Source organism: Anabrus simplex, chromosome 1, assembly GCF_040414725.1.
Source record: "Anabrus simplex isolate iqAnaSimp1 chromosome 1, ASM4041472v1, whole genome shotgun sequence".
NCBI lineage: Eukaryota > Metazoa > Arthropoda > Insecta > Orthoptera > Tettigoniidae > Anabrus > Anabrus simplex.
Genome location: NC_090265.1, coordinates 713,662,298 through 713,950,655, shown reverse-complemented (window position 1 = coordinate 713,950,655; position 288,358 = coordinate 713,662,298). Strand labels below are relative to the sequence as shown.

The window sequence follows — 288,358 nt, the reverse complement described above, 5'->3', positions numbered from 1 at the left end:
TTCTGGAGGTCAAATGGACTGTATCGCGATTGACCTGTCTAAAGCATTTGATAGGGTGGATCATGGAAGACTACTGGCAAAAATGAGTGCAATTGGACTAGACAAGAGTGACTGAATGGGTTGCTATATTTCTAGAAAATAGATCTCAGAGAATTAGAGTAGGTGAAGCTTTATCTGACCCTGTAATAATTAAGAGGGGAATTCCTCAAGGCAGTATTTTCGGACCTTTATGTTTTCTTATATATAAATGATATGAGTAAAGGAGTGGAATCTGAGGTAAGGCTTTTTGTGGATGATGTTATTCTCTATAGAGTGATAAATAAGTTACAAGATTGTGAGCAATTGCAACGTGACCTCGAAAATGTTGTGAGATGGACAGCAGGCAATGGTATGTTGATAAACGGGGTTAAAAGTCAGGTTGTGAGTTTCACAAATAGGAAAAGTCCTCTCAGTTTTAATTACTGCGTTGATGGGGTGAAAGTTCCTTTTGAGGATCATTGTAAGTACCTAGTTGTTAATATATGAAAAGACCTTCATTGGGGTAATCACATAAATATGATTGTTAATAAAAGGTACAGATCTCTGCACATGGTTATGAGGGTCTTTAGGGGTTGTAGTAAGAATGTAAAGGAGAGTGCATATAAGTCTCTGGTAAGACCCCAACTAGAGTATGGTTCCAGTGTATGGGACCCTCACCAGGATTACCTGATTCAAGAACTGGAAAAAAATCCAAAGAAAAGCAGCTCGATTTGTTCTGGGTGATTTCTGACAAAAGAGTAGCGTTACAAAAATGTTGCAATGTTTGGGTTGGGAAGAACTGAGAGAAAGAAGAAGAGCTGCTCGACTAAGTGGTATGTTCCGAGCTGTCAGCGGAGAGATGGCGTGGAATGACATTAGTAGACGAATAAGTTTGAATGGCGTTTATAAAAGTAGGAAAGATCACAATACGAAGATAAAGTTGGAATTCAAGAGGACAAACTGGGGCAAATATTCATTTATAGGAAGGGGAGTTAGGGATTGGAATAACTTACCAAGGGAGATGTTCAATAAATTTCCAATTTCTTTGAAATCATTTAGGAAAAGGCTAGGAAAGCAACAGATAGAGAATCTGCCACCTGGGCGACTGCCCTAAATGCAGATCAGTATTGATTGATTGATTGATTGATTGATTGATTGATTGATTGATTGATTGATTGATTGATTGATTGATTGATTGATTGATTGATTGATTGATTGATTGATTGATTGATTGATTGATTGATTGATTGATTGATTGATTGATTGATTGATTGATTGATTGATTGATTGATTGATTGATTGATTGATTGATTGATTGATTGATTGATTGATTGATTGATTGATTGATTGATTGATTGATTGATTGATTGATTGATTGATTGATTGATTGATTGATTGATTGATTGATTGATTGATTGATTGATTGATTGATTGATTGATTGATTGATTGATTGATTGATTGTAATGCTAATGTGTCTTTGCGTCAAACTTCTGTTGCAACCCAACCTGTTTCTCATTCGATAATGCAAAAATAGCCCCATGTCCAAGTGTCACTTGTATCAAATGCTTCGGTGGTTTCTCAAATGTCGAAAATGTTTCGCAGATGCGAATATCTGCACCTGTTTCATTGCAATCTAACGGCAGTCCTAACCTCATTTTCAGTGCTACATCCTTTTCCCAAGGGCGTTTGAACCAAGATTACTATACAACTGTGATTCCTTCCCAGAACCAATCTAGTCCTTCTCAGGTACTTCCTACACCTGCTGTCTCACAGATTTTTCCAATTTTCCTCACCCATTAACTGCTGCATTTAAGGGTGTATCAAAGTTCACCGCTAATTCGATTGATGAGATCATTTCCTTTCTACAATTTTTGGTTGAATTTAGTGATCAGGCTATTGTATATTCTTTAAGTAGTGACAATTCTTCCAAGTCTTATACCCACATGTATCTGGAGCTCTATCTGAGCACATCATTAGAGCCATTTCTGAAAGATGGACAGTGTATCAGTTTCATGCACATTTACTTGAGTTCTTTATTCCTTCTCGTGCATTGTCTTCTTTGGTGCAAAAGGATTATTTCAGAGTGCAACATTTGAATGAAACGTTGTCTGAATATATTCAGGACATTAAGTTCAATGCCAGGGTTTTTATGCTCAACTATTCTGCGTCTCAAATGGTTGCCAGCATTGTTGAGGGTCTTGCACCTAATTGTCGGTCGTATCTTGCTCTTTCACCGCGACCAGCTACTTTCGCTCAATTGGAAGCCATCACTGTTTCTACCGAAGGCATTAGGTATGCCCACTAGCTACGCTTTGCGTTAGCTTCTCCTCCTATGAGCATGTCTTCTCTGGTCACTAGTACCGCTTCTCCTCTTTCGTCCAAGCCAAGGGATTCCCATGCATGTTATAGTTGTGGCCCCACTGATCATATCCAGCGGAATTGTCGTAAGATTGGGCCCTTAGGCAATTCAAAACCTGCCATGGGTGGTCAACCTGAAAAGTTTCAGAGAAGTTGTCCTAAGATTGAGCCCTTAGGTAATTCAAACCCTGGTGTGGGTAGGGTTTCTTCCACCAATAATACTTGTCGATACTGTGGGTCGAATAGACATTTTTATACACAGTGTCCTCGAAATTCTTACGGGTCTGGGCGTTCTGGTAATGGTAATTCTAGACGACTAACCGCCAATTCTTGTGCCAAACCTCAAAGTGTAGCTTCACGTTTCGTTTATTATCGCTGAAGGTTAGATGACGATTTACACAATTCTGTGGTTGATGATAGATCTCAAACTGAACCTACTTCAATTTTCTGCAATCTTGTGGTATTTCTGCTATCCATCCTTGTAAGCTACCTCACATATGCTTAGAAGTGAACAATGAACCTGTCTATGCTTTGGTAGATTCTGGAAGTAGCATCACCTTGATGAGTGAGAATTGGTATAACTCCATGAAATCTGTTTGCAAGTTCCCTTCTTTAAAACCTGTATCTTTAACCTGTCATACGGCTAACTCTAATTCCTTGAATGTGATTGGACGTCTGGATGTCAAAACAAGAATCCGTAATTTCGCATGGAAAATGCCCGTGCTAGTGGCGAAAGATTTATCTTATCCTTTCATTTTGGGTGCAAATTTTATTTCCAAAACTGGTATGACTTTGGACCTACAGTACAATGAATTCCAGTTTAAATTTTCCGTTAGGATCTTTACATTGTGTAATCGTTCCCCTATTCTTCTTTGTCATGTCAATGCTGTTTCTGAGGACACGGGTGAACCCCCAAAGCTTTTAACGTTGATCATTTGCCTGACGAACAAGCAAACCAACTTAGGAATCTTTGTGATAAATTTCCTGATGCATTCTCAGATAAGTTACGTGTAACCAATGTCTTGGAATACAAAATTGAAGTCACTGACAACGTACCCGTTCGTTTTCCTCCGTATCGGTTGTCGCCTTCTAAGATGAAAGCCATTAAGGCTATTATCGGTCAAATGCTCGCTGATGGTGTAATACGTCCCTCTAAATCTGCTTATTCTTCTCCCATATTCCTTGTTCCTAAACCTCAGGTTAGTTTCAGGCCTGTAATTGTTTATCGGATGCTCAATAAGAGAATTCTACTTCAATCTGTTCCACTTCCTGACTTACACTCTTGTTTCTCTTTGTTTGCTAGTGCCAACATTATTACCACTTTTGATTTGAATCAAGCATATTATCAGATACCTTTGCTTGGAACCTCTATGAATTTGAACGCGGTCCATTTGTCCTGTCTACGGCCGCTGCTGTCCTTACTCGGCTGCTAGATAATGTTTTGTTAAGCATTAATTTAAAATTTGTATATAATTATATGGACGATTTAGTTCATTTCAGCGAAACATTTGAAAAGCACCTTGTTCATCTCAATGAAGTCCTTGAAAGACTCCGTAAAGCAAGGCTAACCCTTAAGACTAGCAATGTTACCTTCGCACAGCCCCAGATGTCCTTCTTAGGGCATATTCTGTCTGAGAAAAGTGTCTCTATTGATCAATCTCGTACTGCAGCTATTCTAAATTTTCCTACCCCTAAAAATATCAAGGCTGTAGCTAGGTTCGTTGGCATGGTCAATTTCTAAGGTAAATACATCCCCAATTTTTCCGAAAGAGTAGCCCCATTAAACGCCTTCTGAAGAAAAGATGCTAAATTTGTGTGGGGTGATGCCCAACTTTAAGATTTTTATGACCTGAAATCTGCCTTGTGTAACGCCCCTGCGCTGGCTATGCCAAATTTTTCTAAACGTTTCATTCTTCAAACCGATGCCTCATCTACAGGTATATCTGGTGTTCTCCTTCCGGAAATTGAAGAAGGACGTCGTCCAATTTCTTATGCTTGCCGTCTCAATCTTGCTGAACGCTACTGTTCGATCTATGAATTAGAAATCTTAGCCGTTGTCTTCTCTTTGGAAAATTTTAGAATGTACCTTTGATACCACCCTTTTAAACTTGAAATAGATAATCAGGCATTGAGTTGGGTACTGGCCAAACCAAGAAGAACTCGCCGTCTTGCGCGTAGGACATTACGCATCTCAGCTTTTCAATTTGAAGCTCGTCACATTCGTGGCACTGAAAATGTTGTTGCTGACAGTCTCAGTAGGATCTTCTATCCTGGCAGTTCTGATCTTCAATCAGAGCCTGCAGATCCCTCTCCTGAACAAGTTTCGGCCTTTCTTAATGCAATTCTGACTATTCCCTTTACTTTTCAAAGATACTGCTAAACATCAGGAAGACGATCCCGAATCGAAGGCTATTATTGACAGGATTAAGTCTGGTGAACATGTCAATGACCTTAAGAACGGTGTTCTGTGTTGTCCCGCTCGTGATCGTAGAGACCCCAAAATTGTTGTTCCAGCTAATTTGGTTCCTGCTCTTTTTAAATATTTCCACGAATCCCCTGTCGGCATACATCTCGATGTGTACAAAACTAGGGAGAAAATCCGTAAACATTTCATTTGGAAATCCACAGATGGTGAGATCCGTACCTTGGTGAAATACCTCAAAACTTGTAATATTAGTAAATCTGTTCCTAATACTCGCTTAGGTCATCTGAGCAAGTTTCTTACCCTCTGGAGAGATTGTTTATTGACTACTTCGGTCCTTTCCCACGATCATGGACTGGCCATCGTTTCATACTTGTGTGTGTGTTGATGCGTTCTCGCGTTTTATGTGGCCGTTCTCAACTCGTATGGCTAATGATAACACTACCATCTCTTGCTTGAAACAGATCATTGCTTCATTTGGACCCTGTCACTTTTTGCTGAGTGACAACCCCAGAACTTTTACCTCTGTGCAATTCCGCAATTTCTGTTTTGATTGGTCAATTTCTCATGTAACTGCTACGCATTATTATTCAAAACCTAATTATTCTCAAAGAGTCAATCGAAATATTAGATCTGCTCTTATTGCCTACCATTCTGCTGATCACTCTAAGTTTCGTCACTTAATTGGTTATCATTTGCTTTCAACACCACCGTTCATGTAAGTCATAAGCAAACTACTGCTTCATTGATGCTAGCGTTCACCCCCAATTCTCCACTCTCTAATCTGTGGTCCATTAACGATCTTCTACCTAATGTCGCAAATCCAGAAACGATCCGTGCTGCTTGGCACCGTGCGTGTAAAAATTTGAAAGTTTATTACGCCGAAGTTGAACATAACTACAATCATGGGCGAAGATCGCACAATCTATCTGTGGGTGACCAGGTTTATGTAAAGACTCATACTACCAGCAGCGCTGCGGACCATGTCATTAGTAAATTGGCCCCCAGATTTCGACGTCACTGCACAATTTTGAAATTTCTAACCCCTGTGTCATTTTTAGTCCTGAGAAGAAGATGATCAGTCGGGTTCATTTGTCTCAAGTTAAGATCGCCTAGTTATGAGATGATACTTTATAAACCATTTAGGTACTTTAAGGAATCTTAGTTATATGCAAAGTTTGGGGATAAAAAGCCGGCAGGATACATTGGCAATTTTATAGGTTAATTAGGAATGGTTTTAGTTGTAATAAGGATGGTCGTTTGAGACCATGCTAGGTATAATTTAGTGTAATGTCCTTTAGGTAAGGTTAAGATCTTCATTCATTTTCATAACTAGGGATCCCTTGTAAACTTTCCTCGCATAAGGGTAAACTCCGGTAGATTTTCTTTTAATCTTTCTCTATTGTCCTTTTCAAATTATTAATAGTGCTTGCTCTAGGGGAGCTGGGGTAGTCACAATTCTGTGGGAGGGGATCTCCTGATGGAGGTCGTTGAGACACCAGTTGGGTGGCTGGTAGATTTTGTCCACCGAGGTGACTTTGTCTTTTGAATTCCCTGTCTGCTGCGTATGGATTTATATTGCAGTGGCTGGAGGGGGCTGCAATCTCTGTTACAACCTGTCGTGCCTAGTGGAGAGGCACGTTGAATGTCTTGGGCTCTACCGTCCAACACCGTAACCCATTGGCCAGATGTTTAGTTGGCGACAACTTTATTCCTACCTGATAACCTGACGTGCCTAGTTGAGGGGCACTTTGTACGTCTTGGCGACTATCGTCTAACACCAGTAGTCAGATGTCCAGATGAAGACAGTCGCATGTCTACCTGACAATAACCTGACATGCCTATTTGAGGGGCACATGTATGTCTTGGGTACTATCGTCCAACACCGCAACCCGGTGGCCAGATATCCAAATGGTGTCAGTCCTGGTAGACTGCGTCCAATTTCCCTGCCTGACACACGTTGGCTCAAAGTATTGATGGGCCACGCTAAAACTTGTCTGTGCACAGTGTTGGGACTGATATTATATGAAGGCTGGAGGCAACGTCCGTGTCGGCCGCCACATATTCAGCAATAACCAGTGGTCCAGTGCAGCATAGTCAATCCTATAACTAGAGTAAAAAAGAGTGCAAGATCTACTAATTTCAGACCTTGACTGGAAGAAGTTAGTGGATATCTGCTTACAGAAAGTGAATACGACCTGCGTTAACAATTGACTATACCTTTGCAGCGCACATAATAATTGAACATTAAATATTTTCATAAGGTTGAATTTTGCTATGTTGTATTTACATGTAATGTTAGGAATACCGCAACTTAATGAAAAACACTTGAGATAGTGACATTTTTGATTCAACGCAGAAAAAACCAATAAGAGTAATAAACTTTGTCTCGAGCTATGCTTTTGGGAGGGGAGTATGTCATGGTGTAAGAAAATTTATCGAACTTTGGAAACAATGGGCTGTGTGAAAAGAAAGAAGTACTGTCTGTTGTTTTTCTGTGTTCATATGGTTATTTATTGTAATTCAAAGTGTAATATTTTTAAAATAGGTTCTTTTTCATGTGTGTTTAAATGAAAATCTTGTTTGGGCATGCATGCATTAAAGAAAAAATTAATTATTTTGTTTTCGGCGATTTTATGTATAAATCATGTTTTCCGTAAGATAGGGTTTTAATAACTTTTTTAGACATGGTGTACTTGCACGTGTAAGGTCTGTAGGATGCTTCAAGGAATTTTCAGTCGCATCAGAATGGAAATTTCTCGAAACTACGCGCAGTATTTTGTCAGCAGTTTTTCTGGGCCTTCATTGGCCATAAAGAAACGATTTGCTATTGGCGAATGCTAGAAGTGCGGGTGCGCTCATTGGTTGTTTCGCGATTTCACCACTTCCGGCTCGGGCCACTTGGCCAGAGCCAAACTCGTTCCCTCGGTCTTGTAGTTCTGACCGGCCTGATGGGGCCCCGGCCTTCCAAGGTAAGCACTATCTTCTTCTTGTTTCAGATTTTCAAGTTTCAACTGTGGCCTTAATTTAATTTCCCTTACCTCCGGAGTTTGCCCGAAATTTCTCCCGTTCGCCAAATTTAATTTCGCATGACGCAGCCCGCGTGGTTATTCATATTCATTTTTTGTTAGAGACACGTCCCTTTTCTTTTGGTTTCGTAAATTGCTTTAAATTTAAAATTTCATTTCCCTTTTCTTTGGTTGTAATTATATAAATGTGTGAATTTTAATTTCCCCAGGGTGTGCCTCTCGTAATTCTGTTTCCTCTTAATATATTCAGTTCGGCACGAGCTCCTTGTCCTGAAGTGTTTTAGGAAAGGCTGCTTCCTGAAAGGGCTCTGTGTTGAGATGTTTATTATTTTTATTTTTCCCTTCTTTCGTCATGTTTTACTTTTCCATTATTATCATGTCTTAAAATGTAGGCATAATTTGTGAACATGTGGTGCTTTTATTATTATTATTATTATTATTATTATTATTATTATTATTATTATTATTATTATTATTATTATTATTATTATTATTATTGTTGTTGTTGTACCGGGCGGTACACCTCTACGCGACGCAAGTTCAAATCTTGCGCCAGTTGAAACTCCTCTACAGGAGAAGCTCGGAACTTTAAAAACTGAACTAACTCTACTGTTTATCAGAAGATGTCACTGTGTGTTTCTTGATTGGCTTTTGTTTTTTTATTAATCAAGAAGTGTGGACAGACTCTAACAGAGGTCTCTACCAAAAACTATGGTAATACACTCTGGTGCAATGGAATGAACTCTCTTGAAGAAATTTTGTATTCATAAGTTTTGTCTTTACTAAATTTTGTTCCGTGGGTTGTGGATTGGCAATATTAACCCTTCCTTTCCGCCTGTTTTGAATTTAACCAATAAGTAATTTCTGTAATTAATTTTCCTCCAATCATAGCTTTCTTCTTCAAATTTCCATGTGTAATTCATAGTCCACCAATAAAAATTGAGGGGGTGTGTCTATTCATTTTTGAAAGGTCTCGAATTTTCCACGAGGGTATAAAAACCGCTGATTTTCTTGTCTCCGAGCCACTTCAGTAACATCTAGCTTAGTGTGTGGATATGTAGCAGGGGGCGGGAAGCGCCTCTTTCTTCGGGCAACAGATCTCCAACAAGGTAATGGCCTTTTAACATCTTTATTTCGTGCTAGCTCAGCAGTTTAACTCTCGGGGAGGGTTCGAAACTTTTCATATGTAAACTATTCAACATGTAAACCCCTTTTCCTGGTAAACTTCAGTTTTCTTGAATTTTAATTCGGGGATAGAGAGTGCTTTATCCTCTCGAGCTCCCCTTCATTTGAAATTGAGGTGACTACGTTTTCATAACCGTTTCTTCTCTTCCTTAATGTATTAAAGTTTTCTCATACGAGGCACCTCCCTAGCTTGGGATTAGCCCCTGTGTATAGGCCTAGCGCCACTTAGGTTTTAAAATGTAGATTTAGGAGTGCAAATTCACGCCTCCATCCTTTTTGTTTTGGGCCATTTAAATTAACCTCGTTTTGCACACTAAGGCCCAGTAGATTGGGTGCGAGATACCCCTGTTTCTTTATTATGCCTTGATGGCAGTTTGTGTAAAAGTTTGTTATTGTCTTTATAGGCTTGAAAGATCAAGAGCGGGTCAGCTCTTTATGGAGTTGTGGTAAAAGTGCCTTAGAGAGGCATGAAATGTAAGGTTGGGAGCTAATGCTCCATGTAATTAAGGGTTTTCTGCCCTTTGGTGTTTTGTGATTGTGAGCTGAGAGCTCAAGGATTGATGAATTTGGGCCCGTAGCCCAGAACTTGTAAAGACCACTTAACTGGTGCTTTCTTGTAAAGCGGCATTGTACCTGATTTTCTTTGTTATTTTCCCCTAGTGGAAACTGTTTATATTTTTCTCTTGGTTGTGTACCTGATTTAACTTGTTGTTATTTGTTGTACGCTCAAAGTTCTATGTCACCATTGTTAAGTTTTGAAAATATAACCTTGCTGAAATTTTAATTCATCTTTCGAACTTGTAGTTAGACCCATTCCAGCCCGCACCTTCTTTCACCTCTGACTTCCACGGATAACTCCGTAACAATTATTATTATTATTATTATTATTATTATTATTATTATTATTATTATTATTATTATTATTATTATTATTATTATTATTATTGTCTTAACATGTAGGCGTCATTTGTGAACATGTGACACTTTTCTTAATTGTTTAAACAATTCCTACCTTTGGTATGCTTTCAAACTCACCGCCGAGAAGCTTGTATACGTATCTGTAAATTGGTTGTATTGTAGCCTACTTGCGTCATTGATGGTTCCGAATGTAATGTTATTTTTTATAATCCTTATTATTTCAGTAAAATGTAATGCGAATATCAAATCACCGCTAATTTCGTTTCACCAGTTTCACGCCCTGAGTACGGTCCCACCGCTTCCCACCTCCGTTCCTTTAGTTGTCATGTTGCCTAAACTAGTAATTCCATTCTGCTGCTTTCTGCATGAATCGTGCGTATGTGTTCAGTCTCGTTCACTCCTTCGAGGAGTGCGGTTGGTGTGCGAGGTGTAATGTACTCGTGTTGGTTCTTGAACTTACTACTTTGTTCCAGATTCCTCTGCGTGTACTAAGTGTGTGACATTATGACCACTGACAGTGGTGCGGAAGAGGAGACCGATCCGGCCCTAATAGCAATGTGGGTCCGAAAGAAACCGTGAAAATTGATTTAAGTGCGACTAATAGCCTCACTAATAAGTCTTCTACCGGGCGAGTTGGCCGTGCGTGTAGAGGCGCGCGGCTGTGAGCTTGCATCCGGGAGATAGTAGGTTCGAATCCCACTATCGGCAGCCCTGAAAATGGTTTTCCGTGGTTTCCCATTTTCACACCAGGCAAATGCTGGGGCTGTACCTTAATTAAGGCCACGGCCGCTTCCTTCCAACTCCTAGGCCTTTCCTATCCCATCGTCGCCATAAGACCTATCTGTGTCGGTGCGACGTAAAGCCCCTAGCAAAAAAAGAGTCTTCTCTGAAAAATACACCCCATGTGATTCTAATTCTGCATTTCCTACTAACAATACAATTAAAGTTGATTGCTATACATATCACCCAGAACCCTATATTGTTTTTGTTTCCTCCCAAGGTACTAACAACATCGGTAATTTACATCTAATGGCCCTTGGTCTACTCCTTTATGAAATGACATTTTCCGTCAAATCTATCAAGCCAAGGAGACGGAACAGGATTCAGGTTACTTTTCACTCTTCCTCTCATGCTAATGCCTTTTTTCAAAGCTCATTTCTTGCCTCTAACAAGCTGCAAACATTTTTACCACACTCGAACATATTTCGCATCGGTATCATAAGACGTGTCCATAAGGAGCTAACAGAAGCTGATATACTCACACTCCTCAAAAGTGACATCAAATTGCAATCCGTTCATAGATTAAGTAGAAAGACCATACAAGATGGCCAAATAGTCTACTTGCCTACTGGAACAGTTAAGCTTGTCTTCTGTTCTAAAATCCTCCCAAAATATGTCTCCATATACCAGGTTTTATTAGAAGTCACACCGTTTATTTCCTACCCTATCATTTGCTCAAAATGTCAACGATATGGACACACACTCCGTAATTGCCAATTTCTACATTTAGATGTCGTAACTGTGCACTTAATCATGCCACAAATGACTGTCTTTCCAACGTCACACAATGTTTACATTGCAAGCAGGAACACATAACAGGTTCTGCATATTGTGTTGTCCATAAGTGACAAGTCGAAATAAAGAAATGAATATGCATTGAAAATGTATCGTTTTCCGAAGCCGTTTCCCGAATATATCCATCAAATTTTTCTCAACACGACAACCTACAGCATTTTCCCCCCCTTCTCTCTCATTCATCTCCCCCTACTGTTGAGACTCCACGTAAACGCGAATTTACACAGGTCATTATCAAAGATTTACCTCCAAGACCACCACAAGGCTATGAGAGAACCGGATATTTGCAGATTGCACAGCCTTCTTATTTACCCCCTATAATGTCGGCTTAGACTTCACAACATCAGATTCCTTCTTCTCAACCACTACCTTGTACGACCCACAATACATATCTCTGCAACCCACACAACACCGCATCCAATCAAATGCCTTCGTTAAATCCAAAAATATAGAACTAGTCCTTCGTCTGTTATGGGACTTGTTGTCCCGGACAGGTATCCCGACGTCGTTTATTATTCTCCTTTGCAATCTCCTTAGCTATCGCACTCTTGTTAATAAACCCCCATTCCGTACACAAGCTACACGTCAATCTACGGTTGGCCTTCCACAGGGTGATATAATTAGTTGTATACTGTTCGCTTTACATCTATCAGAACTAGAACAATTAGTCATCCAATCTGCGATAATCATAATTTAACGCAGAAGACATGGTCACCTACTCATCCAATAACGATATTGATATCACTCGTAACTCATCACTCAAACTATGATTAAAGTGCAGCACTGGCTCGATACCCATGGCTTATCAATATCTCCCTACAAATGCTCTGTACTAATATTTACTAACAAACGCGTATTCAATTCCGAACCTGTAACAATCTCCTCGTATGAAATCCATATTCGATCAAATCATAAATATCTTGATAACAAATTAAATTATTCCCTCCATGTGAACCGCCTACGACATACTACTGCAAAGTACACCAAACTATTAAAAGATATCACACGCCGTTCGTGGGAAGTAGACCCTACTACAACAAATTTCATTCATCGCGCTACAGTACGCGCTCGTTTAGATTATTGTGTCCACATCATTGATATTGCTACTACCCTCTCTGAACTTAACTCCCTAAATGCAATCCAACATCAAGCACTCCGTATTTATTTTCGCGCCTTGCCAACTACCCCGACAATGCTCTACAAGTTGAAACGGAAGACCTCCCCTGCAGATACGCAGACAATATTTTACTTCGAAGTACCTTCTCAAACGACTTCTAACAGTATCTCCCCAAACTGCAGCACCTAACTGCCCGGTTCCACTCCACTTCCATGCAAAATAAGAGAACCCCAGCCTTAATTTGGGCATATGAGCACGTCTCCCCATTTAAATCTAATATCATAAGGAGCCAAGTCCTACCACATTATTCTGTCACGTATGACGTCATAAAATATTCTCCCCTACTATCATATCTAAATATTCTTATTTTGACATGCTCCCTTATCGAGTTACCAATTTTCCTTCATATTCTAAAAATGTCGCATCTTATACTCCAATGCTCGTCATAATTTTTATACGGACAGTTCTAAGAATGCTTGTGGTGTTCGTGCTGCCTTCTATTATGAACAAACACAGCACATTGAATTATATCATCTAGCTTCACACTTTTCCATCTTCTCCGCCGAATTGCGTGCAATCCGACAAAAACTACTGTTAATTAAAAATTGATCTCTACCTTCTGCCAATATCTTTACAGATTCATTATCCGTCCTACAATGCTTAAAATCCCAAAACATTACTCTAAATTGGTACGTTTATAATGTTAAACACCTCTTGTATGACTTAAATCAATCAGGTGTGTATATAACGCTAATATGGATCCCACTCCACAAAAACATTCCTGAAAATGAGAAAGCAGATAGATTATCAAAAGAGGCTTCCCTCACCTCTACCCCACCCTTAACTTTCGCGACCCCAGCATCTGACATTTTTCCTGAGTTAAAAAGATAACAAACAAACTCGTGGCAACAATTCTGGACTGAATCTGCCCACCTGAAAGGGAATTTCTACCATAGAATTCAGCCTGTATTACCTACTACACATTGGTATGCTAAAACATCATACACCCGTCGACATATCATTAATATAATACCACTACGATTCAATCATGCCCTCACACCTCTCTATAAATTTCGATTTATGTTCATCGACCATCCCCTCTGCGAATGTGGTTCCACTGATGCTGACACTAATCATCTCATTTTCCAATGTCCTCTGTACAACTCCTCCCGACGCCGCTTCTAGTCAAGTTTACTTATTTTCAAACTCCCTCTTCCAACATGTGTTGCGTGTATTGTTTATAACTCCTCTCCAGAGTTACTCAACATATTAAACCGGTTTCTCGATGACGCTAATATAAATCTATAAGCTCTTTTTCGATACAATTCTCACATAATATCATTGTCTTCTAACATTCTCGACTACACAGTAGGTATACCTCATGTTTCACGCATTGTTTCTGACTTGTTTTTCTTAACTACTGATTCAGCTTCCCCTTTTTGCATTGCTACTGTCTTTTGTCATTTTATCCCATAAAGTTTCGGTACGTATTTCTACTGTTTTACATTCCATTCATTACAGTGTTTATGGGTTAAGTTTTCGTCCACACGCTCTTACCAAACTAATTACTGTACCTACGGCTATTACCTCAGTTCGACTTTCCTATTTTTCCATAACTATATTATTCTCCCATCCCTTAATGTATTCCTCGCACGTCGTTATATGTCAGTTAATGTTCTACACCTCAAATGTTGATCCGGTAATGCTCGTCTGGTAATAACACGCAGTGGTGGATCACACAGGCGTGAACATTAGTACTTTATGTACCTGTGCGTTTTTCATTTGTATTCAGAACATGTAATAATTTGTTGTTATCAATTACAGTTTTGGATGATACAGGCTACAAAGTAAACTCCTCCCGTATGTTCCACGTCAACAGTATAATGGTTGATAACTAAACTCTATACATCCATCTTTAGACAATTGTGGACATTAAGGATATATTCAACTACAATTTCTCTCCACAGTTGTGTATTTGATATACATAAGTGTTACAATGTCATTTATTACAAGTTTTGGAACTGGGTGTTATAACAAGCCCATTCACATTTCAAGAAGAAGTGTGTATGTGTTCGAGGTTATTTAATCTGGTTTAGAATTATTATTATTCTCCATCCTCCATTATGCCCTGAATTATTATTATTGTTTTAATTTGTATGTTGTGTAAGTTAATACCAAAAGTGTTACAGGATGATGGTACTTTATTACAGAACTCATTTCTTTTAATATGAAAATACATATTTGTAATGAACACTTGCACGTGTTCATCGAAGCTATACCGCTACTGCTTACAGACACTCTTGATGTGTGTCTAGTGCAGACACTACAGAGGAACTGTGAAACAATATCCGAATGTAGAAAACTAGATTACCAACGGGAGGGCCTGTGAAATAGAACTATAAAAATAATCGTATGGCCTCAGCTACCATATGCAAGCATTTTAAATTGATGTCATTTAGGCTGCCACTGTATCAATTTTGACATTGTGTTGCTTTGTATTAATGTAACTTAAAACATTTTTGATTTGATAAACACTTATTATAAAACCTATAACAAAATAATATACCCGCAAAAAAATAAAAACCACACTATTCAGCAAGGAACTGGATCCCATCACAGATTCTATACGGAAGAAGAGGATCACTATCTTCGATCACGTTATCAGGGCACCAAAAACCAGAATACCAAGAAAAAATATAGAGAAACTCTGGAATCTGAAACAATAAGTAGGAAAGGATTACGGGGATTAGTGAGGATATGGAAGAACTAGAAATAATTCTGGATGACTTACAAAACAAAACAGAATATAAAAAATTGCAAACATAAAATACACACATACATACATCATCATTATAGACCATTATACCTTTCAGCATTCCGTGTGCAAGCCTCTGTGAATTTACTAAATGTCGCCACAATCCTCTATATCTTACTAGTGCTGTGGCCGCATTTACTTCTGTATCACTTGAATCGTTAGAAATGAGTAACCATCGTCGTCTTGGTCTCCCTCTACTTCTCTTACCCAACATAAAACAGTCCATTATCCTCTTGGGTAACCTATCCTCCTCCATTCGCATCACATGACCCCACCAATCAAGCCAGTTTGTGCGCAGCTTCACACATCGAGTTCATTCCTAACCTAGCCTTATGTCCTCATTCCGAGTACCCTCCTACCATTGTTCCCACCTGCTTGTACCAGCAATCATTCTCGCTACTTTCATGTCTGTTACTTCTAACTTATCAATAAGATATCCTGAGACTACCCAGATGTCGCTCCCGTAAAGCAAAGTTGGTCTGAACACAGACCAACATGAGGATACAGTAGTTTCGTCCGGGAGCTGACATCCTTCTTACAGAATAATGTTGATCGCAAATGCGAGCTCACTCCATAACTGCATCTTGATTCAATCTCACTTACTATATTACCACCCTGACGGAACACACATCCTAAATACTTGAAATTATCTTCCAGCTTTGTATCAACAATCTGACAGTTCTCTTGGATTTCTTACCTACTGACATCAATATAGTCTTCGAAAGGCTAATTTTCATACCATACTCATTGTACCTATTTTCAAGTTCCAAGATATTAAACTGCAGGTGTTCAGCACAATCTGCCATGAAGACCAAGTCGTCAGCATAGGCCATATTGCTTACTACATTTCCACCTGCTTGAATCACTCTCTGCCACTTTATACCTTTCATCAGATGACCCATATAAACTACGAACAACAAGGGTGAGAGGTTACAGCCTTGCCTAACCCCTGTAAGTACCCTGAACCAAGAACTCATTATACCATCAATTCTCGCTGCAGCCCGATTGTCAACATAAATGCCTTTCATTGATTTTAATAATCTACACTTAATTCCATAGTCCCCCAGTACGGTGAACATCTTTTCCCTCGGTACCCTGTCATATGATTTCTCTAGATCTACAAAACGTAAACACAACTGTCTATTCCTCTCGTAGCATTTTTCAATTACCTGGCGCATACTAAAAGTCTGATCCTGTCATCCCCTCTGTGGTCTGAAACCACACTGGTTTTCATCCAACTGCCTCTCGACCACAGACCGCACCCTCCTTTCCAATATGCCAGTGAACACTTTGCCTGGTATACTAATCAATGAGATACCTCGATAGTTGTTGCGATCTTTCCTGTTCCCTTGCTTATACTGCAGATAGGTGCAATTACTGCTTTTGTCCAATCTGAAGGTACCTTACCAACACCCCATGCTAATCTTATTACTCTATGAAGCCATTTCATCCCAGCCTTCCCACTTACTACACCATTTCATGTCTAATTTCATCTATTCCTTCTGCTTTATGACAATGGTATTTATTTACCACCTTTTCCATTTCCTCAAGCGTAATTTCATCAACATCAGTTTCCTCCTCTCCATGAGCTCGGTTGTTCGCGACATACTGTACCGTACCAAGGGGTAAGAACCCTCTAGGACGATGCCTCCATTTCCTGATTAAACATCCGACTAACTCAGGTTGGGCAGAGAGTGGGTAAGTTGTCGAGGGTAAGTCTAAAAGTCGAAGTTTATAACTTATCTCTAAGTATTACGACATGGACAATGGATGTTTATCTCGAATGAGAAACAATAATATGGGGTAAGATGAGTTTATTACATAAAATAACCCCGAATCATACTACCACACATATAAATCCAAATAATGAAACGTCAACGAAGTTTGCATTGAAATGAAATTTAAAACCAAAGTTTACTGTCACCTAAAACGTGGACTCTCTTCCATGTAGTGCTCTTTGCTATCTCTCAGGCTCACATAATCTTCCAATAGACGTTCATTGTCTTTGCGGATGTTGTAGTACACGTCCAATAGTGCTTGAAATCGTCGCTGTGTGCTACCACACTCTTCACAGTTATCTTCACCGGAATTAGCTGCCCTCTTCTTTTCTACGTAATTAACATCCTCAGTGTATTCATCGTGGTCCTCAATTTCCACCATCACAGGACATTCATTGGAGTCTTCCTCTTCTTGTCCTTCCTCTTCACTTTCTTCCTATGCTCTCTCTCCTGTTTCGTCTTCCGGAATGTCATCAATCCCGATCTTCTTCTGTATTCATTGGGCTTTGCTTCTGTCTGTCCCTCTGCCCTCATAATAGAGTGCATTGGGATTACTCCATTCTCTTGTTGCCTTAGGCGGTACAACACTTTCCGCTCCGTGGCAATCGTCAGGTTATTGGCCTGTATAGCGCCTTTCCACCGGTCTTCCTCCTGTCTTTTGCCCGTCAATTCTTCTATGTACCTTCTCGACTCTTCATTCCTTTGGTCGTAATTCGTATGGTAGTTTCCTCTTCCAGCTCTCGGCCTCTGTTCCTTTTCATCCCATCTATAATATGGCCGTCTGGGTCCACTGTAATTCCTGTACTTATACCGGTGAGTCCTCCCATTATGACCATTCGGATAACTGTATCCTCGTTGATTTGCCATATTCTCCTGGTAGTTTGGTCTCTTATAACTGTCTCCTCGGTTTTCCGTTGCCAATTGCCATCAAGTTGTGTGGTATCTCCGGTTCGTTGCTCTCGAGACATCGTCTGGGTCCCTGAAATCTGCTGGTTACCATGCCTTCTCACCTTTGGCGGAGTACTACCACAGTCTAATATACACAGTCGCGAAGCTCGGCACATTTTTTCATCCATGCGACTGCAGCGCTCCACGCGGCCAGCAAGCCACCGGTCTTCTGGGATGTGTAAGTTGTATACGTTTTGTGAAGTAAGCGTGAGGTAATTACATTATAGATGATCGGTTTTCTATTAAATTGACATGCTATTTACGAAAAGATGTGTGTGTGGCGCAATAAATTGCTCAATTACAAGAAGACACCAGAGCTTTAGGTTTTCTAAAGATCCTCTACAGTAAAGCCTGAATTACTGTTTACATTTTCGGATAATAGAACAATATTGTGAAGATTCATAAATTTAATTTCAGATAAAAGGGCATTTCGTTCATCAGTGATTCAGGAATGTAACTCATAGTGAAATCCATCCAATTATAAATATATGAACTTAAATAACGTTTTAACGCAACCGTAACCTCTAACACGTAGCGGTGTTGTAATTTTCAATGTGTATAAAATTGCTTTTCGCCTCTGTGTAGTGGTAGTGTGATTAGCTGCCACCCCCGGAGGCCCGGGTTTGATTCCCAGCTCTACCACGAAATTTGAAAAAAGTGGTACGAGGGCTGGAACCGGCTCCACTCAGCCTCGGGAGGTTAACTGAGTAGAAGGGAGTTCGATTCCCACCTCAGTCGTCTTCAAAGTCGTTTTCCGTGGTTTCCCACTTCTCCAGGCAAATGCCGGGATGGTACCTAACTTAAAGCCACCGTCGCTTCCTTCCCTCTCCCTTGTCTATCCCTTCCGATCTTTCCATTCCCCACAAGCCCCCTCTTCAACATAGCAGGTCAGGCCGCCTGGGCGAGCTATTGGCCCTCCTCCCCAGTTGTATCCCCAACCCAAAGTCTCACGCCCCGGGACACTGCCGATGAGGCGGTAGAGGTGGGACCCCTCACTCATTCCGAAGGAAAAACCAACCCTGGAGGGTAAACGGATTAAGAAAGGCAAGAAAATTGCTTGTAAATAGTTGGAGGGCTGATTTATTGGAGAAACATGTGAACTATTTGTACAATAACATAACGTTATGTTCGAATCATTTTGGAGGCAGCCAGTTCATGTCAGCAGAGAAGAAGAAATTGTATGGAATCTCCGCAGATTTCTTCGAACCGAAATTTATTGATAAGAGATGATTAGCTCGTCTCAAAGGACCACACCACACAGTCATACGTTTCACTGACATAGATAGGTCTTTTGGCAACGGGGGGATAGGAAAGGGCCTGAAGCGAGAAGGAAGCGACCATGGCCTTAATTATGGTACAGGATGTTTTGATAATGGGAAACCACGAAAAACCATCTTCAGGCCTGGCGACAGTGGAGTTCGAACCCACTATCTCTGAAACGTAAGCTGATAGCTACGCGACCTAAACCGCGCGGCCACTTGCTCGGAGGAGCCGAGAAAACATGGGCTGTTTTCAGGAATTTCCTGTATGCTCACTAACTTGGATGTGCTATACTATTAATTCCCTAATATAAATGCCTGATTTTCCACATTAATGCTCTGAAGGTACTAAGTCATTAGTGTGGAAATTATTTGCGAAACTAAGATTAGATTACATTGTGACATTTTGCAATGAAAGTTTTCAGTGTCATAAAAGAAAAAAGCTCAAAATTCAGCCATTTAAGTTCATGAGATCTTTGAATATTATTTGAATTGTTTTGTAGTTCATTTCTATTTTTATGATTTATGTGAAAGTATCAAATTCAGTTCTTTCGCTGGTGGGATTCCTAATGCGCTTCCTTAGTCCGTCGAAGAAAAGCTGCCTAAAAAGCATACAGAAAATATGGCACGTACGATCACTATATTCAGTATAAAAATAGTTGCTTCTATACAGTATATATTTAATGAAAAAGACGAACAGCGTGGAAGGTTTTTGTCACATCTCTCAATAGACAAACTCCTATCAAAGAGATATGGGCGGCCATCAAACATCTAAGTAATGCTCATACAAAACTTGTCTCTCAATCGGACCCTATCGGAATTGTCGAATTTTATCACCAAATGACACAGGATTACGTGGATTCTTCCTACGAATATAATTTCATACATTCCTTTATGAAATTCTCTAGTCCACTACAGAATGTCTCCCTAAATGAACTCGATATGGCACTCGATAATCGAAAAGATTCTATCCCGGGCAGAGATTCTATAACTTATAAAATGTTGAAGTATCTACCGTACCACGCTAAGCAAACGCTAGTAAATAAATGTAACGACATACTCGATAGCCATACAATTCCTGTTGATCGGAATGAATTTTAAATCATACGAATATTATAAACGGTAAACATCCTCAAGACGCACACAGGTATATAGGGATCGCGTTGGAATCCTGCCTACGAAAAACTTTCCAATGAATTCTCTTGCACCGTATTCTATGGTGCTTAGAATAATATAATATACTTCCACTCTATCAGTTTGGTTTATTGAAAGACAGAAGTACGACAGATGCCCTTAACATATTCTTTACTGACTTATTACACGCTCGAAGTTGAGGTGACGTTTTGAGAACTCTGTTTCTCGATATAGGAGCATATGATAATGTGGACATCGGAATACTTCTCGCCAAATTACATAAGTGGCAATTTCCTATCCCATTTATTACGAGGACCGTTTGAAAAGTTCTCGGAAACACCGCTAGATGTCAGTGCTAGAGCAACGAGGTTCTCACGCAATAATCACACATCCTTTGTGAGTGAACACGTGGCGCGTCAGTGCTCTAGCTGCAGGAGTGTGGTAGTGACGACTCTTTGTGGTTGTTCCCGCGTAGTGATTTGTGACAACGGAAAAAACTGAGATTCGAGCAGTGATTAAATACTTTGTATAGAAAGGCATGAAAGCAAGGGAAATTCATGCCGACTTTCAGAACACACTGGGGGAATCTGCTCCTTCATTTTCAACTGTTGCCAAGTGGACCAGCGAGTTTAAATTTGGTCGGGAGAGCTTGGATGATGATCCGCGTAGTGGACGGCCAGAAAGTGTTACGACCGCAATATTCGCAATCCGCCAGGTTTTATTGTATATAAAATATTCCGGAACATTAAAAGCTCTAATCTGTACTGATTCACTAAGCACCTTGCTGGTATAGACAATCCCGAACATACAAATAATTGGTATATTCAGAATTTCCGCAAATTAAGTTATGACTTGTTACTCCGTAATGTTAAAGTAGTCTTCGTGTGGATTCAGGGACATTCTGGAATCCAGGGCAACATCAAAGTAGATACACTAGCAAACGAGGTAGCGCTGCGTACCGGATTAGATTACTACATAGCAGTTCCACACACAGACTTATGGGAAAACTGTCGTCGCTTCATCAAAGACCAGTGGAATGCAGAATGGCGCCGGACATCACAGACGAAAGGTGACCACCTATTCACACTTATGCCTGACATTCCTAATAAACCGTGGTTGGCTTTTGGAAAATACACCCCCCGTCATATTACTACAATCATACGGACCCGTTTAAATCATGTATGTACGCCTGATCTATCGACTCAATATTATTGACAGTAATATATGACCACTTGGAAGTATAAACCACATATTCCTCCAATGTCAGACATATGAACATCAAAGACGCAAGTTCCTATCTAACCTTATTAGAGCGGGCTACGAACTGCCATTAAATGTTTCGTGTTTGGTGTACCATCCGACAGTTCGCATGACAGAATTAATCACCAATTTTTAATTGCATGTAATATTTACTTGTAACCCTCTCTTGTCCATTCAGGTATGTACATTAACATCCCAAAACTTATTTGTGGTCCGGTTAGTTAGTTTGTAGTAAGCCGTCGTGACGGATCACACCGACGTGAAGATTTAGAACCCTGTGTCCCAGTGTTTTTGTGTTCTGTCCTGATAAGATACCCTAAATATGTTTGTACTTTCCTAAGTTTTGTCATAACCCGCTGTGAATTAGCTCCATTAATCAGCCACCCTTTCCCTTCTGTAGTGCAACTATTTTTTAAGTTCGCACCTCTCCTAGACAATACTTAACCCGCAAACCAGTGACAGAACGTAGCGTTTTATTACGAAGTTCAACAACTAACCACGAAGAAGAAGAAGAAGAAGAAGAAATGTCCAAGTGAGGTTCCCCATCTAACAGATTAGGGACCAGAGTGGATTGTATAATCCTACCCGCTTGAGCACAATGAGTGCCATGACTCAGAATATGTCCAAGATGCCCACTTTCATTTCGTAGCAACTGGTATCCGGACGATCAGGACCACTTACTAGGCCACTCAGCCGTTGCCCATGGTTTATGAACTAGGACGTGGCTACAGTAACCCACACCATGAACGACAAAAATATAAAGATAAGATTTAAACCAAAAATAGACAAATGATATACAATGAAAAGGGTTATTAGGGATGATGGATGACAGAGAAGATCAGAACGAATGAAAAGCTACTGGGCAATTCAGAATGAAAACTTATTGAAGAAGATGACCAGAAAAGATTGACTAAAATGGTTTAATGAGGCCATAAAAGCCGAAGAAGAATAAAAAACATAGAAAGATAGTGTTGGAATGTTGTGATTTTCACATAAAAATAAAATGTCATGTATTATATCTTGTATTAGTTATAAGAAAACAACATTAAGATTATGTGTTAGTAACTGAGGTAAATTGAGTCGAGTGGTTTATCTTGCTTTGCTTTGCTCTTTGAACTGCTTGGTGTGTGTGATAGTGAGTTGTGGTGAACAGCTCGTAATAAAAAGAGGTATGTGTTGAAGCTGGTGTTTGTATGGTATAATTTGCTTACCTAAACCGGTGTAATGAGTAGAAATGAAGATATATCAACAGGTTATGGATCCAGAGCGCTAGAGATTCAGAGTGCCGCAGTACATTCCGGACACTATAAGTTGAAATGGAGTAACGAGAATTGATGGACGAACCAAGTTGTGACATTATTGACGGGAAAAAATGGCGCCCTCGTGGACCGGTAAAGAAACACTGAATAGGAATGTGGCTAAGCTTGCAGTGGAGAATTATTTTTCGTGGGCATTGAAGGTGAAACAAGAGCTATTGTTGAAAAATGTGTGGGAATCAGTAATAGGGTATGAGGATATGCCATGTTGTTAATTGCCTCAGGCAGAAACGAGACGACGAGCGCGAAACTATGTGATCGCTTTAGCGGTTAATTTCAAATGTGTCGGAGAAAATTTGGAAGTGACATGGCAAATATTGAATCAGCGAAAAAGGCATGGGAGAAACTGGATGAGCTGTTCAATGAAGGAGGGCTGGTGAATGGTACTATGACCTTGAAACAGTTAACTCATGTTGTGGAGCTCAAGGACATGAGTATACAAGAATACTTCGCAAAAATAAATTTACTGTGAAGGAGAACGAGTAAAGCCCGATACGATTTCATAGATCAACAATTTGCAGGAATGATAATCGGAAATCTTACAGAGGAATATGCAGGTATTACCTTCCTTGGAAGCTGATTTGGCGAAACTAATAATCTCGAAGGTGAAGGTGAGGTTACTCACTGAGGAAAGCAGAAGGAAACTTCAGCAAAATGGAGGAAAGGCTTACGACACTGGAAAACGTGAAGAGGATGAAGCTCAAGCCATGGTTGTTCAACGGAAACGATATATCAAGAAACAAGATGTGAGACGAGGAAAACAGTATAGTTGCTACAATTGAGGTAAACAGGGACAAGTACCTAAATATTGTCGCCGTACCCAAAAGTGCTTCAATTGTGGTAAGTCAGGACATTATTCTAAAGTATGTACAACCATGAAGAGTGACGAATCATCACAGGAGCGTAAATCAGTGAATGCGAGTGCAAAAGTGGTAAGCTCAGAAATTATGCATGTAGTAAATAAAGCAGTGAGCATGGTAATTTCTGTAGGAACTGAGAAAATTAGAGATTGGATGTTCGATTCATGTGCATCCCATCATTTGTGTCCAACAGAGGAGATGTGTATAGACATGTCAACAAATGTAACTGGAAATGTAGAATTAGGAGAAAACAGTAAGCTGGATATTAGAGGTGTAGTTAAGGTGAAAGTAAAAATGTCAACAGGATGGACAATCACATTTACAGATAGTGTGTATGTACCAAACTTAGGTGCGAATTTAATATCAGTTGGTAACTTAACCAGCAAAGGTTTCAAAGTAGGATTTGCAGGAGAGAAATTAGTGGTTGTAGACAAGAATGAGATGAAACATTGTTTGTAGCAAACAGGAGGAATGATTTATATGTGGTACAGATAGATGGAAGAAATGGTACTGTATCTGTGCGTGATTGTGACCAAATAATAGATCAAGAATGTTATAACAATGCAAGCATATAAATGTGTTGGGCAAGTTAGGTGTGGCATGAGAGATATGGACATGTACACTCTGAAGCTTTGTTTAAATTGCCTATGTTAGAATTGAAAATAAGTAATGATATTAATACTGGTTCTGTATACACTCAGGGGAAACTAAGTAACAAGGGTGTACCTAAGTCTTGTGAGCGTAAGGGAGAAAAACCACTTGATGTTGTGCACACTGATGTAATTGGAAAAAATAGTCCACCATCACTTGGGAAAGCTCAATATGTTGTAACTATGAGTGCTGAATACTCCAGATATAATGTGGCTGTATGTGTGAAAAATAAGGATGAAGTGTTGGAGGTGTTTAATAAGTATCAGGTAAAGGCAGAAAAGTTGCGTGGTGTATGAATTACGGTAGTGCAATCTGACAATGGTATAGAGTATACATATAGTGTGTTTCAAGTACAATGGCAAAAATGTGGTATTACCCATAGGAGGTGTGTACCGTACACTCCACAACAAATTGGATTAGCAGAGAGGCAGAATAGAACGATGTTTGATACTTTTAGATATCTATTGATCCAGTTAGGGTTACCAAAAGAATTTTGGGGAGAAGCGGTAATGCCTGCAGTGTAGGTTAAGAAATAGGTGCCCATCATCAGCAATAAATTTTCAGATACCGTATGAACTGTGGTTCAGTAGAAAGTTGGATGAGGAATAAATAGGTAGATTTAAAGTATTTGGATGTCAGGCATGGGAAGGAAGTTAGATCCCAGAGCAGAGTCATGCGTTATGATGGGGTACGAGGCAGATACTAAGGATGGATATAGATTATGGAGTCGTGAAAGAAAAAAGTAATAGTGAGGAGTAATGGTATTTGAAGAGCAGATGTTTCCCTTTAAGGTGGAAAGTCCTGGAATCGATATCATAGAAAATATAAATGTAGCAAATGCAGAGGGTAGTGAAGCATAGTTTGACATATTGTGCATTGAAGATCCAGAGATAAAATTAGGGACTGAATTAGACACAGGAGAGGGCAGAGAGGAAACATTGGCTGTTGAGTCGACGACCGGGGAGCAACAACTAGAGATTGAGTCTATAGCAACACAAAAGCCAGGGAATAATCTGAGAAAGTCAATAACTCAGAGGAAAGGAAAGACTTGTAAGGAGTGTAAGGCAGTGATGGAAGCTAGACATAGGAGTGTAGTGGAACCTAGAACAGTTGAGGAGGCTATGTCAAGCGAAGAGTCTGATAACTGGATGGAAGCCATGAAAGTAGAGATCAATGAGATGAGAAAGAAGGGTGTTTGGGAAATTGTAAAAATACCAGAAAATATCAAGATAATTAGATCTAAGTGGATGTTTTCATTGAAATATGACAGTGAGGTTAACATTCAGAAATAAAAGGCCAGGTTGGTTGCCCAAGGTTTTAAGAGACAGATGAACATTAAGTTATGATGAAACATTTAGTCCTGTTATAAAGAGGAAAACAATGAGACCGTTAATAGGTATTGCAGTACGTAAAGGTTCGTCTGTAGAACATCTAGATGTAACTAGTACTTACTTAAATAGTGAAATCAGTTGTAGTGTATACATGGAATAACCAGAATTGTTCGTAGAAAAAGATGTCCAAAATATGTAAATTGAAGAGAAGCATCTATTGCGCCATATTTAGGGAATATTTTTCTTGCGCCACGCTCCAATGCCTACGTCACTTTTTGGTCTAACTTGACATTCAAGAAAATCCATAGTTAAACGAATAATATCCCAGGGAGTAAGTTATATCAGCATTCTTAACGTGAATCTGAATGAGATTACCTTTCCTACCTTTTCATTATACGCGAACATCGAAGGCTTAGTTTTAAACTCAATTAATTACCATCATTAGGTAAGATATTACCTTAAGTTAATCTTATAATCTATAAATAACATAAAATCGCTTAAATTCTTAATTTTTAATATTTATTCAAATTTATCCCTTATTTTCAGATGAGCTAAATGTTTTCCAAAAATATTTTTTATGTACATTGGTATTTCATCCAAACAAAAAAATGTCTTGAAGTCGTGCGTTTATCGTAACCTTCGATCTATGATCATCAATCAACAAATAACTCATTATTGCCTAAGGTCTCATCTTATCAAATGATTCTTCTCCTAAAATTCTTCCTGGATTAAAATTATTCGATGTTTTCATCCTGACCTATTATGAATTACAATCTATCTTTTCATCCACTTATAAAAAATTCTTCAGATTGACATTAAGCAATTAATTAAATTAATGAATTATCTTGAAATTATGTAAATGACATAACAAAAGTAAAATAAAAATGAAAATCGTTAATGGATAAAATCAAATTCTCATGAATTATTAGATTCTAAGTAATTGTCACGTTTCAGGGGAATGTCAAGTTCAGACATGAATTCCAGTTTTGGTTGTTTTTCTAGTATTAATATATTACAAAGTTTCAAACTTAAGAATCCGAGAATATATTTTTGTGGTAAGTAATCATCTGTCTAGGCTTTCTTCAACTAATTTTATCATCTAAAAAAACTCACGCAGAATAAGAAATGTTTCATGTCTGTAGCTCTTAATAGCTACCTTAATATTAAAAAATCATCATTTATCATGACTAGATATAATCAAAATATTCCTATAAAATCTGTAAAATCTCCTAGATAGACTCAACAACTTTGCATTCAGGTTATAATACGTCGCACCGCTTAATAAATTCAATTATATGTTTGCAATAAGTCAAGGAATACCTTAGATGACAGTTCCTAATCCATTAATAGTGATTAGCTAACATTACGATGACACTAATATCATACCTGCAAACAACAATCTAGTGTTTCAGCTTAAATTAACTGAAACTAAATAGCATGGGAAATTTTCTTCGAGGATGCCATAGTGGTCTGAGTAATAGGTTAATTGAGATTATTTTCGATGACCATACTCCATTAACATCCTGTAAATCCATTTTCAAATTGCCATTACCTCACATTATAGGTTATTCGAGATTACGTCGCTATAGGCGTCAAATAAAACCATAATCCTATACTGCGTTACACACAATTACATTAATTAATTATACGCGAAATTCTTTCCTCATACGTCCTCACATTTATTATAATTCCTCAAATAATATTCAAGGATATCTATTATTTATCATTCGCACTCCCTATCTCATATTTTCATCACATCCTTACATTGCCGCATATATAAACTTCATTTGGTCTACTCAATGTAACGCTCGACTTGTATAATTCCACATCCCAATAAAATTATAATGTTATAGATCAATAACTACTATCTCTGACAATATGCACTTCATTTGTCAAAATATACACATACATAACCTATGTTTACTCACGTTTGGCAAAAAGTTGATGTTAATTATGATCTTGGTAACCTACAATTCGATACGCACCAATTATGCACTCCAAGTGCATTAGAACAGATTGTTTATGGCATAACTTCCTTAAGATCATCTGACGAGATATTAGTATAATGCTTCATTGACTTCTTCTTCTTCTTCTTCTTCTTCTTCGAATGCTACATTTCCTACATATGGAAGTTCTTGTATGCTTTGGAGGACTACCTAAAAACATTTGAACAGCACTATAAATACATTCGCGGTGAAACTATCTTTATAAGTCATCTCTCGAAGATATATCGAGCTATTCCTTATATCAACACAACCAAGAAATTACTACATGATACTACACTACTGTCTAATTTTGAAATAAAGCTTTTAAACTTATCTTATTCTGCCTGTGTTTTTGGGCTGGGGCTGCTTTAGTTTCGTTCTTTATGTGACGATCATCTCTGGTTTATGTCCGTGGCATCTCCGAGTCATGGTCGCGGGACTTCTGTTATCGGGCAAAGCCGGTTCGGTTCCCGTCTGTCGCCAATCCCATCTCCGGTCTAGTAGGCCATTACAGCGTTTTCACGTACATACATGAGAAACATAGACAAATACACCATTAATTCCTTGATCTCCTTAGTTATAAAGCCTCTTCCTAAATTATCTCTACGTTCTTATGGGTAGAATATGATGAGTAAATTCAACTATTGCAGTTTTAATAATATGAGTGGTGGCTTATATACTGTCAGGCTTATATTAAAATTGCTTCAAGATATCGTTTTTGGAAGTCTTCTTCAATAAACTTTCATCGATCTTTAACTCAACCCTGCTTTCCGTTCAGTCATCTTCTTCATTTCATGCAGAGTATTTTGCCTATGATCTTATACATTTACGAGAAATATAGCGTTTGGACTTCGAATTTTAGTTCAATTCTTCGATAATTTAGCATCTTCTCTCTAAAATCTGCTATTTCCTTGTATTATTAACTTCTTGTAACTTTCCGAGTATTTGCCTTATTTTGCGATCTTCGAATGTTCCTACTGTTGGTCTGTAGTGAATTTTTCTTATGTCACGGCCACTTGGATTCCATTTGTCTGTATCTTTTACCTTATATTAACGGCCACATGGATTCCATTAGTCTGCATTTCCTTACTTCGAATTTTCCGCCGCATGGTTTACGAAACTTTACAGTTATTCTCGGCAAATGACGATTTCAACTCTCCGTTTTTTTAATTAGGGCAATGAAATGGTACACTATGGACTACCTAATTCGAGTAAAGACTGGAATGCTTGTGTTGATGCTGTAATTAGAAGATTAAATTTTACGAGATGTGTCAAAGAACCATGTGAGTATGTAAAGGAGTGTTGTATAGGAGTGTTGTATAATCGGCTTGTATGTTGACGACATAACTATAATAGGTGACAAAGAGGTTGTTAATTTGGTTATAATAAGTTTGGCTGATGACTTACTGTCAATAAAAACAGAACAAACAAAAGAAGGTGTTATGTTGAGTCAAAGTTTGTATATTGACAAATTATATGCTGATTTTTCCATGAGTGACTGTAAACCGAGTAAGACTATTTTACCAAACGGTTATTCAGCAGCTGAAAATGGTGAGCAGGAATTTCATTGTACCATCTATCGCAGTGCAGTAGGAAGTTTGCTATATTTGTCAAATAATACTAGACCTGACATTGCATTTGCGATAAGTAAAGTTAGTCAAAATTATCAAAAACCTAAGATTAAAGACTGGAAAGAGGTGAAGCATATAATGAGATATCTAAGTTGTGTTTAAAAAATTGTGAGGATTCAGTACAAGTGTTCTGTGATGCAGATTGGGGAGGAGATACTGAGTGATCAGTGAGGGGGTATGTAATCACAGTGGCAGGGGGAGCGGTACTTTGGTATAGTAAGAAACAAAGTTGCATTGCTAGATCTACCATGGATGCTGAATAGATGGCACTGGCAGAGGTATCTCGAGAAGTAACTTGGATGAAAGAGCTAGGGCTGGAAAGGTTTATAGATATGCCTTGTAAAGTGTTTGCTGACAATGCAGCAGCTATTAAATTGAGTAAAAACGATAATGCGAGTGAAAGGTCAAAAAATATTGACATCATGTACGGTACCATGTATGTAGAGAACTAGTAGAAAAGGGGTTCATTGAGTTTGTATTGTAGCATCAGAGAGAAATTCTGCAGACTTGTTCACAAAGAATTTATCAAGCAACAAACTTGAGAGTTTCTGTAGGCTTATAGGATTGCAATGAGAGGTGAATTGATTGAGGTGTAGTTTTTTATTTTTGAGAAAACGGAGGAGTGTTGGAATGTTGTGATTTTCTCATAAAAATAAAATATCATGTATTGTATCTTGTATTAGTTATAAGAAAACAACATTGAGGTTATGTGTTGGCAACTAAGTTAAATTGAGTCGAGTGGTTTATCGTGGTTTGCTTTGTTCTTTGAACTGCTTGGTGTATGTGATCTTAGCCTACAAGGAATACAAAGCCTGCCCAATAGCTACTCATAGCTGTCCGCCCTGTGGATGATCTATTTGCCGCTAGAGGCGCTGCAATTCAACCTCACATGAACACGTCAGTTGGCGGTATTTCTACACACTGTATGCTTATTGGTGACGAAAGTTGAATGTTAATACCGATAGAAATAATGAAACTCAATAATGATTTTGTTTTGTCCGAACCCTTGGCTGAATGGTCAGCGTTGAGGGCTTCGGTTCTGAAGGTCCCAGATTCGATTGCCGGCCGGATGGGTGATTATAATCACGTCTAATTAATTCTTCTGGCTCTTGGACTGGTGTTTGTGTTTGTTCATATAGTGATTACTAGACAGTAGTATAATTGGACAGTTCGGCGGCCACCACCACCACCGGGCTCCCAGAGGCCTCCTCCACCACCACCACAGCCAGAGGCCTCCCAGATGCCTCCTCCACCACCACCAGAGCCAGAGGCCTCCCAGAGGTCTCCTCCACCACCCGCGGGAAATTTGAATTTGTAAACAAAGCCACGTGCTTTTTGACAGCGGTCATCGACAACAACGCATCGCTAACCTCAGTACTGCCATCTTGACGGGCCTAAACCTCAGTAGTACCAACTTAACCTAACTAGCGCGAGGTAAACAAAGTCACGTGTTTTTAACAGCCACGTGCTTTTTGACAGACAACAACGCATCGCTAAGCTCAGTACTGCCATCTTGACGGGGCTAAACCTCAGTAGTACCAACTTAACCTAACTAGCGCGTGGTAAACAAAGCCACGTGCTTTTTTGACAGCTGTCATCCGCCATCTTTAAACCACAGAGCACTGTGCTGCCCTCTTTATCGCAGTAGATGTAAATTCGTCACCTGTCATCCGCAGTGCTGCCATCTTGGCGGGCCTAAACCTTAGTGCTACCAACTTAACCTCACTAGCGCGAGATAAACAAATCCACGTGCTTTTTTGACAGCTGTCATCCGCCATCTTTAATCTATAGAGCACAGTGCTGCCCTCTTTAGCTACTTACCTTTGAAATGTGGTGGCGGATAATTTGAAAAAACTTTTTGACAGCAGCCATCTTCGAGCACCGTGCTGCCCTCTTTAGCTAGATACCTTTGAAATGTGGTGGCAGGCAATTCCACATGACAGCAGCCATCTTTAATCAAGAGAGCACCATGCTGCCCTCTATGTGGTGGCGGCAATTTGAAAAATTCTACATGCCCTTGTTTGGAAACAAACTCACGCGCTTTTTTGACAGCCGTCATCCGCCATCTTTAATCAACAGAGCACAGTGCTGCCCTCTTTAGTTTGAAATGTGGTGGCAGCAAATTCCACGTGCTCTTGTTTGGAAACAAAGCCATGTGCTTTTTGACAGCTGTCATACGCCATCTTTAATCAACAGAGCACCGTGCTGCTATCATGCGGGCAATTTCGTCAGCTGTCATCCGCCATCTTTAATCCACAGAACACCGCGCTGCCCTCTTTATGGCTTCTACCTTAAGCACGTAGTAGCGGGCAATTTGAAAAGTTCTGTTAGCTATCATCCGTCATCTTTAATCAAGAGAGCACCGTGCTGCCATCTTTAGCTAGATACCTTTGAAATGTGGTGGCGGCAAATTGAAAAATTCCGCGTGCTCTTGTTTGGAAACAAACTCACGTGCTTTTTTGACAGCTACCATCCGCCATCTTTAATCAACAGAGAATAGTGCTGCCCTCTTTAGTTTGAAATGTGGTGGCGGCAAATTCCACGTGCTCTTCTTTGGAAACAAAGCCATGTGCTTTTTTTGATAGGTGTCATCTGCCATCTTTAATCAACAGAGCACCGTGCTGCTATCATGCGGGTAATTTCGTCAGCTGTCATACGCCATCTTTAATCTACAGAGCACCGTGCTGCACTCTATGTGGTGGCGGCAAATTCCACGTACTCTTGTTTGGAAACAAATTCTATGTGCTCTTCAGCTGTCATCAACCATCTTTAATCAAGAGAGCACCGTGCTGCCCTCTTTGTGGTGGCGGATAATTTGAAAAATTCTTTTTTGACAAGCAGCCATCTTTAATCCAGAGAGAACAGTGCTGCCCTCTTTAGCTACTTACCTTTGAGGCGGTTAATTTGAAAAATTATTTTCGACAAGCAGCCATCTTTAATCCAGAGAGAACAGTGCTGCCTCTTTAGCTACTTACCTTTGAGGCGGTTAATTTGAAAACATTCTGTTTAACAAGCTGCCATCTTTAATGAAAAGAGCATCGTGGTGCTATCTTGCGGGTAAATTTTACGTCACAGCTGTCATCCACCATCTTGCATTGCTAACCTTAGTGCTGCCCTCTTTAGCTACTTACCTTTGAAAAAAAATCTATTTGACAAGCTGTCACCAGCCATCTGGCATCGCAAACCTCAGTGCTGCACTCTATGTAGTGGCGGATAATTTGAAAATATCTTTATGACAAGCAGCCATCTTTAATCAACAGAGCACCGTGCTGCCATCTTTAGCTACCGCCATCTTACATCGCTTACCTCGCTGCTGCACTCTTTAGTTGAAATGTGGTGGCAGTAAATTCGAACAAGTTTAATCACGCATCGGGAAAGCTAGAGTAAGGACGTGCTGCATTGACGACGTCATCATGCATGTTTAGACTTGTCCGTTTTCTTAAGAGTAAGTCGGTATGAAGGAATACAATAAGTATGCATCATAAAAACAAGAGTTTGCATGTGCTGCAGTGATGAAGTTATTGTGCATGTTTAAACCCGTTCGTTGACTAAAAGCTTTAGTCTTCGAGAAACAGTGATAGAGAGTGGAGTGCAAACATGACGAAAACATTAATAGTTGATGTGCAAGGCTTTAAAGTAAACGGAAACAAATTTGTGTTTAAAGAGGTGGCTGTGTTAGATTGCAGTGTGTTGTGGGCACCAAAACTTGTTAGTTTAGTATTTAGTCCACCGTTCCCTTACTGCTTGCAAACAGATGAAGATAAAAAGCAGACTCAGTGGATTGAAAACAATTTAGGTTTGAAGTGGGAAGAAAGAGGAATACCTTATCGTTTTCTACCTTTAATGATGAATGCACATTTGTCAAGAGCAGATCTTGTTCTTTTAAAGGGTTGTGAAAAGAAAGAATGGTTGCGTGATTTTCTACCATCATCGCGTGAAGTTATCGACATGCATGAATTGGGGTGCCCATCATTTAAAACTCTTCCGAAAGAGCATAGTAGAGAAACAAGTAAACAGTCTTTACAACATGTATGCATGCTCTTTGATTGGTTATGTTGCAGTGCATGCCGGGAAGTGAACAACATATGTAAACTGCAATGTCGAAATAACCTTAGTGTAAAAGAAACATTTGTAGAGTAAAGACATCATGTCATTTCTAACAGATACTAAGCGTAACGCAGTTGAAAAGGTGATGCATGCAAAAAGAAACTAAACACTTTTACTGAAGAAGAGTTAAATGCATTACCAAAGGCATTTTTGGTTAATGTAGCTGCGAATGCTGTGAAGAAGATTTGGGATAAGGTGCCTCGTGAGTGGACTCAAGATCCTGTTTTGTCAGAGCTTCAAACGTGTAGTTTACATCATGAACATGTGAGTTTAGGTAGAAGACCTTCTGTGAGACAGTGCCGTACATGTCAACTAATTAAACTGTATCACGGACCTAAAACTAACGAGTTGTCTTCGCTTATAAACACTTATCATGGCTGTGGAGAGAGTAAACAAGGAAAAGGTGAAGAAACGTGCTGGGAGAAAGATGAGGAAGCATGTTGGGCGTGGACTCATCAATAGAGTGATTGATCTTCTTTTCTTCGTGCTTTATCTCCCCTGCGGCCCTAGAACACGTTCGCCTGACATGTAGTTACATGCTGCCTGCATAGAGTATGTCGTGTAGCTGTTAAAATCTGCTTCGTAAATTTATGCTGTGTGTGTGTGTGTGTTATTACCTAGTGCTTTAGCTGCTCAGAAGAATATAGCAGCACTTGTCGTTGTTGGTGCAATAAAACGAAAACTGAGTGACAAAGACCGTAAAATAAACAAAGGATAAAAATGTATATATATATATCATAAAATAAATATGAATTGTCAAAACATATTACAGGCGTTGTTTAATCCTACAGCATGTCCTAGTGACTTAGAAGAAAGGAAACGTAGAGGATTAAAAGAAAACACACATAAGATTTAAAATACATCCTCTTTATTAATCCATGAATTAAAGCTGTTATTAAAACCAAGCCATTTAACATACAGTTTATTGCCACGACGTCGAATAACACGTTCAACTAAATAGTGATCAGGATATTTTGTTTTTTTGCAGTTCTTCGATGTAGAATCCTCCTTCAATAGGCTGTCCTCTGAGATCGCGAAGTAAATACGTAACTGGATTAGTAAGCTTAACACTTCTGATTTGAAAAATTTCAGTGCTCCAGTTAGGTGTGTATCCTTTTGCAAAGATTTGTGTTTGCTGATGCGAACAAAATCACCTTCTTTAAAGCGATGGCGACGTGGATCAGCTGTTTTAATTACAAGATGAATAGCATTTATACGAGGTGTATTCTTTGTAACAAGACGTGGCTTCGTTCCGATAGTGCGATGAGGTGTACCGTTGTAGGTAGATAAAAGTCCAGGTAGCAGATCAATCCAACGATATGAACCTTGCGCTGTAAATTCTCGCCACATCATTGTTTTGAGTGTACGATTAAAGCGTTCTACAACACTTGCCTTCAGATTGCTGAACGTAGAGTAGTGTTGAATGCCAAGTAACTTGAGGTAAGAAGAAAAATCCTTGTTGTAGAACTCTTTACCTTGATCAGTTTGAAGAAGCCTTGGGCAGCGTTTCGATTCTTCAACAATATGTTTAAATGCTTCTTTAACTTGAGCTGCTGTTTTAGAACGCACGGGTTGTGCAAAAGCAAACTTCGAGTACACATCGATAACAGTAAGTAGATACTTATACCCCTTATTACTAGAGGCATATGGAATCATTTCTACTAAGTCTGCTTGCCAGAGATCATCTTTTCCTCGTGTAATAACGCGTCTGCGACAGTAGGTGCGACGTGCTGGTTTATGTAACTCATGTGCGATGTTTACCTTTACAGGTGAGATCTTCTCTTGACGAGCCATTACAAAATAATACCGGCATAACGTAGTTCTCTTTCTATTTCTAGAATTTCTGATCCGTGACCAGTGTGACCAGCCTCTTGCGATGCTCTTAAAAGTTGTAATCGTTCAACGAGTAAGTTTGGGTCATTCCAGTATCTTACATCCACATACGGCAACAAAGGCTTGTAGATAACATCAAGACTACGTGCAGTCGGAAACAGCTTAGAAATAAACTCACGATACTTGTAACTCTTATTCGCATTTACAGCTTCTGTTCTCTTGTAATTACGTCGTGTTGCATCAGTAGCAAAAAGTATTGCTTTATATTTTTTAAGATCATCTTGTAAAATTATATCCTTGTCAGGTATTCGTGAGAAAAGAAGTTCTAAGAGTCCTTTCGTAGGTTTATAGGTAACACCTTTTACAATGAGTTTGTTGTTATTAATCTTAACATTTGAATTTTCTATCCGGAAACAGTCATCTTCGTAGCGAATACCGTAGGTAGTGTCAGTTTGTCCTGTAAAAAGTTTTTCTATATAAGGTGCAAAGAGAGATCCATAGGTATCTTGAATAAAAGTTCTAAACTGATTGCGATACTCTGGTGTAATCATAACCTCAGACAAAGATGGTAGGTTTTGCGTCGATATAGTAGGTGTTTCAGCAATAACATCTGTAGTTAAAAACTCAACATGCTTAGATGGTGATGTATCATTAAGTTCTTCTTCTTCTACTTCCTTATCTTCCTCTTCTTGATCTACATCCTGCTTCTTCTCTTCCTTATCTTGTTCATGCTCTTCTTCTTCATGCTTCTCTTTATGATATGATGTTTGCATAGAAGCAAAACTTGAAGTAGACTGCGGTAATGAAGTAGAATTAAAAATTTCTTTGAGTGATGTGCTTAGTTGTGTTTTTAAAAATAAATCCGTGTCTGCTTGAATACGTTTAAGCTCCTTAAATTTCCGTCGAATATTGTTTCGAGCTTGGATGATATGTTTTGCGATCTCCTTGCTAGATGTTAACATGATGATGGTTTTTAATCAAGTAGTTACTGTAATTTTGTGTTAATGCATATAAAATGATCGAAACCCATGCGATGTCGTCCATGCTGTACATCACTTTCTTTATCAATAACTAAAAAGCTGCAACGGTGTTATGACCAACATTTAGCACACATACGTTTAAAGTCATCGAATGTCATATCATTGTTAACATGATCGTTATACACATGTCGCATGTTGCGCTCATCTTGCCGAAAAAGCACAATAACATTTGCGTTGTCGCGTATCAACTGCTTAGGCACACGAGAATAGGTTTGGCACAAATAGATGCAATCAACATATTTATGCCGACCCATACAAAAGAATGCACGAATAACGTTTTGCTGTTCTGTTGCGACATCATCAAAGATCATAAGAGAATTAGGAAGCACATCGTCTGGTGATGGTACTTGCTCATGCGAATTAAATTTAAAATATCTTATTCCATCTTTAACTAGATCGTGCATTACAGTTTGTAGAATAGTATATAGCGGCTGATAGAGTGACTTTGCGAAAACGTAAATATTCTCGAAGCGTACACAATTTACAGAAGTAATAAGTGTGAGTAAAAGATTTGTTTTCCCGCATCCCGACGGGCCTGATATAATACATCGAACAGTAAAAGGAAACAACGTTCCATGACGTTTTCCTGTAGTTGTACTAGAACTAGGTAAGAGATGTGGTACAATGTCGGTAACAGGTAGCGTGTCTTGCTGCTTTATAATCTTCATGATAACTGAATCATAAAGTATGTAATAGTAATATATATATTAAACGAAACAAGAGGTAACGGTTAGTTTATGATTTGCTCTTGACTAGTAAAGTCGTGTCCAGCATGGTAAAACAACGATATCCAAACGACATGAAGAAGAAGAAGAAAGTAAAAACTGTTGGATGGAAAGATGTTATAAAGGCTGTGCAAAAAGCTATTCGAGGGGAATACAATCCTCGTGTAGCTATTACTAAAGCGTTACGCGCAGCAAGAGCGAGAATTTCTCCTAAGTGCAGAGCAATATTTAGTAAACGTGCACGAATTATTCCTGTACCAAAACGAGGAGGATTTCTTCCTGCGCTGTTTGCTGGCTTAGCAGCTTTAGGGCCATTGCTAGGTGGTGCTAGTGCTGTAGCGAGAACTGTCAAAGCTGTAGAAGAAGCGAAACAACAGTTGAAAGAGAGTGAACGTCATAACAAGACGATGGAGGCAATTGCGTTACGAGGCAAAGGTGTGAACATCAAGCTAGCGCCATACAAGAAAGGACTTGGTATCTACATTTCTCCAAAAATCGTCTACTGAATGCACTGCCACATCGAGCTCTAACGCATGATGAAGATTTTACGTTTGCTAAACAACAAGGAATTCATTATTTTCGAGGAGTGTATATCCGCGATCAACTACCAGCACGCCCACGTGAACGTGAAAGTGCCGTAATTAACTTGGACGACAGTCGTGGACCTGGAACTCATTACGTTGCTTATGTAAAACGTAAATCTAAAGTATGGTATTTTGATAGCTATGGAGACTTACCTCCTCCTTTTGAGCTCATACGTTATTTCGGAAGCAGTGCGGACATTGTTTACAATAAAAACCGTGTGCAAAACTTAGTACACGCATGTGTGGACGATTATGTCTTATGTTCTTATATCAAACCCAGACAGTAGAGAAAGTGCATTAGTGTCTACATGATTACGAACAGTGAAAGAACGTTTGCTGTACGTGGAGAAGGACCTGAAACAACCGTCTATTTTAATCCACCAATCGAACTTAGCTATCAGCCGCATAGTCTTGGACTAGTATCGTTTGAAAGCTACAATAAAATCTATAACGTGCGTGATGGTGTAAACAAGTTCTATTACGATGAGTATGTGCTAACACTACCCTCAGGTAGTTATACAGTAGACGATATTCACGACTATATTGAAAGTACGTTAATTGATCAGTTTGGGGAAGATAGTTTTAGTAATCATAATTACAAGTTCTCAATCACTATAAGCAACATTACACATAAATGTGTTATTGAATCATCATTTAAGATTGACTTCAAATCACAACCTGATTCGATTGGACCACTGCTTGGATTTTCATCGAGGGAGCTCCTACCGAACGTACGTTACGAGTATGATCAACCTATAAAACTCTTCGATGATTATAATGTGAACATTACTTGTAATATTATTACAGACTTGAATAGTAATCTACAACCTTCGCACGTCCTGCACGACTTTATTGTTACAGAGGAACGTGGATATACTATTTGTGAGAAACCAGCAGTAGTTCTTTATCATCCTGTGTCTGTAAAACACATTAGCAACATTACTCTTAGACTTGTAAATAAACATAATCAGCTTATTCATTTACATCAACACGCGTACGTAGCTTACAAACTACAAACCAGTATGAAAACCATCTATAAAACACGGTGTACATTCCGAAGAGATACTACATGTGTGCAGAGACTCATCGAGTTAACAGATACCCATAAGCAGATACTCCAAGATTTAGGATATACACTACTACAACAGAATGGAAGAAATGGTAGACATTACGAATACAGTAGAAAGTCGTGAAGGTGTAGTACGAAGTGAGCTTCATTCCTATCAACCTTTTACGTTTGGATTAAATAACAATGATGAAATTCATTTTATTATTAATCAACAAGATGTTTACACCTTACCACACGAAAGCTATCTCTATATTGAAGGACGACTAGAAAAGTCTGATGGAAGTGGACCAAGCACTTCACAACTAAACAATCACGCTCTAGCTTTTCTCTTTTCTGAAGCGCGATATGAAGTAAATAATGTTGAAATAGATCGAACGAAGAATGTTGGTATTACAAGTGCAATGAAACTCTACCCTTCTTTCTGTGATGAAGAAAGTAACCTTTTGCGGATGGCTGGATGGTGTCCAAAAGCTACTAACAACTGGATGATTAATGAGGATGGAACTTTTACGGGTATGTTATCACTGAAACATATTTTTGGATTCGCAGAAGACTTTACACGTATTATAATCAACGCAAAACAAGAGCTTATTCTAATCCGTGATCGAAGTGATTACAATTCTCTTAAAGCAGTAGAAACACCAGTAGAATCGAAAATAACACTGCATCGTATACTGTGGCGGATTCCACATGTAACCTTACCTGATCGTGAAAAACTTCGATTGCTCAAGATTGTAGAAAATGATACACCATTACCTATACGTTTTAGAAGTTGGGAGCTGCATGAATATCCTGTATTACGACCTACAAACAAGCATAGCTCGGCTGTTAAAACATCACGTTTTACTGAGAAGCCCTTGTACATTATTTTTGGATTTCAAACTAATCGTAAATTCAATCACGAAAAGATAGCTCACTGTTTGATCACTGTAAATTAAGACACGTTAGACTATATCTCAACGGAATTACGTATCCCTACGAACACATAGACATTAACTTTGAGAAAAATAAGTTTGGGATGCTCTATGACATGTTTTGTAAATTTCAATCATCGTATTATCAGAAAGAAGATCGTCCGCTATTTACACCTCAAGAATTTAAAAATAAAGCACCGATTGTAGTTATAGACTGCTCTTATCATGAAGAATCTATAAAAGAATCTCCAGTTGATATTCGTTTAGAATTTGAAACATTTGAAAATATTCATGCTAACACAGCAGCCTATTGTCTTATTATTCATATGAGTGATGTTACTTACCATCCGCTAACGAATATTGTTACGAAACTATAAATAAGAATAGATCTTTATCATTTTCATTAGTGTGTGCTTCGACATCGTACGCTATGGAACAAAACTGTAAATGTGCATGCTGTTTGCATGCTCATACGCAACATCTTATTTATCTTTCACGAGTGAGCGAGGCTATTAAGATGTTCTATAAACATAGATCGTCGATGCCGAAACATCTTATTCAATACTTACCACCAGGACTTTTATATACGTACGCTGCCTCTTACGTACATAATTTTTGGGACATCCTTCCTCTACACAGTAAGATGTCGATCGAAGTAGCATTATGCAGAACTTGTGAACGACAGTACAAGCATCGAGGAGAAAATGGTGATGATGATTGGGATGGACCAAATCCGAGGATTGAACACTGTACACAGTGTATGAATGAACTTTCTCTAGTACCTCATGATGATGATGATGATTCCGAAAAGGAATAACAGCAAGGTAAGAAGTATATGATCTTCTCTGTAAAGCATAACATACTTAGTATAATATATTTCTAAATGTTTTTGTTTAATTTGAATGTTGCAGGAGGCATTTCAGAAGCATACGTTGTTAAGAAGCACACCAACCTTGTCAGCAGCAAAAACGAACACTGTTGTAGTACATTTGTAAATAAATATCTGATCGCATTCAAAAAATGTTGTACTTATTGCATTGCTTTACACCGACTTACACTTAAGAAAAACGATCAGGTCTAAACATGCACAATGACGTCATCACAACAGCACGTGCTTACTCTAGCTTTCCCGATGTATGTTTAAACTTGTTCGAATTTACCGCTACCACATTCCGTTACACCGACTTACTCTTAAGAAAACGGACAAGTCTAAACACGCATGATGACGTCGTCAATGCAGCACGTCCTTACTCTAGCTTTCCCGATGCGTGATTAAACTTGTTCGAATTTACCGCCACCACATTTCAACTAAAGAGTGCAGCAGCGAGGTAAGCGATGTAAGATGGCGGTAGCTAAAGATGGCAGCACGGTGCTCTGTTGATTAAAGATGGCTGCTTGTCATAAAGATTTTTTTCAAATTATCCGCCACTACATAGCGTGCAGCACTGAGGTTTGCGATGCAAGATGGCTGGTGACAGCTTGTCAAATAGATTTTTTCAACGGTAAGTAGCTAAAGAGGGCAGCACTAAGGTTAGCAATGCAAGATGGTGGATGACAGCTGTGACGTAAAATTTACCCGCAAGATAGCACCACGATGCTCTTTTCATTAAAGATGGCAGCTTGTTAAATAGAATTTTTTCAAATTAACCGCCTCAAAGGTAAGTAGCTAAAGAGGGCAGCACTGTTCTCTCTGGATTAAAGATGGCTGCTTGTCGAAAAGAATTTTTCAAATTAACCGCCTCAAAGGTATGTAGCTAAAGAGGGCAGCACTGTTCTCTCTGGATTAAAGATGGCTGCTTGTCAAAAAAGAATTTTTCAAATTATCCGCCACCACAAAGAGGACAGCACGGTGCTCTCTCGATTAAATATGGTGGATGACAGCTGAAGAGCACATAGAATTTGTTTCCAAACAAGAGTACGTGGAATTTGCCGCCACCACATAGAATGCAGCACGGTGCTCTGTAGATTAAAGATGGCGTATGACAGCTGACGAAATTACCCGCATGATAGCAGCACGGTGCTCTGTTGATTAAAGATGGCAGATGACACCTATCAAAAAAAGCACATGGCTTTGTTTCCAAAGAAGAGCACGTGGAATTTGCCGCCACCACATTTCAAACTAAAGAGGGCAGCACTATTCTCTGTTGATTAAAGATGGCGGATGGTAGCTGTCAAAAAAGCACGTGAGTTTGTTTCCAAACAAGAGCACGCGGAATTTTTCAATTTGCCGCCACCACATTTCAAAGGTATCTAGCTAAAGATGGCAGCACGGTGCTCTCTTGATTAAAGATGACGGATGATAGCTAACAGAACTTTTCAAATTGCCCGCTACTACGTGCTTAAGGTAGAAGCCATAAAGAGGGCAGCGCGGTGTTCTGTGGATTAAAGATGGCGGATGACAGCTGACGAAATTGCCCGCATGATAGCAGCACGGTGCTCTGTTGATTAAAGATGGCGTATGACAGCTGTCAAAAAGCACATGGCTTTGTTTCCAAACAAGAGCACGTGGAATTTGCTGCCACCACATTTCAAACTAAAGAGGGCAGCACTGTGCTCTGTTGATTAAAGATGGCGGATGACGGCTGTCAAAAAAGCGCGTGAGTTTGTTTCCAAACAAGAGCATGTAGAATTTTTCAAATTGCCGCCACCACATAGAGGGCAGCATGGTGCTCTCTTGATTAAAGATGGCTGCTGCCATGTGGAATTGCCTGCCACCACATTTCAAAGGTATCTAGCTAAAGAGGGCAGTACGGTGCTCAAAGATGGCTGCTGTCAAAAAGCATTTTTCAAATTATCCGCCACCACATTTCAAAGGTAAGTAGCTAAAGAGGGCAGCAGTGTGCTCTATAGATTAAAGATGGCGGATGACAGCTGTCAAAAAAAGCACGTGGATTTGTTTATCTCGCGCTAGTGAGGTTAAGTTGGTAGCACTAAGGTTTAGGCCCGCCAAGATGGCAGCACTGCGGATGACAGGTGACGAATTTACATCTACTGCGATAAAGAGGGCAGCACAGTGCTCTGTGATTTAAAGATGGCGGATGACAGCTGTCAAAAAAGCACGTGGCTTTGTTTACCACGCGCTAGTTAGGTTAAGTTGGTACTACTGAGGTTTAGTCCCGTCAAGATGGCAGTACTGAGGTTAGCGATGCGTTGTTGTCTGTCAAAAAGCACGTGGCTGTCAAAAAACACGTGGCTTTGTTTACCTCGCGCTAGTTAGGTTAAGTTGGTACTACTGAGTTTTAGGCCCGTCAAGATGGCAGTACCGAGGTTAGCGATGCGTTGTTGTCGATGACAGCTGTCAAAAAACACGTGGCTTTGTTTACAAATTCAAATTTCCCGCGGGTGGTGGAGGAGACCTCTGGGAGGCCTCTGGCTGTGGTGGTGGTGGAGGAGGCCTCTGGGAGCCCGGTGGTGGTGGCCGCCGAACTGTCCAATTATACTACTCTAGACCTCGGATTTTAGGTCTAAAATGTCATTTTAATTGCCTAAAACAGACTCTCAAATAGGCTCTACAGTATTTTAGGCAGCTGCAGTTTTACGTATCTTAATATGCATTATTTAAAACACCGTGTTGATTTTGTTAAAGTGATAATAATTCGTTATGGGGAAATATAAAACAAGTTTCAATCACCTCTTGCTGCAAACGTCGCAGAATATAATTTTACCATCCGATGTGAAACGGGTAAACTCTTGTAAATTGAGGATGAATTTGAACCTGACACCTTCTGCTTAATTCAAACACTGGCCAATGGGAAAAAGATATGGTTAAAATACGTCAATCATATTACGCTGGTGTACTGCTGCGTTCCGTTTTGTAAACAAGACTCTAGAAATAAAGTTCCTGGAACTAGTTTCCATGAATTCCCTTGCTAAGAGCCAACTAGGGAATTATGGATTAAAGCAATAAACAGGCCAGGTATGGTACAGTAAATACGCAGACCATGAGACGGCAAAAATTAGTTTACTTATTATTATTATTGCTCCTATTCTGATGATAATAATTTCCTTCTTCTGTTGTGTTAGTGGTACCAAGAATAAGTTATGGAACCTTATTGACCGCTCCGTCGAGTGCTGCAATGGCATATATTGGAGGGTATTTGGTAAGAGTTGTCGAAGACCACATGCCATGTCAAGAGTGTGTTGATAAAATTAGTAGTATCCAGAGTCCATCTCCACTAACTTCATTAATGAAAATCAAAGACAGAGGTGGTCTCAGGTATCCAAAGCCAAGTTTTGTTTCACTGCTGATGAAACTGGGGCAGGTAAGGGACGAAATGTTATCGGTAACGCTGGGCAGTCCAAAAACAGCACAAACATTAACCGAAATACTGTTGCCACGTGTTGCTAAAAATCCTATTCTACAGTGTGGGAAAAGTGATCATCCTGAAGAACAAAGCAGAATAATACTGCATAAGTTTCTGCACCTCTCTGTCACTAACTACGCTAATGGCATGACAGATGAGTATCGCTGAGATTACTTTTCGATAAGAAAAACAATTTATGAGAAGAAAATATGAAGGAAAATAGTTAAAGTCGTTCCTTTTCACTGAAAATCTATGGTGCGGTAGTAAAAATAGCTAGTGCAGACCGTATATCCTTTTAAATGCCAGACATAAATTTCGACAGTTATATGTGTTATCTGAAATGAAAATCCACAGCTGAATTGAACTCCTATGGGAAAAAGGTGAACATTAATTATTTTCTACTTCATTCTGCTCAGTAACGTATATACTATACAGGAAGTATAGTGTAGAGGTAAATTTGTGCTGGTTTTTACTCCCGTTACCAATGCTACTGAGTGTTGATGTGAGGTGGTATACTAGCGCTGCAGCGGTCAAGACACGTACTGCCAGGCGGGTACTTTCTGAAGAGAACACTGCGAGTGAGCAGGCTTTGTATTCCTTGTAGGCTAAGGTGTGATACTCAATTGTGGTCAACAGCTCGTAATACAAAGGTGTGTGTGACGAAGCTGGTGTTTCTATGGTATAATTTGCTTACCTAACCGGTGTAATGAGTAGAAATGAAGATATATCAACAGATAGGCCTATGTTTCATTGTTGAAAGGACATCAACAGATTCTTTCAAATGACACCTTTTTCTTTAATTGATAAAAATTGTTTAGAATTGTAGAAATATTTGTTTAATTCCTGTTTATATGCTTTGTTTATTACACGATAGAGTTGAAGAAGCCGTAAATGAACTTTGCCACAAGCAAGGATATCAAATAATGTTATGCGATTACACATCCTACTAACTACTTCTACGGGTTTTTGAGGCGCCCAGGTGCTGAAATTTGGTCCCACGAGATTTTTTACATGCAGGTAAATCTACTGACTCAGGGATGAAGTTTTGAGCCCCTTTGAATATTTCACTAGACTGAGCCAGCATCAAATTTGCCAACTTGGGCTCAGAAAGCCAGCACCTTCCACTCAGCCCAGCTCAAAGATATCGACAGCACTGAAGCTGACCTTAATCAAACCAGCGGTTAATAATTTAATAATTCTATTGCATAATAGAGAACAAACAGCTTGACGACCGGTCCCGGAGATTCTCGTAGTACTGCAGCCAGCGGTTGTTGACGGGCCCAAGAAATCTCCGTTCATACGCACGAGCATAGTTTGTAGCTTGTTGTGCAATCTGTTGGTTATAATTTCAATTACTTTCAATCATGTCATGGAGTAGAGGGATCGTACATTTTAGTGTCGATGTAATTTTTTTAAATTTTACAGTCATTGTAGCCATGGAAACTTCGTACATTCACAGGTTTTCTAACGCGCCGAGAATCATTGTACAAGATGGCGCGCCCATGGCAACGTACCCTATGTGTCGACAAAGTATTTCAACATTTATATAGTAATTCATTGAGTGATGTGCCTCATCACTGAGGATTTTCGTAGTTTCTTTGCTGGTGATAGGTGACATCCGACAGTAGGTGCCGGGCTATGAGAAATCTCACTTTTAAGCGCCTTGTAGTTCCTTGATTATTGATGAAATTGTGGGCGAGATTAGGACTTCCAAACGGTGTAGTCATGGTTTATAAATTATAGCTGCATCTTTCTTTAAACCTTCATGTATTTAACAAAATAATGTCGGATATGTACAGCTATTTTCTGGAGCTCTGGTGCTGCGTATTCAGTTGCTGACGGCTACCGATAATTGTGATTAAATATGTACAGGCCAGTTATATAGGTACTGAGTGACAGTGAATTAGATGTTTCTAATGATTAATGGCTAACATTAAACGGAGAGTAACTGTAAAGGGAAATGCTTGTATACCTAAAGGCAGTAAGTTCACGAAAGGCACAATCAAGGCATTCATACCACACAACGCTTAGAATGACTATTAAATGGAGCCACAAATTGTATTGATTTGAAAGATATCAAACCATACAGACTACTAAGCAGCGTAGTGAATACATGCTCCATGTTTGAGGTCAATATCTTGAATAATTTTCGAGTTACAGTACTTTGAGTGCAGCGGTGTAATTTCTTTCTTGGAGGCTTGAACTGTCCGGTCTGCATGGGGCCCGTTGTCAATGTGTTAAGTGACTTGTTAAGTTTAGAGATTTTTTATGAGGTAGCAGAGTAAAAGGAATCTCCTTTAGGCGACATATGACACACATTTTAATTAATTTTTCGGGAAAGTACCAAATGTGTAACCTAAAAATATTTACATGCTGATGTTGTACAATGTGGAGTCTCGAATGGATTTCTTCCTGTCCTTTAGAAACAAACTACGAATGCAGGTTTTGAACCCACAATCTTGGGATCCGAAGACTAGTGTCCTACCACTGAGGGAGCTACTCTAAAATAATAGCACCAGGCAGTCCACCTACAGTTATCACTCGCTGAGGGATCTGTTACATATTACATGAGATTTTGAACATGTCGTAAATGAACTTTGCAGAAGAGATGAACGTCAACTGTTGGGCTCCAAGACACCAAACATAATACCATCAGAGTTGGAAAACAACAACGGAGGTCTGGTAGGAAAATGAGGAGCTTGGAACAAGTAGGTGGAAAAAATACCACGGGCTCCGATCTCGCCAATCAGTGCTGCTCCCAAGTTGAGAACATCTTGGGGTTAGAAGTAGAGATAATTAAAAGAAAACATTTTCAAGTTCTTAAGCCCATTGCGCTTAATCATGTATTTTTCTGAAAATATGCTCAAATTTGACGCTTATGAAGTCAGATCAGTAAACGCGACAGTAGATTACAACACCTGTGGATCAAGTGTGTATATAGTTGTATGAACCATATTATATTTCACGACCTACATGAAAGTAGAGGCAGATAAAAAGAAATATGCTCAATTTCCTGTTAAATTTAAAGATGGGGGTACAGCTATATTTGAAGAACTAAGAAATCATCATATAGCCATCGATGGTATAAAGTTCATTAAACCCTTTCTTTCAAGTAGGTATACTTCGACTACCAATGCACCTGCGACTGTCGGGCAGAGCAATAGGCAGCCAATTTCCTCACCTGGCAAACTAAGGGAGAACCAACGGCTATGAGCAGAGGACTTCAATGTCAGGGGTTTGTTGAAGCCTTTATGTAGGAAATGACACATAAATTCAACAGGAATCTAACGGCCAAGGAAGATAAACATGACAGAAAATCTTATCTAACATTAGGCCTAGCAAGTCAGTTGGTGAGTAACTGCAATTGCTTTCAAAATTTATACGAGCCTCGAATGAAAACAGAGAATTCAGGGAGGACAACAGCACCCGCACACCCATGGCGAACAGCCTAACAGTAGGCCAGGTCTTGCAAATGTGTAACATCCTACGAGAAGACAACACACTCAAATATGGACAATCGTTGTTCTGAGTTTGACTGGGAAATGTGAAGAGTTAGTGGACATCATGGAGAGGAGGAAAATCAGTCCTAGGACTAAGTGAAACTAAGTGGATGAAAGACTTACGGAAGAACTATATCCTGTACTGGAATGGTAACAACAGAGAAATGAGAAACGATTGGGCAAAATATTTAATGGTATTGCAGTGATCAAGAACAGCAGTGAGAGGATAATAAAGTTGAATTCGCATAGGGAGACGCTGATACAAGTGCAGGTGTATACACCCCAGACGGCTTGCAGTAAAGACAAAAGAAGATATTTCTGGAAGTCGTGGAAGAGATCATCAGAGAAGAGAGAGCAATCAAAACTGATCTCAGTGCACAGCTCGGGACAAAGAGGAGGTGATGTGACCACACGGTAATGGGAAGAGGAATTGAGAATGGGAACATCTCCTAGACTTCTGCGTAAGAAGCTGTTTGATACAAAATAAAATTTTAAAAACTGTTGTTTCAAAAAGAAGGTCATTCACAAGATTATCCGATACAGTTAGGCTGGACAAAGCTGCCGAAGCCTGTCGCACTCCTCTGGGGCAATGATTAATGAATGACAGACGGAATGAAATGATACTGGAGAAGTTTGCTGGAGTGAAATAACTAGGTCGATCAAATATAAACGGGATTTTTGTTCATGAATATCAACTGTTGGTAGGACTGGCCCCGCGCTTCTGCTATGCTTAGGTGGGACTGTTAGATATTTCTCGCCGTTCCATCAGTAACGCTCACGATTCCAGAGCAACAGGTGCACCCCTCCACTGCGCAACGCATAATTTAAAAAATTCTTGCTCGTGAAGGAGTTACAGTGACAGAAATTTTCCAGAGATTGACTGCACAGTTTGTAGATCAAGCATTGTCAAGGACGCGTGTGTTTGCCTGGCATAAAATGTTCAGGAAAGGAGGAGATCGTGTGAAAATCAGCAACACAATCGTCGTACTCGGATCAGCATTACAGTCAAAACATTAGTGCGATTAAAGACATTATTGACGACAATCGACGGGCGACAGTATCAGAAATTGCAGAAGAAGTCGGAACCAGTTATGGGAGCTGTCAAGCAATAATCACAAACGACCTACAGTTCCGTAAAGTGTGTTCCAGATGGGTCCCTCACTTTTGACTGAAAATCTGAAGTTGAGGCGTTTGGAGGTCTATCAGAGGCTTACAGCAAGATTTGCGGAAGGAGGTGATACAATTTTGAGTCGGATCGTCACATGCGACGAAGCATGGGCCCACCACTACACTCCTGAATCCAAACATCCCAATAAGGAGTGGCAAAGGTAAGGGGAGGCAGCACCAGTGAAAGCCAAGTCTCGATTGTCAGCTGGCAAGATTCTTACAACCGTTTTTTCCGATCAGCGAGGCATTTTACTGATTGATTTTAGCAAGAAAGGTACACAATCAATGCTGCTTACTGCTGTGAGCTCTTGAACAAGGCAAGGGTTGCATATTGCCGCAAAAGATCACTGGACTACACTTGATCATCCTCCTTTCAGCCTGGACTTATCGTCCTGCGATTTCCATTTGTTTGGACCGCTTGAAGAAGCTCTAGGAGGGCAACGATTTGAAGATTACGAGAGTGTGGAAGACTTCGTGTAAGACTGGCTGGTGACACAACCTTGTTCTTTTTAAGATGAAGGCATGAATAACCTGCCCATACGCTGGGAAAAATGCATTTCTAAAGCAGGAAACTATGTGGAAAAATAAATTGTAATGGCCTTGTGTTTTCAATAAATGAATTAAAATAAAAAATAAAATCCCGTTTACATTTGATCCCCCCTTGTATGACAGGGTAAACCAAAGTGCCCGAAGAAAAATCTGTCCTGCCTCAGCTTTGTCCAACACAAATCTCAGATGGTGTGACCGGGATTTGAACCATGGGACCCAGCGGTGAGAGGCCTGTGCGCTACCGCCTGAGCCACGGAGGCTCTATTTAAAGCACTTTGATAAAGGGAGCAATTAAGCTTTGCGGGAAGATAATTGTGAGAGTAAGGGAAAACGAGACACCCTGGTGGAATGAAAGAGTAAGACCCTCAATAAGGAAAAGGAACATAGCACAAAAAGTATGAGATAGAGAGAAATCAAAGCCAGCATAGATAAGGAATGAGGGAAAGATCAGATACCTCAAGCAAATTTACCGGGACAAGAAAGCAGGAGTTAAAAGTGTAGCAGAAAAGAATAATATACAGAAAAGTGCAGGTAAAACTTTACAAAAAAAATGGAGGAAGAGAGCAGAGTGTAGCGGTATAATTTTTTTTAAATCACCGCTACGCCGGAATAATGTAATATTACTGTGGGCAATTGCTTCGCCACTGGACTTTCATTGAACGTTATTGTCTATGAGCTCGTTAGTTGGTAGCTCTGCTGCTTGATTGTCAACTGTTCTGCACGGCACCCTCTAGCGGCCGTTATTCCAAACGAGCTGTTCTGCTACAGCGCTAGGCTTGTGCGGACGTCATGTCGCTTGGCTTGCTGGTATTCGCTATGGCGGGCAAAAACGACTGAAAACCACCATAGTATGATTGCGAAAGGAAGGCTTAGGCCTGTGTATATTCTTTTACGTTTGGTTCAGTTTTTTTGGTGGTGCAATTTAAACTTGTTAGTTAATGTGGAACGTAACCTCTGTGCATGTTTCCGAGTGCCTGCAGCTGACTATTATATCATCCTTGGGAATATTTTTAAAGAAATAAGTGAGTACCTCAGGATTATCATCAACAGTCTGGTAAGTGATCGTCTGGTTTAATATTAACTACGAAGGACCTTCCATGTGTACTACTGGGGATTGTCCTGCAGTAAGAAAGACGACAACATGGCTCCCTTGTTCCATGTTTTGAATTAATATTATTTCTGGGGAGACGTCTTGTGATCCACAACTTCAACATACTACTTGCCGGAAAGCAACGTTTATGTGCCAAATTTTGTCCTGAAAGGATTTCCGTGTGTATCCCTTCGCAAAACTAGTATTTTGAAATACGTTAATAATGATAATAATAAAAACCTTTCTGTCAAGAACTCATAAAATTTAGTTGAGAATATTGTACTGGTTCGGTAAATATTCTTATGGGTTTCTACTTCCAAAACTGCTACGGTTAATATTTATATCGTGCTACATCATGGTGATGTGATAAAGATGGGTTTCAAGGCATTAATCAAATATAATATGTTTGAAGATACTTCATGAATATAATAGCTGTTGGACACTCCTATATTTATATTTGTTAAGGTGATATTGTAGGTAGATTCATTATATTTTCTTTCTTCTGAAGTATACGGAAGTTGCTAATGTTCTAACTATTATTGGTCTGGTATACATTGTTATATTAATCTTGTGAACGTTAGGTTGTATTAATCTTGATCTTATCTGTGTTCTTGGTCGCATCTTCCATTATTGAATTCCGCCAATCTAAATATGGCCTACCAATTATGTTATACTTAACTCTTTCGCTCTGGAGGTCGACTTTTGTCGACTTACTTCCCTATAGCATTCGCTGCGGTAATCGACTTTTGTCGACTTGGTACGTTCCTGCTATAGTTTCCGCGCGCTTCTTTAATAAAGGCGTATTTAATAATACAGACATCTATAATAATTTATTGACTATGTACTAAGCATTGTTTGAAAATATTGCCGCCAATACTGGCCCTATGTTTATTTGTTATCTTTCACCCGCCCGCCCGCCCGCAAATATTCATGTCAGCTGTCTCGTCGATAGCAGGCTTCACTCAGCAGCTATGAGCGCGCGGAACAACATTAGTAATGACAGTGAAGACATCTTCAAACTTTTTGTGGCCTATTCTGATTCAGACTGTTCAGTAAATTTGGACAATGAAACAAGCGATGTGTGCATAGTGATTGTTCGGTAGAAAGTACCAACGAGGAAGATCTTCATTTTGTATCGGACTAGCGGGATATTGGTGATGACATTCAAACTGCACTAATGAATGGAAGAATATTGTACAATAAGCTTCAAAAAGGGGCCATTAGTGCTCTTAACTTCATAAATTCTGTCATAAAGGGGTTTCTACGAGAGTATTAGCGCAGTCCGCCGGCGAAACGAGGAAGATATTCTGATTACATACCTCAAGCGCGCCTGGCGGAGAGGCACTTTCTTGGGGAGCAGCAGGACAAGAGTCACAAACGTAATTGTGTTATTTGTTCCATATTACCAGAAAAATGTTCAAAGACAGGAAAGAGATTGTACAAGAGAAAACAGACAGTACTTTTTTTTGTAAGAATTGCCCGGGATAGCCTGCAATGTGTCCAGTTCCATGTTCGGACATGTATCACGGTAATGTGTGTTTCAAGGTCAAATGTCACTGCTAGTTTATCAAAGTTGAGTTAAAAATGGTGCAATGGTGTTGAATGTCACTAACCTTTAAAAAATAAAGTTTTATTTCATTTGGAAAATACGAAAAAAATTACATTTTTCAGTAAGTGTTCTGTTGAACAATAGCGCAGCGAAAGAGTTAAACAACTGAATTATTGTCTATTGATGCACATACTTATGCGTCACGGGAACAGTTTGGTTTAAAATGATCTGCTCTTTTAACTGGAGCTGTGACAGGTGAAGGCGTGTGTAGTATATTGTGTCTTCAGCCTCGTGGAGGCGACTAAAATTGTAAAATTATTTTAAAACCTAGTGAATACTGAAGCGTGTTTCGGATCGAACTGTATCTAATTCCATTTTCTGGTTTAAATTTATTTTTCTTCCATTATTATTATTATTATTATTATTATTATTATTATTATTATTATTATTATTATTATTATTATTATTATTATTATATTAACATTTTCTTGCTTAAGATTTGATTCTATGTTTCGGTTTGAACCTTCGCTCCATTTCTATTCCATTGTCACGGTATGTTCCGTCTTTTGTTTTCTGATAACGGCGTGCTTCAGTTGCATTGTCGCGAAGTGAGTCTGTCAACAATACTCGTGGTGTGCAGACGTTCGTTGTTGCATGGCGTGCCTATGTTGTTAATGTGATGGGCTGGGTCACAAGATGAGTGTTTATTGTTTCTGCATTATTGTGCTACATTATTATTATTATTATTAATCTCCTTCTATCATTTTCTTTTTTTTTTCTTTTGAAGTGGGTTCTTTTTTTTACCTTAATGTTCCTTGAGGACATTGCCCGTCCATTGGATGTTGTAATTCGAAACGCTTTTGGTGTTCACTGGGAAATATCAAACCTTTTTTTAACTTTGGGTAAATTGTTAGGTCGCGCGCGACGTTTTCAGGTGCACCTAAAATATGAATAGCTGAAAATAATTATTTATGGTTTTCCTTAAAGAAAAATGGTTTCGAGCTGGAAAAGACAAAATGTAATAAACAGTAAACTGTAATGAATTTTCAAAAAATCTACTGAAGTTAATGGTGTTTGGGAAATTACCGTATGTGGAATTTCTTCTAAAAGAAAAAATTAATTGTAACTATTGGTTATGGTGACTGCGATTGGTGATTTTGGTATAAATGAGCCTTGTTATCAGTTTTCCCTTTTCTTAAAATATGTTTTGTTTTTCATTTTCATTTTTTTTAATTGCACCACCCATCTTTATTATTCTTTTGGGTATATTATATTTTGGTCTTTTTTAAGTGTTACGGAGTGAGTCATTATTGTGAATTGCTCTACCCAATTCTCCTTCCACCCTCTGTTCTGGTTGTTAACCTATTGGCCTCGCCCAGATTTCCATCGCTTCCCATTCCCTGTGTTTGTGTTCTATTGAGGCCCTTCTCTACGTAGCTGGCGTGATAGCGCTGGGAAGAGCCTCTTATCTCTTTGGTGGTTGCGCTACCAATCGCGGACTTGGGCTGCGGTGTTGCGCCGCCTGTTGATTTGTTGCCCTTGTCTGCGATTGATGGTGTGCCACAAGAGGCAGTATGAAACTACTGTTCAGAGTGATCAAAAACAAAAGGAATGCATTCTTTAACCATCAAGGCAATTGAGGATCCCAGTGGAAACCTGGCTATGAAAAAAGAGGAACTTATACAGAGGAACCTCCCATTACATGCAAAGAAACAGAAGCATGGACAGAAAGAGAAGCAGCACTTAAGAAGATGCCGCAAAGGAAATGCTCAGGAAAAGACAAAGTCAATACAGACATGATTAAAGGAGCAAGAGTCCAGGGTTTACAGTAGCTACATAGAGTGTTCAATGCAGAGTGGAAGGATGACAAGATACCTGCTGACTGGAGTAGAAAATCGCCAAAAATGCTCCAACTAATGGGCAATAATGAACCTTTCCATAGGCGTCGGTGCGACTTAAAGAAAAATAGCAATAGATTAATCTACTGTCGCACATAAAGCGGATGACTCGCTAATATGCGTTTGAGTGATTTCCGCAGGCCGAGGTTCCGTCTTAGGCCAGAGAGATCGGCACACTATGTGAGGATCCGAGCCATGGTGAAGTCGGCACCGCAAGAACACACTGGGAGGGGTCTTCCATCTTTAGGAGATAAGAGTGCGTAGATCGTCCATGACCTATCCTCAGCCTTCACAATGCTAGAGCCTCTCTCCGTAAAGGGCGGAAAGAGGACCGCCACATGGTAGTTGTCTTCTTAATTGCTCTCAGCTTGTTGGGAGTCCGGGTAGCTAGCCACTCTAATTCTCAGGACACCAAGATGATTTGACGTAGCTGAGAACATCTTCAGAAGATATGAGTACATTAATAGGCCTTGGAGGTAAAAGTACCGCTTCCTTTGCAGCTTCATCCACAATTTCATTTCCCACAATCCCAATGTGGCTTGGAAGCCACGTGAAAGTGATCCTGGTGCCAGCATCACTTAACCTATCTAGGAGGTCATGAATCCGCTGCAACAGTGGGTGTTGCGAGAAAAAGGTGTCAATAGATTGCATGGAACTTAATGAGTCGGTACACATAAAAAAGGGGTTCTATCATCACCCAGTGCAAACTAGATCTTCTAATATGGTGTAAAGCTGTGCAATATACACGCTGCATACACTAGGAAGTGAGATCTTCATGCTTACATTATCGGTGACAAAAGATAACCGAAATTTTCTATTATCTTAGAACCATCCGTAAAGACATTTTTCGTGACCGGATGTTGGTGAATGAAGCCTGGAAATACCTTCAATGAATAAAGGCATCCGTTTTCACCTTAGGTCCACAGAGTAGATTTAGCCAAATTTATCTGGTCGTGGAACTAAATACGGAGGCACCTCGCAAGAAGTCTGTTCAAGACAAACACTGGTTGCCACATCTAACTCATAACACAAGCTATCAATTCGAATTCCAACCGGCCGTGTAGCATTCGGCCAGTCTTTGTACCTCTAGTGGTATTGGGTACTAAAGATGCATTGATAGCTTGAATATAGCGGCTTCTTACGAATTTTGGCAGCATATGTGAGGAGTAACTGCTACCTTCGTATTCGTAAAGATGGAATTCCCGCTTCAGCGAGTCTGCTAGGAATGGGACTAGTACGGAAAGCTCTTGTTGCCAACCTAACTCTACAACGGTGAACACTGTCTAAAAGGTTCAGCATAGATCTTGATGCTGAACCATAAGCCGCACTACCATAATCCATTCGGGAGAGGAATGTTGCCGTGTAAAAATGTAGCAGCACCGCAAGGTCATCCCCCACAGAGTGCCGCTGAGAAACTTAAGCGTGTTAAGTTTCTTCATGCAGGCAACCTTGAGCTGACGGATGAGGGGCTGCTGTAGCTGTCTCTCGGCAAACGCCACCCTTCCGGAGCTGTAATGTAAGCTAAATCGTTCATATACAGCGATGGAACGGCTGCGGGCTGAGCAGTGGCAACGATGTCGTTGATGGCGATTGCGAACAGTGTGACACTCAGTACAGAATCCCGTGGTACTCCATTATTTTAAACATAATATTATTGAGAGAAAGCATTTCCTACTCGGACTCGAAAGAGCCGAAGGGACATGAAGTTCTCAAAAAACATTGACAAATTTCCCTTAAATCCCCACTGGTGTAGTGTAGAGAGAATCCCATATCACCCGGTTGTATCGTAAGTTTTCGCCAGGTCAAAAAATTCGGCGACTAGGTGTTCCTGTCGGAGAAAGGCCTCCTGAACAGATGATCTGTGGCAGACCGATGAGACCGAAAACAACACTGGTAGTTAGACAAGAGACCTTCCTTCTCCATGCCCGCACAAGGCGCCAGTTAACCATCATTTCAAATAGCTTACAAAGGCCATTTGTAAAGTATATTGGCCTATAACTGTCCAGAAGTTTTGGATCTTTACCTGGCTTGGGAACTGGTATCACAATGCCCTCACGCCATTGAGTTGCAAAGCGATTGGGTGAGGGACATACATCCTGGTTCCAGACCAAAAGTGGAGTCCAGCAAGGCAGTGCACTATCCCCATTACTGTTTATCGCCATCATGGATGATGTAATGAAGAACATCAAAAAACCTCTGGTGAACTAAATGCAATGGCATTTGCTGATGACATTATGATCTGGGGAGAAACTGAGGAACAAGTACAGTTGACACTCAATGAATTCAGTCTCCAGATAAGTGAAGCCAAAACAGTAGCAATGGCAGTAAACAGACAGGGATAACCAGTGAACATCATGCTTGGGAAACATCCACTTGAAAGTGTCGAAAACTTTACGTACCTTGGTAGTGTAATTTCTCGATACACGCTAGCCACAACCATTCTATATATATATATATATATCACTAATCAGAAATAAAAAATGGAAGGGGTCTGACACTTCGAAAACTGAAGGTATCTACCAAAGTAAGACGGGCCATGAAGGGCATGAAGATGTAAGACTCCCTAGTCCTCAGAACCTAATAGCATTGAGGTTGGAAAAGAACAAGTGTTGATCAAGGGAGGTCGGAGATGATAAATGAAAGTGAGGAACTTGACACAAGTGAGTGGAAGCAATGCCGGAACGCAGGGTCCCATAGTCGCCAACCCATGCTACCAAGTTGAGAGCTCCTGGAACACTTTTTAGTCGCCTATTATGACAGGCAGGCAATATTTGGGTGTTATTCTACTGACCCCACCCACTGGGGGTATAGAGCGCAGAAGAACTGTCACTTTTACTAGCAAGTAAGAACACTCCTCTAGGACCCCAAAGTGCCAAAAAGAAAAGCTGTTATGTTGTCAGTACTTCGTACCGATCTTGGTCTATGGTATTGAAATATTCACACCCCCTAATGTGGCTACACACGTAATGATTTATCTCCACCAACTGAACTGTGGAGATTTATCTCACGAGTAGAGAATAAACTGTTGCAGATTTTTTGGCTTGCACATTTTATCGGATCAAATTAGTTTTCCTAATCGATAAATCGTTGTTGATTGCATTTACACTGTTTTATCGTATCGTACGGACTGCAGTGGCATCTAATTGTTCATCTCAAGTGAGTTACTAGTTGGGAATAATAGTACGTGTTGCTAATTCTAGCAATATGCTCCTCGAAGACCAAAGTGGATACTGTGACCATTCGGTAGCGTTTATTCAAACTATAAAATAAACCTTGTGTATAGGAGATGAAATTGAAATATTATCACGATCGCAACAAGGCACTGCTTACGATAAGTTGATTGAGAAATATAAAGCCATTGACCCCAAATCCAACAGAGAAGTAGTTGTCAAAATGATTAATAATCTTAGAAATATTTGCTAATAACGTTTAAAATTTAGCAATCTCAGAAACTGAGGGCAGGGACAAACGCGATAAACTTTTATGTCTTCGTATTAATATCCATTTATGTTCAAGCTTTTCATATAATTTTTCTTTCTTTACAATTAATTCGTATCTGTTTTAACAAAAAAATAAATAAAATTATAATTTCAGAATGAACCAAGAAATTATTTTTATGTGTTTGGTACACGGTATCAGAGATTTCATGAATTATTTAACCGAAAGCCTGTAGCGATATTATTATAGAATATTTCACATTTTTGTAGGACCAATCTGTACCAAAAATCTTAATATAGCAGAAATCTCTCACGAGGAGGTGTGGTTTGTCTCATTACAGTATCCCTTTTATTTATAAATGGAGTAATCAATGATAGATGGTTTAGATAAGTCTCTTCATCCATTCTTAAATAATACAACAACAATTAGCTTTATGTCACAGTGACAAAGATAGGTCTTATGGCAACGATGGGATTAGGAAGGAAGAGGCCGTGGCCATCCGGGAGATAGTAGGTTCGAATCCCACAATCGGCAGCCCTGAAGATGGTTTTCCGTGGTTTCCCATTTTCACACCAGGCAAATGCTGGGGCTGTACCTTAATTAAGGCCACGGCCGCTTCCTTCCAACTCCTAGGCCTTTCCTATCCCATCGTCGCCATAAGAACTATCTGTGTCGGTGCGACGTAAAGCCACTAGCAAAAAAAATCTTCGTTAGCTCAACTGAGGTGGCATCAGGAAGAGCATCCACCCATAAAAACATGCCATATAAATTCATGTCGTCTCATCCAAAACACTGTATCAAGACACATGTGAAAGGTGTAGATATACATAATGCTTACTCTCTAGAAGCCAAACTTTGCACCACACACATTGTGCCTTGTATTGCTGCTTTGTGTTTTTTGTACACATAATTAGACCCAACAAGTCTAGACTTCTTCAGAGCTTCCTGCTCAAACGCTCTGTTCAATGACTTTTTGGATGGACCAAACTCAAAAAAGCACTCAACCTCACGGAACAAGTGAGTCTAGTACCATTTATTACGATTTATGAACTTCATCGGTACAATTTTTGAACTTCTTCGTATAGATCCGTATTGATACAGTTAAAACTAAGACACAATGTTAGGTTTTGTTCCATCCAATCAATACACGTCACTTTACAAGTGAACTATTTAATTAAAAACATATTAAAAACATTTAGGGATATGTTTCGTCTCTATTTGAGATCTATATCAGCCATAAAATCACGTGGTAGATTACAAAACTCAAATCAGAAACTGAAAATAACGTAAACATGGAAGAACTCAATGTCTTTAAAGACTATTTGAGAAATGCAAAAAATATAAATGTATATACTGTGCCCTAAAATTATGTGGGAATATGGGTGAGCATGAAATCTAGGGTCGATACGGGTTAAAGCAGGATAACGAGTGCATAGGATAGCTAGATACACAACGAGAGGCTCATAGTTTAAATTAGAAAGAAATGGAAATATTTAAATGAAACACTTGTTAAATCCTTCAACCGTGCCTCGCTTTTTATGCTCTGTTATCCATGAAATCCAGGAGAGTGTTGGGACCACAACTTTTATCCACCTTCTACGAAATACTTGGAGGTGCTGTGCGTGAGTTGCACTGTGTGCCTACATCATTCCCACTAAAACACAAGTGAATTCGAAACTCGTTGCTTCAATCCCAAATGCTGCTTGCACCGACTTATGTAGTTTCTCACACTCATTTTTCACAATGTAAATTCATGAATTTCCTGATTAGAGGACGTACAGTATGCATATTTGAGCATTTCATTCGTTTACTCGCTCTTTCAAACCGGGATACATCACATTCTCTATTCGGTTTCTTCTTATAGCTCTCATGAAACACAGATGGTATATGATGGATGATTTTCAATATTACTTGGCTTTCCTCCAAAAAAGGATCACTGCAAATGACGGAGCATTTGGTGGGTTCCCATGGAGTTCCATCTGCACTGAAATGCAGGAAAAATTTATTATTATTATTATTATTATTATTATTATTATTATTATTATTATTATTATTATTATTATTATTATTATTATTATTATTATTATTATTATTTTAAATATTCGGCGTAGTGTAGACACGTGCACATGGAAGGACATGAATGTAAACATACGAACCTGCTGCAATGCATACTTGAAATGAAATGTACTATTTCAAAGTGTACTTAAATGAACGTGTTCTTGATTTGACATACCTGATATGTTTGAATTGGGTGATATAAAATGTGTGATTTACGTCACAAATGAAATAAGGTACTGTACTTACTTTATTATTCCCACAGCCAAAATTCACTTCCTGCGTCTATCCGATTCCCATGGACGACCAGGAAATGTGTAAAATATAATTCCTTGTCTATTCGTGTTTCCTTGTGTGTTGCGGCAGTTCACTGCACAACACTTTCTATTTGATTTAGGCATTTTGATACACTACTAATACCACCACAATTTCACACCCACAGTTACACAGCCTGGACTGACCGCTCAAGACAAGATTACCAAAACGTTACCGATTTCTTACGCTAGAGGCGCTAAGAGCGGCCGTTCACGCTCCCTGTATATCTTATTAACAAAACGTCTGAATATTTGCACTAATTATTACGTACTTCTCTGCATTTGGCAGTCCATTCAGCCAAGTGCCCAATTCGATGCGATAAACACCGCTATCTCGAAAAAAATGGAACTCGTGAATACATGTTTAAATTTATTCCACTCCTTTATGACGACCTTCGAGGTTTCGAACATCTAACATCGAATAGACACTTCATGCTGTAAAGACGCGATTACATAACGTAACCTTCTCGAAACTTCGAATGATTAACAATTCACAAATACTTCGCCGTACAAACTCTTCGTGTTGTAATAACGATATTCCACACAAAAGAAAAAAAAGGAAGTTCTTTCTTACGTTCTGACAACGTACAAACTCTACTTGTTGTAAAGACGATGTTTCAAGCAATGAAGGGAACCAAGTTCTTCTTGATGGCCGTATTTATTCCCTCCATATTGATCAAAGATGTTGGGCGGAAAAACGTACTACTTCCGAATACCACTGTGTGGTCCAAAGAACGTACAGCGAAAATAGCATGCATGAGCTTTGGAAAGATATGGATGGACTCGTGTATGTGTTCATTCCGGGTACAATATATTATTTACACAAATTGATCTCACTTCTTGCAAAAAATGTGTCTTCAATGTTAGAAATGAAACTAATTTGAAATTGACAAGCCTGCCATAACGTCTCGTTCGGAATCAATGTCCATTGTTGCTCGGAGGTTCCATTTTTAAACTATTGAGAAAACATAGGAAACAAATTACGTGTATTAAAGAGGTAGCTTAAAACTTCTTGCAAACATCTTTCAGCCAAGTTAAATCTGAACGATCTTACTTGAAAAACGATGCAAGCATTGTTAAAATCTGGTAGTTTCAGTGTGTTGACTGGGGAGATCGAAATTCTGGCCTAGGAAATGTATTGGTGCTAAATCCATGTCAGAACAATTAAAAGCATAGACTTGTAGAAAATTCTTCCAAAATTTAGCTGATTTGGTAGAAGAAATCTGAAACCTTATGAGACCGCCTGTCGTATACCAAAGACCAGTGCTCGTGGCTTAAATTCTATGAATGATCCTTTTAGAAAAAGACAATGTCTGGAAAGAAAGAGATATAAAGTTAATGAGTTTAAAACCCTTAGATAACTAATAAAAAAGATTCCATCACGATTGTATGACGTAAAAGCTTACCGAAAATGGCATTCCCTATAGCTGGTTTAGAATGAGCCTCGCTCTGGCTTGCTTCTCCCCACGCTACTTCGTGTGTTGTAGTTGTGTTTTCTTTCGCCTGGCGGAACAAGGCTAGTGGCGGAATGGCGGAACAGTGCTATCAGTGGGGGAAGGGGAAATAGCTCGGCCTGTAGTAGGAGCGGGAGGGCGGGAAGTTGGAATTAAAGGTGACTTCCAAATATTAATTCTTCGTGAGGATACAAGCGATGGTATTTGTTCATATAACGGATTTTTGTTCTCTTGTACGTCATTTAAATTTGTATTTGAGTTAATAGTCTGGTCCAAACTTATATAAATATTTTCGCAATTGCTCATCAGATTCCCTTTGCTTAGTGTCCTTAAAATGGTCAAGACTTTACTTATGTTAGTATATTGGTGACCAGTATCCCCCATATGGACACTTATGGCAGAATACGTCCTGTGTCTGTTAGGCAGGCCGCACACCGGACGCGTCAAGTCACATCAGCGACACAGAGACATGACGCATCAGAAAGGAGCACAGTGATAAGCAATGGAAAAACAAAAATCGCCGCACACCGGTCTGCTTCTTGATGATATCATCAGCATCGTGCTCCAGACACGGGCGATAAGACACTGCATGTTCCATTTCTATGCGTCATGTCTTAAGCAAACACTTTCTCGTATAGTTCTGTTCCTGCTTTTTCTGAGCAGTGCCAGTGAACACAAGTGCCAGCTTGAATGAAGAACAAATCAAATAAGTGCCAGCATGAATGAAGAATAAATCAACATTAAATTAGTGCAATCCGTGGAGAAATATCGAATAATATATGATTTTTCGCTACCAGGACATTCGAATAAGAACGAGGTGGATAAAGCGTGGCATGCAGTGTCCAAAGAATTAAATTTAAATGGTAAGTAACTTACATTCAGTAACATATTTATTAATTAGGTCTATGTACAGTAATGACATGTTTAATTATGTAAGAATAAACATTTCTTGCGCAACCAGAATTACTGATAATGTATAGTGCAGCTATATTTATATTTATTCTATAGCGTACTTATTCTGCCAAGAAAGGGCTACGTTATATTTCATAAAGTAAGAACACAAGTGATTTCTTCATTCAACAGCCTCGCCTGTTGCTCTTCTGTTGCAGGGTTGCAATCCCTGCAAGACACGCATTGTATTGTCAGTATTTTCATCGTTATCTGTTACACTCGGTTCACTAAAAACGCCGTCTTTTAGTCTAATGAAGTTATGCAGGACACAAATTGCTCGTATTATGGTGTCTATTTTATCAGGTTTGCAGGCTATAGCTGTACCGAGAACTCTAAATTTAAAAGCAAGCATTCCAAAACCACATTCTACACTCTTTCTAGCCCTGCTAAGCCTATAGTTATCCGCCTTTCATTTGTAAGTTTTCTTCGAGAATAGGGTCTCATGATATTCTTTTGTAATGGGAAAGCTTCATCACCAACGAAAAAATAAGGAAATGGTGAACATTGATCATCATCTTTCGGTAGCCTCTTGGAATCAGGTATATTCAGTGTGCCCTGCAGAAGGTTTCTTCCTAAAGCTGAGTTTCGCAACACGCCACCATCACTAATTCTGCCATAGTCCCCAGCTTCTGTAACAATGAAAAGCCCATCTGCATCAACCAAGGCTAATATAACAATAGAAAAATAGTTCTCGGACACTGGATACGAACATGTTTCCCGTCTATGGCACCAATGCAGTTAGGCATACTTCAGAGTTCCAAATATCTTTCGGAAATATTCTCCCATAACTTCTTTGAGGATGCAGGTATAAACTCAGGTTGAAGTGTTGTCCATACTGCCGAACACACTTCATCCACAATTTTGCCGATTGTTGTTTCTCCTCTTTTAAACTGAAAGCTCAAGCATCTGAAGCTGTTGCCTGTAGCTAAGTACCTGGAAATAAAGGACCATGAATACTATTACTGCTAAATTAAATTTTTAAAAGCTTGGTAAAATTATTTTAGCCAAATTAAACTATTGACAATTGCACTCATACACATGCATTCTATACATTTAATATATTGCACTATTTTTGTTATAAAATGTTTGTTGTGAATTTATTTTTTATGTTTTAATAAACATTCCTTGGTGTAGGTATTGTATGTATAGTCCTACTACAGTGTTCTGCCCTCAAGGACATCCTTTATGTGAAATAAAATAAATAAATGAAAATTAATAATAATAATAATAATAATAATAATAATAAGTGTATTTTCTCATTGCATTGGCCATCTGTAAAGACAAATGGAGAAACTTTAGGAACTGTTGCTCCAGATATTTAAGGCAAGCTCCTACCAGTGGTTCAGTAGCAGTAACGAAAAAGCCCTACTATCTTGCAGACTACTTGGCGTTTTTGACACCATGTACAAAATCAAGAAGACAAGTGGGAAACGTAGAAAATCCGTATGAAGAGGAGCAATCTGCTAGAGGGGAACAACCATCATCAGTGGCCATGACAGAAGAAAGCGATGAGGAAAATAGTGCTCAAGAAATCATGCAGCCGCTACCTCGAACACGTAGAAGAGATACAAAAAGAAGTGCCACGAAAATGGATATTGACGAAGTTTTCTCTTCATATATTCAGATGCTAGCTACTTGCTTTACGTCGCACCGACACAGATATGTATTATGGCGACGATGGGATAGGAAAGGCCTAGGAATTGGAAGGAAGCGGCCGTGGCCTTAATTAAGATACAGCCCCGGCATTTGCTTGGTGTGAAAATAGAAAACCACGGAAAACCATCATCATGGCTGCCGACAGTGTGGCTCAAACCCACTATCTCCCAATTACTGGATACTGGCCGCACTTAAGTGACTCCAGCTATCGAGCTTGGTATATATTCAGATGAAAGCAAAACGTACGACTGAAGCAGAGTGTAATAACCCAGATGAGTTGTTTTTCAAAAGCCTGCTACCAGATGTGGCTAAATTATCACCTGCAGCTAGAAGCTCATTTAAGTTGTTTGTGCAGCAAAAATTAAATGACATGCTCTACGGATCAGCCAGTAATGTTCAGTGTAGTGATACTCATTCCCATCCTTCAACTTCCGTATTGCAATACGGTGGTGGACAGACGGGCTTCTCATATACTATCTCACCATTATCGTATGCAGTGAATTTACCAGAAGAAAACGAGGAAGAACGTGGTCACTCATACTGATAAGGCGTAGTTACGAAGACAGCACTGTGTGATACAGAGTTATAAGTGAAAAAACCAAAACATTGCACACATATTATTTATACACTTCGTCTATATGAACAGTTTCACAGCTGTGTTCATTATCTAATAAATAATTTAATTTTTAATAACAAATTATTATTCTAAGCTTTTAACTTACCTTAGTGTTATACTGTAAGTAGCTTTCCATCAGGACTTATAGCCTGCCTGTAGTTTGTGTCTTGTTTCCTTAATAATGGAGAAATTTTCTAAAGAAGTTCTGTATAGCTTTCGGGCTACATTCGGTAGTATGACTGAAATTTTACCGGATGTTTTAGGAAGTCATGCGCTAAGGTATAAGCACCATGCTGAGCACATGACATATTAAAATCATGAATCCATTTTCTTTTCCTCTTGTTACGCAATTTCAACCACATGTACAGCAAAATATCATCTTCAATCGAGGAGGCGACGTTAACAGCTGTTAATGCGTAGCGTATTGATGCAGACACATGCTTCTCCGGTGTGCGGGTGCAAGTCTGCATCACGAGTGCGACAAACAAGCGAGTCATTTTTCATGTTGCGTTGCAGATATTGACGCGTCCGGTGTGCGGCCTCGCTTAGCATTGACGTATTCGAGATATCTGGTTTGAAAACTCCTACCTGTTTTCCCCACGTACGTGACGAAGCATTGATCGCACTTAAGTTTATAGATTCCTGAATCTAATAAATCCTCTTTATTGTGATTAACACTATTATGGTTATAAAATACTATATGACAATTATTGTTTTAGCCGAAAATGAGACTTGACAGTCGTGTTTCTTAAATAATTGTATGATTTGAAAAATCACTGTTTTAGTAAAGGTGAAATTCGCGTAATTTGAACTCTTGGGATTCTCTGGTGTTAATCTAATGTTGTTCTTCCTTTTTACTTTACTTATAATTTTATTGATGGTATTCACACTGAACCGATACATACTAGCTATCCTCTGTATGTATCGTAATTCTTTTTCTCTTTCTGTATGAGGTAATGGTAAATTGAAGGCTCGATAAACCATACTGAAACAGGCAGCCCTCTTATGACTCTCAGGATGTAAAAAAATCATTTTAATGGTCACTTTATAAGAGAACTTTCCAGGCTCGCTCTTAACGGTTACATCTGAGAAAGTGAAAGCATTGCCCTTCTCGTCTTCAAGTGTGAATTTTGTTCTTTCATCTAATTGATTTAAAAACTCTACAATATTGTTACTATTGTTGTAACGCTCATCTATTATTACAAAGGTATCGTCCACGAATCGTGTCCAAAAATCTAAACCAGGAATATGTCCTATTATTTTTCGGTACTCTAGATGGTCTAAATAATATTAGCAAATATACCCGAGGCATGAGCTCCCATTGGTAAACCCTCTTGACTATAAATAGTGTTGTTGAACGTAAAATAGTTATTTTTTGTGATGAACATTAGAATTTTCATGAGTTGATCAATCTCTAATTTCCCCAGACGATCTTGACTGGTTAAATTCGTTCTAATAATACCTGTTGTTTTGTTTACCGGGATATTTGCATACATATTAGTTATGTCAAACAAACATAAGTAATGTTATGCCTCAAGCTTAAAACTTTCTAAACTTGTGCAAAAATCTATCGAATTTCTCATCTTATTGAGGAACTTATAGTTGTTACAAATAAACCTGTGTATAACGCTCATCTATTATTACAAAGGTATCGTCCACGAATCGTGTCCAAAAATCTAAACCAGGAATATGTCCTATTATTTTTCGGTGCTCTAGGTGGTCTAAATAATATTGGCAAATATACCCGAGGCAGGAGCTCCCATTGGTAAACCCTCTTGACTATAAATAGTGTTGTTGAACGTAAAATAGTTATTTTTTGTGATGAACATTAGAATTTTCATGAGTTGATTTTATATGTTGGGCTGTTCCTGCAGTTAATTATAGGTCTAAAAGATATTTCCGATTTATGGATTTTAGGCAACGCTCTTGCCTTAGGTAATCTGGGGCTCATATTTATCATCTTCCGAATTTCTGTCTTAATTGAGAATGAACGTGGAAATATTTTAAACTTTTTGTATCCTAGCTGTGGGGTCTTTATTGACTCTGGCAAACGACTCATCAGAGAAAAACTTTCCTGTTTGTCAATATAATCTTTTCTATCCAATATGACCGCCTAGTCACAAGGAGCAAAAATGAGTCTGGACATATTGTGCAACTCTGAAGTCCAAGTGACTCACTCATTGGTACACTGTTGTCATGTGCATTGGTCTTCCGAACACCTTTCTAGTACAGCCACTGCATATAACACTTGTAACGGACACACATGAAGCAGAAACATTGCAACAACTTAGTTTCATCACGCACTGAAGAAATTTCCAAGCATGATCAAATTTCGAGTTTTGGTTGACTTGTGCACCTCACTGTTCAAATAGCACCTATTTCATGAAACATTTTGGGGTCTCTATGCTTTATCCACGTTTACAGCTTTTGAACTAGGTGTTACAAGGAACAATTTTATGATCAGAGCAAACTTCTACAAGCCACATTTCCTTTTTGTTCTGGAGATTCATTTACATTCCACTTTTATCATTGTCGTATCTCTAATGGAGTCTCCTTTTATACATTGTATCATGTGTCTCGAATCTTCCCACATTCTTGCGAATTTATCATATGCTAAACTGGTTGGGACGTATGATTTTAGTGCTATCATTGACTTGATGTCTCCCTAGACAATAACAATCCATATTCTCCTATCCGATTTACCATTTCTAACATTATATGATCTGACACACACAATGACAAAGTACATTTCATAGCCCTGTGAAAGCACAGGAAAGTAGGAAATAACTCACCTCAATAAGGGCTGCCTTGTCCAAAAGTCATCTTCTCTATCATTTCACTCACATACATTTCACTAACGGTCTTGGTGAATGTCAAAAAAAACTTACAGAATGCTCCGTAATTCTTCTCGAAGGAAGATTATTCAGCCTAAAATATTGAAAGTTTGGTTGGTTCTTTTTTATGTTTTTATTTTTTTATTTCTCTAATGTATATTTATGACCAATATAGCATAGAAGCGCCACAAAATGCACTGTACCTATCAACTTATACAAATATATAACATAGAAGTGCCACATGGGGCACTGTAGCTATCAGCATATAAAATAACGAAGATGGGAATGTTTGACTGATGTCTGGAGTTCAGGGTTACTTATTTTCTTTTATGGGGACTGCCGCTACCTCTGCTTCCCCTTCCTCCTCCTCATCCTCCTCCTCCTCCTCCTCTTCTTCTTTCTCTCCCACTTCCGGTACTGCTACAAACTTCGGTTCTCGAGCTGCCGGTTCTTCCTCAGCTTCCTCACGCTCGGCTGCTTCCTGCGTAAGCACACAGATATGTTAACCCTACCTATTGCTTTAGCGCATCCTCAAACACACTGGGATAAGATAGATAAATAATGCCTTTATTGGTGGCGAAGTTAGGGTTCAAGGCCCTCTCTTACACTTAACCACTAGATGAGTATACATTTACATAACTTATAATTTCGAATACAAATAAAACAAATAATATTAATAGCAATAATAATAATAATAATAATAATAATAATAATAATAATAATAATGAAAGAATCCTCAATATTAAAATACACAAAATAACGTACACTTAAATGATGTAACTGCATTAATCCATTCATTCATCTCATTCCATTCATTCATCTCATTCATTCCTTCATTCACTCAACAATTATCCAGAAAGTCAGCGGGATCAACCCAGCAAATGCTCGTGGCAATCCACTTTAAACTTGCGATGAGAAGGATTGTTTCTAATGTTCGCAGGTAGCGAATTTCATGACCTAGACACAGAGATTATGAAGGAGCGGTTGTACGCAGGAGTGCGGTTTACAGGTATGGCAAGAGAGGAGCCAGATCTTGTATTGTGTTCACAATAGGACGAGAGGTGAGAAAAAGATGAAGACAGATAGTCGGGAGTATTAGTGGAAAGTACTTTGTGCAGAAGTGATAGCATGTGAAGTTAACAGCGCTGGTGCACTCGAAGCCACGACAGCTCCTTATAAGGTGATATATGAGCAGCATATCGCATATTAAAGATATATCTTATGCAACTGTTCAGGCTCCGGGGCAGTTTCTTGTTACTGTCACAGGTTATTTCAGTCAACACAGTGTCATAGTAGTCAAATATAGGTAGTATAAGATAGCGAATTATTTGTACTTTGAGTCGAACAGAGAATACATTAGGGAACCGTTTCAGAGGATATAAGCAGTATTGATGTGAACGGATGGTTGCAGGAAATAGACACAAGATGGTGGTGTTAGTGGTTGGGATAAGTATATATTTCTTTCATTTGGAAGACAATTTCAGCACTAATGGTCCATAAATAATTCAATTATCTTACTTTCATATTTTGCTAGAAATATGCACACCTTATAACTAGAGATTTCTACCTAAATATTCCAAATTTCTACTGCAAGAAATTTAAAAATTATCTGTTAAGAAATTTGAGGGTTTCGTATGGAAAGGAATGGATGGGTAATTGGGATGTTCGTAGTAAAGAGGAGCGAAGTACGTGCATCTGGCCATAAGCCTGATATAACGCAGGGTATCTGCCGGTTTTGGGGGGGGGGCGTTGGTGATAGTATTCATAAAGAAGTTGTAGTTTGGGTATAATAATGGAACTCGATCGAGTAAGGTGTTTCAAGATATATTTTTGCACGCATTATCGTCTAATGAAGAGAGGGCATTCACTTGTTTCAACCAGAAATGCTTTTGTGGGGATAGTTTTAAGAGCACCAATACAAAGTCTTAATGCTTTGTGTTGGATTATCTTGAGTTGTGATAAAGTAGTTTCGGACGCTGTATCTATTATGTGAGGACTATAATCCATATATGAGCGTATAGTAGCCCGATAGAACATTAATGCGGTCGAGAGTTCTGCTCCCAATTACGCCTGATAACTGTTTTTAGAATGTTGAGGTAACCCTAGACTTTTCTGCGTAAGATCTGAATATGAAATTTCTAAGTGAGATTACGGTCGAGTCGTATACCTAAATATGTATGTTGGTTATTAAAGGGAATGCTAAATCCGTAAAAGCAAATGGGGCTATTATCAAATGCACGTTTATGGGTGAATATCATTGCTGCACACTTTGAAATAGAAAGTTGTAGGCCGTGATTATTGAACCAATGTAATTCTTTGCTCATAACAGTGGAAATCGTTTGTCGGCAGGCTTCAATGTTTGTGTGTGTGACATAAATCACAAAATCGTCTGCGAAGGCTAACACTCTAGCAAATGGCGTTATTATTTTTTCTAAATCACTCATGTATAAGGCGAATAATATGCCACTTAATATTGCTCCCTGAGGCAAGCCATGAGCAGTCTGTCGACTCGGAATGTGGTAGTAGGCAGATTTAATTGTTAATTTGCGATTAGAGAATAATTGATATAGAATGGAAATAAATTTAAAAGGAAAACCTTTCATGGATAATTTTTCCCATAACATGTGTAACAATACGGAATCACAGGCACCTTTTGTGTCTAAAAATATGGTTTGGTACTCTGTTTTCTCCACCGGGCTAACAGAATATCAAGAATTAGTGTATTAATTGGATCTTGGGTATTACGTCCTTTTATAAAGGCGAATTGGTACTTGGGAAACAGGTTATAGTAATCTAACACCCAAATTAATCGCCGAAGTAAAATTTTACAGAAAGTTTGCATATCTACGAGCTCAATACTATTACGTGAAAATGGTCTGGAATATCGAGAGGTTTATGCGGTTTTTATATAGGTTTTAAATACAAATCATTCCAATGAGTAGGGGTATGCACTGTGTTTAAGTGACTGACAGAGTCCATTACAATGGCAAAGAACTAACAAGGGTTAGTCACTTCAAATATCTGGGAGTCATATTCCAAACCAGAGGTGATGTTTTCACAAAACACATATAGGATAGGACAATCTTGGCATTTAAAGCAGTGAACGAAATCAAAGATTTACGTAAGATGTCAGTTAAAGCAGCGGTACAGCTCTTCAATATTAAAGTTGTGCTTATAATCACCTATGGTCTACAAATCGTCTGGGAATACCTAAATATCAATAGTCTACAACGGATAGAGAAAGTCAAAGCCGCATACTTAAAGAGAGCTCTGGGGCTTTCGAAGTACACGCTATCTCGACTTGTGTATGTTCTGACGAGGGAATCTTTCCTGATCGAAGAGCTACGCTTCAACATGTCACTACCATCCACGACAAATTACGATCGACTACTTATGGAACTGAAGCAGAAAAGAGAAGACATTTGGCTATATTTCTATGCAACAGATGCTATGACGACGCGGGGATGGATGGAAGCGTACTACGAATTTAGACATATTGAAATTAGATTGGCTGTTCATGGCTTTCACTTTAAGCTTTGCAAAACCAAAACATTTCATGAACCTGATTTCGGATGCATGTGTAAATTGTGCGATCGTGAATGTGATAGATACCACGTCTTAACATGTCCTAATAGAGGAAAATCGCTGATTAAATTCTGTTCAGTAGAATGAGACCCATGTGGCTTGGAAATGTTAAAATTAATGTACTTAATTACATGGCCTTTTGGCTGCAATAAAACTATTAAAAATAATTGAGGAGAATAAGTTGTGTCTGAGAAGGGAGTAATTTGAGTCCGGACCCGGGGATGAGTTATTTGTAGTTGATATAACAGCTTATAGTTCATTTAATTTTATTGATTGTGTTAAGGTGGAGAAATAAGAAGGAGTTGTATTTACTGGTGAAATAAATGAAAGTATCGTATAATCAGGGGTGAGCGAATTAAGAAAGGAATAGAGCACGTCTCGTGGAAAGGGACACCGTGATTGGTGTTGAAAGGTTCTTGTGATCGTTCGTATGGGGTTCCATAAATGGGTTACAGGGATATGAGAATTTAATCATGATATAAATGTTTTCCAGGCATTTTGCTTTTAAGTATTGCTTTAGTTATAAATAATTGGCTTGAGTCATTGATTGACGATAAGTTTGATACACAATCATGCGGCGGTGAATGAGTTCGTGGCATTCCTTATCCCACCATTAAATTGTTTGAGATGGTAGGGGTGAAGTTGAGATTATTGGTTTGAATGGGTGATACGTATTTAAATATTGATTCAGAATTGTTAAGAAGAGTTGAAAATGTAATATTACAACCGTGTACACGTGTTAGTGCATGGCTGAGGTATTCACTATATGTATTATTATTAAAATTTATGAAGGAGCGTATATTGCTAACTTGATCTGTTGTTTGATTCGTTGTTTGGGGTTTACTAAGACCATAAGTAATAATTATTGGAAAATGGTCGCTCGTATGAGTATCAGCTAACCTGTGTCACGTAGTATATGGAACCATAGCTGTACGACATAACGTTAAGTCCACGGCACTAGGTGGTGAGCCAGGAGGGGAGAGACGTGTGGGAGAACCGTCATTAATTATCGTAAAGTTATGTTGGTAAGATGTACAAAGAAAATTTGAACCCTTTGGAGTGTGAGATAAACTTTCCCATTGTGTGGGGTGGCAATTGAAGTCGCCGAATACAAAAACATTTGGAAAGGGATCAAATTGCGAAAAAATTGGACCATTGATGTTTTGTGATATAAACATGTGGATGACAGTATAGATTAACAAAATTAATACTGTTATAAATTAAACCTACAGCATAAATTTAAGGAATCTGATTATGAATTGGTAAAGGCATATAGGCAAAAGAATTGTGGATACATATAGCTACTCCTGCGAAACCGTGACCATCTTGTCTTAGAATATTATACCCCGCTACAGTGAAATGGGAGTTAGGTGTAAACCAAGTTTCTTGAATCATAATAATATGGGCCTGGGATACTTGAATAAGCAATTGTAATTCATGTTTTTTTGAAATTGCACTCCTAACATTCCATTGAAGGATGTTGATCATACACGTTAAAAATGTTAGCTATATGATCACGTAATTTGTAAATTACGTAAGTTGGGGCTCATTTCCCAAAGTCTATATTAACAATAGAATTATCCGTTGGATTTCTTTTTGAAGATGGCTCTTCATACTGTGGAGCAGTGGGACCTGTGAGGCCGACATATCTCTGTTAGCCCGATTTTGTAAGTTGGATGTGGAAGGTTGCATTGTCAATTTTGCTGAAGAAGTAGTAGGTTGAGATGGAAGTCGTTCTATAGGAGTATTTTCGTTACGAAGTATTTTTATTCCGTGTAATATACAGGGAGTGAAACTTTGGCTTTCCCTTCTGCAAATGAAATATGATCTGTACTCATGATGGTTTTCAATTGAACTTGATTTTTTTTCGGACACTCTGAGGATCCTGTCAAATGTTCCCTTTGACAATACACACGCTTGGTGAACTGTTCTGTACATTGATTGGTGGCATGCTGTTGGGAGCATTTACCACATCTATGAGTTTGTGCCTTACATTGTTTTTCCGTCTTTGGCATTTCCGACGTCTGATAGGTGTAAAAATAAAGGGCTCCACGTCTAAATACATTTTGTATAACGCTACTTGTTGTGGTAAGGTTTGTGCACGAAATATGACTTTGATTGATCCTGTAGGTAAATACTCGGTTGTGTCGTTTTGTACGACTTTTCGGCTAAGTCGTTGTATTGCTTTAATGGGCACCGGTGATTCAAGTTGTTGGAGGATTTCATCATTTGAGAGGTTTTTATCAACACCGCGTATGAGTCCTACACGGAGGACATTAGAAGAGGGGATGTATGCTTTGACTTTTAGCGTCTCGAGCATAGGGTTACGTAAAAAGCCATTAGCCTGGGCTGCTGTGTGAAATATTACTTGAATACGATTTCTGCCTTTACATTGGAGTGATTTTACATTTAAATCCTGTTCATAGAACCTTCATCCTAGAAACATAGGGTGTAATTGGCCTATATTTTTATCGGCGGTTGATTCCACGAATACTGTGTAAGGACCATAATGAAACATTATAATACTCAGGTATAGTAGTAGCAGGAGCTACAGCCTGCGTTGAGTATTCTGTTGATCAGAAGAACGTTCCTGGTTCGATGGGGGTTGCCCTTGTTGATTACTTGTTGATGATTTGGTTTGCTTTGCAGTAGAAGATTCTGAAGAATCATTATCCATGGATTCATCATCCATAGGCACTTCGATTTCTTTATCCACAATTAACTGATCGCCTGTGAGGGACATAGGCCCCCCACTGGAGGCAGCCATGGTTCACTGTACTCTCACTATATACACAAATGAACACCAGCAACCAACACGCCGCACACGATATCACTACTACACAACCGTCGTACCGTACGGCGAGCAGGCGATTCCCTGGGATATAACCTAATTAGACACAATTCACCGAAGACGTAGTCAAAATCAAATATACCCAGACTCTAATTATCCAAAATCATGCAAATATTCAAAATACTATAATACCTAACTGTCATTTGCACCAGTAATCTCCTACGACCATGGCGTGACTTTACTCTCGAGGAAATACATCCATTATGCACTATAATTCAATCTCTCTCTCGAAGACACAAAATTACCACGTTCATAATCGTGAAATCTACTGTAATGACCCATATCACGTACCGATACATTTGTGATCCGCCCCGGGATGTCACAAATTCATCACACAACAAGTCCTACGCGTATACAATTATATTTGAATTCTCGAAGATCGAATCCATCTACCGGTTCTCGTGTCTCGATTTAATTATCTCTACTCTGCATTCACGTTAACGGGTTCTGATTCAAAGTGATGGAATCATTTTCAAGTCTTAAGTTTAAAGATCACACACAATTATATTCCAACAGATACCATTTGAGATTAAAATCCGATTCAGTGCGACGACTGCACATGCGAGAAAATTAATTTATGTAGTCGAAGATCCTGACAATTCTCCACCAGTTATGCCTATATTGAATTTATAAAGTGGAATCATGAGAATTATTACCAATTGATTCGCCGAACATAATTAAAAAGTCACATATACCATCCAATATATCAAGCCTATCTAACGGAAACAAAGTATGTGATGAGCATCTACTGATACTACTATATGGCAACGTGCTATAACTACACAACTATGCTAAAATGCAAGACCATTGACCAAGTTTAACTACTTAACTATCCCACTGCATAACAGATATTTATTATACTATTGCGTCGACTTAGCTTTACGATGTCTTCATGATGCTGGATGGCTGGTCGTCCTCAATAGTACAATTATATGTGATTTCCTCTCAACCCATCGCTATCAGCTACGGTCTCAGGGTTCAAGCCTCCATATCAGCACTAGCACACTCAGTGTTAGGTAACATCACCATGTCGAATTTTTAGCTGTCTTCTTCTTAGATTTCAAGCTGAAACTTGCACAATAAGAATTAATAAATTTGTCACACCACCAATTCCTGGAAATATGGTCCAAAGAACACGTACTGACGGAAACTCGACTTAACTTGATGTCTTATTTTATGCACGTTGTCAACCAGAATAGCCCAAGTGATAGGTTTGCGGGGCACATACTTACTTGAAATCAAAGTTCTACTTCTACAGATTCCGCAGAAAGAATGACTGTCTGCTAGCGAACGAAGTCCTTCGCCTGAACGACGTGTAGAGAAAGACTGACGTCTGGCGAATCATTGACCCAGTAACTTACTTCCAACAACAGCTGGCGAGCGAGAATCCTTGAAGCATTGCGCACGCGCTTGCTCGGGTCGGATGCCTCATCAAATTCACAACTATGTTAATAATATCCAATATTCGTTTTACTTGCAAGATAATAATAAAGAATGTTATTATTATTATTATTATTATTATTATTATTATTATTATTATTATTATTATTATTATTATTATTATTATTATTGGAATACACATTGCCTTTACAGCACGCTATTTAATAATATCACTAGTCGTTTGCTAAGTTGGACACAGCCGGTGACAGTCTTCAGGTTTATCGTACATTCGCGAGGCACGTTTCTTTTCTTTCTTTCTCAAACAGGTTTATTCCTAAACCGCCGACACCAGTATGAAGTCTTATGGCTTAAATTATGACCAAACAAATAATTAGAAGAGTACTAAGTCCGCATGTGAAATCCATATGAATGCAAAGAGCACTAACTCCAAGATATACCACTCGGTCTCTTATATTCGTGCCATCAGGCCTATCGAAACTGTCACAATATGGACTAGCTGGATGGGGAGGTGGGAAAGGCCGAGGATGGCTACGAGGTGTGGTGGGACGAGGCGAAGTAAGGGGAGGTGGGTTCGATCCGATGGTGGCCGCCATTGAGGTGTGTCCCGGTGGCGATGAGTCTTGCAGCGTCGTCAGAATTTGGAAGAAGAAGTCTGACTAAATATGTTGGACCGTCGGCGTCGTAAATGCAGAAAGCTCTTCGCACGGGTAGTCCTGCCTGGCGGAGTTCCTGGACGATGACTGCAGATTGTATGCTAGGCTCCACACCTCAAACCACGCAGCTATAGGTGTTAGTATGGGCAGAAGCGGCGGTGCCGTTGGGGGACGTACCATGTTTCCAGGAGCATCTGTAGTAGAATTTACCTTGGCAGGTGGCTGAAGAGATGCGCTCTGAGGATGTCTTAGATCAGGTTGGGATGGAAGGGAAGAGTAGACGTCATAAGAGGGAAGGAATGTGACATGACGGTAGTAGTAATAGGCGGGTGGGCTGAGGTGGTAGTGGTGGTGATAGTAGTGATGGTAGTGACAGGGGTGGTGTAAAGGGAAAACGAAGGTTGTGGTGATGAGGCGAAGGAAGATGGCGTAGTTGCGGCGATCAGAACGGCTGTTGCAGGCTGAGAGATTTCGTCGTCCTGGAGCTGGAGCTGGACTTGAATATCCTGTGTAGTAGTTTCCGCTGGATAGAGGTGACCACGAATACGTGCTCCAGTCTTGTAGATGGTGGAGAGGTCTGCTGGAGATTGAAAATACACAAGTATATCTGGTGATGGTTGAGTCCCTTCGTAGAGCCTGGGGGCAGAATAGGCGCCGGTTGGATGAAGTTCAGTAATGAGGTCATCTTCAGAGAGTACAAGGGGACCGTCGCAAAGAATACAGGTGAACAGCATGGTGGGAAGGACGACCTCCAACTTGGTGCCAGCCTATTTGCTTAATTATCTCGGCGGGGTGCTAAATTAAGTTGAGCAGTCACCCGGCCGAAAGAAAGATACGTTGCTTAGGGGCAGTGAAGTGTCGACTGCAGGGAGAGAGATTCTATTTACCAAACTTCCAGAAACTACAGTATCTTTATCTATAGCGATGACACTCTTCAAAATCAAAGTAGCACCAGTGGTGCCTATGCAATTCAATTAATATGGGATCCCGTAGAGAAATGGGACAAGGGTTGGATAAACAATCTCACACTCACAAACCTTAGGAAAGTAGAAAACATTAAAGCCAGGTACCGCAAATGTGCACTCAGCCATTGAATTATACAGAAAACAGCATTGTGTATACCAGGTGTATGCATAAGTCTTTCCCGGTTTCACTAAGAGATGGCGCCAGCGAACAGTACCAGCTAATGAATTTGACATATATGTCAGTTTCTCCGTCTGATATTAACATACAATAGAGGGGAGAAAGAAGGGAAAGTAGAGATTAGACTTGCAGACCAGCCCCTGGAAGTAGTGGAAACGTTCAAATACCTGGGGAGTGACTTATTGGAGAATGCGCGACTGGATGCTGAGGTTAGTAAGAGGATTCAAGCGGAAGTTGTTTCTATCATAGTGTAAGAAACATGTTATGGGACAAAGATGTGTCAATTGAAGCAAAGGAAACTATGTACAAGATGTATTACGTACCCATAACAACTTACGGAGCAGAAACTTGGACAATGACAAAGAAGGATGAGAGTCGAATACAGGCAGCCGAAATGACGTTCTTGAGGAGTAGAGTAGAAGAGACAAAAGAGAAGAGTAGAAGAGACAAAATAAGAAATGAGAAAATCCGGGAAGAAATTGGAGTGGAAAAAATGAATGATACAATAGAGAAGCAAACCTGGACCGGGACACAGTGTTGGAGGAGGAGTGGTGGAAAGACCGAAGAAAGTGGAGAGGAACCATATTTGCCCCTACACGGCTACATCTGGATAAAAGGAAATGATGATGATGAGTATTTAAATATTTTATTATTATGGTCCACCTTTCCAATACAAACTGTAAAACGTTTCACATTACATTTACGTTCAGGGACTGGTTTCGACCCCGCTATCTCCGCATGCATGCTGGTAGCTACGTGACCCAAACCGCGCAGTGGAAGCGACCGTGGTCTCAAGTAAGGTACAGCCCCAGCATTTGCCTGGTGTAAAATGAGAAACTACAGAGACCAATCTTCAGGGCTGCCGACAGTGGGGTTCGACCCCGCTACCTCCGAATGCATTCTGATAGCTACGTGACCCAAACCGCGCAGTGGAAGCGACCGTGGTCTTAATTAATGTACAGCCCCAGCATGTGCCTGCTAAAACTGTAGGTTATCACCAACCTCAAAGTAAATCACATAAATATGCCAAAGAGAATAAACAATGTATAGACACAAAGATGTCAAAAAACTGTATGCACAACACATTGAATTGAAGTTAAGACTGGTTACATAAAATAATTCTGTTGATAGTTCAAGCAATTTAAGTCACAAAAAATTATATGTACATACCGTGTATGAGTTAAGATGAGCTGCACTACGTTAAAAGGATGCTATTTGACAGATTCATAACATTAAATGACATGTGTTGTGTGGGAATCACCTCGTGCTGCAACATGTTGAGCGAAGCAGGATGTGAAGCATGACTGAGGAGTGGAGTGGATGAGCTTTTACCGAAGCCTTGAGGAGGAGGTGGGGGGAGGAAGAGAGGAAAGAAGGGGATCAAGGCGGGGCTGAGGGATACGGAAATACAGACAATTGCCTAAGTAAACTACTTTGAATAGAACCAAAAAAATCGGATCTTGACTATTTCATTTTGTGTTTCTGAAAATATGAATGAGCAGGTCGTATAAAATATTCGGTTTTTCAGAAATGTCATTCAGATTGTAATTTGGATTAAAATATTGGTCCAAATGTATAAAGCATTTTCTGCTATGTTAAGGAGGGGTCCTTTATTCATAACTTTATGGATTTCCATATCCTGCTTAATGTCAGTAAACTTGTGATTGTAATCGTACATATGTTGTCCTACTGCTGAAAATTTATTATATTTTAGGGCAATGACATGTTCTAAGTATCTAATGTTAAAGCTCTTTCCAGTCTGTCCAACATAAGAAAAATTGCAGCTGTTTCATTTTATCCTATGTACTCCTGATTTTGAAAACTATTATTCCTATTAATAGAAGTAGAGTTATATAAGATTGTTGCGTTATTATTGATAGTTTTAAAGGCCAATTTTACATTCTATTTTAAAAAAATATAGTGACTTTATTGGACGTGAAGGTAGAAAATAAGGTTACATTGGGTTCTTTAATCCAAATTACAATCTGAATGACATTTCTGAAAAACCGAATATTTTATATGACCTGCTCATTCATATTTTCAGTAACCCAAAGTCAAATAGTTAAGGTCCGATTTTTTGTTTTCACAGTACTTTACTTAGGCAATCGTCTGTATTCCCGCATCCCTCAGCCCCGCCTTGATCCCCTTCCTTTCCGCTTCCCTTCCTCACTCCTCTCTTCCGCCCCGCACCTCTTCCTCAAGGCTTCGGTAAAATCTCATCCACTCCGCTCCTCAGTCACGCTTCATATCCAGCTTCGCTGAACATGTTGCAGCACGAGGTGATTCCCATACAACATACGGCATTTAATTATATTCTTTCAAGAATCTTGAAACAAGAGCCTTTCTAACATCATGCATCGCATTCATGTATACTGAATGTGTGAATATCTTAATAAGACACCTTAACTTCCGCTCAGTTGAACTTTGAATAGAAAGCAGCATATTTAAGGAGCCAGCTTTAATTGAACTTCTGTGCATCATCCTTAACCAGCATTTTAAGAATCTCTGTCAAAAGCAACTTTTTAATGTAGGCCTAGTGCAGCGCACCAGCATTTTATGAATCTCTGTCAAATAACATCTTTTTAACATAATACAGCTCATCTCTTGAAGCTTACCTTATATACCACTTCATTGCCCTGATTACTTAAAACGGAATATTAAAGTCGTCATTTGCCGTGAAAAACGCTAAAGTTTTGGTGAACGGCAGAAAATGCTGTTAAATGATACGAGCAAGAGGAATCAAAGTGGCCGTGACCGAGATAAATGTACTAATTTCAAATAGTTAAAGCCAACAGGGAGAACAATCGAACACTGAATTGAAATAAGCCACGGTGAAGTTCGCGAGACGAATTTCGTGAAGAAGTTAACGTATTTTAAAGGAAAAATACCAAATGTATCGATAAGACTAAACATATTACGTAATCCTATCGCTTTGCCTCTCAAATATACGAGATTTAAAGCGAAATATATAGAAGGAGATAAAAATACAATTGAATGTATACTGGGATTGCACTGAAGAATAACGAAAGTTTCTTTAGGAAACACTTTAAGAAAACGCTAATATTCAAAGTGAATTAACAATAAATTAGACGATCCTACACTACCATTAACATAATAGGAACTTCTGTAGCAGATCATTTGAAGTCATATTTTGCCTTACAAAACATAGTAATAGTACAAGAAGGCTTTACAACTAAGAATAAGATGATATTAACATTGTCGTTGGATATGTTTTTCATGCATGTGCACGAGAACGTCATGATGGCTTGCTAAATCAAAGATGGGATTGACATCTGATGGAATCCAGCCGACTCTACCCATGAATACGAGTTCAAATGACGAGACTCGTAGATGACTGAACCGAGGTCCAGAGAGGAACGTTCCCGAGGAAGAATGTGACAACTATCCCGGCCCACAAGCACACGCAAAAGAAGATAATTTTCACGAATTATTTTTAAAATTAATTATGTTTTTCTGTCTTGTAGTGAGTTGTTGATTGTGATGTTTATAAGGAATAGGTCGTTATATCTTCGTGAAGTGTTTTAAATATGTAGTTTCAACGCGAGTGAATTAATAGTGTTGTTTTAGGGAAGGTTATAGGTAGTCTTCCGTAATATTTAAACACATCGAAGTGTAGGAAGAGATGCGTATGTCAACGAAGTGTTATGCTAACAATATTTCAGTTTTTCTGAAGAAGCAATACCAAAGAAAGTGATTTTTGATGAATATGAAGTACGATATAGGTTTATATCAAGTCATAGTTTACCGAGGTCATAAATATCGCCAACGTATTGCCAAATGTAAGTCAATATAGGTTAAATATGGTAATGTTTTGATAAGTGAAGTGCATATTGCTAGGAATATGTTAGTTGTTGATCCATGAAATATTAATTTTACTGAATTGAGAATTTAATTGAGTTTGCGTTACATTGAATTGATTAAATAATATTTGCATATGCGGCGATATAAAAATATGTTGAAAATATGAAGTAAGGAATATGAGATTAAGGAATAATATTATCTTGGATAAAGTAATTGAGGAATTATGATAAATATGACGACGTTTGGGGAGAGATTTTATGTAAGGTTAATATTAATGAAAGATTAAGTAACGCGAATATGGATCAAGGTTATAATAGATGCTAGTGATGATGTCAAATATGGAATAACCTATAATATGGGTATATGGCAATTTGATAATGGACTTTCGAGACAATAATCGATTTTGGTCATCAAAAATAATTTCAAGTAACCTGTAATTAAGAATCTGATGGCAACTTCAAAGAGAATTTCATATTGTATTTAAGGTTAGCTGATTTAAACTGAAGTAGCAGATCATTAATAGCAGATACGATCTTAGTGTCTTCATTCTGTTAGCCTATCACTATTAAAGAATTAGGAAGTTCATCCCTGTATTCCTTGTTGACTTGCAATCATATGAATGGATATTATTAAGTGATATGACTTAAATACAATCTGTCAACAAACTTGTTGAAAATATTTAGGAAAATTTTACCTATTTCCCAGGAAAGTATTTCGAATATAACTATACATGATTAATAATATTTTTTAAATATTAAGATAGGTAGCCGTTCAAAGCTACAAAGGTGAAACTAATCTTATTCTGCGTATGTTTAATCTAATAATTAATCGCGTACATCGAAGATGAATGAAATAATCTGCCTTAATCATTCTTAGTTGACCCGAAGAATTTTATTCTTATTGTGTAATTTCAATATTCCCAAACATGATAATCGACTTTTTTCTCAACATAAAGAATTCTTGATTATTATTCTTCAATAAGAGATATAAGAGAAGAGTACAGTAATTTATATGAGGTCAAGATGATTTACATTTAAGTAATTTCATTCCGAGCAAACTTCAAGGAGAGGAATTATATTTGTTTATGAAGTCAAGACCTCAGAAGAGCTGAGAGTATATTATATAGCATATATAGCATAGTATATTATATTATATTGTATTATATTATAGTACATTATATATGTAGTCTATTATAGTAAATTATAATGAGTGCAATATGACTAGACAAAAGACAAAAGACCTCGATAATGTTGTGAGATGGACAGCAGGCAATGGTATGTTGATAAATTGGGTTAAAAGTCAGGTTGTGAGTTTCACAAATAGTGAAAGTTCTCTGAGTTTTAATTACTGCGTTGTTGGGGTGAAAGTTCCTTTTGGGAATCATTGTAAGTATCTTGGTGTTAATATAAGGAAAGATCTGCATTGGAGTAATCACATAAATGGGATAGTAAATAAAGGATACAGATCTCTGCACATGGTTATGAGGGTGTTTAGGGGTTGTAGTAAGGATGTAAAGGAGAGGTCTTGTAAGTTTCTGGTAAGATCCCAACTAGAGTATGGTTCCAGTGTATGGGACCCTCGCCAGAATTACTTGATTCAAGAACTGGAAAAATCCAAAGAAAATCTGCTAGATTTGTCCTGGGTGATTTCCGACAAAAGAGTAGCGTTACAAAAATTTTGCAAGGTTTGGGCTGGGAAGAACTGGGAGAAAGAAGACGAGTTGCTCGACTGAGTAGTATATTCCGAGCTGTCAGCGGAGAAATGGCGTGGAATGACATTAGTAGACGAATAAGTGTGAGTGGCGTCTTTCAAAGTAGGAAAGATCACAATATGAAGATAAAGTTGGAAAACAAGAGGACAAATTGGGGCAAATATTCATTTATAGGAAGGGGAGTTAGGGATTGGAATAACTTACAAAGGGAGATGTTCAATAAATTCCCAATGTAATTGAAATCATTTAAGAAAAGACTAGGAAAACAACAGATAGGGAATCTGCCACCTGGGCGACTGCCCTAAATGCAGATCAGTATTGATTGATTGATTGATTGATTGATTGATTGATTGATTGATTGATTGAATGATTGATTGATTGATTGATTGATTGATTGATTGATTGATTGATTGATTGATTGATTGATTGATTGATTGATTGATTGATTGATTGATTGATTGATTGATTGATTGATTGATTGATTGATTGATTGATTACGGACTAGAATGTCAAGATCAAGAGAATGAATACAAAACAATACTTTCAGAGAAATATTAGTGTAAATAGTATAAAATATTGGAATAAAAGATTTAACGAATCCAAAGTATACTACATTATTTTGAATAAATAATAGTTATTAAGAATTTAATCCATTATTACTATTATTTATAGATTATAATATTAATATAAGTTAATCTTATAGTTGTTAATAAGTTGTAGAATCTGCAGTTGAATTTTTAAGGCACAAAGGTCCGTAAAATTTAAATATCGCAAATGAAGTAGAAGTCACGTAAATTTTTTATGTTTAACATAATCCCTGACATGTTCTCCGACTTTACTTGAGCGCCAACGTGGGCTAAATGGAAGAAAGAGAGGATACCCAATAACCACGCACGGGGCACATAACTCATACATGGTATGTACATATCATTTTTATGTCATCGACACTGCACAGTGTCTTAAATTGCTTGAACTTTAAACAGAATTTAAATTTATGTAACCAGTCTTGACTTCAATTCTGTGAGTTGCGTATACACTTTTTTAAGACCTTTGTGTCTATATATTTTTATTTTCTTCGATATATTTGTGTGATTTGCTTTAAGGCTGATGATGACTTACAGTTAGGTCAAAACTAGTCCCTGAACGTAAAAGTAATGTGAAACATTGTACAGTTTGTGTTGAAAATGTGGACCTTAATAATAAAATATTTAAATACTATTGTAATTACAGTTCAAAACGGATCAATCATAATGAAATTTATATATTTTAATGACATTACCCTACCAATAAACACAAGTTGAGTCCGCCAAAACACTAGCGTCTGTGTTGTATTGTTCAATGAACATGTCGATGTTTGTGCCTGAAAAAGAACATTTGCATTGCTTTTCTTATTTAATCAAAATAAAAAGGCTGTGGAAAGTCATCGTTTGCTAGTAGAAACATGCGTGAACACGCTCTATCGATTAGAACATATGAGACATGGTTTCGACAATTTAAACATGGTGATTTCAATGTGAAATACAGTGTGCGCTCTGGTAAAACACAAAGTGCAAAGACGAGCAATTGGAAGCGTTACTGGATGATAACCCAACTAAAACTCAAAATCAATTGGCACATGCATTAAATGTGTCACAAGAAACAATCGGCAGACTTTTACGAGCAATGGGGATGATCAGTTAACTCGGTAAATTGGCCCCACACAATTTCAATGAAGGGCAAGTGGAAAATAGTGAAGCCACTTGTGAAATGCTGCTTCAACCCCACAAAAGACAATCATTTCTGTGCCGAATTGTGACGGGTGACGAAAAAAGATTTATTTTGAAAACGTGAAGTGGAGAAAATCGTGGCTGTCATCTGGCGAAGCCGGTTCTTCGACACAAAGACCAAATCGCTTTGGCAGGAAGACCATGCTTTGTGTCTGGTGGGACTAGAGCGGAATTGTGTATTATGAACTCTTGAAGCCTGGAAAAACCGTTAATACACAATGCTGTTGCCAATAAATGATTAATTTAAATTACGCATTGATCGAAAGACGACCGGAATGGGCCTGAAGGCATGGCAAAGTGATTTTGTTACACGACAATGCGCCGTCTCGCACAGCAAAACTAGTGAAAGACACCTCAAAATCGCTTGGATGGGACACTCTTCCGCATCCGCCATACTGCCCCAACCTGGCACCATCTATCACCTCTTTGCATCAATGGGGGCATGTGCTCTCGGACCAGCACTCCAGCAATTTCGAGGAAGTTGGAAAATGGCTCAACGAATGGTTTGCCGCAAAAGACAAACAGTTTTTCTGGCATGGTATTCATAACTTTCCTAAAAGTGGGCAAAGTGTATAGAAGCTGATGGCCAATATTTGAATAAACAAAAAGTGATTTTACCTTGAAAATTACGTGTTTTCATTACCACAAGACTGGCAAAACTTATGCATACACCTGGTATTATAGCCAGAGAAACCTTCTTCATAGATGAAATCAAAGCTGTATTTGGACTACAGGACATGCCAGCAACCAGAATCCTACTGGAAGAAAGTAAACGGGAAACAACATAAGTCAATCCAGAAATATATGACACTGACACAATGAAGACTGAGGAATGGAAAGTACTCAATTAACTGTTCATTTGTGTATTGCTATTTGAAGGTTGTAACCCTGATGTATTTTAATATTGTCAAATTGGACTGTTTTCCCATACAATAACAAAGAGGCCTGTACATGTTGCCAAATGTGTAGTGAGTTGTGCACTCAGTACCATTCGAAAGACTGCTTAAGGAGAACTTACCTTCTCAAGGACTATGCCAAAGACTGAACTGAAAACTGACCAAAGTTATAATGACTCGTATATATTTATTCATGTAGTTGCACATTGTGCTTCATTTTGTTCTCTTCTTCTTCCATTCCCTTTTACAGATCCTCTCTGTGTAGGGTAGTCTACCATAGCCCTCCAACTTGTTCGATCTTTCCACCACTCCTCTTCTAACACTATATTGCTATTGATTCCTCTAGTTTCAGTACATCCATTGCACAGCTCCTCTATCTCATTCGAGGCGGTTCCCGAGGCCTCTTCGCAGTCACTGTATCTATGACTGTTTTCTTTAGAATTTTCTTCCCTGGCATTCTCATCATACGTCCAAACCATTTCAGCTTTGCTATTTCAGCCTATTCTTGAAATTTACATACTCGCACCCTTTCCCTTCATCATCATTATCATCATAGATTTTCCGCTCCAGCAAGCCAGGAGCGGGTGTTTACGAGCTTCTTCCAGTTCATCCTGTCTATCCTCAGCTGATGTTCTACCTTTTTCAGCCAATTTACACCACATTTGGCAAGGTCACTGAAAATTTTTTCCCAACTATCACGAGGCCATCCTTCTCATATGTCCATACCATCATGATCTGCTTAATTCTTTTCCAACAGGCTCCTGCCCAATCCAAGTTCTTGCCGAATACTTTCATTCCTTATTTTGTCTCTCCTTGCCCTTTGGAGACATGACCGAAGGAACTTCATTTCAGTGGCCTGTAGGCGACTTTGTGCAGATCTAGTCAATGTTACTGCTTCTAGTCCATATGTTAGAACTGGTACAAGATACGTTTTATTTGCTCATTTTGTGTTCCCCTGTATGCTCCTCAAGAAACTCATATCGGTTGCTTGGATCGTTCTTTGGTTCCGCTTATTTAGGGTCATGCTGTTGAAGCGTATAGACCTAAAATAGGAAGTGTATAAAACCTTCTTGCACCTTATTGGCTCATCCTTGTTCCATACAATGTGTCTCATACACTTAATAGAAATGTACAGGATGCTGTGTTCTGAAATGAATCTCTCCAAACAAATTTCCATCCTGTGATGACATGCTATTACAAGAGGTTCATTTCCTATTCTTAACACTCCCCTGGCTGTAAAGTTACCTCTCGTCATGATCAGCACTAATCTTAATTCTAAAATTTCTTATCTGCTCATTCCACACATCAACTTATGTCTGTACTTCGTCTTCATTATCTCCCCAAATTAAAACGTCAGCAAAGAGCATAGAATTTACTTGCTCTACTATCATCTCTGTCCATGATGATAATGAAGATTAAGGGGGCAATCCACTTCCAATTCTTCAGCCTGTCTCAACTCTGAACCATTCAGTTTGACCTACTTTGGTTCTGACACAGCTTTCAAAGTTCTAATATAGTGCTATTAGTATTTGCATTTTTTCATTCTCAGTCTGTGCCTCAGTCAATGTTTGCCATACCAAATGCTTTGGGACACTGCCTTATGCCTTTTCTATACAGAAAAGTCATTAATATGTTCTTTTCATATTCACAATACTTTTCCATCATTTGATGTATAGAGGGTGGTTGCCTGGTTGTACTTCTTAAAACAATAATCATTACCACCACCCCCACCACCCGTTGTATGTAATGTAAATATTGGGTCAAATGTGGGCCTACCTCTTCTGAATCCATAGTGATGTCTTGCGAATTTCGCGAGTTTTCCGTCGATCTCATATTCGTTTATCCCGCTCGTAACTGTATGAGGGATCAGTATCACTCGTCTGTATTTTTTACTCCGTGTCTTATCTCCTTTCTTAAAGGTTGGTATATTGACTCCTTTGGAACAGAATTTTCTATCCATATCAGTCTGAAGAGTTTGTGCAACTATTGAACTACTGTAGACCAATTTCTACAGTGACCTCATTAATTCCACCTTCTTTATTGGGTCTCGTCCTTTTGGTGGTTTACTTGATCTCTGCCATGGACAACTCATTTCCTTTAACTTCCGTCTGGAAGGAACTGGGACTTCAGCCTCTAGTACAAGGGCAATTCGTAAGTTATAAAGCTGCTCATCTCTCCAACGTTGTTGTAACCTATGGCTTTATTGAGAAGTAACTCCAATGTATACTGTTGCAGTGCCATCACTTCCACCTGTTCATTTTTAATAAAGTTCGCACATTCACCTGGATTTTTCTTGTTTTTTACCCACCGGAATGAGATGTTTTTGCTTCCTATTACATCTTCTTGCAGAGAGTCAGTGAAATTTTGCCAGCATTTCTTTTCCTCTTCTTGAACCACTTTGGAGTATTCAATCTTGCAGTTCGTATATTCTGTCTTGCATTCTGTCATTCTGCTTCTCAGACATTTTTTCCATGCTTGTTTCTTTCGTTGGCCTATATCTTTTACCTGAAGTTCCATCAGGTTATTTCCTTGACCTTTCTTCCTTCCTCATATTCTTCCATAGGTCTTCTCTGTTGATTGTTTTGAAGTATGCCCATTCTTCTTCCATCCTTCCGATATCTATCTTTCTTTTCCTGTAATTTTCATACCCTTAGGCATCTCTGTCTTATCTCACTCATCTTTAAATTTGCTACCACAACTCTGTGATATCCTTCAAAAGATTAACTTGTGGGGTTTGTTACATGTACCAAATTTTTTCTGTTCCTTTTATTGACCAAAATTTATTATATCATGGTTTTGATTTTGTTATCCCAGTTATATCTTGTTTTATTCTGACTGTTTATCTTTTGAAATCATGTGTTACCAGTAACAAACTCATTGTCCACTCCTTGGAACAGTCTTTTCTCTCCAAATCAGTCTGAAGAGTCTGTTCAACTACTGTAGGCCATCTTTCCAATATATACTGCTGCTGTGTCATCACTTCGTCCTGTTCATTTTTAATAAAGTTGGCACTTTCACCTGGATTTTCCTTGTTTTTTACCCACTGGAATAAGATGTAAATACTTGATATTTAAGTCCATCTCATGTTCTTTACTGCAATTATCCTGTCATAATGCCATTTCTCAAAATGAGAGTCTGGCTTGGGTCATTCTAAATTTATGTTAATTCTTCGCCAGAACCTTCAGTCCCTGCAGGTTACAGCAATGACTGAGAAGTGCTGGAGGCGCATGGTTATTTCGGACCAAGGATATTCAGAACTAGTCCACTTTGTTTCACAGGTGTACTACCTGTTGTACCACATATTATGTATTCTGACACTGGTACTTTATAATCGCCCATTTGTTGATAACCATTTTTATTTTGTAGGCATATGATACCTACCTGTCACCCATTACAAGAGCTCTACTGCTTTTTAATGCTCATTCATGGTGCAGAATATCACAGTATGTTACCTTTAACTCACAGTTAGATAATGGACTTAAAATGACAATCAGGTCAATAAATATCAAAACTAAAATTAGTGATAACAGTTTATAGTTGCCATTGCAATCATTTTTGTTCCCTTTTATAGCCCATTTACCTAATACACAGTAAATTTAGACTAGTATAAACAGTGTTGATAAACTTAGCCATGATAGGTTAATGTGGTTATTTGATATGTATTGACTAGCCTGAATCTATCACAGAACTATTTTAAAATTGTTTTACAGACATTTCTAGTGACATGGAATTAATACATTCGGACAAAAAGGGAAAATTAATGACTGTTTTGGGAAGTTTAGAAATTTATCTTGCACAAAAAATAATTTTGAATCAAGTTTAAATGAGAGAAGTGCAGAAGATAACCCACTGTGTAGACTAGCATATGATCATTTAAAGAACAAAAAGAAGAATAAAAGAAGAAAACTTGAAGATCTTAAATTTATATACGTTTTCTCATTCATTTCAATATCATTTTATGTATTGATCATTTTCATAATATTTCATAAGATTTCTTTATTCAATGATATGGTGAATTAGGGCACAATACTTCTTTGAATTGTAAAAACAAAAGATGGTGTTATATGGTTTTATTCTTTGAACTGGCCACTGATGAACGGAATGGATGACTTCCCGAAACATGTATGGTTAAATAAATAGTTTTCTTTCATTATAAGGTGTATTGACAAGGTAGATTCAAGTAAAACTATTTTAAATAGTTCTGTAATAGATTTAGTATAAATAGTTCAATAAGTATTGAAATTAAAAATGGAATGCATCAACAAAAGTAAAGCACAATAAAATATACACGACCTGGTGGCAACGTGAATAGTGTGGTTCATCTGAGAGACAATGTTGTAGCATCCTGTCACTATGGTTACTCCCCGAGGAAGGAATAACAATATACAGCTTTTAAACTCCAAGTCATAAAACCAGATAGCATTGTTTCAAGGCCCAGAATGAGGAACCATGAAAATAGTTATAGTATTAGGTAAATGATATTGAAAACTTTCGCGCGTTTTGGAGTCAAAGAATGCTGCCCCTACGCCATATTTACGTCGTGTGGATTCGGTGATACTTTAAGTTTCTTTACTGTTGACAGGATTACTTCTGTACTCTATGAAGAGTGGGATGATAGAGAAGAAGAGTGAATAATAATCTGAGGTTTGAAATTAAGGGTTTCATAGGAGAATGAGTGCATAACTAAATGAGGTGTTCTGAGGACTGAGTCTTGAATATGCTTCAATTCAGAGTACGCCATATACAGTATATCGCTGAATATCTACCATTTTTGGGGGGACGTTGTTGATAAGATTCGTACAAAAGTTGCATTTTGGATATAATAAGTGAATCCGTTCGGGAAAATGTTTCATAATATTTTTTGGCTAACATTAAACGACGAATATTGAGAGGAGACTCACTTGTCTCAATTAAAAGCGCACTGGTAGGAGTGGTTTTAAGGGCACCAATACTAGATCTCAATGCAGTATGTTGTATTATATCCAATTTTGATAGAGTATTTTTTGGTGCTAGATCAATTATATACGCACTATAATCAAAATAAGCATGAATGGTAGCTCGATATAGTAATAATGCAGAGGATGGGTCAGCTCCCAAGTTTCGCCTAGTGACGGTGTGAAGAATTTTAAGATAAACCTCCGCTTTTCGGTGTAAAGCCTGGATATGATAATACCAATTAAGACTGCAATCAAGACAGATACCTAAATAGGTATGCTGATTAGTAAATGGAATGCTATATCGGTCAAAACTTATTGGACTTTTATCAAAAACACGTTTAGAAGTAAAAATCATAGCTGCACACTTTGGAATCGAAAATGGTAAACCGTGAGTAGTTAACCACTGAAAAGCTTTGCTCATAACCTGTGAAATCGTTTTCCGGCATTCATCTATGTTTGTATGAGAAAAATAAATCACAAAATCATCTGCAAAGGCCAAAACTCGCGCTAAAGGAGTTATTATGGATTCCAATTCTCGCATATATAATACAAATAATACTCCACTAAATATTGAACTCTTGGGTAATCCATGAGACGTCTGGTAACTAGGAAATTGATGCTGTGCAGATTTTAGGGTGATTGTACGATTAGTAAATAATTTATGCAAAATGGAGACGAAGTTAAAGGGAAAGCCGGTCATAGATAATTTTTCCCATAATATTGTAGTAAAACAGAGTCATAAGCACCTTTTATATCTAGGAATATAGCTATGGTAGATTGCTTTCTCCACCGGGCTAATAATATATCAAGGATGAATATGATAATTGGATCATGCGTACTACGCCGCTTTAGAAAGGCAAATTGGTACTTAGAGAAAAGATTATAATCATCTAATACCCATATTAATCGTCTATTTATAATTTTACAAAATGTTTTACGAATACACGAACTTAAAACAATACCACGGAAATGTTCTGGAACATCAGGTTTTTTTTGAGGTTTTCATTTGGTTTTACGAAAAAGTTGTTCCATTGCACGGGGATGTGTACTGAATATAGAATATCATTAAAATACCGGAGGAGGAGAAGATGAGCCTGTGAAGGAAGTAGTCTGATCATATTATATGTTATAGCATCCGGTCCAGGCGAGGAACTATTCGTCGTTGATATCACCGTTTGAAGTTCGTGGAAGGTTATAAGTTGCATTAATATGGAGAAATGACGATGTGCTGGTGCTACCGGTGAAATAAAAGGAGGTAGCGTATAATCAGGGGTGATTGATTGAAGAACATCTAGGACGGTTCGGGAAAACGAATACTGAATGCTGAAGAGTTCGTGTTATCATACGTACTGAATTCCATAATTGAGAGGGAGGGACATGTGACGTTAATGAAGATAGAAACGTTCTCCAAGCATTGCGCTTTTCAGTGTTAAACATGAGTTTGGTTTTGGCAGTGTGTTTTTTTAATTGTAAATAATTATCTTGAGTCATAGATTGACGATAATGTTGGAATAATATGTTACGCCGATAAATTAGTTCATGACATTCCTTATCCCACCATTTTATTGATTGAGATGGTAGAGGATTAGTTGTCTTGATCGGTTTACATGGGTGATAAGTATTTAGGTGTTGAGTCAAAAAGGTGAGGAGGGTAGGAAATGTTATCGTATTACCGCGTTCACGCTGTAATATAAGTGTGACGTATTCGCGATATGTATGAGTATTAAAATTTTTGTAGGAACGTATATTACTAACATGATACTTTTTGGGCGTTGAGTTAACAGATTTACTAAGACCATAAGTGATAAGAATAGGAAAATGACCACTAGTATGGATATCAGCTAAGGTATGCCATGTGGTGGATGGAACCATGTGTGTACGACAAAGCGTTAAATCAACTGCGCTGGGAGGGGAACCTGGGGGAGAGAGACGAGTGTGAGACCCGTCATTAATAATTGTAAAATTATGTTGATTGGACATTAATAGCAAGTTAGATCCTTCTGACGTATCCGCTGAGCCTCCCCAGTCAGTATGGTGACAATTGAAGTCGCCAAAAACGAAAACATATTGGACTTGGTCAAACTGCGAGAAAAAATGCGACCATTGACCTTTCGTGATATATATGTGTGGGGGACAATATGAATTGATAAAATAAAGATAATTATAAATGAGTCCTATAACATAAGTTTAAGGTATTAGATTATTAATTGCTAGAGGAGTATAACTTAGTGAATTCTGAATACATATAGCTACGCCATCGTAACCATCACCATCATGTCTTAGTATTTGATAACCCGGTATCTGAAAACGAGAATGCGAAGTAAACCAGGTTTCTTGTAACATTATGAAATTAGCCTGGGCTTCTTTTATTAGCAATTGTAATTGGTGCCGTTTAGGAATTGCACTTCTAACATTCCATTGAAGCATGTTGATCATAAACAGTTAAAATATCAGCTATATGATCCCGCAATTTATAAATAACAGGACTGAGTTGAGGCTCATTCCCCAAGATTTGAATTAACATTAAGATGATGTGCTGAATTTCTTTTTGAAGATGTTCCTTCGTTTGGGCGAATAATGGGGCCTGTGGGACCGACATATCTCTCTGAACTCGATGTTGGGAGGAGGAGGAGGTATTAGGTTGCACTGTCCCATTTGCTGCTGACGTACTTGGAGTAGAAGAAATCCTTTCTGAAGGGATGTGCTCATTACGAATGATAGATAGACAACCTTTTCTATCATATCCTGGATCAGGTGTAGGAGGCTGAGACTGCATTACTACCTGTGTGAACTTCCGTTTACGCGGATTTTCTGAAGGAGGCGACCTATTTTCCTGTGATAATGGAGGAAACTGTGTAGGGTATTGATCTGGATAATAAACGGGAAGAGCTACTTTACCTTTTGCCTCAGTAAAGGAGATGTGTTCAGTACTCATTATTTTTTCAGTTTAACTTGGTATCGTTGTTCCGGACATTCATCAGATCCTGTTAAATGATCCCGTTTACAATAAGCACACTGGGCAAATTGTTCCGTACACTGGTTGGTGGCATGCAATTGAGAGCATTTTTCGCCTGACATTGTTTCTCTGTGTGCCCATATCTCTGACATTTTCTACATCAAATAGGGGAAAAGATAAATGGTTCGACATCCAAAAACACTTTATATAACGCCACTTGGCGTGGGAGAGATTGTGCACGAAAAATGATCTTTATAGATCCTGTGGGTAGAAACTCTGTTTGGTCATTCTGTACAACCTTTCGATTAAGACGTTGGACTGCCTTAATAGGTAATGGAGTTTCCAAATTGTGGAGAATGTCATCATTTGAAAGGTTCTTATCTACACCTCGTATTATACCTACACAGAGAACGTTTGACGAAGGGTTGTATGCCTTGATTTTTAACGATTCCAATATTGGATTGCGTAAGAACGCATTAGCTTGAGTACCTGAATGGAAAGTAACTTGACTCCTATTTCTGCCTTTTCTTTGAATCGATTTAACATTTAAATCTTGCTCATAAAACCGTCGCCCAAGCGCCATAGGATGTAACTGACCTATGTTCTTGTCCGCAGTCGATTCTACGAATACTATAAAAGGGCCATAATGATTTGTTATAATACTCAGGTATAACATTCGATGGTTGTGTCTCGTTTCGTTGCTCCTGCTGTTGTCCAGATGAACGATTCTTGTTTAAAGGAGTTTGTCCTTGTTGATCACTTATAGTTGAGTTGGGTTGTGGTAACTGCACTGAATTGGAAGATTCACTATTTATGGATTCCTCATCCATTGGTACCTCAACTTCTTTCTCCACGATTAATTGATCGGCTGTAAGTGGCATATGACCCCCACTGGAGGCCGCCATGGCGTACTATCTCCTCACTACACACACTCGAGAACACTAATAACCAAACGCCGCACACGAGTAATTCCCAAAAATGAACTGTACTGCCGCAGGGCGATCATACAACTGTGATAAAAATACCTATTACAGATTATTTTCCAATTATCAAACATGATTCTCGGCAATCTTGGCAGAATTTATGGCAACATACTGCAAGTACCAAAGGGAAATTCTATTATCAGTTGCAACCCTACATTCCAACGAAACCGTGGTATCTAAACGGCTCCTATAACCGACGACACATCATTAACATTATACGATTGCGTTTTAACCACGCATTAACGCCTGCATACAAATACCGATTTAACATTTCTAACCTCCCATACTGTATTTGTGGACATCCAAACGGCGATAGTAATCACCTGCTCTTTCAATGCCCTCAATATTCATCTTCTCAACGTATTTTATTTAAGCAATTAATAAAATACCTTTACCAACAAGTGTTCATTGTTTATTATTTGAACCATCGCCCAATATAATCTCACTCTTAAACAAGTTTCTTGATCATACTAAATTAACGTTGTAAACAACTGACTTTCTTTTTTGTTTAGTATCTATCACAGGTCTTACACTCCTACATTCTTTGAACCCCTATCCTGTACCACTGTGCCTCGACTTTGAATATACCTCTAGATAATGATTTGTTACTGACATTAACATTACACGTACACAAGTGAATAAAATTCTATAATAAGTGATACGTGTGGACTATCTGTATTTATCAACAAAAACGGGACGATAATCCCTAAATATGGTAACTGGGTAATGGTCCAAAAAACCAAACCCCACAACAGCAAGAAGATGAATAAGGTTATATTCCGAATTCTCCGTAGGCCTAGTTTGTAACTTTAATATTTGCGTTGATTCACAGTGGTTCTAGAACAGTCTTCGAGACCTTTTCCGAATTAGAGATTTTTCCCGAATGTTCGAGGTCTTTCATCCGGGTCATCTACCTGAACATTAGAGACCTTGAGATACATTTAACAATGCTAGGAATAATCGAAAGTATTCGGACGTTATGATCATGCCAAATGTGTAAATATTGTAATGTATTCTGTAGACCATACGGTAACGTAGTATTATAATCGTGGTTACGGTAGTTTGAGTTCATCTTGTATTTTATTGTCTCAGATGTTATGTTACCATGTGGGCAGTGTTACTTTCTTTTATATTTGCATCCAAGAATTACGATGTGACGTTTCTGGAGTTATATTTTGAGTTAGGCAGACCATTTGAAATGATTAAAATGATATTTCCAGACTTTAATTTATTTGTTTAATTTCGCTAATCCAGTAAGGAACCGGTAACTGAACTGATAATTATTTCGTTGTGCCGCTTAAGTTAAGGGGAAACTATTGCATCAAATTATGTAACAATAAATTTCAACTTTTGGTAGGTTTAAATAATTGAGAAGTTGATATAATTATCGTACCGAATTTAATTTTTTCTTTAATATTTCACATTGGATCATCAGAACCCAAATCTTTCAGTTAGTTAAATGAAAACTGTTTACCGCACATTATTAAAATTATGGAAATCAATCTGTGACTTTGATTTGTTAGGGAAAGATAGGGCGAAGATTCATGTACCTACCACCCCATTTGACTTATTTTGTTTCTTCGTCAAGAGCAGCATTTTAATTTTTATTTGCGGTCATTTCCACAATCATAGTTATTAAAAGATAACAATCTGAGCAATCATAGTTATTAAAGGATAACAATCTGAGACCTTTTATATTCATAAACCATGCCATATATGAATTTTACTCTGTATTTTCTTTATTACATGCCACAATATCAACTATTTTCCTATGCATGCCACATCCTTGGTTATGTTACTTAGGCGTCCTATTTGCGAACTGAGCACCCCTGAGGTGCCTCAGTGTTCTCCGGCTGTTGACTAGATTAACGGGTACAATATCTTCGCTCTTATCCACCCCCACATCCACCCGGTTATTTTTCACCACCACCACCTTCCTTTGACATCCTTCAACTTCTCCTCACTTCTCTTGTCAATTTCTCCTCCTATCACAGCTTTGCACTTCTATCCCACCTTGTCTAAACCTTCGCTTCATAGCATCGCTCTCATATCCATTCCATCCATTCTCATATCAAACCTCAATTAAGCACAGTGTAATTACCCCCACTTAGCCAACAGCCCCGTTCTTCTACACCTCCACTCCTTAATTACATCACCTATTACCCATCTCCTTCTTCTAATACCTCTCTCCGACCCCGTCAACTCTCCTGGCCAGAAAGAGGGCGACACCCTTTAAGTGGCCCGCCCCACCCCTTCAGGGTGGGTAATGAAAACTTAAATAGATAGAAGTTTGGTATGTCAAATAGGTATTGCTTTAAAAGTACCGTAGGTGTTGTTCTCTTTTGTATGTGAAGTGAAAAGGGAGAGCCACAGTTGTCTGCAATGTAATACCTAAAAGTAGTGTCAGTGGTCAGTTCCCACAAGTTAACTGATCTAGTCTTGATATTCTCCCTCCTCCTCTAAATGTCATGGCTTTTGTTTTAGTCTTGTTAATTACCATACCATTGTCATCTGCACATGCTTTGACGTTGTTGAATGTTAGCTGTAAATCAGTTGGATTTCTTGATAGCAAAACCATATCATCCTCACACACACACACACACACACACACACATATATATAAACTTTTTAGTCAAAATAGGACTACTTTAGTCAGGTTTATGGAGGTTTTTCATCTTTTTGTCAGCCCAATACTATCTGCTTCTGGAATCACTCTTCCTATTCTCAGCTTGTTGATTTTCGTGTGTAGTCTAGTATGTTTCTTTCAAAATCTTGAGTGTATTTATTTTGTATTTTAAATCTTCTATTGTAATATGTAATTCTCCCATGTCTTCTTTAAGTTCAGTGATCCATCTAATATTATTACTACTCTTACTCTTCCATAATTTTTCTACTGATTCTATTATCTGGTGACTGTATTAGATCGATCGATCAATCAATCAATCAATCAATACTGATCTGCCTTTAGGGCAGTTGCCCAGGTGGCAGACTCCCTACCTTGTTTTCCTAGCCTTTTCTTAAATGATTTCAAAGAAATTGGAAATGTATTGAACATTTACCTTGGTAAGTTATTCCAATCCCTAACTCCCCTTCCTATAAATGAATATTTGTGCCAGTTTGTCCTCTTGAATTCCAACTTTATCTTCATATTGTGATCTTTCCTACTATTAAAGACGCCACTCAAACTTATTCTACTAATGTAATTAGACGCCATCTCACCGCTCACTAAGAATGATACTCATTTCTTTTTCATTGTACTAGTCACAGGTTCTATTCCTTTATAAACTGTTTCATTGGAAGTCAGTCTCCAGACTCCATTTACTGTACTTGATAATGTTTATTTGAACAGGTTCTCACTACAGAATTCTCATTTCTAACTTGAGTACTCTATCTATTGCAACTGTGTTTGTTGTTTTGAACAATGTCCCACATGCATATGGGATTTGTGGCTGGATGACTGCTCTGTAGTGTTTCAATTTGGTTGTTAATGACAAATACAGTAGAGATAATACGCGACACTGAACGAGATATCGAGGGACAGCTACTGGAGCTCACTCTAGTGGATAGACCTGAACAGTACTGATTCTCTCATAAGAGCACGTGTATTTTTGTGTGAAGTTTTTGGTGTTATTTATGCGTTTTCAGTTATTTGACATAAATAAATAGTAGTGTGTGTCATTCTTTGATATCTCCTCTCAACATGAGGGGAAAGGTATGTGCTGTGTTTGGCTGCAGTAATTACGAAGTAGAGAAAAATGCGCGGTCGTTCTTCAGGTTCCCTCGTGACAAGAACATGTAAGTAATATTGTGTTTGCATATATATTCTTCGAGTTACAGAGATTTTTATAGTGCTTCATAATCTTCTGACCTGCTGGACCCACATTTTAACTGGCATAAAATGTAATACGCATATTTTATTCTATAGTGTAGCAGTTAACCTTCAATACCGATGTGTTGTAGGTGTGATCTGTGGGTTTTGAAATGTCACAGAAGCGATTTGGATAAGGTGTACAAGAAAGAAGGGGCGTTACGCTTATATAATAATTATAAGATCTGTTCAGATCATTTCCAGGCCAGCAACTTTAGAAATCCTCGACAATACAGCCAAGGGTATGTTAAATTTTTGCTCTAATTGTGCGTAAATATTCCTTAAAGCATCACTATCGACAACATTTTCATACTTTTCTTTCTTTATCCCTCTTCTCAGATTAAAGCCGGGATTTTATAGATTATCTTTCTGTTAGTAGGCTCCATGTTAGGAGGAAAATTGTCCAGCTATTAAATGTTAATTTGGCGGGCTGAGTGGCTCAGACGGTTAAGGCGCTGGCCTTCTGACCCCAACTTGGCAGGTTCGATCCTGGCTCAGTCCGGTGGTATTTGAAGGTGCTCAAATACGTCAGCCTCGTGTCGGTAGATTTATTGGCACGTAAAGGAACTCCTGCGAGACTAAATTCCGGCACCTCGGCGTCTCCGAAAACCTTAAAAGAGTAGTTAGTGGGACGTAAAACAAAAAATATTATTATTAAATTTTAATTCATTGCATCATATGTGTAAGGAATATCTTTCTGTTAGTAGGCTTCATATTAAGAGGAAAATTGTCCAGCTATTAAATGATAATTCATTGCATCGTATGTCTAAGGAATGTGCCGATATTTTTATTGACAAGTGTCTTAATGTGATGATACAATGTTTTTAAATGACAAAAAAAGACAAATCCAACCGTAAGAGTTCAGGCAGGTATGCTAAAGCTAAAAAAGTAATGCATAAATGAAAGATCAACCCATTTCTCTTCTTGTTTATATGTCTAATTTCAGTCTTTGAATAATAACCTTTTAAATAATTCATGCATTTATCCAGAATTGCTTTAGCAACTTCGAAGTTAATATCTCAATAACACTTTCTTTCTAGACGTAATTTATTTATCCATTTCCGTATATACATTTCCATTGATATTTGAATTTAGCGCGATTTGTTCAGGTCAAGTCACTAGGAGCGCCACCGTCGAATTGTCTCCCATTTTAGCAAGGCGAAATCCGTAAGTGTCGCGTATTATCTCTACTGTATTTGTTAATGTGAGACAATTTTTATTATATGTATTCTTGGTAACATGCTGTGCTATAACCAGTTTATCTATTCTATTTTACCATGCTGGTTTCTTGTTCACGTTATATGTGATTATTTCACCTAAATATTTAAATTTTTCTACAATTTTTATTTCTTGGTCTCCCAGCTTAATTTTGTTTGCAAGTAGGAGTTGAGTTAGCATAATTTCTGTTATTTCAAATGAAATCTTCAAACCAATATTTTGAGCTATTTCCTGTAAAGATTTTATTTATTGTTTTGTTTCCGGAATATCATTGGCCAGAAGAGCTAGATCAGCAAAATCCTAGACAGTTCCGATGTATGTTATCCTTCTGCATTCCAATTTTTATGTATTTTTTTAGTTGTTCTTGTTAGTGGCGAATCTATTAGTTAATTAATGGGTAGGCAGGAAATATTACCTTTGTTTTTTGTAGAAAAGTTCCAAACGTCGAGTTTTCTTGGTTGCAAAATGGTCAATCACACGGTCCTTCAGTACTTGATCACTTATCAATTCCTTCACAAGCATTTTCTCGATAGAAATGGTACTAAGACTGCTGAGTCTTCCATTGTTCATTGAATTGCGCAAGTATGTTTTTATCCTCTTCAGAGTACTCATACTCCTTTCAGAAGAAACCGTGGTCACAGGAAATGTTAATATTAAACTAATCAATTTTGACACTTCTACATACACTTGTCCGAGGTCATTGAGGACAATGTACCGTAAAATGGGCGGAATAGAAACAATGGGGTGAATAGAAACAAAAACCAGGAAAGTTTAGCAATTTACTGTAAATAATACTGTAACTGTTGCATTTTAAAATTTGTTGGATATATTTGTGAAATAACATATCCTGAAGAGAAATTCATGTTTCAAACGTGTGTCCACAATGTTTTATGGAACCCATTGTCAGGTAAAGTGGAGCCAAATCACCACGAGAAAATTGGCACGGGAAAACTTCATTCAGACAGCAGGTAAAATGTTGGCCTAGGCTAATCTTATTTTATGAAATACTTAGTCTGATGTTTAATAAATGATATCATAAATATGGCATTATTATATTTTTACATGCGTTTGTATGTCTAACCTCAATTTATTTTTGACCACAAATTGTCGATTTGCGGTGTGAATAGAAACAAAGAGTTTCATCATGCCTCGAACTTATAAACACGATCCTAGGAGCAAGTGCTATCACAAACACAGCCAAAGAAGCAATCCAGGCAGCAGTGGATGTATCACCAACAATGGCCTCAGCTATAGGGACGCAAGCAAGAAACATAAAATAAACTATTCTCTATTGTACCATCATTTGACTCGAAAGGGTGCCATAAAGAAACAAGGTGGACAGACAGTATTAACTGCAGAAGAAGAAGAAGAATTACTTGAAGATAGATTAAGTGTATGTGCTGAGTGGGCTTACCCAATGGACCCATATGATGCGAGGATTATTGTAAAACAATATCTTAATTCTCGTGGGAAGATCGTAAAGAAGTTCAGAGACGACATGCCTGGCCGGGACTTCATTTGTTTTCAAATTGTGCATTTTATACAGTACAGGCATATATGTTTTAGTAGGCATTTTGTACACAGAAATACCATTCGACATTGCAAATGTGTAAATTTTATAAATATGTCAGAATGTTGTAAACTTTTATTCAATTTAACCTACTCATTTTGTACTGAATTTATTGAAGATGGACATAAAAATGTTGAGAAAGGATGTTTACGTTATTATTCTACCCCACTTACAGCATTAATGTTATATATAGACCGTTTCCAATCCCCCAAATGAAGGTACAATAGCAACATTATGGTAATATGTATGCCTGTTGCCATTCACCCCACTGGCAGGTAAACAGAAACAGACATGTTTTATAAAAATATTTTGTGAATATTGCCAAGACCATGATAATTTGACCAGTTAATAATTTGACCTACACCCATACAATGCCACAAAAATAATTCATGTATCTTTTGTAAAGCGTTGTCCAGACAATTTCAAAAATTAAATTTGTTTCTATTCACCCCATTTTACGTTAATGTAAAAGGTTTTTAGGGGACAAATGTTTTTCTATATCGGAATAAATGTTAATCAATTCCTTTTCCAATCTTTCTCTATTAAAAAAGGGGTAAATGTTCATAAGACTGTTCAGTTTAGTAGCAAGGAAGCTGTATTTGTAAACTATGAACTGAGTTGGATCCAACAATTCAACAAACTGGATGCTTTCAAAATCGCCAAACCGTATTTCCATTTGCATAATTAACGTGTCAAGAACTTTCTATGTTAATATTTTGAGCGTTTGGAATGTCCTGTCATCTACATTTATCTCGTTATTTATTTTGCGACATTTTACAAAGCAAGAGGATACTGTATTTTCTGATCGCATGTCCTTGAGGATATCAGTGGTTTTTCTAATTTCAGTATTGCACAGAATTACATCAGAAGTGCTTTTATACCATATTGCAGTAGAGCAAAGAGATGGTCTGTATAAATAAAAATGTCTCTATAGAGACAGAGCAAATAAATGAATTGAGCCTTCTTGAGTATGGCAAGCAACCCAACAGCTGAATTGTACAACTCACTGTCCCAATCCTCATCATTCTCTGCAATGTCTTCAAAAACCTGTCTTAGATCATTACTGTACGAAAATATTGTGTGGACTGCTCTCGAATGAAAACTCGAACGGGTAGCGCATGCTTGCGGAAGTCTGAATCCTTTGGATTCCAGAAGATGAGCTCTTTTTGAGGATCTACTAAAAAATGAATGAAACGCTGTCAGATTATGAATGAACAGCCTGACTGATTTTATTGTTTTGGAGCAATGGAGAAAAACGAGGTTTAACTTGTGGGCATAACAGTGTAGAAATATTGCCCTTGGGCAAACTTTCTTAACGTAATGCTGAATACCGCCATGCCTTCCTGCCATTGTGGAGCACCCATCATATGTTTGAAATACGACTTTATCAATCACTCCCCACTTTCGCAGAATATCGACAATTAATTCTGATAAGCCTGATGCAGTCTTATCAATCGAAACATCGTAAAAGCCTATGAATCTTTCTGTAGGACCCTGTTTTGAGCAGAACCGGAATATTACACTAACTTGAGATCTGTTTACATCTAAGGTCTCATCTGCCTGAATACCTATGAAATCACAAGAATCTAACTCCGCTTTGATCGTCTCCTGAATTATGGCAGTTACAGGCTCAATTCATTCTGTATTTCGCTTGATGTGCCTTTAAAGCCCACTGTGGACTGGAGATTATCTCGAATGTACTGTTCCTGTTTTGAAAGAAGATCTACAACTCTAGGTAATTGGCCCTGTTGGTTGAGTCTTCCCCTTCAAAATGACCTCAAAATCCAAGCTCCTGTTTCCCAAGAAAACACACAATGTCAACAAGTCTCTCAACAACAAGCCTATTTTGTTTAACGGCTTGAAATCTTGCATCTTCAGATAAAGAATATTCTATCCTCCCACGCCCCAGTAAACGGAATCTGTCTTCATTCTGAATATGTTTATTTGAATTTTGATGCTTCTCTGCTTTTCTAAGAAAGTTTTTTGTAACAATTACCCCATTTAAAGTCCATTCCTTTTCACCACCAAACAAAACACGCGTATAACAAAAAAACTTCTTGCTTTCGGAACAGGCTGTTAACCACGAATATTGAGTATACCAAGAAAATTGAAATTTTCTCGCTACTTTACCGTCAGAATACTTAATATCCAAATTAGGCATACATCTTTTGTTTTTGGCTTCACACTTCTCTTCGTAAGTCCAAGATGAGAACGGCTTACGTTTTAAAGAGTTCAAAAGACTCGTTAAGTTCCCGAAGGGGCCTACTTCACACATTATTTTGATGCGATTTTCAACCGGATGATGGACACAACTAACAGTCCAGGTCTGAATTGTCACAAATAAAGCCAATAATGCATTGTTTGCCTACTAATTCAAAATAAAAACACACACTTAACAATAGGGTACCGGTACTTCATTGTCACCTTAGCGCTGGGAATTACTACGCTCTCAAATAACACAGGAGGCTTGCCTCTCTGGGGTCTAGACTTTGCGAAGCGAGGAGTGCAGGCGGTAAACCTATCTTTCCTCCACCACCCCGCGCCAGTGACAGAGCTGACTGAAGGGAAAGAAAACAAAAAGTCCTGCGTGAGACAAGTTAAAGGCTGCCTCCCTGTAAGAACAAGTAGTCTGCTGTCGCCATCTAGCGGGGCGATCAGCGAAGCACATCATCTGTTGACATCATATAGCACATATCAAAAGAGATTATTGTTGATTTAACACAATAACAACAGCAGATAAATTTGTTACAATATTTATGTTTAATCGTATTTCTTAGGATAGGCATTGCCTCAAATGACTCCAAGTAGTTTCGCCACTGGTTCTTGTACCATTCCCTCATAACGTACTCTAGTGCATAGTTAAAAAGAAGAGGTGACAATCCATCATCCTGTCTTAAACCAGTTGTTACCAAGAATGGTTCAGAGAATTCTCCTCTGAACATAATTTTAGAAATTGTATTATTATTTTTAACTTCATTGGCCACATTGGACCACTTGAGTCTTCCATGTACACTTTTTCTTTGAAGGTTGTACTATTTGATTCATCTTATCTGCCCAGTAATTCTTCATTCGTTCTGATCATCAGTTGAAAATTTGTGTTTCTTAAGAAGGATGGTAATTTTATTCTTGTTCTCTGCATTTATAATTTCAAGTCCAACTGTTTTGAGATCCCTTGAATTTCTTTGATCCAATGCCCTTCTGTCTTCTTTCCCAGATTTCTCATCACTAGTTGCCGTCAAGCATTTTTTGTTCGTTCGTTCTGATCATAGTGTTCTTAATTTGTCTGAGATCTCTACAGGCCTTCTATACATCATTTCAGTTGAAAATTTGTGTTTCTTAAGAAGGGTGGTAATTTTATTCTTGTTCTCTGCATCTATAATTTCAAGTCCAACTGTTTTGTGATCCCTTGAATTTCTTTGATCCAATGCCCTTCTGTCCTTTCCCAGATTTCTTTTTCATTATGTTGATTCTTTTTATCCATGTTGCTTTCTCGCTTAAGTTGGCATAGTGATTCCTCTAAGGTATTTATTTTAATAAATTGTAGGATTATATGAATTTTTTGATCATTTATGATGACTTCATTTATGTCAAGGGTTTTCATTAGCATGATCTGTTTTCTCAAAGAATATTTGTAATCCTATTTTAAATGCAATTTTCTGGAGACTGGTGATCTGAGCACAGACTTTTTCCATGTCAAGGGCTAAAAGAGCTAAATTATCTGTAAACCCTAGACAGTATGTCCTTATTGAGGGTTTTGCTCCAATTTTGATTTTAGGTGGGTTGTCTTTTTGCCAAATTTCCATGATGTAAAATAGAGCCATACTGAAGAGCAATGGGGATAATCCGTCATCTTGTCTGAGGCGTGTTTTTATTGTAAAAGCATTTGACATTTTTCCCCTGAACTTTACCTTTGAAATTGTGTTGGTTAAAGTTAGTTCAATAATTTTTGTTAATCTAGGATTTTTAAGAGTGGGTCTGTGTATACTATCATAAGCCTTTTTGAAATCTATGAATGAAATAAACAGCCCCAAGTTGTGGTTCCAAAATGCTTTTTATCCTGTTGTAAATTAGAAAATAAAATAAAAACCCATGGTACAACAGCCCCGAAGGGCCATGGCCTACCAAGCGACCGCTGCTCAGCCTGAAGGCCTGCAGATTATGAGGTGTCATGTGGTCATCACGACAAATCCCCTGGCCGTTATTCTTGGCTTTCAAACCGGGGCCGCCATCTCACCATCAGATAGCTCCTCAATTGTAATCACGTAGGCTGAGTGGACCTCGAACCAGCCCTCAGATCCAGGTAAAAATCCCTGACCTGGCTGGGAATCGAACCTGGGGCCTCTGGGTAAGAGGCAGGCATGCTAACCCTACACTGCGGGGGCTGGCATTGTAAATTATTCGGAGAAAATAGTGTAAATGCAGTCCAAAAGGGTTATTCGTCTGTAATTATCTGAATTAGTTTTGTTTCCTTTTTTTTAATAGTGGATGGATTACGCCTGAGGTACAGTGTTCTGGGATTTTCTCTGTGATCCACATTTTGTCTAGATGATTTATGAATTTATGATTGCTGGTTTCCCTGCATTTTTCCAGATTTCTGCAAAGACTAGGTCTTCACCACATGCCTTATAATTTTCAGTTCTTTAATTGCGAATTCTACCTCATTGATAGCTGGAGGATCTATTAGATCTGAGGTGGTTAAAACAGGTGTGTCAGTATTTATTTCCAATGTTTCCAGTAGGTCATCGCAATTTAAAAGTTTGTTGAATGTCTCTGAGAGGATCTCTGCATTTTCTTGATTACTTATGGGCTAACCTTCCTGATATATCTCTCAACATTAATATTGGGGGCTCATATTTTTTAAGGTATTTGCCAAAGGTTTTATAATACTGTAATCTCATGTTTGCTTTTTGTTAAAGATCTATCCTTTGTAAGGTATTTTTAAGAAGTTTGGTTTGTCTGATGATTTTATGAATTGACTTTCTTTGTTTTATTAGTTCTAAATTTGATTTCTCTGATTTTTGGGTTTGATGATTTATCCAAGCTTGGTGTCTTCTCTCAATTGACTGGTCACATTCTTCATCCCACCATTCATGTTTTTTCCTAGGATTTGTTGGAGCTAACTCTTCTGCTATCAATTTTAGTTTGGTGGTCAGTTCTTCTAATATACTGTATTAGTGTTGATAGATCCTTCTCCTGTTTTCCTGTAGTACTCCCTATTATTTATTAAGCCGGCAGGGTAAATTTTTTTGTATTTTTATTTGGAGGTCTTTTCTTAAGCCTTGGAGTTAATTTTATTTTGATCTTAACAACATAGCGATCTGACCCTGAGTCTTCCCCTCTTAGGACTTTGACATTGTAGATTTCACAATGGTGAAATTTATCTATGCAAACATGGTCCAGTTGCCATTCACCTTTTTGGAAATCAGGATGTTTCCAAGTTTTTAATTTGTGAGGTTTCCTTTTAAAGTACCGGTATGTTGATTTTGAGATAAGATTGTGGTTTCTGCATAGTTCAACCAATCTCTGACCATTTTTATTCATCCTCTTATGTGCTAGCTATTTTCCAATGATATCTCGGTACCTTCTTTCTTGTCCCAGTTATGCATTGAAATCGCCAAGGAGAATTTTAGCGTGTAATGCAGGTATGTTGATTAAAGTCTGATCCAGGAGACCCCAGAACTTTTGTGCTTCTTCTTTATCCTTTCATTCCGTCAAGTCATGAAGGCCCTTGGAGGGGTGGTAGGTAAAGGCTTCCACTGTCCGTAACCTCGGCACTTGATGGGGTAGAGTGGTTAGCTCTACGCCTTGCCGCCTTTGCCCCCAGGAATTAACCTGGTACTCTTCTTTATCCTTTAGAGTGTTATTATTCTGATTAGTGGGAGCATGTACATTGATAATTGTGTAGATTTTATTTGCAAATTTCAGAGTTAGTGTTGCAAGTCTGGGGGTCTGAGATTCAAATTCCATGACTGAATCTATGATTTTGAGATTTATTAGAAATCCTTTACCAAAGTGATGATGATGATGCTTGTTGTTTAAAGGGGCCTAACATCGAAGGTAATCGGCCCCCATTACTAAAGTGTTGACAGTTTTTCATCATAATACCAATATAAATGGTCCGTTATTGGACATTATAAATTTTCCAGCTAACTCATTCTTGGTTGCCAGCGTTTCGCCCTCGTGTGCTAGGGTGGGCTCATCGGTTGGTACCTAGCAGACCTACCAATACGCTGGCCAGTGCATACCGTGGAAGCCACTGCGTAGGCTAACTGGAGCCACCGGCAGTGCCAATGCACTAAGAGACTTTGACTCATCACTAAAAATTGATGCCTGCTTGGCCATCAGATGATATAGATGTTGATTCCCATAGGGAATCTGAAACATTTGTCCTGAATGAGTAAATTTATAATACCAATATAAATGGTCCGTTATTGGACATTATAAATTTTCCAGCTAACTCATTCTTGGTTGCCAGCGTTTCGCCCTCGTGTGCTAGGGTGGCACTGCCGGTGGCTCTAGTTAGCCTACGCAGTGGCTTCCACGGTATGCACTGGCCAGCGTATTGGTAGGTGTGCTAGGTACCAACTGATGAGCCCACCCTAGCACACGAGGGCGAAACGCTGGCAACCAAGAATGAGTTAGCTGGAAAATTTATAATGTCCAATAACGGACCATTTATATTGGTATTATAAATTTACTCATTCAGGACAAATGTTTCAGATTCCCTATGGGAATCAACATCTATATCATCTGATGGCTAAGCAGGCATCAATTTTTAGTGATGAGTCAAAGTCTCTTAGTGCATTGGCACTGCCGGTGGCTCCAGTTAGCCTACGCAGTGGCTTCCACGGTATGCACTGGCCAGCGTATTGGTAGGTGTGCTAGGTACCAACTGATGAGCCCACCCTAGCACACGAGGGCGAAACGCTGGCAACCAAAAATGAGTTAGCTGGAAAATTTATAATGTCCAATAACGGACCATTTATATTGGTATTATAAATTTACTCATTCAGGACAAATGTTTCAGATTCCCTATGGGAATCAACATCTATAGTTTTTCATCACTCGTTTTCTAGGAATTCCTTTATACAGTTGGTACCCTTGTGATTCCATTGGGTCTTGATCATTATTCCTTATTTCTTAAAGGGCCATGATTAGAATTTTATGTTTGTCCATGATGTCAATGACAACTTTTAATTTTCCAATTTGGCACAAAGAGTTAACATTAAGTGTCGAGAGGAATGATTTGTTTAGGTTTAATTCTTTGAAGTTTTTGTGTAGATGATGGCTGTTGAGTTTTCATATGCTCCGATCCATCATAATCTTCCGAATGACAGCCCACCACATCTGAATGCTGTCTTTTCTGCAATATATGATTGCATTCAGTGGAATTCTTCTTCAAAAGAAAGACTTTTCATGGCTGATTGTCTAAGGTGTCACCTTGAGACGAGGATAAATCCTCGAGTTACAATTCTAAATGTTATTTAGAAAGGTGAAAATGAGAGATGAAGGATGAAATTGTGAAGAACACTTTCTGCCTTATTTCATCCTAGTTGTTCAGGACTGGTAGTAGGCATTTCCTCCATACACCGCACACATTATGGTTTTCCCGCCAATACTAGGGTAGCTGATTCAGTGGTTTCCCACTGGGTGATAGGGCAGCCACATCCCTGAGCCAAGAAATTGTATTAGAGTAAGTTCAATCAATTTAATTAGCTTTGTGTAAAGTCTGAAATGTCTTTAAATATTTAATGATGTTCTTTGGATGGAGTCATAAGCTTTCTTGAAATCTATAAACGTTGTTGAGAGGGGCTAGTTTTGTTTTCTGTAATATGCCATGACTAGCTTCAAAGTTATTTGTTCAGAGCAGCTTCTCCAAGGTCTGAAGTCTTCCCGGTATTCACGTAACTCTTGATCAAGTTGTTCTTTAATCCGATTATATAGTATCTTAGAGAAAATCTTATACGTGCTGTTCACCCACCTACACATGACATGCAATACTCACCACAGAGGATCTTCTGCTACCAAGTATATATCAACCATCCACATATCGATACTCACCTCGTGGACTGGTCGGAACAGACTAAAACAGTCTGGAGCTTTACTCATACCTAGGCAAATAATGACAGGAAGCAGGGAAAACGTAAAACCCGTACCCCTCCCCAAAAGAAAGAATGGGTACAAAACATGAGGGATTTATTAACACACACAAACAAAAAAAAAATTAGATGAATAAACTGATTAACAAAAAATGGTATAAAGTATGGGATAATTACTTACATATAAAGAGGTATAGAGTAAGTTACACATAGACAGGTGTTCAGCAACACCAACAGGCTCAATAAGTATCGACAAGAGTAGCGACAATCATGCCTTCCAAAATAATAACCACACTTCAGAACATTAATTTGTCTCGAAAATACTTAATTTTGTATCGTGAAATACTTCAAACACAGAATTGAGAAGCTGGACAGGTGTGGGAGAAAATCAAAATAAAATGTACAGGGATTCGCATATCCCGATCGAAAACATATCACCCGAACTCCAAGCGAGCATCACCCGAGACACGAACACACAACAATCACAATCTCTACCAAAAACGGCATCTCAAGGAACAAAAGAAAACGTTAGATAAAGGAATAGTTGCCATAGTTACGAGATGGGTAAACAATATCAACAATCAAACAGATAAAACTAAAGGAAAATCACAAAATTATTAGTCAGGCCCAAAAATAGCTGAAAGCAAAAATAAAAGAGAAATGAAAGTTAAATGAAAATAACACCCGTGAGCTGCAGAGAATACCATAAATCACACAAGCAGAGAGCACAGACACACATAGAATAGAGACCCAAAATGATAACGACGCATGATAGGTCAGTGTGTCAAGGCACATTATGGAAACAATCCGCACAGCATGACATGTAATTTCATGGACTCACAAGCTTCATTCAGACACCACAGATCATAATACTGGGTCGCCGCAAAGAGAGACAAGGCTCACCCAAACTACAATTGTATCAGTCACCATATGCACGCTGCGTGATATATTCATATCTTCTTGCATGGACGAACATGAATATCAAATCATAGCATAATCTAATAGCATATTCCGAAAAGCTCAGCCATGAATGGAGACGACGAACAACAATGGTAGGTCTCAATGTGAAGTCACCAGCAAGCACATCAATTAAACAAACGGATAGATACTATCCTCCATTCTCACGCGTATGTAAAGTACAAAGAAAAACAAAACACATAAAGCAAAAGACATAGATCTGCAGTAAACAAAAGTAAAACGTCTGCAGAGCAAAAAACTCATAATGTAGCATCCGCACAACTATGGCAAACAGAACGAATAAATACCTGCATAATGCAGAGGTAGAACACGGAGGCTCTACATAACCGGGAACATCGACTCTAGAATGAGAGTCGGGTACAGGAGAGGAAAAATCCAATTTAAGGACCACTTATAATTCAATACACTCATTTCAAATCTCTTTTTGTCCATCTTTCCGAGGCCGTCCACTATTGGCCTCCCTATCAGACAGGCTCCTCCCAAGGAAGAGACTTAGAGACACTGAACACAAAAACAGATAGCCAAGAGCACCAACTGCTAAGGAGAAGTATGTTACATGTCACATTCGGGCATATACCAACAATGACGTCAATGGCATAGCCACAGAGATATGATGTTTATGAATGATGCAGCACCAAGGCCAGCTTGGTGTGGCACACATTCCCTATACTCCCCGGAAAATTAGTCCTTTCTTGGTGATCAATCAAGAAGGGTTCATTTTACCTAAGGGTGAAACTTAATTCTATGTGCATGCACAACTACAGCTAAACATGACAAATAAAAATAATCTAAACATAAGAATCCAAAAAAACACAAGATGACATAATATATACATACAATTATCTTGAGGATAACGAAGGTATGAGTGTCTTTCCACAAACCAACATAAGCTCATAAAGAAAACTGACATAGCTGGGTAAACACATGCGGTCAGCAATTGATAATTCAATGCAAATTGAACAAGTCCAAACTGGTGCACTCTACTACATTTCAGTTTTCCCTCTGCTTCCATCTGCAGGCATGTGAAGGTGTTCAGGGTTTTTTTTTCCCCTTTTCTTTCCCTCCCAACCCCATTGTTTCTCAGAAAAGTGTGTCAGCACCTGCAACAGAGAATGTCTAAAATATGTTCTTTACAATAAGCTTATTCTACTTCAGCTTAAACAAATCAAAATAGCGTAATCTATCTATATATATAAAATTGGATGTTGGTATATTTGACGTTAATAGACTCAAAAACTACTGGATCGATTTCGCTGAAATTTTCACAATTTGTTCTTATTACATCTGAAAGGGATTATGAAGTGGTTTGAACAAAATCGGTAAGGCAGTTTTATTATTATGAGTAATTTTATGTAATTTTATTAAATTGCAAAGCCGCACGAAGATTGGATCGACTTGATGGTCAGATTGTCGCTAGGAGACAGCAGCTTACGTTATATCATGATAGTCCAGTAAATGAAATGGCATATGGCTTTTAGTGCCGGGAGTGCCCGAGGACATGTTCGGCTCGCCAGGTGCAGGTCTTTTGATTTGACTCCCGTAGGCGACCTGTGTGTCGTGATGATTATAATACTGTATTTGCTGTAAATAGGAGGATGAAAATGCCGCAATGATTTACAAAGTACCTTTCTTGATAGGAGGTGCATTCTCATGCCTATTATTTTGAAGTAGCAATCCAACATTCCGTGATCGAGATGTACTTTCATGTCATAGTACCAATATTGATACGTCTGCCCATTTTGAAGAATGTAGCTGTGTATTAGACGTGTAAAATATTTAAGAAACTGTTAAAAGTATAGAATATCAACAATGAAATGACAAGAGGGATCCCCCTCCTAATGAAAAGCAACTGGGGGTTTCCAACGAGGTTGGGGCGGGAGTGAGGGGGGAGTGAGATATAAAAATAATCGGTAATAGTACCAAAACCACAATTTTCGGGGTCGCTGAAATGTATAGTGACTTTCCAAAAATTTTAAAGTCCATCACCCTTTTGGGTGGTAGACAAGGAGAGAGTGAGATATAAAAATAATCGGAAATAGTATCGAATCCATAGTTTTCAGGGTTGCTGAGATGAATAGTGACACTCCAGAAATTTTTAAAGTCCAAGTTCATCACCCTTTGGGGTGAGGGACGAGGGGAGAGTGAGATATAAAAATAATCAGACGTAGTATTGAATCCATAGTTTTCAGGGTCGCTGAGATGTATAGTGACACTGCGGATTTTTTAAAGTTCATATTCAGCACCCTTAGGTGGGAGTGAGATATAATCATTATAATAGAAAATATAAGTCGAATCCATAGTTTTTGGAGTCGCTGAGATGAATAGTGGCACTCCGGAATTTTTTAAATTCAAAGTTCATCACTCTTTGGGGTGGGGGGCGAGGAGGAATGAGATATAAAATTTTAATCAGAAATAGTGACAAATCTATAGTTTTCGGGGTTGCTGAGATGTATAGTGACACTCCGGATTTTTTAAAAGTCCATGTTCAGCATTAAAAGATAAGAATTTCATAGTGTTCCCTACTGAAGTGAGTTCAGCACCCTTTGCGGGGGGGGGGGAGTGAGACATAGTGTCGAATCCATACTTTTCGTGATCGCTGAAATGAATAGTGACACTCCGGATGTCGTTTAAGTCCAAGTTGAGCCCCAATCAGCAGGGTTGTGAGAAGGGGTGAAGAAAAGAAAATGTGCAAATGACCAAGATTTTGGGTATGTTCCAACATAGGTGTCAACTAAACTTGGTACAAGTATTATCTACTATCTGCAAAAAATACTGCGGGGAAAAGACACCCCTAGAAGCCTTAGGGAAAGGGGCAAAATTTAATTATAACTAAAAACGACCAATATTAGTGTTGAATCCATACTTTTCCGGACTACAGGAGAGATTTCAGCCAAACTTGGTACACTTATGACTTACTATCGTAAGACAAACTGGGAGGAGGTATGGTAGACCTAGCACGCCTAGAGGTGGGGTGGGAAGGGGTGAGATGTAAAAATCCTTGAAAATAGTGTGGAATAGTGAGACGAATATTGATACTCCGGATGTCGTTGTGTGTGTGTTTCTTCCAACATAGTCCTCATACAAAATTTGGTACACATATGACTTACTATCTGAATGGGTAAAACACCAGTAGCACTCCTCATGGAGGTGGTGAAATATAAAAATAAACGAAAATTACTGATATTAATGTTTACGAGTTCGCTGAGTTGAACTGTGACACTCTGGATGGATAAGTCATACTTCACCGCAATTGGTATGGAGGTTCAGAAGGGGTGAAAATGAATGTAAAAATAACCGTGATATAAGGGTGTATGTGGGTATATTCCAAAATAGTTCTCAACAAAACTTGGTACATATATGACTTACCATCTGGAAAAAAAAAAAAGAACTATGGAGATGAAACACCAATCCCTGCTGGGGGGGTGAGGAATGGGAGGGCATGACATTTTTCATTATTGAAAAATAATAGAAAATATCTGATATTAATGTCGAATTCATTGTAGTGACCCTTTGAATATCGTTTAAGTCGACGTTCAGCCTCTATTGGGACGGGACACTGAAAGGGTTTTGTAGTAAATAGTCTAAAATGACCAAGATTAATGCTGAATCCATTGCGTTTGGGGTCTCAAGGACGATTAGTGAGAGTCTCAATGACAGTTGAAATCGTGTAGATCATATCTATACCGTGACGGATAAATACATGAAGTTATCACTTATTATCTTTTTGAAAGGATCAAATACTTCCCAATCAATTTGAGCTTCCACAAGGACAAACTTTTACTCGAAAATGAAATCATTTAAAACTTGAAATCAAACACATATAAAACTATATAATAGATGGTAAAAGTCCATATCCCAGAAAGTGAATTCTATAAAAATTCACTTTAACATAACTAACTGGTGATACTAATCTTAAAAGTAAACATCCTAAACCAACCAGGCTATGCCGGGTAGTACAGCTAGTGTCATTAATAAAATGGATTAACGAAAGGTTACGAGTTCCTGGAGTGGTACTTCTTTAGCATGGAGATCTGCGCCTTGGATAGCCCACAAGTGGAGAGATCCTCTATAGGTAATCTGACAGTGACAGGTCCTAGAAATTCCATGATCCCTTTGAGTTCGGACCATTTCCGACACAGTTTTCTGCTCATGTGATCCATGGTAGAACTGACGGGAAATCTTTTGACCAGGACCAAATCTCCAACTTGGAAAGGCACAGGTTTCCTTCCCTTATTATATCTATGTGCCACTCTGTCCCTGGCTTTGGTCAGGTGCTCGGAGGCCATCTTCCATTTATCCAAGACATCCAAATGACGGGAAAGTCCAGAAAGATACTCTATATTCCACCTCAAGCAGAGTGGATCGTTGAGGACTCTACCCAAGAATAGTTCAGCAAGTGTGAACCAGCTGGACTCGTGAACTGTGGAGTTGAATCCCAGGCTGAAAAAAGAGAGATAGCAATCCCAGCAGGATTGATTATTGTGGTGAAAGGCAGATAAACACGTTTTTCGATTGCGATGAAATCTTTCAACTAGTTTAGGCTGAGGGTGATGAGAGCTGAGACAGGTGTGTTTGATTCCCCAGGAGAAACACATGTTTTGAAAATTGGCAGAAGTAAAAACAGAAGAGTTGTCAGATATTAACATCTTAGGTGGGCCAAAGTTACCGGAAACATGTTTAGATAACAAATTAACGGAAACATTAGAGTTAATCTTGCAAACAGGGAACAGCCAAATGAACTTGGAGAACCCATCAATGACAGATGATGATGATGATGCTTGTTGTTTAAAGGGGCCTAACATCCAGGTCATAAGCCCCTAATGGTACAAAATAAGACAAAATGGAATGACAAATTAAAAGTCCAAAATCCTCCACTGACCAGAATTCAAAACGTGAGGACGAAGAATGATTGGATGGATATGAATTTAAAACAATCAGTGGATCCGACCCACAATGTCGTGCATTCACAGAAACTGACATGAAACAATAGTATTACTGACCAAGGGACTGCGTCTGTAGCAGAATACTAAATCGATGATGCTTTTAGTCTAAAGGGGTCCAAAATCCATGTCTTCGGCCCCTCATAATGGTAGGAAAGTAGAACCATGGTATTTGTCATGTTGCGGTACTAATCAAGAGTGGTATAAACACGCGGCATTCCACATAGTATGGTATTACTCACAGGTAATGAAATTCGTACATGGAATACAGACCTGTGGTGTTTTGCACATTGCGGCACCATTTGCAGGCAACGCAAACCTATGGTGTTCATCACATATGTGTACTAACCACAGAGACCCGCACTATCCCATGGTGTTCCTAATATAGCGGGTACTAATCATAGGTAAGCCAGAACCATGGTGTCGCTCGTAAAGTGGTACTAATCACAGGTACTGTAGAAGCTGGCAATGCACTCTGCTGCTACTAATCACAAACCTATTTGATACCTAACATAGTGGTATTATGCGCAAGTAAAAACGACCCATGGTGTTCCCCACGTGGTGGTACTATTCACAAGTTGTTTCATGGTTCTTGTACAATCATCCCTTGGTTGCACTTTTTAGTCACCGCTTACAACAGGCAGGGGATACCGTGGGTGTATTCTTCGTCTGCGTCCCCCACTCACAGGGGGTTGTGTGTTTGGTCCACAAGAGGTATTTTATTTCCCTCAAGTCTGCCAGCAAGCCGGTTAGGACCCCCCTATTTGCCACCTGAGATGCGCCACGTGGGAGTATCACCTCTCCCCCTGCTTTGCCAGCTTAGTGGGTTTGTGGCATCAGTGACAAGACAATATATGTATGTTGCCATTTTGAGATTTATTAGGGGTCCAAAGAAATCGATGAATAACTATTCTCCAGGAGAATTAGCAACATCAGCGGGTTGAAAGCCGACCTGACTATTTTGGGCGAGCTTGCATGTTTGATAGACGTCACAATTTGACGTGTTTGAAGACTTCTTTCTTTAAATTTTGCCAAGCGATTTTGAGGAGGGTTTTTAATTGTCCAAGGTGAGCACCCAAATGAGAGTCATGAAAATAATTTAGAATCATAGGCCTTAGGTTCTGAGGAATGAAAATTTTAGAAGTATGGTTGTGAAGATCTTTACGACACAGGAGACCATTTTTTATTTCAAAGGATTCCCAACCGTGTTCCTTCCTAGAGAGTTTGTCAACCAAACAGATACATTCATCATCTTTTTTCTGGAATTCAGACAGATCAGTGAAGCTGAGAGTGTAATTTTGAAAAACGCAAACAGGAAGGTGATTATCAGGACTACATCCAATATTGCAATCAGCTGTTTCAACACTTTCAAACATGCGCGACAAACAATTGGCAACAATGTTGTCTTTTCCCCTTACGTGCACAACAGTACAATTGTATGAAGATAATTTCAGGATACAACGAGCCGTCCTCCCTAAACTTTTGACTTTCGCGCTCATCCAGGACAATGCTTGATTATCGGTGTGGGCCCAAAAGTGTTGATGTTCAAGGTAGGAATGAAATTTTTCAATGCCAAGGACAACAGCTAAACATTCCTTTTCATTTGTGGAATACCTAGTTGCAGAGTCGAGCAATCTCTTACTAAAATAAGCAATAGGGGCCAGACTATCATCTTCAAGTTACTGATTTAATACAGCAGAGACAGTAATATCACTGGCGTCGCACTGAAGGACAAATTCACCGTTGAAGTCAGCACTGAGCAACATAGCAGCTTGGCGGAGGGCATCTTTGAGCTGATGAAAAGCTCATTCTTAAGTGTCACTCCAGAAGAAACAAATGTTTTTCTTTTTCAAAAGGTTCAAAGGTCCAAGATTTCGGAAATGTTAGGGATGAACCTACTGTAGAATCCTACCATGCCAAGAAATATGCGTACACCTCAGATTTTTTTAGACCTGGGAAATTCACAGATGCATTTAACCCTCTCAGGATTAACAGAGATGCCGGAGCTGGAAACAATATGCCCCAAAATTTAATTCGCCTAGAGCATAAAGATACCTTCTCAGGATTTATGGTAAAACCATGCCTCTTCAACCTAGTGAAAAACTCACAAAGATGAGCGAGATGTACCTCGAATGTGTTGGAAAAAATTACTACATCATCCAAATATGCGTATAGGTGGGAGAATTTTAAGTCGCCGAAAACAGTCGAGAATGCGGCTCAGCACTTGACCACCTACTGAAATGCCCATTGTTACCTTATTAAATCGGTATTAGCTGAAAGAAGTGGCAAAAGCGGTAAATTTGTGGCAACTAGGGTTGAGGGGAATCTGGAAATATGCAGAGTTGAAATTGAAAATGGAGTAAAACTAGGCTTTTCCAAAAGACTGTAGAGACAATTTGATGGTGTGAAAGGGTAAACTGTCAAATACAATGTGACGGTTGAAAGACTGGTAATCGATCACAAGACGAGGTTGGCCATCCTTTTTGGGGATCAGAAAAGCGGGACTACTAAAGGAAGACTTTGATGGGCTAATGACACCTTTTTCTAATAGTTCGTTAATACACTTCCTCATAGCAGTGAACTTGGGGGGAGAACAACTAAAAGGAGTGTGTCTAACAGGAGTACGGTCTTTTAATTCAATGCAATCAAATTTTTTTTTGCTAGTTGTTTTACATCGCACCGACACAGATAGGTCTTACGGCGACGATGGGACAGGAAAGGGCTAGGAGTGGGAAGGAAGCGGCCGTGGCCTTAATTAAGGTACAGCCCCAGCATTTGCCTCGTGTGAAAATGGGAAACCACGGAAAACCATTTTCAGGGCTGCCGACAGTGGGGTTCAAACCTACTATCTCCTGAATACTGGATACTGGCCGCACTTAAGCGACTGCAGCTATCAAGCTCGGTCAATGCAATAAGAGAACTCTTTTGCACACCCTAGTTTGGCAGTAAGTACCTCAGGAAAATCTTTAAGAAGATTGTTGAGCATAGAGGCTTGATTGTTATATAGATCAGATAGATCAAAAAGAGGGCTGTAGTTTGATACCAGACATATCAATTTGTTATTAGAAGGGTTTTTGAAAGGAAAACTTTCATTTGATCTAAAACGAAAGGCAAATGAACGGCTGATGAAATCAATAAATAAGGCGCTGGCTAACATAAAATTGGAACCAAGGATGAGAGGCACAGTTAGCTCGGGAACAACGTTAAAATTCCAATCCCGAGAGAAATTATGAATGATGAAGTGAATTCTGACACTTTTTATAGGGCACATGCGATGACCATCAGCTGACATGTTGGTTGTGAAGCATTCGCAATCCCGAAGATACTTCAAATTCATCCCCTCTACTAAGGACTGATTTATGAAGGAGCCGGAGTATCCAGTGTCAAGTAGGGCACATGCTGAACGTGAACCAGAAAGAATTTTGGCCCAGGGCGACGTAGAAGGGAGTCCACAAATTTTGCGATTAGAAGAATTTCTGGGCTCCAGCGGCGGGCCATTACGTTGGTGTGGAGTCTGTTTCCCCGGTTCCCATAACATCGCAGACAGATATTTCGAAACACGCCAGCTAGGCCACACTGACAGCATTTTACGGAGGGTTTCGAGTTACAATATTTGAAGATGTGTCCTTCCTTCCCACAGTTCCAACACTTGATTGAATTCACCATCTTGCGAAGGGACATGTTTTGATTTTGAAGAGCACCAGCTACGTGATCAGAGGAGCGAGGAGGCTCGAAATGGTCAACAGAGCGATCGGTGTATGACGTGCGGGTGGGTGGCTTGGCAAAAGAGACCAATTTTGATACAGAGCGACAAGCGGTATCAGGGAAAGAGCAATCAGCGGGCGGAGGGGGAGGTTGATATAGATGGTTTAGTTTCAGCGTAGATTCAAATTCACGGCCTAAATTGACTATATCGTCAACGCAATTCACCTCAGACCTATTTATGAAGAGTTTATACTTTGAAGCCAGGTTGCAATAAAAGGTATCAAAATTCTCAGCTTCGTGGACACTGACATCTAGGCGATTGAATAACGTAAGTGTACCAGTGACATACTCATCAATAGGTTCCTCAGGACCCTGTGTTCTTCGAAGAATCTCCTGCTTGAGGATAATATTCATATCTGATAGACTAAACCTAGTTTTGAGCTTTTTCATGAAGTCGGACCAGCATAGAATTTTATATTTGATTAATCAAAACCATTTGTTCGCACATCCCTCTAACATACCAGGAATGAAGGGTCATAGAGGAACATGCTGCGACATCTTCGACCCTTTCCAAGAATTCAATAACCAAGAGCCTTTTTTCTTCTCCTGAAAATCGCAAATTTAATACGAATAACATCTAAAGCAGGGTTAAATAGAGGTGGCCCACTCGTCATAGGATAGGAAGTCTGATTAACAATATCCATATTTGTATGAGAGATAAGCTCATTGGGGTGATTGTTTTCTACAACATTAGCATTGTTGTGATCACTACTAGAATGAATGGAAATACTTTCATTAGGCACGTTCGAATTATTTTGCATTTCAACACAGGGAGGATTTTCACAAACATTGTCGCATACATTCTCCACTATTTACAGATAAAATGAATGGTTAATATAAAGGGTATCGTTCAACAACAGTAAAATCAAAACAAAGACTATGCACAAGATGCAACGGAATGCCTGCTGCAAAGTAGAGTTAATTAATATATATTTGTTATGGCACTATACAAATACCAAGCAAGGGGGCTGGTTTATAAACAAATCCAGCTCTGCTTCACCAAAAATCAGTCTCTTGATGAAACACTCCGACCATGAACCACTCTCTGCTTACCACTTCACCTACCCACACACGACACGCAATACTCACCACAGGGGATCTCCTGCTACCAAGTATATATCAACATCCACATGTCGATACTCACCTCGTGGACTGGTCGGAACAGACTAAAACAGTCTGGAGCTGGACTCGTACGTAGGCAAATAATGACAGGAAGCAGGGAAAACGTAAAACCTGTACCCCTCCCCAAATGAAAGAATGAGTACAAAACATGAGGGATTTATTAACACATACGAAAATTAGATGAATAAACTATTGAGCAAAAAATGGTAAAGCATGGGATAGTAACTTACATTTATAAAGATATATAGAGTATGTTACACGTAGACAGGTGTTCAGCAACATCATGAGGCTCAATAAGTATCGACGAGAGTAGCCACAATCTTCTCTTCCAAAATAATAACCACACCTCAGAATATCAACTCATCTCAAAAATACTTAATTTCGTAATGTGAAATACTTCAAACACAGAACTGAGAAGCTGGACAGGTGTGGGAGAAAATCAAAATAAAATGTACAGGGATTCGCATATCCCAATCGAAAACATATCACACGAGCTCCAAGCGAGCATCACCTGAGACGCGAACACACAACAATTACCATCTCTACCAAAAACAGCATCTCAAGGAAAAAAAGAAAATGTTACATAAAGGAATAGTTGCCATAGTTACAAGTTGGGTAAACAATATCAACAATCAAACAGATAAAACTAAAGGAAAATCACAAAATTATTAGTCAGGCCCAAAAATAGCTGAAAGCAAAAATAAAAGAGAAATGAAAGTTAAATGAAAATAACACCCATGAGCTGTGGAGAATACCATAAATCACACAAGCAGAGAGAGCACACACACACACACACACACACACACACACACACACACACACACACACACACACACACACACACACACACACACACACACACACACACACACACACACACACACACACACACACACACACACACACACACACACACACACACACACACACACACACACACACACACACACACACACACACACACACACACACACACACACACACACACACACACACACACACACACACACACACACACACACACACACACACACACACACACACACACACACACACACACACACACACACACACACACACACACACACACACACACACACACACACACACACACACACACACACACACACACACACACACACACACACACACACACACACACACACACACACACACACACACACACACACACACACACACACACACACACACACACACACACACACACACACACACACAGAATAGAGATCCAAAGCGATAAGGACCCACGATTGGTCAGTGCATCAAGGCATATTAGGGAAACAATCTGCATAGCACGACATGTAATTTCATGGACTCACAAGCTTCATTTAGACACCACAGATCGTAATACTGGATCGCTGCAAAGAGAGACAAGGCTCACCCAAACTACAATCGTAACAGTCACCATATGCACGCTGCGTGATATATTCGTATTTCCTTGCATGGACAAACATGAATATCAAATTGTAGCATGATCTAATAGCATATTCCAAAAAGCTCAGCCATGAACGGAGACCGACGAACAACAACAATGGTAGGTCTCAATGTAAAGTCACAAGCAAGCACATCAACTAAACAAACGGATAGATACTATCCTCCGTTCTCACGCGTATGTAAAGTACAAAGAAAAACAAAACATACAAAGCAAAAGAGATCTGCAGTAAACAAAAGTAAAACGTCTTCAGAACAAAAAACTCATAATGTAGCATCCGCACAACTACTGCAAACAGAACGAATAAATACCTGCATAATGCAGAGGTAGAACTCAGAGGCTCTACATAACCGGGAACATCGACTCTAGAATGAGAATCAGGTACAGGAGAGGATAAATCTAAGTTAAGGACCATTTATAATTCAATACACTCATTTCAAATCCCTTTTTGTCCATCTTTCCGAGGCCGTCCATTATTGGCCTCCCTATCAGACAGGCTCCTCCCAAGGAGGAGACCTAGAGACAAAGAATCTCAAAAACAGACAGCCAAGAGCACCATCTGCCAAGGAGAAGTTTGTTACACGTCACATTTAGGAGCATACCAACAATGACGTCAATGGCATAACCACAGAGATATGATGTTTATGAATGGTGCAGCACCAAAGCAAGCTTGGTGTGGCACACAGTCAAAGATGGAAATACCTCTATAGCTGTCTGGAATACTTCTTTCACCTTTCTTATGAATTGGATTATTTATAGCTGTTGTTTGGGAATTTTTCTGATATCCAAATCTTTTGTAATATCATATGGAGAGATGTCATCCACATTTATGTATAACTAGCTGATGTACCCGTGCTTCGCTACGGGATTCTCAGAAAGACTGACTTTGTGGTTTTCTTAACCTGAAATCAACATAGGTCATTACAAAAACGTAAGTATGAATGTAGCGATTAAAAGCAATGCTATCATATAAAATACTCTATCAAATGGAAAGCCGCACGTTTTATCACTTTTAACGAACAGTGCTACGGTTAGATTGCGGTGCCAATCTAATAGTCCAAAGTTCCAGAGCTGGGATGACCAGGCCGCAGATTGCCATGAACACTCATCTGCCATTATTCCACTCAATATGCACACTGTTCATTCCAGTCAGTGACTCAGAGTAGGGATTGAATAGCCCGAATGCTATGATGATCCAGTGTGTTACGTACCAGTAGTATCAGAAAATTTATAAACCAGGGGAATGGCATGCTAAAGAAGAAAGTTATCTAACTCCCCCAGCTACTTCCCATCAATATTCAGGCAGGCTGTTACACTCTGTACGACTGTGGGAGTTGACCGTGTGGTTAGCGGTGCGCAGCTGTGAGCTTGCATCCGAGAGATAGTGGATTCGAACCCCATTGTCGGCAGTGCTGATGATGGTATTCCGTGGTTTCCCACTTTCACACCAATCAAATGCTGGGCCTGCCTTAATTAAGGCCTAAGGCACTCCTAGCCCTTTCCTATCCCATCGTCGCCATAAAACCTATCTATGTCAGTGCAACGTAAATCAAATAAAAAATACTCTGTACGCAGCAGTAATCCTATCTACCGGAGATGAAGGGCAACATATGACACAAAGCACATCACGACAAACAATGGTCAATGTAATGTTATTGTTGATCAATGTTATGAGCTTTCTATATTGTAGGCCTTCACATTTAGTTTTCTTTCGTCTCTGTGATTTGTAAAATATTTTATACCATAAACTGTAGTTTCTTATTCTCCGACTTTACATACCGATTTTCATTAAATACTGTTTGCCCATTTCTGGTTACTCGGCGCAGTAACAAAAATCCAAAATCATGAATATCTTTGTGATCATAGCCAGTACGGTAACAATGTATAAGACATGAATAATAGGAAATTTAATACTATATAACCCTAGTTATGTAGCATTTATCAATTACACCTCTAATAAGAAATATTTGAGAATTACATTTTAGGCCTTCCCCTAAACTACCATTTCACTCAGCGTGAATAAAATAATTTACAGCCTAGACTATAGCGACTTATTTTCTGACTTTGTATACCGATTTTCATCAAGATAGGACTACTAATAATAACAATATTTGAGAATTATATTTTAGGCCTTCCCCTAAACTACCATTTTTCTCGGCGTGAATACAATTATTGATAGCCTAGATTGTAGCAACTTACTCCCCAACTTTGCATAACCATTTTCTTTAAAATACGACCACTAATAACATAAATAGTTGAGAATTCAATTTTAGGCCTTCCCCTAAACTACCATTTCACTCAGCGTGAGTAAAATGATTTATAGCCTAGATTGTAGAGGCTCATCCCCTGACTTCACATACCGATTTTCATTAAATTCTCTTCAACAGTTTTCTCGTGATGCGTGTACATACATACATACAGACAGACAGAAATTACGGAAAAGTAAAAAGTGCATTTTCTTGTTACTATGGACATGACCGATACAGAAATACCATTATTTTCAAATTCTGAGCAATGTACAGACAAAACTCTTATTTTATATATATAGATTTTTTTTTGCTTTTGGCGGTAATTGCACAAATGTCAGTCATTAGATTGAACAGAAATGGGCTCCTGGGGTTTCCTTGTAACCAGTAAAATCACGTGCTTCAAGTCTTTGGGTGTCCACACAGAGCAGAGAGTAGATTAAAATAACTATGTAAGTTCCCCCTCAGTCAGTTAATACATAAATGGCAGCCCACGTAGTCTATATTTTGTCAATAATAATCTATATATATAAAATAAGAGTTTTGTCTGTACATTGCACAGAATTTGAAAAGAATGGTATTTCTGTATTGGTCATGTCCATAGTAATAAGGAAATGCACTTTTTACTTTTCCATAATTTCTGTCTGTCTGTCTGTCTGTCTGTCTGTCTGTATGTACACGCATCACGAGAAAATGGCTGAAGAGAATTTAATGAAAATCGGTATGTGAAGACGGGGGGTGAGCCACTACAATCTAGGCTATAAATCATTTTACTCACGCTGAGTAAAATGGTAGTTTAGGGGAAGGCCTAAAATTTAATTCTCAAATATTTATATTATTAGTGGTCCTATCGATAAATACTACATAACTAAAGTCAGTCCGATCATTAATGTCATACATTGTTACCGTACAGGCTTTGATAGCACAGATATTCATGAATTTGTATTTTTGTTGCCAGTCCATTTCAACGCCAAGCCATGAGAAAATGGGTTAACAGAATTTAATGAAAGTCAGTATATAGAGTTGGGGAATAAGAAACTACAGACTAAGTTATAAACAATTTTTTCGCCCTATATGAAATTGTAGTTGAGGGGAAGGCACCTAAAATTTAATTTTTAAACAGCCTACCTATGTTACTGGTCCTATCGAAAAGTACTGCATAACAAAAGTTATAGAGAACACAATTTCCGACCATTTATGTTTTATTCAATTTCACTGTACCGACTATGAAAAGAGTGGTATTTTAGAGTCGGAAGAAAACTAAATGTGAAGGCCTACAATATTGAAAGCGCATAACATTGATCAACAATAACATTACATTGACCATTGTTTGTGGTGATGTTCTTTTTCTCTTATGATGCCGCACAACTCGGATAGATGGGATTACTGCTGCGTACCGAGCAGTGTGTTTAAAAGCCACAATCTAACTTTAGGGACTAAAATCAAACTTCTGCACTGTTATGTATTTTCTGGTGTAGAGACATGGACCTTAAATAAAAATATAGAGAAGAAGCTGGAGGCCTTTGAAACACGGCTTTATAGGCAGATCCTGAGAATATCTTGGACCTAGAGAATGACAAATGTGGAAGTAATGAGTAGGATGAACACAACACCTCAGTTGATCAAGATGGTGAAATGCCGAAAGCTGCAGTATCTGGGACATATAATGCGCAACACAGATAGATACAACCTACTCCAAAAAATACTCCAGGGGAAAATCAACAGCAAAAGAGGTCCTGGCTTGACAATCTTAGAGGGTGGTGCAATATGTCATCAGTTGAACTGTTCCGCACTGCCACAAACAAGACGAAAATAGCCATCATGATCGCCAACATCCAAAACAGACAGACACCGAGAGAAGAAGAAGAAGACCGAGTATAACAGCCTGACGGAATATTGGCGGAAAATGGCTGGGGAGTTAGAGAACTTTCTTCTTTAGCATGTCATTCCTCTGGTTCATACATTTTCTGATACCATTCTGCTGGAACGTAACTCACTGGTTCATCATAGTATTCCAGCTATTCGATCCCTACTCTGACGTGCTGGTTTGAATGAACAGTGTGCACTGTTAAGGCAAAGGTTCACTTAGTAGTAGTAGTAGTAGTAGTAGTAGTAGTATGACCTGGTCTAGAATTACAATTTAGACATATTCCAAATTATAGGACCACAATTCACTAAGTAAATCAAAATTCAACCCTGAAAAGAGCCGTTTCTTAAAAAGAGCTTCTTCCTCTTCACTTTTATTAAATTCTACGTTCATTTTATTCAAAATTAGCAGTGAAGAGGGGGTTTCTCCTCTGGCTTGGAGAAAAAATTTGCCTCCAAGTCAGATAGATTTTTCCGCTGCCAGTGTAGTGAATTGAGATTTTCCGACTGATCGGGTACTCCTAGGAAACAGATTAGTAAAAGGGCATAGTTTTTTCCCTGGGAATCTTCACTATTCCCCCCCCCAAAAAAAAAAAAGACAGAGTGTTCACGTATCACGGCTGTCTGCGGCCTGGTCATTCCAGCTCTGGAACTTTGGACTGTTAGATCGGCAGCGTAGTATTGTTCGTTAAAAGTGAGAAAATGAGTGTCTGCCATTATAATGAAAACTCCGCAACCTGATTGTTAATGATGGTAGGCAAGCAGGCCTATTATTACAATGAAAATTCCCTAAAGCAGTCTTCATATGAGAAAAGATGTTTGGTGATTTATCCATCGCGTTTCTAGGGTAACAGTAAGAGCTATGCAATTTAATACAGTCTTGCTCACAACGTGTACTATACCTAACCTACAATTCTGTGTACAATGTAGCATTCCGTAGCGAAGCACGGGTACATCAGCTAGTACAGAATAGACCGACATGAATCCAAATATGAAATTAACACCCAAAATATAAAAATAACTTGCATACAAGGGTGAAGCGTCAGGAGAGACAGGGTAGACAGCGTGTACCCTTAACATTTTGTGAACAAAATATTGTCTAGTCAATTCAGTTACTTTTTAGAACATTAATTATTTCCACATACATGACATTAATGTATTCCCCGCTTTACTTATTTTCGACTCACTTCGGCAATACTAGGGCTCGCGTTAGTTACACGAAGCACGTAGGCAAAAGTAGACGCTGTCCATCCTGTGTATGTTCCCTTTGATTTTCAAAGCTTTCAGATAGAGCAACACTAACGCTATTTGTAGGTGCTGATTGTGAAACTATGACTTTCCTATAGCAAGATTTCTCCGCCCAGTAGACAGATTTACCAGCGTCCCTTCTTACTCTCATTGGCTAGTATTTAGATCTCAGTTATAAAAGTGTTCTTATTGGCTACGATCTCAGGCTTGCTTTAAATGTAATTAATTTGGATTTACTTTATTATAAGACACATCTGAAAATAAAATAATATTCAAATACGATGTATAGCAAACTTACACCTAATATATGAATGATAGCATCAAAACCCTTCAAGTACATACATTTCCTTGCCCGCCAAAATTAATTACGGTATTATAACCCCAACAAATATTGGCTTACATTCTTAACCCTCCAAGTGGCAAGCGCCTGATACCAGGCGTTTTATGCGTTTGCCCAGTGGCATGCTCTTTATTTTATTTCGATAATATTATTATTCATCGAAATGTGCTAATTATGAATCAATTGAAGGAGAAATGTTCGGCCATAATCATGAAATAGTTTGTATAATAACATCTTACACTAATCTAGTGTAAATCGTTGCCAAAGTAGCGTCATAATTCCGCTGTCTTGTGCTAGCTGCTACATACTCAGCGGCCGGCCATACAAATGTCTCAGCTGAGCCAGCTATATTTAGTCACCAGTTTTCCTTCTGATATCAATCTGAAGTGTTGATATGCACTCATCTCAGCAATACTGAATCATTTCCTCACAGGAACAGTGAATAAATCTTCAAAGGGACTGTCTCAGATTGTTTTAGGTACATAACTTGAACCTGGGCAAATCGTTTACTTTATGCAAGGTGACGTTCTACTTGTTGCTTATAAAGAGACGAAAACAAGGAAACCAGTTTATTGTCTCACAACGGGATGTTACACTGAGGGAAATGAGGGGTTGAAATCACTACTGATTCATAAGTACAATAACTTCATGGGAGGTGTAGATAATAAAGGTAAGTGCATTTTCCATTCCACCTGTTCCAGACCCACTAGAAGGTACTGGAAGCAGTTTTTTTCAAATCTTCTAGATATGACATTATTTGACACATACGTCCTGTACATAAAGTAGATAATAAAGGTAAGTGCATTTTCCATTCCACTTGTTCCAGACCCACTAGAAGGTACTGGAAGCAGTTTTTTTCAAATCTTCTAGATATGACATTATTTGACACATACGTACTGTACATAAAGAACACTGATAAGCCTTTAGCAAGATGAGACTTCATGATCACTATAGTTAGGGGATTGCTAAATGAACAGTTCCCAATTCCAGTTGTGAGGCCAACAGGTCATGCAGGAGGCCCCTCTCATGCTCTCGAAATATTGCCACAGAATAACAATCGCCTATGTGTTGTGTGCTTGAAAGTAAAGAAGAAGAAGAAGTCTACATTCTGGTGTCGAGGATGTAATGGTGGTATCCACCAGGGGTGTTATAAACTAGTGCACTTCTGGAGGCCTCACAATCATGGAGTAAAAAGAAATACCCACCCAAGTGACTCTGAGTGAAATGTAGAAGTGGTAGCATACAATTGTTGTATAATTTTTTCAGCTAAGAACAGTATTATAAACTACACACTGGTACGCACCTATTTACTATGAACTGGTGCTTCTTTTGTATATGTCATTTTTTTAAATTTACCTAAATATAAACATTTTATATATAGCAAAACTTTTGCAAAAATAAATAATATAAACAAATTCAACATACGGTATTTTTGGTCTTACACTTTGTGGATGATAAATAACAGCTTTAGTATCATCATCATCTTATTCCTTGTACTTTTGAGGATAAAAGGGTGTGCTGTTTATGTATGTATAACAAGTCATCGATTTTTAACACAATTTATACTAAGAGTCTGCAACACCGGTAAAATATCGCTGCCATTACAGGATAAATGACCGCCACTTCGAGGGTTAATAATGAACTCCAGAGTGTGTATATGGAAACAACAAAATTGCTTAACTTGATGCTGTCCATTCCATTAACATCACTTGCTAGTGAGCGTGCTATGCGTGCCTTGAAATGAATTAAAACCTCTTTAAGGAATTCAATGACCAACCAATGACTGTCTAACTTGGGAACTCTAGCTAGAGAGAAGGAACTGCTGTGGCATGTTAGCAAGATGCCTGACTTCAAGACGAGAGTAATAGATATATTTGCTGAAATGAAGGACAGGCAATTTGAACTCATTTACAAGAATATTGTTTAAGGTGACTATTTATTTCTCTTATTAAATCTACATAACAGTGAATTATATTGCTATTTTTATTCTAAAAGTATGCTGTTCTTTGACAACTCCCCATTGCCTGTTTAGTCCATATTAGAAAATAAAACGAGTGCACGTAGGGTTATGGGTTGTTACAGGGTTTGTCTTAGTTTCAGAATCATTATTTATTTATTTATCTATTTATTTTTTTACACTGTTTATGCCAACATTGGAGCACCAAAATCAAACCTTATACAACAATGTCTTCAAAGAATAAGTTCAGCTTTTAACACTTGACAACTTTTTTTCTTTCCCAAAACTTCTTCATTCTGGATGATCTTGCAGCCCGTTCTTCTGCAGATATAACATACTGCTTACACTGCAATATTTTTAATGATATTCTTGTGTACTTTTTATTTAGAATCCATTTCTCTTCTCTATTTTAAATTTGATCTTTAGTAATTTTCTATTCATCTAAATCCATTAGAGTTTCTTTAAACCATGTGTTTATTGTTTTACAATTCCAAAAGAAATCAAAAAGTCATTTCAGGAGTCTAGTATTGGGTAAGCGGTATATGTGTCCAAAGAATGCAATCCTCTGTTTTTGCATTGTGTCAATGAATGATTCACTTTCCTTGTAAAGTACTGAATTTGGCAAAAGTCTCCACTGGCCATCAATCTGGTGTTTTTTTATTAATCATTGTCCGAAGAATTCTTCTATCAACTTTCTGCAGTTTGTCTATTGTTGATTGGGTATTTAGTTTAAATAATGTTTCACTTGCATATGTTGCTTCTGGCTTAACGACGGAGTAATAATGTCGAAATTTAGCATTAATCAGAAGAGACTGTTTCTTGTAACTCGGCCAGGTAATTTGTTGTGCTCGTTCTCAATTTTTGAGTTTTACTATCTATGAGCCAATGGCTGTAGCCATGTTGAAACACCGGATCCCGTGAGATCTCCGAAGTTAAGCAACATTGGGCGTGGTCAAGATTTGGATGGGTTGCCACGCACTGTTGGTGGGGGGGTAAGGGAATGGAGGAGCGGAAAGGAACTGGCCACCCTACCGTACGTAAACTCCGGCTCAGGCACACCTCTGTGGGAGGTTTGGACCTATCTTCAGGCAGAATACACCCTTACCTTACTATCTATGGATGCTTTTTCATTAGCATTCCAAGTTATAATCGTAATAATAATGAACAACGAAACAACGAAATTGCTTAACTTGATGCTGTCTATTCCGTTAACATCACTTGCTAGTGAGCGTGCTATGAGTGCCTTGAAATAAATTAAAACCTATTTAAGGAATTCAATGACCAACAATCCTTATTTTCTGAGTATTATTTAACATAATATTTGAAGTGTCAACTTGAAAAGATGGCATAATTACTGTTTTCTCAAAAGAAATTTTCAGCTCAACCTTCGCTGCTCATCATCATCATCATCATCATCATCATCTGGGTATCCTTCCAGCAGGCCGGGTAGGACTTTTGTGGACAATATGCCTCCATCGGTCCCTGTCATTATAGAGTTCCTCTCCTTTCACATTCTGCAGTGTTGTTCTTTTCTCGATAAGGTCTGCATTTATTTGGTCCAGCCACCTTCTTCTGGGACGTCCAACAGGTCTCCTTCCAAATACCGCCATTTCCAAGTATTGTCTGCGGGTTCTAGTCTCTTCCATCCTTTGCACCTTTGCTGCTAATCATTCCAATTCCTCTACTTGAAATTTAGCTTCTTCAATACTATTTGCTAATAATGCTAAATCATCAGCAAATGTGAGACAATTTAGTCAAATATTTCTTCCAACCTTAACAGTCGGTGGACATATCTTATTCCACTCATGCGTAATTTTTTTCCGGCACACAATTAAACAACAACGGGGATAATCCATTTTCCTGTCGAAGACCAGTATGAATTTCAAATGGTTCAGAGATTTCATTTCTGAAACTAACTTTAGATTTTGTATTTCTAAGAGCGACCGCAATAAGGTTAACAAGTTTCCGATGTAAACCAAATTCAGTAAGGATATGCAATAATGATTCATGATGGATAATATCAAAGACTTTTGAAAATCAAAAGTGATCACTAAATTTTTGCTCCTAATCCTTTGATGTTTTATAATCCATTTGAGACTGATAATTTGATCTGGACTGCTTCGTCCTGGACAAAAACCACCCTGATATTCACCAAATTCACTGTCAAGTTGTTCATGAATTCTGGAATAAGTGTTATATATCCAACAAAGAAATTCCTCGATAATTACTACGAACTGATCTATCGCCTTTTTTGTGTAGTGGGTGTATAATTGCAACATTCCATTCTTCTGGCAATTTTTCGATACTCCATATCTCAATGAGATGTTTATGTAAATTCCGAATAGTGTGTACAAAGTTCCGCTACTAGGTGATTCTCTCCTGCCACTTTAAAATTTTTAAGTGAATCAAAAGCTGCACACACTTAATCGTAAACCAGTTGTATGATCTTTTCCAAAGGTGTATTATTTCTGGGATACAGATCAAATTCAAAATAATCTTCAGGTTCAACACTAAGTAGTGTTTTGAAGTATTCAGCCAAAATGATTGCATTGTCATAATCATTATGGGCCACCTTTCCATTCGTATCCTTCATCAGAAGAGTAGGGGGAGTATAATTTGTTTGGTATTGTTTAAATATCCTATATTAGTCTCTTGTTTTATAGCGACTGAAAGCCTCATCAATAGATTTTGTTTCCTTCTGATGGTTCCCTTTAACCCTCCTGATTTCTTTGTTAATCATCTAGCACTGATTAATTCTTCCCTACAACTTTCAGTTTTTTGTTGCTGGTCATTCAACCAAGCTTTATGCTAGCATAGTATTGCTATATCACACTCTTCATTCCACCATGCATGCTTTTTCGTTTTTTAATGGGAGCAACTTCTGCTAAGGCTTTTAATTTGATAACAGTGGTCCCCAAGTTGTCACTTAAAAGCATTATGGATTTCAGAGTCATTAATATAATATTGCATCCGAGAGATAATGGGTTCAAATCCCACTGTCGGCAGCCCTGAAAATAGTTTTCCAGGTTTCCCATTTTCACACCAGGCAAATGCTGGGGCTGTACCTTAATTAAGCCCACGGCAGCTTGCTCCCAACTCCTAGGCCTTTCCTATCCCACTGTTGCCATAAGACCTATCTGTGTCAGTGCAATGTAAAGCCACTAGCAAAAAAAAAAATATATATATATTATTGAATACAGATCTGTATGCATTGAAAACAAAATTCCATGTATAATATGATTGAAATAGTTTAAATTTTTAAAAAATCTCTGTCTACCCCCTTACTTAGTGCACGCTTCGCCACTGCTTACATACCCGTAATATTGCTGTGAAAGGAATATATACTCCCACTCTACAGAAGAGTTGCCAACATACTTGTAAGAATTTTAATTAGGCCTAATTAACATTTTCAACTACACAAGCTCAAAGTACATGCAGTTGGCTAAACGCCTCTTTGGTTCATTAAGCAATTATTAGGCTATGTGTGCATGTGACTGGCAAGAACACCGCCATGCAGTTGATCAATTAACCACGACAGATTAAGCAATACATGCTGCCATCTTTGGGATTTGAGAAGAACTTCAGCATAAGACATTGGAAGCAGACCAGCAGACCGTGATCACACAGGAATTGTATTCATAATCATTATACCCACCATTATACCCACATTATACCCATTATACCCACAGCATTGCCTCTTCAAGCTCTAGTTATGCAATAAACCCAACTTTGGTAGTTCAAAATGGGCTTGTGATTAGCTGGCGTGATGCATGATTCAAATGGAAACGGAAAGTTAATTCGCACTTACAACTTAATAAATATGTTCTCAACGTACAAAAATCTTGTTGTTATAATACAATATTGTGTAAATTGCAATTGTTTGGGATTACCAGAGTGTTCACATACTTGTGTGATCTTTAACATGAGATGAACCTGCTTGTAACATTCCCCTTATCTGTATTATGGGAGTGGTTACTGATAGGTTATCCTTAATTTTTATGTACTTCACATTCAAAATCAATTTTATAATTTTTTTTTTAATTTGCTTTATGTCAGACCGACACAGATAGGTCTTATGGCGATGATGTGATAGGAAAGGCCTTGGAGTGGGAAGTGGCCATAGCCTAAATTAAGGTACAGCCCCAGCATTTTCCTAGTGTGAAAATGGGAAACCATGGAAAACCATCTTCAGGGCTGCTGACAGTGGGATTCGAACCCACTATCTCCCGGATGCAATATTATATTAATGACTCTGAAATCCATAACGCTTTTAAGTGACAACTTGGGGACCACTGTTATCAAATTAAAAGCCTTAGCAGAAGTTGCTCCCATTAAAAAACAAAAAAAGCATGCATGGTGGAATGAAGAGTGTGATATAGCAATACTATGCCAGCATAAAGCTTGGTTGAATGACCAGCAACAAAAAACAGCTGCGCGACCCTAACCGCATGGCCATCTCACCCAGTTTATAATTTCCAGAACATGACTAGTTTCCCCTAAAACTTTCAGTTTTTTTAATCAACTTCTTTCAGTCAACTTTGTCAAGTGCTTTGAAGTAGTCAATGAATAATGCAGACAGTGGAGTAGATGGTTGAGCTAGGGCATTGCTGATTTCCTGCACTTGTTCAGAGACAGAATGAATTGTAGACTTCCCTGGTGGTTGGTTGGTATAGCATCTCTTATTTGTGCTTCGGTTCATTTCATTATGAGCTTAGAGATTATCTTGAAGATTGCCTATTGTTGCAGTACATCTGTAAACATCAGGGTTGTGGTTCTTACCCTTACCCTTATATACTACAGTAGCTACTGAGTGGTCTCTTTTGTTCTGGAATTGTCTTTCTTGAAAAGCATTCATTATATAATATTCTATAATATCCTGTTTTATTTTGTTTGGTAAATACGCCATATTGTCCCGCTGCTTTTCTATTCTGGGAACCCAACGGGAGATTATCTACTTAATTAATAGTGAATGGATGAATACCATTTGTGTCTAGATCCCTTGTTGTAAACTCATTTGAAGTAGCAGTTTTATTTTGCATAACACCAGAGGTTTTCTTTTTCTTCTTTACGATGGCTCGATATTCTCTTCTTTTCTCTGCATACCTCAGAAGTAAATTAGGGTCATTCCTATTCCTTCATGTAGCACTGTAGTGTTTCTGTTTTGGTTGTATAGGAGTATTCATCTAACTAACGTTTTGCTGTTCTTAAATGAGTTGATGATAGTGTGGTTGAAGACAGGAGTTAAAATTCTGTATGCTGATTAAAAGACCATGTATAGGCCTCTGTCTGAGTAATGACATGAGGGGACAGTACAATTCTTGACCACATATCAAATCAACAGGATGACAACCTTAAAAAATCAATAGACTAAAGGACAGTTAATGGTAAAAGACCATAAGAAAGAGAGTGCAGTAGATGGACTGACCAAACAAAGGAACTCCTTTAATACCCTGTTAGAAAGATCTTATGAGAGACAGAGGATGGAACGGACTGAAATCAGCAGACCATATCCACCAGAAGCAACATCTGTGGAGCCACAATCTTGTGTCAAGAGTGCCACAGTTAGAGAAAGAAAGAGATAATGGCTTGAGTCAACATCAAAAGAATAATTAAAACTGACAAGCCCACTGGCACATGCTGGTAATTTCACAACTGAAAATGTCTAAAAAGCTTGAATGTTTTTCACATTTGCAATCGCTGATGAACTTTGCACCAGGAATTAACCTACTACTGAGTGTAAGCATTTCTCAAAAATAAAAATTCAGTTTCTAAACTTCTCATCTTTCTAATTTTTTAAAAGTAATATAATATTCTACTTTATATTTTGATGTTAGCATAAATTATATTAAAATCTAATGTACGGCAATGTGATGTGCTGTTCACTGATCAAAGACATGTTTCTACCACTGAGGAAATCCTTAATGAGGGAAAATCATGTATGATATTACAGCAAATTCATTCGAAAAGCATTGAATGTCTGATTAAATTTAATTCCTTTGAAACTGAAAATGCTATTTCTGGTTTCAGTTTATTGATGTGTAAAACGAAGCTGTAGCCCATTTTGAGCTTGCTGCTGAACCTGCTGTATTATTTGGCCTTCATGACCAGGTTTGCTGACTCAGTTGCTATGAATCACATTCCAGCAGGTGGGCATACAACCTCTATACCACAGGACTCGCTTAGTTGATGTCTAAATGATCTGTAACTTGTGAGATTAAGGACCCTCATAAAGTCCATAGTGAACATCACTGCTTCCACTTGTAACATTGTTTCAGTTACCTTGGCTACAGTGCTGAAGAATTCCCTCTCGGCTTTCAAAATGAGGTTGGCTTGCCCAATTAGAAAAGGTTGTGATGTCTTGCTCTCTCGGCTGATGTCCTTGTCCCCTTTTGTTCTGAGTTTGAGTCGTATCTCCCTCATTCTTGCCTCCAAGATCTTCTCACGACGACTCTCGCGTTCCAGCATCTGTAGAAACAAATCAAGGGAATCATGAAAACCAAACCAAAAACAACTCTCAATGCCTAATGAACTTCGCACGAGGAATTAACCTACTACCGAGTGTATGTGTTCCTCACATTTCTACACCTCTCATATTTCTAACTGGGCTGAACCCATATCCTCCTGACTGAACCAAGTATACCTATGAAACTTCAAGTAAGTAACCTACACTAGAAATTTCAATGTCATGGAGTATATGAGATGGGAATTGTAGCTGTTTCCATTTTACTTACTCTCAAACACTGTCCACCTCTTGGGACCTACAGATATTCAAAGCTTCAATTTACAGCTGCCTCAGAGTATTTTAAAATACAGACAGTTTATTGTTAATCAGTGTTCCTGTCCAACCTAGCTTTTGTATCTGTTTGTTCCATTTCCATTATAATTAAATTTTCCAAAGTGAAGTTAGCAGCTGTCCAGATTTAGACCTCCTCTCTCAGCAATATCTCTAGCCTCCTAAAGTAAGTTCTGTTCTGCTACAATGCCTTATTTTTTAACCTTTTTACATAGAATCTATCCTGAATTTTTAAAAAGTCATACAAACTAGACAGGTTTATCTGAGTTCATACTTTCCCACCACACATTTTTAATTCATTGAGATAACGTGCTACCTTTTGCTTAATTTTTGTCAGTTGTTATGACGTGACTCATATTAAATATTGGTTATATACATTTATTGAGAAACACAACTATGTTCTAGGCTGCCATATCTCAATTAGATCCTTTTCTTCCTCTTCCTGCCTTTTTCCCAGTTTCCTATTCATGGATCTTTTATTTAAAGATATAATACACCGACAGGCAAAAAATAAAATAAAGAATAAAATAAATGAAAAATGGAATGCAATGTATTTCAAACAAAATGTAATGATAGTCCATATGAAACATTGTACAATTGTTTGATTACAACAATATGGCTGTGTATCTTAAATTAATTAGCGCATTTTAAATTGAGAAGCATTATTGATCATGACAATCACAACTGTGCACCAACTTAAATCTGGAAATGTTAAAATGTAGATCTTTGCCCTGTTGTATGGTACTCTATATATCTGCAACATATTTTACCACCTCTAGTCGCAGTTATAGCTGTGACCTGATCAGGCATACTCAGGATGCAATCTGGAATGTTCTCTGCCATTCTGCCTGGAGTGCAGCCTGAAGTTGAGTCAGTGTGTCATGGTAACGACTCCTAGCACGCCTCCCCAGCATATCCCAGACGTGCTCAGTCAGGTTTAGATCGGGGCTACAAGCAGGCCACACCATGCGCTCAATCCCGACTTCATTCAGGTACTCATGTGCACAGACAGCAACGTGTGAGAGAGCGTTGCCAGGCATCAGGATATAAACATTTTACTGATGACACGTGCAAAAGGCACCACATGATCCAATAAAATCTCCTCGATGTATCGGTGGGCTGTCAGACTCCCATTCTCAACAAACAGAAGCTCTGTGCGTGCATCAATGGTAATCCCAACCCAGATCATGACAGAGCTTCCACTGAACAGTGTCCTTGCAGAGAAAGAGCAGGGTGAATAATGTTCCCTGAGCCTTCTCCAAACTTTCTCCCTTCTCTCTGCTGCCTTCAAACAGAATCTGGATTCATCCGTAAATAGCACTGAGCTCCACTGGTCCACAGTCCAGTTTTGATGGAATTTCGTTCGAGAGGCATGGTGCTCACATGGTGGCACTCTTGGACTGAGAATCCACTTCATACAACCTCCTTCTTACTGTACTTTTGCATGTTCATGCCCCACACTTGCTGCAAAGGTTTACGGTCTCCACAGCTGTTGCGTGTCAAGCATAAAGAACTTGCGGTATGACAAAGTGGTCATTGCGCTCAACAGTCCTTCTCCTTTGACCAGAACTGGGCCTCCTGGAATATTGTCTCTGTACACATTAGAACAAGACATGCCTTTCACATCTGTCACATGTTCACTAATTCCATGTCCCTTGCTGCATTTTCAGGAGAAAGAGCCATTATGACCTGATTTAGAAATGAGACTAACTGTTGTAGATAAGTTGTAATGTCCACAAAAATACACAGCACGAGAATTCACAGGAATAAACCTTCAGACAGCTGTTTGTGCTTATTTTTGTCCAAAGGTGGCAAACAGCAGTATTGATGTTGTGTTTGTCATGATCCATAATATACATTAATTATTGCACTGAAAATTGTCAAACAGGCTAATTAACTCACAATACATTACCCTATTATTGTAATATGATTTGATTTGGTTTTATAATCATTATAAAATATCAAAGCCATTTCTTATTAACAGTGCTGATGTAGTTATTTTATTATTATTATTAATTATATACAGTTGTATCAGCTCACACTTCAGTAAAACATAACCGGTTTTCAGACACTAAGGTCCATCATCAGTGTTAAAATTTAAATTTAATTTCACATAAGAGTGTCGTGAAAATTGGTTAAAATGAGTTTAAAATGTAGCCCTGTTGACATCAACTGTAAAAATAAGAAAGAAAAAACAAGTGTAAAAGTATGAAAATAATACATAGGCCTATAAACTTACAATGTTGTTGTAAAAGGTACATACCATAGGAAGGGCTGGCTTTTCCTCGTGCTCAGGCTGTTGGTCGAGTACTGACAAGCTTTAAGTACGGAACCGCGCTGCAAGCACATGATGTTACGTCACCTCAAGGTTTCGTTGGAAGCACCTGATGTTACGTCAACTCAAGATTGTAAACAAAATATTGCTTGCGATTGTTTCATTTAAAATTTTATCTGGTTCCCTTGTCTGTGCCAAAACTATCTCAATGTTTTCACGTGTAATTAATTCAAATCCATAATTAACTTCATGTCCTTTTCGATTCCTAAAAAGCTGTGGTTATTGTTGTAAATGTGTTCCGCAAAAGATGAATATCTGTTGTACTTTATTGCCTTGAAATGTTCTTGATATCTTTGATTTAAGGTTCACCCAGTTCTTCTTATATAAAACATTTTACAGTCGTCACAAGTGAGCCTGTATACTCCCGAATTTTTTTTCTTTTTCTTATTTTTACAGTTGATGTAAACAGGGCTACATTTTAAACTCATTTTAACCAATTTTGACGACACACTTATGTGAAATTAAATTTGTATTTTAACACTGATGATGGACCTTAGAGTCCGAAAACCGGTTATGTTTTAATAAAGTGTATGCTGATATGACTGTATATAATTAATAATAATAATAAAATTGATTTGGTCTGATTTGATTTATGCAAGGTTTGAAACAGACCAACATTAATTTTTTCTGAAATGCATATTCTTTCACTTTTTTTGCCAGTGAATGCATTAATTTTAAATTTGTCAATGCTCCAAATTGAAGGCAGAGAAGAGAAGAGGATCCTAAGGAATAAACACTTACAATTCAAACTCATAACATTTGAATGAAGGAAGTACACCATTACTGACAACCAAAGGGCAGCCAGGTCCGACAGGATGAAGCAGTTTTGGGAGCGGTAGAAGCTGAAAAGCTGACTCTATTTAATACTATTACACTTTAATGTATATGACTGATTAAAGTGCTGCAGTGGAGGCATAAACTATGTAAAAAAAACAAATCTGATATATTACCCTAAACAATGCACAGACTAATAAAACAATACATAGAGCATTAAAATATTGATGTAAATATAAAATCCAAGCAATAACACATTCAGAATAAAGACATTAACAGGAATACAAAGCGAGCAGAAAACTTTTAAGAATATAAATGTGATTTCAAAATGGACAAAGAACTCATTACAGTTGGCTGCTTCTTGTGCCACATGCTCCTGTAGTACTGACCTCTATGCAGACATACAGTTAAGTCTCCTCCTGCTGATAACTGTGAAGTATAGACCTTAATTTATCTCTTACACATGATAAAGACACATGAATAACTGTCCCTTCTTGGAGAAGTTTAGAATTCCTGATGTGCATATGCTTCCTCCACGATAAAGAAGAAAAAAAAAGCTCTGTCCTTTAAGAATACAAGAACTGACTTCCTGGAACATAATGAAAACTGTCTTAAGGGAAGTCATGACTGAAATTTGTAACTTATACAATTTACCACATATCGCAACCAACTTAAAAAAACAAGCATATATTAATAAGCTAGAGTACCACACAAAATTTGAAGTTGATTAGTTAATTTATTTTATTTTTTACATATTGCATAAAATGCTCCTTGCCACACAGTTTTTATTATTTTTGGGTTATAATCTGAAAGAATTGTCAAACATACCCATATACTTAATAATAACTTTGTGTTTTGCAGTCGGATATAAACTATTGGAGATATAAGTTTTCAAATTTGAGTTATTCATGCAATAAGCAAAACTCTAGTTTGGTGCTATTTTAGGGGGAAAAGAAATAAAAAAATATGAAGGTAAAATACAACTGATAATAAAATGCAGAACTACTTTTAATTCCTGTATATACTGAAACTTTAGCAGAAAATTTCAGGTGAATCTGATAAGAAATCTGTCACAACGATTATTTTATAAATGGCGATTAGCTAAAAATATTTTAAGCTAGAAAAATGCAATTGAAATTTTTAAGAAACTTGTTTGCTTTAAAACTACTCTGGACTGTAAGTTACTCCCTCAGGCTTGTGTTCCCTGTTATGGACAGCCTATACCTACTACAAGGTATATACACTGACTTAGCAAATGTCATGGGATAGTCACCTAATAGCGTGTGGGGCCTCCTCTGGCCCTGCAAACTGCAGTGAGACGCTGTGGAAGTGATTCGATAAGTCCCTGGTAGTCCTCTGGACGCAGCTGACACCAAATCATTTGCAGAGCGGCTGCCAATGCTGGTCTGTTCGTGGGTGCAGGATCCATGGCACGGAGCCTGCGTTCCAGGACATCCCAGATATGCTCGATAGGGTTCATATCAGGGCTCCTGGGTGGCCATGGCAGTCGTTGACCTCCACTGCATGTTCCTGGAACCATCCCCAGGCGACGTGGGAGCGATGTGGCGGCGCGTATCACCTTGAAACACCGCAGAACCATCTGGGCGCTGGAAGGCCAAAAATGGGTGGAGATGGTCTCCGAGCAGCTCAACATACCGCGAACCATTCAAAGTCTCTTCCAGAACAACTAGGAAGCCCATTCCATACCGGGAAAATGCACCCCAGACCATAACAGAGACACCAGCGCCCTGGACCAGACCTTCGAGCCAGGCGGGATCCATCGCTTCATGTGGTCTGCGCCATACACAGGGCCTCCCACCGGCATGGTGCAGTTGAAATCGTGATTCGTCCAACCATATCACATTACGCCATTATTCCAGTGTCCATCCCTGGTGACTGGCGACAAATGCGTGTCGTTGTGCCCGATGACGTTGGGTTAACAGTGGCACCCGTGTGCGGCGCCGGCTCCCATACCCCATAGAACCCATGTTCCTACGGATTGTTCACTGGGAGACGTGTCTAGCATGGCCTGTGTTGAATTGAGCCATGATTTGTTGCACGGTTGCCCGTCTCTCACTATTGACAATCCGTCTCAGATGTCGCCGGTCACGGTTATCGAGGGTGGCTGGACGGCCGGTCGTTCTTCTGTTGTGGGCGACGACACCCGCATTCAACCATTCACGATACACCCTGATCACGGTTGATCGTGTGAAGCCGAATTCCCACACCACTTCCAAAATCGCACTTCCCATCCGTCGGGCACCGACCAACATACCCCGTTCGAACGATGTCTGCTCACGACGACGTTCCATGTTACACCTGTCACATGCACAGCCACTGCTCACAAGGTCTCCTATACAACTGCTGCTGGCACAGGGGGCGTGTGGTGCGCAGACAACACACCTGAGCATCAGTGCTCCGCTATCTCATGACATTTGCTCAGTCAGTGTATATTCCAGCGGGATTATTAAAATGGTAATCCGAAAGAACTTTGAAGCTGATATTGTCTGAAAACATGAGAGAAAGGGGCGCATGCTTGCTGTATATTAAAAAATTGTGTTCAGACGAAAGTGATAACAGGATTTGAGAGAGGAAAACGAATTTGGGGATTTTTAAGGTGAAGATTAAAAATTTGATTTTTTGGTCAAAAATCACAATATTTCGGTCTTACTCCCCTTAAAAACCACACCCCTATTAATGAGTACTTTTCCAGGATCTTTTGTAAAACACAATAAAGGCAATGTATTGTGTAAATCTGTTTATGATCAATGACTTGGACTGACATCTTTTAAAGACCAGGGTAAAGTAGCATGCAGTAATAACATTCTTTCAGGGATTAATATAGTACAGTACCATTCATTCTTTTGTTATGCAACACTGGATCTGGCTATTCTGTTTCTGTATCAAGGATTACAAGCTCAGGGTTTCCCAATTCATAGACGATGTGTGTTCTGTTAGGAAGGAATATTAAAAGTTACAGGTTACCTCAGTGCATTGCGGCTCCTAGCTCTGTGCTTAGGAGACACCTTTCATAGAAGAGGAATGTACAAACTTTATACTCACATTCCACTTGATCCCCACATTTCACCATACACAGGGTCTCTCATATAAACTCAGACCAAACGCACGGTGTTTGTACTCTGCACTACAGCAGCTGCCTCAGCCAAACTTACGTTGCGTGCGGCCATCCTGCTTTAAGCGTGTGTACAATCTTATACAATTTCTTACCATATAAAAGAAGTGGAAAGTGCGTCCTTCTTGCGTTATACAGGCATTGTATCTGGTAACCACATTCTGGTTGACGCAAGTGAATTCTACCACGATAATGTTTCTGATTTCATTCATAATGTTTTATTTCAGTTCTTCCAATGTCTGAGGATTTGTTCGAAACACTTTTCATTTCAGTTTACCCCACAAGTAAAAATCACACACTGTTAGATCAGGAGAACGAGGGGGGGAATAAACCAGCGCTGATCACTCTGTCTGTAAACACTTCCGAGATTGTAAGAAGGGAATCTTCTGCTGTATGAGCAGGGGCTGAATCTTGTTGAAACCACCCACACAATTTTTCTTCTTTCGTTAACTGATGGAAGAACGGCATCAAAATGTCATCTTGGTACCTCACTGCATTTACTGTCATCTCCAAAAAAATAGCCCAATTATTCGTCTTGCATTAACAGCACACCAAACACCAATATTCCTATCATAATGAAGGACTTCATAAACACCATTAGGATTTTCTGCACACCAATAGCAAGAGTTATGACTGTTCACATGTCCATTAAGATGAAACCAGGCCTCATCCGGTTTTTTGCATTACCAGACACCTATATCAGACTCATCAACTCCTATCTATCCCACCGCTCTGCCAACATATCCATCTAACAACAACTTTCACCACCCTTTTACATGAAATTTTGTGTTCCCCAAGGATCCCCAATGTCCCCACTCCTCTTCATCCTATTTGTCGCCGATATTCCACAACCACCAGCCCCAATAAAGCTACTTCAATTTGGAGACACCGCGATACTCACACCACTCACCTCAGTTGCAAAAATCAACCAGCTAGTTCAACCTTATCTTAACTCTTTTATATCACGGTGCGATAAATGGCATCTTCGAATCAATCAATCCTCATCCGTCGTCGCCGCCACCGTTTCTCCGTAACCCGTGACCCCAACCTTCTCCGACTCACTGTACGAAACATACCTCTATCAACACAACCCTCACTAAAATATCTGGGCATAACAATAGATGAATTTCTCACCTTGCGACCACATTTCAAGCTACTCCAAAAACAATCCTCGAAAAGATCACAACTGGCTCGCCACCTAGCTGGAACAAACTGGGGTCTAAATTCTAAACTTCTATTATTAACATATACTTCTTTCATTCGTTCGGCAATCACCTATGGGTTCACGGCATGGTCGGCCTGGACCAAAACCAATCCTCAACTTCTGAAGCCCTTATTTTCAATGGAATGCCGGCTTGTCCGATTAGCCCTCCACCTACCACCACTTTACCATACCTCGAATCTATATAACATCTACCCAATCCCTACACTCGAAGACTTCATTTCACATCTCGCTAAACGCTATATCGATAGAGCCAAAGAGAACAAAAACCCCATCGTCTCCCCGTTACTAGAAATGGATCTTAAATCCCCATTATTCACAACCACTCCACTTTACTTCCTTAAATCTATAATAAATCAACCTACCACCAACAAAGAGATGGAGACTGGGTGAAACCCAAGTTTTGCACACATTGAAAATCCCTTTTTTTCAAAAAAAAAAAAAAGCCCCCTATAAAAATCTCCAACTTCCAAACAATTCCAGTAACCTATAAAGACAAAAACCAACAACATACAAGCAAATTAACACTAGTGCGTTTAAACCTTAAAACTCTCAAAATTTAAAAAACACAAGGTGATAAATAAATCACCAAATAAAAATCACCCCCCTTAGCCAAGAGGCCAAAATATATCACTTCAATAAACAATCCCTATCAATCCCCATCCCCAAATAAAGAATTCCCCAACCCCATCAATTCCCCCAGCCAGAGAGAGGGCGACACCCTCTAAGTGGCCCGCCTCACTTCGGTGAGGAATGAAAACGCCCCACCACCACCCCCCTCATCCTGAAAGTACACAAGCTGTGGGTCGAATAAATGATCATTCAATGATGCAAGATACTACTCGCAATATCTCACTCTTGTGGATGGATCAGCAGGTTTTAAACAATGGACCCGTGTAAACTTGTACGGTTTGATATGTAACCGGTTGGTAGCTCTGTGTGCATAAGAAACCAAAACCCCTACATTTTGTGTCAATTTTGTGAGTAATTTATTCGGTGACCGTTCAAGATTCGCACCAATGTCATCTGACTTTTTCTCTGTTAAAACTGTTCGTGTGTGCACATATTTTTTATTGAGTACTAAGCCAGTTGTTTCAAATTTATTTACAATTATGTGAATCTGTGCTCGTGAAGGTGGCACTTCACCAGGAAATTGCTGAACAAATGCAACGCGTACCTGTCGAGCCGACTCATACTTAAAATAACTTTTAATTTACATACGAAAATATAGTATTGCAATAACTGTCTCACTCAGTTAACAGCTGACATTCAGATTGGCGACTCATGCTTGCCAGGTGGAACACATGCAGGCTGCTTGCAAGGTCAAGAACTATATCATACTGCAGCTGCCGTAGTGCAGAGTACAAAAACCATGCGCTTGGTCTGGATTTATATGAGAGACCCTATAAGTTACTCTGTAAGATAAGAGGTCCACAAATAACACAAGAAACAACTCCTCCAGCCAGGTGTATTTTATAATCAGCATTGGATTGTAGCTACCAAGATCGACCATAATGGTCATCACTTCGTCTTTGTTCTCACTTTGGAATTTCATCAAGACTGCGATAAACAATGCATTATGTTATAAAAAACTTTTAATGCATCCAAACTAAACTTTTCTGTCAATCAAGCTTTTTTTTATCTGAATATTTCACTTCAAGAATTTTAAGATGTCTTTATTTAATGTATACTAGCTAAAGATAGCCCATAAAGGGTTGAAACATGACATAGTCTTACTAATTTTTCTGAGTGTGCATTCCATTTAGTTTTAAGTGGCTTGTATCAACATTGTATTGAACAGGTTGACCATTACAAATATATTCTTTTAAAGAATTGTATTTTAAAACATTGTTAAGACAATACAGAATCAAGAATAAAATTCATCACTTGTAATAACTGATAACACATTCCAAAAATGTCAAATTATGATGACAGGGTATGGTGAGCATTTGATGAGCTCTCCACAACCAGAAGCTGCATTCCACTGCAGATTAGTAGCCTCTGCAAGCCTTTACATAGGCCACAGGCAGAACTAGATATCTAAGTAAGGCAACGTCACCATTCCATCCAATGCTGAATTTGGTTTAATGCCTTTTAATTTCATATTTATGGACTGCTATTGGCCAAAAACAAACTGTGATACTCACCATAGTGAGCAGAGCTTTGTCATTCCACTGGTTGATGGTAAGGCCCTCGGACACCTCCACTAAATAGGAAGTCCCCATGTTGTTTCCTACAGCTATCAGCTGACCGTCTTCATGAACTCTGATGCATTTCAACTGGTAGTCACACACCTGAAAACACAGTGGAAATCATCACTTACTATATACATATTATTGTACGTTCCAACTCCCTATTGGACTGGGATGGCGTTACGAATGTTCTGTGGTTAGCTTACGAGTCTGCTGTCTACTGGCTGCATCACTTAGTGATGGTGGGAGTAGTGATTACTGTTGCAAGGAGATGTACATCCCCTCTCTTTTTTTTTTTTTTTTTTTTTTTTTTTTTTTTGCTAGGGGCTTTACGTCGCACCGACACAGATAGGTCTTATGGCGACAATGGGATAGGAAAGGCCTAGGAGTTGGAAGGAAGCGGCCGTGGCCTTAATTAAGGTACAGCCCCAGCAAATACATCCTCTCTCAACTCTAATCAGAAGTTGAAAAGTTCTGATACTTCAAAACATGAAGGAATCAGTAAAGGAAACAGAAGGATCACGATACGCATAAAAATTTAAAACTCCCTAAATAAAGGAAATCTTAAAGGAATAAATCTCCGTACATCAGAGAAAATAAATATCAAAAACATTGGCAGTGGTGAAATAATTAAATATTTGAGAGTAGATTTCTCTAAGACAATCACCATAACCTGTAATAAAGTTATTAATAACCTTCAACATAAACTGGAGAAATTAATCACTACTCCACTTCTGAAAGCTCATCAAAAATTAAAAATAACCATATGGCCAATACTGGTGTATCTGTTACAGAATGCTCCGCTCGATCAGTTGCCAAAAGGATTCCTTAATGATGTGGACCAGATGTTCAGGAGCAAGCTCAAAGGGATTCTTGCACTTCCTATTGATGTTCCAATGCCATGATTTATTCACCTACAAATTAAGGCCCAGTGGGAAGAATTTATTCAACATCATAACATGGTAAATATCCTGAAAAATCTAATAATGTAAATGCACTCTGAGGGAGAAATACTGAAAAAGAAAAATTTGAATGCTTTTGTAATTACAACATAACCAAAGGAAAAACAACAAACGGCAGGGAAGCTATCAGGGAGAGGGTCAAAAACAAGGGGTTTTAAAAATGATGCTCTCTCCCTAAAAGTAAAGGTCAAGGAATTGCCTTCTTTGCACAGCACCCTCAATGAAATAAGTGATTTACGGAAGAAAATAGGTCTTTCAACGTCAGAGTGGGCTGAAAGCATTACAATGATGGCAGACATGGCTTGTATGGTAGAAACCAGGTTTGCATCCAGTGAGACAGAAACTTTGGTACATGTTTTCAGCTACTGTCCATTTGGCTCATTGCTTATGAATGTCTTGCGGCCTTATCACAGAAGGCTTTGACAATAACAGGTGGGAGGTATATGAAGAAGTGAACTCCTTAGCTTTAAATAGTAGCACAAGAGGAGTAGATATTCTAGCCATGGATAAACGGAGAGATCATTCAGTAATATTAGATCCAACAAAACAGCTAGAATCAGGCAAACAACAGGCACACAATGTGCACTCTGAGAAGCAGACAATTTACACCCCAATATCCAATTACATCATGGAGAAATGTCACGTAAACTCAGTTACCATTTATGGATTGTTAGTGGGAGCAAGAAGTATTATACCAGGAGTTATGAAAGAGATGTACCATTAAGGAAAGCTACCTAGCCATGATTGTCGATGCTGCCTTAGGTGGGTCCGTGCTTCCTTTAAAGAACCATTTGTACTCCTTAAATAGATAATAGCAAAACAATACTGTGTGTTATGGCAGACCCACTGACAGTTTCCTAAATAAAGGAATATATATCGTACCAGGTAATAACCATACTTTTGAGCTTGAAGAACACGAGATTGAACGCTGGGCTAGTATAGCACATTAAATTGGAGTGGGTACAAGGAGTGAGAGGGTTTTACTCTGAATGAGCAAAGTATTTCTTAAGGTTGGCAGCAATGAATATTCCCTCCACTGCTCCTCCTATCCTCACCATGGAACAGCTCTTGGCACCATGGAACCACGTACTAATTCCTCGAGGGCTGCTCCGGACAGTCTTGAAGTTCTGGAAGTTTCAGATGTTCTGGAAGGTCTCAGAGATCTAGGAGTTCAAGTTGCAGGGTTCACTCTCTTGGAATAATGCAGCACACATATGTGTAAGTCCCCTGGACTTCTAGGATGGGTGAGTAATGAAGTGCAATTTATAACTGATTTTCACTGTTCCCATGAATGTCAATGGAATCAGACACGAGACACTTCTTTAAAGTGAACTACACTAGTCTCTGACTTGAGACAAAAAATTAACAGAATTCAAACAATTTTTGCAGCCGAATGTTAATGGAATCGAGCCTGCACACTTCCTGATATAACAAAGGGGATTAGTGCTCTGAATATTTGGAGAATTGAGGACGCAAACACTTGTCATGACCTACAGTATTTAAAGATCACTTTGATTCTATTTACATTGTTTGAAGAGTTTATTCATTGAAATGAACATTACTAGATACCATAGAAATATTATTTACATTGAGGTAAATGACAATCACTTCAACTGGGCGTTAGAAGTAAAATGCCTGACACGTGAAATTAGTCTCGTTCAAATGCACCTTTACATTACAACACTATTAGAATGCAAACAGTTGAGCAAAATTAGTCCTGTTCACTCGCAAGATTCTATTCAAAGATGTGAAATAATATTGTTAATTCAATTTCTGAATTGTGAATATTAGTTCCATTCACACACTGTCCTAAATTCACAAATAATGTGAAACTCAGTTTCTTCACATGAAGGCTAGCACTATCAAGTTAAAGTTCGCTAGTAATTCAAAGTTTTATTCATGAAAAACCTAAGTTACAAGTAATATGACATGTTTAGCCTACATCTTCAACTCTGAACAGTTTAAAGATATTAACATACTACCTTTATAATAATTACAGACGTTTTTATTCTTAAAGCGAAGTTATAGGTACATGTTTCATCCCTCTTGGAGACATCTTCAGCCTAGCGAAGAAAAGAAGTTAAACAGTAATATGTACATACGTATTGTAACCGAAACTGCCCGTACTTTAATTCAGCGGAGAGCATGGGTTGACGCCAGGGCATGTACGGTACATGCTAGAAAAACCAGAGAGAGGAGGGTAGTATAATAAGTTCCTATTAAGTTGAACCTTGCGTTTATTCAATTTAAACAAGTTATACCACCTTTTACAGGCAAGCAGTAGTGTTTAGAAAGTCCAGACAGAGGTAGGGAGAGACGCTGCCATTGGTGTCGATGATGTCTCACATTGTCGTACTCCTTCCTCCTCACCATGGAACTCTGCTCAGCACCATGGCACCACGTTATCTCACGGTGGTTGACAGCCCTTGGAATTCTCTTGAGACTCAAACCCGGAAGTCTGATATCAAGCACACAACATGGAATAAATAATTTAGATTTGATTCCACTGAAATCCCATGAAGAGAGTAAAGAAGTGTGTAGACTTCACACAGAATGTCAATAGGATCTGATATGACACTTCTCTACCGCACTGCACTGAAGACTATTACACAACACTGTTCGTATAACCTACAAGTTCCACAGTTAATAAGATTCAACACAAATAATATGTTAGTCATTCGATGCGCTTATCGAAGAAATTCAAATTAATTCAGTATTATCGTTTATGATGAAAAGAAAGATTAGCACAGTTCAAAAATATGAAATAATCATTGTCCGATACACTTGTCGATGAAATTTAAGTTAGTGGGGTAACACAATTTACAAAGTCTGGAACCTTCTCTGACACTATGGTTCAGTCTTATAAAATGAAATGAACATTGTTACTTTGGCACAGTCTAATGAAAAGAAGCAAATTATGTCACTAAGACACAGTCATAAGTAATACTTGAAACATGATAAATGCGGTAATGAAGGCACAGTCTAATAAATGCAAGTTAAGGCACAGTTTGTGAAATGAACAATGTTGCGAAGACACGGTCTTACGAAGAGGGAATTAAGTTTTTTCAATGAGGCACAGTTTTGTGAACATTCAAAAGCACAGTCTTACAATAGGGAATTAAGTTTTTCACTGAAGCACAGTCTTATGAAATATTCTAGGAATTAAGTTCTTCACTGAAGCACAGTCTTATGAAATATTCTACAGCACAGTCTTATGATAATAAGTTAATTTAGTTTTAATTTATTTAGTTTTGCAAATAAGCTCTCTTACGAAGGCACAGTTATTTGAGAATTAAGTTAAAGTGCTGTTCATGCAAAACAGTCCTGTGAAATAATTTAATGTATAGTTTTTACAAACTGAAATGAATTACACAAGTCACTTTGTGATTGTTTACTTGTAGGAAGAATGTTGATTATTGAAACCCTTTCAGTTGGACACTTTACGAAGCAAATTTTATTACACGTGTCACACTTGAGATAATTTATCAACTCCAATCTCACATGAAGTTTCCTAGGTTCCCACCTCTGACACTAAGAAATTTAAACTGGAACACTCATACTTTGCAATACGTCTGTCATAGGCACCCAGCCGGACAGGGTAAAGACCTCAAATATAAATTTCCACAGCTGGCTCGTACATCGCGGCAGCTGGGAATACACAAAGACACTGATTTCTACTAGCCCAGCAGGCTCCTTTATATATGCATAGGCTGGACCATGTGGTTTCAAATTCAAGATTCTTCTACCCTTAATAACTCGGCTATCCTTCTGCCGATTTTTATTGAAACTTTATACATTATCATTTGTGACAAGGGGCTACATGATAACGTGTTTAGAATTTTGATAGCTCATTCCATTCTTAAGATACTGAAATAGAAGAAATGGAAAGTTTGATAGTGATGTCACCTGGCCTTGGCTGGCTCTCTGCAGTGAGTGGCTGCATGCCTCGTCGTTGCTTCCACTGCCTGCACACACAGTGGTCTTTTCAAACTCTTTCAGATGTGTGTTAGCACGAGTTATGTTGAAAATACTTTGATGGAGAATGTCGTGATTGCATTCCTGTTTCATTTCCCCCCTGCTCAGGGAAAAAGAAAGTTGGCACAAGATTTTCTTTTTTATCTATCTTCTTTCAAAGTATTTCTTAAGGTTGGCAGCATTGAATATTCCCTTGACGTTGCCATTCATTTGTTCCACCTCGTAGACACCATTATCTAGTGCTGTATTAATCCTGTAACATCTTACAAGCAAAGGACAGAATTTGGCATAGATTCTCTGTTCAGGATGCGAGACAGCAGGTTTTTGCATCAATACCAGGTTGCCGACCTGCAAAGGTTGCCTAAGGTGATGCAAATTTTCTGGCTAACCACAGCATCCTGTGGAATAGGCAAAGTCCGATCCCACGGTCTATCCGGAGTGAGGTTCTTGTGCACCGTCAGAGGAAAATGTCCTGGATAGACTCATGAACGGTTGTGTTGACTATTCATTGCTTCATGGGGAGAACCTCAACCCATTTCCATTGTTGAGTACCACAATACAGCCTGCAAAATCAAACAATCTCATGCATAATGCATTCAACTGGGTTGGTTTCCGGATGTTGGATAGAATTTCTCTTCCAATGCTGTTTGAAATTCTACGGAAGTAAACTGAGTTCTGTCAATAAGAATTCTGGCTTGACCATCTCAGGAAGACCGTTTCGGCATATTCTCTGAAAGATGTTCCTGGCGTTCACCTTTTGGATGGGTAGCAACATGGTGAATTTGGAGAATACATCGACAGTGATGACGATGTGTCGATTGCCAAGTGACGCTTTAGACAGCACTCCATAGAGATCCATCGCGAATATCTCGCCTGGTTTTTCTGAAATCAGAGGTCGTGGAAATTCCCTGAGAAGCCTGTTATTAGGCTTGACCTTCTGGCAAACGTTGCAAGTTTTGATGATGTTGCGTATGTCACATCTTAAGTATTCCCAAGTGAACTGTTCCTCGATCAAATTCAGGACTTTGTCCCAGCATGTCTAGAGATCGAGTGACAGTGCCAAACAATAGCAGTCCTAATTTTGGGTGGAGCATAAATATGATGCTTAGTTCTCGTATGATCTAAGTACTCATGGAGTAAACCGTCATGATAGCAGAATTTCTGAACTATCTGCAAAATACAGCCATAGTCATCATCGTCTAAAGGAATGGAACCTTTGAAATAGTGAATAAGTTCATGACATAGATCTCTTCCCTGTGCTTGAGGGTAGATACTTGATTCTTCGCAAAAATTCTTCATCTTCCTCGGTCATAACTTTGATTGAATGGACCGTGATTTCATCCACCATATTCCGACTCAATGCGTCGGCAAGAAGATTCTTTCTCCCGGGCCTGTGAACCACAGTGATGTTAAATTGCTGTATAAACAGCGCCCATCAGGTTATTCTTTCACTTGTGATATCTGATTTAAGGATGAATGTAATGCCTGGCGATCTGTGTAAATGGTCACGGGATATCCAAATATTATTTTCTTTCAATAAAGAAGGGAATGAACGATGGCAAGAGATAAGTTCTTTCATGAGACCTCAACTTGCGGTTCATGAACAAGAGAAAGATTTGAATTTCAGGTTGCTCAGAATTTATTTGGAATAAAGCAGTGCTGATCCCTATGCAGCTAGCGTCGCATTCAATACACAATGGTAATTCAGAAGTGGGATAGGCTAGCTGAACATGTCTTTCAACATCTACTTTGTAGCTACAAATGCCTTCTCGCAGTCATCAGACCATTTCCACCTATTATTCTTTCTCAACAACTGCTGAAGAGGTGACACTGTTTTTGTAAAATGAGGGCAGTGTTGAGCAAAGAATTGGCAAAGTCCCAAAAACTGTCTGATGTGCTTCATCTTGGTGGGTTTGGGAAATTCCATGATACACTGAATTTTTGCCAGATTGGGCCTAATCCCTTCCCTACTGATAAGACGGCCTAGAAACAAAACCTCAGGTTTAAAAAATTGACTTTTCTTGGCATTAATTTTAAAGTTCTTGGCATGTAGTTCCTTAAGTACTTTGTGGACATCATCTATATGTTGTTCCAGGAACTCAGACACAATGAGAATGTCATAAACATAAATCGTAGTGATTGCTTTTACTACATCAGAGAGTTGTTCCTCTAAGGCTCTGATGAGAACTGCACCAGAGTTCTTGATTCCAAAGGGAAGCCTATTGAATGCGTAGGAGACATTTTCAAAAGTGAACCCAGTAAATTTTTGACTCTCTATCCAAAAAGATATGGAAGTATGATGAAGCCATGTCCATTGCAGAAAAAATGTCCATGTTATGAAATTTCCTTATTACATCCCGGAGTAAAGGAGGATGGTCATACTCGAGAATGAGTCTCTCAATTAAAGCCCTAGCATCAAGGCATACACGTAAACTATCGTTAGGTTTCCTCACGGTGGCTAAGGGATTGATGTATGGCGTGACGCATTTTGAAATGATACCATCGCTCTCCATCTGTTTAATTACAATTCAAGCCTCATTCGGGTATTTTCCAGGTACGAGTAAGGCCGTTTCTAGTAGAGTGAAGTGTCTGTCACATCTAAATGGTGTTCAAAACCCTCAATGACACCAGGTTTGTCATCAAACACATCTGGAATTTTTCTGAAAATCTCTTGAATTGCCTCTGCCGCTTCATTATCAAAGTCTGGGCTCTCAGCTACACTGGAATACATCGTGAAGTTGTAGTGACCTTCATTAAATTCATCATCGATGACGGATGCTTCCTGGTCTTCAATGGGTCCCACTTCCTCGGGTCCGCCCTCTTCGTGAATGCATGCTTCGACAGGCGGAGCCTCGCTCATCTTGACTTCTACTATCTCCACTGTGGTATCAAATCCCTGATACTTTACCTCATTATCATTAACCAGCAGTAGCTCTACAGACTTGACATCGTAAAATTTAATTAAGCTGGCAGGATAATCAATAATTCCTCCATGCTGTATTAGAAAATCAGACCCAAGAATTAGGTTAAATTTCATCTGGTTTAAGATTAAGAACAGATGTTGAAATTTGACACCTCCAATTTCTAATTCAAGAAATGCTTGGAATTTGCATCTGGTGTCCTTATCTGGAGCAATCCCTTTCACCTTAGCCTGGGCAACAGGTAGGATGGAAATGTTGGTCATCTTTTGCGCTACATCAATTAATTTCTGAGAAATTAGAGAGCCTGTGAACCTGAATCCACTAACGAATTATCATTAATATTGCCTAATTTGATGCTAATGAGTGGTAGACTACACTGTATTCTGGGTTGGCTTGTTGTAGAATCCTCATATAATAAATCAGCATCATCCAAATACCCATAGTTGATGGCTGTACTACAGATTATCTCTCCCTCATCCGGGTTTTCAGGCAATCTTCTTATTGCTTCAACAGAATTTTTTTGGTACCCATGGTTTTGGGATTCATCTTGGTCTTTTCATTCCTTCTTTGGTACTCTAAAGAAGCTGCTCTGGGTAAACCATCTTCTCTATTCTTGTTTCATACATATTCCCGCATATCTCTCCAATGTTTCTCTAGTTCTTCCTGATGGGAATTTTTATTATTATTATTATTAGGTTGATTTACTGTTTGTCTCCATGAAGGTCCTTGTTGAAATATAGCCCTTTCTTCGTAGAGACGTTTCCTATATCTTCTATACCGGAATGGTACATCTCTATGAGCTCTCTTCTTGACGTTCTGAGTTCACTCGAGCTTGAGTCGTTACTTCGACGGGGTTCATTGTGACTTCTTTAGCTTTGCTAGACTTCATTAAGTTCTCATTGTGAGCTGTATCAAGTTTCCTCAAGACATCATCAAGATGATCTAAATTTTGCACATTTGCTGCTACTAATATCTCCTGAACATTTGATGGAACTTGAAGTGTTATTACTTGAATAAGCTCTTGTTCTGGTAGAGGAGGGTTGAAAAACTGCATCTTTTTAAGTTGAGATATTAGGAAATATGAATATTGTGAAGAATATTGATGGACGTATTGTACTTTCGGGAATATAATTGGAGTTTACTTAAATGCTGAGTTTCAGAATTCCAAAACCGCTTAAGTAAAGCTTTCTTAAATTCTTGGTAAGTCCTGATACTGAATTTGAAAGCAGTATACCACATCAACACCCTTTCTTCTAACAATTGGGATGCTATACGCAACTGACTATCTGGTTTAATGCAGTTTTCTTGAATATACTCTTCGAGATTGAGGTGAAACTCTTTAGCCATATACTCCTCCTTCCCTTAAAATTTAGCTGGCTTTTCCTCAGTCATTTTAAAAGCTGTAGAAATGTTAAGTGTTTCTCCACTGATAGTTTGAAAACTAAATGATAAGACATCTTGTTCTATTTGGGAGACCTTGCTGTTAAGAGATTCCATATTTCCTTGGAGCTCAAGTTTGATAGTTTTAACTTTCCCTTGTATGGAATTCTCAACTTCCTTAACTTCTTTCTCTAAGTCAGCCTTAACTTCTGCTACGTCATGACCTATGCGAGTAATCTGTGTATGAGCATTATCAAGTTGTATCTTGAAACGTTTATCAGTCTCCTATTGCTGAGTTTTTTTACAAATTAATTTCATTTCCTAACTTCTCAAGTAGAGGTTGTCTTGTATGGAAGCCATCTTGGCTTGTGCGAGCAACAACTGTGCATGGACTCCTGAAATTCTTCTTTTAAAGTCTCTACGTTTTTAATAACCTCCTGAGAAGTAGGAAAAGCAGTTTTTAAGTCCTCAGCTACTTGTGATTTAATTTCTTCTTTGTTGGCTTCTAAGTCACATGTTAATCTTTCATTAATCTCCGTGAACTTAGAATCCATTCTTTTGTTAGACTCCTCAAACTGTTTCTCAATTTCGGCGCCTGAATTATTGAGTCTAGTTCTAGATTACGATTAACTTCTGCAAATTTTTTATGAACAGATTCTGTTAATTTCATAATGTTAGCCTCATTAGCTTCCCTAAGCTCAATTATATTAGCATTAGTTACTTCATTAGCTTCCACGAAATGATTGTCAAGGTTAACGCTAAGTTGGTTCATGCCACTATTGGTTGCCCTAATACGACTTTCTAAGGCAGCATTTGACTCTCTAAGTTGGGTTCCTAAAGTGGTGTTAGTTGCATCAATATGACTTCCTAAGGCAGCGTTTGATTCAGCAATCCTACGTCCTAGATTAGCGTTAATTTCCGAAATCCTCTCATTTAGCCTGACTTTTAAAGCCTCAATGGCAGCTAATATATTCTCCATATTAATATTGTTATTTTCACAAAAGGCAGAAAATACAATCATTCAACTGAGACTAAAATCACCATTATTGTCTGATGGCAAACTTCAATAATTCACCAACACAATATTAAACACTTACATAATACACTGTGCCTAAAAGTTCGACTACTGTGCCTGAAAAGTTTAAGTAATTTACACACACAAGAAATGATCACTTGTGTCATTTAAAGTTAATCATAGTTCTGTGCTACAAGTCTAATTTATCAAAGTCACTGTGAACTAAATTTGTTAGAATTTATTGTATTTAAGAAATTGTGCTTGAATGTAAAGAAATCACTGTTTTCCTAGGGGTCACTTTTTATACTCTCTAGTTGAGCCCCATGTCTTGGGAGCTACCTTATAATATATTACCTTTTCTCTGTAACCGAAAATGCCCATACTCTAATTCAGCGGAGAGCATGGGTTAATGTCAGGGCATGTATGGTCCATGCCAGGAAAACCAGAGAGAGAAGGGTAGTATAATAAGTTCCTATTAAGTTGAACCTTGCGTTTATTCAATTTAAACAACTTATATCACCTGTCCATCAGCGACGATGATGTCCCATGTTGTTGTACTCCTTCCCCCATCACCATGGAACTCCTCTCAGCACCATGGCACCACGTTATCCCACGGTGGTTGATGGCCCTTAAAGTTCTGTTGATACTCAACCTGGGAGTCTGACGTCTGATGTCAGCGTGCAGCATGGAGTAATTAATTTAGACTTGATTCCACTGAAATCCCATGAAGGGAGTAAAGAAGTGTGTAGACAAAGAATGTCAACAGGATCTGATATGACACTTCTTTACTGCACTGCACTGAAGATTATCACATGACACTGTTCGTGTTATCTACAAGTTCCACAGTTAAAAAGATTCAATGCAAATAATATGTTAGTCATTCAATGCACTTATCGAAGAAATTCAAATTAATTCAGTATCACAGATTATGATGAAAAGAAAGATTAGCACAGTTCAAAAATATGAAATAATCGTCGCCCGATACACTCGTCGATGAAATTTAAGTTAGTGGGGTAACACAATTACAAAGTCTGAAACCTTCTCTGACACTATGGTTCAGTCTTACGAAATGAAATGACCACTGTTACTTTACCACAGTCTAACGAAAAGAAGCAAATTGTCACTAAGACACAGTCTTAAGTAATACTTGAAACACGGTAAATGCAGTAATGAAGGCACAGTCTAAATACAAGTTAAGGCACAGTTTGTGAAATGAACACTGTTGCGAAGACACAGTCTTACAAAAAGGGAATTAAGTTTTTTCACTGAGGCACAGTTTTGTGAAAATTCAAAAGCACAATCTTACAAAAGGGGAATTAAGTTTATCACTGAGAAACAGTCTTATGAAATATTTTAAAGCACAGCTTTGCAAATAAGCTCTCTTACGAAGGCACAGTCATTTGAGAATAAGTTAGAGCGCTGTTCATGCAAAACAGTCCTATGAAATAATTTAATGTATAGTCTTTACAAACTGAAATGAATTACACAAGTCACTTTGCGATTGTTTACTTGTAGGAAGAATGTCAATTATTGAAGCTCTTTCAGTTGGACACTTTACGAAGCGAATTTTGTTACACGTGTGTCACAGTTTATACAAGTCAATCACTATTAACAACTTGAGGTAATTTAACATCTCCAATCTCACACAAAGTTAGAGTTCTAGGTTCGCACCTCTGACACTTAGAAATTTAAACTGGAACACTCACACTTTGCAATACGTCTGTCATAGGCACCCAGCCAGACAGGGTAACGACCTCGAATATAACTTTCCGCTGCTGGCCCATACGTCGTGGCAGCTGCAAATACACGAAGAAACTGATTTCTACTAGCTATCTATCTATAAATGTTTCCACCCTGAAGGGGTGGGACGGGCCACCTAGATGGTTATTCCCTCTCTCTGGCCAAGAGATGCGGGCGGGTTGGGGAGATGTGATGGAAGAAGGAGGTGGGTAAAGGATGTGAAGAAGGAGGAGATGGGAGAGGAATTTTGCCTATACCTATGGATTTTACAATTTATTTATTTATTTATTTATTTATTTTATCTTTCCTATATATATTTTTCTATATATATATATATATATATATATATATAAAACATACATACAATCTACAGTTTGAACAAATGATACTAGGAATTTTCTTGCCATCCTATGCCTGGAAGGACATGTATGAAAGTAGAAAACTGAATTTAAATACAAAAAAATTTTTTCTTAGCAAACTGACACACCAACAAATTTGTATCATAATTTTGAGTGGTTACATTTACGAGAGAAGAAATGTATCAGAGATAGAGCTTACTGGCTGGAGTTGGAGAATGTGGAGTGCTTTTAGACAAGAGTTTCAAGAGGTGTGAAACTGAAGTGGGAGTTTAAGCCCGAGTGAGTGGTTGAAAAATGTAGGTAGAATGTTTGGTTCATACGGTTTGTAGATGAGGGAGGACTAACGATCTGTGGTAGGGATAAATATTCAGTAGGGAAATTGTTAAGAAGCGGAGAAGATCTTCAACTGTAGGTGGTGGGAAGAGGGAACATTTGGGTGGTGTGGGCATGTCGATGGTTCGTATAGGAGCTATGAGCTCAGGTCGGTGTTGGGAAGGTGCAGGGTGGCTTCTGCAATGGCGTGAATATGCTGGATGATTGCCTCCACAAGTGTGACACAGGGGAGGGTGACGGGTGTTGGGGCAACTTGATGTATAGTGCTGTTGGCTGCAATGACCGCATACAGGATGTTTTGATGGGCACTGAGTGGTAGGGTGTTTATTATGTGGGAGGCATCGCTCAAACATGATGGATTGTAGTGGCGGGGCTCGGGATGGCTCCACTTTGCGATGGTGTCTGTAGATTGAAACTCCGCTGGCCAGTAATCAGTCCACGTCTTCAGGTGTCGGCAGTAGGATTCGAACCATGTAGGTGTGTCCTGTTGAGTCCTTTACCCTGAATGCCTTTTTCGCTGGGATGCCTTCGGCTTTAAGTTTGGCAAGGATGTTATCTTCACCTCATATTACGCAGCTGAGGAGTCAATAGCATGCAGGAGTAGGCGGAGGTTTAATGGGTGGGAGGCGTTGAAGGAGGGGTGCTTAAACCGAGATGATGAGATCCTATTGTAGTGAGCAGGTTGGCAGCAGCATCCCCGTTGACCTGGATTATGAACCCAGCAACAGTTTTCTGGATGTCTGCGATACCCTCCCAGCACATGTTGAAGCGAAGCAGAGTGGCAAATATGGCATGAGGTGATTGGGGTGGGAAAGTAAAAAGGAATTAATACCTGACGGAGTTGGTTGAAGAAAACGGGAGTGATTAATAGTGTGTCTGGTGCCGGATTGGCTCCATGGCTAAATGGTTAGCGTGCTGTCCTTTGATCACAGGGTTCCCAGGTTCGATTCCTGGCAGGGTCGGGAATTTTAACCATAGTTGGTTAATTCCCCTGGCACGGGGACTGGGTGTATGTGTCGTCTTCATCATTTCATCCTCATCACGATGCGCAGCTCACCTTCAGGCGTCAAATCAAAGGACCTGCACATGGCGAGCCGTAGTCTTCGGACACATCCCGACACTAAACGCCATACACCATTTCATTTCATTTGGTGCCGGATTCAGCAATGAAGGAGAGCTGGGGAGGAGTAGGTGTGGTGGTGGTTGTAGTTGCAGGTGGAAGGACTCTCTGTGTGTTGACTTCCATGGCAAGTGGCGTGGCTGGTTGAGGGATCCGTTCCAAGGCCACTTCCAGGTGCCGTGTGGCTGGTACGTGTTCTGGAGTTGATCTTGGAGCCAGACTCGTATTCTACTAGCTGAGCGGGCTCCTTTTTATATGCGTAGACCAGACCATGTGGTTTCAAATTCAAGATTCTTCTACCTTTAATAACTCGGCTAATCTCCCGCCAATTTTTATGAAACTTGGTACATCTTCATTTGTGATAAGGGGCTACACAATGATATGTTTAGAATTTTGATAGCTCATTCCATTCTTAAGATATTCAAATAGAAGGAATGGAAAGTTCGATAGTGACGTCACTTGGCCTTGGCTGGCTCTCTGCAGCGAGCGGTTGCAGGCCTCGTTGTCATTTCTGCTGCCTGCATGCACAGCGGTCTTTCCAACTCTTTCAGATGGGTGTTAGCACGAATTACGTTGGAAATACTTTGACGGAGAATGTCATCATGGCATTCCCGTTTCAGTATATTCTCATGTACTGAGTTGATTTTTGCTTTTTGTAAGTAGTGAATTAAGTCCTGACACACACAGTTGTGTGGGTGCATTTTATTCAGATGCTAATTTTTATTTTGTAAAATAAATTAAAAATATATGTATTTAAGAGCATTTTAGTCTGTTTTTGACATACAAACAAAAATTTACACCTCCAGGTCTGAAAGGGATAAAGGATTAGAAATTGACTGCTGTAACATGGAATTGCTTTTTAGTCTTACACCAAACGTTCTGACATTTTGTCTCTTCAAAATTGTTTGAATTATTTGAAATCAACATGGCAAAATACAGTGAATAGCAAAGGCATCAGATATTGTTAGAAAGGTCTTTGAGATGGTTGTAACACTTAAACATACAAACCACAATAATCTTCTAAACATTCACGTGAAGGTTTCTCTTGCTTTGAGTTGCTCAATAGGGAATGTAGTCAATAATGGATGTATACCAATGTACGTCCCTCAGGTTTTGCCAGCCTTCTCCGAAAATAGATTTCAGTAAACTGTCAACATCTTTTTCTTTTTCCTTGCATCTGGGATTGGGTGGCTGAGGGATACTTCAGCTATTTGTTGGTTGAAGAGTCTCTTTAGAGTCCATCCGCATTTCAGAAGAGATGTCCACCCTAGTAGTTCTTGCTGTGACATGTAGAATGCGGTTCCGTCCACATTGATATGAGTGTTTTCCATAGCGTTTTACTTCTGTATGTAAATCCTCTTCATTTCACTTATGTGATCTAAATTTTTTAGGCCCTTAGATAGTGATTTCATATCAATAACTCTCCAATCATCACCAAGGGTTCTTACATCACCCAATGGCTGGTAGACCTCTTTGTATGTTTCTTCTGTTACAGTGGTTAGCTTTTATTTGTAGACGTTTCTCTACTCTAGCAGAAACACGGCCAGCCTTGTCATGGTTTGAATCATACTTGTCCCATTGTTCTCACGTTTTGATTCATTCTTCTTTCTTTTTGTGATACCCCTGTTTGCAATATCCACAAGAACACATTCTTCATCCATTTTACTGTATTATAATAATAATAATAATAATAATAATAATAATAATAATAATAATAATAATAATAATAATAAATATTAACAGGGAAGTCTGACACTGTTAACAGCAGCTCAGCATGGGAAAGTCTGGCCTTCCGTATACTGGAAATCACATGACTCAAATCAGCAGCTGCTATTGGCCATTTTAGACTAGTTCTTCTTTGAAGGAAACCTATGCGTGGAAAAGTTTGTGTTTGCTCTGAACCAGAGTTGTATCATGGGACATGTTCGGGTGTGCATGATGTATTTACATTCCTGTAGGCATCATTCCATACTGTATCTCAGATATTTTAAAATGAGGACATGTTTGTGTTTGCATGTCACCTTCCCAAATGTATTTCAATGTTAGTGACGGTGGTGATATTGTTTAAAGGGAAAGTTGTTGTTTCTTCTTCTTCTTCTTCTTCTTCTTCTTCTTCTTCTTCTTCTTCTTCTTCTTCTTCTTAACCTCTTAACTGGGCATGACGTATATATTCGTACTCGTCTTTTACCGCGAATATCTCCTGGGTATGACGAGCCACGTTGCCGCGTCATGTATCATCGTCTTAATTGATGTTTTTCCTGCACTATGGCAGCAAATACCACATATCATGCTCCTTGAAGCTTGTTGGTTTTTATTTTACAACTGTACGGTGTTACTTGTCCGCAGTAGGCCAAATATGGCAGCATCTAGTTCAAGGCGTAAGTTCGAAACGCTCGAAGGAAACGAGATTATTCAACACTTAGAGAACGATTGTGACGATTTATGTTCTCAGAATTCCAAAGATGAGTGGCTTGATACAGATGATGATGATTCTGATAGTGAAAGTGGTTCAGAGAATGAGAATGAAGAACAAGATAAACAATATGACGTATCGGATGAAGACCAAGTGCTAGACATGTTTCAACCTTTCCCGCCGCGTGGTGTTTCACGTCAGAAATTCGTATTTTCTGGTGCTAGTGGTGTAAATGTGGACTTCGACGATGAATCCAATGTGTTGGAATATTTTGAACAGTTCGTAGAAAATGACATGTTTCAACTTATTGCCGAACAGACCCATGTGTATGCTAAACAGGCTTTAGAAGCCTATCCGAACTTGAAACTGCGGTCACGAGCGGGAGATTGGGTGGATACAAATCTAACTCAGATAAAATCTCTAATTGGACTTCTAATTCTGCAGGGGATTGTTCATAAGCCAGAAAACAGTATGTACTTCTCCAAACGGGAAAGTATCGCAACCCCTTACTTTTTGAAAACTATCTCTGAGACAAATCACTGCAGTTCTGGTGAGGTAAATGACGTAACTGGCCGTGAAGTTAATGTAAAATCTTTCACAATGTCACTAGCATTAGGTGTAATTCGTAAATATTCCTTTCTTTTTTGTTTTAATTTTAGGTTCTAACATATGGACATATGAACAAAACACTCAAATTTCAAATAGGTAAATGACCTTGCAGTTAATGTAAAAATGGTTTAAAATTTCTCTAACATTAAAATTTATTAATTAAAATGCCTTTATTTTACTTCTTGTACCACAGGTGAATGATATGACTAACTTTTCTGCCTATCCTGCTGTGTAACACAATCTGCTGAAAAAAACACACAGGGCAGGTTACACCAAGCACATCAATAACACCCAGTTAAGAGGTTAACTTATGGCTGGATGAATGGGACCTTGAGGGTGATACATTACAGTGGATCCATGAACATAAAATGATGTTCTAGGCCTGGCAGCTAAGGGCTTCATGTATGGCATTGAGAAGGCTAAGCCTTCAGCTTTTGAGGTCATCCTCAATCTGCTTTGCTCAGGTTTTCTTGGGAGACATTCTTTGGGTTTTTACAATGTGCAGATCTCTGTTGCCAGAATAATCCGTGTGGTAGACACCATTTGGATATTCAGTGTATGTGGCCAGGCCACCGTGATCTTTGAGCTTTGATTGTTCGTTGTTTTACACACTTCAGCCAGACGGTTTTATTACGAAGCTGGTCATGCAAAGAGACCTGAGACACAACAATTGGAATACCTCCAGTTTGCTTGGCTGTTTTCAGCATTGTCCACATTTCAGAACCATACCCCAGAAGAATAAAGGAAGTGAAATGTGCGCACTTCAGTTTTGATCATGACCCTGTGTTCCTTCCACAAGCACCAATGAAGTGATACAAAGCCAGTTGCAGCAAGACCAATCTTACTATGAACTTCAGCAGCTGATACCACTTTCTTCTTCTGCACTAATGAACCAAGGTATCTGAATTCATTGACTTGCATTATTTCCAGCAAGACAGACAGTGGATGACTTTTGTCTATGTTAAAGGGCAAGTGTTGTGCAAAAATGCAAGGATACCTTCAGAATTAGAGATGAAGTTCAATGCTGCTTTTTATATTTTCAAAACTGTTAACAATAAAATACATGATCTTCTCATATATATAATAAGGATAAACTTCAGCATGAAACATGCAAACATCTCTCAGTTAGGAACAGTAGGGTTAAACAGTATAAGCTGGTGGAGTACTAAATGCATAAGATGGCAGCTCCCCGCAACTTCCTCTGATACTGTGAAGCAGTAGGATGATGGCACCCGCTTCGCTTGCCTTCTCTCAGGACCCAAAAGTATGTGGCATAATCTTTTTGAGCAGGTGACCATGTTATTGATGAGTAGCTTTCTTTTTTTAGATAACCGGATGCTACCTAGCCTACTTTCCTATAGAAGGGTGATGACCCGACAGTTTTAACAACAACCAACATGCAGGCTTTTTTTTGTTTTTTTAATAACTGTATGAGTTTGAAGGAGTCCTCACCCTTATCTGGGGCCGTGCTAGTGATCAGACTGACAAAGTATGCTACCTTTACTATGACAGCAGGAGAAGTAGTTATATAAACAGTGCAGAGAGCGTTACATAGTCTTCTCATGTGAAGTCCTCTTCGAAAGCCTTCTTATGAACATGCAACGATATTTTGCATGTAAAGCATCTGATTTCTGACTGAGTAAATATGTTACTTCTACTATGACAGCACGAGAAGAATATTATATCGCAGTAGGACCCTTTCATTCATTCCAGATCAACGATGTGCATCTCAATGCAGGGGAGCGAGCGGTGCTTCATGACGGATGCTGTTACCCGGCAGGTGATTTAAAAACTTGGGTGGTAATGGCGCGGAGCAAAACAAGGCTTGCCAACCTGACAGAGGGGATGCCAACCTTACAGACCCAAGTTCAATACCCAACAGTGCAAGCTTAAACTAACATACTCAAAGTTCGAAACCCGGGCTAACCGCATAAGAGAGCAAGCTTAACCTTAAAGGCTCAACCTAACTAGGCAGTATGGCCACTATACACTATTCTTATAGGCCTAACTTTAGAGAGCTACCACAAGGGCTCACAACCTGTAACTTTATGACCTCTTAGCTTTATCGGCCTAACTTTTGGGAAATGATGCAAAGACTGTTAGGCAAGATAGTGGCTGCATACTATTATTATGGGCCTAACTTCAGAGAGCTACCTCAGGGGCTCACAACTTGTAACTTGGGATCTATTAGTTTTATCACCCTAACTTTTGGGAACTGATGCAGAGGCTATTAGACAAGATGGCTGCTATACACTATTCTTATGGACCTAAGTCTAGAGAGCTACCTCAGGGGCTCACAACTTGTAACTAAGGACCTATTAGCTTTATCGGTCTAAATCTAGAGAGCTGCCTCAGGACCTTAGAGCTGAGCTAGGAATTCTGAAAAAGTTGGCAACTATACATTGTTTGTATGCAACTACAAGAAGGTAGTGTAAGGGCTAAATGCACTAAAAGGCTAAATGGCATTAATGGGTTAAAGTGATAAAGGGCACAAAAGGGTTAAAGGGCTCTAAAAGGCTAAAGGGCCTGGAGGTGGAGATCATACTCGAAACTTTAATCCAAAGCTATGTTTAATGCATGGGACAAGATGGTGGGATTAGCATGTCATACTAAGGTCGCACTGTTTTGACGTGCAGTGATCAAATGGACATGATTATGCATATTTAGATTTGTTCGCTATCAAGCTCTCTCTCTCTCTCTCTCTCTCTCTCTCTCTCTCTCTCTCTCTCTCTCTCTCTCTCTCTCTCGTAAACTCAAGTCTTTATATATGCTATGAGTAAGAATATTTTACCTAGTCGATAAGATACTGTGCTAGAGAGTGACATTCCTTTTATTTCGTTATGACAAGAACATTGATAGTTGATGTGCAAGGTTTTAGAGTGAATGGAAACAAATTTGTGTTTAAAGAGGTAGCTGTGTTGGATTGCACTACATTGTGGGCACTAAAAGTTGAGAGTTTAATATTTAGCCTACCTTTCCCTTACTGTTTGCAAACAGACAAAGGTAGAAGGTGGATGCGATGGATTAAAAATAATAATTAAGGACTGCGTTGGGAAGAAGAATGTATTCCTTATTACTTTTGGGCTGTGATCATGAATGCTTATTTGTCAGGAGCAGATCTATCGTTTGTCAAGGGTTGTGAAAACTAGGAGTTGTTGCTTGAGTATTTACCATCAAAATGTGAATTTATCGATCTGCTTGAATTAGGATGTCCATCATTTCAAACTATTCTCCAGGAGCATAGTGTGGAAACAGTTATGCCATCTTGCCTAGTTAAGTTAAGCCTGTAAGGCGTTTAGCCGGGTGTCGAACTTTGAGTCTGTTAGGTTAAGCTTGCACTCTTGGGTATTGAGACCCTTTGACATCTCACACTATAGGTCTGAGGACATGACAGACAAATAATATCTTTGAAGTTGTAGTGTAATCTCTTCTAAAACTAATAAAAACTGGTTGGAAGCCATATGGGATAATTTTGCCATCATTCATAAGGAAAAGAAAATATGAACAGATAATTCAGGAAAGATAAAATAGTTGAATATTTGGCATGTTATTGGAATAAAAGAAATTGGTAGACATCAATTTTTGCACGACTTGAGTAATACGATCCAGTATGGAGAAGTCTCTGCTGATGTTATTTTGAGGTTGCAGGAAACAAATTTCATGTTGAGTCCATATTGTCACTTATATAAGTGTTATACAGTTTTAGTGAGAAGTTCCACCTTTAGAATACAAAAGTTATTTTATTCATTTCAAAATAACATGTACTTACTAAAATATAGGACATGTTTCGTCCACATATGGGACATCGTCAGCTAATTAGCGAAGGACAAAATAAATTATAACAAGGATAATATAAGACATTTGATGAATAAAAGGTGATTCGACTATGGTGAAATGGTAATTAGGTTAAAATACATTACTATGTTGAAAGTTAACGTACAGATGTGTTTAAAATATATACAGTGAATACAGAATCCACATCTAATGTGTTTAGAACTTGAAGACTTATTACACACATTAAAAGTTTTTAACTATGTGTTATTGCCATTGAACAAGCTTCTTAAGAGTGTTGAACTTGGAGAAATTAATTTCAAGTCTCTTATGGTTGAAAGCTGATCCCATTACTTGATGAGTTGTAGGAGGAACTTTCTTTAAAATATGCACTGGCCCAGTACCATGTTTGGCCAACAGAGACAAAAGCAGGCATCTTCGCCAGTCTTGTGATGTTCGACTCCACCTGTGTGCTGTCTGTCATCTGACAGTGTGAACAGTGAGTAGTCTGGCTGTTGAGATGATTCCTCGCTGACGACGCCAGCTGAAAAAATGGGGGGGTTTGAGCACCAAAATGTCTGTTATTTCATTAATAATGTAATTTCTACTACTGTATGTAATGTTTCTTTTTCTGTATTTTCTCTTTGAAGATGTAGATTTAGATTCTAGAATAGGTAGCATGTAGTGTATATGACATGATATTTTAGGTACGGTAATGAAAGAGATAATAGGATCTTCCGGATATACTACACAACTATTTTATGATTTGATTGACATAAAGTCATCTGAAATTCTATGAAGTGTAGTGAAGTAAAGTATTACTTTACTTGGACCAAGTTACAGATGTAGTGATTTATTAGGCAGATGATCTAATTTAGTAACCAGGGAATCATATGTAGGTACTCTGTAATGAACAGTCATGTTTCTTTGCATTCAGTGAGGTTAGGTCTCATATTTCTTAAGATTATGGTGATATATTCATATGAAGCATGTAGGTATTAATCATGATACAGGTTAATATTGGACCTTGAGTAGGTAATGGTTACTTTGCATGCGAAATACAATGATTAGATAGATGGGAAGTATTTATTCTGTGATAATGATATGTGGTCTTTAACATGATATAATTCTTCAAGCACATAATTCAGTGTGCTAGGCAGATTCTTTGGATCTATTAAAGGCATGTTGAATTAGTCTATGGTAAGGGTATTGATGTGGGGTCTTCAGATGATGATGATGATGATGATGATAAAAATAATAAATGATGATGAGTTTATAATGTAACCTGACTTTAATGTTTGGTGAGATTATGTGATCTTCATAAATACATAAAGAAATGCGAGTATATTGGAATCTACAATTATATGCATATGACAGGTAGACAGGATTTTTTCCCGTCAGTATCTGGTAACTAGCATAGTCTTCAAGAGAATATCATAGAGTAGGACTGTCAGATTTAGAGCACCAATGATTGTTATCTGTCCTTAAATAGAGTGTGTGAATAGTCATATGTTGAGTTCATCACAGATAGCAAATTACTTGGTAACCTAACAAGTAGCTATGTAAACCCATGCATGAGGAAAATACGTTTATCTTGAGTGTTAATATCTTCTGGAAATATTCGTTTAAGCGCATGCTGGTCTAGATTTCTTCTTCAGGCATTTAAAGGCCAGTATGCAAGATGCAGATCTTTGAAATTATGCTGGTTTAATTTAACGTGATTAACCGGTACACTCTTATGAGAAGTGCACTTTCTGCGAAGGCTGCCTTTTTTTCCAACCTCCAGTGGATCATAAATAAAAGACAAGTGTACATAGCCAAATGAATTTATTACCAAATGTTAGGTACATATGTGGTTACTTATCAACATGCATCATGAAAGTTGAAGCATTTGTCATACCTGTGGACAAGCTTTTCGATCCCCTCTGCACAGTATGTTGCCGCCAGTGAACTAAGACAGGCACGAACGTTAGTTTGAAGATCTTCATCCTCCTTGAACCTCCACTCTCCCAGCCACCTTTTCAGTCCCTGGAAGAGGTGGAAGTCACTTGGCACTAAATCGGGGATGTAGGAGGGGGTCAAAAATGTCCCATCCAAATTCCTCACAAAGTCATTGGGTGACATGAGCACTGTCATGGTGAGAGTTGTCATGAATCAAGAGGACCGCAGACGTCAACATGCCTCTTCGTTTGTTCTGTATAGCTCTTCCCAGTCTTCATAAAGTCTGGCAATAAACAGCTGCATTGATCGTAGACCCCCATTCCATAAACTCAACAAACACACCTTTCGGGTCCCAAAAGACTGCTGCCATCATCTTCTTGTCGTTGAAGGTTTGCTTAAACTTTGTTGGTTTGTTTGGTAAGTGTATATGGATCCATTAACGTGATTGTTGTTTTGTTTCGGGGGTGACATAACAAAACCAGGTCTCATCGCCGATCACAATTTTCTTCAACTGCCACCTTCAGCCTCATTATGGGTGAGGAACGTCAACACTGCTGCCATCCAGCAACTTTTGTGGTTATCAGACAACATATTTGCAACCCATCGAGTGCACAGTTTCCTGTAGCGCAGGTGTTCTCTTAGGATCTTGTAAACAGATGACTTCGAAACTGCAGGAAATTTCTCACACAACTCACTCACGGTCAACCTTCGGTTCTTGCAAACCTGTTGGTCAATTTGTTGAACAATGTCATTAGTCAATTAGAAATAGGAAAGGACTTCCACATATCAATACTTATTTATTGCACTTATTGTACTACAGTACCGGTTTCGACCCTCTATTGTGTAGTTCGTCAATACAGATATGAAGATCATAGATTACGACAATGTCATTAGTAGTGACAGATTTGCGTCCTTGCCCCCTTCATCGTGAACATCGGTCCGGCCTTCTTTAAACTTCCTGCACCATTCACGCACAACACCATCACTCATACAGTTTGGACCATATACCCTACTCATTCGTCGGTGAATGTCAGGTGCACTACTCCCTTTTGCTTGAAGGAACTTGCAGCTCGCATTTGGCAGGAGCATCAATTGTAGTGGCCATGTTTTCATACCAATAACTTGGCTCACAATGCGCAAACAATTCCCACCGCTTGTGTGTTTGTTTACCTGCCCTCGTATTGGATTGCAAGTATTATGATATGTATATCCATGCCCTATTATTTTCTTCACAGGGCACTCTTGCCATACCATGTACATATCCCCCTGTGGGTGAGGGCGGTAGAATAACATCCACGGTATCCCCTGCCTATCGTAAGAGGTGACTAAAAGGAGCCCCAGGAGCTCTGAACTTTGGAGCATGGGTTGGCGACCACGGGGCCCTTAGCTGAGTTCTGGCATTGCTTCCACTTACTTGTGCCAGGCTCCTCACTTTCATCTATCCTTTCTGACCTCTCTTGGTCAACTCGTGTTCTTTTCCAACCCCGACGGTATTACGTATGGAGACCTAGGGAGTCTTTCATTTTCACGCCCTTGGTAGCCCTTGTCTTCCTGTGACTGATACCTTCATTTTTCGAAGTGTCGGACCCCTTCCATTTTGGGATCTGATTAGTGTTAATAGAGGATGGTTGCCCAGTTGTACTTCCTCTTAAAACAATGATCACCACCACCACCACCACCATGTAAATATCTTTCTTTTGAGATTTGGCACTATGAATGGACCACAGTTCATATTGTTTATTCGTTTCCTTGGCAACAACTGTGAATCTTATCTGTGTCTAGAATTGCCATTGGTGCGAACTGTTCCCAAATGCTATGATGACATTGATGCGATGTTGATTGTCCAATCTCTTTCAGTTAGAATTTTTTTTCCTTTTATTTACATCTGATGGCTAATCATCTTCTTTAGCAGTTCATGCAAAGAGGACATATGCACAAAATGCACTTATCTTAAATAAAGTATATAAGAAATGAGTTGTAACCGCAAAAGGAATGGATAAGCATTAATGTTGTAAATAGTTATTGATACTTGGAGTGAGATGTATTCCAGAACAAATATTATTTAATTCTGTCATTCGAGTAGTCCTTCAGACATGTGTTTGATTTCTACTGTAAACGCAGCTTAATGTCCTGGAAAAGCGATGTAGATTTTTTTCTTTTATTTTGTGATGGAGTCTCGGAATACTGCAGTCATCATTTATCATTTTAACAATGCATAGTTGGCGCCAATTGTAAGGCACCCATGAGACTTATCTCTCCAGATTAAAAAATTCCTTTGTGATTCTGATGGTCAACCCAATGTCCATCCACACTTTGCCTGATTTTGTATAAATTAGACCAAGGTGACAAATTTTAGCATACTGAATGTACTTATATTCATGATGCAATTTACCTCATTCCTCTTGCCTGATACTGACATTACTTATGTGGCATTGCATGAAACATTTTTGCATGTGTCTGGCTGTGTATACCATTATCATCAGTCTGCATTAACTTATAGTCCGCAACCTACCCAGTCCTTGATCCTACCTGACCCTGAGAGAGTCTAGAATTCAAGAGAGAAGAGATTGACAAAGAGATCCGTTGTCTAGGTTGAGGTTAAATTTAGCCAGTGACGGTTTCAGTAGGGTAGGCACCCACTCTGTCAGGTTGTCGAGCCTTATTCAGCTCCCGTGCTATCGCCACCCTAGTTTTCAAATCACCTGCCACGTGGCACCATACGCTTCCCCTCCTCCTAAATGCCTTCACTGATCTGGAACTAATGTAAAGATCCTACTATTTTATACTGTAATATTCTTCTCATGCTGTCATGGTAGAAGCAGCATACTCAGTCAGAAATCAGATGCTTTAGCATGCAAAATATCATTTCGTGTTCATAAGAAGGCTTTCTAAAATACTCTTACGAGAAGACTATGTAACACTCCCTGCACTGTTTGTATAAATTCTTGTCCTGCTGTCATAGTAAAGGTAGCATACTTAGTCAGTCTGATTACTAGCATGATCCCACATAAGGGTGAGGACTCATTCAAACTCATACAGTTATGAAAAAGAAAAGCCTGCAATGTTGGTTATTAAAACTGTTAGGTCAACACACTTTTATAGGAAAGTAGGCTATGTAGCAGCCAGTTATCCAAAAAAAGGTACGCTACTCAACAACATGAAATGTTACACTAGATACTTTTGGGTCCTGGGACATTGGGTGATATCATCCTATTGTCTCAGGGTATCAGAGAGTTGCTCATGGCCGCCATCGTGCACATTTAATACTGTGCCAGCTTATACTATTATATCCTTATGAATATAACTTATGAAACAAAGAGTCTGAAGAATTCCTTGGCTAAAATATATAATGAACTACCTCATAAAATGAAGTACCCATCAACTATTAATAATTTTAAACTAAGGACATTCTTATTTCAGTCCTACCTGGTCTAAAATATAATATTTCTGAGTGAGTGAGTGAGTGAGTGAGTGAGTGAGTGAGTGAGTGAGTGAGTGAGTGAGTGAGTGAGTGAGTGAGTGAGTGAGTGAGTGAGTGAGTGATAGGAAAAGAGAGGGAAGGGCCATAAAAAATAGCATGAAAAGTAAATGCCTCCCCAAGCCTCACAATCCTAATATTGTTGCAGTCAGAGGAGAAAAAGAGTTGACCAAGGGAGGTCATATAGAGGTGAGTGTAAGTGGAAGAATTGCCAAGTAGAGATCCCCAGGGCAAGTGGGGACGTACTCTACCCTCCCATCCATTTCAATGTTAGAGCACTGTACCTTGATACTGAGGACGGCTTCTTTCTGCTGCTGTAGCAAGTCCCACACATCCAATGCGCCATCCATTCGTGTGAGGTAGAATACAGAGTAGCGTGTGGGGCTCCAGGTTCCATCAGTGAGCAGCGGCCGGATGTTACTATGCGAGAAATTGTACCTTAGCTATCCATTTGTGCACCTTTTTAAAAACAAACATACAGTACAAAGGGAGGATAGAATGAGTGTGTGAGCTGTACGTAATAATCAGGGCCTGGATTTTGACACTGTGTAACAGACACAGTGCTAACTTATATATCATATACATCCTGATCATGGCCCCCTGAATACAGAAATGAGCATTTATTAAGTCATTTTTGACATTTTTGTCATTGTTTTACTTTCACATAATTTTTTTTCAATTTTGACCCATTATTCGGTAATTTTCCACAAGTCATTACATTAATTTATTGTTTTAAAGTAATTTTTCTTTGTTATACACTACTATTTTGTCATTTTTATGTGTTTACATTGGTACTCAATATATCTGTATATTAGTGTAAAACAAAAGCTAAAGGTTTCCAACTATTCAATACTATTTATTTTAACCTTAAAAAAGTTACATATATTTGTTGAAACTAGTTTCGGTCGTGCTAGAGACCATCATCAGTCAAAATCAATAAAAGTTAAGACAAGATATGAATTATAGATAAAATTTATGAAGCAAGCTTGTGTTGTTGAAATCAGTGCAAGTCAAGTAAAGATTTGGATGTTAAACACTCATCACAATGGCATGTCATGTCTTGTGTAAATTCTCAGTTTTCTTCCAATTTGAAGAATGCACTTCATACTTGTTTCAGCTGAACTCAATTCTAGAAGATTCTTCAAGTGCTAGTATTTTAAGTGTTTCACCTGGTCTTTTGTGAAGTGCATGAAACTAGTTTCATGAAATATGAGTCGTCCAGTTGCAAAACCCATTATGTCCATTTTTTTCTCAGAAACAGTTATCACCGCCATTTATGCAGCTCTTCAAAATACACAATCCAGTAATGTACTACGTGAGCAAAGGCCATTTAATCCATATGTTTAAAGGTGACAAATAACGGAACTGCTGCAGAAGTTGTCCAGCGTGTGTTCTGCAGCAAAGCTCGCTATGTCCCAGAACCCTGTTAAAGGATCTTACGTACACGAACAAAATCAGGAAACTGTGTGATAAGAGGTGAAGTAAACTATTACAGCGATTGTGGTGGAAGCAAAAAGCATATTGAATCATAGGAAACCCTTTTCTGCTACCAGTAGAGGAAGGGGTTCCCCTTAAGAAAGAAAAGCCCAACGACCTGCACACATTGCTGACCAAACATTTCGGGAAAGAGTGGATAAGGAACGATGACCTCACGTTCTACAAGGCACTGTTTTACCAGCGGCCAAATTTAAACAGTGAAATGCCAGACTGTGACATTGATGTGGGAGATTTTGTGAGGACAATAACAGATTGTTAATATAACTGTACAAAAAGTTAAAGTTAAATGAGTGATGATTTCTTGATATATCATTAAATCAAAGAGCAGGGATTAGATATCAAAACATTATATCCTAACCTAAAAATATTTCCATTCATGCTATTTTCATAGTGTAATGCTTTCAAATGTAGATAATAAAACACTTTCACCATAAATCTGCACACTGTATTCCATATACTGCTGCACATATCTTTTATCTCCACAAAACTGCTGCAAAACTCATTATGTCCAAATGTTTTTTTGCAAAAAACATGGGTTCTATATGTTAAATTTTCTGGAGATTTTTCAGAATGATGAAGATGAATGCTTACTGTTTAATTACAAAATTTCAACCTCTTATCTTTGTTGCATAACAAATGACAGTTTTTGCACTTCCTGAAAAATTTGTTTGTCTGCACATAACGGGTTTTGCAACTGGATGACTCATATGTAACTTGTTTCAGGTTACAATAAATAGTATTGAATAGGTGGAAACCTTTAGCTTTTGTTTTTACGTTATATTGTTCTTCAAAACGGAATAATATGAAATTTATTACCTACGATATCTCTACATTGTTGAAGTTTCAATAAATGGCCAACACTCCAAACATCAAAATGTCAAAAACTGTGAAATAAAGTAGCCTTCTGCAACTGTTATCCAAACTCTTTGGAAATCCACATCCCTAGAGTAGTAGGTACAAATTCATATTTCAGTCAGGTTGCTGAAGTGTCCAAGCACTAACATACAAATACGTGCTTGTTGGTTTCGCTTTACAATGTGCGAATTTGCTTTATTTGTGTGTGATTCACTTCAAGTATTAGAATACCAATGATAAAGCCACCTAAAGCTGTTATTTGAAGGAGTATTGTTTCACATTTTGGCAAGGATATTTTTTCTCTACATGGTCAGATACCTCACTGAGAAATATGCGAAGTGAAAAGGGCAATAGATAAAAGATTCAGCAATATGTGGGTTGCAATGAGCACATGGTACCCAGAATATCAGTGGATTGCAGGGATTACATAATATCCTAATAATGATGACATATGGAAGCTCAGTTGGTTGCTTGTAAGAACTGCATTTTGTTTTAAAAGACAAATATTATTCTTTCACTTGTTTATGTGTTTATTATTATTTGATAACGCTTTAACTGTATTAACTCCATTGTGAGTAAAAGGTAACGTAAACAATACACATATTTACTACTTTAGATATATATATTCCTTCATATTTTAGGGTCATTTTGTCACAAATTTTAAGACATTTTTTGACGATATTTAGGACAATTTATAGGTCGGTTTTCAGCAATTAATAGGTTATCAAAATTTGGGTTTTGGTAATAGGCCTAAAGCTTATTACAAGGATTGTTAATGAACTATAACAGTCATTATCTTCTACTTAGACTGATAGGCATCACTGATCATGATCAGAGACCGAATACCAGAATAATTTAGGTCTGGATAGAATACTGGTATTATAAAATGCCTCTGCGCATTATATAACCATATTAGTGGAAAAAGTTATTATTGCAAGTAAAATGCTGTATGTCCAATATAAAGGTTACATTACCCGTAAAGACTGCATACATTATCGGCGAATCAAATCATGCATTAGAATATAAATCATGAAGAGAGAGATTCCAGAGTAAAAGTTCACGAACGTAGGTCACACTAGTGAGCCTAGCCATACTGAGCTGACAAAAGATCCTGAATATTAAATAAGCAAAATAAATGTTTCATTATGAGTGGAAAGGCTTAGTGCCTCTGTTTTCATTTGTTTTCAAGTGCCTTCTCAACCACATAGGGTCGGCATAGCTGAATGTCATATACATGCATTCTGGAGTGTAATGATAACCAGACAACACTTATGAAGATTTGTCATGATTAGCAACAATGAGGAGAAGGTATGTACACTACATGATGAAATTTCTTTTTTGACCTTTGCATGTGTGGATGAAATTGTTATGAACACTGTGTATTTTTTTTGCTTAAATGTACCTCCGAATTCCTCCCATTGTTGCCCCAAAAATATATTAGTCTGTATAAGACCCGCATTAATATTATTATATTCTCAGCAATATTTCATTACAGATATAGCAATGTATAAATCCTCCCAAAGCATAGTGCAGTAAGCCTGTATTGTGCAGGAATTCAATTCTTTTTTTTTTTTTTTTCCTTTAGTATAGTGGAGATGGCAGAAGAAGCAGCGCTGTATTCACGAATTAATATGAGTACAACCTGCTACCTTGTAGGTTGAGGTGACTGGACACCAAAGGCTAATGGAGAAAACCCTGAAATAAAATCTCCCTCTGTGTTAAGTTCAGCAGATCGAAAAGGGATTATTTCAAGAATAATACGAGCCTTGGATGTAGGAATTCAAAACAGGAACATCAGTTTGGTGCAAATGATGGCTTACAGCCTGATGTTACACCAGCTACCTGAACCAAACAAAGACAAGGTATCAGAGTGGGAACATTAAAGATCCTAACATTGACAAAACTAAAGAGCTGATTGACCTCATGGAAAGGAGGAAACTTCAGATTATGACGTTGAGTGAAACAAGGTGGAAGAAAGCTGGGAAAATAAATATCAGATTGGTCTCCACCGGTTAGGAAGTGAAGTAGAGTCTAAGAATGCAATGGGATTTTTACTACACAAAGACATAGGTGCTTGTAGTCAATTTGAGTTTGTTATTGAAAGGATAATTAACCTATCTATGAACGTAGGAGGAAAAAAAAATACAATGTGATCCAAGTCTATGCCTCACAGGTAGGAGTGATTCGTGGTGATTATTGTATTAAGAAGAAGTACAACTAGGCAACTATCCTCTATATAACATTAATCAGAGAGAAAAAATGGAAGGGATCCGACACTTCGAAAAATGGAGGTGTCGGCCAAAGAAAGACAAGGGCCACGAAGGGCATGAAAATGAAAGACTCCCTAGGCCTCGAGTGTTCTAATGCTGTCAGAGTTGAAAAAAGAACAAGAGTTAACCAAGGGACGTTGGATAGGACAGATTAAAGTGAGGAGCCTGACAAAAGCAAGTGGAAGAAATGCCAGGACTCAACTGAAGGCCTCGTGGTTGCCAACCCATGCTCCCCCCAAGTTCAGAGCCCCTGGGGCCACATTTAGTCACCTCTTATGACAGGCGGTGTTATTCTACCGCCCCCAGGTAGGATGCTCAGAAGAGGAAAAGCCCAACTTCCTTAACCCTCAGTGGACGACTGTCGGACATTTGCCAACATCCCAATTTCCTGTTCTGAACGTATGTTGGGATATACCCGTCACCTGTTTCCCCAGTAAAGGTATACTCATGTGAAGCAATTATGTGTGCTGCTGTTATCTATAGTTATTGTATAGAACCTTTAGGAATGTCACAGCCTTCTAGATGTGTTAAAACGTTGTTTACAAGTTTTACAGGTAAACAAAGAACAAGCTGCTGTTTATATTGATCAACTGTGAAATTGGTGGCACACAGACAGGGTAATGCTACTTCATCTGATCCGAACTTTGTAAAGAAACCACACACTTTGATTAGTGGTTTCTCACCTCTCGCAGGTAAGAAACCATCTACTCCCGTTAAATTTTTTTACAGAAGAATTGGTACAACAAATTGTTGATGAAACTAACTGCTATGCAAGAGAAAAAATACAAATGAATGCTTCGAGAAGTACCACACGGAGAAGAAATATAAATAGGAAAGGGGCAAACTGTCTTTCAACTACATGTTTATTGCTTATAGTGTGTATCTAGAGTGATAAATTAATTCATAATGTTGTGAGTCAGACTTTGTATCTTCATTATACCTTCACTGTAACTATACAGCTTTTTCGAAGGAAAAAAATACGACTGGTGCAGTGCTACACAAGGAAAAAAAATTTCCACTAAAGGTTAATAACTTAGCAGAACACATCAAGTATGGAAATCTTTTTGAAATGGGTGATTTTAATTCACAAGTTGGCTCACAGTGCACCGTATATGAATCCACACTGGGACCTCATGGAATGAGAAACAGAAATGAAGGAGAATATATGCTAGATCTACGCATGAGAAACAACCTGATAGTGGTAACACTTGGTTCAAGAATAAGATATAGCTGGGATGATAGATAATATCTGATAGATAAAAATGTATGGAAGAATGTGAATAATGTCAAGGTCATGCCAAGTGAAGACCTTGGTGGAGATCATAGGCTGCTGGTTGCAGTTTACAGAGAAAAGACCTTCGAGAGTCTGTAACAAAAGAGTCCCAAAAATAAAAAGAATTGGCAACTTACTGAGCAAAGTGTAAAGGAAGAATTCAGGGAAGGTGTCTGCAGTTTGTTACCGAGAGAATAAATTGGTGGATGACGAATGGGGCACTCTAAAGAAGGTTTTGGTAGGTACAGCTATCTGTGAACTTAGGAGGGGGAAAAAGTGATCCAATTCCCCACAGGTAGGATGCTCAAAAGAGGGAAAGCCCAGCTTCCTTAATAACTTAGCAGAACACCATCAAAGGGTAGAGAAAGACCCACCTATTCAATACCATTAGCTTGTATAGTCGTCATCGGTTTGCCCCTCCAACGAGCCAGGTAGGGTGTTTGAAAACGAGCGTCCTCCAAAGTTGCCTATTCAAAAACATTCCGTTGTCCAAGACAGATTCCCAATTCCATCCTCTTCTCTCCACGTCTTCCCTCGGTTGGTCCATCCATCTTTCTCTTGGTCTTCCAGCTGGTCTTCTACCTGTTATTGTCTTTTCCAAATAAGCACATGGTAACCTTGTGCTATTCATTCGTTTAACATGCCCAAACCATTTAAGTCTAGATGACCTAAGTCTTTCCTCCATCGATTCATTTAGACCTAAGTTAGATCAGATCTCATAATTTTTCACATGATCTAGTCGGGTCTTTTGGAGGGCAGTTCTAAGAAATTTCATTTCACAGGCTTGAATACTACTACAATCCTTTGGTGTTAGTGTGCAGGTTTCCAGAGCATATGTAAGGATGGGAATGAAATATGACTTGTACAGGCTAATTTTTGTTCTTTGTGGGACCTTCTCATCCCATAGTAGGTGTCCAACGATACTGTAAATGTTAGAGCCTTTGGTTACTCTGTTTGTTATTTCTATCTCAGCTCTGTTATTACTAGCCATTACGCTTCCTAAATAACTGAATTGGTGTACTACTTCAACTTGGTGGTCCTGTATTTTTATGTTGCATTCTGTACAGAGTAATAAATAAGTTCCAAGATTGCGAGCAGCTGCAGGGTGACCTCGATAGTGTTGTGAGATGGACGGAGGGCAACGGTATGATGATAAATGGTGTTAAAAGTCAGGTGGTGAGTTTCACAAATGGGAAAAGTCCTCTCAGTTTTAATTACTGTGTTGATGGGGTGAAAGTTCATTTTGGGGATCATTGTAGGTACCTAGGTGTTAATATAAGAAAAGGCCTTCATTGGGGTAATCACATAAATATGATTGTTAATAAAGGGAATGATTGTTAATAAAGGGTACAGATCTGTGCACATGGTCATGAGGATATTTAGGGGTTGTAGTAAGGATGTAAAGGAGAGGGCATAAAAGTCTCTGGTAAGACCCCAACTAGAGTATGGTTCCAGTGTATGGGACCCTCACCAGGATTAATTGATTCAAGAACTGGAAAAAATCCAAAGAAAAGCAGCTCGATTTGTTCTGGGTGATTTTCGACAAAAGAGTAGCGTTACAAAAATGTTGCAAAGTTTGGGCTGGGAAGACTTGGGAGAAAGGAGACGAGCTTGTTTCGATTAAATGGTATGTTCCGAGCTGTCAATGGAGAGATGGCGTGGGAGGACATCAGTAGATGAATAAGTTTGAGTGGTATTTTTAAAAGTAGGAAAGATCACAATATGAAGATAAAGTTGGAATTCAAGAGGACAAATTGGGGCAAATATTCGTTTATAGGAAGGGGAGTTAGGGATTGGAATAACTTACCAAGGGAAATGTTTGATAATTTTCCAATTTCTTTGGATCATTTAAGAAAAGTCTAGGAAAACAACAGATAAAGAATCTGCCACCTGGGCGACTGCTCTAAATGCAGATCAGTAATAATAATAATAATAATAATAATAATAATAATAATAATAATAATAATAATAATAATAATAATAATAATCGTATGGCCTCAGCTACCGTGTGCAGACATTTCGATTTGATGCCATCTGGCTGTCTGCTCGTCAATTTCAACGTTCTGTTTTACTCTAGGTCCGCTAGATGGCAGACAGAGTAAACCGGATCTCTCTTGGGCGTCTATGGCTGAGATTTAATTAATTTTGTCGGGTAAATACCAAATGTATCACCAGAGATCTTTTACATGCCGACATCGTACGACATGGAGTGTCGAATGGATTTTTTTCCGCCCTTCAAAAATCCAACTACCTCTGCCGGGTTTGAACCCGCTATCTTGGGATTCGGAGGCTGACACTCTATCAAGGATCCACAGAGGCAGCTAGATCAATAGTGATTGAGATATAATCATCAAACTTCTTACACCATGCATTCAGATTATTTTGCACTCCCTTCTCTGTTTCATCCCATATTGCCACATCATCTGCAAACACCAGAGCCTGAAGATCTTTATTACCTTTTCCTTTTAGTTCCTTTAAAATGGTATCCATAACTGCTATGAATAGAAGAGGTGATAAGGCACTTTCCTGTTGTACTCCTTTAGTTGTACTGAACCATTCAGAGTGACCATCTCCAATTCTGACACAGCTCCTGCAATTAGTATATAGGTACTCCGGTACACCACGTTTTCTAAGACTTTTCCAAATAGTTGATCTAGGAACATTATCATACGCCTTTTCAAGGTCCATAAACACAATAATTCTTTTCCTCTTTCCCAGTGTTTCTCTGCCAACATCCTCAAAGCAAATATCAGATCTGTTGTGCTTCTTCCAGTTTTAAAGCCATGTTGTTCCTCTTCTAAGATAGGCTCTAGTATATCCCCTACTCTGGCTTCAATGATCTTTTCCAAGATTATAAGCCCATGTGATAGGAGGGTAATGCCTCAGTAATTTTCACTCTTCTTTCTACCCCCTTTCTTAAAGATAGGAACTATCACTCCTTTTGTCCAGAGTACGAAGACTATAAACCAAAGAGTAGGATTAGAAGAGATGCGACTAGAAATTGATAAGTTAGTCAAGCATAGTGAAGACTTATTAGCATTAGTTAAGATGACTCCCAATACCAAAGCGGAGATAAAGAAAGTTATTAAAGAAATGGGACAAATGGCAGAAATAATCCGTAGTTGTTCGTGGGAATGGGAACAATTTGATGTGAATGAAGATCCAAAGGCTAGGAGTGATTTGGAACAGGGCACTACCTCCAGTAAGAAAATAACCCGTGATGCTGGGACACAGGCGCAATTCAGTGACAGAGTGCTAGATATAGAGCAGACCCTCTTGGAAGCTACGTGCTTTAACGAGTTTGCGAAGCTATTGAATAAGGAATGGCCTGACTGTGTTTACAGTAACACGCACGTCATCTCCGGAAATATAGGCAAATTGACTGATTGGGATATATCAATGGTTGTAAATCCCAAACATCTTACAGAGGAGGATGGAATTATGAGAAGCATGAAGAATATGCATACAGAAATCTCTGACTTGCTGAACTCTAATCTGGAGGAAGGTAAGACGGAATTCCTGCGCACTGTTACGCAAACCTACACGAGTCGAGGAGGAGAGCGGGAGAAGCTGCGATATGTATATGTAATACCATATTCATTTAATCAAGATGGAGTAAATGACCTGCAGAGCCTGTATTCATGTCTCACCCACTGGAGAGAGATAATTGAGACTCATGCAAGAAAGAAGGTGCTGATAACTATCCCGGATACACTTGATCAGAATTATATAAGGAAAATCTTGGAATGGATGTTTTGTAAGAGTGATTGAAATAGGGTGCTTGGAATCGGGTAAAACGCAGGTAAAACAGGCTGTTTCTGTGGGATTAACATCGAAAAGAAATCCTTAAATGACAATACTCGGAAACAGTTACGTGCAAAGCTGCGGGAAAAACGTACGCCGAATTGCTTAAAACAGTAAGGGAAGGAGTAAACATCGAAAAAATTGGCGTTAAAATAAAACGAATAAGGAAAACAGCAAAGGATGACCTTATACTTACTGTAGAAGGCAAAGGAAAGGCTGACGTATTACAACGTGAGATAACTAAAAACGTCAAGGGAATAGAGGTTTCAACAAAAAGGAAGGAGACAACAATTCTAGTGTACGGTATGGATCCGGATTTAAATGAAAACTATCTCAGAGCAGCACTCTCCTTAGAAGCTGCTGTCGAAGAATCTCAGATCAATATTACGTCCGTAAGACCGGGGAGGTTCGGAAATCTGAATGCTACCGTAATATTGCCAACGGAACCATCAAAAATACTGTTAAAGAAAAAGAAAATAAATGTGGGATGGGCAACCTGTATGGTGAAGGAAAAAGTTACAGTTGCAAGGTGTTTTAAATGTCTTGGATTTGGACATAAAGCGCCACACTGCGACGTTAAGGATGACCGGTCACGGAGCTGTCTAAATTGTGGACAAGAAGGCCATTTGGCGAAGGATTGTGGGAAAATTTCGTTTTAAACCATGTGCCAAGTGGAGGGCCACCGCTCAGATCAAATGAAATGCCCTACTTACAGGAAGCTAATATTAGAGGCAAGGAAGTTGAATTTAAACGACCAATAATGGACATACTGCAGGCGAATCTCATGAGGAAATCCGACAGTCATGACATCATGTATGCGACAGCCTTGGAAAAGAAAGTAGACTTAGTGCTTGTTAGCGAGCCAAACAGAAGGCGAGTAGCCGAAGGTGGTTGGTTCACGGACAAAAGATGTGATGTAGCTGCATATTTTTTAAATGATAAGTATGAGGTGCTAAGCATAAGGGCAGAAGAAGGATATTTGTGTATTCAACTTCAGCAATATCAGATTTATTGTTGCTATATCTCTCCTAACATCCCTTTTGATATTTTCAAAGCTGAAGTAGATGCAATAGTTCAGGACTGCATGGCGTCAGGTATTGAATCTATAATTCTCGGAGACCTAAATGTCAAGTCGCCTCTGTGGGGGGCACCAACTGCAGATCGTAGGGGAGAATATTGGGCAGAATGGATAGTGACCCTAGACTTGGTGGTTCATAACACTGGAATCTTACCAACTTTTTCCAGAGGGAACTCAGAGTCTTTCATAGACGTCACCTGCTCAACGCAGGGTATAGCATCATTCATTGTTGACTGGGAAGTTATGGAAGATGAATCTCTCAACGACCATCGTTTTATTTACTTTCAAGTTAAGGGATCAAAGAAGCTTAATGATATCACGAAAACGGTGTGGAACTATAATTGGGAAACCTTTAAAATTGCAATCGAGTGGATGTCACAAACTGTAGATACAGTGCAACATACTCTAAAAGATGTAACTGCTGCTCTTAAAGATGCTTGTAGGACCAGCCGATTGAGGGGATCAACAAAATATAAAACACGAGTCCCTTACTGGTGGAACAATGAAATAGACATGCAAAGGAAAGACTGCAATTGCAAGAGACAAATTCTTACAAGATCTAGGAAAAAAATCAGCCAGGTCAACTTAATACCATTAGAAGCTGACTATAAGGCATCAAAGAGGCAACTAATAAAGCTAATAAAGGATTCTAAGAGAAATCTCTGGCAAAAGCTATGCGAAGATCTAGACAGTGATATCTGGGGAGCGGGATATAAGATAGTGACCGGTCGAATAATCAACAGGGTACCAGTTCAGCTCCCAGCTGATAGAAGGAAAGCCATAGCAATGGAGTTGTTCCCTTGTACTAATGACAGACTTGAAACGGAATCAGATTTTTGTGTTGCAGAACCGTTCACTGTGATTGAGTTACAAGAGGTAGCACGCAATATGAAGACTGGTAAGGCACCAGGTGTAGATGGAATCCCACCAGAAGCCATCAAGTATGCAGTTGAGGTGGCACCTGGTTGGATCTTATCAGTCTTCAATGATTTATTAAAAAAGCTTGAATTCCCCGATGAGTGTAAAGTAGCCAAGCTCTGTTAATGAAGGCAGGGAAACTATCATTAGATCCATCAGCATACAGGCCACTGTGCTTATTAAACACCTTGAGCAAACTTTACGAAGGATTGATTAAAACTAGACTGGAGAAAGAACTTGAACAACAGGGAGGACTTTCTTCGAACCAGTTTGGATTTAGAAAGGGTAGAACCACAACCCAAGCTATTGAGAGGGTGATTCAAATACAGGCAGAAAGCAGTGAGAAATGGGCTGCCTTGATATCGCTAGATGTCAAAAATGCTTTTAACACTGCTTCTTGGAGCATTATTTTGAGAGAACTTCGTAGGATGAACATTTCTCAGTATCTACAACAAATAATCATTAAGTACTTCAAAGGACGAAGAATACGATTTCATGATTTAGAAGATCTTGAAATGAATGCTGGCATTCCACAGGGATCTGTCCTAGGACCCACCTTGTGGAACATTCTATATGATGGTGTCTTACGCCTGCAGCTGACAAAAGGGCCAACATCTATTGGTTATGCAGATGACCTTGCAATAGTGGTAATAGCAGAGAATGTAGAAGAACTGACCTTCCGAGTAAATGAATCACTGAGACGAGTTAACCTTTGGATGGTAAATAATAAGTTGAGATTGGCTCCACATAAGACTGAGGCTGTAATTTTGAAAGGTTCCAGGAATTGGAAAAATGTCCGTTTCTTATTAAATGATACAGTGATTATCCCAGGAAAGTCTGTACGATACCTTGGGGTTCTTATTGACAGGAATTGCACATTTGGTGCACATGTGAAGGCAGTAACCCAAAAGGCAGAGAAGAAGGCATCGGCATTAGCCAGACTTATGCCTAACATCGGGGGACCAAGAACAGTTAAGAGACAGATTATGTGCTCTGCAGTATATTCCATTTTACTTTATGCTGCACCTATATGGCACAATGCACTCAGGAGGAAGATTCACCGAAGGGCTATGGAAAGAGTACAGAGGAAAATGCTGCTCAGAGTTACCTGTGCATATCGAACTGTTTCGACAGCAGCTTTACAAGTTGTAGCTGCCAGTAATCCCATTGACCTCCTCGTTGTAGAGAAAAACTTTGGCATGAAAGGGGTGCGACTATATCTGCTGAAGAAAAGAAAGCCTCGAGGAACCAACTCTTACTAGACTGGCAAGACCGATGGGATGGCACAACCGATGTTGGCCAATGGATAAAAAAGCTAATACCCAACATAGGAGACTGGCTTAAATGTAGACATCGGCAGGTAGATTACTATCTGTCGCAGATCCTGACAGGACATGGAAGATTCGGCGTATACACCATGAAGATGGGAAAGACGCAGGGAGATGGTTGTTGGTACTGTTCTGAAAGGGATACAGTAGAACACACCTTTTTCTACTGTGTTCGATGGGAAGAAGAACGAAGAAAAGCCTGCCAACAACTTGGCCGACAACTCACGCCAGGGAATCTGGTTCAGATTATGTTAGAGAGCCCGTTTGCCTGGAACACAGTAAAGGCAATGGCGACAAGCATTATGGGGATGAAGGAGAAAGAAGAGAAAGAAAGAAAGAACTTAATAACATACATCACTCCATTCTGATGTCATGCCGACAAGGAGTTCCAGAATGGTCTGAGTGAAGAGGGCAGGGGTTTTTAGTTGGTGGAAATCCAACTCCCACACAGAGTGGTGTCTTTAAAAGATTTTCCCCTGCCATAACAAAAAAAAACTACTACTACTACTACTACTACTACTACTGCAGCTGACAAAAGGGACAACATCTATTGGTTATGCAGATGACCTTGCAATAGTGGTAATAGCAGAGAATGTAGAAGAACTGTAGAAGACTACTACTACTACTACTACTACTACTACTACTACTACTACTACTACTACTACTTGTTATCCTAAAAAACCAGCATAAAACTAACCTGGCATTAAATAATTATGATTATCAGAGACACAAGGGCGCTTGGAAAACCGTTCCTGTGAAATTATTGTCAGCACTGATCAAATAATTAAATGCCATATATTGGGGTGGGATTACATCATCACACTTCATCACAATTAAATTGCAGTTAATTAATTCTTTGCCTTGATTAGGAAATGCTAGTATAGCCAGAATGTTTAACCATAGAAACATCTTAATCAGTTCCTAAAAAAATGGAGTTGAGAGTGGCTTCTGTATGCACAATGTCGCAAGCCACACCTCCTAGCAGATGAACACATGTGGTGATGTCTTGGTTACTTCTCCTTCATCCTCAGGGTTGGCCAAAATCTTTGCCCAAACGTTACCTGTTTCCTTTCCAACTCGGAATTCTTGTGATTGCGACTGTACCACACAGGCACATATGGAAATGTTTGAGACATAAGAAAGTGCCTGGTGATATCATAGCATGAGTACAACGATTATATAACAAAACCAAGAGTTGTGTGCAGGTCCAGGATGGAATATCAAGTTGCTTGTCTTTCACAACTTCTCTCCACATTATAATGGATAAAGTTTTAAAAGCAGTTATAAGGAAGGATCCAACAAGTAATGCCTGGGTTTTTGCTGATGATGTAATGGTATGGGGTGAGACGGAAGTGGAAGTACAAGCTAGACTACATCTTTGGCATGAAAATTTTACAGCCTTAGGTCTTAAAATCAGCAAAACCAAGGCATTTGGCTTGGTGATGAGTAGAATTGAAGAACTGAATAGTTTATTTCAGAAACAACATAAATCAATGATGAACAATGACTTTTCAGAAGTTACATAAAACCTTCTTAAAAGAGTACTGTTATCATAAACACACTGACTATTTTGATAGCGGTTCTGTGTCTTATTTAAGATGGGTTTGCCTTTTTGTTTAGTACGAAACAAAATTCTTAATCATTCCCTTACATTTATACAAACTGTTGACACATGCTGTGTCTGAAATAAATAAATACAAGGTTCAACTAAAAAATTATTTTTAAAACATTCTAATATACACTGACTGACAGAGCAAATGCAACACCAAGAAGGAGTGGTTCGAAAGGGATGAAAGTTGGGGAAAAAACAGAGACGGCACGGACGAATAATTGATGTTTATTTCAAACCGATATGCAGGTTACACAATGCGCACGGCATCGACTCAGTAGGATGTAGGACCACCGCGAGCGGCGATGCACGCAGAAACACGTCGAGGTACAGAGTCAATAAGAGTGCGGATGGTGTCCTGAGGGATGGTTCTCCATTCTCTGTCAACCATTTGCCACAGTTGGTCGTCCGTATGAGGCTGGGGCAGAGTTTGCAAACGGCGTCCAATGAGATCCCACACGTGTTCGATTGGTGAGAGATCCGGAGAGTACGCTGGCCACGGAAGCATCTGTACACCTCGTAGAGCCTGTTGGGAGATGCGAGCAGTGTGTGGGCGGGCATTATCCTGCTGAAACAGAGCATTGGGCAGCCCCTGAAGGTACGGGAGTGCCACCGGCCGCAGCACATCCTGCACGTAGCGGTGGGCATTTAACGTGCCTTGAATACGCACTAGAGGTGACGTGGAATCATACGCAATAGCACCCCAAACCATGATGCCGCGTTGTCTAGCGGTAGGGCGCTCCACAGTTACTGCCGGATTTGACCTTTCTCCACGCCGACGCCACACTCGTCTGTGGTGACTATCACTGACAGAACAGAAGCGTGACTCATCGGAGAACACGACGTTCCGCCATTCCCTCATCCAAGTCGCTCTAGCCCGGCACCATGCCAGGCGTGCACGTCTATGCTGTGGAGTCAATGGTAGTCTTCTGAGCGGACGCCGGGAGTGCAGGCCTCCTTCAACCAATCGACAGGAAATTGTTCTGGTCGATATTGGAACAGCCAGGGTGTCTTGCACATGCTGAAAAATGGCGGTTGACGTGGCGTGCGGGGCTGCCACCGCTTGGCGGCGGATGCGCCGATCCTCGCGTGCTGACGTCACTCGGGCTGCGCCTGGACCCCTCGCACGTGCCACATGTCCCTGCGCCAACCATCTTCGCCACAGGCGCTGCACCGTGGACACATCCCTATGGGTATCGGCTGCGATTTGACGAAGCAACCAACCTGCCCTTCTCAGCCCGATCACCATACCCCTCGTAAAGTCGTCTGTCTGCTGGAAATGCCTCCGTTGACGGCGGCCTAGCATTCTTAGCTATACACGTGTCCTGTGGCACACGACAACACGTTCTACAATGACTGTCGGCTGAGAAATCACGGTACGAAGTGGGCCATTCGCCAACGCCGTGTCCCATTTATCGTTCGCTACGTGCGCAGCACAGCGGCACATTTCACATCATGAGCATACCTCAGTGACGTCAGTCTACCCTGCAATTGGCATAAAGTTCTGACCACTCCTTCTTGGTGTTGCATTTGCTCTGTCAGTCAGTGTATATTTAAACATAGAAACCCTACAAATCAGGATCTTAAATGTTATACTTGAATTAATAGCATAGTGCATACAAAACTAACATATTACTCTCTACAAATTGATTGTTAGAGTCTGAAACATTTTGAAAATTGAATTACACATTGGACAGTTGTGCAATATTTGTTCATATAATATTTTAGTTCTTTTCTTTTGAGGGATATACTCCATTTTTCTCAGGAGATACCCTTTAGGTAGGAAAAACTAACAGATCTACAATTTTTATAAGATGCAGTTGACATTGTAGGCCATGTACACCATCATTATTTATAACATGGCTGAAGTGCATATACTGGCTTCGAACTAGAATTCCTCTTATGCTCAAGAGATGCCCCAGTAGTAGTAGTAGTAGTAGTAGTAGTAGTAGTAGTAGTAGTAGTAGTAGTAGTAGTATCTATTATATTAGAACAATCTGGGATCACTACTTCAAGTAGGCTTTTACTCCATCCATGTACGAGGACGGTTTGAAAAGTTCTCTGAATCACTGCTAGATGTCAGTGCTAGAGCAACAAGGTTCCTGCGCAATAATCACACAAACTTTGTGAGTGAACACGTGGCGCGTCAGTGCTCTAGCTGCAGGAGTGTGGTAGTGACGACTCTTTGTTGTTGTTCCCGCGTAGTGATTTGTGACAATGGAAAAAACCGAGATTCGAGCAGTGATTAAATACTTTGTAAAGAAAGGTATGAAAGCAAAGGAAATTCATGCCGACTTTCAGAACACACTGGGGGACTCTGCTCCTTCATTTTCAACTGTTGCCAAGAGGCCAAAAAGTGTTACGACCCCAGAATTTATCGCAAAAGTGCATAAAATGGTCATGGAGGATCGTCGACTGAAAGTGCGGGAGATTGCTGAAGCTGTAGGGATGTCTTCTGAATGGGTACATTATATTTTAACCGAAGAATTGGGTATAAAAAAATTTTATCTGCAAGATGGGTGCCGCGGCTCTTGACATTGGACAATAAACGCACCAGATTGGAAATGTCCGAACAAAGTCTGGCCCGTTTTCAGTGCAATCAACAAGATTTTTTGTGCCGGTTTGTGACTAATACAGATGAAACTTGGGTTCACTACTATACCCCAGAGACAAAACAGCAGTCAAAGCAGTGGAAACATGCTGATTCACCACCACCAACGAAAGCAAAGGCAGTGCGTTTGGCCGGAAAGGTCATGGCCTCAGTTTTCTGGGATGCAAAAGGCATTCTGCTGATAGATTATCTTCCTACTGGCCAAACAATTTCGGGGCAATACTATGCAAACCTCCTAGACCAACTACAGGAAAAGATATGCGAAACAAGGCCTGGTTTGGCAAGGAAAAAGGTCATCTTTCATCAGGACAGTGCTCCGCCGCACACAAGTGTTATTGCCATGGCAAAACTTCATGAACTGGAGTACAAATTGTTGCCACATCCACCTTATTCACCTGATTTGGCACCATCAGACTTTCATCTATTCTCGAAGCTGAAAATTTTCCTCGGTGGACGGAGATTTTTCTACAAGGGAAGAACTGACAGTTGAATTGGAGAGGTATTTTGCAGGCCTGGAGGAATCTCATTTTCGAGATGGGATCAAGGCATTGGAACATCGCTGGACCAAATGCATTAGTCTACAGAGAGACTACATTGAAAAATAAAAGCAGTTCCACCGAGGTAAGACACTTAATTCTAGTACATTCCGAGAACTTTTCAAAGCACCTACGTATGGGTTGTTAAGTGCAAAATCAAAGACTTGCGTGGTACCTGCATTCAAAGCCACTTTCCATGGGCATTTAAAACTTTCAATAACAACCTGACTTTTGCTTTTTATGTTTAAAGTTATAAGTACACATACATGGAAGGCAACTTCACTGTCAACTCAAAATGGCTCAAAAAGTGACTTATGTTATTTTAGAAATAAATTATTCAATTGGAGATGAGGAGATATTTATATACTGTGGACAACTTCCAGTACGTAGGTAGTGTTCTGTCCTCAGACAATACCATACATCAATAGACTAGCAACAGAATACAAGAAGCTTCCAAATTCTATCATGCTGTATGTCAAATACTTTAGGGTGAAGCATTTCCATTAGTTTCCAAGATAAGCTTGAACAAAATATATCTGGTATCTATATGGATGTAAGTTTTCAAAACAAAAAGTCTTCAGGCAACAGAAATGAAGTTTCTGTGTTCGTGTCTATAAAAAACAAAAATAGATAAAATAAAATAAATAAGCGCCTTGGAATGGAAAGAAGCCTGCAGGAAACCCTAGAACTGAATGAGACTGCAATGGTATGGTCACATAAAAAGGATGGATCCTAACAGGACTCCTCGAGCATACTTTGACCGCAGTGTTCTTGGGAAGAGACCAAGAGGAAGAAGTGATTTTTGGGAGAAGCAGATTTTCAAGGACCTTGAAATCAGAGATGTAAACTGGCGCCGTATATATGAATGTCTGTGGATGGACAGGACAAATTGGAGGAGGCTCATACACAACAGCACCCCACTTTCTGGAGGGAAGAAATTGAAACTGAAATAATAATAATAATAATAATAATAATAAACAGAAAAATCTTCAGGCACAGAGTTGCGGAGGTGAAGGACCTAACTGATTAGAAAACGAGGAAGAATAGAGTATTCTCGGCAGAAGAACAAGCACGAGCAAGCCAACGGATGAAGAAATACTGGCGAAAGAGGAAGGAGAAAGAACTTGAGAAAGCAATGAAGTTGCGTAATCGTAGCCCATAGATGGCTGAAACGAAAATAATAATAATAATAATAATAATAATAATAATAATAATAATAATAATAATAATAATAATAATAATCTAGATATTGAAAGATTTTATTTAAAGTTAAAAGCTTCATTATGTTCCGTATTAGATTATTGTACAAGAAAAAATCTTTCTTGAATAACCAGCTTTACGAGACACACCTTGAGGCAGCCTGCCTACTCACAAGAACCCAATGGGACCTATTTCACACCCAAGTTGAAAATAGATTATTCAGAGCACTAGCCAAAAACAATTAACACTAGAGAAGAAGCTTAATACTGAAGAACAAAGTGTTAAATAGGATCAACACAAAAACATCCAAAAAGCTTAGAAATCCCGACACTCTAACCGAATGATTTCACCCATTGGTGGTCAAGTTGTCAAAAACAAAGTTAGCAGAAGAGGAAAACGAGATCCTAGCAAAAGGTCCAAAGCACAACTGGCCAAATTAATGCAGCCACCAACTTAGTCATAATCAGAAATGGCTATCAGTAAGGTACAACTAATTTTACAAGACGAAGTAAGATTGGATGTGAAAAGAAAATGAAATAAGATCCACACATCCAAAAATACAACAGTAACCGCTAATAGTAACACTAGCAGAACATCTTTTGCCGAATGAGAAAAAGTTATCGAACTCAAAAAGAAAATCAAAGACAATTACTTTATAATTACAAAGGCAGACAAAGGAAATACAACTATTATCATGGACAAAGCCAAATACATTGACAAAACTAAAAAAAATTTCAACAATGACTCCTTTTCTGTTGTTAAAAAAGATCCGACTCAACAGATCCAATGCCGTTTGAAACAAACGTTTAAGAACACATCGTTTTTATTCACAGAACAGTAAAAAACATGATTAACTAATATGAACCCCAGTCTGCCCACCGCCAAAGCTCTCCCCAAAATCCACAAGGCCGATGTCCCCATCTGCCCTATTATTAATTGTAGACCCAACCCACTGTATAAACTAGCTCAATTTATTCAAAAATGTCTTATGAAAAACTACAAATTTTTTTTTAAACAAATCGGTCAAGAACACTTTATAACTGAGAAACTAGATAAATTTGAAATAAAACTCTACCATTCCATTCACTCATTTGTTATCACCAATATGTACCTTAGTATTAATACTAAAAAACTTTTTCCCATCATTATAAATTACTTAAACACATACAGCGGTTTAAGCAAACTTGAGGTCCAAGATTTTATGACCGTGTTAAAATTGGTGGGAAACAATAATTTTTTTTCACCTGTGACAACTGTATTTATCAACAGGACGGTTTGGCCATGGGGTCACCGGCCTCGGAGATTTTGGCGGAGATACATATAGATTTTCTAGAACATACGGTAATTAACAACAACAATACCTTCGAGAACATATGTTTTTGGGCCAGGTATGTGTATGATACCTTGGTTATCCTAGATGATAGAATCGTTAATGCAACCTCCACTCTAAACAACTTAAACAACATCGATCCTCATATCAAATTCATTTTGGAATCTCAATCTAGAAAAACAATCCATTTCCTAGACCTCATGATAAGTAGACTGACATCTTCATTAGCATATGGAATATATAGAAAACCTACGCAAACAATAACCATTATTAGGTATGACTCATCACACCCGCATGTACATAAGTGTGCCACTTAATAGCATGATTGACCGAGCTTTCAAAATACCTCTTTCTAAGGAAAACCTAAATAAAGAATTGAACATCATCCATGCCAAAGCCAAAACCAATGGATACAACAATTCATTCATAGAACGAATTATCAATAAATTCGAACATCGATCAAAGTCAACATTACAAAAAGAAAGACTTAACACATTGAGTGCCAAGCGACCCCATATGGGTACGTAAGAGTAGTCAAGTTTTCAACTTCACGTCCCCATATGGGGTCGTACGTTCGTTCTAAATCGAGAACTGTGCGAACCCATTTGGGTGCGCAGTAAGTATGTGATTTGAAGCTGTATAAGTTCTCTTCCTGCCATCTGCTGGTCGTCTATTTAAGTACGTGCATAGTCCACCTTCCATTCCTCAATTCCTGTTTTGGCGCGACCCCATATGGGTATGTCAAGAGTGCTTTGTAGGGTGACAAAGTCATTGTCTATCTCGCGCACGGATTGTTTATGTAAGCGCGCAGTGCTGTGAGTTTCCTTTTCTTTTTTAAGTCGTTACGAGTAAATTGAACAGTAAAATACTTAGTGCAGATAGTCTGGACGATATATCGAACAAGTCGGACAAAGATGTAAACGAAGTATCTAGTTTCAAGCCAGTAAATAGCAAATAGCAATCTCACACGTTCATCCATATTGATGAATTACAGTTTTCAGCATACACATCCCCGCTGTATTCCGGGTTTCCAAGCCAGCTGTTGCAACAATTATGATCGTCTTCAACGATACAGTCACTGGTTTCCCATGTTGCACAATCATCGCTGCTAGGTTCTCTTACTCAAATTAAATGTTACACAAATAAAATTATATACTTATTCAATATTCCGTAACTACTAATTCTTCTTATAATAATATTCCGTTACATCCCAACTGACCAAATTTACATGATTTTCACTACTTTATATAACATTTTATATGAAAATGTCTTAGCCAAAAATCGGAAGATCGACATTTACAAACATTTACTGACCTAAAATCGGGGATCGTACTTTTTTACTGCTCCAGTACGAACAGGCTAACGCATCTCTCATAATCAACAGCATATAACTCGTCCCTGTAAAGGAAAAGGTGAGTATGACCGAGCATCGGGACAGTAACTACTGTTTTAGTGTGACCCCATATGGAGGCGCGTGTTCGTGTACAATTCGTAATGACCAATACGACCCCATATGGGGTCGTAATATTTTACCTAATAAGTTGACTTAATATATCATAAGTACATCCCTATTTCAGCGATCATTTGCTTGGTTACGCCTGTGAACGTTTTGGCACCAGGGAGTAACTCGATGTTATTAGCTCACGGCACTAGACTGCAATCCTATGAAATTCGGTCTGGCACTCAACGTGTTAGACCAGCCGTTTATTCCACCTTCACATTTAACGAGGACATATATAGTGTTGTAAATATCTGTAAGAAGCATAACATCAGGATTTCCTACAGAATCAACAATAGGAACTTGGAAATTACTGTATAATCCCGAATACCATCAGCACTTTTTTCCCCAAAATATTGATTCTAAATCTTGGGTGCGGGTTGTATTCAAGCAGTTCATTCTCGTAAATATTTACTACATTTACATGGAGTATTGAAATAGATTTGAATATGGTTACCATACTCAATATACCACATGTGAATGGGCATTCAGATCTTATTGTGTTTTAGTTGCATTCTAGAAAATAAGATAGATTTTTTTCTCAATGCGGTTACAGTGGCATGTAAACACAAAATGTAAGGTAATGAGATATGGTAAATCATAGAATATGGGTAAATATGCAGTAAATATGAAAGCCGCTGCTGCGGATGCTCAATTCTCATTTGTTTCACAAGTGTTGCTGGCATGCTGGGTGCGCGAATAGCTGATCTCGCAGGATATCGTACTTTGCGAGCGTCGAGACTGCTGGTTACGGAAGTCTACCTTGCTCACATTCAAGTGAAAGTGCTGTCTCGATAGTAAGCGATGGATTGAAAACGGCATCTGCGGTCATTTACTGTGCGTGAGAAACTTAAAAGTGGTAAGCGAAGCTGAAATATACGAAAATTGTGCCGTTGGCAGAAAGTACGATATTGATGAATCATGTATTCGTGATTGGCGGAAGAAAAAGGAAAAACTTCTAAAAAGTAATGGCGATCGCAGAGCGTTCCGTGGGCGGAATGCAGTGTTTCCGGAAATTGAAGAACGTCTCCACAAATTTGTGATAGAAATACGTGAGTTAGGATATGGTGTTTCTAGTGAAATGTGTCGATTGAAAGCACTAGAGATCTCAAAAGAACTCAAAACATAGGGTTTTACTGCAAGCCACGGATGGATCCGGAACTTTCATCAGAGAAAGGGATTGTGCATTCGGAGATGTACGTCTATTTCATAATGTCTCCCTGAGGCGTATGAAGAAAAATTAACGGCCTTTCAGCGTCACACTATTCATTTGAGGAAGCTAAATTCTTATTTGCTGTTGCAAATTGGGAATGCTGACCAGACACCTGTCTATTTAGAAATGCCATTAGAAAATACAGTGGATATGAAGAGTTCTAAAAGTGTAACCATCTGAACAGGTGGTAACGAAAAGCAACGATGCATGGTAATGTGCGTATTAACGGATGGAACCAAACTCCCTCCATATGTGATTCTGAAAAGGAAAACACTTCCGAAAGGAAACTAGCCATCCGGTGTTATTGTTAGAACACATGAGTCTGGCTGGATGGACAGTGCGTTAGTTGAGGACGTTTGGCAACGTTGCCTGGGAGCTTTGTTACAAAAACGAAACATGCTTGTGTTGGACAGTTACCGAGGACATACAATTGATGCCGTAAAAGATATGATGAGGAAAGGAAAAACCGATCTTGCGATAATTCCCGGAGGACTCACTTCTATTCTAGAACCGTTGGATGTGTGCGTGAACTGGCCTTTCAAAACTGCAATGAAACAGTTGTACACTGAATGGATGTCTGATGGTGATCACGCGTTAACACCAACCGGATGAGTGAAGAGGCCTAAAGTGGGACTAATATGCAGCTGGATCAAGACAGCATGGACGCGATTTCCCAACGATCTAGTGTCCAAAAGCTTTAAGAAATGTGGAATTTCAAATTCAGTGGATGGTAGTGAGGACGACTATTTGTGGAAAGATGCCAGCGACAAAGGTTCCTATTTAAAGTTAAAAATTTCATTGCTCCGTATTGAAGAATATTACAGTTAAAATTGAAATAACTGATAAAGAGATTCAACCTATTCAATACAAAAGATTAAGAAATGTAGTGAATTACATTCCCATTTAATAATAAGTAGAAATGGTACCAGTACAGGAAATGCATTGTTTTAGGAATTCGATGTATTTTCCTAATTTAGCGATCTTGATCTTAAGGCCCATGTACAAGCTAACCAAGCTAAACAAAAAGATTTCTCTTACATGGGCCTTAACATCAAAGATCGCTAAATTAGGAAAAGATATTGAATTCCTAAAACAATGCATTTCCTATACCGGTACCATTTCTACTTATTATTAAATGGGAATGTAATTCACTACATTTCTTAATCTTTTGTATTGAATAGGCTGAATCTCTTTATCAATTATTTCAATTTTAACTGTAATATTCTTCAATATGGAACAATGAAATTTTTAACTTTAAATGTACAAGCTAACCAAGCTAAACAAAAAGCCTTCTCTTACATGGGCCTTAAGATCAAGATCGCTAAATTAGGAAAAGACACTGAATTCCTAAAACAATGCATTTCCTATACCAGTACCATTTCTACTTATTATTAAATGGGAATGTAATTCACTACATTTCTTAATCTTTTGTATTGAATAGGTTGAATCTCTTTATCAATTATTTCAATTTTAACAGTAATATTCTTCAATATGGAACAATGAAATTTTTAACTTTAAATGTACAAGCTAACCAAGCTAAACAAAAGCCTTCTCTTACATGGGCCTTAAGATCAAAGGTCGCTAAATTAGGAAAAGACATTGAATTCCTAAAACAATGCATTTCCTATACCGGTACCATTTCTACTTATTATTAAATGGGAATGTAATCCAATACATTTCTTAATCTTTTGTATTGAATGGGTTGAATCTCTTTATCAATTATTTCAATTTTAACTGTAATATTTTTCAATATGGAACAATGAAATTTTTAACTTTAAATGTACAAGCTAACCAAGCTAAACAAAAAGCCTTCTCTTGCATGGGCCTTAAGATCAAGATCGCTAAATTAGGAAAAGACATCGAGTTCCTAAAACAATGCATTTCCTATACCGGTACCATTTCTACTTATTATTAAATGGGAATGTAATTCACTACATTTCTTAATCTTTTGTATTGAATAGGTTGAATCTCTGTATCAATTATTTCAATTTTAACTGTAATATTCTTCAATACGGAACAATGAAATTTTTAACTTTAAATGTACAAACTAACCAAGCTAAACAAAAAGCCTTCTCTTACATGGGCCTTAAGATCAAGATCGCTAAATTAGGAAAAGACATTGAATTCCTAAAACAATGCATTTCCTATACCGGTACCATTTCTACTTATTATTAAATGAGAATGTAATTCACTACATTTCTTATTTGTATTGAATAGGTTGAATCTCTGTATCAATTATTTCAATTTTAACTGTAAAAGTTCCTATGGTGAAACTTCAGATGACGACGGTGAATTGTGAATGATCTGAGTATTGGACCAATTTTATTTATGATTTTTATGATGATTTTATTAATTGTAACCTGTTTGAATTTATATTTGAAGAAAATTAAACGGCTATGTAAGTAATTTGATTTTTTTTCCTCGTATTTTGCCGTCTCAAATTTAGGGTGCGGGTCTTATTCGGTGGTGGGTGGTATTCGGGATTACACGGTACGCACAATTCCAAGTCAGTTAACAAAATCAATATCTTCTCAAGGTCAGGTGTCTACCGTTTTAGATGCAGTGGCTATGAATCGTCATACATTGGACAGACTAGATGCAACTTTAAAATTAGATACATGGAACATGTCAATGCCATCAAACATAACAGGTTTTCAGCAGTGGGTTGACATATTCATGAATCACAACCCAACTTTTGTACTATAGATCTGGATATGGAAATTCTTAGGAACATAAGCAAAGGCCCCCTCCTTGACACTATAGAAACATGTTTTATTCACCTGGACCAGTTTTTCAACTCTAATTCAATGAAATTTCAGAAAAACCTAACCTCCTCTTTGACTTTTTAATTTGAGTCTTTAAAAGCATCAAACTTTCAAATAGGCATACGATTTTTCATACTATGAAAAATACCCTCTTGCGCATCACGCCACTACCTCACCGCCCTCCTGACCCACCTTAAACACCTTCCCCAACACATATGACCAGTTTGTGCTAACGCGCACGTTCCAGTTCACTCCTCCTCTCAACACGACAAGCTGCAAAGTACGCTGCACAAGCTAAGCCCCATATCTTACTACACAGGATACACGTTTGTCTTGCCCCATCTTAAATTTACATTCATCTGAATAGGCTTTTTTTGGTCACAGGCTTTGCAATTCCTATTGGACTGGGAATAACAGCGGCCTAAGCAACTAAGGCCTAATTGTATATCCCACCACCTCATAATGTGCCGATAATACAAAGAATATGAAGAATTTAACAACAACAACAACAACAACAACAACAACAACAACTGTTCTTCCTCACGTTCACTAGAAGAACATGATTTTAACCCATTCATCAAGATTTTAATTTGTACATCAGACTTTTACCCTATGTTTAAACACATCTTGGTTCCATTACCAGTGATCTTAATAGCACAAAAACCATATAAGACCATTATGCTATAACGCATTGTAAAGAAAACAAGTGCCACATATTTCATATTATTTTAACTTTAGTATGTAATTCTGTAACATGTGTTGTGCCATTTGTGTACATTGTAAAGACAATTTAGTATGTCCTTTTGCTTGGTTACAATTTTAGGCTGATGATGACACCATATACAGGTGTTGAAACTGGTACCTTAACACTAGAACTGCCGGAGTGGTCAAAATGACCGCTACACATTTTCAAAGCCTTATTTTGACCACATTTTTTGTCCTATTGTAAAGAGCTTCAGTGACTTTTCCTGATTACCGGTCAGAATCATCCGTATTAAATGTAATTAATTTTGCATCATTGGATAGGACGTAGGTAACGAGTATACCTAGAACCGCCGAAGTGGTCATTTTGACCGCTGTATTGATTATCATAATAAAATGTGTTAGAACATGTGCTTATTCCTCTGGTTGAGATAATATTTGTTTATAATTATTCACCCTGCAATAATGTAAGCAAAACAATGAAACTCTGATAGTCTATGCACGGCCATTGTTCAATTTCCTCTTTATTCATTTATTGAAAGGCGGCTACGAGGGCTAATGGTTCACTCTCCTCTGAGAGTAGCGAACATTCTTCCGCTCTCACAATCCCCTTCAAGGCCTCCCTCACCCCTCCTCTCTCCGTGAGCCAATCACAACCTTGGGACAACTGTCCACTAATCTCTCTCGGCAGTCTGGAGCCACAGCTTCGTCAGCTTGTCACAGACCATGGCTCGTAGACCACCGACCCTTGCCGATAAAGAATTACTCACTCTACTGCATGACATTCCAGATGATATGTCTGAAGTTGAATGTGACCCAGATGTAGAGGACCTACAAGAAGAAGCTGCGGACGAAGATTACTACCAACCAAGTGTCCATTCTGAAAGCAGTGATTCAGATGATGCTGAATACCAAATTGTTGAACCAGGTAAGTTACAATAATGATATACGTTATCTTGATGTCAACATTTCAACTTTGGTACTCAAATTCAACATTTAGACTGCAATTATGCCTGGTATAGGCCGAGAACTGAAAGTTATCAATTGTTCTATTACAGCAGCAGAAAATGTAGCACGAAAAGCTGGAAATAAGAGGGGACGAATCAACACAAGCCTCCCAGGAACAAGTAATACGTTGCTAGGTACAGACAGCATCACGGAGTGGACTGTAGGAGAGTTTGGGATGACTACACCTGGCAGGATGGCTTGTCACAACATCTTGAAAGAAAATCAAGGACCTACTCCATATTCAAAGCGGCATGTTTCTGACGACAGTGTAGCGAGTGCATGGCGTCTTGTTATTGATGAGTCTATATTGAAACACATCAAACACTGCATGGAAACGGAAGCAAAACGTGTTCTAAGTAATGAATTGTGGAGTGTAAGTTTAGAAAAACTGGAGGCATTCATTGCCTTAGTGTATGCTCGTGGTGTTCTTGGAGCCAGTAACACTGAACTTGATGAACTCTGGTCTAAAAAGTGGGGGCCACCATTCTTCAGTGAAACAATGGGGAGGAATTGTTTTCGAGAAATTCAAAGATTTTTGCGTTTCGACGTCAGAACTACAAGATCAGAACGTTTGAAGACTGATAAATTTGCGTTAGTATCAAAAGTATGGAACAAATTCATTGAAAATTGTCAATTGACTTATATTCCAGGTGAAAATCTGACGGCTGACGAGCAGTTTTTCCCAAGCAAAACAAGGTGTCCATTCTTACAGTACATGCCGAACAAACCAGATAAATTTGGAATTAAGTTTTGGCTTCTTGTGGACATTGACTCAAAGTTTCTGTGCAATGGGTTTCCTTACCTAGGAAAAGACGATCTCAGAGGACGTGACGAGACTCTTCCCCAAAGTGTAGTAATGAAGTTGATGGAACCATTTCAAAAGAAGGGGCGAAACGTGACTACAGACAACTTTTTTACAATAGTGAAACTTGGTAAGAAGTTGAAAAGTAATGGTACGAGTATTGTTGGAACCATTAGACGATCAAGGAGAGAAATACCTAAAGCTGTGAAGGCTATGAAAGCTAGTCTTTACGACTCAACTCTCCTGAAACATTCCAATGACACACTTACTGTTTATCAAGGTAAACGAAACAAGAACGTCCTTCTATACAGTACTTAGCACTCAGAAGTTGAAATTCAAGCTAATCCCAAAAGGATTCCCGAAACAGTAGACTTCTACAACAATACAAAATATGGTGTGGACGTGGTGGATCAAATGGGAAGAAAATATACTGTTCGATCCGCTACCCGAAGATGGCCTGTTCATGTATTTCATAATATTCTTGACTTGGCAGCTATCAATTCCTGGATCATTTTCAAAAAAGTGACCGGGAAGAAGATCTGTCGCCGAAATTACATCCTGAAGCTAGCAGAGGAGCTTCGTATGGGGTACATGGAATTGAAACCTAAGTATGTGGAAAGAGAACCCGAATTTAGGGAGCCTGTGGAAGGAAATGTACAGAGGAGGCAATGCCAAATGAAGAAATGCAGGAATAAGACAAACTTTACCTGCAGAAAGTGCAAACAGCGAGTGTGTGGTTCTTGCTCAAAGGACATAACTAAGGTCGTGGTATGTAGCTCCTGCTTCTAAAGATGCAGAATTGCATCAGCGTGTGCAAATACACTAAAGGAAAAGAAAGACAGCGTTTCAAAAATATGGTGTGGTACGTGGATTTGGCGAACATATTTCAGGTCATAAATTACACTAAATAAAATGTTACAGTAATTTTCTTTTCTGTTAATATGTAATAACTATTTTACAGTTTAGACTAAAAGAATTTGAAGTAAAAGCAATGTTTGTTTATTAGATAAGTGTGTTTTAGAGAAACATATCTGTGTTTGTAATAAATTAAGAAAATATTACATTTGCAATACAATGAAATAATTTGTTTCTTTTCTGCTTTAGATCCCATAATTAATGTTTTATAAACTTAGTAACACATATTTGAAAGTATGACACTGAGTTACTATACGTATTTAGAATAAAAATAATAATTCCAATACAGCGGTCAAAATGACCGCATCGGCGGTTCTAGGTATACAATATGTTCCGGCGGTTCTAGTGTTAAATAAAATATGTTGTAAATAACAATCTTGTACAACACACATTGTACTGAAAAGGTGGCACTTTTACCCATATTTTAACATTGTTAAAAGAGTTTACTAAAAACAGCTTTGGCAAATCCATCCATTCTACTGGACCGATTTGCTTCATTTTTGTTTTATTCTCTCTGGAATTACTTGCCAGCGAATCATGACATATTGATAGGTCTCTAAGTTCAGCCAACCTTGAGTAATCAAATCATTAAATGATCACTCCAATAATTGCAGGCGAAGGCTTACCCTAACCTGCAATATATTCTGTATTTAGCAGGTTGTTAAGCAACAAACACTTTCATTATTCTGATATATATTTTTCATTCTTAGTAATGTCATTGCATGCAGCCAAGTTTGATTACTACCTGTCAAGCCAGAGAGTATACAGTTCCTTTGATCATGGAACAATACTATTCCCTGTTAGATACTTTTTAACTCTAAACTTTCCCAGCTTCTAAACATATTCAACAGATGGCAAAGCGTTCCTAACAACTTGCATGCTGCTGAGAGGAAAAAGTCTTATGTACAAAGGGACCCCATCATGACATACACCTTAGACATTATCTGGGAACACTTAACGAAGGATAATGTAGCTGCATTAGAAAGAATGAAGGCCATGAAAATAAAGTTCTCTGCCTCACAAAAAAAAATGCTCCTTGAAGACCAACCTATGGACTCAAAGTCAACCATTCTATACAGAAGAACTGCGATTAAAAATACCATTGCCTTCTATGACACAACACCTAGTTTTATATCATGAACTGCAGGTTAAAAAGCGACTATAAACATAGATTTTTACCAAACAGACGGCATGATGACGTCAGAATGGATGAATTCTGACTACGAACTGCGGCATATCATAACACACTTTTTATTAAATGTTCATAAAACCATTGAAAAGTGCAGGCAAAACAACATGACTACGACAGGCATATCAAGGCGAGTTAACTGACCTATTTATAATGACTGTTGCGGAGCAGCACGGGTCCTCTAGTAATAATAATAATAATGCATTAATAAATAAATTAATTAATGATAAAGAAACAACAAGCAGTCGATCAGAAGGGTCTCTTTTTTACCATGATAACATAATGACTAGGCCTATCAGAACAACTTAAATCTCTAAAGTATTCAGGTTTTAATCTTGGATGCTTTTACCGGTATTACACCAGCATGTCATTGATGTACATCTGTACTGGCATGCATGTTCTATTATACCAGTATAACAATCTACAGTTTCTTATGTGTTACTGGCAAATACCAAACTAATACCAGTATTTTACCAATATGTTCTGTAGTAATACGGTCTCTGGTCATGACCAGGAATCAAAGTAATTCTCATTTCCAAGGATGGAGTATTCAATAATAACAGGTACAAGGGTAACTAATGTAAACAGACCTGGTCCATATGATGGATGACTCCTTACAGTCCTCAGACCATATGCGAGCCTTCCAGTCACCCACTGTAAGGAAATTCTTGACAAAACCAGGATTTCTCTGAACCGCATATACAGGACCCAAGTGTGCTGCGAATCTACCTGACATCTTTTCACTTGGTGTCTTGCCCTTCCGGTTGCAACTGAGGACCATACCATTCTCGGTGCCCAACATGAAGCGCGTGGGAATGGTCGGCTCATACTCGAGACTGGAGACTCCAAGAGCCCGACTCAGAAACTGTTCATCCCCCTTAACTGGGTCCAAAATGAGCGTCTCGCTTGGTTCAGATACCTTGCGAGTGTCCCACCACTTCACCTGTAAAGTGAGAGATTGGAATGATAAGTATGCGTATTTAAGTTTGTACACAGTTCAATCAGATGTAATCACTTCTTTCTCGACCATTGCACAGAGAGAAGGTTAATTTGATCAATCGTAAAAATATCATCATTACCATCATCATGACCCTTATCCTGATGAATCTTTGTGGGAAAGATTTGATTCCTCTCCGTTATATTCTTCCCACCATTACTGTATTCCAGTCCAGCTCTAATTGCCTTATGCTGTTCTTAACTACAGTAGACTCTCAAATATCTGTGTATGGATTAACTGTGGTGGTTAGAAAAATGTTTTTAAAAAAATTCAAGGCAAGTTCTAAAACTTACTGTACTTGACTGTACATTACAAGAGTGATTCATCTCAAACTATTGAAGTACAGAGCAGTGGCCTTGACTGTGTTGGTGTTGTGCTGCAGTGCACTGTTCTATTCTGTGGTTTCTCTTAGTGCTGAGCAGTGTCTGAAGAATGTAAATGTGGGTATTCATGATACAACAGAAGCTTGAAATAGTGCATAAACTTGAAGGACAAAGTTCTACACAGCACCTGTCTTTGATTTACGACGTAAGTGAAACAATGATCCAGGATGAGCAGAAAAACAAAGACATAATCATTTTTGTGAACAGCTCCAACACATTCGGAAGTCTGTCACATCAGAAAACATTTAAAATGTCTACGTAGGGCATGTTGGAATGGTTTCAACAAAAATGAGTAGCTATCCATGTCAGGTAGTGTACATTATATTCTGTACTCCTGATCTCATTCTCTTGTGCTATTCTTAAAACTTTTTTAAAAAGTCTTTGAGATTGGAAGTGAATTTAATGCATTGTCGGGTGGCTAATGAGACTTGATTTACCATTAGATACTGTATATTGAATTCATTTATCATCATTTAACTCCATACAATTTTAATGTAGCAAATTGCATTGCCAGTTTCCATTACATGGTTTCTCCACCTCCAGAATGGAAGCCAAATGAAGTGTAGAGAAGCACTGTATGGTTAAATGAAAAAAGAATATCAAAACAGACTATGGAATTACAAGATGAAAGAAAATAGAAGCCAAGGAAGGCCCAAATGACAAAGAAAGAGTTTGTTTTAAGAACAGTGTAAGAGAATTGGACAGGGGCCGTGAATATAATGTACACTACATGACTCTACATGACTGCAAGGCTGTAGTCACAAAATATTCCATGTTCTACGTACTTCTTTAATGGCAGTACCCCCCTGTGGGTGGGGGCAGTAGAATAAAACCCACGGTATCCCCTGCCTGTTGTAAGAGGCGACTAAAAGGGGCCCCAGTAGCTCTGAACTTTGGAGCATGGGTTGGCGACCACAGGGTCCTTAGCTGAGTCCTGGCATTGTTTCCACTTACATGTGCCAGGCTCCTTACTTTCATCTGTCCTATCCGACCTCCCTAGGTCAACCCTTGTTCTTTTCCCCGACAATATTACGTATGGAGGCCTAGGGAGTCTTTCATTTTCATGCCCTTCGTGGCCCTTGTCTTGCTTTGGGCGATACTTTAATTTTTTGAGGTGTCGGACCCCTTCCATTTTTCTCTCTTATTAGTATTATATAGAGGATGGTTGCCTAGTTGTACTTCCTCTTAAAACAATAATCACCACCACCACCACCTTTAATGGAAGTATGCAGATTTTAAACTTAGTCAATTACAGTTGTGTATATACAGCTGATACTCCTCCCATAAATTCAGAAGTTCTGTTGTTACAAGTCCTTTAAATACCCCATTGGGATGTATCTAGATCTTCAGTCTAAAAAAACAAATACATTCTGAAACACAAGCTGCCTTTGTGCATCAGTGGTAATTGGCCTCCGGATCCCAAGATAGTGGTTTCGAACCTGGCAGAGGTAGTTGGATTTTTGAAGGGTGGAAGTTCATGTGACACTCCGTATCGTACGATGTTGGCATGTAAAAGATCTTTGGTAACTCATTCGGTGTTTACCCAACAAAATTAATTAAAAACTCAGGTATAGATACCAAGGAGAGATTTGGTTTACTTGCCCGTCTAGTAGGCCTAGAGAAAAATAGAACGTCAGAATTGATGAGCAGACAACCAGATGACTACAAATTCAAATGTCTGCATACAGTAGCTGAGGCCATACAATTGTTATCGTGACTTTCTTTGTATAATTGACTGGAGTGGTCATATGTTGGCCATAAAATGTAAAATAAATAAAATAAAAATATATTATTATGTATTTTATTTAAAATTTTGTTTATTCTGAAAGACAGCACACTATTGCTATCGTATTAGTTTGTTTTCTATGAGGCCTTCTCTATTGATTCTCAATTCACTTTTATGAATCAAAATCTCCTCAAAATTTCTGGTACCACAATCTTCCCAAACATGCATGTGCACTCAGATATTCCTCTCCCGTACTAAACTGCTCTTCTGCAGAACCTCAACCCAACCTTGAAAATACTTTTTTGCTATAAAAGGCAGCCTGTGAACCCCCAGGCTTTCTGTAAACCTTCCACATCTTTCTCAACCCCAAGTGACCTGTATATGAAGGAACCTTTAGTCAGGTCTCAACTTCTATCTCTCCAAGAATGTCACTATATTCCAAATTCTTGTTAATGACGGAACTGTATTGTCACTTTCATATTGCAACATATTTTACCAGCCAGAGGAAAGGAATAAGATTACCAATGCCTCTGAATACACCATTACCAGTCCATCTGACCATTTCTCACAATGAATATCTGTACTAGGAATGTATTACTGCTCTACTTACCATTCCATCAGATGAGGCAGAGAAGAACTCTGTACCAGACTTGGAGTTGATCCAGAGGACATGCGTCACGGGATCTCGATGGCTCGGTTCCAGAACGCTAATCTCGACAGGGTTGGAGCCGCGTCGCACATCCCAAACGGCCACCTGGCCACTGTAGAGTCCGCTGACCAGACTGTTGGGGTCCTTTGGGTTGTACTCCACACACACGAGGGGTACAGATGGCTTCATCACCAGCAGAGGCTTGTTTGGATTTTCTGCAGATCAGTGGACCAATGAGTTGTCATAACAACTAGTCACTGCTTTACAAATCCTGTATGTATTGTCATCCATTTCACCAAATAAACATGCTGCAGGCTTGAGCAGAGTGGTGGAGATTGTACTAAGAGGATGTACAACTAGGTAATCATCCTCCCTGAACAAATTAAATGGAAACAAAACTTAAAATAAATCTATTTATTCAATGGAGGAATTGGAAAATGAATTAAAAATTAAACAAAAGGCCAAAAACGGACACAAACACATGAAAAGGTAATGTAAGTTTCCTGAATAACAGAACACTTGAAATATATATGCCTTGATTAATCCACTCTCATACCTAAAGCGAATGATGAGATCAGCAGTATTGGCTGGTATGAAAGTGTTTCCTGTAGGCTGACGTTCCGTCTTAGGCCAGAGAGATTGGTGCACTCTGTGAAGATGTGGGCCACGATGAAGTCAGCACCACAAGAACACACTGGGCGTCTTTCCTCTTTAGGAGGTAAGAGTGGTGGTGGTGGTGATTATTGTTTTAATAACACTAATAAGAGGGAAAAATGGAAGGGATACGATACTTTGAAAAATGAAGGCATCGGCCAAAGAAAGACAAGGGCCATGAAGGGCATGAAAATGAAAGACTCCCTAGGCCTCGGGAACTTAAAATACCATGGGGGTCAGAAAAGAACAAGAGTTGACCAAGGGAGGTCAGATAGGATGGATGAAAGTGAGGAGCAATGCCAGGACTCAACTAAGAGCTCCATAGTCACCAACCCATACTCCTGAGTTCAAGAGCCTCTGGGGGCCCTTTTAGTTACCTCTTACGACAGGCAGGGAATACTGTGGGTGTTATTTTACCGTCCTCACCCACAGTTGGGTAGGAGGTAAGAGTATGTACAGTAGATCTTCCATGACCTATCCTCAGCCTGCACAAAACTATGGCCTCTCTCCGAGAAGACCAGAAAGAGGACCACCAAACGGCAGTTGTCTTCTTAATTTCTTTTAGCTTGTTGGGAGTTTGGATAGTTAGCCACTTTGAATCCCACAACACCAAGATGGATCGATGTAGCTGAGAACAAATATTCATAGCTGGTACATTCACAGGTCTATTACAGTATATTAAGAGAAAGGATTCACCTAATCAATACATAATTTATTCTGTGATTAATTATACATCACAATGTGATAAAATAGTTGTATAGAGTACTCTCTGTCATCTGGAAAGGGAAGAGGATACCAGAGGACTGGATGAAAGGTATCATTATCCTCCTATATAAAAAGGGAAACAGAAAATGTGGAAATTATAGGGGTACCAGTCTGTTTTCTCACTCACTTAAGCTTATGGAGAAGATAATTGAAAGAAGAATCAGGAATATAGTTGAACCTTTATTGGAGGAGTAGCAACACGGGTTCAGGAAGAACAGAAGCACTACAGATCTGATATTTGTCATCAGAATGCTAACAGAGAAGCACTGGGAATTTGGTAAGAACTTAGTGATGGTTTTTATGGACATCAAGAAGGCCTACGACAGTGTGCCTAGAGAGAAAATGTGGGAATTCCTAGAAGTGTGCCAAATTTCCTAATCAATAAAGTAAAGATGATCTATCAAAAGTGCTTTAGCTATGTCCAAGTAGGGGATGGAAGATCAGATTGGTTTGAAACCAAAAGAGGAGTCCAGCAGGGAAGTGCCTTGTCACCACTTCTGTTCATCATTGTTATGGATCGGATCATAAAATCCATCAGAGAACATTGAAAAGAGCCTAACACTCTAATATTTGCTTCTGATCTGGAGAGAAAATGAAGCAGAAGTACAGGAGAAACTAAATCTTTGGAATGACAAGTTTATGGACTAAACATCAGTAAAACAAAAACTGTTAACCCTGACAGTAACATGTCTATAAATGTAGCTTTACTTACACCACACGTCTCGAAGACGTGCCACTCAAAGCCTATTATTTAAAGTTACGTTAAAGTTACCAGACAGAATGAACAAGAAATAGTGGTGGTGGAGGGGATAAATCTCCCCTCCCTTTGAGCACTAGACGGCGTTCATTCGCACGACACGTCAGAAAGTCGTATGGTGTAATTGTCAGGGTTAAAATGACTAACAGGAAAGGCACAGATTCAAACATTTTCCTGTATTGACCTATGTTTCTAACTTCAAATACCTTGGAAGTATCATTTCAAAAGATAACACAGTAAACCAAGAAATACTTAATAGGACTCAGAAAGCTTCACAATTTTATTTTCAAGTGAGAAATCTACTCTGGGATTATAAAATATCCCAGAAGCAAAACTGATCATGACTTATACCTACTTCATTCCAATTCTCACATATGGACTCGAAACATGTACCCTCATATTTTTCAGCATTTAAGGACACTTTTATAATCTGTCCCGCAGAGTAGGGAAAATAATAGTAATCCACCATTGTAATAATCACATAACCACATTTCAGTTGAGAATTGTAGTGTAGATATAGTATATTAGATAGTACCGGTATTTTGCCTGTTATATTTGTGTGTATTTTTGTGCAAATGTCAGGTTTAATTTCTATTACAGCTTAGCAGGATAAAGTAGTACCGGTACTAATATTAATTTGTCTACATGTTTAACTTTGTTGGTAATCTTTGAGTACCTACCGGTAGTTCTTGCAAATATCTAAACCAAACCAAAGCAAACCCCATGGCACTACAGCCCTTGAAGGGCCTTGGCCTACCAAGCGACCGCTGCTCAGCCCGAAGGCCTGCAGATTATGAGGTGTCGTGTGGTCAGCACGACAAATCCTCTCGGCCGTTATTCTTGGCTTTCTAGACCGGGGCAGCTATCTCACCGTCAGATAGCTCCTCAATTCTAATCACGTAGGCTGAGTGGACCTCGAACCAGCCCTCAGGTCCAGGTAAAAATCCCTGACCTGGCCGGGAATCGAACCCGGGGCCTCCGGGTAAGAGGCAAGCACGCTACCCCTACACCACGGGGCCGGCTTTGCAAATATCTAATTTAGGCCTAATTGAAATTTTCATTTCTATTTGTGCTTAGTAATAACCTAGGATACGTCTGAATATAGTTTAAACATTATTGTAGTGTAGTATAGTAACTTATTAGAAATTAGAGTGCCTATTCTATAATTTTGAGTAGTTTTGCGAATTTCAAACTTTAATGGTAATTTTCTTTTCTGTTTGTGCTTGGTAATAACCTGTTGTAATTAGAATACGTCTGAAAATAGTTGAGAGTTAATGTAGTGTACTGTAGTATCTGTACTTAGTCTGAACATAGTTTAACATTATTGTAGTGTATTATAGTATCTTATTAGAAATGAGTGTGTTTATTCTATTACTGTGAAAGATTTGTGTAGTATAGTACCGTTTCTGTGGTATCTGTAGAAACTCTCTTACTACAATTCTGTTGCGTTGCCATAAGACATATCTGTGTCAGTGCAACATAAAGCCCTTAGCAAAAAAAAAAGAATTCTGTTGTAATTAGGACAGACTTAACTGCAGTTAAGAATTGTGTAATTCTTGTGTATAATTCTCTGTTTCCAGTAATTAACAGCAATTTTCATCCTGTTAGCGTGCTGTAGGAATAAAAAATTGTACAGTTAAGTAATAGCCTATGTTAATTAACTTATTGTCATGTGATCTTTGTGAACTAACCTAGACAATATTTCTTTCCTTTCATTTTTATTTTTCACAGGATAAGTTATCTTATTTACCTTTTCTTTTCATTATTTAGTAAAGAATGGCTAAGGAGTGTGAGTGTAGGAACTGTGGGTGTGGCCAGGCATTAAGGAGTATGAGGGAGGAGTTGGAGAGTTTGAGGGAGATAATTAGGATTCTCTCAGAGGACAGGAAGGAAAGTAGGCCTCCCTCAAACAATGTTCCGGTACAGGATACAGTAGGTGGGATGGGAAGGAAAGGGGGGAATTGTAGAAGACAGGTGGTCTAATGTTTTAAGAGGAAGGAGATTGCAGGCTAAGGGCTCCATTCAGGATCAGAATTCAGGACAGGTGTCGGTGAGAAATCGGTACGAGTCACTGCAGGTAGAACAACCGAGGGAAGATGTGGAACAGGGAACTGTTGCCGAGAAGTGTGGAAGTAGGAGAAAGGGAAGAGGTAGGAAAGGGAAATGTGGAGTAGTGGATAGGAAAAGACAGGTGGAACAGGGTTATGGGATGGAGAAAAGGGAGGAGGAAGTAGCTTCTGCAGCTGTCAGGAAAGATAGGACTGACCAGGAGGGGAGGGGATCAAATGAGATGGATAGGATTGAGGCTCTGGTCATGGGGGATTCCATCGTTAGACATGTCGGGAAAGTGTGTGGAGGAAAGGGTACCAGGGTAGAGTGTTATCCAGGAATTAGGTTAAGGCAGATGTTCAGGAAAGTAGAAGAGAAGGAGGAGGGAAAGGAGAAGTTGGCAGTGTTTCATGTTGGTACTAACAACGTAGGACAAGCAGGTATAAGTACCAACATAGTTGGGGATGTGTAGGACCTGGTAAATGCAGCACGGGTAAAGTTTAAGGAAGAGGAGATTATTATCAGTGGAAAACTGTGTAGGAAGGATACTGACTGGAAGGTGATTGGGGATTTAAATGAGACTTTGGAGTGGGTATGTGGGAAACTGGGAGTGAGATTTCTAGATCCTAATGGGTGGGTAGGAGGTAGCGATCTGCGCTCAGATGGCCTTCACTTAAACCACAGAGGTACATATAAATTAGGAAATTTGTTTAGAATGGTTATAGGGAGATACATTCAGGGAAATAGTGTGCTAGGCAGTGGTGTTAAGGGAACAGGGAACTGGAAATCAAGTACGGATGACATAAAAATGTTAGTGCTCAACTGTAGAAATTGTAAAGAAAGGAATAGAATTAAGTAATGTAATAGATATATACTTACCAGATCTTGTAATGGGAGTTGAATCATGGCTGAGAAATGATATAATGGATGCAGAAATTTTTTCACGGAACTGGAGGGTGTATCGTAGAGATAGGATAGGAATGGTAGGAGGGGGAGTATTAATTCTCGTGAAAGAAGAATTTGTAAGCTACGAAAAAGTTAAAGATGACAAACATGAAATTCTAGGGGTAAGGCTCATCTCTAAAGATAATAGGCAACTTGATGTCTTTGGTGTGTACAGACCAGGAAAGGGTAGCGCAGATGCTGATTCAAAATTATTTGATTAAGATAATCAGTTATGTTGGAAATGATATGGAAAGGAATGTGATAGTAGCAAGTGATCTCAATTTACCAAATGTCAATTGGGAAGGTAATGTGAACGACAGGTAGCATGAACAACAAATGGCAAATAAGTTAATACCGTAAAATGGGGTGAATAGGAACATGGGGGTGAAAGGGAACACACAGTAGGGAATTTATTTTATGGAAGGTTTGCATCGTATGTAAGGCAATTCAGTGGGATTTTTTTCACCCAAAATATTCCCTATGCTTATTTCCCGCCATTTCTGTGCGCTCTGAAAGGATAACAATAACTTTTAGCAACAATAGTGCCCAATAAGGAAACCTTGAATTTTTTATAGCTATTAAAGACCATAAAATCTTCTTCTGGATTAGAAAATCACGTGGAGGTAAGTGCTTTTAATGTCTAGAATAAGTATCTATGCCATGTTTTGATACAATTAAACATAATTTTACCATGACATACAAGCACACTTTTCTACGTTAACACTATGCACAATTAATGAACAAAATTATTGAAAAATGGGGTGAATGGGAACACAGAGATGATGTGTAAAATGAGCTTAATTGTGAATACAGTCTTCATATAAATACTATTTGGTAATTCTATCCCTTATTTTATCTGTATTCCAGTTGATGAAGAAAGATGCCAAGGCAATATAAACCAGATCAGAGGGGCAAAATCCACAGGAAAGACCCACCGGAAACACTTTCTGCTGCACTAGAGGATATTAAAAGAGGATTGTCATACAGAAAATGTTCAGAGAAGTATGCCATTCCTACAACAGTGTTAAACAGACGTATGAAATATAATAAAAGTGTAGGAGGAATAGAAATATAGCCAAAAGTTGGACAGACATTGTTTAGATACTGAAAAGCATTTGGTTGATCAGCTGGTGATGTGTTCTCCTCTGATTACCTATTTGATGCATAACGACCTCCGCTGTATTGTTAAGGCTTACCTTGATAGAATGTGAGTCACTGTGAAGAGGTTCAGAAACAATATGCCAGGTTATGACTTTGCACTCAGTTTCCTTAATCGTCATGGAAATGTTTTATCTCAACGAATGTGTCTAAACAGAACAGAGACCGTATTCTAAGTCGCTTGCCCCGTTCATCAGCAGAAGAAACGGTGGATGACGTTGAAGAAAACAATGGTATCACTGATGACTGCATTGTTTCTGTATTCAATGATATGAGGTTCAGTCCTGGGACAGTAAAAATTAGAAAGAGAAAGCTAAACATTCCTCCTTGTCAGAGTGTGAAAGCTGACGACTTGGAAAATGATAGCCAAGAAGGACATCTGTCAGATGATTAGCAACAGCAGAAGGAGATCTCAAAATAAAATGAAGTTCCTACTGATAAACATGCTATAAAAGAAAGTTGCCAATCCCAACCAAAGGACGCCAGAATCAGAACCCCAAATCACACCTAAGGCAGGACTGCAACTGAGAACAACATCTGGTTGAAAAAATAATGAGAGGTGTGTACAAGAAAGCACGAATTGAAGAAGGTGTCTGGGTTATGGTAGATTTTACTTCTCCATCCAGATCATTAATCAAATCACCCAAATTCTTCAGAGTAATCCTATTTCATTGAAACAGTCACCAGTGTTGGACTATGAATGCTTCACAGTAACGTTTCTGAAGTAGGCCTACTGTATGTGCCAACTAAAGTTGAGAGCAGACAAATTTTTAAGTGGTCCGAACATGAAAATGTCTGTGAAATTGATAAGGCAAGCGTTGTTGGTGTGGTACACCACCCTAATCGTTTTAGAAAGGGACTCCTGAAATTCGATGTAAATTTCCACGTATGGTAACATTTTGGAGCATGTTTTAGGTTGATAATTACCTTATTGCATTAGTTCTTACTGTTTATGCATTTTTCAGATCTTAAATAACATTTTTAAAGGTTTTCAGTGTTCCTTTTCACCCCAGTATGAGGAGAATAGGTTTAGACGGGACACTTTAAGTATCTGTTCCTATTGACCCCATATTTGGGGTGAATGGGAACACTAATTTTTCAGTCAATATCACGTAACTTTTTGTACCAATCTGTTCATTTCATGTACCATAACTAGCTATCTGACCTTATCAATACTGCTACACGAAGAAATTTATTAAATTATCTAAATCAAGAAAACAGCGACAGAAAATAATATAAAACCGTTCCCATTCACCCCATTTTACGGTATAGGAAGGGCAGCTGATTCAGACAGTGATGGAACCAACTAGAGGGAAGAATATTTTGGATGTGGTGTTGATACAACCAAATGAGCTCTATAGAGAAACCGAAGTAATAGATGTTATTAGTGATCACGAAGCTGTCTTTGTCGTAGTTAAAAGTAAATGTGAAAGAAAGGAAGGTAATAAAATTAGGACTATTAGGCAGTACCATATTGCTGATAAAACAGGCATGAGGGAGTTTTTAAAAAATAACTATGATCGCTGGAAAATGGTAAATGAAAATGTAAACAGACTCTGGGATGGGTTTAAAGCAATTGTTGAGGAATGTAAAAATAGGTTTGTACCTTTAAAGGTAGTAAGGAACGGTAAAGATCCACTATATTATAACAGAGAAGAAAAGAGACTAAAAAGGAGGTGCAGGTTGGAAAGAAATAGAGTTAGAAATGGCTGTGAAAGTAAGGAGAAATTGAACGAAGTTACTAGGAAATTGAATGTAGCAAAGAAGTCAGCCAAGGATAACATGATGGCAAGCATAATTGGCAGCCATACAAATTTTAGTGAAAAATGGAAGAGTATGTATAGGTACTTTAAGGCAGAAACAGGTTCAAAGAAGGACTACTTTCGTCACGTCGTATTTCTTTATTTTTGACGGCTGCACAATTTTATTTCCGCTGGTTTAAGGACCATTAACTCAACATTGGCATCATAATACCGAAGAGAACTCGTTGAAAATTTTCCGGCAATACCTATTCCATGCGTCTCTACAATACAACGATCCATCAGGAAATTATTCTTGCTGTCTATAAAACTGTTACTTTTACGCAGCGTCAGATATAACCGGCTGCCGCTACACGCACGTCTCGCTTGCCGGGTTCGGCCAAATTCAGCGGCTAGCGATGTATTGGCCTAATCGCGAACGTTGAAAGTCAACGAACGAGTTTATTGCGCCACGGTATGGCCATTCCGCCCGTGCGTTTTCCGTGCACATACCTCACAATTTCATCTTCGACTTCTTTAAAGCGTCCTTGTTGCGGACCACTAAATGCATTTTTTGTACAATACGCATTTCTTTTATCTCTTTGTCTTCACGCTAACGCCAAATATTGGCTTTAGTTAGGCCTATGCCGTATTTTCTTGCGGCTGCACAATTATTCTACATTTCCGTGTGTATAATAAACATTAACTTATAATTGGCATCATAATATCGACTATAACCCGTTGAAAATTTGCCGGCAATACCTTTCCACGTATCTTTACAATACGACTACGGTATCCATCACGAAAATATTCCTGCTGTCTATAAACCTTAATTTCACTAAGCATGTATCACGCAAAACTTGTCCGCTAGGCAGCGTAATGGTAATACCCGGTATGCGCTTTCCGCTGCTCGATTGTTTTATATGAGACTTACATGGAGTATTCCTACATTTGCGATCATCGAAACGAAACTTTTGCTTTACATGCACTAAAATGGAGTTACCATATTCTGCTAATGTTTTCTACAAGACGGGAAATGGTATAGGTGCAATGGCGATTGCGGATTTGGAAGCAGAATTAAAGAAAAGGGGCGAAAAAGTATCCGGAAAAATGCAAGAGTTGATTGAAAGGTACCAGTAAGGAATAAATACAGCAACTCCTTCTTTTAGCGTTTTTTTAGATTGAATTTTTAAAGTACAAATAGCATTTTGAAAACATTCCTAATACGGTATTTTTTTCTTTTCTTTGCCGGTTATAGGCGTACATAATGCACGACATTGGTGTGACAGCAGTGCCTGGGGCTACATCCAGTACGACTGAACTTCATTTCCGTGTAGCGCACGAGTTTCAGGATCTTGTTTCGGACCATAAGACAAATATCGGTATAAAAGTTTCAAGTTTGGAAGTAATGAGTTATTTTCTGTTCAGAAAGTCTGAAATTGATGGTGCTCCAGTGTCAAATTATAGGTCACTGTGTGATTCAGTGTACCGTACCACACACGGTGTTATGGCTGTTTTCCTACTTCTATATCTTCTTGCTCTCGGAGTTATTTCCAAGGTACCGGTGCCACACCATGAAAATATCGAAGGTACAGCGTTCTCCTTAAGTCTTCGTCTTTCGCCTAAAATTATTGAAATAGGTCATATTAACTTTGAAGAATGTACTACCTTATTATAAAATTATTTCTCAATTAGTACTAATTAGCTTACTTACCAGTTTCAGTAATGACATAATCTTCAACTGTAAAATGTTTCGAGCAGACTTTGATATTAGGAGTCATATTTTTATTTCGTAGGTCTTGCCTACGAATCGCATGCAACCACTTTTTACGGAAAGCATCTTGCTTAGGAAATTGATGGTATGAATACGGTCGACCTTGATTTTGGGACATTGGGACACAGCAATTGTCAGGCATCACAATTTTCTCGTCGTCTTTGTTGTCGTAACGATATATTAGATCTGTAGAGTGATCTAAATGCAACAGAGAAAGAAGAATAGGGAGGGGGGCACATGGGGTGCGGGATTTCCGTTTACGTGTGCCTCGCAGAAATTAGGGAATGGTGAGAAATTAGTGTTTGACAGCTATTAGATCAGGTGGGGTCTTCCGTTTGGGCCTCAAGGGAAAGGGCCGGACGTGTTATCCTTGGGAAGGTGGCTCCTTTTTCTCACCAGGGGTGGATAACACGACCGGGCAGTAGTCATACATAATCCCATCCATGCATTTATCCTGCCAACCGAATGCTCTCTCCTCAGTTGGTGGCTATCCGTGACTGGGAGGGAAGTGTTCATTCATTTATTCATGCATGCATGACAATATTACTCGGTCATGGAATCATTAAAAAAAAAAATTCATTCATGCATTTATGTACACCCATGTATAGTGTCTGTGAAAATGGAGGAGAACTCTGTACAGACTTATGATAAATAAATAAATAAATATATTAGATCTTTAACTTTAACATTTAACTAAGTAACTTCCATTAAAAACACATACAAACAAATGACGATCGACAAGCGCATACCGGGTACTACATGTGAGACATCTATCGGTAGTGTTTCAGTACATCCCTATAGACGCGTTATGACTCTGCCACTGAGTAGCCATGGCTTTTCTAAGAATTCGAAGGGTCGCATGCTTTGATGCCATTCTGCAGATTTGAGAAATACGCAGGCTCTGTACAACCGGTTGTCGCGGCTAGCGATGTGTAGTAAAGAGGCGGTCGTTTATTATCAATGAGTTCTGTGCGCGTATGAAAAGAAGCAGCGTGGTTAGCGCGGTAGTTGCCAATGGTATCCATTAGCTTACTGTTAGGCCGCGAATGCAACAACCCTTGAGTTTTCGCATAACATTCTGAGAAGAAGAAAAAAGTCTTGGATTCGGAAAAATACGGTATCACTCCAGAGATTTCTGTGGAAAACACCTCAGCTTTCTTCTTCAAACAGCGTCACCTAACCTAACCGTATATGTAGCCTATCATGAAAACATATTTGAAACGCATGTAGAGATATAACCTCCTCGCGAAAAATTTACATATAAATAGCCGTAACTAGACGCGAGAAGATATGAAATATCCTCTAAAATCAGCGATGTACTCTGCCATATCCTCATATCTTGAGGTGTATCACATTCTTACTTAATTAAAATTAAGATATCTGTTACTTCAGTCTTTATTTTTAACGAGTTAACAACTGCTATCGGCCACGTTATTTACGCATTTATTACGAAAAAGTGTTTTCCTCTTTCATTTCGAATTTTCTTTAGAGAACAGCAGTCAATGTGTATTACTAATAAACTCCAACATCGCCTTTGAATGTCAACGAGAGAGCTCGCAAATGCACAAAGTGAGAAAACTATACCGTACCAAAGATGATCGATAGCATTTTTTTGCAAACGTTTCAGTTTTCTTATTCAAACAGCGTCACGTACCGTATCCTAACTTAACCGTACTATACGTATGATGAAAACACACTTCAAGCGCCAGTAGAGAAATTATACCTTTCTCGCTATAAATTTTCATAATAGCCTTTCCGTAATTTAACCAGACGCGACAAAATATAAACTAACCTCTGAAATCAATTAAGCACTCTGCCATATCTCAAGGTGTATCCCATTCTTAATTGCAGTTTTTAGCCTCAAAATTAAGCGGTCGTTTAGTCAGCCTTAATTTTAACGAGTTAACAACCGTTATCGGACACGTTATTTACGCATTTATTACGAAAATATGTTCTCTTTCATTTCGAATTTTCTTTATGGAACAACTGTCGATGGATTTTACTAATCGACTCCGACATCGCCTTCGAATGTCGACGAGAGAAATCGCTAGTGCACATAGCGAGGAAACGATTCCGAAGGTAATCGATCGCATGCAATATCATCGCTGGGGTGCATAAATATCGGTAACGGAAAAAATCGCGAGCGCTTAATCGCTCGTAAAAACGGATGCGCCAGTGATAGGTTTCTCGCTGTAAACGAAGGACGATACACAGTTTAATGTAGGAATTTTGAAGGGACAGAAAAATGTCGTCGCTATAACGGAGTTCTCGTTATATGCCGCACTCGCTATAGCGGACTTCTAATGTATATCAATGATATGTGTAAAGAAGTGGAATCGGAGATAAGGCTTTTTGCAGATGATGTTATTCTGAACAGAGTAATAAATAAGTTACAAGATTGTGCGCAACTGCAAAATGACCTCGATAATGTTGTGAGACGGACAGTTGGCAATGGTATGATGATAAACGGTAATAAAAATCAGGTTGTGAGTTTCACAAATAGGAAAAGTTCTCTCAGTTTTAATTACTGCGTTGATGGGGTGAAAGTTCTCTTTGCGGATCATTGTAAATACCTAGGTATTAATATAAGAAAAGATCTTCATTGGGGTAATCACATAAATATGAACGTAAATAAAGGGTACAGATCTCTGCACATGGTTATGAGGGTATTTAGGGGTTGTAGTAAGGATGTAAAGGAGAGAGCATATTTGTCTCTGGTGAGACCCCAACTAGAGTATGGTTCCAGTGTATGGGACCCTCACCAGGATTACTTGATTCAGGAACTGGAAAAAATCCAAAGAAAAGCAGCTCGATTTGTTCTGGGCGATTTCCGACAAAAGAGTAGTGTTACAAAAATGTTGCAATGTTTGGGCTGGGAAGACTTGGAAGAAAGGAGGTGAGCTGCTCAACTAAGTGGTATGTAATACCAATATAAATGGTCCGTTATTGGACATTATAAATTTTCCAGCTAACTCATTCCTGGTTGCCAGCGTTTTGCCCTCGTGTGCTAGGTTAGGCTCATCAGTTGGTACCTAGCACACCTACCAAGACGCTGGCTGGTGCATATCGTGGAAGCCACTGCGTAGGCTACTTGGAGCCACCAGCAGTGCCAATGCACTTTGAGAGACTTTATCTCTTTACCAAAAATTGATGCCTGCTTGGCTATCAGATGATACAGATGTTGATTCCCATAGGGCCTCCACGCAGTGGCCTCCACGATATGCACCAGCCAGCGTCTTGGTAGGTGTGCTAGGTACCAACTGATCAGCCCAACCTAGCACACGAGGGTGAAATGCTGGCAACCAGGAATGAATTAGCTGGAAAGTTTATAATGTCCAATAATGGACCATTTATATTGGTATTATAAATTTACCCATTCGGGACAAATATTTCAGATTCCCTATGGAAATAACATCTATATCATAAGTGGTATGTTCCGAGCTGTCAGTGGAGAGATGGCATGAGAGGACAGAAGTAGACGAATAAGTTTGAGTGGTGTCTTTAAAAGTGGGAAAGATCACAATATGAAGATAAAGTTGGAATTCAAGAGGACATATTGGGGAAAATATTCGTTTATAGGAATGGGAGTTAGGGATTGGAATAACTTATCAAGGGAGATGTTCAATTAATTTCCAATTTCTTTGCAATCATTTAAGACAAGGCTAGGAAAACAACAGATAGGGACTCTGCCACTTGGGTGACTGCCCTAAATGCAGATCAGTTGTGATTGATTGATCGATCGTTCCATTGATTGTGACAGTAAAAGTTAACAAGAAGGTGATGTAGTTGATAGCTATGAACAAAATAAACTAGAAAGGGGTTTTTTCTTTGGCAAAGGTGAAGAAACAATGTAGTGTGCTTCACTAGCTTTTCAAAGGCTACTTTTAGGAGTAAATCAAAAATGTTTAAAAATTGTTCCTATTCCAAAAGGAGACAAAAACGGTGTCATGTGAAATGGATGCTTTCTTACACATTATTGCTTCCGAAATATTTGATGAAATAGTTTATTTTACCAACATTATTACTAGACATTGTGAAGAATTGAACTATAGCCGTGAGCGCAATGCTAAATCTACTTACCATGAAGAAATTACTGCTTTGATTGGCCTGTTGTTTCTCATTGGTTTGAAAGGGGGACAGTACACATCGGTGGAAGAAATCAGGGTGAAAGATAGTACTGGGGATAGCAAGCCTGTATATTGCCAAGAAGGTTTCTATTTTTATTACAGAGTCTTCATTTTTATGACAAAACCACTTGTAATGATCGCCTGTGAATAGATAAGCTAGCAGCAGTCAATCAATCAACATTGATCTGCATTTAGGGCAGCCGCCTCTTCTTATTTGATTGCAAAGAATTTGAAAATGTTGTACTTTTTTTTTTTTTTTTTTTTTTAGAATTGGTTTTTTTAGTGAAATGTAAGAAGAGCTACACACCAAGTTAACTTGTTATGACAGATGAGAAGCCAATGCCTTTTTGAGAGAGATGTGCATTTGTACAGTTTATACCAAGTAAGCCAGTAAAGTATGGGTTAAAATTCTATATCCTGAACAATACTGTAACCGGGCAGGGGGAGAATTACACGACACAAGAACAAGAATAATTAATGAAAATCCACAGCCTGTTTCCAGTCATTCGACTGGGTCAGGATTGGAATGAATGATGCCCCCATCTAGCGGCGAGGATAGGAATTGTGCCGGCTGCCAAAGCATGTCACACTCCTCTGGGGCAACGATTAATGAATGACAGATGAAATGATATTGGAGAGTGTTGCTGGAATGAAATATGACAGGGAAAACCGGAGTATCAGGAGAAAAACCTGTCCCGCCTCCACTTTGTCCAACACAAATCTCACATGGAGTGACCAGGATTTGAACCACGGAACCCAGCGGTGAGAGGTCGGCGCACTGTCGCCTGAGCCACATAGGCTCTATTGATGATGATAATAATAATAATAATAATAATAATAATAATAATAATATAAAAAAAATTAAACTTTATGAGATTTGAACACTTTAAATTAAATAAAACACACACCAGTTTAATACTCCAGAATCTTTTTTTTTTTTTTTTTGCTAGGGGCTTTACGTCGCACCGACACAGATAGGTCTTATGGCGACGATGGGATGGGAAAGGCCTAGGAGTTGGAAGGAAGCGGCCGTGGCCTTAATTAAGGTACAGCCCCAGCATTTGCCTGGTGTGAAAATGGGAAACCACGGAAAACCATCTTCAGGGCTGCCGATAGTGGGATTCGAACCTACTATCTCCCGGATGCAAGCTCACAGCCGCGCGCCTCTACGCACACGGCCAACTCGCCCGGTAATACTCCAGAATCAGCGTAGAGAAATAAATACCACGTTGACCAACATGACAACTATAAGAAAGGAAATGGGGAACAGACTGGAAACCCTACAAAGTCCATGAGAAAGTTTTGCGTTGCGGTGAAAAATAAATCAACAGTGATCCCTTTCTGAACACTTAGTTTTACTGAATTAACAAAGAAGGTTAAGGCACAAAACAAATTAATTAACAGAACAACCAAAATAACATAGCATAGCACAACATGCCACACATCCGTTACTAAAGACATTTCTACCTTGCTTTCTTCTTGAAGGAATATTGAACCTAAATACAAGCATATCTCGTTACAACAGTGTACAATAAATCATTACAGTCAGTTATAGGAATTACAGACGATGGCCATTTGAGATTACATTAAAGAAAATGAAATCAACATGAAAAATTATACAGTTTAGCAAGGGCTACTGCCCTATAAAAAATGAAATTAAGAAAGGGGCATGTTTAAACATTTACTAAGAGACAGATATTTGCAAGAATTTAAAAATTTAACACAGATGCCAATTGAGTTGCTGCCTTTCCTAAAACACTTAAGTAAAATGCGCTTATCTTCAACTGGTATAAATTAAATTGAAACGGAACTACTGGAGGCACTCCGATGGGAAACTAAAACTTCACATATTACTTATAAGACCTTAAACCAACGTTAAATTTATATTTAATTAGAATATTCAAAACAAGATAAGGAACTGCCTTCCGAAGATAAAATAGGTATGACTAGCTGAAAAGGCTAAGTCATTTTGAAGTGAAAAAAAAAAAAGTTAAAAATGACTGTAGTTCAAATTTAACTGTAATTAAAATTTACATTTAAATTTAAAATCCAAAACGTAAACAGAAACGGTGCTCATCCTAAGAGCCGGTAATCCCATCACGGAACAGACGGAGGGGACACCTGCTCCCTTCACCAGTCAGAAATTAAAGATGCAGGAAATAAGCTTGGCTCTGACCAAGTTGCCAGAAGCCAGAAATGGGGAAATCAGGAGCTAACCAATTAGGGCACGGGAGTACACTCACGACTCTCCCATTCACAAATAAGAAACTTCATTATTTTGACCAATAAAAACTCACTCCATATTTTGTCCAGTAACTTCTAGAATTTTGCTGATGCAATTGCGATTTCACCACTAACAAAACATGGCAAAATAGGGTGTTTCATAAGTTACCTGCCCTCATTAAAACATCCGGTTACACAATAACAAATCTCTTCAAACAAACACAAAATTTCACCTTAACAGTTTTTAAATCTAAATTGTCCATACGTGTTCATGATTTGTTTTCTACAATACATCCAAAATAATATTTTAAACAGCATAGTAAACTTTAAGTCCAATGTCCATAAACACATGATAACATATGATAAACATTTCAGATCTCTGCGTGCCTTAGATATGGCTGAGCATTGTGCATACACAGACAAACACTTCCCTTTATTATATAGATTAAACTGTTTGATGTTACTGTTTATTGTAAAAGCTTTATTATCATTATATTCTTATTATTTTAGAATGTGGTTTTTTTTTACATGCTTCATGTCTTAATGCAACTTATCAGATGCTTTGTTGGAAATAACTTGGTCTGTCTCAGCAATCAATTCATCTATGCCAATTATGTTTAGGTTCTTTCTCTAGAATATCCATTTCTTGTTCATTAAACGTTAAATTAGCTACATTTTTAATAGGAAGGTAAAAAATGTGTTCAACTTGATTATGTTCTCTAAAATCCCAATTTATGTTGTAATTATTATTTTTTAAGATGTTTACAGCCATTAGAGACCACAATAAGCAGCATTTACACATTTTTAAACGCTTTCTTTGCAGCCCAGCATCGTTGCATTCTCTCTCTGGCAGCCTGTCTGCTGCTGTCCACCCGCTGTTCTTCTTCACGAAAGGTCTTGATGTTATTGATCTGGTGTCGGTACTTGGTTCTGTTAACAATGTCTTCACGATTTAGTCCAATTTTTTTACATCCTTCCTGACCTCCCTGAACCACTTATCACATGTGTTAGGTCTACTATTGAGTATGGTAAAAATGTTCTTAGCAAACCGCTTGTCTTCCATTCTAGATAGGTGGCCATAGAACTTGAGTCGTCGCTTTTTGATGGATTCCATCAGACGTTCGGTTTTCTAATAAAGTTCCTCTCGTCCTTGCAACCTGTAGTGTCTAGCCGCAATCCTTGGGCCCATTATCTTTTGAAGGATCTTCCTCTCAAACTTCTCTCAGACCAGCCTTTCCAGTACTTTGGAGGCATTTGCTTCCATAGAGACATTCAGGTTTAATCACCATGTTGTAATGTCTGAGTTTAGCTTGCAGTGAAACTGCCTTCTTCTTTTACAAATCGTGAGTTCTACAAAATGCTGCAGCCATCCTATCTTGCCTACTGTTGTTAGCTTCTCCTTCATTAGATCCCATCTGCACAATCTCACCAAGATATTTGAAGCTGTTAACTCTTTCTGTCTTACCATACCTTGCCTTTAGTTATTGGGGATCTGTGGGTATATTAGTCAAGTACTTGGTTTTTTCACAGGAGGTCCTAAGGCCAGCCTTTCCAACTTGTTATTTCAAAAGTTCTACAGCTGTATCTGTGTTTCTAGAAAGGATCGCTAAATCATCAGTAAAAGCTAGACAGTTGATCGTGACACTGTTCTTTGAACCTCCAATGTATACTTGGTTCAGTAAACCTTTCTTGTTAATTTCTTTTTCCCATTCACAGAAATATAACCTTCTCCAACACGCAATTAAAGAGAGTCAGAGATAGTCCATCGCCCTGCCTCACTCCTGTTTTAATTTCAAACTCCTTGGAAAATTCACATATGAATTTTACTTTAGAGCAGGTGAGAGTTAGGGTCTGCTTGATAATTTGTTGTTTTATCACCTACTCCAAATTCTCTCATGATGTCAATTAACACTTCACAGTCGACTGAATCATATGCTTTCTGGAAAATATACAGACAACTACCAGATCTTTTGAGGTGACTCTTTTCAAACTCCATATCTGCTCAATGCATGATCTTCCTTTTCTGAAACCACCTTGGTATTCACCAAGATGGTGATCTATTTGCTCCACTAGTCTGGTCTGAAGGGCTTTTGAGAGTACCTTATATGTTATAGGTAAAATAGAGATGCCACAATAATTGCTGACATCTGCTTTTTTACCTTTTTTGTGTAATGGGTGAATCAGCGCCATTTTCTGTTTTAAAAAATGTAATGTGCCCTTCACATCCAACGAAACACAGCATTTCAAACAGGACATTCTATTCTTCAAGAAGCACTATTTTTAAGAATTTCCTAAGATATGCAGTGTTTTAATACATTTTTACCCCATTCCATGAACAACATACATTCTTTAACTTCAAACCACATGAAGATTCATAATCCCTTTATGTTAATTGATCTATCAAGTGTTTATAATACAACTGAGGATTCATGTACTCATCACCAAATTCATGTTCAGTGTTTTAACATGACATTCTTTTTTAAGAAACATTAATTTTATGAATTCCTAGGAAGGGTAATACTTTTATGTATGTACATTGATCTTAATATGATATTGCACTGTTTTCAAGAGACAATTTTAAGTCATCCTCATGAATGTTCATGTGTATTTTAAATGTATATTTTATAATGTCTTTTAGTTTATAAGATAATTATTATTCTTTACCATTATTTGTCAGCTGATGATGGCTTCAGACAAGCTGAAACATGAACTGACCAATTGTAACTCATCACGAGTAATACAAATATTGATTAGTTTAGCCTTAGAACATTTTATTTTGTAACTTCATCTTGCCTGGAAATGTTTTCCAGCCACCTAACATCAGTATTCCTGCTCAGCTACATCACTCACAGCCGTACTTTTGCCTGTTCAAAACATTCTACACTGTTGCTACCCACCTACGTGACGTCACGCTGTTCGTGCACAATTGGCCACATGGTGTGCTCTCAAGAACTTTCTCATTGCCCCCCTCTTTTCAGTATAAACACCAGGCCTCTCTGGCTACTCGCCAGGGACTCACACAAGTGTAATATACTTGTAATATGGATTTAATTAAATGAGAGAGCTGCTTCTCTCTTCCATGAGCTTCACCTCATTATCATTAAGTCAAGGTGAGAGATTGAGAGATGCTGTACTTCTATGTTTCTTTCTAATTCATGGAATCATTGTTGACGTTTCAGGCACGTAAAATGTGGGAACAAGTTATGGTATTCTGTAGCCAATGTCCTATCTCAGACTAACTCATATCATGATCTTTCGTGTGGCAGTTAAATGTGGATTTACTTTCCAAATTGTGAACTTTATTCATCTCACGGACTGTGAATTTGGCTACAGACTTTTCTAAGCGAAACATGGGTGTGTTGGGTTTAGGGAATCCTTTTTCTCCTCTCTTCTCCCTACTATCTTCCCTAGGATTACTTGAAAAGTTTGGATAAGCCCATAAAATCTGGACAGCTAGCTTATAAGACCCTTTTGGTCTCATGATATCCTGAACTGTAAACCTTATTGTTAGCAATCCGGTCAGTGTAATCGTTCATTATATTTTATCTATGTTATTTGCATTCGTCTACTGTAAAAATAATTCAGAACCAATATGTACCTGTTACCAGAAAAAGCTCATTCAGTCCTCAATATTGAAGTGGGGCTTGTGTTATGCTAGAATTAATTGCTAAGAGTTTACCTAAGTGGAAACCATGTCTTTGCTTTTTTAGTTATTGTTATTAGTTAAGTAACATGGTATGGTTATGTAATGCACAATTCTAAGGCTCCTCTTGACACTTTTGGAGTTTTAAGGCTTAATAATATTCTATTGCTTTCTTTGACATAATTTTATGTGTTTGTGGACTGACTTCCCTGTGATTTCCTAGGTTAGGCTAAGTTAACATGGTCACAAAGCCATGTAGTACTGTTGTTTTAGGGGAGAGTATTTCATATTAGGTTAGTTTCTTCAATTATATTCCAAAGCTTTCAATTTGTACCTGATTGTATTTCATTTTTATCAGTATTATTGTCATTTCTGTTGCCAGCCGTGGCATGATTCCCTAAAAAATGTCTTACCTGTCTCTCAAATTTGTATTGTATCCTCTGGGAAGACTTTGCACGTATTTAATGAATGTTGAATATAGACATAAGCATCAGAAATGATGCAAAGCATAATGTTTTTACCTTTTGTGCATCTACTTTCCTCAGCTTTTAACCTCTAGGTACCTTGGCCATATCCTAATTAATAATATCCAAACACCATGAAGGGGTTGTGCTAGATTAACGAACGTTGCTAGGCATGTTTATACATCTGAAAGATGATGTTGATTCAAATTTCCCGCAAATCGCATTAGCGTGGTGCTAGTAGCGGCCCCATGACGTTGCACATCAGGTTTGCTTTAAATACGAGCTGTACTGCGTGAGAGCGTTTAGTTACTTGTGAGATTGGACGGAGTGACTCAATGCAGTTGAATGAGGCCTATAATAGGACTATGCAGGGTGGAATTTCTTTCTGCGCTATTGCAGAACGACTTGGCAGGAATGTCTCCACTGTGCATGCGTGCTGGCAGCAGTGGTCACGAGAAGGTACACTCGCAAGAAGACAGAGCTCTGGATGTCCCCATGGCACCTCCATATTTGACGTCTGGCTGTGGTGCCGCGGACTGCGCCTGCAGCAGAAATTTGAGTGGCAGTTGGTACCACAGTGACGCAACAAACTGTTCAAAATCGGTTACTTGAAGGACAGCTCCGAGCTAGATGCCCTGCGACATTCATTCCACTTACCCCAAGCCACTGCCGTCTGTTACTTCAGTGGTGTCAAGCGAGAGCTCATTGGAGGATGGAGTGGAGGTCTGTTGTGTTTTCCGATAAAAGTTGGTTCTGCCCTGGTGCCAGTGATGGTTGTGTGTTGGTTAGAAGGAGGGCAGGTGTGCACCTGCATTCCACCTGTCTGCGGCGTCAACACACTGGACCTACACTGGGAGTTCTGGTCTGGGGAATAATTTCCTATGATGGAAGGAGCACTCTCGTGGTTATCCCATGCACCCTGACTGCAGATGTGTACGTCCGTCGAGTAATTCAACGTGTTGTGCTGCCATTCATAAACAGCATTCCCAGCGGGTGTTTTCCAGCAGTATAATATCTGCCCCCCCAGGCCGCTGTTGTAACCCAACATGCTCTACAGAGTGTCGACATGTTGCCTGGCCTGCTCGATCCCCGATTTGTCCCCAATCGAGAGCATGTATGGGACATCATTGGACGACAACTCCAGCGTCATCCAAAACCGGCATTAACCATCCCTGTATTGACCAACCAAGTGCAACAGGCATGGAACTCCACCCCACAAGCTGACATCCGGCACCTGTATGACACAATGCATGCACGTTTGCATGCCTGCAATCAACAGTCAGGTGATGACACCTGTTATTAATGAACCAGCATGGCACATTTGCGATGGCTTTTCTCGTGCGGATATTAACCTGTAATCTTGTACCTTTAATCAATTAAATATGTTACCTCAAAAAATATATTGCCAAAAGTTTCATTTTCTACATTCCTTATTTCATGGTGTTTGGATATTTTTTTTTCCACCAGTGTATTTTAGTTCCTCTGTGTTGAACTAGGCAATGCTCTCTTTCTTATGCCTTGTGACTATAAGTGTGCCTTGCACATTGTACCTTGACCCATGACATTGACGATAAACTCCGAGCTTGATTTAACTCTGCTCAATGGCTCGTGCCTATGTTTGACTTTATTATGTTGTTTACTACTGGCAGCTTATGAGCCTAGGTCTCTGTAATCACCAGCTGCAGCGGAGTATCATACAATCACTAAGAGTAGGAGGGCTATAACAATACTGTATCATGCACTGATTGGCTGTTGCCGGTCACGTGACTGTGACGTCACAAAGTGCGGGAAATTTGAAAAGTTGGTGTGGCTGGCCACATATGCATATATGACCCATAGTGCTTGGATTTTATTTCTCTCGTATAATGCCTTTTTTTCCATATTAATGATCACTCGGTAATACAAAAGGGACATTCTGGAATGGATATAATTGTTTTCAAGAAATCATCTCAGGCATGTAGGCTTAGGGAACTGATGTATAAAATCTATTTTGAGGTTGCTGGAAGACAGTGTTTTGAAATTAATTCCAGTTAGGAAAAAATGCTAACACATCACTGTTATTATTCTTTTTGAGTTGAGAAGAATTATCAAAAAAGGATGTTGCAGTGCTTTGTAAGTGATATTTATCATAGTTACATCAGTAAGCCTCAAACTGAAAATGGGGCCGTATCCGACATGGCCAAAGTTGCTTTCAACAAGAAGAGGACTCTGTCGACCATTAATTTGAGCTTGGAACTAAGGAAGAAATTGGTGAAGTGCTACATCTGGAGCATTGCATTGTACAGAGCAGAGAAGGAGACCATAAGAAAGAGGGAGAAAAAATACCTAGAAAGTTTTGAAATGTGGTGTTGGAGGAGAATAGAGAAGATCAAGTGGACAGATTGGGAGACAAACGACAATGTACTAAGAAGAGTAGGAGAGAATAAACTATACTGAATACAATTCTTCAGAGGAAGGCCAAATGGATTAGACACATACCTAGACACAAGGGACTCATACATAACGTCATAAAAGGGAAGATCAAAGGAACTCCAAGGTGAGGAAGAAGAAGAATTACACATCTGGATGACATGAAAGATGGGAGAAGATACAGCAGACTGAAGGAAGAAGCTGAAAACAAACACGGACCTGCCACTAGGCAGAAGACAGTATAATAACAATAATAATTTGCCACAATGGCCTTATGCATTGTCATGCCTCCATTGACCATCTGTATAGTTAGTAAAGGCATACAATATCAGCAGCAATAATGCAACTTTACTGAGCTCCACGGGAAGAGTTAGTGTGATGTTTAGCGCCAATACTGACAATTGCATTGCCAGTATTATGACATGTATTGTAATGAAAACACTTACTTTGCTCTCTGTCAGCTGTTTTACACATGCCGGGCCGAGTGGCTCAGACGGTTGAGGCGCTGGCCTTCTGAACCCAACTTGGCAGGTTCGATCCTGGCTCAGTCCGGTGGTATTTGAAGGTGCTCAAAGACGTCAGCCTCGTGTCGGTAGATTTACTGGCACGTAAAAAACTCCTGCAGGACTAAATTCCGGCACCTCAGCATCTCCAAAAACCGTAAAAGAGTAGTTAGTGAGACGTAAAGCAAATAACATTATTATTATTATTATTATTATTATTATTATTATTATTATTATTATTATTATTATTATTATGCACATTGAGTTTTGATGATGATCTTTCCATTCCTCCTGTATGTCCAGTCTGTTGAGTGTTATAGTACTGATATTGTGTGATGGAGTTGTGCAACCCAGAAATGAAAAAAGCCTGGACTGTTGATGAATTACGTGCTTTGCTGGAAAAAGATTCCAAGGGGGAAAATGATGCAGTTTACATAACATCTGTTGTTGATGAACTGACAGATGAGGAAAACATTGATGACAATATTGTGGGGGAAGTGGGAGCTGACCCTTGGAAGGACATTGCAGGAACACTCGAGATTCATCACCATTCAGGTACCGGTACATCAGACTTATGCCTTAGTAATGCTGTAGAAGTGAATAGCTTAGCTCCTGAAATGTCCTGTACACATTTTTGTCTCAGATGTTCTTCCTTCTGCTGGTGCAGAATGTGTTTTGGATGCCCATCTCAAGAACGAATGAAGTAGGCCTACATAAGCATGCAAAAAGAAGAAAGCTACCGCAATAAATAAAGCAGATTGATATAGATGATCTACCTATTACTGGCAAAGGGAGAAGCAACAAGACTTCAGACTGCTAAACCAAGAAACCAGTCGCTAGAGTGTAAGAAAACATAGCATGGAAGAAAATGGACGAACGCAAAAGAGAAATACATTTTCAAGAATTGACAAAGGTTGATTCTCAAGAAATGCTTCAAGGCTGTAAAGGAGTTTCTCCTGTTGAGTTGTTTACTTTGTTTTTTATTATGAGCTAATAATTATGATTGCCAATGAATGCAACAGATATACTGCTCAGAAGAAAGCTACAAGTTTTATAATATCAGTTTCTGAGTTACAACGATATTTTGGAATTCTCCTTCTGACAGGCTACCATAACTTTTCCCAGGTCAACGTGTACTGGTCTCGGGATGAAGACATGGGAGTGGAATTAGGTGGGAAAACAATGAACAGAAATCGATTCAGAGCTGTGAAAAGAATATCTACATTTCAATGACAATAATGCACATGACAAAACAGATAAATTCACTAAACTCTGACCTCTTTTCAATCACCTGAACAACAACTATTTATGATTCAGCACCTTTTCTGATAGACTATCGGTAGATGAAGAAATGGTCCCCTTTCTTGGCTGTCCAAAATGTTCATGAAATGTAAGCCGGTCAGACTTGGTTTCAAATTGTGGTGCCTCTATTCAGATGATGGTTATTCATCCCTTATGGTGGAGTTGGATACAACATCATATTTAACATGGCCTCGGTGGTATTGTTGTTTTGGTCTTGTTGAATATTGTAAAGGATTCTCATTTGCAGGCTGCTTACTTTTGACAGTATTTTCTTGTCATTTACCTTCTTTTGTGTTCTCCAGGATAAAGGATTTTGTGCAACTGGAACTGTGTGGGAGAACAGACTGACGAAGTGCCCACTTGAAACTGATGGTAGTTTGAAGAAACAATCAAGAGGAGTCTATGATTCTGCCTTCAATTCTGAATCAAAATTGCTAGTAATTAAATGGCATGACAATCCAGTTGTGAATGTGGCAAGCAATTTCTTGAACATAAATCCCCTTCAGAAAGTAAAAAATATTTTTCAGAGCCCAAGGGGGACAACTGGTGATAAAGCAACCTTTCATGATTTTTGATCACAATCATTATATGGGCAGAGTCGATTTGCATGGTTGTGATATACCATATGAATGTGAGAAGCAAGAAGTGGTGATGGCCATTGTTTATCAACTGTCTGGGCAATTCAGTTGTAAATGCTTGGAAACTGTACAACTGTGTGTGCTCAGACACTATTTCTCAGACTGAATTTCTGCCTGACATAGTGAGGCAACTTATGAAGTATGATACAGACTGTAAACTAATGGAACCAAATTGCAGCTCCTATCTTTACTACTTTATGTATGACGGTATTGGACATTTGATAGTAAGACGTGCTTCTGACAAGCGAAACTGATGCAAACTGTGCCAAAACAAAACCCGTTGCTTCTGTGAGAAGTGTGAAAGTTACTTACATCCTGAATGTTTCAAAGCCTACCACACATGCCGAGAAGTTCATGGAACAGGCCATTGGGTCATATACGACCCATGCTGTAAATACTGCACTCTCTCAATTATTTTTGCACTCCTTTGTATTTGCAATAAATTACCCTTAAATGAATGGACAGTAAAAAGGAAACATGTATTTTGTAATTATTTCTAACATTGGCCTAAAATGAGTTAACCTTACTATGACGTCACAGTGCGGACAATCTGAAAAGTGGGTGTTGCAGCCTTAGGCCCAACTTAAGGGCGTTACTTTCACAGAGGTAAGTTTGATGTCTGAGTGCAAGCTTAAGCGTACAGGCTTAACCTAACTAGTCAAGATGGCCACTATAAAATTGTTCTTGTGGGTCATGGTTCAGGGCGACCTCAGGCTTCGGAGCTGAGCTTGGAATTCTAAACAAGATGGTGACTATACATGGTTCATATGGGACTAGGGATGTGGTGTAAGGCTTAATACATATGTATTGCTAATATAGGAATAACTTTGGAGGGCAAATATACATGGTTCTTGTGAGACTAGGGAGGGGGTGTTAGGCTAATGCATATACAGCTAACTTAGGAACCAACAACTTATTACTTGGAGTTTAACACTCTAGGCAGGCTTTTGCAGACTCTGCAGACATTTAGGTGCTATAGGACATTGATTGGGTGCTACAGGGCTTCTTTTGGGAATTTTAAGACTTGGTTTGCACATTATAGGACCACTTTTGGGCAATATAAGACTTCCTTTGGGCATTATTAGACCTTCTTGGGTGCTATAAGACATTGTATAGGTGCTATGGAGCTTCTTTTGAGCACTTATGGGGTAGGGTCAAGGTAGATGGTGTAAATTGTTGATTTTTTAAACATAACATCATGCTGGGAGTTGCGGTAGCTATGGGTTCATAGGGGTGTAACAAAGCTTGTTTGGAGACCTATTGGTCGGGCCGAGTGGCTCAGATGGTTGAGGTGCTGGCCTTCTGATGAAATTTGGCAGGTTCAATCTTGGCTCAATGTAAAATTAAACTCCAACATGAAACTTTAGTGTTGGATGATCCTTTAAATAACTTTTAGAGTAAAAATTATGTTGGGGGATGAAAACACATTTTAACTTAAAAATTCAATCTCTCTCAAACCAGCAGTTTTAGAAAACTTTTCTGGAGCTTAAAATGCTTTGTTTTACCTCTCTTCATCTTCACATAATATACATTTTTAAAATATAGGGTACGAGTGCTTAGACAATAACTCATTTGATCTATTCTTTGTTAATAGGTTATTTTATGCCTCTACCTCCGCCTCATCCTCAACCTCAAATTCCACCTCCACTTCAACTAAAATTCTGCCTCCACTTCCACCTTTACTGCCACCTCTACTGGGGTTTGATTCTTAATCGGGCCGTGGAGTGAAGTATTTAAATTAACCTCAAACCGCCCAAGAAAAGCCTCAGTAGCACTCCAAACAAGCTTTGTCACACCCCTATGACCCCGTAGCTACTGCAATTCTCAGCATGATGTTATAAGCGAAAAAACATAAAAGAAGCCCTATATCACCCAGAACAGGTCCTATAATGGTCATGAATATGTATACACTGTGGAGGACATAGCAGTCTATACATATATTTTAATCTGATACCAAACAAAAAGGCTATGCCTTACAATGTTATGTATTTTTAACACCAATAGGGCTTTTTACTGGACTGTAAATATCCCAAATAATAAGGTCTTTAGCTTTATATATTTTAATCTGATAATATTTTAATTAATACTGGTCACTGAAGATGACTCATAAGTAGTCGAAATGTCTGAATAAATGTAATACAGTACTTCTTCTTAACAGATGAAATACTGTATTAAAGAAGAGGATCAATAAATACATATATTACTCCAGACCGAACTGCCTATAACAGTATTGTATAAACATTAGCCCACAAGAACAATGTATAGGCACCATCTTGTTTAGAATTCCAAGCTCAGCTCTGAAGCCCTGAGGTTGCAGTGAACCATGTCCCATAAGAATAATTATACCTGTCATCTTGTCCAGTTAGGTTAAGCCTGTTCTCTTAGAAACTGAACTCACCTCTGTTAGGTTAATGCCTTTAAGCCTGGGGTTGAACCCTGGCCTAAGCCTGCACACATAGCCAGCTACACCCTATTTTCAAATTGCCCGTGCTGTGATGTCATAGTAAGGTTAAGCATGCACACGTGACCAGCCACGCCCACTTCTCAAATTTCTCGCACTTTGTAACGTCACAGTCACATGACCAGCAACAGCCAATCAGCATATGATACATTACTCTTATACCCCTCCTACTGCTAAGCGTTACAGATGGATGCACTACTCTACAGCAAGCAATGTTCAGATGGTATCTCACCGACTTCCCAAATATAAGAGAAAGGGCTAAGGTCAGGTGGGACTCGCTGGAATTCCATATTGCAGTGCGTCACTGCAATACGCGTTCCCCCGTCTGGAGACCACGACAGATGAGTGACGGGACGTCTCGGGGTACACGGATCACGAAACACGTTGACGGTGCGAGCCGAAGAGCGTTCCACCAGAGTGGTGTCTTTGGAGTCAGCAAAATATGTCTGGTAGATATTCATGGTGTTGTTTTGGTGGATATTGTGTTCCATAGACTAAAATGAAAAATGCTGATATAGAATAAGTCTCTTGCCAATCTACAGCAAGTAACTAACCTGAATATGTAATGAACCAAAGGAAATAATAGATGAAGGTAAGGCAGGATGCACAGGAGGTCCAGTTCCATCCTAGCACCTCCTGTGCACTCCTGAAGGAGATGTGATCAGTACCACATGTTAGCAAGATTATACACCAAAGGGTATCAAACCTCTGTAACTTTTCTTGCTGAAATTGTTTCATCACCGAAGTCTGAAGTTAGTGGAATGATAAACGATTAATTTCCAAAAGCAAAATGGCTTTATTACAGTATGTGACTTGATGGAAGGATTCGCCTCATGTCCTCAGGTTATAAATGAGCCATCTGAAAAAGATAATTACTTCCCACCCACTGGACAATATCTAAAGAACATAGTTTTTTGTATATCCACAAGTACAGTAAAGTCTTGATTCCACAAAGTACATATTTACTGGACATAATTCCACAAAAAAGAAAAACATGATTTTTTAGTAAGTTTTTCAAATTATATAACACAAAAAAAAAAATTTCACGACAAAGGTCCATACCAATATGACACATATCAGCCTCAGAACATTCTCGAAGATTACCTCACACAGCTAAACCAACATGATATAGAAGCAAAGGAACCACACAGAAGATAGAAGAATGGAATCTAAGCAACATGAACTTAAATTTTAACAAGTGTCTAACCTATACATGCCAAATTTTAATGTGTTAAAACTTTTTAAGTGTTTTATATTGTGGCCCATATGTTTTAATGTGTTCTGTATACTCATGTTCTAACTTATTGTAACTTTTTACCTTTGACCACAGATACTTTAACTTCATGTTACTCTATATTGCATTTCAATCCCCCATTAGACATCCGGATGTCTAACATAATAACAACTTGGGATTTTGTCTAATGGCTGGAAACTAATCATGTACCAGCTGATGATGGCCGTTAAGGGCTGAAACCGGTACTAGTGTAATCTATTTACAATAAATTAAGTATTGATTGGTGGGAAAACACATTTCTTGTCTATACAAGGTGATGCTTGGCTTGGAGAACAAAAAAAAAAAAACTACAACAAAGAAGATACAAGAGGAGTCGGGGCACTTCAGAATTCGTGACTCTTACTTTTGTAGCCTCGTGGAAAGAGGTAATAATAATGGCGTGTGATATCTGGAGACACCTGGTGCAGATCTATAGACAACCTGCACCTTTGAGGACGAGTCCCTACGTATAATGAATTCTAATGCTGAAGGCAGCACACATATCGAACACCTGAGACATCGGAATTAATCAACGAAGGTTGAAATCACCACCCAGCAGGAAATTGTATTCAGGATCCCTTGGACCATGCTGACTATTTAGCTAAGGAGCCGGACATGGAAGGAGCAGTAGGAAACAACATTATCTAATGACTGGACAAAGTTATTGACCAGAAATGAACTAGAACACAATTTTAAAGGTTTTCAAACTTCTGAGTTCCGTGAAACTGTGCTGGTGAGGTCAGTGAAAATGACATTAAACAGTGGCTGGATTTCAATGGAGGTGATGCAGGCTTCCAAACCCTAATCCACAGGGAGACTGCTGAAGATGTCCTCGAAGGAATCAGAAAGATCACAATGACAAAGGAGATGATGATGAAGAAGCGGTTCCAGCTGATCTGCAATTATCGGTCATTGGAGAATGCATGGATAACATGTCATCAAATATTTTTTGGCAGTTTCAGTCAATAATCACAAAACAGTTTACAAGTGAAAAACAACTGGAACTGGATGTTTTCAACTGAAATGACCGTAACATGCTATTTATATAAAATAGTTCCAATTAAAGTATCCAATCAATCACTACTGATCTGCATCTAGGGCAGTCGCCCAGGTGGCAGATTCCCTATCTGTTGTTTTCCTAGCCTTTTCTTAAATGATTGCAAAGAAATTGGAAATTTATTGAACATCTCCCTTGGTAAGTTATTCCAATCCCGAACTCCCCTTCCTATAAACGAATATTTGCCCCAATTTGTCCTCTTGAATTCCAACGTTATCTTCATATTGTGATCTTTCCTACTTTTAAAGACACCATCCAAACTTATTCGTCTACTGATGTCCTCCCACGCCATCCCTCCACTGACAGCTCGGAACATACCACTTAGTCGAGCAGCTCGTCTCCTTTCTACCAAGTCTTCCCAGACCAAACTTTGCAACATTTTTGTAATGCTACTCTTTTGTCGGAAATCGCCCAGAACAAATCGAGCTGCTTTTCTTTGGATTTTTTCCAGTTCCTGAATCAAGTAATCCTGGTAAGGGTCCCATACACTGGAACCATACTCAAGTTGAGGTCTCACCAGAGACAAATATGCTCTCTCCTTTACATCCTTACTACAACCCCTAAATACTCTCATAACCATGTGCAGAGATCTGTACCCTTTATTTACAATCATATTTATGTGATTACCCCAATGAAGATCTTTCCTTATATTTATACCTAGGTATTTGCAATGATCCCCAAAGGGAACTTTCACCCCATCAATGCAGTAATTAAAACTGATGGGACTTTTCCTATTTGTGAAACTCACAACCTGACTTTTATCCCCATTTATCATCATACCATTGCCTATTGTCATCTCACAACATTATCAAGGTCATTTTGCAGTTGCTCACAATCTTGTAACTTATTTATTACTCTGTACAGAATAACATCATCTGCGAAAAGCCTTATCTCTGATTCCAATTCTTTACACATATCAGTGATATATATAAGAAAACATAAAGGTCCAATAATACTGCCTTGAGGAATTCCCCTCTTAATTTTTACAGGGACAGATTAAGCTTCACCTACTCTAATTCTCTGAGTTCTATTTTCTATAAACAGAGTCACCCATTCAGTCACTCTTTTGTCAAGTCCAATTGCACTCATTTTTGCCAGTAGTTTCCCATGATCTACCCTATCAAATGCCTTAGATAAGTCAGTCGCAATACAGTCCAACTGACCACCTGAATCCAGGATATCTGCTATATCTTGCTGGAATCCTACAAGTTGGGCTTCAGTGGAATAACCTTTCCTAAACCCAAACTGCCTTCTGTCAAACCAATTATTAATTTTGCAAACATGTATTATATAATCACAAAGAATGCTTTCCCAAAGCTTACATACAATGCATGTCAAACTGACTGGCCTGTAATTTTCAGCTTTATGCCTATCACCCTTTCCTTTATATACAGGGGCTACTATAGTAACTGTCCATTCACTTGGTAAAGTTCCTTCATGCAAACAAAAATCAAACAAGTTCTTCAGATATGGTACTATATCCCAACCCATTGTCTTTAGTATATCCCCCAAAACCTTATCAATTCCAGCTGCGTTTCTAGTTTTCAACTTTTGTATCTTACTGTAAATGTCATTGCTGTCATAGGTAAATTTTAATACCTCTTTAGTATTAGTCACCTCCTCTATCTGGACATTATCCTTGTAACCAACAATCTTTACATACTGCTGACTGAATACTTCTGCCTTTTGAAGATCCTCACATACATACTCCCCTTGTTCATTAATTATTCCTGGAATGTCCTTCTTGGAACCTGTTTCTGCCTTAAAGTACCTATACATACCCTTCCATTTTTCACTAAAATTAGTGTGGCCACCAATTATGCTTGCCATCATGTTATCCTTAGCTGACTTCTTTGCTACATTCAATTTCGTACTAAGTTCCTTCAATTTCTCCTTACTTCCACAGGCCATTTCTAACTCTATTTCTTTCCAACCTGCACCTCCTTCTTAGTCTCTTTACTTCCCTGTTATAATATAGTGGATCTTTACCATTCCTTACCACCTTTAAAGGTACAAACCTATTTTCACATTCCTCAACAATTGCTTTAAACCCATCCCAGAATCTGTTTACATTTTTATTTACCGTTTTCCACCGATCATAGTTGCTTAAAACTCCCTCATGCCTGTTTTATCAGCCATATGGTACTGCCTAACAGTCCTAATTGTAATCTCTTCCTTTCTTTCACATTTATTTTTAATTAACACAAAAACAGCTTCGTGATCACTAATACCATCTATTACTTCGGTTTCTCTATAGAGCTCATCTGGTTTTACCAGCACCACATCCAGAATATTCTTCCCTCTAGTTGGTTCCATCACTTTCTGAATCAGGTGCCCTTCCCCATATTAACTAATTTGCCATTTGTTGGTCATGCTTCCTGTCGTTCGCATTACCTTCCCAATTGACATTTGGTAAATTGAGATCACCCGCTACGATCACGTTCCTTTCTTTATCGTTTCCCACATAGCTGATTATCTTATCAAATAATTCTGAATCAGCATCTGCGCTACACTTTCCTGGTCTGTACACTCCAAAGACATCTAGTTGCCTATTATCTTTAGAAATGAGCCTTACTCCTAGAATTTCGTGCTTGTCATCTTTAACTTTTTTGTAGCTTACAAATTCTTCTTTCACGAGAATGAATACTCCCCCTCCCACCATACCTATCCTATCTCCATGATACACACTCCAGTGTCGTGATAAAATTTCTGCATCCATTATATCATTTCTCAGCCATGATTCAACGCCTATTACAATATCTGGTAAGTATATATCTACTAAATTACTTAATTCTATTCCTGTCCTTGACAATACTTATACAGTTGAGCACTAACAGTTTTATGTCATCCCTACTTGATTTCCAGTTCCCTGTTCCCTTAACACTGCTGCCTAGCACATCCTGTTTCCCTGAATGTACCTCCCTATTACCCTTCTAAACAAACTTCCTAACTTATATGTACCACTGCGGTTTAAGTGAAGGCCATCTGAGCGCAGATCCCTATCTCCTACCCACCCATTAGGATCTAGAAATTTCACTCCCAGTTTCCCACATACCCACTCCACAGTCTCATTGAAATCCCCAATCACCTTCCAGTCACAGTATTCCACTGATTACAATCTCTGCTTCCTTAAACTTCATCCGTGCTGCATTTACCAGATCTCACACATCCCCAACTATAATAATTTCGTGTGGCTATTTCTAGCCGAGTGCAGCCCTTGTAAGGCAGACCCTCCGATGAGGGTGGGCGGCATCTGCCATGTGTAGGTAACTGCGTGTTATTGTGGTGGAGGATAGTGTTATGTGTGGTGTGTGAGGTGCAGGAATGTTGGGGACATCACAAACACCCAGCCCCCGGGTCACTGGAATTAACCAATTAAGGTTAAAATCCCCGACCCGGCCAGGAATCGAACCCGGGACCCTCTGAACCGAAGGCCAGTACGCTGACCATTCAGCCAACGAATCCCCAACTATGTTGGTACTTATACCTTCTTGTCTTACGTTGTTAGTACCAACGTGAAACACTACCACTTTCTCCTTTCCCTCCTCCTTCTCTTCTACTTTCTTCAACATCTGTCTTAACCTAATTCCTGGATAACATACTCTACCCTGGTACCCTTTCCTCCACACACTTTCCCGACATGTCTAACAATAGAATCCCCCATGACCAGAGCCTCAACCGTACACACCTCATTTGATCCCCTCCCCTCCTGGTCAGTCCTATCTTTCCCGACAGCTGCAGAAGCTACTTCCTCCTCCCTTTTCTCCATCCCATGACCCTGTTCGACCTGTCTTTTCCTATCGACTACTCTACATTTCCCTTTCCTACCTCTTCCCTTTCTCCTACTTCCGAACTTCTCGGCAATAGTTCCCTGTTCCTCATCTTCCCTCGGTTGTTCTATACTACTGACTTCATTGTCAATAATTTGCGATTTAACAGACTTCTGATTTTACAGACAATCCTTACCCCAAACTATACATTACTGTGAAGCAGGCTGGTGAGGTCAGTGAAAATGACATTAAACAGTGGCTGGATTTCAATGGAGGTGATGCAGGCTTCCAAACCTTAATCCAGTGGGAGACTGCTGAAGATGTCCTCGAAGGAATAAGAAAGATCACAATGACGAAGGAGATGATGATGATGAAGAAGCGGTTCCAGCTGATCTGCAATTATCGGTGATTGGAGAATGCATGGATAACATGTCATCAAACATTTTTTGGCAGTTTCAGTCAATAATCACAAAACAGTTTACAAGTGGAAAACAACTGGAACTGGATGTTTTCAACTGAAATGACCGTGACGTGCTATTTATATAAAATAGTTCCAATTAAAGTATATTAATACCACTGACTTCATTGTCAATAATTTGCGATTTAACATACTTCTGATTTTACAGACAATCTCTACTCCAAACTATACATTAAATGTCCGCCTCCGTAGTGTAATGATTAGCGCTATTAGCTGCTGCCTTCGATGGCCTGTGTTCAATTCCCAGTACTGCCAGAAATTTAAGAATGGCAGGAGGGCTGGTATGTGGTTAAAATGGTACATGAAGCTGATCTCCAATGCGGGTGTGCCCGAAAAGAGATGCACTACCTCAGGACAAGGACACAAATTATCACATCATCAGTACATTCAATCAAGAGAGTTATTCAAACATATAAACTTAAAGTACAAATTGGAACACATTAAAAGACTTATTTAACAAACATAGAGTAAAAGTTTATTTATAAAGCTGAAGATGGCCCAATGAAAGGAGCCAAAACTAGTCCTGAATAAAATAATTCTTTTAAGTATATTTGTGTTGATTACGAGGTGCAATCTTTTCAATTTTCATTGTCATCCCAATAGACGTTGCCCATCTTAACAATTATTTGTGAACCTCTTCAACCAATTATATGAAACTGGAAGTGTAACGGAAACAAACGTGTGTCTAGAGAAGAGGGTGAAACTAATGTTCTAGCTGCTGTTGCTGTTGCTCAATAGCTCCTGTGCAATCGCACAGAAGTGGCATGATTCAGGCAAGTATGCCAAGCATTCTCCATCTTCATACATTCCATACATCATTCCTCTCTCGGTCAAGAGCCGCGTGGAAATGATTTTGTGAAGCATGTTAACTTTTGTACAGGGGCATTAAGAAAAGGTACGTCAGATTCATCATTATCTTGTTTAGTGATGAAACAACATTTACACATCATGACCAAGTAGTAAACCTCCCAGATATGCACTAATGGTCCGCAAACAATTTCCATTGGCTTCGTCAGGTGAAACATCAGCATCTATGGATAGAGTCCTGCGCGGATATACAAATTCTTATCCACATCCACCAGTTCCTTCATCCGCATTCGTGAACGGATATTGTAAATATTTAACTACACTATATTACACCCAAGGTATTGAAATGGATAGATCTGTAAACAGGCCAGATAACTGGCACCAAATCCCCCACAGACACAGGTTTATGAGGGATTTTCTCTTGCGACAACTACTGACGTACTGACATTTGTTCCTTCCTTCCATTAATTGCAGGCAGGAGCCAGTTATGTTACAGTCAGATTTAAGGCTTTATGGTCTCAAAGCATTCTCCCATAGCACTGTCAAGAGTTGTCAAACCACAAGCAAGAATAAGAGTAAGGCTGAGTGAAAATTAATAAACTTCATTATTTAGAAATTATCAGCAAAATTATCCGCACTGCCATACAGTTTGCATCCGCCTTCGCAGATATCCGCATCCATGCAGGAATTTAAATATGTGGTGTGGGACAGTGAACCATCAGCTCATAGGGGTTCTTCTTCCTCTCCTTCATTTTTTTCTTTCAGAAGGAACACTAGATTCTTGAAAGTATCTCAACCTCCTAACAGACAAACTTCCACACATGGTAGAAGACATTTCACTGCAAACTAGGAGGAACACGTGGTATCAGCATGATGGTTGAAATGGAAGGTGCTATTAATGCGCTATTTTCACACCCATGAAGTGTACCAAGGGTTCACAATGCCCTTACACAGATAGCACAGTGCATGGTATAATGCAGTTTATCTACACAGATTGTTTCCAAATCGTTGGATTGGACGAAGGGGATTTGTATCTTGGCCAGCCCATTCGCCAGATTTGACCACTTTATATAATTTTTTTTGTGGGGAAAGCTAAAAGACACTGTTCACAAGGACATACAGACTACACCAGATGATATGAAACAATGTATTATTGCTGCCTGTGCTGAAATTTCTGATGACAAGCTACAACATGTGCATCAATCTTCACATGGCAGACTGGAAGACTCTTTCTTCATCAGAATACAAAGAATTTGTTTGTTCACTTTCCCGCCCTTTAATTAGTGCTGACTCATAGAGCTGACAATTGCCGGTGTTTACAATTTTCAAACTATGATAGCTCGTTTTATTTTGTTAATGTCAATAGGCATTGTTCCACTTGGAAAATGTCATCATTGAATATTCAGTCCACAGACTGGTCTGTTGTCACAAAATGATGTCAAGCTGTAAGGTTGTTAGCAGCCTTTTTCATTGTGATGTAGTTTCCCATTCTGGTATCTTCCTGGATTTGCTTGAGATATGTATATCTTCATCTTCCTCGAGGCCGCTTTCCGTTAATGAATCCTTCCACTAAAATGGCCATCAGCTGAGACTGGTATAAGGTGTGGCCCCACCAAGAAGTCTTTTGTGAATCAGTTCTATCAGAGATCTCTTCTGATTTACTCTGTGCAGTATCTCTGTATTTGTCACCTTTTCTATCCACAAAACTTTGATGATCCTATAGAAACATCATATTTCAAAGGCTTCAAAACACTTTACACTTTTCTTATTGTCCATGTTTCTGAGGCATACACTTTCTAAAATAAAAACACAGTCTAATAATTATTAAAATCTGTGTATGGGCTACAATTACGAGTCCATGGTTACACTTCATTTCTATGAAAACACCGCATCAGCAGATAGCACCTTCCATTTCAGAAATATTTGGGGGTGCAAGTTTTAAGTGATTCAACCTGTATTTTTAAAAAATTCAAGCCTATAAATTATTACTGAATTATAATTTTTAAAATATAAAAACCTGCTAATTAAATGTTGGCAATTTCACTATGAATTCAAACTGAATCTTCATTCTCATTGTGAGCTCAACTCATCATTTCTGGATTGGAAGGATCAGCTGGTAGATATGTGCACATACTACCATAGTCACAGTATGTTTCTATATATATAAAATAAGAGTTTTGTCTGTACATTGCTCAGAATTTGAAAAGAATGGTATTTCTGTATCGGTCATATCCATGGTAACAAGGAAATTCACTTTTAACTTTAGCGTAATTTCTGTCTGTCTGTCTGTCTGTCTGTCTGTCTGTCTGTATGTACACGCATCACGAGAAGACGGCTGAAGAGAATTTAATGAAAATCAGTATGTGAAGACGGGGATGAGCCACTACAATCTAGGCTATAAATCATCTTACTCACCCTGAGTAAAATGGTAGTTTAGGGGAAGGCCTAAAATTTAATTCTCAAATATTTATATTATTAGTGGTCCTATCGATAAATACCACATAACTAAAGTTATATAGAATTAAATTTCCGATCATTTATGTCATACATTGTTACTGTACCAACTTTGATAACACAGATATTAATGAATTTGTATTTTTGTTGCCAGTCCATATCAACGCCGAGCCATGAGAAAACGGGTTAACAGAATTTAATGAAAGTCGGTATATAGAGTTGGGGAATAAGAAACTACAGATCAAGTTATAAAGAATTTTATTCCCCCTGTATGAAATTGTAGTTTAGGGGAAGGCACCTAAAATTTAATTTTTAAACAGCCTACCTATGTTACTGGTCCTATCGAAAAGTACTGCATAACAAAAGTTATAGAGAATACTATTTTTGATCATTTATGTTTTATTCAATTTCACCGTACCGACCACGATAAGAGTGGTATTTCAGAGTCAGAAGAAAACTAAATGTGAAGGCCTACAACACTGAAAGCGCATAACATTCATCAACAATACCATTAAATTGACCATTGTTTGTGGTGATGTTCTTTGTCTTTTATGCTGCCGCTCAACTCGGATAGATGGGATTACTGCTGCGTACCGAGTATATCAGCCTGACTGAATACTGGCGGGAAATAGCTGGGGAGTTAGATAACTTTCTTCTTTGGTATCTCTTTCAGACCTGAAAGAAAACTGGAGGTGTGAATTTTTCTTTGTACGTCAAGAACTGACTAAAATGCTCCTCAATACATATATTGATAGTTTATTTTACAAAATAAAAACTAACATCCGAAAAACAGGACCCACACAATTGTGCGTATCAAAATTCAAAACCTCGTTGTATCACGTACGATGGTGTAGCTTCAAAATTTACGTTCACTAACCAATGTACACACTTCATTGAATATATTCCGGTATTCAGTAAAGCTTCTAGATTAATATAAACGCAATCAATAAATACTTACTTTTGGCACTACTGCTTCTCGCCATCTCGCCGATCAACTGTGCTTTTTAAACTCTTCTTCCTTCGCCCTGGCGGTCAAGTGCATACTAAAATCAATTGAAATACACGGCACGTGTCCTGCACAATCACTGCAGTCCGGTGTAGCGCCGAAAAAACATCAAATACAGTCAGGGATAAGTAAAATACGAACCTGCACAATTGTGCGTACTCGGTCTGAAAGGGGTATGTCATTCCTCTGGTTTATACATTTTCTGATACCATTCTGCTGGTACGTAACTCACTGGTTCATCATAGTATTCCAGCTATTCGATCCCTACTCTGACGTGCTGGTTTGAATGAGAAGTGTGCACGGTTAAGGCAAAGGTTCAAGTAGTAGTAGTAGTAGATTTTTTTTTTGTTATGGCAGGGGAAAATCTTTTAAAGACACCACTCTGCGTGGGAGTTGAATTTCCACCAACTAAAAACCCCTGCCCTCTTCACTCAGCCCATTCTGGAACTGCTTGTCGGCATGACATCCGAATGGGGTGATGTATATTATTAAGTTCTTCCATTCTCTTCTTTCACCTTCATCCCCATAATGCTTGTCGCCATTGCCTTTACTGTGTTCCAGGCAAGTGGGCTCTCCAACACAATCTGAACCAGATTCCCTGGCGTGAGTCGTTGTTGGCAGGCTTTTCTTCGTTCTTCTTCCCATCAAACACAGTAGAAAAGAGTGTGTTCTACTGTATCCCTTTCAGAACAGTACCAACAACCATCTCCCTGCGTCTTTCCCATCTTCATGGCGTATACGCCGAATCTTCCATGTCCTGTCAGGATCTGCGACAGATAGTAATCTACCTGCCGATGTCTACATTTAAGCCAGTCTCCTATGTTGGGTATTAGCTTTTTTATCCATTGGCCAACATCGGTTGTGCCATCCCATCGGTCTTGCCAGTCTAGTAAGAGTTGGTTCCTCAAGGCTTTTTCTTCAGCAGATATAGTCGCACCCCTTTCATGCCAAAGTTTTCTCTCTACAACGAGGAGGTCAATGGGAATACTGGCAGCTACAAATTGTAAAGCTGCTGTCGAAACAGTTCGATATGCACAGATAACTCTGAGTAGCATCTTCCTCTGTATTGTTTCCATAGCTCTTCGGTGAATCTTCCTCTGAGTGCATTGTGCCAGATAGGTGCAGCATAAAGTAAAATGGAATATACTGCAGAGCACATAATCTGTCTCTTAACTGTTCTTGGTCCACCGATGTTAGGCATAAGTCTGGCTAATGCCGATGCCTTCTTCTTTGCCTTTTGGGTTACTGCCTTCACATGTGCACCAAATGTGCAATTCCTGTCAATAAGAACCCCAAGGTATCGTACGGACTTCCCTGGGATAATCACTGAATCATTTAATAAGAAACGGACATTTTTCCAATTCCTGGAACCTTTCAAAATTACAGCCTCAGTCTTATGTGGAGCCAATCTCAATTTATTATTTACCATCCAAAGGTTAACTCATCTCAGTGATTCATTTACTTGGACGGTCAGTTCTTCTAAATTCTCTGCTATTACCACTATTGCAAGGACATCTGCATAAACAATAGATGTTATCCCTTTTGTCAGCTAAAGGCGTAACAAGCCATCATATAGAATGTTCCACAAGGTGGGTCCTAGGACAGATCCCTGTGGAATGCCAGCACTCATTTCAAGGTCTTCTATGAAGTCATATTCTTCGTCCTTTGAAGTACTTAATGATTATTTGTTGTAGATCTTGATTTATAAATTCCATTTTTGTTCCGTATTGATAGCCACCAAATATCATAAAAAGAAAGAAAGGTTCCACCTAATCAATACTTATTTATTATCACATGTATGATGGAATATCACATGTATAATAGGACTGGTTTCGACCTCTTACAAGGTCATCCTCAGCTACATTAGAATCCTATGTTTGCATTTTGTATTATGCCTCATTCCTGAAAGCTTTATGACATATTCTGAAATTTAACAACATTATGTTGATTACACTTTTGTTAAGAGTTCCAATGTTACAATATAGCTAAAATTATGACAAGTTAAATACTCTTATTACATAATATAATGGCCCAATACCGTAGACACATGTAATTATAATAAAATGGATTCCTTTTCTTTCTAATGCATAATGTAAGAATAATTTACCATAGGCTTTTGCCTATTCAGTTAAAACAAGTTCCATTCTTATAAATGTTTAGTCATATATGAGGCGATCTTTGTTGATATTTGTGAATATTACAGTAGTAAATTAGCAGTAAAATATGCCAGTCAAGTGTAAGTATGCTATGGTTCAATAAAATATATTACTTATGTACATTAAAATATTAGCTAACATGGTTGAACGTGCTTAAATGCTCTTTTGAAAGTCTAAAACAGTTGATAACAATAAATCTTGCATTGTTTTGCGTTACGTAATACATTGAAATAATGTGAAATTGCCCATTATACAAAGATATAAACACGTTAAAGTATTTAAAACATTGCAAGGTATGCTTAGATGCAAATGTCTGTTTGTAGTTTAAATTAACAAGTGACAGCACATTGTTATGTTGTTTTAAAAACGACTGATGAACATGCGAGTTAAAAGTCTGAATTTGCATAAGCCTTTGTGTAAAACTCAACCACTTTATCTTCTAATTTTGTTTTCGTGACTTGAACCTGGCTTGTTTGACTTGGCTGATGTTCTGGAAATTGTTCAATTTGAATGACAAGGTCATAATTGTTGGTGGCTCTTTCCTTTCTTATGATGCTGGCGTTAATAAATGTCTGTAAGTCGAAATAAACAAATTAGAAATTTTGAATATAAGCTGCGTACTATTGTATGAGTTCTGAAATAATCTACTTACTGTTGTGGAGTGGTTGAGATGTATGCTGCTTGGCTGTCTGTCGCGTATTGTATCTCATACTTTCTGGTGTTGGTGTCGCCTGTTGTGAGGGGGGTGGAGGGGTGGGTGGGGGGAAGCTTCGGCGTGTGTATGGGCGGAGCCATCTATGTCCGCTGTCTGCGCTATAACTTGCGTATGACGTTGTTTGTTGACTAATCTGAGGTAATCATTCTTTATGATGGGAATAACCTTATTAAATAAAATATTAGTTTTCTCAGTTATTTCATTAATATTGTAATTGGGGTTTGTATATTGATCAAATGTTATGTACAGTTCTTCGTTTATATTAAGCAAAGGACCTTTAGGATTTGTATTTAATATTTTCAAATCATTACCTATATCCGTGAATTTATGCTTATACTCGTGCATGTGCTGACCTATTGCAGAAAAATGATTATGCTTGATGGCATTGACATGTTCATTATATCTGATCATAAAATTTCTACCAGTACGCCCTATGTAACTTGTAAAGCAGTTATTACAACTAATTCGATAAACTCCTGACTGAAGATATTTATTATTACTGTTAACTGTCTTGGTGTTATGTATGCTGTGCCTACTATTATGTGTAGTTCTGAAAGCTATTTTAAGATTATGCTTTTTAAAGATATTAGTTAGAGAATATATACTCGTGTTATTAAAAGTGAAAGTTGTGTAATCTTTCTTGGGTTGATCTTGTTTCACCAGTGTGGTTTTAGGTAGGGATTTGATCTTTCGAATAATGGAATTAACCATTTCTTTTTATAACCATTTTTTCTGGCTATTCCATGAATTAGTTGTAGCTCTTCATTAAGGTCTGTTTTAGATAATAGTATACTAAATGCTCTACGAATCATGCTATGGTATGCAGCTTTTTAATGGGAATTAGGGTGAATGGAGCCTTTTTTTATAGTGTTTGTTGTATGAGTAGGTTTGCGGTAAATTTTGAAGGTCAGGTGTTTTTCGTGCCTAGTAATCGTCAGATCAAGATAGTTTAGCTTACAGTTATTCTCGGATTCTTTAGTAAATTGTATATGCGTGTCTATGGCATTTATTTTGTTCAATACAGTGTTATCGTTAGTTGTTCTTTGTCGATGACGACGAATACGTCATCAACAAATCTGCACCAGAAAAAATTCCATCTATTTTGCAAAGTAAAGTGTATTCTAAGTGATCTGTGTAAATTTCTGCTAATATGCCGGACACGGGAGACCCCATCGGTAAACCTGCTTCCTGATAAATTGTATCATGAAACCTAAAATAGTTGTTATTAACTGCAAATTCGAGTAATGTCATGAATTCTTCAATTTCTAAGGTACTTAATCTGCTGTAAGTTTTGAAATTGGTTCTAATTATATTTAAAGTTTTTTTAGTAGGGATATTTGGATACATATTAGTTATATCGTAAGAGGCTATGGAGTGGTATTGTTCTAACTATAAATCTTTTGTTTTATTACAGAAGTCTATTGAATTACGTATGCTTTTATTAACTTGAAAAAAAAAAATGGTTTTTAAGAAATTTTTTTAATATATTTAGAAAGCTTATATGTAGGACTAGATCTGTAATTTATTATGGTTCTCATCGCTGTGTTTTCTTTATGAATTTTAGGAAGAGCTTTTGCATTTGGTAGCTGGGGGTTCATTGTTATTAGATTATTTGCTTCTGTTTCGGTTAGCAAACTGTTACCTCTACTACAGTGGTAACACCAAACAAGGCACAAACACAGTTAAAAGGGGAAGGTAAGAGTACAATACACAATACAAGCAAACACTACACACTCGGAAAAACAGTAGCTAGCATTAGGCGGATCTCCAACAAAACAAGTACGTAACTATCAGTAGGGCCAACTAGTAAACGACAAAATGGGAAGGTGGAAGGGCTGGGAACCTACCAAAGGCATGGACATGGCTTAGATAGCGGATTCCGAAATGAATCACCGTGATCCTTAGTTTTTAAAAATATTATTTACAAGGTAATTCTACAAATACATTCCAAGTTATGAGCTATAAGTTCAGTGATATACATAGGTTATTCGTAGCAGTGTAAATTCAAATTACAAACCAACTGTACATCTAGTTATCAATGCAGTAGTACAATGCAATTTACAGGTTATCCAAAATCTAGCGTACCTAAAGTGATACAGAACTATCAGAGGCAAACCCCAAGGGAAATACTATTAAACTACAATATATATATTTTAGTGAAACAAAACGGGAATGCCTCGGAAATGAACAGGTAAGTCCAGCAGAAAAACTAAGGCGTCATAAGTAACTAATTTGGTGAATCTAGGCGAGGTTAGGGCAGACTCCTGTATGAAAAGCAAATCGGAACATTACGGAAATTTTAGCAGCAACGGAATTCAAGAGTGCTTACCCAAGGAGAGCGCCATCCCGAAAACCGGGGGACGTCAACCAGATAGGCTGCTCGCAGACAAATGGAACAAAGCCGACAGAATTCAGGATACAGAATTGATTCGAACACTGCCTCGCTCACTATATATAGGAATTACTGGCCTTGGAGGCAACCAATCAGCGTGCACGTGTTCCCTATCGCCACCTAGACTCACCAATCACAACCTTACTTTCGATCGAGAACTTTGACTAACATTCTAGAATACGCATGATCGCGAAAGTCATATTTTTCCAGAATAGACAGAACACACTTTCTAGAACACATACCAACAAAGTAACACACCCTGTACAAATGTTATGTAACTTTCTAGATCTTTCCAGGAACTATAGACAGAATTCTACTATTTACAAATGCCTATGTTACAACATTATACAGTACAGGTTAGGTCAATAAAAATAAAACATCATATTGTATTTTACAAACAAAGACTTCAAAAAAAAATACATTCCACTCGCATTACATATTTCACTTGTAACACAAACAACGTGTGTTTTTGAGTAAGCTTTTTAGTTTTCTTTGTATTGTGTTAGTGGGATCATTGCGTATAATACGAAACATATCATTGTTGAAACATTCTTTTGTTTTTTTAATGTATTCATCCTTGTTAATAACTACTGTTGTATTTCCTTTGTCATCTTTTGTTATAAGGAGATTATCTTGCCTCACTTTGTTCCTAAGACTATTTATGTGCGTTTTGTTCGCTTTATTATTAGAGATGCCATCTTTTACTTTGCTGACGTGTTGTGGTAGTGTTTTTTTTGCATTATCGTGCCTGACTTCTTCTTGTATATCATGTGGAATTCTTTGTATAGCTAATTCTGTTTCTGTTACAGCAGTTGTGATGTTCTGTAATATTGAGGTGTTGCCCCAATTATGTTTAGGTCCTTTGCTTAATATTTCATTTTCTGCTTCGCTGAATGTAGTGTTCGTAAGGTTTTTCACAGGTGGATCAAATTGATGCATTTTATCTCTTATAGATTGAGTTGAGTTCTCTGTTTTTGTGAAGTGACTGATGTGTTTTGTTCTCTGTGTCCGTTTTAAAGTCTCTAGTTTTTTATTTAAGGTATTCTGCTTTTTTTATGCCCAAATTTTCTATTTTCTCATTTACGACGTACTGGAAGTGATCCCAACAGCTGCATGGTAGTTCTTGGGACACTTTCAAGTGTAGAGGATATAGTATATTATTCAAGTACTGTTTTTTATGATAGAAAAATTTTGATTTCGGTTTTTATCCAAATTCTATTAGTTTTTCTCAAGGTATCACATGTTTGCTTGGTGTTTCTGTGTTTATTATTATATTTATTTAAAAACTTTGGAGTTAAGTCATAAGCAAGGCATTCTTTTAAAAATGCAATATTCTTAGTTGTATTCATTAATTTGATTCTAATATTCCTATATTTGTAGGCATCACGCTTTGCCTGGTTGGTGCTAATATCTTGATTTATAAATTTAATTTTTGTTCCGTATTGATAGCCACCAAATATCATAAAAAGAAATGCTGGTTAATAGAGCAAACGCCTGAAAAGCCATACATCTAATTTTGATCTGATTTGTCGTCATCGACAAAGAACAACTAACGATAACACTGTATTGAACAAAATAAATGCCATAGACACGCATATACAATTTACTAAAGAATCCGAGAATAACTGTAAGCTAAACTATCTTGATCTGACGATTACTAGGCACGAAAAACACCTGACCTTCAAAATTTACCGCAAACCTACTCATACAATAAACACTATAAAAACGGACTCCATTCACCCTAATTCCCATAAAAAAGCTGCATACCAAAGCATGATTCATAGAGCATTTAGTATACCATTATCTAAAACAGACCTTCATGAAGAGCTATAACTAATTCATGAAATATCCAGAAAAAATGGTTATAAAAAAGAAATGGTTAATTCCATTATTCGAAAGATCAAATCCCCACCTAAAACTACACTGGTGAAACTAGGTCAACCCAAGAAAGATTTTTTTTTTTTTTTTTTTGCTACGGGCTTTACGTCGCACCGACACAGATAGGTCTTACGGCGACGATGGGATAGGAAAGGCCTAGGAGTTGGAAGGAAGCGGCCGTGGCCTTAATTAAGGTACAGCCTGGTGTGAAAATGGGAAACCACGGAAAACCATCTTCGGGGCTGCCGATAGTGGGATTCGAACCTACTATCTCCCGGATGCAAGCTCACAGCCGCGCGCCTCTACACGCACGGCCAACTCGCCCGGTCAAGAAAGATTACACAACTTTCACTTTTAATAACACGGATATATATTCTCTAACTAATATCTTTAAAAAGCATAATCTTAAAATAGCTTTCAGAACTACACATAATAGTAGGCACAGCATACATAACACCAAGACAGTTAACAGTAATAATAAATATCTTCGGTCAGGAGTTTATCGAATTAGTTGTAATAACTGCTTTACAAGTTACATAGGGCGTACTGGTAGAAATTTTATGATCAGATATAATGAACATGTCAATGCCATCAAGAATAATCATTTTTCTGCAATAGGTCAGCACATGCACGAGTACAAGCATAAATTCACGGATATAGGTAATGATTTGAAAATATTAAATACAAATCCTAAAGGTCCTTTGCTTAATATAAACGAAGAACTGTACATAACATTTGATCAATATACAAACCCCAATTACAATATTAATGAAATAACTGAGAAAACTAATATTTTATTTAATAAGGTTATTCCCATCATAAAGAATGATTACCTCAGATTAGTCAACAAACAACGTCATACGCAAGTTATAGCGCAGACAGCGGACATAGATGGCTCCGCCCATACACACGCCGAAGCTTCCCCCCACTCACCCCTCCACCCTCCTCACAACAGGCGACACCAACACCAGAAAGTACGAGATACAATACACGACAGACAGCCAAGCAGCATACATCTCAACCACTCCACAACAGTAAGTAGATTATTTCAGAACTCATACAATAGTACGCAACTTATATTCAAAATTTTTAATTTGTTTATTTCAACTTACAGACATTTATTAACACCAAGATCATAAGAAAGGAAAGAGCCACCAACAATTACGACCTTGTCATTCAAATTGAACAATTTCCAGAACATCAGCCAAGTCAAACAAGCCAGGTTCAAGTCACGAAAACAAAATTAGAAGATAAAGTGGTTGAGTTTTACACAAAGGCTTATGCAGACTTTTAACTTGCATGTTCATCAGTCGTTTTTAAAACAACATAACAATGTGCTGTCACTTGTTAATTTAAACTACAAACAGACATTTGCGTCTAAGCATACCTTGCAATGTTTTAAATACTTTAACGTGTTTATATGTTTGTATAATGGGCAAATTTCACATTATTTCAATGTAATACGTAACGCAAAACAACGCAAGATTTATTGTTATCAACTGTTTTAGACTTTCAAAAGAGCATTTAAGCACGTTCAACCATGTTAGCTAATATTTTAATGTACATAAGTAATATATTTTATTGAACCATAGCATACTTACACTTGACTGGCGTATTTTACTGCTAATTTACTACTGTAATATTCACAAATATCAACAAAGATCGCCTCATATATGACTAAACATTTATAAGAATGGAACTTGTTTTAACTGAATAGGCAAAAAAGCCTATGGTAAATTATTCTTACATTATGCATTAGAAAGAAAAGGAATCCATTTTATTATAATTACATGTGTCTACGGTATTGGGCCATTATATTATGTAATAAGAGTATTTAACTTGTCATAATTTTAGCTATATTGTAACATTGGAACTCTTAACAAAAGTGTAATCAACATAATGTTGTTAAATTTCAGAATATGCCATAAAGCTTTCAGGAATGAGGCATAATACAGGATTCTGATGTAGCTGAGGATGACCTTGTAAGAGGTCGAAACCGGTCCTATTATACATGTGATATTCCATCATACATGTGATAATAAATAAGTATTGATTAGGTGGAACCTTTCTTTCTTTTTATGATATTTGTTGTAGATACCGAGAAATGTTCATCCTAGGAAGTTCTCTCAAAATAATGCCCCAAGAAGCAGTGTTAAAAGCATTTTTGGCATCTAGCGTTATCAAGGCAGCTCATTTCTCACTGCTTTCTGCCTGTATTTGAATCACCCTCTCAATAGCTTGGGTTGTGGTTCTGCCCTTTCTAAATCCAAACTGGTTCGAGGAAAGTCCTCCCTGTTTTTCAAGTTCTTTCTCCAGTCTCGTTTTAATCAATCCTTCATAAAGTTTGCTCAAGGTGTTTAATAAGCAAAGTGGCCTGTATGCTGATGGATCTAATGATAGTTTTCCTGCCTTCAATAACAGCACTAGCTTGGCTACTTTCCAATCATCGGGAAATTTACGCTTTTTTAGTAAATCATTGAAGACTGATAAGATCCAACCAGGTGCCACCTCAACTGCATACTTGATGGCTTCTGGTGGGATTCCATCTACACCTGGTGCCTTACCAGTCTTCATATTGCATGCTACCTCTTGTAACTCAACCACAGTAAACGGTTCTGCAACACAAAAATCTGATTCCGTTTCAAGTCTGTCATTAGTACAAGGGAACAACTCCATCACTATGGCTTTCCTTCTATCAGCTGGGAGCTGAACTGGGTACCCTGTTGATTATTCGACCAGTCACTATCTTATATCCTGCCCTCCAGATATCACTGTCTAGATCTTCGCATAGCTTTTGCCAGAGATTTCTCTTAGAATCCTTTACTAGCTTCATTAGTTGCCTCTTTGATCCCTTATAGTCAGCTTGTAATTGTATTAAGTTGACCTGGCTGATTTTTTTTCCTAGATCTTGTAAGAATTCATCTCTTGCGATTGCAGTCTTTCCTTTGTATGTCTATTTCATTGTTCCACCAGTAAGGGACACGTGTTTGATGTTTTGTTGATTCCCTCAGTCGGCTGGTCCTACGAGCATCTTTAAGAACAGCAGTTACATCTTTTAGAGTATGTTGCACTGTATCTACAATTTGTGACATCCTCTCGATTGCAATTTTAAAAGTTTCCCAGTTATAATTCCACACCGTTTTCGTGATATCATTAAGCTTCTTCGATCCCTTAACTTGAAAATAAATAGTAGTAGTAGTAGTATGACGACCTGGTCTAGATTTACAATTTAGGCATATTCCAAATTATAGCACCACAATTCAATAAGTAACTCAAAATTCAACCCTGAAAAGAGCCGTTTCTTAAAAAGAGCTTCTTCCTCTTCACTTTTATTAAATTCTACATTCATTTTATTCGAAAACAGCAGTGAAGAGGGGGTTTCTCCTCTGGCTTGGAGGAAAAATTTGCCTCCAAGTCAGATAGATTTTTCTGCCGCCAGTGTAGTGAATTGAGATTTTCTGACTCATCGGGTACTCCTAGGAAACAGATTAGTAAAAGGGCATAGTTTTTGCCCTGGAAATCTTCACTATTTGCCCCCCCCCCCCCTAAAAAGACTAAGAGTGTTCACGTATCACGGCTGTCTGTGGTCTGTCATTCCAGCTCTGGAACTTTGGACTGTTAGATCGGCAGCGTAGTATTGTTCGTTAAAAGTGACAAAACGTGTGGTTTTTAATTTGATCGAGTATTTCATGTGAAATCATTGTTTTTTACTCGCACCATTCCTACTGATGTCATTGTAATGACCTATGTTCATTTCAGTTGGGAAAACCACTAAGACAGTCTTTCTGAGGATGTAAAAAGGCAGATGGAGAGTGAGTGTCTGCCATTATAATGAAAACTCCCCAACCTGATTGTTAATATTAATAATGATAATAATAATAATAATCGTATGGCCTCAGCTACCGTTTGCAGACATTTCGATTTGACGCCATCTGGCTGTCTGCTCGTCAATTTCGACGTTCCGGTTTACTCTGTCTGCCATCTAGCGCACCTAGAGTAAACCGGATCTCTCTTGGGCGTCTATGGCTGAGATTTAATTAATTTTGTCGGGTAAATACCAAATGTATCACCAGAGATCTTTTACATGCCGACATCGTACGACATGGAGTGTCGATTGGACTTTTTTCCGCCCTTCAAAAATCCGACTACCTCTGCTGGGTTTGAACCCGCTATCTTGGGATCCGGAGGCCGACACTCTACCACGGATCCACAGAGGCAGCTATTGTTAATGATGGTAGGCAAGCGGGCCTACCATTACAATGAAAATTCCCTAACACAGTCTTCAAATGAGAAAAGACGTTTGGTGATTTATCTGTCGTATTTCTAGGGTAACATTAAGAGCTATGCAATTTAATACAGTCTTGCTCACAACATGTTCTCTACCTAACCTACAATTCTGTATACAATGTAGAATTCCGTAGCAAAGCACGGGTACATCAGCTAGTACACAAATAAAACTGCACAACTCAATACACGTTGGTTACACACTGCGAGGCATTTGGTAGTGAAGTCTGAATTCTGTTACTGCGGGGAACTACGAACTATCCCACATATGTCCAGCCAACTGCACACTTCAAGGTCGTACTCAGTCTACTGAGAAGGGAAATGATGTTGCTCACCTCTGGCCAGACACTGTGCGATCATTGACTGTGTTGAGAAACTCATCAATGTTCTGGCACAATATAACAATAATTGTTAGCTCAATAGTTGTGTGATGCAGGTTGGAGTTATTAGTTTGAACATATTTGTAATTACTCATCTAGATTTATCTATTTACACTGACTTAGCAAATGTCATGGGATAGTCACCTAATAGCGTGTGGGGCCTCCTCTGGCTCTGCGAACTGCATTGAGACGCTGTGGGAGTGATTCGACAAGTCCCTGGTAGTCCTCTGGACGCAGCTGACATCAAATCGTTTGCAGAGCGGCCGCCAATGCTGGCCTGTTCGTGGGTGCAGGATCCATGGCATGGAGCCTGCATTCCAGGACATCCCAGATATGTTCGATAGGGTTCATATCAGGGCTCCTGGGTGGCCATGGCAGTCGTTGGACCTCCGATCCATGTTTCTGGAACTATTCCTGGGCAATGTGGGAGCGATGTGGCGACACGTTATCATCTTGAAACACAGCAGAACCGTCTGGGCGCTGGAAGGCCAAAAATGGGTGCAGATGGTCTCCAAGCAGCTCAACATACCGCGTACCATTCAAAGTATCTTCCAGAACAATTAGGGGGCCCATTCCATACCAGGAAAATGCACCCCAGACCATAACAGAGACACCAGCGCCCTGGACCACACCTTCGAGGCAGGCGGGATCCATCGCTTCATGTGGTCTGCGCCATACACTGTGCCTCCCATCGGCATGGTGCAGTTGAAATCGTGATTCATCCGACCATATCACGTTACGCTATTGTTCCAGTGTCCATCCCTGGTGACTGGCGACAAATGTGCGTCGTTGTGCCCGATGACGTTGGGTTAACAGTGGCACCCATGTGCGGCGCCGGCTCCCATACACCATAGAACCCATGTTCCTATGGATTGTCCACTGGGAGACGTGTCTAACATGGCCTGTGTTGAATTGAGCCATGATTTGTTGCACGGTTGCCCATCTGTCACTATTGACAATCCATCTCAGATGTCGCCGGTCACGGTCATCGAGGGTGGCTGGACGGCCGGTCGTTCGTCTGTTGTGGATGGTGACACCTGCATTCAACCATTCATGATACACCCTGGACAAGGTTGATCGTGTGAAGCCGAATTCCCGCACCACTTCCGTAATCGCACTTCCCATCCGTCGGGCACCGACCACCATACCCTGTTCGAACGGTGTCAGCTCACAACGACGTTCCATGTTACACCTGTCACATGCACAGCCACTGCTCACAAGGTTTCCTATACAACTGCTGCTGGCTCAGGGGGCGTGTGTTGCGCAGACAACACACCTGCACATCAGTGCTCCGCTGTCCCATGACATTTGCTCAGTCAGTGTATAATTGTTAGGTTCTTCTTTCTGTCAAAACTAATTATGAATAATAAATTTAGAAACTACCTGAAAAAGATAACATATGACAGTGTTTTCCCCAGAAATTTTCGTCAGCCAGGTGGCAGGAATGAGTAGCCAGTTGGGGAATACTACATAAAAATGAATGTGATAAAATTTCAATTTATTTCCTCACAGGATATTAACAATATCACACAGGTAAATGTTAATTGCAAAATTGAACTATTTTTGTGTTATTACTACGAACAAGACATAACAAACAAATTTGAACTTCTAGTATTCTACTGCTCGTTTATAATCTTGTGATACCAGGGCTTTCCATTCGGTTGCTAGGGAGTGCCATACGGGTTTGCGATGTCATGTGAAATCGAGTGCTCACATGCAATTTCACGCTAATACAGATATTGCTTGTGCACAACACTACGTGATACTCATGTTAAACATTTAAACTCTAATGTAACAGACACAATTATGCTGACATTAATGAAGATTTATCATTTAAATTAACAGCTTTACAGTATTTATGTTTTAATTTGGAGCACCCAGTGGCTCGAATATATATTAATATTATGCAACTAGCACATATGTAGGTTATGTTAGCTGGCGGTCTGTAAAAACGACACGGCAGAGCACCCATTAAAAAGGTCCTAGGAAGACCACTGCGATAATAGGATTATACCTTACTAGCTCATTTACCTGTGCTTCGCTACAGAATTCTGCATTATATATGGAATTCTAGGTAAATGCTGTACACTTTGTAAGATCTTATTAGACTGCATTGCTCTTAGCCTTACCCAACAAACACTATTGGGAGGTCGCCATACATTGTTTCTTGAGTAAAGTCTGGGTTGGGGAGTCTTCAATATAATAGCAAGCCACATTTCCTACCACTAGTCACAGTCAAGTTTGGGAGTTTTGACTATAATGGCTGGCCCCTTTCCTACTTCCAGTGACATTCAAGTTGGGGAGTTTTCATTATAATAACAGGCCCCAGTTTCCTACTGCCAGTCACTGTTGATTTGATGAGATTTCATTATAATGACAGATCTTCATGCCTACTGCCACTCACAATCGAGTTTGGGAGTGTTCGTTACAAAAGCAGGCCCCCTTCCCTATTTCCAGTCATATTCAAATTGGGGAGTTTTCATAATAATGGCAGACCTCAGTTGCCTACTGCCAGTCACAATTGAGTTGGGGTGTTTTCATTATAATGGCAGGCCAGTCACACTTGAATTGGAGAGTTCTCATTATAATGGCGGTCTCCCTTTCTTACAGCCAGTCATAATTGAATTATATTACTGTTCAAATTATGTTGTCCAAGGTTGTTGTTGTTGAAGTCAGGTTGTTTTATAAAATATCCTTGTAAACCACATTTTTTGTTCACCTCTGTGACAGCAGAATCATAAAGCTGTCAACTGAACAGGCTATGTACAACTAGCCATGGGAAAGACAATCATTCCTTAAATCCACACCAGCAACTTCTAAAGACTGCCCTGAGCTTTGATTATTGTCATTGCGAAGCATAGTTTAACAAGAATTTGTAGTCGTTTCAGTAGGAAGTGGTAGTTGGAGGGAATCTATGGAATACAGGAAATGAAAAGTGTTTCTCCTACATCACATGCCGAAGAAAGTTGCTTTGATCACGTTACTGTGTAAAAACTTTTTTTTTTTTTTGCTAGAGGCTTTACGTCGCACCGACACAGATAGGTCTTATGGCGACGATGGGATAGGAAAGGCCTAGGGGTTGGAAGGAAGCGGCCGTGGCCTTAATTAAGGTACAGCCCCAGCATTTGCCTGGTGTGTAAATGGGAAACCACGGAAAACCATCTTCAGGGCTGCCGATAGTGGGATTCGAACCTACTATCTCCCGGATGCAAGCTCACAGCCACGCGCCTCTACGCGCACGGCCAACTCGCCCGGTGTGTAAAAACTTCACTTGCAGCCCGGAGTCAATACAAAGCTTAGGAGATATCAGATTCCATAGCTACATTATAGATGCTCCATCTATCAGACTGAGATCATAAGGTGGAAAATTTGATGGATTTAAAGCGTGGAGGAACTCAACAGGGTAGTGAACTATGTCCTCTATTCCCACCACGGAGCCCAGACTTTCATCTCACCATCTTACTAGAAAGTTTGTCCAGTAAGGAATCATTCATGTTTGCTACAGTGGTGTTTTTAAGGGTGAGAATAGCTCTCTCCTTAAGCCAATTCAGCTAGTGAATCAGTGCTGTATGTTAATTTAGATGGGGAATAGAAAAAACAGGACCCATCTTCCTTTGTGGGTACAACACGGTGAGGTACATCTACGCCACCTATAACAATAAACTCCATGCCAAATGAATCCTATTATGGAAAAGAAAAGAAAATCAGGTATGAGAAAAGGAACTATAGTATACAGTACACTATACAGGAGCTGTAGGTAAACAGAAAGGAAAACCTGGTAGAAGAACTATAGCATTGTGACCAAAATGAGTCTGTTAAGCTGTTAAGTATTACAAAGGACACTAGCAAAGTTGTGCAATATGCAGAAACAGTTGGCTGGACACCCCTGTTATGGTGAGGGATGAAAAGAGGAGTGAATACTGGTCTAGAAGACAGCAAGGCGTGACCTTCACACCAGTTGTTACCAAGCAGTGGGATTGAAAGCAAGTTAAGATGTCAGTGTAGTCTAAAGGTGAATATTGCGCAATTATGCGCTACAATTTTGCTCGTGGATTAACTGTTGACCAGTGCCTGGAGGAAATGACTCCTGTGCTGGGAAAAGACTGTCCACATCGGACAACAATTTTTCGCTGGTACAAAGAGTTCCAGAGGGGAAATTTCGGGGTTGAAGATGATCCTCATCCTGGACGACCGTCTCAATCAGTTGCTATTTGCTTTATGTCGCACCGACACAGATTTGTCTTATGGTGACGATGGGATAGGAAAGGCCTAGGAATGGGAAGGAAGCGGCCGTGGCCTTAATTAAGGTGTGAAAATGGGAAACCATGGAAAACCATCTTCAGGGCTGCCGGCAGTGGTGTTCAAACCCACTATCTCCCGATTACTGGATACTGAACATCAAAATAAGAATAATAGTTAACACCACCTTTCCAATACTTAACTTTCCTTATATTTAGGAAATAAACATTACAACAGGCGTTGTAAGATGGGACATGTTTCGCTTAATTGTCGTAAGCATCATCAGCCGAAAATAAATCTTAGCCTAAAGTTAGGTCAGGGCTCCGAACCTAGTGTCCTTAAAATAATGGTACCCTAAGAAACAACATTTACATTTAGAAAATCAAATAGGCTTAAACTAGTGTGAAAAAAACATAAAATATTACAACATGGCTAAGAGAAAAACACACAATCATGTTGAAGCAGAGGATGAAAACAGAAAGTACAATACAGAGCTGGTAGTGAAATAATTAAAATCATTAGGGTATCATTGCTACCAGTCAGTCAATCAGAATGTTCAAACATAAAACAAGAGTGAAAATATATGTGTGTTCATCATGGCTAAGTGAGAAAAAAAATACACATAATCGTGTTGCCAGAGGTTAAAAACATAAGGTACAACACAGAGCTGGCAGTGTAATAATCAAACTCATAGCTGCCAGTCAGTTAATAAGAATGTTCATCATGATAAAAAATGATGATTATATTCTTTTGAATGAAGAAATAATTAAATCACACTCTTGTATAGATACGTGAGATGGGCAAGAGGAATCATATATTGTAGCATACATGGAGTAGTAACACTTCAAACAGGAATTGATCACGCTTGAAGCCGCTTCATTTTTACTGGGAGTTCAAGGTCGAAACGGAAAAAATAAGATGCCAAGTGTGTGAACTGAAATCTGAAAAATGGAAAAAGGAAAAAGATGTACTCGGGCCTTGAAAATAGGGTGTTCAAAATAGGAGACTAAGATAGCTTACCTCTTATGTTGGATGAGCGTTGACCGGAGACTTAGCCGTTCGAGGGGGTCCGTTAAACGTATGCCCTTTGCTGCGTGTGTTGTATCTGTGTGCTTGCTTAGGCTTAGTTGGGACGGGAGGGGTAGGCGCAACAATGAGAGTGCTGGAAGCTGGTGGCAGAGTTGTATTATGGGGACGGGGTAAGGTGGAATCTGTTATGACGACCGGAGGGGTATTTAAAGGTTTATAATTGAATATTTTTTGTGAAATTGTTATGATTTATATTAAAATTAGTGAGTAACTTGGGGACTTGTTCAATTAATGGGCTGTTGTTCTCTGGGACATCATTCAAATTATTATTATTATTATTATTAAAATGTTATGGTTTATATTTGTGGGTTACTGTAGTCACATCCTATTTCGTGAACCATGGGCAATGGCTGAGTGGCCTAGTAAGTGGTTCTGAGAGTCGGAATACCAGTTGCTATGGAATGGGAGTGGGCATCTTGGACATATTCTGAGTCCTGGCCCTCCTTGTGCTCAGGCGGCTAGGACTATACAATTCACCGGTGGTCCATAACCCGTTAGAGGAGAGATCCTCACTTGGACTATGTGCAAGTAGGGTATCATCCTGCTTCATAAATTTACCAAGCTCAGAACATTTTAAGCAAGCCTCGGACCTATGGGAGTAATGGAGTCCCACTCCCATTTGACAGGCGAGGGACTCCTTGGAAACAACTTGGCGAACGAAATGGAATTCGATGGGGAGCTATCAATATTAATGGGGCTTATGGAAGAAAGAAGGTAGAACTGGCTGAGTCAGCAAAGAGGATGCATGTGGATGTGCTAGGAGTAAGTGATATTCGGGTAAGGGGAGATAATAAGGAAGAGATAGGAGATTATAAAGTGTACCAGACAGGTACCATTGCATGCAACATAGTTTCTGTTAGGCACGTAAATGAGCGAATGATGTGGGTAGATTTGTCAGTTGGAGGAATTAGGACAAGAATTGTGTCCATGTACTCACCATGTGAGGGTGCAGAAGAGGATGAAGTTGACAAGTTCTATGAAGCATTGAGTGACATCGTGGTCAGGGTCAACAGCAAGGATAGAATAGTGCTAATGGGCGATTTCAATGCGAGAGTTGGGAATAGAACTGAAGGATACGAAAGGGTGATTGGTAAATGTGGGGAAGATATGGAAGCTAATGGGAATGGGAAGTGTTTGCTGGACTTCTGTGCTAGTATGGGTTTAGCTGTTACGAATACATTCTTCAAGCATAAGGCTATTCACTGCTACACATGGGAGGCTAGGGGTACCAGATCCATAAAAGACTTTGAATTCAGGAAATCTATTAGGAATGTACGAGTTTTTCACGGATTTTTCAATGATACAGACCACTATCTGATCTGTAGTGAACTAGGTATCTCTAGGCCTAGGGTAGATAAAGTGAAATCTGTCTGCAAACGAATAAGGGTAGAAAATCTCCAGGACGAGGAAATAAGACAGAAGTACATGGATATGATTGGTGAGAAGTTTCGAACAGTAGAGAGTAAGCAGGTTCAGGATATAGAAAGTGAATGGGTGGCATACAGGGATGTTGTAGTAGAAACAGCAAGGGAATGCCTAGGAACAACTGTTTGTAAAGATGGGAAAAGGCGAACATCTTGGTGGAATGATGAAGTGAGAGCAGCCTGTAAACGTAAAAAGAAGGCTTATCAGAAGTGGCTCCAAACAAGGGCCGAGGCAGACAGGGATTTATATGTAGATGAAAGAAACAGAGCGAAACAAATAGTTGTTGAATCCAAAAAGAAGTCATGGGAAGATTTTGGTAATAACCTGGAAAGGCTAGGTCAAGCAGCAGGGAAACCTTTCTGGACTAATAAAGAATCTTAGGAAGGGAGGGAAAAAGGAAATGAACAGTGTTTTGAGTAATTCAGGTGAACTCATAATAGATCCCAGGGAATCACTGGAGAGGTGGAGGGAATATTTTGAACATCTTCTCAATGTAAAAGGAAATCATCCTGGAGGTGTTGCAAACAGCCAAGCTCATGGGGAGGAGGAAAATGATGTTGGTGAAATTATGCTTGAGGAAGTGGAAAGGATGGTAAATAAACTCCATTGTCATAAGGCAGCAGGAATAGATTAAATTAGACCTGAAATGGTGAAGTATAGTGGGAAGGCAGGGATGAAATGGCTTCATACAGTAGTAAAATTAGCGTGGAGTGTTGGTAAGGTACCTTCAGATTGGGCAAAAGCAGTAATTGCACCTATCTATAAGCAAGGGAATAGGAAGGATTGCAACAGCTATCGAGGTATCTCATTGATTAGTATACCAGGCAAAGTATTCCCTGGCATCTTGGAAGGGAGGGTGCGATCAGTCGTTGAGAGAAAGTTGGATGAAAACCAGTGTGGTTTCAGACCACAGAGAGGCTGTCAGGATCAGATTTTCAGTATGCGCCAGGTAATTGAAAAATGCTACGAGAGGAATAGGCAGTTGTGTTTGTTTCGTAGATCTAGAGAAATCGTAATCTATAATCTTCATTTCCGTATTGACGAATTGCACAATTAAATTGTGATCTAGAGAAAGCATATGACAGGGTGCCGAGGGAAAAGATGTTCACTATACTGGGGGACTATGGAATTAAAGGTAGATTATTAAAATCAATCAAAGGCATTTATGTTGACAATTGGGCTTCAGTGAGAATTGATGGTAGAATGAGTTCTTGGTTCAGGGTACTTACAGGGGTTAGACAAGGCTGTAATCTTTCACCTTTGCTGTTCGCAGTTTACATGGATCTTCTGCTGAAAGGTATAAAATGGCAGGGAGGGATTCACTTAGGTGGAAATATAGTAAGCAGTTTGGCCTATGCTGACGACTTGGTCTTAAAGACAGACTGTGCCAAAAGCCTGCAGTGTAATATCTTGGAACTTGAAATGAGGTGCAATGAGTATGGTATGAAAATTAGCCTCTCGAAGACTAAATTGATGTCAGTAGGTAAGAAATTCAATAGAATTGAATGTCAGATTGGTGATACAAAGCTAGAACAGTTCGATAATTTCAAGTATTTAGGTTGTGTGTTCTCCCAGGATGGTAATATAGTAAGTGAGATTGAATCAAGGTGTCGTAAAGCTAATGCAGTGAGCTCGCAGTTGCGATCAGCAGTATTCTGTAAGAAAGAAGTCAGCTCCCAGACGAAACTATCTTTACATCAGTGTGTTTTCAGACCAACTTTGCTTTATGGGAGCGAAAGCTGGGTGGACTCAGGATATCTTATTCATAAGTTAGAAGTAACGGACATGAAAGTAGCAAGAATGATTGCTGGTACAAACAGGTGGGAACAATGACAGGAGGGTACTCGGAATGAGGAGATAAAGGCTAATTTAGGAATGAACTCGATGGATGAAGCTGTACGCATAAACCGGTTCGGTGGTGGGGTCATGGGAGGCGAATGGAGGAGGATAGGTTACCTAGGAGAATAATGGACTCTGCTATGGAGGGTAAGAGAAGTAGAGGGAGACCAAGACGACGATGGTTAGACTCGGTTTCTAATGATTTAAAGATAAGAGGTATAGAACTAAATGAGGCCACAACACTAGTTGCAAATCGAGGATTGTGGTGACATTTAGTAAATTCTCAGAGGCTTGCAGACTGAACGCTAAAAGGTATAACAGTCTATAATGATTATGTATGTATGTATGTATGTATGTATGTATGTCTGTCTGTCTGTCTGTCTGTCTGTCTGTCTGTCTGTCTGTATTAAAATGTTGATCCAAGAAAATGTATTTTCCAATGCAGTCATTAAGCTGCTTTGAATGAGAACAACAGAGAACAGCCCATTAATTGAACAAGTCCCCAAGTTGCTCACTAATTTTAATATAAATCATAACAATTTCACAAAAATACTCAATTATAAACCTTTAAATACCCCTCCGGTCGTCATAACAGATTCCACCTTACCCCCTCCCCATAGTAATAATAATAATAATAATCGTATGGCCTCAGCTACCGTGTGCAGACATTTCAATTTGACGCCATCTGGCTGTCTGCTCGTCAATTTCGACGTTCCGTTTTACTCTAGGCCCCCACTAGATGGCAGACCGAGTAAACCGAAACTCTCTTGGGCGGCTATGGCTGAGATTTAATGAATTTTGTCGGGTAAACACCAAATGTGTCACCAGAGATCTTTTACATGCCGACATCGTACGACATGGAGTGTCGAATGGACTTTTTTCCGCCCTTCAAAAATCCGACTACCTCTGCCGGGTTTGAACCCGCTATCTTGGGATCCGGAGGCCGACACTCTACCGCTGATCCACAGAGGCAGCTACCCCCTCCCCATAATACAACTCCACCGCCAGCTTCCAGCACTCTCATTGTTGCGCCTACCCCTTCCATCCCAACTTAGTCTCCGCCTAAGCAAGCACACACAGCAACGGGCATACGTTTAACGGACCCCCTCGAACGGCTAAGTCTCCGGTCAACGAACATCCAACATAAGAGGTAAGCTATCTTAGACTCCCATTTTGAACACCCTATTTTCAAGGCCCGAGTACATCTTTTTCCTTTTTTCCATTTTTCAGATTTCAGTTCACACCCTTGGCATCTTATTTTTTCCATTTCGATCTTGAACTCCCAGTAAAAATGAAGCGGCTTCAGGCATGATCAATTCCTGTTTGAAGTGTTACTACTCCATGTATGCTACAATATATGATTTCTCTTGCCCGTCTCACGTATCTATACAAGAGTGTGATTTAATTATTTCTTCATTCAAAAGAATATAATCATCATTTTTTATCATGATGAACATTCTTATTAACTGACTGGCAGCTATGAGTTTGATTATTACACTGCCAGCTCTGTGTTGTACCTTATGTTTTTAACCTCTGGCAACACGATTATGTGTATTTTTTTTTCTCACTTAGCCATGATGAACACACATATATTTTCACTCTTGTTTTATGTTTGAACATTCTGATTGACTGACTGGTGGCAATGATACTCTAATGATTATAATTATTTCACTACCAGCTCTGTATTGTACTTTCTGTTTTTATCCTCTGTTTCAACACGATTGTGTGTTTTTCTCTTAGCCATTTTATAATATTTTTTTTTTCCACACTAGTCTTAAGCCTATTTGATTTTTTTTCTAAATGTAAATGTTGTTTCTTAGGGTACCATATATTTTAAGGACACTAGGTTTGGGGCCCTGACCTAACTTTAGGCTAAGATTTATTTTCAGCTGATGATGCTTATGACAGTTAAGCGAAACATGTCCCATCTTACAACGCCTGTTGTAATGTTTGTTTCCTAAATATAAGGGGAAGTTAAGTATTGGAAAGGTGGTGTTAACTATTATTCTTATTTTAATGTTCATAATCTGATATCCAATATGGTCTACAATGAGATTTATTACTTGTACTGGATACTGGCCGCACTTAAGCGACTGCAGCTATCGAGCTCAGTCGTCTCAATCAGTGACTGAGGAAAACATTGAAGCTGTGAGGAAAATGTTGCAGCAAGAGAGGTGGTTGACATATCGGCAGGTAGAAGACACCCTCCACATCCCTGCACCAACTATCCTACACTATTCTACACAACCATCTCCATGTTAGAAAGGTTTGTTGCCTTTGGGTGCCCCATTCACTTTCAGAGAAACAAAGGGCACAACGAGTGAAATGGTGCCAAAAAATGCTAAAACAATTTGAAAATGGGACTTTGCGTAACGTCAATAGCATCACTACAGGTGACAAAACTTGGCTTTATTATTACGATGTCCCAACAAAATCCCAGAACAATGTGTGGCTGTTTGAAGATGAGGGTACTCCTGTGACTGTGCGAAAGTCAAGGTTAGTGAAGAAAAGGATGATTGCAGTATTCTTCACTAAACGGGGCATCCTGAATCGGGTTGTGCTAGAAACTGCAAAGTGGTACAGTGAGACTTGTCTGCCTAAGGTCATCCAGGCTCTCAAGCAGCTCCATCCAAGGTCACAGCTTAACACTTGGCTCTTGCATCATGACAATGCTCCAGCACATCGTGCTAATGTAACAATGGATTTTCTTGCCAGATCAGGGTTCACTGTGCTTGATCACCCTCCATACAGTTCTGATCTTGCCCCATGTGACTTTGCACTCTTCCCAGAAGTGAAGATGAAGCTGAAAGGGTAGCGTTTTGCATCCGACGAGGAGCTTCTGGCAGCATGAGATAAAGAGTGCGAAAATGTAACCAAAGAAAAGTGGCAGAGTTGGTTCAGTGACTGGTTTCGACGTATGGAGAAGTGAATTGAGTGTGGTGGAAATTATTTTGAAAAAGTCTAAAGCGTTCACTCACATTGCTAAACTTTCCTATTGCCCTTTGTAAGAATAATAGAAATGACAAAGAGAAGAGAAGATAAGAAGAAATATATGATGAATAAAAGTTACTTCAATAAGCTGTATGATAGAATGCAAAAGCACGTCTGATTGTACTGCTGAAAATGAGACAGCTGCACACAGAAGATCGTCTGTGCTTTTCCAGATTTCGTAGAAGTTGGAAAAGAAAAGGAAAGTAGAATCAACTATGAGTAACAGGAACTACAGTATACAGGAGCTCTAGGAAAGACTGGCAGAACAATTAAAGCAATGTAATTGAGCAAATTCCTGCACGGTTTGAGCCAAGTAGCTATCAGCTTGCATTCAGGAGATAGTGGGTTCGCACCCCACTGCGACAACTGTAAAGATGGTTTTCCTAGGTTTCCCAGTTTGACAATAGGCAAATGTTTGGGCTGTATGTTAATTAAGACTGCAGTTGCTTCCTTCCCACTTCTGGCCTTTTCCTATCCCATCGTCGCCGTAAAACTTATCTGTGTCAGTGTTACGTAAAGCAAATTGTAAAAAAAAGAAAAAAATCTTGTGCCCAAAATGAATCTGAAAAGGTGGAAATATATCTATATATAAAAAAACATGTCCTGACTGACTGATTCATCATCATTACATGTTATGATTCTCATATTTTGGTCCATATTGAAATGTACAATAAAGTCAAATAAATATGAAAGTTTATTTGTTCCACCTTTTCAATACATAAAAATAATTTTTAAAAAGAATTAAAACTGTAGGGACATGTTTCACTCTTTAATTAAGAGCATCATCAGTCTATATCTCAAACTGAAAGTTAAATAATCAGGTACCTGATTGTAATTAAATTAAATATAAATGTGAAGATGATGTTACAAATGGTGAGCAAAATGGTTGACAATAGTTTAAAGATTAAAATATGGATAGTCGTAAAATTTATACACCCTCCTGAAAGTCCTTGTTTAAATATAGAAAATAGGTGTCCTGTGGAGGTTGAGGGTATAATGGAAAACTAATAGATCCTGAACAGATTGATGAACACATTAATGAATAAAATGTAGCTGACAATTCCAAATGGTGCATTAATACATTGCTCACTTCAAGTGAGGTCTAAGGTAAATTGCTAAGTTGAAACAAGAAGAGTAGTAGAGAAAATTTATCAGTGTTAAATATTTCGAACATTGGGAATAAATCAGAGTGGAGTTCAGATCCAATTCTTAAAATTTATAGCATCAAGACGCTTCTGTGGTCCATTTTAAGTGAGGTTTATAATAGGTACGGTAAGGGTTATTCTGCCCGAAGGCAGGTCCGAACCTCCGCAGAGGTGTTCCTGAGCCGGAGTTTACGTGCGGTAGGGTGGCCAGTTCCTTTCCGCTCCTCCATTCCCTTACCCCCCACCAACAGTGCATGGCAACCCATCCAACTCCTGACCACGCCCAATGTTGCTTAACTTCGGAGATCTCACGGGATCCGGTGTTTCAACACAGCTACGGCCGTTGGCAGGTTTATAATATTATGTGAAGAAATAAAATTGTAAAATTATATACCTCACTTAAAATGGACCACAGAAGCGTCTTGATGCTATAAATTTTAAGAATTGGATCTAAACTCCACTCTGATTTATTCCCAATGTTCGAAATATTTAACACTGATAAATTTTCTCTACTACTCTTCTTGTTTCAACTTAGCAATTTACCTTAGACCTCACTTGAAGTGAGCAATGTATTAATGCACCATTTGGAATTGTCAGCTACATTTTATTCATTAATGTGTTCATCAATCTGTTCAGGATCTATTAGTTTTCCATTACACCCTCAACCTCCACAAGACACCTATTTGCTATATTTAAACAAGGACTTTCAGGAGGGTGTATAAATTTTACGACTATCCATATTTTAATCTTTAAACTATTGTCCACCATTTCACTCACCATTTGTAACATCATCTTCACATTTATATTGAATTTAATTACAATCAGGTACCTGATTATTTAACTTTCAGTTTGAGATATAGACTGATGATGCTCTTAATTAAAGAGCAAAACATGTCCCTACAGTTTTAATTCTCTTTTTAAATTCTTTTTATGTATTGAAAAGGTGGAACAAATAAACTTTCATATTTATTTGACTTTATGATTCATCATCGCTGAGCCAAAACTACTGGACATAAAGAAATTAAATTTTGAGCATACATATATATTACAATGTAGGTGCTTGCTAAGGGAGGATTCTTGGATATTCCATTGCTAAGTGGGTGAAAAGGGGGATGCATTTTTTAAATGAGTGTATCTATATCTCAAAACTTTAAAAGTTTACAGATGTAAAAATTGGTATTTTGAATCTCCTTTAAAAATAAAGAAACATGTATGTTTTTGTTGTCAGAAAATCCCATTAGGAGGGGTGAAAAGGGTGAAAATGTAGTTGAATGCCTTTAATGAGGATACTTATACCTCAGAAACTGAAGATATTACAGACCTGAAAATTGGTATTTGGAATCTCCTTTAAAAAATAAAAAACGTATTTCTTTTGTTTTTGGAAAATCCAATTGATGGGGGTTAAACAGGAGTGACAAATGGGGTGAATTTTTGAAACGTAAAAATTGGTATTTGGAATCTCCTGTAAACGTAAAGAAACACAGGTGATTTGTTTTCGGAAACTCCACGTAAGGGGAACTAAAAAGGGGATGAAATTGTAAAATGAGCTTGTCTACAGTATGTATTTTTTGTTTTCGGAAAAACCACTTAGGTGACATGAAAATTGGTATTTGGATCTCCTTTAAAAACAAAGAAAAATGCATTTTTGAAGGAAAATCATCTTGGGGGGGGGACGGGAGGTGAAAAAGAGTTGAATTCCTTTTATGACACATATCTAAAAAACTGAAAATGTTACAGTCATGATAATGGCATTTAGAAGATCCTTTACTAATAAAGAAACAAGTTTTTTTTTTTTTTTTTTTTTTGAAAATTCACTTAAAGGGGAGGGGGATAGATAGATAGATAAGGAATGGGTGAGCCCTGCCTTCGCAGGGCTCCACACGTAGGTCTATGAAGATCCTTTGTGTCCCTTAAACAGGTTTGCTTAGTTCGGCCCTAGTGCTCCTATAAAGGATACCAGTGTCCGGATGTTGGCATTCCTGATGTCTTCCAGGCTCACAAAATGTGAGCCAAGATATCGATGTCAAGTGCTTGCAAGAACCTCGCACTGACACAACACATGCGCGGAGGTCTCTTCCTACCGCATCTTCTACACATCGGATCTTGACTGATTTTCATGATGTGTAGGTGTCTCTGTAAGGTATTGTGGCCTATCAACAGTCCAACTACCATTCGCATTCTGGTCCTATTCAAATTTATCAGGACCTTTTTATAACTTTGCCTAGGCCCTTTGATAAGTTCACGTGCCTGCCTTGTTATTGTTAACCTCTTCCAAATGTCTAAGTGAGACTGGTTTGTCCACTGGGATATTACCAGTTTCACACTTCGGAGTGACACTCCTATGAAAGGACCTTCTGAGCCTTGTTTCGCTAGTTTGTCAGCTTCTTCATTTCCACTGATTCCTGTGTGCCCAGGGACCCATAATAGGGTAACTGGGCTAAGTTCACAAAGCTGATCTAACATCCTTTGGCACTCCCATACTATTTTTGATGCTGTTCTAACTGTGCATAGTGCTTTTAACGCTGCCTGGCTATCACTGCAAATGGTGATGCATCTTCTATGTCCAGGTATGTTCCATACATATACAGCACAGGCCAGTATTGCATATACTTCGGTCTGGAAAACAGTAGCATATTTACCCATGGGAAGGGAGAACCTTGTCTTAGGCCCCCAGACCCCGGTGCCTGTGCCCGTCTCCGTCTGCGAGCCATCTTTGTACCATGTACAGACCCCAGCATCCGTGGCCCACTCCTCCCTTGTGGGTATCACCACTGTGAACTTATAATTCAGATTAAAACTAGGCTTCATCAGGTCCCCGATCATCACTGTCGTAGGGCAGGTCTGGTGAAGCCTTGTAAGAATAAAAGCATGACCTCTATGAATATTCTTGAAGGACCATCCTCCGAGTGACCAGAGACGGTAAGCACTCATACCCGCTATTTCCTTAACATATAAATGTAAGGGGGGAAGACAAAGGATGACCTCCATTGCACATAATGATGTAGTATCCAGTGCCCCTGTTATTCCTAGATATGCAAGTCTTTGGACACTGTTTAACTTGGTGGTCACAGTTTTACTCTCTGAACCTGGCCACCAGACTAAAGATGCGAAGGTGATCATGGGCCGTACAATAGAAATATAGAGCCACTGGACCACCCTAGGTCTTAGGCCCCAAGTCTTTCCGATGGCCCTGCGACAGGCCCACATAATCGTGCGAGCCTTATCCACCTTATGGTCTATATGTTTCTTCCAACTCAGTCTTGCCTCAAGGATTACCCCTAGGTACTTAACTGAGGTTGTCTTAACTAATTTTTTTTCCAAATAGGAAAGGCTCTGACAGTCCGTCTAGCCTCCTCCTCCTGGTAAATACCACGAGCTCTATCTTGTCGGGATTAACCGACAAGTCCATGTTGTGGCACCATCTTTCCACCCTGCGTAGGGAGCTCTGTACGAGCTCTGAAACCATATTGGGGAAATTTCCCACCGCCATCAGGCTAATGTCATTTGCATAGCCTTGGGCATAAATTCCTCCAACATTTAACCTGGTAAGTAGTTCATCCACTACCAGACATCTTAATGTTGGTGATAATACTCCTCCCTGTGGACACACCCTGTCTATATTAGCTCTCAACATTACTGTGTTGAGTTGAGAGGGGGCGGGGGAGTGTGAAAGGAAGTGAAAAAAAGTGAATTATTTTTATGGGGATACTTACATCTCAAAACTGAAGGTAAGAGACATGAACATTGGTATTTCCTTCAAACATAAAGAAACACACCTTCTTTTCTTTTAGGGGGGGGGGTAAATCATTTTAACAGTGATGGGGTGAAAAAGGAGTTGAGACCAATTGATTTTACTGTTCATTCATAATGTACTTGATTCTGATCATAAACCGATCATTTTTAATCTTTCCTGGATTCATTTTCAAGAACTGTCTTTTCCTTTGGAGAACTTAAAGTTAGATTACAGTAGATTCTCCTGGCATATAAATACAAATTTAAACACATTTGAAATAAATGATAGGAATGATATTGACCATGCAATTGTTCACCTCTATAATAAGGTCAATAATGCACGGAAGTATATCATGCGTATCTCCATAAATCCTGCACACTTGCCTGCGCACGACTATGGTGCTGGTCACATTGTCAGCAATGACAATGGCAGAAGATGTAATTTACCGCTAAGTAGCAGTCTTGCATCTTGCTGTGGGGTCCAGAATATCAGTTATAATGATAATGATGATAATAATAATAATAATAATAATAATAATAATAATAATAATAATAATAATAATAATCCAAATTCAAATAATATCACCCACCCTAATAATAATAATGTTCTGGACCATAGTCCAAATGTGCGGACCACGCTGGAAACGGGTCCTGGCCGGGTAATGACTACGAATGCAGTCTGGCCGTGGGTTCAGTACCGCCAAGGCACCCAAGACGACACCATGCCGTATCTCCTCAAGGATTTGATCCATATTAAAAATGCTTATCGGAAAAGATGGCAAAGATTTAGGGACGCAACTGACCGGGCGGAATACCTGGACATAGCCCGGTAAGTACAAAATCGATTGCTGGAAAGAAAGATTGAAAAATGGGAGGAACTTCGCTGTAATCTCTCAGAGAATGAGTCAGATTGCAAATTTTGGCAGATTCTCTCAGAAAACGAATCAGATCGCGAATTTTGGCGGATTATGTATGAAAGGTTAGGCATTCAATTATAAATTTCAGTATAATACCGTAGCGAAGCATGGGTATCTTGCTAGTTATTAAGAATAAAAGAAGATAGAGATAAAAGAAAAGAAGATGTGTATGATGAATAAAGGTAGTTCAATGAACAGTGTAAACCTGTCTGACAGAAAGCAGAAGCACGTCTCATGCTTTTTCTGTATATGAGACAACTGACAGTGAACACCATAAAATTCTCTGAGAGAATATGATATTCTTCCTGCAATCTTTCTGCATGCCTTATGCAATCTGCCCAAGTGGAAGTTGTAATGATCACCTCGTTCATGAGTCTGTCGACATGTGTTGTCTAGCACTTAGACTGAAGAATGTTGGTAGTGTGAAAACAGTTGGTTCTTGGTTCTGTAGGAACTTGCCTAGATCTGGACCTTGTGCCGTAAAACTTAAAAATGAGCTTTGTCTCGTCCTTCTGCAAAAAAATTGATTTGCGCCTAGATTAGCTATTGGGCAAGTGGCCCCAATATAACACTGAAGCTTAATTTTGAAAAATCCTTTCTTAATGCACCTCTAGTGCAGATGATGTTCCTAATTTCAGCTTTCTAGGTATTTTGGATCCTCCTGAAGTTATCACCACCTTGATGTCCGCCTCTGTAGTGTAACGGTTAGTGTTATTAGCTGCCGTCCTCGGGGGCCCAGGTTCGATTCCCGGTACTGCCAGAAATTTAAGAATGGCAGAAGGGCTGGTATGTGACTGAAGTGGTATGCGCAGCTCACCTCCATTAGGGGGTGTGCCTGAAAAGAGCTGCACCACCTCGGTATGAGGATACGAGTTTGCACCACCTTGACAAAGGCAAAATACATTTTTCTGGGTGTTTGGAGGCTTACGTGTTCAAATGATCCTTAGAGTTATGCTGGTGGGCGCACATGCTCCTGATAGGGCCACCCAAGCCGGACAGGTCTAAGGTGATGATCCAGACTAAGAGTGATACCCTGGTCCTCCAGGTTGGGGGTTGGACGTAGGATTAACTCTCCTATCTCATAAAAAGACAAACGTTACGGATACCTTAAGACATACTACAGGAAAAGCGGATAACTTGGTGATGACCCGGCAAGAAAAACAGCTTAAGAGAAGGAAAAATGATACCATAGTAGCAACGTGGAATATAAGGACATTAAAGAGACCTGGCGAGTTGAAGGAATTAAGGAATGAACTGGATAAGTATGGAGTGAAGATAGCAGCATTGCAGGAACTAAGATGGAAGGGGCAAGGGATGACAGAGGTGCCAACCTTTGAAATGGCTTTTCCGTAATCCCCCTCCCCTACCCTCTGAAAAATTCTGGAGTCAAATCCAAAGCACACTCATCCCTTCTGGATAATAAAACCCTCTATGCCCTTCCCGACGGCAATCTAATCTAAAATATATCCTATTACACAATAAATTTGCACATTACGAGTTAGTTCTGTCATAAAATATTCTTTGTAACTTGTTTTCCATGCAGCAGGTGCTTTTGTTTGGGATTTTTCTCACAGCATCCTTCCCACTGTGAGGACATTTTCACCTTATGAGCAATAAGCGATTCCAGTTTAGATGTCATTTTTGTAGGCCTAAAGTGCTTCTTTTCTTTCCTATTAACACTGAATACTCTTTCTGTAGAAGACTTACTGTCAGGTACACTTAATACTGCAATAATATAAGATTCCAGTTTTCGGTGAAGAATTCACAATGAATTTCACGGCGCTCACAGGTAGCAAAAGAAGTGATAATCGAATAAGTATCGTTGCCAACTCACAAGGATTGAAGCTAAGAGAGTCGAGTACTAATGCTCAAAAAGATTCATTTTTTCTTGTTTCCTTACTTTTTCCATAGAAATATTTTCGTTCTAATGTTGTGTTTCTGTAATAATATACCCTTTGACCGCAATGCCATAATCGTGAGGAGAAATCCATAATAATTACGGATAATCCGTTATAGTTGGCACCTCTGGGATGATAATGTCTGGCCAACATAACCTTATGTACAGTGGAGGAGAAGAAGGCATTAATGGCACAAGATCCCTCATACAAAAGTCTGTAAAGCAAAGTATTACCAACTTTACTGCAATCAACAATAGGATGTGCTCTTTGAGACTTCGGAAAAAATTCTTCAATGTTACAATGTTTTGTGTGTATGCCCCTACAGAGGAGGCAGATGAGGAGGAAAAAGATGCATTTTGCACCAAATTGGAGGAAGAAGTTAACAAAGTTCAAAGACATGATGTGTAAATGATCCTTGGAGATCTAAATGCAAAGATTGGGAGACAAGAGATGTATAAACACATAGTAGGGAAAGAAAGCTTGCACAAAGTCAGTAATGATAATGGTTTGAGACTGACTGACTTTGCGAGTGGGAAGCAGATGATAATCAAAAGTACTTTGCACCCGCGGAAAAACATAAAGAAGGAGACATGGATATCACCAGATGGTGTAACAAGAAATCAAATAGACCATGTTATCATAGACAGGCGGCATGCACCAGACATCACGGATGTTAGAAGTTGTAGAGGAGCTGATGCTGATTCAGACCATTATCTTGTAAGAATAAAATACAGACAAAAATAGATTTGGTAAGGACAGAAAAAGTAAGAAGAAAGAAAAAGCATAATGTAGAGGGTCTTAAAAATGAGGAATTGCAAGAGAAATATGAGAAGAAAATAGCAGAATCTTTAGAAATAAGAAAGGAGTTATGGGAGAAAGGAGAAGTGGAAAGTAAGTGGGAGATACTGAGAACAACTATCAGTGAAGTTGCAGATGATACTTTTGGAAAGAAGGAACATGTAAAGAGAGCAGAATGGTTTGATGATGAATGCTTAACGCTAATTCAAGAGAGGAATGAAGCTAGGGATAGAATGCTTCAAAGGAGACAAGGCAAACAGTGGAAGAGTACAGAGAAAAGCAGAGAAGAGCCAATAAGATATGTACACCCAAAAAAAGAGAGAAGCTTTTGAGAGAAATAGAATCAAAAACCTGGATGAAATGAAGGATGGAAATGAGGTACGAAAGTTTTATGAGAGAACAAATGGTCTGAAGAGAAGATTTCAACCAAGGGCTAATATCTTTAAGGACGATGATGGAAATCTAATTGGTGACAAACGCAAAGGGCTCAAAACCTGGCAGGAGTATTTTTCAAGGTACTCAATGGAAATAATGAGGATGATAGAGAAGAGGAAAACATCAGTGATGATGGGGAAGAAAGAAAATCAAATGAAGAGTTAATAGAGCAGCCATATTTAAAAGGGGTCAGCATAGCAATTAAAGCATTAAAGAACAACAAAGCCCCAGGTGAAGATGGGATGGAGACAGAACTGTTGAGAGATGGGGAGAAGGAGTAGAGAAGGTTGTTCATGAGTTGATAAAGGAGGTTTGGATGAAGGAGGAAAATGCCCAAGGATTGGGCAGTGGGCATAATATGTCCAATACATAAGAAAGGAGATAAGGCAGCATGTGGAAATTACTGAGGGATTACTTTGCTGAATGGAACTTACAAGGTTTTCAGTAAGACATAAGCCTCAAGACTGGAACTATGGATGGAAAGGATGCTAGGGGATTACCAAGCAGGTTTTAGAAAAAATTGCTCAACACAGGATCAGATTTTTATATTGCAAAAATTACTGGAGAAGTTTTATGAGTATAATAAGCAGCTGCACCAGCTGTATTTTGACTTTAAACAGGCATACGACAGTCAAGATAGAGGCAAAATTTATAAAATTATGAGAGAGTTTGGAATCCTGAGGAAATTAGTTAGATTTACAGAAACGACCGTGAAAACAACAGTATCCGAGGTGAGAGTGGAACAGAATCTGTCAGAGGAATTTTTAGTTAAAGGGCTGAGACAAGGGATGTTCTCTTCACACTCCTATTCAATTTAGTACTGGAAAAAGTAATACACCAACTACCCATCAATCCAGGGGGAACTATCCTTAATAGATTAGTACAAGTGATAGCATATGCTGATGATGTGGCAATTATTGCACAAAATGAAAGAGCTCTTGAAGAGAACTATGCTTTGCTAGAAGAGAAAGCACAGGGCTTGGGGCTACAAGTGAATATAAATAAAACAAATTATATGAAGATGGGAGATACAGAGGGAGCAAAAAGAAGGACCACAGTGAGAATACATGGGAAGGAATATCAAAACATTGCATCTTTCAAATATCTAGGCTCAATAATAGCTGCAGACAATAAAACTTCTATGGAAATACAGGAAAGTGGGAACTGATGCTTTTACGCCTTGGAATATATGTTTAAATCCAGGAATGTCAGTAGGAACAAATAGCTTAATATGATAATAGTGGAAACTCCTGCGAGAAACTGGCGACACCACTTCTGTGTGCCATCTAGCGGTTTGAGAGGCTAACTACTCTTGCTACTGCTGTCAGCTGTGCATGCCAGAAGTGTCTTATTCGTATTTCAGATAGTTTTGTGCTTGTTATGTATCACGATTTTGGATATGGCAGGAAGAGGAGTTATTTGTGCTATGTATGGGTGTTTTAATTACAGAAGGCAAAGTGATCGCAAGTCATTTTACAGATTTCCAAACAACAAAGTGCTGTGAGTATAGGTCTACCTGTTAATGTTTTTACATGTCTGTATTTGTTTTTTCTATTTATGAGAACATACTTTCTTTAAAGTATTGTTATGATTAAACCTATGCATTTAATCGATTTTTAGGTGTACTCAGTGGGTTGTGAAGAGCAGATTTAGATGAAATTCTGAGGACCAAAGGACCAGAACATTTAAATAAAAGCTATGTAGTGTGCTCGGACCATTCACAGAAAAGGATTTCAGAAACAAAAATCTCTTAAGCCAAGGGTAGGTATATAATATTATATTTTCTTCTAGTTTTGCGTATGAACTTGCTTGAAGTACAAACATTGCATTTTTCCATCATTATAACTTGTATCACTAGTGAATGCCTGATTATTAAATCTTTATGTTTATTACAGAATCTGGCCAGATGCAGTGCCATCACTGTTATGCCACAATGTCAAACAGACAAACTTGAGGAGTAGCCCGAAGAAAAGGAAATGAGAGCATGAATCTACCCCAGAAATTTCAGATGAGTTACCGGTACCAACAGAAAGTGCAGTCCAGGAAGATGATAAAGTGCCCGCAGAAGAGAGACTGAGTAAATGCTGTTCAAACTTAATGTTGAAATATAGGAATTCTCAGAAGTTGCTATCCAAGTACAGATCAGTGAATAAAAGTTTGAGAAGAAAATTGTGTGTGTTGCAGAAAAATCAGTCAAAGTATAACTGTGAGAAAAGTGTTGTGGATAACAGTGTTGCTCAGAACTTTATAAATTTTCAACTAAATCAAGGGAACCGTAAAGCTCAGGGTCGAAGATATTCAAGTACTGACAAAAGTTTTGCCTTAGCTTTGCATTATTGTTCACCAAAGTCATACAAGTTCATGCAAAAGAATTTTTCTTTGCCAAGTACCAGGTCATTAAGAAGCTGGTTACAAAATGCTCAAGTGGAACCTGGAGTAAATAAAATGGTTCTAAGCTTGCTGGAAATAAAAACTAAGAAAATGAGAAGGGAGGAGACGGTTATTTCACTGGTATTTGATGAAATTTCTATCAAGTCATCACTGTCGTATGATCCTCAGAAGGATCAGCTGGAGGGCTATGAAGATTTTGGTGTTGATACTCCTGTACAGCCGATCACTGCTCCCATGCGTCAACAATGTAACCAGGCTATGGTATTCATGATTAAAGGTTTGTACCTCAATTACAAACAAATAACTGGGTACTTCCTAACAAACAATGCTATGGCAGAACACTACATCAAAGAGCTGGTGCTATTTATTGTCAGTCAACTTCAGGCAATAGGGTTAGTCCCTAAAGCAGTTGTGTGTGATCAAGGGAGTAATAACATGAATGTGAGGAAACTGTTAGGTGTTACTGCAGAGAAGCCATTCATTGAGGTAAATGATGAGAAAATTTATTTTTTTCATGATCCACCTCACTTAATCAAGTCAGTGAGAAACAATCTGAAAAAGTATGACTTTGTTTCTAGTGGTAAAATATGTAGTTGGTCTCACATAAGAGAATTTTACAACAAGGACTCAAAAATGATTCCAAGGTTAGCCCCAAAGTTAACAAAGAAATGTATCACACTTCCCCCCTTTTCAAATATGAGGGTATGTTTATCCACCAGGGTCCTCAGCCATTCTGTAGCTTCTGGAATGCTAGTTCATGTGTCGTTCAATTCTTTGCAATCAAGTGCTGCAAACACTGCAGAGTTTATAGAAATGTGTGATACTTTGTATGATATTTTTAATTCTTCAAGTACCGGGTGAGTTGGCCGTGCGCATAGAGGCGCGCGGCTGTGAGCTTGCATCCGGGAGATAGTAGGTTCGAATCCCACTATCGGCAGCCCTGAAGATGGTTTTCCGTGGTTTCCCATTTTCACACCAGGCAAATGCTGGGGCTGTACCTTAATTAAGGCCACGGCCGCTTCCTTCCAACTCCTAGGCCTTTCCTATCCCATCGTCACCATAAGACCTATCTGTGTCGGTGCGACGTATAGCCCCTAGCAAAAAAAAAAAAAATTCTTCAAGTCTCAGTAGCCCTAAAGAGTACAGAAGACCCTTAAGCAATGACTCAGGGCATATGAAAAAGCTGGATGAAATTTGTGATTGTCTAAAACAACTCAAAGTTTTAAATAACCAACTCTGTATTCAGGGTTGGATAGACAATATTTCTCCACTGAAGCTATTGTGGTCTGAATTATATAGTGATTATGGTTTTCATTATTTGCTAACAAGGAGACTCACACAGGACTGCACTGAAAACATTTTTTCCATTATCAGAGCAAGAGGAGGTAACAATGTAACCCCAGATGCAACAAAATTTTGCAGTGCCGTAAGGAGTGTTATGATAAATCAATTGCTCTGTGCTTCTCATGACAGCAATTGTGAATCTGATGTTGCAGACTTTCTACTGACTCATAATGATGTGATGAAGTGCAATTTTGATGCTAATGTCACTCAACAGTGTGAGTTAAGTGATCAGGTAACTGATTATGACCATGATGTAATACAGGAAAATGCAGACCATTATGTCATGGGCTGGGCATGTAGCAAATTTCCCCATGCTGAGTGTAGGGATGTATCGTCATCTTATGATAATGATTATAGCATGGGAAACTTGCACATAGAAATGAAACAGTATGACAATTCTAAAATGATGTTTCCGAATATTTGTGGGGGAAAGTTAGGTGCTAAAATATCAAGAACATTTGAAGATAGTTTTTGTAAGTTTCTGTTAGAAAGCACAGATGGGATTAGAAGAAAACTGACTGACAGGTTTTTGTCATTGAATGAATATAGTGTAGGCATATGTAACAGCTGTGCAAAATTACTGACTGACAAGTACTTCAAAGTCCTTATAAAGGCATATGTGAATAGAACCAATGACTCAACAGTGAAAAATATTGCCTGTAAAAATACCAAGTTTAAAAAGATATTGCATATGTGATTTTCTCTTGAAGACTGTAGGCCCTAGTCATAACATGACGATCTAATGTTTAATTTGATAATACATTTGTTTTATTCCTATCACTGGTTCATTCAGATCAACATCAACCTTTTTCCTTCCCTATATTATGTTACAAGAACGACGCAAACGTCTTAAAATTTGTATTTTGTTGGGTTGGAAGTCGAAATGTGTAGTGTTTGAATAGCGCGTTATGTTAGTGTTCCCTGCGAGCCGCTAGATAACAGCACTACGTGCTGTCGCCACTGCTCTGCGTGCTAAGTGAGGAGAGTTTCCACTATTATCATATTAAGCTATTTGGTAGGAATAAGAAAATAAAAATATAAACATCAGTACTAAGACTTATAGTGATGTATGGCTCAGAATGCTGGGTGATGACTACTACAGAAGAACAGTGGCTGTTACGGTGGGAAAGGAAGATATTAGGAGCAGTTAGAGATCAGGATGGATGGAGAATGAGGAGAAATGCAGATCTGCAAGGAATGTTTGGCCAGCCAGATAATGTTGTTAAAATTAAGCAGGGAAGAAATGTTCAGAGAATGGCAGAAAAGAAGCCTTTATATGAAAACCAGAAGGCTGAGGAAGAGATGGATTTGTAATGCTGAGGACGACCTTAGAAAGACGGGAGTTAAATGCTGGAGAAGGAAAGCCGAGGACTGGGACGAATGGAGGCAGATGATTAAGGAGGCCAAGGACCTACATGGACTGTAGTGCCGACAAGTGAGCGAGTTCTTTTGGATCTGAAGATCTCGTGATTAGTGAATGGTATTTGGCTTTTGTTATACCTTATACCTAACAGTTATAAATTGACTGAGTCAAAACTGAAAAGAGGCTACAAATATCACAAAATAAATCTATCTATGTGAAGTACATCAGGTCAGCACATCCAAAATACAAAGTAAAATGTTGTTGTTCTTTAACAACAGTGAATTACCGAAACATACGTGAATACTGTCAGCCAGAATACTAACAGCAGTGCCAGAAGACTTAAAAAAGACACCAGATCTGAGAAACAAAATGGTAATCACTGAGCTAGCAAAGAGAAAGTGCATTTTTAGGGAACTTTTGGCAAAGGCTTATAAAATTATGAAGACATAAGTAATGGAAAGGAAAATACAAGTGTCAAATAAATATACATTTATTTTTTTGCAATTTGCTTTATATCGCACCGACACAGGTAGATCTTATGGCGACGATGGCGATATGAAAGGCCTAGGAGTTGGAAGGAAGCGGCCATGGCCTTAATTAAGGTACACCCCCAGCATTTGCCTGGTGTGAAAATGGAAAACCATGTTCCCAATGGGTGGGGGTGGTAGAATAACACCTATGGTATGCCCTGCCTGTCATAAGAGGCGACTAAAAGGGGCCCCAGGGGGTCTGTACTTTGGAGCATGGGTTGGCGACCACAGGGCCCTTAGCTGAGTCCTGGCATTGCTTCCACTTACTTGTGCCAGGCTCCTGACTTTCATCTATCCTATCCGACCTCCCTTGGTCAACTCTTGTTCTTTTCCGACACCGACGGTATTACATATGGAGGCCTGGGGAGTCTTTCATTTTCATGCCCTTTGTGGCCCTTGTCTTCCTTTGGTCGATACCTTCATTTTTCGAAGTGTCGGATCCCTTCCATATTTTCCCTCTGATTAGTGTTATATAAAGGATGGTTGCCTAGTTGTGCTTCCTCTCAAAACAATAATCACCACCACCTGGAAAACCATGGAAAACCATCTTCAGGATTGCCGACAGTGGGGTGCTAACCCACTATCTCTCGGATGCAAGCTCACAGCTGCATGGCCCTAAGCACACAGCCAACTCGCCCGGTAAAGTAATGTATAGAAAGGAACATGAAAAGGCACACATAATACATATAGGAGAAGAAAATAAGAATGGCCAGAGATTCATAGACTTGTGCAGCAATTTCAGATTGGTTATAGGCAGATCAATGTTTCCACATAATGACTGCCACAAGATCTCGTGGGTGTCACCTGATCTCCAGACAGTAAACAAACTTTTGGCAATAAGCAAAAGTTAGAGGCATTTACTCCTGGATGTGAGGAATAAATGTGGAGCAGATGCAGCGAGCGACCATCACCTTATCATCTATCAACAATAACTTATAGTCCACCTAGTCAACACTTATTACAATTTTTTATTGTTGGCTAAATGCCATACATGTCTCAAGAATCCATACGTTCTCTCCTTCAGTGGCTGTATAAACTTCCAAGCATTCTCAATAAAATAAAAAATTTATCAATGATCTACTTTAAAAAAGTATTTTGTCTAAAAACAAATGGTCTTGTAAAACTGAGGTATTCACTGTAACTGATATGTCTGTAAATGTTAATACCTGCAATTCCTCCAGTTAAGTACAATGTTCCCAATCACCAGGTTGTGGTCTGATGCAATGCCAGCTCCTGGGTATGTTTTGACTGCCTGGACATTGTTCCTGAACCTTCAGTTGATCAGGATGTAGTCAGTCTGGTTCCTGACTATGTTCCCTATGCTGTCTAGAGGCAACTTCCTCTCCCAGTCTGCACACCCAGCCCAAAATCTCCCACTGCTTCTCCTACTCTCCCCTCCCCTACCTCTGCATTGAAATCTGCAGCAATTTCTTGTCGGTGTTCAGGCTCTGCTCAAGATTATTCATATACTAATGTCATTTCATGCCATCTCTTCACTGACAGCTTGAAACTTACCACTTGTGATGTAGATGTTTGTACTAGCCATGCGTCTTGGTGGGTATGCTATTTACCAACTGATGAGCCCAACTTAGCACATCGGGGCGAAATGCTGGCAACCGGGAATGAGTTAGCTGGAAAATTTATAATGTCCAATAACGGATCATTTATATTGGTATTACTTACCACTTTGTCGAGCATCTCCTTACTCCCAATTCTTCCCAGCCCAAACTTGAATAAGACTCCAGCAGGCTAGTTGTTAAACTCTCCACGTGCACCACACGGATATTGCCACAGCATGGTTATCTTTCATTGCTAGTTCTTATCTCTTTACCTGATACCTTCATTCTCTTAGGGACTAGAATTCTTACTTTTCCCCTTTATAGTTTATGCTACAACAGACATAGAGGCTAATCTTACTGTTTTTCCATGTGAAACAACAATCACCACACCGAAGCAGTCAATGTTAGAGGCAGAAATATAGGAAACTGTGTACATGAATTGGAACATCAGGAGATCAATTTAAGTGACTGAACACTGTTTGTAAGTTTGGAGCCTCATTTACACATTGACAATATGATCAGTTGTGGATTTTTGTATTGACAAAAACCAACCATTTTTATCAGAATTTAAACTACATAGTAAATCTAACACAGTATGATACTCACCTGACCATTGGTGCCAACATTACCTCAGTGACTGAAGAAGAAGAACAGACTGAGGATGGTTTTGTGATTTTTGTTTATTTGTATACTAATGTCATTCCATGCCATCTCTCCATTGACAGCTCAAAACTTACCACTTGTGATATAGATGTTTGCACTAGCCATGCGTCTTGGTGGGTGTGCTATTTACCAACTGATGAACCCAACTTAGCACACTGGGGCAAAACGCTGGCAGCCGGAAATGAGTTAGCTGGAAAATTTATAATGTCCAATAACGGACCATTTATAATGGTATTACTTACCACTTAATCGAGCATCTCACCTCCTTGCTCCCAATTCTTCCCAGCCCAAATTTTAATCTGCTGTTAGCTCAACTTCTTAATCCTTGGATACTCACATAGGCTACAAGTGTAGCCCAGTCATTTATTTTGTTGTAGTACAGAGTATGTTGATACTCTCTACAGCTGCCTGTCACTGTTGCATTAACTGGCAAGTGTGTTTCCAGCTTGACTAGCCACACCATACAGGTGCCAGACGGATTAGAAGTGGTCTGGGCTACAATAATAGCCCACCCAAGCATTGCTGTTTCAGTACTGACAATGACCAGTCAAAGGAAATGTCGCCACACAGGTGGCCAAGTAGATGGTAAGATGAAAGTCAATGGAAGTCAATGGTTAGATGAAAGTAGTGATAGTATTGTTAGCGGTGATAGCGATGACAGTGAACAGGATATACTTAGTGGTGGTGGTGATTGTTTTAAGAGGAAGTACAACTAGGCAACCATCCTCTATATAACACTAATCAGAGAGAAACAACGGAAGAGATCCGACACTTCAAAAAATGAAGATATTGGCCAAAGAAAGGCAAAGGCCACGGAGGGCATGAAAATGAAAGACTCCCTAGACCTCGAGTGCTCTAACACCGTCGGGATCAGAAAAGAACAAAAGTTGACCAAGGGAGGTCGGATAGGATAGATGAAAGTGAGGAGCCTGGCACAAGCAAGTGGAAGCAATCCCAGGACTCAGCTGAGGGCCCCGTGGTCACCACCCCAAGCTCCCAAGTTGAGAGCCCCTAGAGCCCCCTTTAGTCGCCTCTTACGACAGGCAGGGTATACCGTGGGTGTTATTCTACTGCCTCCACCCACAGGGGGATAGGATATACGTAGGCCTAAACACAATCAAACTAAATCTGAAGAAGGTACAAGCAGTGAGGAAGATACCTCACCCAACTGTCCCACACAAATGACAATGCAGGCATCAGCAGCAATAATTCCAGATGATTCATTGCAAAGGACAATTTCAAGTGGCTAAAGGATCATCCAGATACTAATGTGCATACAAAAGCCCATAATATTATCATGCACTTTCCTGGCCTTAAGGGAATTGCTCGTACTGTGAAAACTGAACTTGAATTCTTAGAAATTTTTATAGATCACAATGTAATACAAATGATAACCACAGTGAAAAATATGTATATAAGTGAATTAAGAGACAAGTTGGAACATGATCGTGATACAAAATGTACCGATACTACAGAAATATGTGCTTTGGTAGGCATTCTCTAAGTGGATGTCTAAGCAGTAACAGGAAGAAGAGTAAGCAAGTGTGGGATAACTCCAAATGATCTAATGTGGAAGCTTGCTATCTAGCAATGAATGAGAAGAGATTGCACTTCCTAATGCAATGTCTTAGGTTGACGACATTAGAGACCACCAAGGTAGGAGAAGCATTGATAAACTAGCTCTTATCAGGGAACTATTTGAATTTTTTGTGCAGAATTTTCAGTGTTTTTATGCATCAAGTGAATACTGTACAGAAGATGAGCCATTGTTGACATTCCGTGGAAAGTGTCCCTTCAGAGGATATATGTCTAAGAAGCCTGCTAAGTACGGAATCAAGGTTTTTGCTTTAGTGTGTGCTAAAACTAGTTACATCGTAAATCTCGAGGTGTATGTAGGGACACAACCAGATGGTCTAATGCTTCACAGGATGTAGTGATGAAAATGGTTGAACCTATACAAGGAAAACCAAAACTTAACAGGGGACAATTGGTTCACGTCCATACCACTGACACAGAAGTTATTCGAAGAGAAGAAACTAACTTAAGTGGGAACAATCAGGCAAAATAAGCTTGAAATTCCGCAGGAGTTTAGACTTAATAAAAACAGAGAACTAAACAGATCTCTCTTCAGATTTCATGGGCCTATGGCACTATTGCCCAAAGGAAAAGAAGACTATTCTCTTGCTTTCTTCTATGCATCACGACAGTGTTATTGATACCAAAACAGGTGACTTGAAGAAACCTATTATTGGAACATTTTATAACAGAACCAAAGATGGAGTGGATACTGTTGAATAGTTGTGTGCTAAATATGATACTGCGTGTAACACCAAATGCTGGCCAATGGCATTCCTTTTTGATTTGTTGAACATCAGTAGGCTACATACAGTAAATGCCTTGTGTGTTTTCTCGGCCAATGATAAATATAAGAAAGTACGCAGGTATTCATTTCTTGAAGCAGTCACATGGGACTTGATAAGGCCACAAATATCTTCGAGGTCAGAAGTAAAATCAATTCCAGTTTCTCTTCGAAAATGTGCCAAGTTTCTTCTAGGAACTGATATTTCTGTTGTTCGTCCTTTAGCTGACCAAGAAGATCACATAGGAATATGCTTCTTGTGTGGACAAGGGAGGGATAAATCAATAAGGAAGAGCTACGAAAAGTGCTACAGAAAGGTCTGTCCGAATCATTCTATGTGTATTTGCGCAGAGTGCTTCAGTGAAGATGAACTGTGAAGTGTGATCATGCTTATTGAGTTTTCGGTCAAAATGTATAGGCCACAAAGGCAAAAATTGAAAAACAATTGGAGGATATATTTTTAAAGTGCTAAAATTCCTTAAAATGCTCACAGAAACTCCAAGACAGTTTTTTAAACTGATATTTTTATTTCTTTAAATGCAAGTATATTCTAATGTTGGTAGTTGGGTACATATACAAATATATTTAAAAGCTCTAATTCTTTTATTTCTGTTTCCATGGTAGAATTCTCGTAGTGTGAGATGTACTCAAATCTTTCTTCAAGGATTTTTATTTCCCCTTCTCAATAAAAGAAAATCCTACATATGGTCTTCAAATTTGGCTTAAAATTTGATATTTAAGATATTATTACCAAATAAACCTAAAAATAGCACGAACGAGTCATTCAGATTGAAATTCTGTTTGGGTTATTTATGTAGCCTCCGCGAGTACGCTGAGTCTATTCCTAGCGTGAGTGACCGAAGATTAATAATATATTTATTTTATAATAATAATAATCTGTGGCCTCCGAAAGGGCCTGACACAAGTCTTTCCAGTTTACGCCATAGGCTATAAACGATCTGCCCGTATGTGAGGAAGGGGCCCTACTTATAATTAATTTTAATGATGACGCCCCTCGACCCATCAGAATGAATCAATGAAGGTTAAATTCCCCGACTCGGCCGGGAATCGAACCCGCGACTAAACGTCAGTACCGGTACCCTAACTATTTTGCCATGGAGCCGGGCAACTTTTTAATGAAATGAAAGGATCGCCTTCTAATTATTGTCTCATCGAGCAAAACAGCCAGACTGTTTATTAATGAAGAGGAGTTCCGTAGCTGAACGACTTACGTGTGACAACTGCAGTACTGTGTGTATATACATCTCGTCCTTTTCAACTTTCTTTCTAAACCTTAGTGTCTGCTCCACATCTAGAGGATTTATATCTCTTGACCATCCACCTTCCACATGATTTATTCCACGGTCTGCGTACACTGCTCGCTCCGTATTCAACTGAAAGTAGGAATGTTACTATTTTACACTACGCTTTTGAAGTTTTACCTCCATGAACAATGTAATTTTTAACATTTTTACCTCATGTTCAGCCCAAATTTTTCCAACTTGAACAGATGCATTGACAGGATTTTTAAGCATATATTCTTCGAATAAAGCCTTATTTGGTTGTATATTCTGTTGTAGCCTGGGGCCTTCATCATCAAATAAACATTGTCGTCCAAACTCACTCCTCTTCTTCGTATAAATATATTGTTTTTCATGAGTCATTGTGCCGTTCAAAGAAACCGGTCCTCTAAAGTACAATATAAAAATATGCGACGCACTTCCTCCACGTGTATGACTATTATTTACTTTGTTGTCATGGAAACAAACTGACAATCCACAAATCATAAGTCATTATAAAACCGTTGCCTACGTGATCAGTAAAAGGCCTCCGCATGGCAGCTTACACAGCGTGAAATCACCGCCGTCTCGATCCTCTTATACTGCCTGCTCTATGCCACTAGTTTAACACAGGAAGGCGCGACTACCAATAGTTCTCCAAATGGCCGTAAGAGTGCAGCAGTAGACGCACAATCTTCGCTGTCGGTATTCGCTGTATTATTGGTGCATGAATGTGCGTGAAAACCTGAGTTATTTTGTACAATGAGTAAACGTGTCTGGTCACTTTCGTTCGTACAAGATATATTTTGAATAGAACCGTGAAATGAATTAATCATGTTATGTTTATAGATATTTCAAAAGTGATT

General features: G+C 38.9%; 1 protein-coding gene across 1 annotated transcript; it reads right to left on the bottom strand.

Moving 5' to 3' along the window:
- Positions 1-134,622: 134,622 nt before the first annotated feature.
- On the bottom strand, positions 134,623-287,999 carry LOC136856745 (dynein intermediate chain 3, ciliary). Its single transcript, XM_067134833.2, has 8 exons — positions 287,688-287,999; positions 287,385-287,606; positions 233,078-233,339; positions 205,196-205,449; positions 202,070-202,422; positions 171,363-171,498; positions 145,017-145,163; positions 134,623-135,077 (listed from the first exon to the last, which is right to left on the bottom strand). The coding sequence occupies exons 1-8, from the start codon at positions 287,997-287,999 to the stop codon at positions 134,745-134,747; spliced, it is 2,019 nt and encodes a 672-aa protein (XP_066990934.2). The 3' UTR covers positions 134,623-134,744.
- Positions 288,000-288,358: the final 359 nt, after the last annotated feature.

Coding starts and splice junctions, on each gene's coding strand:
- LOC136856745 (XM_067134833.2), bottom strand. CDS start 287,999: ATGATTTGTGGATTGTCAGTTTGTTTCCATGACAACAAAGTAAATAAT. Junction 205,450..233,077: donor CTCTTATATTTGGGAAGTCG/GTGAGATACCAT, acceptor ACTGATCTGCAG/AAAATCCAAACAAGCCTCTG. Junction 171,499..202,069: donor TCATCCATCATATGGACCAG/GTCTGTTTACAT, acceptor TTTCTCGCATAG/TAACATCCGGCCGCTGCTCA.